Source organism: Camarhynchus parvulus, chromosome 9 (assembly GCF_901933205.1).
Source record: "Camarhynchus parvulus chromosome 9, STF_HiC, whole genome shotgun sequence".
NCBI lineage: Eukaryota > Metazoa > Chordata > Aves > Passeriformes > Thraupidae > Camarhynchus > Camarhynchus parvulus.
The window spans coordinates 11,954,972-12,214,471 of NC_044579.1; the positions used below are offsets into that span (position 1 = coordinate 11,954,972).

Here is a 259,500-nt window from a genome sequence, read left to right on the forward strand (position 1 = left end):
ACAATACTGCTCCTCACAGACAAATGGGGTAAAGGATCCTGCAGGGGCCGGGCAATGGTCTGAAGCTCCTCACAGGAGGGAAGGAGCTGTGACCAGAGAGGAAAAAAGAAAGGTTGCTTCTTACTTTAAAGCAACAGTGTCTCAGGAGAATTAGAAAAGAGTAGCTTCACTTTTGTAGGAACAGCTTGAAAGGCCCTGGATGCAGCTGCTGCCTTGCCATGGCCAGAGCCACACTCCCCATTGTGGTCCCCTTGGCCACCTCCCTGCCCGGGTGGCTGGGAAGGGCAGCTCTGCAGGGCTGGCGTGGGGATTCCCCGGGGAGCCACACCTCTGCTGGGATCCTCAACTGGAGCAGGACCCGACACTGCTGCTGGGGCACCAGGGCTGCTCGTCTGCCTGGGAAAGGCCGGCCCCTAACGGCAGGAGAGGGGGAGTTCAGCCTCCTCCAGACACACAACAGAGAAGTTTTGGGCCACGTGGAGACTGCAGAAAACCAGCGAGATCCCACATGGCAGTCCCTTGCTGCAGAGTCCCTGGTGCAAAAAGCCATCATCCCTTTGATCCTTGACCTGAGACACTGGGAAAAGATCAGACACCTGACCCTGACAGCCCCACAGTCTGCAGTGGGGTGATGGGCAGAGGAAATGTTTGTGTAGTGCTGACTCTGCCAAGCCCAGGGAAGCAAAGCTCCTACATCACCTGCCACCAAGTGCAGTTAGCAGAGTCACAGCACCCACAGAGTGGCTTAGGGATTTGCATCCTGGCATCCCCTACCTCTCAACGGCTCACCCATGATGCTTCAGGTTTGAGGAACAGAGTAAAACATACTGCTCTTCATCAACAAGACTGCAAAACACTTTTTTGTAGTAGCTAGATGGCCTAGATGGTAGCTCAGATATGCAATGACAAGTCCTGTGTGTGAAGCAGAGCCCCAGTTCTCTGGACATCCAGGGCAGAGCTGGTGATTCCACCACAGGCTGCCAGTGCTGCCCTGCAGGTGTGGCACCCAGCACAGACCCACCCATCATCTCCTGGGACACCACATGCTGTGGGACAGACTGCAGGCTCATGTGAGACTCCCTGAACCAGGCAGCAGAGACATCTCTAGGTCTCAATGCAAGTGCAACATACCATCAAAGACCAGTTCAGCTCCAAAACATATTCCCAAACCAGTTCTGCATTTCTGCTGCAGGTATCAGTGCAGGAGGGAACATAAGCCAGGAAAACAAACTGCTTGCATTAAAAGGAAAGCTGCCTGAAAGGGGAGACAGAGCACTGGGGTGCTGGGGATCCCAAAGAAGAGACTGGAACCAGTTGCAGCCCGCACACTCCCTCCACACACACAAGGCACTTGAAGAAAACAGCACTCCAAAATGGAAACTGGCCTTCTCCAGCCAGCAGTGCAGCAGCAGAAGCTCATTCACAGGTGGCCAGGGCGGAGCACATTGTGTCCTTTGTGCTGGCTCTGACAAGTAAGCAGTGCCCGCACGGCCTCACTCCTGCCAGCTGCTGCCATGTGCTGTACTGAGCTGCCAGCAAGGCCCAGCTGGCACTGCCCAGTGAAGGATGTGGTTCAGCAACACATCAAACCAGCACAGGAAAGCATTAATTTGTCTCTTACCTATTTTGCCCACTGCTCAGTAACAGCATGAAATATTAACAGGTCTTTACATCCTTCTTCTGTTGAGGCAAGAGTCCTTTAGCACAGCAAGGAGCAGTCTGTATTTAACACCTGAGCACACAGTACTTGCTTGGTCATATTTACATTATCCTCCATTCACTCAGGCAAACACTGCAAGTTGCTTGGCAGGTCTCATGGCAAAAGGTTTCTGCAAGCAACACGAAGTCATCCCAACTCTCAGGGCCTGGGGACTTCTGTCACTCACTAAATTTGGGAGGGTCTACATCAGGACACAGCCTGTCCAGCAAGGTGGCTCATGGAGACCCAGCCAACAGGAAAGGGTGGACAATGCTAAAGAAGAGAACTTGGGTACATGCAACATGGGCTAACAATTAAAAATGCTTCTAAAGGAGAAAAACAGAATAGAAAAAATGTTTTACATCTTCAATAAAAGATACTCAGTTTGACAGGTAATAGCTTCACACAAAACAGGACAAAAACAAAGGAGTGCTTCTGAGCAATCAAGTCCCTAAAGCATTGTAAGGGACAAAAGCAGATACCTCTCCTGTGAGGAGGGTGGAGAAGTCAGACTTGACTGAGGCACAACCTTTTCAGGAAACAAAGATCACCTTCTCCAGAATGAGATTAAACAGTCTCTCCTAAGAATCTACTTTCTGCTACGGTACACTGATTTAAAATACCATTGACCATATTAATTCAGGGTAATTATACTTTACCTTTACACATGGCAGGGAACTATCTTCCCTCCAGTGATGTAATTAGGAACTCGAGAGCAGGCACTCCAGGGGAAGCAGGAGCTGAGGTGAGAGCTCCGCTGTCAGGGGACCCTCTGCATACACTGCCTGTACAGGACACACACAAAGGGTCACAAAGCAAAACTGGCTTGGTTTGCTGTGGCTTTGCTCAGCAGTTGCTTTCATCTCTCCATCCACATTTAAAGCCTAGAAAGGACAGAATTACAAGACAGCAATCCCTTTTTATAGCATCAAGAGACCAGCATCATGCGTTATTCCTTCCACCACCTAAAAACAAAGCATGACTCGTCTTCATGAACTTTTCCAGTCCTATCATTACTCCCTGTGCTGAACAAGGAACAAAGAGCTCTGACCAAGTGCACAAACATTTTCTCAGTAGGGCAGCTGAGTAGTAAATCTCACTTAATCTGACCCTAGGTAAGTAAAGTCTTTTTAGCATCAAATACTCATGTACTCAATTAAATCTGCTAATAGACAATTCTCTGACTTAGGGCAATAAGACAGATCATGAGACACATACAGGAAGTAAAATCTCAAGTATATTTAAGGACAAATTAGCACCAGATTTTTAGGCAGTCATATGGAGCCAATGTTTTAAAATACCAGTGGGAAGTCACACAAAAACAACTGATACCAGCTCAGTGTAAAGGATATAAAGGCAACATTTTCCTTGCATGGTGTGCTGTGCTCTGCTCAAGCTGGGAGATAGGGAGTGGTTACAGATTCTACAGAATAGGACTGAGAACAGTAGAGAAGAAAGAGGCCAATAAAGATCATTCTACCTCATTTGTCAACACACTAAAGAATTTTGTCAAACCAAGAAACAAGCCTTAAAGACCAGGAAAAAAAAAGAAAAAAAAAAGAGCAACAGTGTCTCAAAATGTAACAAACATCACTCATTGAAATTCAACTGATAAAGATTTTACTCAGTTTTACCAGGGCTTGTTTTGATTGCAACAGCTATAAAATACATCCTTTATGGAAGGAAAAAACATTCCTGCACAGCTCCATCTGCTCCCATTGAAAGGATGTTTCAGCAGCAGTCAAATGTCTGGGCTGGCTTCCAGATAACACGAACAGCCAGGTCTCTTTTGTTCTCAGAAGGGATGAACTCCAGCCACCAGAGCCCACTCTCATCCCCTGCCAGGCCAATCCACTGCAGAGAGCTCTCAGGTGAGCTAGTGATGCCCACTTATCTGTTTTTTTCCCCCTCAATCAAGGCCTGTGAGACAGTGCAGTCCCTGCCCTGAAAAGGCAAGATACTGGTGCCACAGCTAAGCCTCCAGGTGCTTGGTGATCCTGCGGATTTTCTCCTTCTTGTTCCTGTTCCCGTGTTTTTTCCAGGGCTTTCCCACCACGTTGGCAGGGTTGGGTGCAGCCGCAGGCACGAGGCCGCTCCCAGGCCGGTAGCCCATGGCAGCCCGGACCCCTTTCATCAGGGCACGAACGTTCTCCTGGAAAAGGAGACACAACCTCCAGTGACCAAGGAGAAGATCCTCAAACACTGCATTATGTCAGTAAAACCAGACACAGGCAAGCTCAAACCCAGCAGCCCCTGCTCCAGAGCTGCAGGAAGGTCATGGCAGGCAGCCAAAGCTGCCAAGCCGTGCCAGGTCCCCAGCATCTGCCACTAACGTGACACCATGTCCCAGCCAGCATCAGCTCCAGCACCAGGATGGATCCTCACAGCCTCTGCTCTGTGCACAACAAATTGTCTTCACAAATAAATCTGGTGCCCAGGAAAGCCACAGACCAAAATAAGTTGCTCAAGTCTGGAGCGTGGGCAGTGCTGACGGGGCTCGCAGCCTGTGCCAGCACTTTGGGCAGACAGAGCAACAGTCTGGTAATCCCAAAAATGCTTTTCAGGTCACAGTTTTCTGAAATAGCTCACTTTTTTTTTTTTTTGAAAAGAGCCTGAGTTCTTGTTTTCAAAATGCATGATTATCTTAGCTGCGCTAAATAAATGGTGTTCACATCCAGCTAAGCACACAGAATGGAACATGCTATCTATGACCCATCCTGTTCATGGCTAAAAACCTGTTCTAATCATTGTCAGGTATGCAGATCTGGTCATATGGATTTCATATTTCACTGTAAGTCATTAATTCACTTTTTCAGTAGTGTAAAGGCAAAACAGATGCGTGTAGGATCTAACACAAATCATACAGGTTAAGAAAAATTCCCATTTCTACCTAATTTTGAGATTCCTTAAATGGATTTTAAATCAGTTTGTATTCTTTTCATCTGATTTCAGGTTCTGAGTCAAAATCCCAACGTAATAATAAATCAATTCTCTTAAAAAAGCTTATCACATCCTCTAAATACATCTGCTCAGGAAAGGAATGTCACTTTGAAGGACCTGTAAGTTCCAAACCATGTTCTGGGTCAGTTGTCAAGTCATTCCTCCTTGTCTTTCTTCCCAGTCACCCTTCTGTTTGCTCAAGATTGATGTCTGATTCCTAATGACAAGGGTCACCCTGCTGACCTCTGAAAAATCATCTGTGCACACCTCATTAGCAATCTTTCTGTCGCCGAGGACATTCCCAGTGATTTAGGAGATAATAAAAAGAACAGAGAGCTCTTGGGTAGAAATTACATGCGGATCCCACAGCATTAAACACCATTAACTCAACCCAGCACACCTCCATCCTCAAAGGTGGTTTTCCCCCAGTAACTACAGATGAGTGCTGCAGCAAAAATTCCTAGAACAAATCTTTTCCAGAATTTACCTGATGGAAAAAAGTTTTGTCCACCACATTTTCAATTTGTTTTGCTTTGGTATTTTTCTCAGGCTTCACCTGTCCAGTGGCCTGCACAGTTGTACTGTCAGGGCATCTTTGATGTTGGTGCTGAAAATCATTTGGGTCAATACCAGGAGGTGGGTGGCAATATAACAGCTTCCCCTGTGAAAGCAATGGGACTTAGTTATTACAAGAGAAACTCAGAGAGGAAAGAAAACAACTCCAAACCTAAGAAGGGCCTGAAGTTTAGGGGTTCACACTAGCAGACTATCAGTACACTTTATTTCTTCTCCCAGACAACAACTGGCTTGACTCCTAAGTTGAAGTACTGTTCCACCTCTACATCAAAGCACCATTTGCAGCTGCAGTGCCCAGCTGCAAACAACACAGAGCAAAACTCTCAGGAGCACCAGAGGATCCTATTAAGAAATTATCAACAATAAGTTGCCGAGAGGTGCTAAACAAGCATGCAGTATTACAACACTCAGAGCAACAGTCCTTAGTGCCAAATATTGGTCCAGCTGTACATTATGGGTTCATTTCTTGAGTATCTTCTAGCTACTTTGGAGATATGATTATTTATTTAGCTGGCACCATATTTTTAAGCAATCACCTTTCTAAGATTAGGCAGCTTGAGAGATTCAATTTATTCTTTTAAAACACAAAAGTAGCCCAATTTCAAGAGTCTTTTGATACATGGTGATTTTATCCAGAGAAATAGAATTGACTTCATTGTACTCCAGTGCAACCTTTAATTCACCTCTGAGAAGAGAAGAAAACCCAGATGTAGCAAGCACTTACATTGACATAATCTTTTAACACATATCGAGCTGATCTTGGCTGGTCTGGCTGTCCATGAGATGTCATAAAGCCCCTCATATCTGGAAGAGAAATCCAAAGTATATTCCTTGTAAGTACAAGAGAATGTTAATGTGTTCTTCTTTGCTGCCTAACCACCCATTCACATTCTTTCTCAAAAATACTCCCTTAGAATAAGGCTTCTCTTGCGGAAAGCAGGGAAAAAAAAGGAAAGAACTTTGTGAATGTAAAGGTACTGCAGAAGCATCCTGACCTGAAAGAAATTATAAGAGCTGACACCTCTCTACTAGAAGAAAACTGCTAGGGTTTTATTTTTGTTTTAAAGGCAGAGAATGAGAATTCACGTCATTCTTCAAAGTCTAATTCAGACACAGATGGTGGGAGGTATCTGAAAGGGTAAGAGCACCACACTATAGACTGGCAGGGCATTTCACCAGTATCTTCCACACTATCACTACATCTGTCAGATGAGACACCACTCCAACTCCCACATGAGATCAGCCATTAACAAAGACCATTCCTGAGAGGAGGGCAAGTCCTATCTAAGAGGTCCAATGCACAACAAACCCAAGCTGGGCCTAACTTTACAATGTTCTCCTAAGGCCATGTTCAGGACCATGCACACAGTGGAGGTGACAGGTTTTAAAAGGATCATCACTCACATCCATATGCTGTTAGAAGCTCTTCAGCTGTTGGCTTTCGATCTGGGTCCTCATCTTCCCTTGGCCTTATGATATTTATTCCATAGGTTGCTTCCAAAATATTGCGTGGGATATGCTGGCAAACATGAGCTAGTGAAGGAAACCTCTTTGTGATTTACAGCTACACAAGTAATCTTGCCCATGTCACTCTAAGAGCACACACAAAAAAATGACTTTTGGATTTTGTTGCAAACCAGAAAAATAACACAAGTCTGACAACATGACTAAGTTGAAATGAGATAGGAAAAGACCAACACAGCAGGACTGTGTTATCCAGTATGTCCCACCTCCCTCAAAGCATGAGCACATGTGCTGCTAGCAGGACTGGAACATGCTACTTGGCATACTCCAGATCCAACCCCTACATGCACTCTTACAAACCCCATGCAAAGGATATTAGAGAAACAGGTGGAACATGGTCCCTCATCTGATCTATAGGCAGAATTCCAGAACAAATCATTTCTGCCTTGGTAGAGACGAAAGATGGCATCACCAGACCAGGGCAATCACAAAGGCACAGGCCAGGCTCCACATACAGGGTCTACATGATAAATAACCCATTAGTTCACTATGGCAACTCAGTGTCCACGGAGGTAAAAGGAACAACAAAAAAAAAAATCAAATGCATAGATGAAACATGGATGCAAATAACAATAAGCAGAAATTCTACTAAGACAGACATCTGCCCTGCTGGTTCCAGCCAATGAATTAAGCAGATCAGATGTAGAAGACAGCAACATTTTCAAAGTTCCTAAATAAGGTGTCCAGATGGGGGCAGCAAGATCTTCAGCTCTCCAGTCTGATGAGAGAGGAGAAAGCACTCCAGAAACCTTTAAGTGTGTTGGACCTTCTGAAACAGCTAGGAGTTCAAAAAGTACAAATCCCACAATGGTCCAACACTATAGCATTGGAGCTGCTCCCTCAAAATCAAAGTTTGATCAATATGAAAATATCAGCAAAACTACATTTATTCACAGCAATGATGTTAACAAGGATAGTTTGAAGCCTTGACCTTAAGCTACTTGGAGGAACACTCACATTAAAAAGCTTCTCTCCTCATGACTGGTGTTCGAAAAATAGGGAAAGGTAACTAAATAAAATCAGGAGATGGAAAACATGCCCCATTGCACAGCAGCTCTCATGAGTGACTCAAAATCGAGCACAAGTTTAGAAGCAAGAATTAAAGTTCCAAAATTATACACATCAAGACCACCCCTCTCCAACCTACTCGCTGACCACAGTTCAGGCTGGCAGAGTTCTCAGTGAGTGCATGTGGCTGCAAGTAGGTCATAACGAAGCTCTCTTCCACTGGGGAAAAGAAATGATAAAAAGACTGATGTTATTTGTTAGCAATACCTGGAAGTGTTTTGTACGGCCTGGTGTAGCAGACACTGACACCTTCTTATTTCCAAGGATTGTGTTGATGGTTGAACTTTTGCCAACATTAGGGTAACCCACCTAGATGACAAAGAAGTGAAATGTTATTAGGCAGGGTGATGCCAAAAGACTGACAGAGCTCTGACAGTTCTTTAATAAAATGTTCTAAAAAAAAAACAAACTAGGGCAAGCAGGGGGGCACACTGAGCCCTGGGAGCATCAGTATTAATCTTTGCACAGAACCCACAGTGTTTTGTGCTTGCCAATTTTTATACCGTTATAGGAAGCCAGACTACAGGATGAATTTTTCCCATGGAGGGCACATGGAATTAGAATTTAGATTAAGTAAGTTCCATTTAAGCACAAAGTCCAACTTACCAGCCCAACATTTACTTCCCCATCCTTCACCCTTGGTCCATTGTGCATAGCTTTGAATATCTCCAGCAGCTCATTTCTCTGTACCAGATGGCTGAAGTTCCTGATGTTCCTGTTCTGCTCCTGCACTCTGTGCTGCACTGCAGCACCATCAGTCCTGCTTTCCATCCTCTCTGGACCAACAGCATTTATGCTGTCACCAGCTTCATCTTCAGAACAGGTTTGCCAGTCCTCCTCTTCATCATCTTCACAGTCTTCATATTCATCACTGCTGTTATCATCACTCCCCAGGGCCTGGTTTGCACTCTGCCAAGTGCTGCCTGTGGACGCTCTTTCTGCACTTCCTTGTGCTGTGTCGTCTTCCTCACTGGAGCATCCATCCTCAGAACCGCTGGGGTGCTCCGCTCCCCCCTCAGAGCCCAGTTCCTGTGGGAACAGCACTTCAGAGGTGAAATGCAAAGACAACCCCAAGCCCTGCTGCTGGCTCAGTGAGCTGTCATCAGCCAGATCCCAAGAGCTGACAACCCAGTGCTTATCTATTCCCAGCTGCAGCCAGCACAGACCCAGTCGGAACAGGTCACCTGCAGTACCTTTGATTCTCCACACAGCCGTTCACACTCTGCCAAAGCTGACCAGAACACCACCTTGACACCCTCTTTCTCAAAGAACTGTGCCCAAGCAGCACGTTGCTCCTCACTCAGCAAATCTGCTTTGTTGATCAGGATCATGTTCTCCTTGTCATTACTGACTTCCTTAACATAACTTTCCTAAAGAAAACAAGAGAAGGATCAGTTTGTACTCTGGTTTCGACTCCTTCCACCCCAAGACAACACAAGAGCAGCAACACAAATTACTCCATGCAGATCCACAGGAGTTTAGCCAAGCTTACCATCCCTAGGTTGGTGGAAGTGCTGTTCAGCAGACAGCCACAAGAAACAAATTGGAGCATGCAACTACCACAATACAGCTTGTTGCTGGCCATGTGTGCAAACACCTTGTCTGCTTAGAGCTGTGACAAGATATTAATCAGCACCCTGCAGCAGGAGTTCCTAATATAACTATTTGAGCAATTTCATGTCTCCCTGATGCAGTGTTCTATAGCCTATCATTACAAACTTGTCACTCGAATAATTTTTGATGCTTTGTAATCCTCACCCACTTTTATTCCACTATGCTTTTACATAAGACAATTCCTTTAGGTGAGGACACTTCTAATGGGTAATGAGGAATAAAATAGTATCTGCAATGTAACATCTGCAGAAGAGCCTCTAAATCCACAACATTCTGTGTGAAATACCAAAAGAAAAAAAATAATTTCATGCCAGAATATTTGCATCAATTAACAAGTTATCCACTCAGGCACAACAGCAAAACAGCTTCAAGGTGGCTGAACGCATTGAGCAAAAAATATATCACATAAACATTAAGACATAAAATGAACACAACATTCAAGAAAGTGGTTTACTTACCAGGTCTTGACATCTAAACAGAAGGGGGTTTCTGGCATCTACTATCTGGACTACAATATCACTGCAAAAGTAAAGGGAAGCCCCATGAAGTACTCATTCTTACATTGCCCCAAAGAAAGCAGTAAGACACAGCAATTATTCATTTTTAGGTTTTCCTTGGAATTTTAATAGTTTCAATTGTATTATCCTACTAAATATCTTTACTGAACAGAGCATCTCAGCAGTCCACCTGCCCAACAGAGCCATGCTTGTGCTACAAGCCAGTACTGCCATACAGTGTTTCCTCCTCATTTGGCTCATTCTCCTGCACAATTGTACAGCCAGCAAGGGGGAAGAAAACGAGACAATTCTGCCAACCCATCTACCCTTCAGAAATGCTCAGCACGCAAGAAACACAGTAGTGGTACTCCATCTTTTAGAATGGTACTAAAAACTGTGGTAACACAACTTTGTTTCTGCCTATTCACATCCTCAGCTGTGGCAGGGTGGTTATGGAGAGAAAGAAGAGGTGGCTTTCCTACACAGTGAGATATTTTGGAACATTGTTGTCCTCCTTGCATGGAACAAGATGTACAAAGCCTCCCACATGGCATACAGATGACATACAGATTCGAAGTGTTTGCTATTGGACATTTTCAAAAGTTCCTCTGTGCTCTTTTTGTCACAAAAAGCATAAAACAATGAAAACGTAGCCTTAGATTTCAGTAAAATTTGTTGCTCCCCCATGCAAGCAAGGCCTTGCAAGATGCTTCTAGGAAACACCTTCCAGACCCAGAGAACAGGTTGCCACCACATACATGAGCAGGACTCGTTAGTTCCACACAGTAATTAAATGCAATGGCTTCAGATCCCAAAGGCATTCATGCTTCTTTTGTCAAAAGGAAGGGAAAATTTAACTACAGCCTCTTCCACTAGAACTTCTCCAGGCAAGTAATTTAAAATTCTGCCAGGTATTATCACATGCCAATTCTATGTGACAGGGATTTCTGTCAAGTCAGGACAACTTTAGAACACCACAGGTCGAATGGAAGAATTTCAAGCTTCACTAGGCAGTTTGTAATGAAAAAAAATCAGTAATCCCCCCCAAGGGAATAATTTAGTAAGCCCCATGGGTACAAAGAGGACTGCACAGTTACAGACATTCAAAGATCAATATGAGGGAAAGCTGACACCATCATACTGGAATGAAATACAGAGAAGTTACTGAACCACACTGCTGGGAACTAGTTTGAAGCAAATATGTGGAAAAGGCTGACAACAGATCAAATTATCTGTAAAGGTTAAAGGACTGAGTGGCTTTTCCATTCACTTCTGAGACAGCATCCTCACTCTACATGAAATAAAAGCTTCAACAGGAGCAGAAAGGCATTAATGACACATTCCAGTCACCTCAAAACACCCTGCACACTCACAGTGGACATCATGATACCCTAGAGTGGATGCTCCTGACCAGCACTCTGCCAGCCAAGGGCCTAGCAGCACTCACTACAAAGGCCCTTCTGTGAAAGGACCAGCTCACCATGACCTCACTGGTGAAGTATTTTTCAATTTTAGGAAAGTGAAATTAGACGATCTTAAACCTAATTACTAGTGAAATTAAATGCCCCAGTTAGATTAACGTAGCAGATACCACTCTTATTGTATTACAGCTCAGCAGAGCAAACAAAGCTATTCCTGTGGTAAGACAGCCTGTTGTCTTCGGTGCACTGCTGCAACTTCTCTGTGTGGCAAAGAAACAAGGACCAAGAGGTTCCTTCTTTCCCAACATTCCTTAGTCCTTGCCTTCTGCTCCTGAACATCAGCTGCAATTTGGTTGGGAAGGAGGGGAAGGGGTTAATCTTGGCAAGAGACCTCAAAGGCACTTTCTCAAAGGAGACCTCCAACACAGAGTTACCGGGGACTCACAGTGAACCAATGCACATCACACTGTTGAGAGCTAGCAGGCACCACAAAAACAAAATCACTGCAGTGCTGATAACAAAACATTACTAACTTAATAATTTTTCCTGTTCTGAGACATTTGAAGCTTGTCTCAAAAGCTGCAATTAATGAAAATACATTCAACATCACTTTTTAAAAAGTGGATAGCAAAATACTTTACCTTCTTTCAATGACTCTCCAAAGCTGACGCCAAAATTCCAAGTTTCTTTCAAATGGGGTTAGAATTAACTTTTTTTCTTCCTCAAGGCTAAGATAAACAGAAAAAACAATGTCACATTTGGTTCCATGGCAGGCTGTAAGCTCACTACCAGTTCTTCCCTAGATCCAGAAGGCTTTAGTTTTGCAGAGAGTAATCAAACCAAACTCATAAAGAGATACTATTTCTGATGTTTTTTCAAACAGATCAAGCCCTCAGGTACACTGCTGTCAGTGGCATTGTTTTAGTGGTGATACAATGGGTTCTGATCTTGTCAATGCAGAAGTGGTAAAAGATGGAAAGAACAAGAACTCATCAAGAGTCTGCCTGTGAAATTTGAGAGCCATGATAACAAATGAGAGAAGTTATCCCAAGCGCCAGTAGTTTTTTCTTAATTGAGTACCAATTGGAAAAAAACCTGAAATTTGGGGATGGTACCTGAAATACCTCTACACAACCTTTAACTTGGTGTTACCACCACCTGAACAACTTTACTCAAGGTAAGCATGGGTTTGCAGGGTGTGAGCAGATACCAGCCAAGTCTCCAAGCCAGCAGATGCAGTACTAGACCAGCACAGGCTGCTGGATGCAGCAGGCTGGCAGCATGGCCATCTATTCAGAGCAGCACTGTTGCTCTTGAAAGACACATCCAGTAACCCTCTACTTCACAGGTGAATGAAGAACATCAGATGCCATCCTGAATTCATTTAAAAGAACATGCACACACAAGACTGTTTTGCAGAGCTGAGCACAAAGACATGTTGGACTGTGGCTGGGATGTCCAGCCTCCCAGGACAAGTACAGAGAGCTACTGAGTAATGTCAGTTTTATTGGTCCAACAAGGATAAGTACAACTCACTGCTTCTTGTGTCACTAAATGCCACCAGCTACTTACCCAGCCACAAGCAGCATACTCACTGGGCAAGCTGTCGCCTCCACTCGAGAAAGCTCTCTCTCTCTGCTTGCTTCAAGTCCTCTGCACTGGTTGTCCTATCCCAGCGTGGCCTATAACAAGCATATTTTGGAGTGAGTAGTCAGAAATAGCAGTCAGTCCAGCCACATTACTTCAGTAAACAGAACATAAAAACCACACATTCAGCTATGCTGAAGTAATGGTTCAGATGCACATGCATCTGTTTTCAGCAGCTTTAAGTACACCTTCTTTCTTTGTTCCTTCCAAACTCCATTAGCAGAGAGCATGTACACCAGATACCACAAAGCTGTTTCCTTGAGCTAAGTTTTGTAGGGTCGTTAAGATGGGGGTTAATCTCTCTGTTCACCATCCACAAAGCTCTGAAAAAGCTTACCAGGCAGCCTGGATGCACCTGCCTCAGCAGTGCCAAGCTTTGGGCAGAAAACCCACACCATCAGGCCAGAGAGGCTGGCACTGGCAGCACTCACATGGCGGACTGGCACCTGTACAGCCTGCTCATATAGGTTAGTTAGGGGCTTCTCCAAAAGCAGGGTATTGCCAGCCTGAGGGCTGTCCTCAGGTTTGTAGCCAAGGAGGGATCAGCCCCAGAGCCCCAGCCAGCCAAGGGGCACCCAGGCAGCCCTGCAGAACTCACCTCCGTGGGATGCGCAGGAACTCCTGGTTCTCCTGCTGCAGCTGCCGAACGCGCTGGGCCTCCTGTGCTGTGAGCAGGCCCGTGCAGCTCTGGGCAGACACGATCTGGGCATTCAGACGCTCTAAAGGACAGACAGTCATCCAAAGCCACGCGTCCCCAGCGCTGCTACCCCTGCCACCCTATCCTGTCCCTGCTGACCCCAGCCCAGCTCAGGGCCTCACAACCTGCCCCAGCTCCCACGGGCCAGACCCACTGCCAGCTCCCATTGGCACTCACTCACCCCAGAACCGGCGCCGCCCCGCCCCGGGATCCCCTCCTCAGGCCCAGGCCCGTCCCAGCTGCTCACCGGCCACGAAGCGGGTGCCAGCCAGCTCGGCCGTGGCCAGGAACTCCTCCAGCGGACTCTGCTCGGGCGCCGATCGCAGCTCCGGGCCGCGCTCGGCCACCACCTCGCTGGCGTGGAGCTGCCGGGACAGGACACCACCGTCAGCCCGGGCCGCCCCGACCTCCTCCCGCCTCCTCGGCCCCCCGGCGTACCCATGAGGAGGCGCCGCGCCGCTCCAGCCCGCGCTGCCGCTGCAGGCAGCGCCCGAGCCCATCGCTCCGCTTCTTGCCCATGTGCCGCCGCCACCGCCGCCCCGCCGCCGGAAGGGGCGGGCGGACCGCCGCGTTCTACCGCCCCTTCCACCGCCCCTTCCGCCGCCCGGAGTCTCCGCCGCGCTTGGCCCGCTGTGCCCCGGTGTCCGCCACCAGGCGGTGCCGCCGCACCGGCACCGGCCCGCGCCGGCCAGCCAGGGCGATAGGACACAGCCTGAACCTGCTCAAGGGGAGGTTTAGGTTGGGCATTAGGAAGAATTTCTTAACTGAAAGGGTGATTAGGCGTTGGAGTGGACTGCGCAGTGTGTTGGTAGAGTCACTGTCCCTGGAGGTGTTTAAGAATGGCACTTAGTGCCATGGTCTAGTTGATATGGTGTTGGACTCGATATCAGAGGTCTTTTCCAACCCAGTTGATTCTGTGACCGATCATCCATCCATCCATCCATCCATCCATCCATCCATCCATCCATCCATCCATCCATCCATCCATCCATCCCATCCATCTTTCTATCCCTCCCACCCTATGGTGCTCAGTATGGACACACATGTCTCTGGGTCTCCCCTCCTCAGGCTCAGCTCTAACTTCCTCCCTGACATAGCAGCCACCAGCCCCACCAGTAATGAGCCTGGGGGCACGGTTCACTCCCACCCCAAGGTCGGTGCTGCAGCTGGAGGCCCTGGCACTGGGGTGGCACGCAGGGCTGCAGGCCCCAGCCCGTGGCAGTGCTGCCGGCAGTGGGGCCAGTTTCTCCTGCTGTTTTGGCCTGGTGCAGATGTTACCAAACCACATTGTGCAAAACCCTGCCCAGCAGCCAGCCATGGGGGCAGGGGTTTGTGTCTCCCTCTGGGGAAAGCCACCAGCTCCTGTGGCTGAGGCTGACCCTGGCCCTGCCAGGCAAGTGCAGGTTCCCCTTCCCTAGTGTCCACCATCCCAATACAGCAAACACTACATGCAAGGAATGATGGTGGCAAAGTGGGATCCTGGAGCAGCTGTGGGAGGTACACTATGAGGTTCCTGGCAAAATCTAGGCAGAATCTGGGCATCTTTGCCAGACAGAGGAAATTGCATGGCCAGCCAGGGAACCACTGAATGGATTTTGGCAGCAGCCGTTGTGACTGGTCTGGGTCAAGATAGGAGAGCAGGTTAAATTAATAAACAACTTGACCTGTACTTGCTCACTGAACTGAATTATGAAGCATTTCTCCTTTATGGTTGTTGGGTTAAGGCCAGACAATTTTCACTACAATTCTGTAATGTGTATCAGTTGTAACTGGAGAATAACCTGTCTAATTCCTGGAAATCAGAAGCAGAAAAAGCTTAACTCCAGGAGTTTGCCACCAACAGCATGGGCAGGAGCGGTCTTTTCTCTCTTCTCTATTCTCTTTTCTTTCTTTTTTTTTTTTTTTTTTTTCTCTTGCTCCATGATAAATGCCCATTAGGAAGACACAGCTTTTATTTTCGTCTTTTCAAAGCCAGTAACTGCATGGCATAAATTTCCCAAGGACGTCTGATCCTTTGCCATGCTCATCCCAGACTCTGCCGCCACCACCAGCCTGGTCTGGCCCGTCCTTTGCTTCCTAAAGGCAAATAAGAGAGATGAAAGGGGACTCAGCAGTCACCTTTTCATTTAGGTGAGGTGCTTCAATGGAAGGCTGGTGGGCTGCAGACAGCAGGCAGACATTTAGTAAAATAATTTCTAATCAAGTAATCTTTAATAAAACCTTCTCAAGTCTTTATGTGGGCACTGAAGCAGTAATATAAGTGCTCATTATTGTCTTTCTTTTGTTAAAAGTTAAAAGTTAAAAGTTACCTTCCCTCTACAATGCATAATCACCAGCCAGAGCAGCCAGCCAGCCTGGCTGATCCCCACACCTCAGGTCTGGCAGCACTTCTAGCCCCACAGCTGAGGCACGTGCAGTGCCATTCCCAGGCTGCCCAACCACAGGCAAAATGCTCTAATAATCCCATTGGCACGGCCCTGGCAGCACAGCCCCAGAGCCACCAGGGTCTGGAGACTGTCAGTACAGAGTGCAGAGCTCAATGGATCTCCATGGGACACTTGCAGCTCTGTTCAGTGGCATGAACTGGATACAGACACTCAAGGACAGGCAGAAGTGCTGGTGCAGTGGGAAAAGGAGGCTTGCTCCACCACCTGCAACCCATCCTGGGGCAGGGAGGTTTGAGGATAACCTGAAGAACAAAGATCTCTGCATTTAGATTGGGATGTTTTTCCCACACATTGCCCTTTCTCCCCCCACCTTTCCCCATTTCTAGACTGAAGTGCTTCAGGGAACAGTTAACTGCAGGTATTTTCTACCACCTTTGTGGGACCTACTTAAGCAACGCCCAAATTGCCCTCATTGTTGCAACAGATACATTTCTGGGCACTTCATAAACACCAAGGAATTATTTCTGTCTGGTGATGCCAGCAGCACTGTGAAGATTGCTTAGAGCAGAGCAGTGCTGAAGGAGAAACAGACTGGGTCATCCGAGTGACAAAAACATCAGAACTAGAGTAGTAATTGCCTATTTCTAATTGCCATGTTTCTCATCCCTCTCCCATTGCTCTGCTGTGTCTACCTGAGCAAGACAGGCTGCTGCTGGTCTCACCTGAACCCGACAGCCTGCTGCTCCTAGAAGACATTTAGGCATGCATTTCACACAGTGAAAAGGGAAACTGAGGTACAGATGCTGTCACAAGAGCTGCACAGAGGCAGCTTGGCACCAGAGTGTACGTGCCAAGAGCACAGCCAGGCAAGGAGAGCTTGGAGGAGAGGGGCACGCTGCTGCCAAGTGTGATAAAGCTGTTATTTGCAGCCCATTCCCATATGATGGAGTAGCTACCACTGCATGCAAAATGAACACAATTTTTGCTGCTGTGCTTTGTTTGTGCAACTCATCTCTTTGACAGAGATGGGCTGGACTGAGGTGTTGTCCTGGGAGAGAAAGCACCTCTGTGCATCACAAAACTTCTCACCACTCCTTTGAAAAGCCCTGAGTGCCCAGCACTGCTGGCTCTTTGGAAAGTGGCCACAGCTTTGGGAATTCTCACAAAACCATTGCATAGACAAAGTAAAATCTCCTGTCCTTCCAGCACATTGTAATCATTGTCTTGGGCTTCTCTCCCAACTTCTTCTGCCTTGGAGCCAAACCACTGCTCCAGTTTTTGATGCATATCCTGAGAATTATTTAGCAGCAGCAGCTCTTTTTCAAAAGCTTGTGATAACAGTGCATTTTTGCCTAAAGGAAACATCGTTCTTTCTGGGCAATTTTTCCTCCATGTTCTTTTAAGGCAGCACTGGGAGATCTCAGGACTGTGTCCCTAAAATATTCATGTGATGGCTATTCATTATTCATGTAGGTTCACAATGCTCAATTCAGAGGTACTGCCAGCCTCAGCCTGACAAGCAGATCCATTAAGAACCCCTCCCCACAGCAGCCCTGAAAGAACACCAAGACAATTTTGCTCTGTGCACAACTGCAGCTGCTTGAACTCCCTTCTTTCCAGCTGTACTCAGAAACGGACAGGCACTGCAGAAGAGTGGGAGCTTGTTCCACAAGCTTCCCATCTCTTGCTGAAGGTCTTGCTCCTCTTTAGAAAGAGCAGCATGCTGAGGAAACTCTGAAGCAGGGCTGCCTGGCCAATGCTGAGCCCTGAGAAGGAACCAACCCCACTGAGGCCCTCGTGTGAGTTTTTTAGACTCCGTTTCTTCCAGCAGCCCTATGAAGATAAAATCACCTCCTTGCCCAGCAGGGTGGGGGCAAGTTAATTTGAGAGAACTGTCTGCCTCTTTGAAGGCACAAAGCACCAGATGGGAAACTGATGGAATTTCTCCAGCTCCCATTGTGTCAGCTCTGCCTGGGAAGCCTCACCCACGCTGCCCACTGGTGCCCCTCACCATGGCCCCATGGTGGCAGCCCCCAGGATGGAGCACTGAGCGGAGGATGCTGCCCAGCACCACCTCTGTGCCCCTGGACTGGCAGCACGGTATGAGGACGGATGTCCAGCACCAGCCCAGCCAGCAAGCCGCCCCTGAGGGTGCCGTGACACCCGAGGGAGGGCTCTGCTCCGTTGGACACCGGCTGCCCTGCTAATTATAGCAGCCAGTGCAGGAAGCGCCGGGGCTGCCTGTGCAGGAAGCGGGGTGTGCCGCTCTCGGTGGCTGAAAAACAACCGCGGCAGAGGTGTGCCCACACCGCCACGGCCCCGCCGAGCAGCACAGCCCCTGCTCCAGGGGTACTGCTGGTCTTCGGCACCCTGAGCAGCACTGGCATCACCCGTGGTGCCCCAAGGGGATCCAGGCCTGCCTATGCATAGATCTCCCGCCGTGTTCATGTGGCCCCGGCATCATCTGTGCTCCCAGCCCAGAGCCTCCGAGCCCTGCCAGGGCACACCCGCTCCAGGATGGGTGCTGCTCCCCTTCAGAGAGGCTGGAGGGCAGCAGGGGTGGCATGTGGCACCCATTAAAGGCTGTTAAGGGCCCTTCTCCCTGAGCAGATCATGCTGTCCCCTGCCTTGCCAACTTGTCCCCGCTGTCCCCACTCCTGGCGACAGGCAGCCATCCGCACTTGCTGCTGGTCAGACCTGGCTGGCGCTGGCAGGTCTGGGGGCCGTGGCACCCTGTCTGCCACCACTGATGGCCTTTGAGGCTCAGGAGCCACTCAGTCTTTCTGCTTCATGGAAAAACCTGACAGTTCAGCATTTCCTTTGTCCCGGTTTGGAACAAAGAGTCAAAACTTTGACATGTTGCATAGTTATAGAGATTCTGAAATACTTTGTTTTGGAACATACTGAAATGCCGGTTTGCAGTGTTTCACTTTGACTGTGTCACTTCAGCTGCTGCGACACAAGAAGTTCTATTACTACCCGGGGGGGAAAACCTGACACGTTTTCATACACTGACAAAATCAGTACATTCCCATGAATTATTTTGATCTTGTCATACCAGCTTCTCCCACCACTCCCCCCAACCAGAGATCTGCATCAGCTCCAATTCCAGCTGCTGGGCACAAAAGCCATCCCTGAAGTGGGGCTGCTCCCTGCAGGGTTTTACAAGGGCCAGACAGACCCTTTCACCTCCCCACACTGCACAGGGCAGCCAGCATGGGCAGCCTGGTAGCTCCCTCCAGCAGAGGTATTGGACAGCTGCCTGCCTGTCTGTGCCTCAGAGACAGTGTGCACCCCAGAACCTGCGGGCTCCTGGTGGGGTGTGACCACGGGCTCCAGTGCAGACTGCAGTGGCCAGGGCAGGAGAGGGATGGAGTGTGGCAGGGAGTGGGGTCTGCCGAGGGCCAAGTGCAGCACTCACTGTGCTGCCGGCTCTGCGCCCCAGGGCAGAGATGGTATCTTACAGATTTTCCCACGCCTTCCTCTGGATTTCCATGCGTGCACGAAGGCAGGTGATGCTCGGCAGCTGCTGGAATATTGCATAAACAGAGAGCAGGCTGCTGCACTCCCCTCGGGCTACAGCACCATGCAGATAAGCCCCCAGCATGCAAGCCCTACACATCACGGGTGCTGCTGGCCCTGCAGGCCAGGAGGGAGCCTCGTGCTCCCTGGGAAGCGGGCAGCACGCCCTGGCCACACAGGGCAGGCTCCCCTCTCACTGTGCTTCAGCTTCTCCTCCCGGCAATGAAATACAGACATCCAACACCACAGGAACAGCCTCAAGCACGGAGCAGGTGTCCCAAACTTAACTGGGCTGCTCCCTGCTGCCAGACTTCACCCAAAGGCTGTGGCACAGCTCCCCAGCCCAGCACAAAACTCAGAGCATTTTGTGTAGGAATTGCTGTCACAGACCACCATGATTTGTAACTTGCTCTTCAGCTGCTGAAGCATGTGGCAATCACCCATGCCCAGAAGTGAAGCAGTTGCCACACAGTAGGAAAGAGATGGTCCTGAATTAAATGGGCCCATTAATGAAGCAAAGAAAGCTACAATGGTCTGGCACACAGACTGGCAAGCAAGCATGGCGAGGAACTGAGCCGAGATGGATTCCATTCTCGAGGGCTGTGACCTCAAGACACCTTCCTTGCTGCTGCACTTCAAGTGGTACAGAGGCAGGTATTCTGAGGTGCTGCTGCTCCCCAGCCACCATCTGGAGCCCCCAGTGGGTTTCTGAGATGCTGATAAGGAAACCTCTAGAACCATTTCTGCAATGCAGAAATGGCAATGCTGCTGCCTTGGGACTGGGGAGGCCATGAGGAGGGCAAAGGGCTGAGATCTCCTCCTCACCTTACACACCACCGAGGTTTGCAGACAAATATGCCCAAGGGCTGCTGGAGAGCCACGGGGCTCAGAAGCCTGCATGAGCCATGCTGTGAAAATGTGAAGTCTCTGTTCCTGAACACAGATCACTTTAATCAGGATGGCAGAGCCCAGCATGACTCTGCAAACAGCTCAGTGGGCATCATTATCAGAAGTGTCTGTGTACCAGCACCAGCCCCCCAGCTCTGGCCTCCCTCCAGAAGCAGCACTGCAGGAAGGTATGTGGGACTCCTTGCTTGCTCCATCCCACTTGGAGCAAACACCTGCCTGCTGAGCCACCAGCCAAAGGCTCAGAACAGGTTCCTCTGCCCAGAGCTGGAGGCAGGCAGGTTTTGGCAAAGCAACTCCCTCGTATGGAGAGACTGGCATGCCCACGCATCTCCGAGGAGCAGACAGAGCTGCTCTTGGCCCTGCAGCTCACAGGCACTGCTCGGGCAGTGGCAGCTGCTCAGCACGGGGCAGGCGATGGTCTGAGAAGCTGTGGTTCAGCAGGACACCTTGAGGGAGGAGGCAGATCTTCGGGAGAGCCACACCGTGCGTGGGTGTCAGATGTCACCTCAAGCCATTGGATTTATTTTATGTGCACAGCAGCATCTTCTGTTTTCACCTTGCAAGACAAAGAAGACAAAAGAAAAGTACATTGAATGCTACTTGGAGATGAATCAGCTGAACAAATCAGTCTTTCTCTCTCTGCCATGCAGTGGGATGGTCCTGCAGGCTGGCAGGAGCTGTCTGCCACAGGCTGCAACACAGCACACAGCCCCTCCTGCTCCCACACCGACAGCACCATGGGGGCTCCCAGTGGGTGCCTGACACCCAGCCTGCATCAGGGCTCAGAGCAGAGAACCCGCAGCTGCTGCTGGGCACTGCAGCCAGGGCAGACCTCAGCCCCTCACCTGCCCTCCTGTGAGGGGTGCTTTGGAAATATAAGCTAATGGGCTTAATAGTTTGATGCTGGTCACTGTGGTTACTTGCAATTCCCAAATAATCTGCTAGATGGCATTATGTAATAATAGTAATAATAGTAACAATAATAATAATAACAACATCAGGCCAGTTTAATTGATCCAAACTGTAGAAATTGCTTGTGTAACAATTTATGCAGGTGTTGACATATTTTACTCCAGGAGTACGTACTGCCCCCCTTTTGTCGAGCATTTATCCAAACCCTGATGCAGTGGCATTATCTGCAATGCTGGAATTTCTATTCTTTTTGGCAAGGATCTGACACATGACACAAGAAGCTATAGTAACAACACAGAGACCAACTTCCTCATTATGGCTGTGAGTGTACCCAGCAACCCCAACAAGAAATTACAAGACAGCTTCTTGTTCTTCAGCTGCTGCATACAAATAAAGAGCAAAGGATTACTCATACATAATAACTAGTATTTGCTGCAGGCCCTTCAGGTCTCAGAGCCGGACTAACCAAACCGAAGGAAAGATCATGTTGCAAGAGCGGGATTTGTCCATGGCACACCCCGGTCGTGCAGGCAGTTGAGGTTGGAGCCGTAAGATCTCCCAGAGCCTGGGGTCCGGCAGTGGCCTTGGGATTTTTATCAGTTTAAGGGGATTTGGAGCAGACGATCCCCCGCGGTGCCCTCTCCATTCTCCCGTGCTGACGAAAGCTGCCAGAGAGCGCTGTGGCACCCACCCTCGCACGTGGCCGTGGCGAGCGCGGTGGGGCGGGACGGGGCGCACGGGGGTCCCGCTCTCCTGCTCCCGCGGCACCGGCGGGCGTCCCCCGCTGGAGGCCGCGCTCCGCCGCGAGCGGGGAGGGGACAGGGGCTGTCCGGCCGGGCTGGCACCGCCCCGTGCCCGCCCCGTGCCCGCCCCGCGGGCGCGGCGGAGCCGGGGCTGGGGCTGGGGCTGGGGCCGGGGCCGGGGCGCCGCGGCGGGCGGCGCAGAGCGGCGGCGGCGGGCGGGCGGCGAGCAGCGAGCCGCCGGCTCGGCGGGCCCGGGCAGCGGGCGCTCCGCCCTCGGTGCGCGGGGCCTCCCCTCTCCGCGCCCGCGGAGCGCGGCGCCCGCCTATATCTACGGCCGCGGCGGCCCGGCGCCCGCAAGGATGTGAGGCGGGCGGGCAGCCCAGCCGCCGCCGCCGTGGCATGCCCCCCCGCGCCCGGAGCCGTCGGCGCGGCGCCTAGCCGCGGCTCCGCGGGGCCATGCTGCCCTGGAAGCGGAGCAAGGTGGAGCTGGCGGCGGGCGAGGCGCGGCGGCAGAGCAAGCCCAAGGGGTACGCGGTGAGCGTGCACTACTCGGCCCTCACCTCGCTGGCCCGCGCCTGCCCCGAGAGCGCCCTGCACCGCGTGGGCAGCATGTTCCGCTCCAAGCGGCGGAAATTTCGCGTTACCAGCGAAGACCCCACGTACACTGTGCTCTACCTGGGCAACGCCACCACTATCCAGTCCAAAGGTGAGGGCTGCACCGACTTGGCCGTCTGCAAGATTTGGAGCAAGAGCGAGGCGGGCCGGCAGGGCACCAAGATGAAGCTGACCATCAGCGCGCAGGGCATCCGCATGGCCCACGCCGAAGACAAGGGGCTGCGCCGGCCCGGCCACCTCTACCTGCTGCACCGGGTCACCTACTGCGTGGCCGACCCGCGCCTGCCCCGTGTTTTCGCCTGGATCTACCGCCACGAGCTGAAGCACAAGGCGGTGATGCTGCGCTGCCACGCCGTGCTGGTCTCCAAGCCCGAGAAGGCGAAGGCCATGGCCCTGTTGCTCTACCAGACTTCGGCCACGGCACTGGCCGAGTTCCGCCGGCTGAAGAAGCGGGACGACGCGCGGCACCAGCAGCAGCAGCTGGTGGGCGAGCAGAGCATCCCGCTGGTGCCGCTGCGCAAGCTGCTCAACGGGCAGTGCTGCTACAAGCCGCCGGTAGAGCGGAGCCGCAGCGCGCCCAAGCTGGGCTCCATCACGGAGGACCTACTGGGCGAGGAGCAGGAAGAGCGGGCCATGCACTGCGACTGCGAAGACATCCTGGAAGCGCTGGGCGAGCCCGAGGGCGAGCTGCTGCGCCCCAGCCCCGGCCGCGGCGAGAGCCCAGAGCTGGGCCAGCTCCTCCGCGACCTGGGCGAGCTCAGCCTGGGCAACGATCTGCGCTCGCTGCGCGCCGACCTGCGCGTCCGCCGCCTGCTTTCTGGGGAAAGCACGGGCAGCGAGTCCTCCCTGGAGAGCGGCGGCACGGACGGGGCCGCCCCGCCCGGCAGCGACGCCGAGCAGCCGCCCCCCGGCGACCCCGAGACCGGCTGAGCACTGGAGCCCGTACGGGCGTGCGCGGTGCTGCCGGGGCGCACCGGGTTCCCTCCGGGAATGCACGGCCCCGCAGGGGCGCACCGAGTTCCTTCTGACCCCTCCGGGAGTTCCCGGTCCCTGCCGGGAGTGCACGGCCCCAGCGGGGCGCCCCGGGTTCCCTCCGGGAGTGCACGGTCCCTTCCGGCCGTGAGCGGCGCCGCAGGGGCGCACCGGGTTCCCTCCGGGAATGAGCGGCCCCACCGGGGCGCACCGGGTTCCTTCCGGGCGTGCACGGCCCCAGCGGGGCGCACCGGACCCCTCCGGCCCCGCCGAGGCCCCTCGGGGAATTCGCGGTCCCGCCGGTTCCCCGCGGTGCCCCCGCGTCCCGCAGAGCATCCCGCGGAGCGGCCGCCCCTCCCGTGCCGGTGCCGGTGGCCGCCGGAGCCGGACCCCAACTCGCTGCGGCCCGAAGCGGGGAGGCGGCCGCGGGCTGTTTACCTCCGGCTCAGCCCTTGAAGATCTGCCAAATTCCTGGAATAGCTTTCCCCGGGGAGGGCGGCGGGAGGGAGGTGTTGCGCCTTGTTTACAGTCAGAAATCTCATATCCGAGAGGCCCCCCCGCCGTTTTCTCCATTAAAGTCACTCCATCGTGTCGTGTCCAAGAGGTTTGCACTGTTGTGAAGCTGGGTTTTTTTTTTATTATTGTTTTTAAGTTAGACCTTTTTTTTTGGCCCCGGTCCCGTCCCCGGTCTCAATGCTCTAGATCTTTTGCTGTGCAAAAGAAGACTACTTGTGGCTGTTCACCTGTACATAGGGAAATGTATGCAAATACATTTTGTTATTTTTAAGAACACCACCATTGCGATCTCCTCTGTTTGCACATATGTGAAGAAAATAAAGATGATGGTAACTTAAATGGGGTCACTGTGGCGATTTGGCCTCTGTGTGTGGATTCCTGTTAGGAGCTGGGTGGGGGAGAGATCCCTTGGGAAGTGCCGTAGGTGCAGGAGAGCACTGCACAAAAAAGCTGGTACAAGCTTAAAACGTGATTCCCAAGCTCGCTGGAAATGCTACACTACAGGGAAACACACTGGGTACTTAAGGAGTCTTAAAAGAGCGATGAGGTTTCCTCATTAGCCTCTAACGATGGGCAGGAAAGTGCGAGAAACCTCTCGTCAGAGCGCTCTGTCTGGATCCTAGTCTGGAGAAACCCAACTGAGGGGGCCCTGGCACTGCCCTGAGGCAAGGTGCCCCTCGCCAGGGCACTGGGGATGCTGCACAGCGTTAATGCCGTCTGCATCCAGGTGCTGCAACTGGTCCCTCGCTGCTCACAGTGCCAGCCTGAGACAATTTTTAACCTCACCCAGGGTAAGCAGTGAAGTTGATTAGCCACGGGACTGCCGTGGTATTTTTAGCTGTAAATCTGTTTGTAAGTGGCAGGCTCCCAGGGCAGGAGAGATGTTCCGGTTTCATTTGTCCCCAAGTGGAGGTATCAATTAAGAGATAATTAATCTGGCATTTCTGATGTCTAAATGTTTTCCACTGTGCCTGTGCTGCAATCGCTGGAGTCGCAGGAATGTCAATGAAAAGCCCAACCAGCTGCCAGGGCCAGGCCACACTCCTTGTGTAAGGAGCCTGCCTCAGAACTTGTAAATACCTCATTAAAACCTATTGCAAAATCTGCCACCACACCAGCGAGACCATTGTCTCAGTATGAGTTAGTCAGAGGAGGAAGGCACAGTGGCGTGGCTTTCATGAGAGAGGGTAATGGGGAGAGGGGGGAATCCCCTCAGAGTGGGCACCTTCTTACCCAGGCACCTTCTTGCCTTGTGATGGGCAGTGAGATGCAGCAGGTGGGCACTGCTGGATTTGAGCACGCTGGCACTGCAGAGACACACCTTGCTAAAGAAATATTGTGTCTTGCTGCTTTTTCTCAGACAAAGCTCCCTTTGCCTTTCCTAGGGAGGGAAGGGGCACGAAGAGGAAATGAAACACCATGGACAGCTTATTCCAAAGTGTTTATTCCAAGATGGGCCTTGCCATAAGTGCCCTGGGCTGAGGTGAGTGCCCCAGGCCTACGCCCAGAGCTCTCTGTCACTGCCTGCTCTCTCCCGGGGCAGAGGGAGCAGGCCGTGCTTGGAGCAGGGAGCAGTACAGCACCCGGGGAGCAGGGAGGGCAGAGAGGGAGTCACGGGGGTTAGTTTACTAACCCTGGGTGTTGAATGACCGGCTGGTGTTCGCTTTACATCCTCCGTGTGTGCTTAAAGGTGGTTAATGGCCTGAGCTTAGTCAATGCCTTTCCTCTCTCCAGAAGAGCCATCATGTCTGCAGCAGTGAGAAAAGGTTTTTATCGCATGCCAGAGGTAAAAGCACAATTCCCTGAGCAGCAGTAGCAGCAGCCAGGGCCTGAAGCATTTCCCCTTGAAGCCATTAGCAGGGCTACTGTGCAGTTTCCTTAGAGGCCTGCATAGATCGTTAGCTGGAGAGTTCAAATCCCTTTGTGCCCGGGATATTTTGGTACTAGAACCGTAGAAAAAAATGTCATATGTATGTCTGCAGTGCTGGTGCGAAGTTATTCATGTGTGCTTAGCTGCCCTGCCCTCCCCATAGCAGCATGCCTGAGCTTGCAAACGAGAGCAAATTCACATGAGCAGAAAAAGGTCATTTTATTTTCCGCACAGCAAATTTGAAGGAGCATCTTCCTAGAAAAAGGAGAGGAGGAGAGAGCTAGACCTTCTCTTCAATAGATCTGAGTAAAAGGCTGAGCTGCTGCTGTTTTTTCCTTTTAAACAAGTAGCTGCTTGCAAAACTGAAAAGCCTACTGCTGGCTGATGGGCTGGTGTGGGGAGGTGCAGCAGGGCTTTGGGAAAGGCCTGTTCCCATACATAGAGGACAAATTGTTCTGTGGTCTCTGCTGGGTGACAGGGCTGATGCCAGCCCCTGTGCCAGGGCTGCTGCCCACTGACAGTGTCGCAGAGCTTGGCTGTCAGCAGAGACACGTTCCCTGTCGATGGGGCTCCATCCATCAGCACTAGGTCAGCCTTACAGCTGGGCATGGGGAATCAGCCCCTGACGCAGCGAGGGCGGGAGGGCTGCGCAAGGAGCAGCACAGACTCTGAAACTGCTCCCCAAGAGCCAGCAGCACCATGCCACCACTGCTTTCCCAGGGACAGGCAGGCAAAGGGAGAGCAAAGGCAGCCTGATAGCTCTGCCAGTAGGTTTGAACTGTGGAGAAGTCAAATGTGGGAACAAGTGTTTGCAGAATCACATGCATTGCTATCTGCTCCTGGTGCAAATCACTGCCCTGGCCAGGTGAGCCAGCCAAGGAGGTTTCCAGCACAGCAAGGTTGAACACTGAGCTTCACACATCTCTGACCTAGATGTGTGATGAATTGGCCAGAAAATACCTTTAACAAACAACACTAGGAAAGGCAATGATCCTGCTCTGAGCCTAACACGTGGAGCTGATGCTTTGGCAAGTCAGCTTAGGTGCTGCACCAGGTGCCCGAGGTTCCCCAAGTGTGTTTTGGCTAAATAGATCATGTTATTATTTCAGGCAACAATGATTGTCCCCAGAATATGAAGAGATTAAGGGGAAAAGAGCACTTTTGGTAATACTATTTATTGATTGTATATTTGCTGGTGTACTACAGATTTTCTCCTGGAAATGAGGCTGAGGGGGAACCATACAAATGTGTTGGCAGGATCTCATGTACAAGTTCTTGTTTTTCTCTGCCCTTAGCATGCCCTTCTCCCATCTTTAGGTCTTCCTCATCCACAACAGGAAAAAATATCATGTGCAACCAGAAAAATTAGCCAGTGGTCAAGTGGAATGAGCCAAGTCATAAAATGACTTTTAGCCCAGACTGTAGTACTAATTTAGATCCAGAATTATTTGCAGTTTGGTTTGGAGATGTGCCTTGCATGGGGCACATCCAGTTTTCCTGAACAGGGGGGACGATGTGGGAACTGTTGGCTGAAGGGTTGCTTTGGACTCCTGGATGTGAAATCTTGTTGAATGGCACCAGGTCAGTGGTGAAAAACTCTTCCTTTTGAGGGCTACAGGCAGTACTCAGTATCAAATACAACTCTGGGACAGTTCCAAGTCACCTTCAGCACACACACTGTGACTCTCAGAGAAGCAGGAAGGCGTCAGGATTTCCTCCTTGGCGGTGTGTTGGAGAAGAGCAGCTGACCTGTCCTACTGCTGTTAGTCATTCCCAAGGCATCACAACTGTCCCATTGCCCAATTATTGGCCATCACACCAAACCCTCTATTATTCAGTGGGGAAAAGCTCCCCAGTTTCAGACTACATGGAAGGCACAGGGCAGGCAACCTACTGTCAAACTGTCCTAGGTGTTGTGCGTGACAGCACTGCACACCCCCGGGTTTTCTTGGGTGAGGGTGGGCAGGGTCCCACTGAGGATGAAAAAAACTGGTGTGCTGCAAGGAGGGTGCAGTGCCAGCCAGCTATGCCTCACCTCCTGCTTCTCCTGGAGCTGGGAAGAAAAAAGCCCTTCATTTCCAAGGTCAGCAGCAGCCCCAGCTCCCACAGAGCTCATGTGCTGTGAAGGCATCTCCCCCTCCTCACCCCAGCCGCTGGTAGCAGCAGGGGCTGTTTTCCTCAGCAGCTGGAAGGAGATGATGTGCAAGGACAGGAATGTGAGGGCAGGCAGCCAGGGCAGCGCAGGGACAGCGTGGGGTCCCAGAGGCCAGGCCAGGTCGGTTCATCTGCGGGGCTCAAAGAGCCCCATGGAGGAATTGAGCTGACCTGGCCTCTGAGGTTCTGCTTCTCTCCATATCCCCATCACCCACCCCAGACAAGGTGACACCTCCAGCTTGCTGCTTAGTGCCTTGTAGGGGCCTGATTTTGGTTAATGCCTGGCAAGGTGCATGAGCTCGAGAGGGGTGAACAGAACTGTCCTCTGCTACAGCCCAGCAGGAAATCAAAGCCATGCATTCAGAAAACCATGACATTCCCCCTTGCCGGTGGGGGCTCTGCCTGGTGGGAGGGCTGAGCACTATGAAAACACTCAGAGAAACAGTTATATAATGAAGGACAAGGTCCCAATCCAGCTCTTGGCTTGACAAGGTGGCTCTGCAAGCAGCTGAGCTCCAGGCTGCAGCTGCCCAGCACCCTCCAAGATCCAGCCCTGGTCACTGCAGTCCATGCTGCTGTTGAGGGGTGGAGGTGGGAGAAAGGCTGCAGAATGCTTTTTCCCAAGCTGGGAAATGTTCTGCATGCTCAGACTTTGTAAGCCAGAGCACAGCTCCCATCTGTGGGCTTAAATCAAGCCCCTTTGATGGTAGGAACTGGGCAAGGTCTGGGACAGGACAGCTCAGGACTGATGAAGGTCAGGATCTGCTAGCTGCAGGCATCTTGGCTTTCATGCCACTGCCCAGATGTCTTGGACCCAGGGGTGGCACATTGTGGTATACATCATCTGCCCCTAAGCCCCAAAATAGGGGCATAAGTCCTCAAACACATGTTCTCTGTTCTGTGGGAAGGACCCTGAAGAATTGGTCACAGTAAAGGGCTTTGCCTCCTGCCTTACTCTCCTGCTCCTCAATGGAGGGCAGCTAAGCAGCCTGCCTCCTGCAGCTGGTCCTGCTGCCACCCCACAAAGAGGGGTGACATGTTTAGTGTGCTGCTGTGGCCCAGGCAAGCAGGGGGGACACAAGGAAAAGGCTCTGGGATGGGATTCATCACTCCTCCCGCGGCACCGTGAAGCTGCACGAGGTCTGCTCGGATGCACGAACAAGCTGAACTGTGACATTAATTAGAGCCGACAGTGTTCCTGGAGGGAGTGGCAGAGCAGCAGCACCAAAGCTGCTGCTGCTAGCTCTGTGCAGAGCCAGGCTCTGCACCAGGCTGGCCTGGCCATGCCATGGCCCCTGAATCTTGCCACACTGGGGTCTGTGCTCACTTCAGCTCCAAAGATCACAGTGGGAGGTACACCCTCAGCCCCAAAGGACAGGAGAGGCAGTGCCTGAATTCATCTGCCCAGCATTGCTCTGCTCCTTCTAGCCAGCCCTAAATGCAGCTAAGCACTGCTTTTCCCAGTCCTGCACACTTCCCTCTGGCTCTCCCCTCTTATTGTGGGTCTTTGCCCCCAAAGTGCCCTGCCCTCAGCACCACCGTTTCTCACAAGCTCTTTTCCCATCCCAGTTTCCTGCTGAGTAACAACTGCCACTTGCTGCTGTTTCACAAATGCCATCGAGGATTGCCTGCACTGGGACACAGTACAGGCAACCCCCAGCAGTAAGGGTTCTTCCTCCACTGGGCAGGGAACAGTTAAGGGAATTAGGATGAAAAGTTGATATAAATAATTTGGTACCTCCTGTAGGAAGATTGCAATTTAGCTTAATTATCATAATTACATTTTCAATCTCCCTGCTAATACTTAAGAAACAATAGAGTCAAGTGTGAATGCAGCTGCCTGCATTTCCTACCAGTAACTTCTCATTCTGCTGCTTAAAACAATTCCATGGGGACATTGAATCAGGCAGCAGGGAGGGCAGGTAGGAATATGGTATTTACCCAGCATCTTGTTTTGGGTATAGGGAAGCCTCATTCCCCTCTGCCTGCCACAGGGATTTTAACTTCAGCTCCAGGATCAGCAATATGATTGTCTGAAACTAGCCCACTTTGGTGTAAAAACATCATCTCTTCTGCTGGAAGTGGAGGAAAACAGTCTGGAAATATTTCTTTCTGAGCAGGGAGACCTGCACTTTCTCTGCCCAATCTATGGTTGATGACTCCCCCATACAGCTCCATCCGTGCTTGTGGTGGCCCAGGAGATGAGACCAATGCAAGCAGAGAGCCAGGCCTGGGCAGCTACTGGCAGGAATGTTCATTTACAGCAGCTCATCAAAGTTGAGTGTTAGTGATGACTTCTGAACATGGCCAAGACCATGTTTGCCCTGCAGCCTGCTCCTGCCTTTTCTCACCTGGGAAGAAATGGATGCCTATCTCAGCAGCAGAGGCAGGTCCTGGGGTCTGTGCCCTGCCCACTGCCTTCTCTGGGGCTCCCAGGAAAGCCTGACCAGAAGGTGTCTTGCCAGCACCCCAGCAGCAACAGGCACCGTGGCCAGGAGGCAAATGAGCAAAGGGAGGATGCAGCCACAGAGAGCTGAGTAAGTGCTGCCTGCGTCGTGCACAGACACCTGAGGAGCACCCAGGGCCATGGGAAATGCTTCCCCATCCCAGCATCTGCCTTCATTTGAGATGTAGCACACAATACACAGGTCCCTTTGCTGCTCTGCCCTTGCCTCAGCACCAGCAACTCCATCCCATGTCCCAGTGTCCCCCCAGGCATCCCCAATACCTCCACACATCCAGCTCTGATCAGAGCAGGACGGGGCAGCTGTATGAGTTCAGGGTTCCTCAGGGCAATCTGCCACTATCCTTGTCATCCTTTGGTGACACTGTGTCCTGTCCTGCCACTGTGCTCCGGCAAGTTGTGGGTTGGGAACTGAGCTGCTTATCTTTAGTGCTGCTCTGATCTAATTTTACTTTCTTAAGCAATGTCCAGGCTTTAGAGAGTGTTTTGTAATGCAAAGGCTCTGCATGGCAAGGAGGGGAGTCCCTACACTAATACAGCAGCTATCCCACATGTACTGGTACAGCAGTTATCCCCACACCAGTACAGCAGTTATCCCCACCCCAGTACAGCAGTTATCCCCCATGCATGACTTGGTTGCTAAAACTGTCTGGCTGCAGCGCTGGCTCAGCAAATTTCCAGCACAGCATACAGCATGGTACAGCTGTGCAGGAGACCTCAGGTTCACCAGGATCTGCTGGAGCTGGAAGTCACTGTGAGATCTGCCTTCTCTCTGTTTGGACTCCCAGTGCAATCCCATAAAGACTTTTTGGTTACTGCTGCTTTGAAGTAAGCTGAACCCCTGCCTCTGCACACCTCTCACTGCTGTTACCAAAAAGAGAACCACCAAGGAAATTGGACCCTCCAGGCTGCCACCAGAGAGGCAGAGGAAGGAGCGTGGACCACTACCAGGCAAAGGGTATTGCAAGGGATGGTGTGCAGCAATAGTAAGACCAAGAGTCCTTATTGCACCTCTAGGCTAACCTAGAGGTGAGGTTCATCAGCTAGGCCATTGATTTTCATTATTTCTGCTCCCCAGTCTGGGCTTCCAGGACCTGGGATGTGACCTGAGCTCAGGTGCACTCCATGGCCATGCAGCCTCCCTGTGAAAGCAGTTTCATGTACACTTGCACTCACACTGCCCCATGGCACCTCTGAAAGTAAAGCTCTGCAGAAGGCTATTTCAGGACCCAACATGACTCTCCCTGATGTCAGGACCAATTAGTTATATCCTGCAAAGGAGAAAAAGTCTACTAAAGCCAGCTCTGGTGGACAATGACATTAAGATGTTACAGGTGCTCATCTGGGTTCCCCAAGCAAACCAGGAGCTAAACATAGCCCTGGGAAAGTGACAGGAGGAGATGGCTGCTGCCCTCTGCACTGAGGTCTCCTAGGACAGTCATCTCCTGCGTGGGCCATCCCTTCTCTTTAGTGCCCTGACCTTCCCCTGCTCTGGCCCTGTGCAGAGCATGGCTCCTGTACCAGGGCCATAGCTGTGATCAGCCTGAGCTCATCTTGGTGGGCTTGGTTCATGCTTTATCCCACTCAACCAGGCCATTAAATCTCACTGTCATTTTCCAAGGATGAAATTTTTTCCTCCTCATTTGGTGGAAAAAGAGCAAAAAATAATTAGTCAAAATAGTGAGAGACAGAGAATTTTAGGCATTTCATATTCTCATTGTCCTCCCCCACAATGGTATTATCCTTCTCTAAATAGATGCTGAGCTGAAGACATAACAACACCCTACTTCCCCCAAATAGCTCGGGTGAAACAAATGCAGGAAGTTGGAAGGGGTTGGAGCTGTGGCCAGACAGGAGCCTGGGCACCCCCATGGGTTCCTTGGGGCCACGGGGGCTTCACAGGACTGGCAGCTGAGCTGCAGCGAGCCAAGACCCAGGGTCTTGCCTTCATGAAATAGGGGCTGCTGCCCTTGCACTGCAAAAGAGCTGATATGGGAGGTCCTGGCACTCAGTCCCCACATCTGGTCCTGGTGCTGTCCCCCTCCCTAGGAAAGCACCAGCAGGGCAGCTCTGAAGCATGGCAAAGGCAGCAGGAGAGACACAGACTCCACAGCCCATCACAGCTGGCTCCTGAAAGCTGGTGGTGGTGGGCTGGCCTGTCTGCCCCAGCACAGCACAGCCCTGGGAGCACCTGCCAGCCAGAGCAGCCCCAGTGCCAGTGCCTGCCATGGTGTGATGGGAAGGAAATTGGTGTCCCTGGCTGGGTGCACCGGTGCCTGCTGCAGTGTGGGGAGCCCTGCTGCTTGCACTGTGCCATGCATGGGCTGATGGGGACACTACAGTCCTGAGCAGCTGCCACACTAAGGTGCTTCATTTGGGGGCTTAAGGCTTCCCTGTCACGCCTGTGTGCTGTGGAGACAGCACTCCCTGCCCTCTTCCCAAAGCCGAGGTGACATTCTCTCTCCCAGGCAAGTTCAAGCCTCACCAAGTACCTGGGGCTGTGTTGGGACCCCAGAGGAGCTGTTTTATCAGGACCAGGGGTATCACAGATGAGGGCAAAGCTCCTGGCAAGAGTCACACTGGTTTGTCCCTGGGGAAGAGGCAGCCCCTCCAGACAGCACCTGCCTGCAATCCCTGAGAGCCTTGAGCAGGTTCAGCTCTAGAGCAAGGCACAGTCGTGCTGCGACTGAAGATGTTCGACTGAAGTCACAGTACTTCAGCAACTTTCCACAATTGTCTTTAATGGCAGAAGTCACAGTACTTCAGCAACTTTCCACAATTGTCTTTAATGGCAGAACCATCAGTAAGGCACTCGAGGTGCAGTTAGACCTTCCCTCCCTGAGGAATGCTGTTAACTGAAACCAAAGCACAGAGGCAAGGAAATTGCTCGATGAAGTAGTTTGGTAATTGTTCAAAAGAAGAACTTGTTTTCTTTGTCTTGCAACAGCAAATTGCACAACATGACCTGCAGTGGCTTCAGCTCGGCAGGTTTTCAGGAGGAGGTTGTGGGGTGATTTAAAATCCACACTGTGAGGAGGGGAATGATTCTGAGCCTCCTCTGGACTGTATGGTATCCATAGGGAATGTGGCAGTGGCTAATTGAGGTGGCAGTGACTGTGTTTGGTTTCCTATTCAGGTGCCCTACCTGGGCATGGGTGAGCTCTCCTCTCCTCTCCTGTTTGGGGGCCAGCTCAGAGAGGACCTGGCTCAGCCTCAGGGCTTGCCTTCGTTCCCAGGGTAAAGTGAGCTAAGGCCCACTGATGCATTAAGCAAGAGGAGCTTTTATGAGCTCATTTTGCTCGGTTGTTTTAAGAACCATTATGGTGATGATGACTTTTAGCCCTGTAACATAAAAAAAACTCTTTGTCAAGGTGAAGAGATGCTTTGCAAGTCAATCCAAGATGGAAGGAGAAGAAAAGTCACTAGGAGAGGTCAGTAAGGATTAATTACTTGTCCTGCTGTCATCCTTATGTACCCCAGGCCCAGACATGAGCTGGATGTGCTAGATGCAGGACAAAAAAATAGAAGACAAAAATAGGTAGTGCTGAGAGGAACCAGCAGCAGATACCAGAAATAGCCCAGGCCGGGAGAGTAAGCCCAATCTGAGGTCCCTCTCCTTCCTCTCTTCTGATTCTTTCCCTCCCCAGGTGCTGCTGCCTCATCCTGGCTTTGTCATTCAGATGCAAACAGGAATGCTCCAGCATGAGGCAAAGGCCGCTGACACCTTACATTTAATTCAACTCACAGAAGTCTACCGGGGGCTAGGAGGAAAACAAAAAAATAATCCCACAAAAATCTTCCATCTCTGTTTTGTCCCAGTTTTAAATGGTACAATCTGTGCTTTGTTCTCAGCTATTGTTGCAAAATTGAACCACTTTCAGCCTCTCACCTTACTGAACTGCAGGCTGCCTCCATGCAGAGCTGCTGAGTGCAGCACGGAATGAAAGCCCTCGCTTGGCCTAGAAACCTGGAATGTGTGAACCTCGTTAAAATGCACACAGGGAGCTGGGCTTTGAAGTGGAGTGAAGCCAAAAGCCAGCAAGCCCCCAGAGGATGCTGTGTGGCTGCTCCCAAGATGAGGAGCACACCTCCAGCTGGGAGACACGCTGTACCTGACAGTCCCGTAATGCCTTCCTGTAACAGCCCTGGCCTAGAAATAGCTCCGTGCTGGATGATGCTCTCAAGAGAGTGATGAATGTTGCTGACTCCCTGCAGCATCCCAGCAGCTGCCTCCTGCTTTCCCTTGGCTCACCAGCACCAGGCCCTTCCTTGAGGACCTGCAGCACCCTTGTCTGATCAGCACTGAGTTTTGCTCAGCTGGGATGGAGTTAAAACATCTTTGGTTCTGCAAACATTGCAGGCACATTAGCCTCCCCTGGGGCTCTGCCTGCCTGAGCAAATCCAGCATGCAGAGCTGCCAGCATAGTGTTTCCCTTTCTTTTTGGAGACATGACCCTGGGAAGAGAATGAGCTCCATCACCTCCTCCAGCTGGGAGAACGCCAGTGCTCAGCAGTGCCAGCTGGTCACTCCCTGGTATCACCATGTCCTGCTCAGCCATGGGCTGCACACTCCCCTGGACTCTGTGGGGCCAGGCATGCTGCAACAATGAGACCTGAGGCCACTCCAGCCCTCTACATACCCTGGGACTGTGGCCACTCTGAGCTGGCTGTAGGGTGCTGCCCCCCAAGTCATCCCAGATCCTCCTTCATCCAGTGGCAGGTGGCTCCTGGAGAAGCCCTGGCCTCAGCCAGGAGGATATGGGACAGCAAAGGTAACTGCAATCTGCCCAGCTCTTCCTGCCATTCAGCCAGATCCCCGCTCTTGGCTGCTGTGCAGGATCTCTGTGCAAAGCTGAACAGCTGCTGCACTTCATTTCCCAAGGGGCCACTGAACAAAGTGAGCCCTTGCCCATGTGAGCAGTGCTCACCAGCAATTCTGCACAGCACAGTGGCCGGCAGTGCTGGAGGGTCAAAGTTCAGAAAGCCATTCTCCTATCCATGCATCTATCCTCTTTCTCTGCAGAGAAGGCAGGGATGCTCCTCCTCTCAGCAGGTACTGTAGGGAGGATAATTCACTTATAAAGTAATTTAGTGTAATTCTTAGTTATTAATACTGTGCTTTATATTTTTTTAGGTTTTGTGTAATTGCTCCCCTGCTCTGACTCATGCTGTTCCAGGCAGTAAGAGCTGTGCACTGTATTAGCACTGCCTGCAAGATGCATGAGCTCCTCAGCTCCTGCCTGGCCTGGCTGAGGGGATCCCCTCCCCTTCTTTCCACACCAGACCCTGACCTGCCCCTGCAGTGCAGCAGGGACAGCCTGATCTCTGTAACCTGCTCCAGATCATGGCCCTGGGCTCCTGCAGCAGCACTGATTTCTCTGCAGTCACTCTAAAGGGGAAGCAGAAAGCTCCCTGTTATGTTTTATCTGTGTCCATCTTAAGCGCTGAAGAAAGGTGTTACTGGAGCCCAGGGTAATTTTTTTCTTTTTACATTATTGAAATGAGAGTTATATGTGCAAAGCCATAAACTGTATCTGATGCCCATCTACTCTTGTTCACCCACAGTACCTTTCAAATAGTGTCCCAGATCAGCACCCTGGGGGCCTGATTTGCACCCAGGGATCTCCAGAGGCCCCAAGCCTTCCCCCTCCCTGGTTTGCTGTCCACAAGGCCCAGTGCACTGCTCCCAGAGGCTGGGCAGACAAAGGCTGTGTGTGAGCAGCCTGGTTTCTGACCCAGACTCCAGCTCCATGACAGGGCTCCCAGCCTCAGCCCCCCATTCCAAGAGTGCATTGAGTGGCCTCAATCCAACCCCTCCCTCGAGGACAGGGCATTTGCTCAGTCACAGTTCTCATGTCCTCCCTACATGTGATGTTTCCTATACTGTGGGGCCTGGGGGTGTGTTAGTTACACAGCAGCTCTCATCATCTGACACCTGCAGTGAGATGACAACGTTTCCAGAGTCCAGCACAGCACGTTTGGCTCACTGCTAGGGCTGCCTCAGTTTCCCTTCAAGTGGCTAAGCCAAGAGCTAGCAGCCACATCCCTCTGTGCTCCCTCCAGGGGAGTGCAGCAATGACCCTGCCCCTCATTCACGTTCCCTTTGGCTCCTGGATTCCATCACCCTGTCTGTGGGCTGGGGAACCATGACCCACACCAGCCACCCTGTGCAGAACCAGCAGGACATGCAGGGGTGTGTGGGGAGGCATCTGACAGTGAGGCCAATGCCACCCTGCACTGGCACCCTCTGCCAGCCCTCTCCTTGGCAGGGCCTGGAGGCAGGGGATGCTCTGCCTGGGGCTGGCATGTGTGGCAGCTGGAGATGTTCTAGGTAGCTGTCCAGAGGGTCTGCTGGGCAGCCAGGTTCCATGAGTTATTTATAAGCTCTGGGAGGGAAGCAGTGATAAATAATACATTGGCACTCTCACATTCTGCGTGCATGTGTCTACAGATAAATATTTCATTCTCGAGGAATACACACAGATGCCTGTTGATAAATAAAAATTGGAAAATGTTCTGTTGGATGGTGTTAAATATGACTCTCCCCTTGCATTTGAAGAACATGGTGTACCTGGTGTACAGCACGAAGATGCTAATTTCCCTCAGCAGAGGCTGTCTAAAATGTATCACTGCAGCACACTGGGCACGGTGCCTAGTGTAGCACACACACCCCGGAAACATACAGCCTTGGCTTTTCCTTCCACACCATTATTTTAACATCACTTTTATAACAACACTATTCAAGCAGCTTTTCCAATTATACCTTGCACTGACTGGGCTCAGGACACAGCAGCCAGCCTTCTAAATATTAGCAGAGAGACCTAGAAGGCAGCACATTTCCTCTCTTAAGTGTCATTGGAATTTGCAGTGTGCTCAGGCATGACTGGTGATGCCAATCTTGTTACTGTTGTTTAATTAGGCAGGTGGCTTCTCCCATTGGAAAAACATGAGATTCTGAGTGGGATGTGAGAAAACCCATGGGTCCCACCGGCCCTGCCAGCAGCCTGGAGCTGCCTTGTGCTGCTTCCTACAGCTCTTGGAGACTCAGGGCACTGCTGGGCTTGAAGGCAGCTGGAGGGAGATGCAGCCCTCTCTCCAGAGCCCCTGCCCTCAGTGCTTGCTGCTTGGAAAGCCCAGAGCCCACGACTCAGGGCCAGCACCCACATGCAGCTTTGGCCTCTGCCAGCCCAGCAACAAGGGCAGGTGAAGGAGTTGTTTTTCCCCTAAATATGTTTTCTAGAGCAGGTCACTCCTGGCTGTCTCTGAATGCAGTGCTGAAGTGGATTTAGCAGGGTCATTGTTCAACTTGACTTTCACAGAGAAGGTCGTGGGGCTGCAGATGCCCTGGCAGAAGTCTCTGGCACAGCCTGGGCAAGCAGCACATGCCGTGCCTGGATGGTTCACCAGGAACGCCTATGCAACATACTGACATATTTGGAATTTTTCCAATGGCTGGAGTTGGCTGCACTGACTTGTGATTTTTTATGAGTAACCCTGTTTTGTGCCCTGTTATCACAGCTGGGTGCTGTGCCATGCTGGCTCTGGTCCCAGCAGTGTGCAGGAAGCTCCCAGCATCCACTATACCATGCTTTGTGCCACCACCCAGAGCAAAAACGAGGGATTTCCCACCTGGAAATGCCAGGGACTGGGCCAGGCTACAGCAGCAGAGCTTGGCGGGGAGACTTTGATCATCAGCCAGGGCTTGTCCCCATCAGCAGTCCCAAGCAGGGATGCAACACATCAAAGGGCAAGGAGGAATAGCTCCTGCTGAGCACAGCAAGGCTCTGTGCCACCAGAGACTGCCCCAGGCCCCTGGGAAAGGCAAGGCCAGGGAGCTGCTGCCCCAGGGAGGGGAGGCTCGGAGGAGCTGCAAGGCAGATCCAGGCTCAAGGAGAAAAACTAGGGAAGACAAAGGTGTCCATCCAGCTGACAATACAATTGTAGCCATGTTCTTTCTCGGCATTCCCTGATGGGCATTTTATCCTGAGCTCCCCCAGGAAACTGCCTTGCCAGCCAGAGGAGTTAAAACACATGAAGATCCATAGGGAGCAGGGAAGCCCTGCAGGGTGCGGGACTATTCCAAGAGGTGCTGCAACTCAGGTTTTGGAAACTGGACTGCCAAGGGGACACATCTGGCAGTGCACTGGGGGATGCACAAAGCACCCCAAACCTGCCAAGAACCTGTGGATGTGGTGGTGCAGGATTGCACCTTGCAAAACACGACTCGGCAGGCAGTGAGGAGAAGTGCTTTGATGTCGTGTCAGCCAGGTGGAATTTCAGCCCAGTCTGCTCTTCCTTGAGGGAGATCTGCGTCCCTGGGAGGAGGCTTCCAGACAGGAGGGCACCAGTTGATACTAACAGGGGCTGCACTGCCTGCTCACTCTGAGCATAGACTGCCATCCCTGCTTATGCTGTACCTTTATCTCCTGACACCTTCTCCCACTTGCCAGGTGGCATCACTGCCAACTGCCAGGAGAGGTTCATTTTGCCCATCCTCCTCTTTGGCAAAGATTTTTTTGTGTGGTAGCACCTTTTGCTTTCCCCCCACCTGGTACTTGCATGAATCATGCAGAGAGATCATTGTGTTAAGCCTAGGAAGTCTGAAGCCGCAGTACACGTAACTAATGGAGGAAGTGTGGGAATTTTAGTTCTAGTCTGATCTAATCCCTATGCTGCAGGTCCCCACTTCTTCCAGCTCCATTAGGAAATTCCCATGCTGAGTAATATGGCAATGAATCGACTCAGAAGGAAGATACATTGCACCCAAGCCTCATCTCATCATACTTTACTATTGGTTTATCACACTGAATAAGCTGGAGTAATTGTGCAGAAAATGGCTCCATCCACATCATGCCCATCACACGTGAGGATTTTCTGCTCTGAGTAACTTGCTCTCACCAGTGCCCAGCCCCACCTCTGGCAGCAATTTCCTGAGAACACCGGGCAGTGCAAGGGTGCTGTGGGGCCAGGGGCTTTACCCCCTGGGACAGCAGGGCAGGGCCTCCCAGTGGGACAGAGCAGGACATGGGGACAGTCCCATTGCCAGCTGGGCTGCCCCAAGGTTGAGGTCAAGGTGGGAAGTTCACCTGCAGATCTGGACCAGAGATGCCCATGGCTGGGCAGGCCATGTTGGTGCTCTCCTCTTTACTGCTGGTTTGGGGAGTGATGCCTTCACAGTGGTGGGGCAGGGGCAAAACCAGCATCTCCCCAGGAATATGTGCCTCCTCTGAGTGGTGTCTGCAGGCAGGGCAGGCTCTGACCAGGGCCCAAACTTGGGGCTTTGTTCCCCACAGACACTGACCCCACATCCTGTTCCTGCTGGTCCTGGCAGGGGAATGCTGGGATGGCAGGGACGGGCACAAGCAGGTCACAAGGACAACTGACTGAAATGTCCTACATAACAGCATGTGGGAGAAAACCCTCCACCCTAAGGACTCTTGAACTGCCTGTGACAACCAGAAAGGGAATAAAAATAGTGCCTATTGTTGTGTGCAGGCAGCAGGCTGCAGCAGGGTTGTGTAATGGTACCAGCCAGCACGGGCTGCCTCTCCCAGACGTAGCAGGGCTATGCGGGTCAGCTGGGCACAGCTCAAAATGGGGCCAGGTGGCAGTGGTCCCTGGTGGACAGGAGGGACGACCCAGCCACTCTCCTAATGCCCAGCTGGACCTCCAAAGCTCCACTCTGGGGCTGCTGCCAGCAGCTGGCACAATTCTCTGCTGTGCTCCCCCAGCCTGCCCTTCCCTGGAGCAGACCAGGTCCTGCACCTCTCCTCTAGCCCTACCCAGCATGCCAGCTCTCCTCTGGGTGAGCTCTCCTCTCCTCCTGCACCTCTCCTCATGCCACTTCCCCTGCTTCCTCCTGAGTTAAAGATCCCAAAGCCAGCCAGGAGCAGCCTCACCACTGCCCAGTGGAGAAGACACTCCCCATTGTGTCCTGCCCACACAAGGGATACATTTCCCCCTAATCCTGGTCTGCAAAACTGTGAGATTAAGAAGGGGAAGAGCTTCTCAGGAGTCAGCAGGGGCCAGGCCAGCTGGATTTGCAGCCGTGCTCCTGTCCTCACCCTGTGCACTGTCAGATTCTGCAGCTGCTGTGCTTTTCCAATTGGCTCATAAATTGCTGTCCAACACCATGGTCCTGTCAGGTGTTTTAGCAAAGTCAAGATTTTGCTCTTTTATGGATTAAACACAGGTTTGTTGACACCAGCAGGAGCTGGTCTCTGGCCAGAGGTGTGGCTGCAGGGTAAGTGGGTCAGGGAAGTGCCTTTCACAGACACCAGCTGGAGCTCGGGGCTGCCTGCCCATTAGAGATCATGCCCGGAGTGCCAGCACTCCAAAATCACTTGCAGACGTGGCTCAGCACAGGCAAATGCTAACTGCTAAGGTATTAGTGTGTTTTGATGTACCACTATGTCTTAACCTGATCAGAACCCCCTGGCTGTCAGTGAGCTTGGGTGGGAGTCTGACTGGGTCCAGGACAGGGAGCAGAGCAGATCAGTGTGACTGTCTAATCCACCGAGCACCAGCCTGACCTGCACTGGGGACTCAGGGGGGATGAGCACACACATCTGCAAGGCAAGGGCAGGTGGTCTCCCCCAGTCCCTGCAACCTGAGACCTCATCTGAGCCCTCTGCTCTCCTTAATGGCAGCAGAAAGCAAAAGGGACAGGTGATAAAGGCAGAGACACCAGACATTCAGCCCAGCAGTAACCCCCACCTCATTGTTTCATGACACAACTTTTCATTCAGCCCCAGGCACAACTTTTCTTTTGAAGTGCCCGAGCAAGATGTTCTCATCTTGCTGTAAATCTTCACTGTACTCACCAGCACTTGAAGTTTGTCCCTACTAAATCCCTGTGTGGCTCTCTCCCTCCATCTGATCTGGGGAACATGCAAATACCTTTAGAGTTGATAAGTCCTTTCTATGTCAACTTTCAGGTTTATTTATACAGCAAAATGTGGCTCCATTATAATGTAAATTAGGAATCCCTGGGAAGCAGTCAAAGCAAGCAGGGAGGTTTCTTTGCACCGTTTCATGTCAGGGATGAAAGGATCAGCTGGCAGGAGCCTACAAATGCCACCTACAAGTGCCACTGTGCTTTTGCCATGTTGATATGGAAAAAGGGCTGGAGGAAAATGGGGCTCCTGTCCATGCTGGCTCTGGTAGATAACCTTCCTTCCCATGGCTCCTGGCCATTGTCTGATCTGCCCGTGCCACCAGAACAGATTCCCATGAGGTGCAGCACTCCCCACAGCAGTCACCAGTGTACTGTCCAGCCAGCTCAGCAGCTGCTGGGCTCTGTTCAGCCCTGCACCCAGCAGCCATCCAGCCCATTGCCCAACACCTAATGCTGCTCACAGCCCCATGCTCGGTCCTGTCTTCTCATCCTGCTCCTGTGGCTCTATGGCCACTAAAGCAGCAAAGCCCTCTGAGCAGGTCACTGGTGCCCAGGATGGCAAGGGGCTGAGGGTTGTTGGTGCCCTGCCTGTGCATGCAGCAGGGCAGCAGAGTGGGCAGCAAGAGGAGAAGGCCACAGGTGCAGCAGTGCCAGTGTAAGACCTGGCACAGGAGATCATGGTGCATGCCAAGCAGTCACCACAAACAGCAGATCACTACCTGTCCCCAGAGGAAGAGATGGGGACCATGGCCACCACTCCTCCGTGTGGGAGTGACCAGGTCCCCTCTGGGCACCCCAAGAGTGTGTGGGGCATGGGGACAACATCTCCTCCCCAAAGGCACTGCAGCCACAGGGACACCTGCAGGGGTGGCAGCTGGTGTTGGTAAAGCAGGTTGGCCAGTAAAGCAGGTTGCTGGTTCCAGCTGGGAAAGCAGGATGCTGTGCTGGGTAGAGAGGCAGGGCTGTGCCTGCAGCCGCAGGCACCCATGGAACACTGAGGAAAGAGGACCTTTGCCCACCCTCTTTGGGAGCAGAGAGATGGGGCAGGATCCATGAGAGGCTGCTGGAGGTTCACCAGCTGCAGGCCTTGCGTGCTGTAGAGGGCTGGATATTTGCAGCTCAAGAGGAAAGCCTCTGGCACCTCTTAATCAGCTGAAACAACTGTGCTTAGATAGAGTCACTAGGTGCAAATGGCACCTAGCACAGAATATCTAAGCACAGTTGCTTCAGCTGGATTATGAGGGAGTTGAGTTGGATGAATATTTCTAGATCAATTGCAGATTTGCTTGATAATGCTGGCAGCCTAAATGGGTTTGAACCATCATTTATATGGGCAGCAGAGAGCTCAGTGTCTGGTGACAGTGCTCTTGGCCCAGCTCTCGGGGTGGGGTGGGGGGGCTATTCACATCCCCAGACAAAATGGACTTATTTTCCCCGGGATCCAACTGTCCCTGCTAGGGTGCCCACATAAGAAAGGCTCCTACCTAGGCAGCACCAAATATTTAGCTGAAAAGGGTCTTGGGACACATGTGTTCCCCTGCCCTAAAGGGGTACACTCCCTGCAAATCCCTGGCACGAGCTTGACCTACTCTAAGTGCCTCCCTATAGGAAGATGCCGACATTGCAGAAATAGTCAACCTATTTTTAAGGGTTAGGAATGCTCCTAGCAAATCCTCCCCTGAGTTTCCTTCCCCCCAGCTTTTTCTCACCCTCTGCCTCTCCCCTGAGATAGCAATCAATGATACCGCAGGTTTAATTAATGTTTTTGACTTCCAGCACAGGGATGTGATTTCTCCTCTGTGCTTTTGCCAGGAGTGGTCTTATCCTGCCAAACAGGCAGGTAGTCTGGGCAGGCAAGACTGGCTTCATACCTGCAGCTCTAACAGGGTTGTGCCTTTGGGATTTGTGGTAGTGCTGGCAAGGCAGCAGAGCCACAGTGCTTGCACCAGACATCTAGCTATTGCTAGAAAAGCTGTGAGCTGAGGCAGAGTAATGCCAGGACCTACACAGGGAGGGAAGGAAGAGCCAAGGGCAGCCAGGCTGGGTTTCTGCCCAAGAGGATGCCCTGGTGCAGGGAGGACAGCAGCCAGGAAGCTGGCATAGTCATGGTCACAGAACCAGTGCATTTAAGTAAATAATCCTTGCTTTAAAGCAAGAGCAGCATCAGCACTGGCCTTGCAAACCTCCAGCCCTGGCAGCGACTTCTCCCCACAGCAAGGAGGGACAAGCATTTCCACAGGAGCCCAGCCCATCACTGCTGCAGCCCCTCAGCCCCCACTGCCAGTGTCTGCCATGCTGCAGCCCTGGCGTCAGTGTGGGGACACCCAGAGAGTGCTGAGAGCAGCTGGCACATTGCTGCTGTCCAGGGCTGGTCTGGGGCCCTTCTAGTTTGGTCTGAGATACTCAGACTATATAAAATTAGATTTAGCCTCAGTGCTAAAAAAGAAGTGCTAATACCATTCAGCTGAGGGCTAAAGATGGGGCCACATCTATTAATAACCCTGTCATTTTCACTCTGGAGTGGCATTTCAAGCCAGCCTGCTCCAGCACAGCTGAAGACTCTCTCTTACTCCTGAGCCACCTTTAGCTGTGACTCTGTTTCATGCAGGGTGGCAAGAACACTTCCTGCAGGTGCTCACTTCTCATTACAGGGATGCTTTTTCTCCCGGGGTGTTTAGTCAGTGCTGAGCAGCAGAGAAATGCCATTAGAGCTGAGGCAATCTCTGCTGGTCAGCGTGGCCTGGAAGATGGTCAGGCAGCCCTGGGAGCAAGACAGCAGTGAAGGCAGGAGGAACAGGGAGCTCAGAGCATGGGCTGCACTCAGCAGGCACAGGTTGGTCCAGCACTAACCGAGGCTTTCGGTCCCCAGGGATGTCAGTGTCAAGCTGGGAAGGCAATCTGTGCCAGCAACAGCAGGGAAAGGGAAGGAGGCCTGGACAATTCCCAGTGTCGTGGGTCTCCTGTTTTCATGCAATGCAAGTTGCAGATGGGGAAGGGAAAGTTCACTGCCGCTGCTCCCTTCCCAGTGGCACCCACCCTGTCTCAGGTGGAGCAGGGAGACAGGGGATAAGAGGAGGTGATGATCCTGTTTTTCCCGGTCCTGCCTGCATTCTCATGTTATTGTACTTCTGAGAGCCCAAGAAAAAAAAAATAAGCTCCTATTGTCCATGTGAGGGTTAAGTCTATTAATCAGCTATTAAACTAAAGTTTTGAGTTAAAAGCTTGCCAGAAAGGTGCCAACTGCATGCAAAGCAGGAGGTCCCAGTTCACATTTGGCTGAGCAGGAGTAAAAAACATAACCCTTGCAGTGAAACAAAAAAGCCACGAGTGGATAACATACATACCCCGAGAGCAGAGCTTTGCCTCTTCCCAGGCATAAATCATCCATGAGTGGGCTGTGATGTTCTCTGCTGTGCCTGTTATCTGCAAGCATTCCCAGCTCTGCAGGCAGCTTGAGTGCTGCCTCTGGGATGAGCAGGCAGCACCCTGCCTTGCTTATTTTACTGTCAGCATCCCCAGGGTCCCTGGGCTAGCACAGCCTCATGAAGCAGGACATCAGCTGTCCACCAGGCTGCCTCCATGCTGAGCCAAGGACAATTTTGCTTGTTCTGCCTCAAAGCATGTCCCACAAACATGACAAACACCTTATCCTCCACAACAGCTACACCTCTTCCCCACAGACCCTCCACTGCTGCAACAAAACCCCCAGTGGATTGCCCTCAGCTGCTTCCTGCCCCCCCAAACCTGCTAGGTGGGGGGCTGCTGGTGGCAGTCTGCATGGTGAGTGAGTGCTGGGCACCTGCTGCAGCCCTGCCAGGTACAGAGACCCCCACAGTGCCTGCTCCTGCTGCTTCTGGGGCCCCAAAAAGAGGCATGCCAGCAGCCATGCCTGGAAGGGGAGGAGATGACCAGCCAGGCACCCATGACTGCACAGCCCCTAGTTTCCTTAGGAAACCAGCACAACAGCAGCTCTACTTCTGCCTGAACAGGTGAAAGCAGGGATGGGGCTTGCTAGAGGAGACAAAGAGCAGTGCCAGAGACAGTCACTTGGTCCCTCAAAGAGAGGACAGTCTCCTCTCGCTCCTCCTGCTCGCTTTCTGGACCATCAATGCACACCAACCTTGACCTTGCTGCTGCTTGAGAGGCTGCTTGAGCAGGAAGCCCAGCCTGGCTCTGCCTGTTTCCTGTTGCCCGCTGAAGTATTTCCCTGGCAGCAGGGATGCTGCACTGGCAGGGGCATGGCCAGAGCTGTTGACAGCAGACAAGCAGGGATGCTGGGGGCTGTGCAGTCTCCAGGCTGGGTCCCTGCATGCATCAGGCCAATGCAAACCTTCAGGAGCATCCTTGACCCTTGCTTCTGGTGCTCCCTGCTCTTCCTGGGAACCTTCATGTACTCCAAAGGCAAGCTGATGGGCAGCTCCATCCACCCCCTTGCTCTCCAGCCATCAGAGTGGCTGGCTCCAGCCTCCCCATTCAGTCTGGCAGGGGGGCAGCAGAGCTGTGCTACCGAGCACAAATCCCATTAAACGCTCCACAGCGCTGAGCTGCAGCTCCAAGCTCTGAGCCTCCCAAAGGACATAAGGCTGCTTAGGACACCCTAAGCTCTTCATGCAGATGAGCACTTGAGGCCATCAAAGAGGTCTTAAAAGCTTAAGGCAGGTAAATGTTTAAACTGCTCTAAGCCCTCAGTGTCACAGCCGGGCCAGAGGGAAGTCCCCAGCTAAAAGCCATCTCTGCATAGTCACCCTCTGCCACAGCACAGCAGCACTCAAGGGCCACCAAGCCCTCCCTTCCTTAGCTGCATTGCTCCCCCAAGTCCATCCTTATGTCCCTGCCATCCTCCCCCAGCCACATCCTCACAGCAAAGGCTCAGGCTGCCATGTCTCTCCCACCATATTTATTTCCTGTCTAGACAGTGGTAGTTTTGATACGCAGCCCTCCAAATCCCAGCTGTGCATTCTGCTACCTCTCATCAGGAGAGTAATGAAATGAATGCTTTTTCGTGGGCAGTTACATACTTAATTCAAGCTCTACCCCTGAAAAGCCTGAATGAAATTGCATGGAGTATAGCTGGTGCCCCAGGAGTGTTTTCATAAATAAATCTGGAGGTTTCAGTGGGATCTTTAATACACACTAAATAGGAGACTGTCACAAACTTGTCCTCTTGCAGAGACGCAGCAGAATATATTTTATCCACAACAGCAGATCAATGCACACGGATTTTCCTCAAGTGGTTTCTTGGTGTCACTAATGACTTGTTCCTTCTGGTTGCAAAGAACTGTAGTTGCACTAACGGGATACCACAAATTACTTCACTTGCTTCCAAGATGCTGAAGCTGCCCTTAAGCTTAATACTGCAAGTTATTGCAGGTATCTGTGCCTCTTTCCTCTGAGGTACCATGAGAAAAGCCTTGCTGCTCGTCTCCTTCCCAGGTCTTGTGTTCCTACAAGTTTATTCTCAGTGTGGGAACAAACTCAGCTTTTCAGTTTGAAGTGTGCATTTGCCCTGGAGAGGACCCTGGATGTGGAATGCTCACCAGCTGAGCTTCCATCCTGCACCTGCAGCCATTTCCCTCCCCAGGCTCTGTTAACTCAGGAAGTGCCACCAGTGTAGCATTTCCAAGCATACTCCCACACAGCAGGAGCACTGTGCCCCTGCTCAGAGCTGCCTGCCTTGGAGAAGGACTTACTTTCAAACTACCTCTTCATGTTTAGGAATATTTATTGTGCTTTGTTAATCACCATACTTGATGGTCCTAGAGGTCTTTTGCATCCTAAATTATTTTATTCCTACATCATCAACCTTCACTTTGCTGTTTAACTGTGCTGGGATACACACAATACCTGCAGCACACATGCATTGCAAAATCAAAGCAAATCAATGTTTTATTTTAACACAATAAACATCACATCCAGCCAAGAGGTTTGACACCTGTACATATCCTTTTCAGCATCCTCCTCAGCACAAGCCACTTTCCCACCTTCCCACCTTCATCCCATCTAGTGCACAGCACTGCTGCTCCTCCTGTGGCCAGTCTGGTCCCAGTCTAAAATGACCCCATAAAGGACATCTTGTGACCTTCCCAGCTTTTCCAAGGAGGTGACACAAGGACCAGTTGTGAGACCAGTGCTACAATCAGCACCATTCCCTCTGCAGTTCAGTTGTCCCCAGTGCTGTGCTATGTGAGGGAGGGATGGAGGGATGGAGGGATGGAGGGATGGAGGGATGGAGGGATGGATGGATGGATGGATGGATGGATGGATGGATGGATGGATGGATGGATGGATGGATGGATGGATGGATGGATGGATGGATAGATGGCCGGCATGTGATGGATCACCACTTTTAGCCCTGTGACAGGCATGGGAATCTACTGTTGAGTCTTTCATAGGTTTTATCTCAATGCAGAGCCATAAAGAAAGTGGAAAATGCAGCCAAGCACTTTGATGTGGATCAACACAGAGAGTTCCCAGTGTTCAGGCAGTCACCTCAGACTCCCCAGGTCACCAGAGGATGTTTTCTTCTCCCAGCTAAGGGCAGAGACCTCTGAGAAAACCCTGCTCCAGCCCCAGGAACCTGGCATGCATGAAAATATATTTGGAGGGAGGGGAGAATTTCCATATGAAAGAAGGGATTGACTTGAGAAGAAACAGGGAGATTGCAGCATGACACTAACATGAAAAGCACATTCATGAATATGGACTGGGTAGGAGAGCCCAGAAACACTCATTTCTGCATTTGCAAATGCAGATTTATTTTGCATGCAGAACAAATGCTAAAGGGGCTCCAGGTCCTCCCAGCAGAAACCTGCAGCAGCATGCTTGGGATGCTCCTGGGCTGCTGCACCAAGACCCTGTGGAATGGGGACACACCTGCAGGTCTCATCCTAAAAGGCACTGCATATCACAAATCCCACTGTTGGGATAGGAATGAGGGATCTTCAGCACACTGCTTGCAACACCACCTAATGCTCCTCTTCCCCTGCGTAAAACTCACAGTCAGACTCTGGGAGACCCCAGACCCCCAGCACAGCAAATACTGGGATAGTTATTTCATTAAGGCTGAGGTTCCCTTTCTGTTGAAGGATTCTCACATGTACTTCTCAGTTTCTTTAAAAAAATCCAAGCCTGGTCCAGCAAATTGAATCTTTTACCGTGGTGCTAATTTTCATACAATTTCTAAACCTAAAAAAGCAATTTATTAAGATGCTATAACTATGCCATTACATCATGAGACAGGAAAACAGTGAGAGAACTTATCAAAAAAAAAAAAAAAAGCTCAGGCTTACTCAGCTCTTAATGTAGCCCAAGTGATCATTCAGGCATCCTTGGAATGAGAATTTTGAATTAAGGGTGATGATAGCCTTAAATAATAACCTCCACACTGTCTACAAGGCTTTTATTCTATTAACTCCAGCATCTCAAGCAGGATGATAAATTCACTCACTAATGGTCAAATAGTACTTTTTCTTATAGCTTGTATTTTATTTCTTTTTGGCAGATACCATCTCTGCAATCCAGTCTGTGCTGGTGCTGACAGCACTTGCAAGAAGCTTTTCTAGTCAACTGACTTTTAATGACTGAGCAGCTTTGCTGCTGGGGAAGTTTTGGTCCCTGGGATGAAAATAAATGGGACATGCCTTTATTTCTAACTACTCTGTGCTTTGCCAGTTCTTTTTTTTGCACAGAAATATCACTCGAGTCCCCAGGACATGAAGGAGCACATTCACAACCCCAGCCCTCTGGTCTCTGCTGCCTGATTCAGCTTCATTTCTCTTCTCTAGGTTCACACACCTTCATATTTTTTAGAAGTCCAAGATTCCCTGAACTATCATTTATATCCCACACCTGGTCTGTCACTAAGTTTGTGTCAGGATTGCTGCAAGAGTGACAAGGACTCGGCCACTGCTGTGGGAATGCAGTGATTCAAACAAAGCCTTGCCTAAATATCATGTCTTGTCTATGGACAAGGCAGGCAGCAGCAAATAACTTTTTTGATTTATACTCGGGACACAGGTACAATAAACAATTCAGTAAATAACATGAAATGCCAGCTGGGTATGGCTGAGGCTCTCAGGGAATTTTCCTCTTCAGAAAAGCTGACTATTCAACAATCTGACATTTAAAGTATCCTAAATTTCTTAAACTGGAATCATAATTGGAAAATGCAATGGTGGCTGTCACCTCTGTAGTGACAAAGGGGAAAATCCAAGTTCTGATTCCCCTGGCCCCTTCCCCTGCCTGGTATTTTTCCATGGCCTGGTTACCCTTTGGACACATCCCAAGTTCCTTCCTGTGGTGGTCTCTGAAATTCATTTAAATCAGGAAATTACTCTGCCTGTTTTTCTCCACAGACTACATGTATCCAGGCTGACAAATCACAGCAGGATGGATGTCAACCATGATTTAACCCTTCATATCCATGGCCAGCCCCTTCTGAAGGCTGCCTTTCCTCACTTTCACAGTGGAAAGTGTGCCACAACTTCTGGAAAGGATCATTTTATTTACCCTTGACTGGATCCTCCTTGAACCAACTTCCTCATCCTCAGGAGTGCTCACAGCCCCTGGAATTCAGGTGTTTGATGTGGGTGCCATCTTGGCTGCACAGTGCTGGCTCTTGGCTGCCATTGGCACTGTGGGTGTGCAGGCACTGTCAGGACCCACGGCAGTGAGACCAGCACCCCTGGTGCCACAGGCTGGGCATGAGGGAAGGAGCCACAGGGCTGTGTAGAGGCTCAAAGAGATCAGAGGTTTGCAGGTGTTGCTACAGGATGGCACATGGCAGGGACTGTTCTATTGCCAAGCTTGGGGCAGCTGAGCAGGTCCCATCTCCCCCAGAGACACATGAGCCACAAGTACCTTCAGTGATTAACATCAGCTCCTGATAGCTCCATCAGCCTTTCTGGGGCATCAGCTCCATGGGGAGGGCCAGGGGCTTTCCAAGTCTGGAGCACTCCTGGCACAAATGCCTCTGCAATGACCTGGCAGAGGTGCCACCTGAGCTCTTGCAGTGAGCACTGGCAGGTGAGGAGGCCAGGCCTGCTTAACAAGGTCCCTTCTGCTTTTTTAAAGGACTTTCCCAATCCCCATGTGGGAAGAGATCACACCCACAGTGGGGCATGGCAGCTGTGGCAGATAGCCAGGCACAGATTTGAAGTTGTCTGTAGCCTTTAAATTCATATTGGGAATGATTTGGAGACCCCAGGTCCTCACGCAGAGATGATTCATTTGGCAAGGTCATGTACGTGGGAAATCTCCTAACCTGGAAGCATTATTCCAAGCAGGGCCAAGAGATGGTGCCCAGTGTGACCACCAGCAAACTGCCCAGGCTGGTGCATCCTGCCTGGCACGGCTTTCTGCAGAGGCCCAGGGTCAAGAGGAGGGAACTTGGAGAGATGGGCTGCACCAAGGATAAATCAGGCAAGGTTCTTGTATCCTCCAGCTCAAACAGCCAAGCAGAGCCTGCTGCTAGAAGACAAGAAGTTGGGAAAGATGATTAATAGAGGCTTGGGAACAAAGTTGACTTGATTTCTTTTGAAATGGAGAGCAGTTCCTCAGACAGCAGCTGGCATGAGCCTGCACAGCTTCCAGTGGGAAGGGAGATAAACGCCTGCCTGGACACAGTCCAACCCAGTGTGAAAGGACACATTAAGGAAGCAAACAAACCTATTGCTCTCAGTCCCAAGGTGCTGAGATGGGCTTGTAAAACAGCTTGGGCAGGGGCCACCCCAGAGCATGCTGCCCTCTGCCATTACACCAGGAGGCAGTGCCAGGCAGTGTGGCAGGGTCACAGCCACTTATACACCCATCCCTGTGTGAGCAGAGCAGGGGCCAGCAGGAGACAAACCCTTCCATCAAAGGCAGCTGGACCAGGAGATGTGGGGAGCTGGTTTACACCCCCTGGAAAAAGTTCCAGAAGTTGGCCAGAATGGGTAACAGAGCTGCTGGTTGTTTCAGAGCCTACATTGCACTCACCCTATAAATCAAACAGTAAGATGCAGCAAACTCATCACAGTAAGATTAAATTGATTTCTTACTGGTGTTCTGCCAATGCCATGGAGCTTTGCTTCATCTCACTCATTTCCAGGGGTTTTAATTAAAAGCTTTTTCCCTGTGCTGTTTGTGATGTGGGTAAACAAAGCACCAACTCCTGGCCAGAGTGACAGGGAGAGCAAGACTGAGCATCTGTGCTGCATAGCACCTTCTGCTAAATGGGGATACACTGGGGTAAGTACTGCAAACCCATGTGAGGGTGGGGCTCCAGTCCCCCTCACCCAGGAGGATTAAAAAAGACCTACTGGTCTCCACTGAACTGCTCCAGCTTGCAGATGTGGCAGGTAGTCCAGCCACAAACCACATAAGTGAAGGGAATTTTCTTCTTTAAATTAGAAACAAGCCCCAGCTCTTGAGTAGCCTGCAACACCGAAAGGGCTGTTTGTAAAGAAAATGTTTTATTTCCAGGGAGATGGCTCACTTACGACGGCTGTAAAACCCATTAATGAGAGGATAAGGGTTCTAGAGCTGTTATAAAATCCACTGGCTCATTTCTTGCTGTATTGTTGCTTACGCTTCAATTTTCACACAGGACCATTTGTTTAGCAGACGTTAATGCAGCAAAGGTGAGTTAACTGCATCCAGCACTCACTCACTCCCAAGGCACAGTCACATGCTCCCAAAAACCTGTCTGCATGACTCCTCTGCCAGGATGGGGACAGCACACAGCCTCTCCCCACCACAAGCACTGGTGCACGTGGTCCCAAGTGCTGCTTGCTGGTCCCTTAGCAGTTCCCTGGGTCACAGCAGGCAGCTGTCCCTCTCCAGCCCACCTTCACCCAGGGGTGCTCAGATGCCTGCCTGGGGCAGTTCTGCAGAGTCCCAGCATCATCTTCTGGGCTTTGCTCCTCATCTTCACAGTGCTCAGAGTACCCTGCAAAAGCCAGCCCATGAGGACAGGTCCCTTCTTGGCAGCTACTTTCTTGTACAAGGCAGCCTTTTATCACAGCAAATGGGAGTGGGAAGAATGGGGCAGCTACCCATCCTAATGCCAATCCCTCTTTCATAGGGACAATATAAAAAATACATCCATTCCCATAGGAACACCATTCAGCTTTGCAGCATTGAACAGAGATTCTCTTAAACCAGACAGCTTCTCCTGAAGCTGGTTCTGTATAGTTTAATTAAACTCTACAGACAGCTTCACACAGCCAGCTTTAACAGGAAGGCAGAAAAACCCCACAGCAGAAGCTCCACCAAAGCCACACCAGGGCAGAGACATGGCCCCCAGTGGGGAGGAGATGTCTGTGGCAGAGGGACTGCTGGCAATGCCAGTCCTGGGCATCTTCTGTCACCACTGCCCCCACAATGCTGAGCTGTGAGTGCAGCCTGTGCTGGCTGCTGCCTGCACTGAATTGCACTGCACTGTCTCCATTTATTTGATTTGTATCGCCTGAAGGAAAATGCTTTTGCTGTCTTCATGCACTCTAAGCATTTGGCTTCAAAATAAAAGCTCTGGGGACCTGTCATCACATGCTTTCCTTCCCATAGAGAAAAGGCAAGTTCCAGTCTTTTTGAGCTGAATTGCAGAAAAGTGCTCAAGCCCACCACTGCTGCTCTGCCTTGCTCAGGGATGACCTTGCAAAGGTTATTTTTGAAAGCTGCTGCCTCCTCCTGCTGCAGTCTGACATTGGAACTGTCACATCCTGCCCTCCTGTTTCACCTGGGGGACTTCAACAGCCTTTGGAGGAGTCAGAAAAGTAGCAGCATGGCTCAGGTTCTTCCCCCTGAGCAAATGCTCTCAAGACTTGATCCTACATACCCACATGCACGAGTGCCCCTGCTCTTCCACTGGCATCACACGGATGCCCATGTGCATGGCACAGCCCTGGGCCTCGGTGGGATGGGAACAGGTCATGTCTGCTGGGTCTTTCCCCTCTGCATCCGGTGAGCTCTGGCAGGATTTCCTCCTCTCCAGACATGCAGAGGCCATGGGGGAGGCATGTGATGGTGTGTGTGCTCGTGTGCTGTGCTCAGTGCTGCTCCTCCTGCCCCATACACACATGTATGGCCCAGACCTCAGGTCCCAGGGACAGTGGCATGGATGGTAATGGCCTGGGTGAGTCCAAAATGAAAACCCAGATCAGAGTTGCTGGGAAAGAATTTCTCTGCTCTTGGGAATAAGGAGAGGAAATTCAGTTCCCTGATTTCTCCCTGAGCAGGTACCGGTTCCTTTCTCACCTCAGACAGTTTTGTGCAGTACCCTTTCTCTGGTCCATTACACAGACACACAGACCATGGGGAATGTCACTGCTGGCAAGGACACCAGACAGCTGCAGTGTGCTCTGGGCTCCACTTTCTTCCAGACACCTTCACACAGCTTCCTGGCACCTCTAGTGCTACCCAGACACCCAGGCACAGGAGCACAGCTTCCCTGCCAGCCCACAACCAGCCAGGCAGCTCATTCCTTGCTCTAAGAGGAAGAAAAAGAAATATTTTAATTATTTAATTTGCAAGTGACTCCAGTCCCTCAGATCAAGACATTCAGTACAGAGTGGCCAAAAAATCTGAACCACTGTTTTGCTCTAAAATATTTTTCTTGCTCCAACAACACTGGTACTGCAGCAGCACTCACTCCTCCTGTCTCTCACTTTATCTTTGCCTCTCCTCCCTCCCCCTCCTGTTTTTCCCATCTGTGTTTGGAGCAGAGGAAGCGGAGATGAAACACAGGCTGCTGACTCTTCCTGCGGCTCTGGATTGCCCAAACCAATCGACTTCGTTCAGTCTCTGCCTTTCCCTGCCCACTTCTGACAAGCCCTGCAAAGATCACAATGTATTTACTCTTCTCCCAGCACAATGAGGAAGATGAAGCACGAATGCTCAGTGTACTGGTACAGAAATTACAAACAAAGGCTCTGCAAATGCAGTGGTCAGAGGATTCAGAAAGCTCTGACCTGACCCAGCACAGAGCCCTGGTTAAACGATTTGCTGAGAGCTGCCAAGAGGCTGTGCAAGCATCAAGCAATGTGCTGCTGGCTGCACAAACTACCTGCTTATTCCCTTTGTTAGGGTTTACACACACACACCATGCCTCTGAAGGAAGAAAAAATGGGTCTTGAAAGCTCCTACCGATTCTGCAGTGAACTGTGGCATTAAGGATGTGGAGGGAGGTGACCCCACCAGCTCACGGTTCATTCAGCAGCAGCTCGTGGGTGTTGCTCACCAGAGAGTGGAGCTGTCTCTGGCAGCTCCCTGCCCTACTTCTCTTTCAGAAATACATAATTGTGACATTGTGTTACATAATTTATCATGTTACATCGAGATTGGGGCTGTCCTTGTGCAGTTTATTCTTCTGGGTATTTGAGCTGCCAGGAAGGAGAGACAAGAAGTGCAACCCCACAAACAGCCACTACTTTAGAAAAAGCTTTTAGAGTTTAGAACAGTCTGAGACACCCCTATCCTTGAGCACACAGTCAAAAGGAGTTGCACAAGCAGAGCTTGGGCTGACCTGTGAGATGGCATCTCCCTGGCACACTGCTCTAACTTCATTCAGGGTGTTGGAAAGGACCCCAGTACATGAGCAGAGCTCTCCCCAGACAGCCTGTTCCTTTTCCAGTGCTTCCTTCCATGCTGACCAAAGGCCCAAGAAAAAGGCAGCTGTGAGTGGGTGAGATCCTCCCCATCACTGCCAACCTCACTGGCAGCACCTGCAAGGTGGGCTGTGGAGCCAAGCCAGCCAGTGTTTGCTGGACAAGCACCCTCCCAGAGCAGGGTTACACACTCACAGCCACAGGCAGGCTAAACTCGCCAGAAAACATCTGTGCAGAGCAGCAGGGACTGTGGTGCAAGAGCTCATCTCCCTGAAGGTGCTAATGCAAGCAGAGGCTCCAGGTGCCAGCACCCCATGGTGGCTCTACACTGTCCACAGGACAAGCTTCTTATGTGCTGTGTTTCCTCCTCCTCCCCTCACCAGGAGGATGAGGTTCAGCCTGTCCAGGGACAGGCACTGCCTGGAGCCGTGTCTTTGCGCTCCCAGTGCAGCCTAAGCTGCAGCTCCCTGTCCTTGGCACGAGGGATTTCACTGGTGTCCAACCTGTGGACCTGGCAGCTGCCTCTCTCATCCCCATGGCAGGATGGGCAGCTCCAGCTTTCGTCCACTCCCGTGCCAGCGTGGCAGGTGGGTGTCACCTGCTCAGGTGATGAGTTGTGGGCACAGCAGCAATTCCTGCACCAACCAGCCAGCTGTTTAACCTGGAAATGAGTCTATGAGCCCCAGGAATTATGACACTGCCCCATCTCTGGGGCCTCTAGCCGTCACCCAAGCAAAGCACATCCAGCTACAGACCCTTCAGGAAGGGGATGCTGACCATACCTGGGCCAGAGCAGGGGTGCTGTGGACAGTCACTGCTATGATACTTCTCCCAGTGCCACAGTGGTGGCCCTGTGTGGCCCTCCTCCCAATAGCCCAACAGCCAAGGCACTCAGTTAAGCACCTCACTGTCAAGAGAGAGAGGTTTGGAAAACAGAGCTGTTGTCCTCCTTCTCTGGAGAAGACCACAGCTTGTCCTGCCTGACACGCTGGGCTGATGCCTTGCAATCCACTTTCCTCAAGGGCTTTTAATGCCATCTGACACGAGTTAAAAACACTGCATACAAACAGATGCTCTGACCAAGTCTGAAGGGCAACAGAGAATTAGAGATGCCATTTGGCTATTACAAGCAGCTCCAAGGGGATCAGCTCTTGGTGTTGCATAATTTAATACTTTAACCAATTAACTAAATGACTAGAAAAGTCTTTCCTGGTAAGACAAGCAGATGACACAAGCTGGTGGTGCCATAAACAGCAAGGAGCACATGCTGCTAGTGCCAGTGATCTGAGTCACCCAGGGAACAGCCCCAAATACACCTTGAAACTGTGAGCACAAGGGCAGGCAGGGACCTGAGGGCACAAGTGCTGTGAAGGATGAAACTCTGTACAGGGAAGCAATGGCTGAGGACGTGACCTAGGGACCACAGCTGATGGAAGCAACCAGGCTGCCTTGCAGTGATGAGGCCATTGACAAATCACTGTTCTGTGCCAGACACAGCATCCAGAGGGAAATAAAATAAAGGTTAGAAAATATCTCTGGAAGTCTCTGGTCCAGCCTTCTGCTCCCATCAAGACTGTTGCAAACACTGGATCAAGACATTTGAGTTTTGGAGATCTCCAAGAACAGAGACATTGCCCAGCACCCTCTCCCCCAGTGACCCCTCCAGTGACCTGGCCCAAGCCTGCACTAAGCTCCTGGCACAAAAAAATGGGGGAGAGCTGCCTGACCAATAAAACAAGACTTCAGAGTGAAGGGTATGAAGGATCAGATGTTCCAGGTGTAGTTGGTGTACACAGACATGTCAGAGGAAGAAATGCATGTTCCATCACTGCTTGAAGAGACCAGATAGCACCTCGTGGCTAAAATGTAACACCTAACAAAAGTCACTGGAACAGCATTAGCAGTTTTCCTACAGTGAGATAGAGCAGACACTGACAAACTTACTGCAAACTGGAGGAACCCACTGTTGCTGCAGATCTCAAGCATAAGAAAAAACCACCCCTCCAGCATGAGCAGAGGGGTATTTGTACCTGTCTGCATCAGCCTAAACAGCCTCACCAGAAGCATCTGGGTGCATGAAGTCAGTGGATGGCCAGTAACAAAAGCCAGTTCAGGTGTGCTTGCCATGGGACTGGGCTGGGTGCCAGGAGAGTTGTCAACCTTATGCAGCGGTCCTTCCAAGGTGGCAGCTGATATGCACCTGTGAGGAGCCCATGTACCAGCTGAATCAGCCCTCCATACCTCTGTTAAGCCTTTTTGTTCTGCTCATACCTACAGTCACCTGTCATTGCATCTTCCTAGAGTGTGGGTGCAGGGCAGGGGGTGGGGACCAGCTCCCTGTGCTCTGGGATGTTGTCCTTCCCATGGCCATCTTCCTGTTTCCTTCCCCCTTCTTGTGACTGAGTCAGCCCCTGTGCAGTCCCAGAGTGATGACAGCAAACCAGGCACACGAGCTCTCACACAGGGCCTGCATCCCTGTGCAAATCCCGGGGCTGGGATGGCTGGGGACCCTTTTTGGGGTGTGGGGCAGCAAGCTTGGAGACAAGTGATGCTGGACCCACAGCTTGGGGGCTCCCACACAATTTAGTCCTCACTCTGTAGATGTGCAGCCCTGGGGTAGCAGCAAGCTCTGCTTCTGCATGTGGCTCTGCTCAGCAAGTGGAAAGAGGCATTAGGGATGCAGAGCAACCCATGCATTTGTTGGGGTGAGGGTGGCCAGGCAGGGCAGGTGTGAGGGGCTGCAGCAGGGTCACAGCCCAAGGGTGCTTTCATTTAGCCTAGCTGGAGACCTTATCATTCCCAGACACCTAAAATAGCTGCCACCCAGCTCTTGGGTGATCCACAGGCAGAACTATGTCCCAGCCATGCAATGACCTCCTTCAAAGAGTGTACAATTAAAAAGCAAGTTTGTAATTTGATAATTTGTAGAGAGGAAATTAATTGCTAGCTGTATCTTGCCTGCCTGCTGTGATGACTGGGGCACCTGCTGGCTCGGGAGCCCTTGGGAAGGGTAATTACTGGGGAGGGATCCTCAGGATTGCAGCACAGTAATGGGAGATGCTGCTCACCTGACAACCTCAGCCTTGGCCATGCACACGTGTGCATCCAGCGGTGTTAGAGATACAGATTCAGGATACAGCATCTATTCCCTGCAGCAGGGGCAGGACCCTTCCTCGATGCTAAATGTGGGAGAGTCCCCTGCTCTGCCACAGCCCCTGTGGGCAATCACCAACCTGCTCCAGCTGTGCTTCTTTTGGGGAAAGAGGGAGCTGTACACATCTTCAAAACCAGGTTTCTTTGTATTTTCTTATTACTGTTGGAACCAGACATGTTTTCTGTGTAAGAGCCATCAGCAGAGTCAATGTGCTCCAGGGAGAGGTGCATGGAGGGACGCCATCCCTGCAGAGTGCAGCAGTGAGAAGCCACTCACCTCATGGGGCTGCTCCTTTGGAGCATTGCCTTGCAGGCTGCTCACATTTCCACTCCAGGAGAGCCCCCTCCCTGTGCTTTGGGTGTTGGCTCCTGTGCTGTAAATCATGTGTGGGGGTAGCACAAAAGGCTTATCTGCCCCTCCTGGGATGAAAGGCAGCCACTGCACCCACCCCGCAGGAACCTGCCCAGCCACCCACCTCCACCTCCACTCTGCCTTGGTGCAATGGCTGGAGAGCCCAAGGGGAGCAGCACCTGCTGGTCTGTGCTCACACAGAGCAGGACAGCACCACAGCCCACTGCAGCAGCCAGAGGGGTGGAAATCTGAAAATCATTGTCCAGAACAGGGTGTGCAAATAGACACCCCAGAGCAGAGGCCAAGAACTGCCCCAGCATATGTCAGCCTAACCCCCAAAACTGTGGCCAGAACAAGATACAGCTCTGCACATCTCAGGGTAAAGGCAGTTGCAAAAATAAAGATCAGAATAAAAGGCATAAGTGCGACAAGCTGCATGAACATCACGAGACTGTTGAAGGAAGCAACAAGCAAGGAGAAATCTCTGCCCGGACCAGAAAGGCAGAGGGTGACAAATCATGTAGGCAGCAACCCAGAAAAGGAGAGGTATTTGATAAATATTTCTGTTCAGCATTTGGGAGGCAAAAGCCAAACAATACAGCATGCTATAAAATAAAATATAATCACAATAAAACACTTTCCATCCTACGAGCGCTTCAGGAAGATGTTAAACAATAGCTACCGGGGTTAGATGTTTAAATCGGCAGGTCTGACACATCGGTGAGCACATAAGGAGCTGGGAAAGGAGCACCTAATTAGCTCCTGCGGGTCCCTGGGACTTCCCCCGGGGTCCCAGCACTGGCACCCTGCCCGTACCTCCATGGAGTAAACAGGATGTCCCAGGCTGCTCCAGCTGACATCAGTCCTGTGCCGAGGGCTGGAATGGCCCTGACCGGATTTGGTTGATAAAGGTTTGAAACGGGGAATTATCATTAGTGTCAATTAGCACCATTTCATGAAAAAGAGATCTTGGCATATCTCTGTTCTTGCGATTGTCCCTATCAGTCAGGCTGGTGACGGCGCTGATGTAAGGCTTGCGTAAGGCTTTTGGCAGCTCCAGCTGCCGCGAGCGAACGCAGAGTTTCTGCACTGGAAAGCCAGGCTCTGCGCAGCCCCCAGCCCTGCTGCAAACACCACCCCGCCGTCAGCCAGGTGTTTCTGGGGGCCTCCAGTGGGGATTAATTCTCATCCCTCCAGTATTTAACACCTCTCCAGTTTCTCAGTGAAGGTGGGAGCTGCCCAGGCTCTGGCGAGGCCATCCTGGCACAGGTACCCGGAGCAGGGTGCACTGACAGCACCAGTGCAAGGGGGCTGTGCCCTGGGTGGCTGGGGGACAATCCCCCCTAATACAAAAAGTGCCTCTGGTAGGGAAGGGACTGATCAGACCTGTCCAGGAGGGATCTGCAGCCTCCCTGAGAGCCAAGCCCAGTGTGGGGGCAACATCTCAGGGTGCAGGGAAACTGGAAAAAGCCCAAAGAGGAAGCCAAGGACCAATGAAGGGATCAGCAGACTTAATGGAGAGAAATTCCTGGGACACCATCAATGCGGGCCAGAAAAAGAGGTTAAAGGACTAACTTGATCCCAGCTTATTAAAGCTCTTTTTGATGTGATTAAATGTTTGGCAGTGCCTCTGTTTGGCAGACAAGAATGAGAGAAGGCTGTGGTTAGAAATAAGGCATGGATTTAGTGTGTGAGCACCTTCTGAAACACTCTGACAAAGCCTGGGTGAGTTCCCCAGTCCCTGGCAATGCTGTGACCAAGGTGTGGGTAGGCTCAGCATGACACAGCCCTGCAGCTTCACTGTGGACAAAATCTGGGCTGACAGAGCAGCCCCCTGCCATGGGCCTTGTCCTTGTGCCAGCCCTGCTTGGTGGGATGCACTGGGGCTGCAGGCAGAGGGAGAAGCTGTTGATGGGCTTTCATAACTATTGACATAACAACAGTCTCAGGGAGGGATCTGGATTTACAGCTGGCCTCTCCCTGCCTGGCTAAGCCCTGTCCTTCATCATTTACCTGGAGCAACCAATCATGCTCTCCATGAGCTTGTCACTTACTGGCTTTTGATGGACACCTCTCCTAGGCAATTCCAGTGAAGGTGACTGGTTGCTCCATTTTAGTAGACAGTTTGCTGCTGACAAGAAGCAGTGAAGAAAGCTTGCCTGATTAATATACTGTCTTTTTTGACATGCATTCTAGAAATAGAGGAGTGGATAAAAAGGTGATGATAAGCAGTGTGATAACAGACCCACGAGGGAAATGAACATATACTTCAAACTGGAGGCAGCAGAGCACAGCCCAAGCGACAATTAAAGATGGACTCTGCAATCTGTCCTTGTGTGGAGGCCACTGGCTTCCCTGTAATTTGCAGTGTAATTGGAGTAATTACTCAGAGCTCACCCTAAGGAGCATGGTGGAACATCATTTTGGGTTGTTTCTCTCGCTGGTGATGTGACAGCTCCTTGTAAATCACTCTGAAGTACCTGGGTGTGATGCTGAAGGAACTGGAATAGGCTGTGCTGGCCCCTGTGTCCAGCTTGTGAGAACAGAGCAAGAGTCCTTGAGCAGGTAGTGCTCAGAAATTAATTGTTGGGCAATTATTTAATTCATACTCCTCCTCAGTTCTCCCAAAAAGCATTGCTTGGCAGGCTGGGCTGCCTGTAATCCCTTCTCCACATTCAGAGCTGCATCTAATCCCTTCCAGTAGGCAGCTGCCTTTCCTGTTTTCCTCCATCCCAGCCTCAGCACACCCCTCCTAAACAGCCCTCTGCCAGTGGCTGCCTCCGCCCTGGTGGTTCAGTGCTGCTGCAAACCATCCCTCAGAGGTGCAGCAATGGTCACTCACTTCAATGAAGGTGTCACAAGCATGCCATGCTTTGGTTATCATGGCAATCCCAGCCACTGATCCATGGGCTGCTGCTGGCACTGACCAGTCCCCAGACATGCTCCATGGCTGCAGCATCCCTTGCATCCCTATCCCACCAAGACTGGGCACTGGAGCTGACAAACCTCCTCAGCATCCCACCAGTGAGCCAGCTGGGGCTGAGGCACCTCCCAGCTGTGAGCCACAGGCAGACAGGCAAAGCAAAGAGGGGGAAGCCACACACCCACCCAGGGAACACAGGACATTTCTTTGCCACCTTGGGAATATCAGCTGAGCAATGGGTTTTGCAGAGGACACTGGGCAGTGTGTGCCTACAAGGTGCCCCACACCATGAAGCCATTGGGACAGCAAAGCAGGGCCAGATGGAGCTGTCCTGTCTCTGCATGTCCATCTCCAGCAAAGCCTAGAGGAGCACTGACAGGCATGAAGGTATTGGCGATCCTGGGGAGCAGGAGGGTGCTGTGAGTATTTTGAAAGTCAAAGGGCAGAAGGCTTTGTGCTTCATGAGCAACAGGGAATAGACTGGCCCACAGCCCAGTTTCTGTGGCTCCTCTTTCCAATGGAGGAGCTCAGCAGCACTGGAAATCAGACTGTGGCATTATGCAAGACTGGCCATGGCTGTTTATTGCTTCTCAGAAGCCATGTAGTAATCCTGCTCCCTGCTCCCCAGAGTGTAACCTGTGAGAAGCCGGTGTGCTGCAGACCATGGGGCCTCCTTCCCTAGGGCCACTGCTCTCAGGGAGCCTGGGGCATCACACCCAGCAGGCAGGGAGCCCACTCTGCAAGGTGCCCCCTTGGCTGGAGCTCCTGGTGCTTCCCAGCACCGGATCAAGAGCACAGTCATTTTTCCTGGCTGTGGCAGGGCTCTGCCAGGAGGTGTTGATTAGCTTGGCAGGTTGCTAATTGCCAGGAAGGGCCCAGCACAGAAGTCAGGGTGGCTGTTCTCTGGGAAGAGGGAGGTCGGGACACCTTGGTTAAGTGCGTGGACGCTTGGGGAGAAGGGCTTGCACCAGTGCCAGGGCTGGAAAAGCCCTGCTGCTGAAGCATGGCTCTCTTTTAAACTTCACTGGCTTTGAAAAACACAGCCAAATGTCCATCTTTGTCTCACCTTGAATCAGCATCTCACATGCTGGAGGAAAGCAAAGTCCACAATATCCAAAAAAGCTCTTCCAAGGTGCACGAAGACAGCTGGGCAACAACTGTGTGGTAAGCTTCTCCTTGCCCTGTGATTAGTAACCACCAGCACCTCCCTCCTCAGTTTTAATGTCTTTCTTTTTAGTTATTTTTCACCTAAATCACCTGCAGCTCTGTTCTGAGGCTCCTGCCTCAGCTTATCCCAGCAAAACACGGAGCAAACATCCATGCTCCTGGTCTGCAGCACAGCCCCCTGTGCCTGTGTACCAGGAAAAGTACCTTGTCACCCTCCTGTGGGACACTGCCCAGGATTTGGAGATTGGAGAGGGTGGCATGAAGAACCTCACATACCCACACACCCGTGTACAAACTCACACTCACATGCACTTGCCCTCCCTCAGATACTGGTTCCCCTCAGCCAAATGTTCCAGCACCCAGACAAAAGGGACACCCGACATTTCTGGCCAGGTATTGAATGAAGCCAGTCTGTGAGATAGTGGGGGTGTTTAAAGGCTTTTGTTTATGATGTCTGCTAAAGATAAGCTTCCAAGAAAGATGAAAGATGCGCTTTGGAAGCAAGAGTAAGCAGGTAGGAGTGCCAGCCTTAAATTACTGTGAAAGCTGACACTACCTTTTAACATCCAGTGTGCAAAAAGCCTGTGTCCCACCACATCTTGAAAGAGGCCTCTTGGATTATGAGCATGACCAATAATGACTGGAGGTAATTCCTGCTTCCTCCTGGAAAGTGCATAAGCTGACAGCAGAAATTGTCTTCCACACTACTGCTTTCCCCTTGGAGGCAGAAGTTCACAAGGTGTGAATATAAATCCATGCAGAAAGCCCAACTGCTGTTCTCCTAATGTGGAATAAGCAGTGGAGAAGAGGAGCCCTGGCTACAGCAAGGTCTGGGAGCAAGGAATGGCCAAAGTTTAGGGCTTTCACTTGGGCAGGCATAATAAAGCATCACTTCTTGATCTATTTTAAATTTTGATTTATACTCACAGACTCTCGATGCAAAACCTTCTGTGCAGCACGTATGGGGGGGGGGAAGTGTTTCTTCAGGGATGAAATGTTTACTGGATTTATTACAATCAGCAGCAGGTTTCGAGTTTCCTCTCATGCTTCAAGGCTTTAAATACAACACTGTTGGTAGGTATTTCACCTGGTATCAATCTGAAAGAAGAAAAATATCTGAGGCCTCCAAGATTAACTGTCCTTTCTGTGAGAAACATTTATCACTGTTCATTCTGCTCTCCTCTATCTTTATTTCTATCAAATGCCTGTGACCAAAGATCTTTGCCCTATCTGAAAGCATTTCTTCCCCATCAAACACAGATCATGCAACGCTCTCCCACACATACAAATTTCATGTTGCTAGAAAATTACGGTTTCCAGATCAGCCAGGGAAGCAGTTTTGCTGTCCCACTGTACTCTGTGGAACACAATGTGTTGTTGGTCTAGAGGGGAGGGGAGGATGTGAGGGCCCTTAATAAGGGGTGATTCTTCCCTCCATCCTCATCCACAGAGCCCTGAGAAGCCCAGCTCCAGGAGAAGGGGTCTCCAGTCCTGAGGACCTCCCCAGCATGTTCTCATCCTGGTTTGCAGCATTCCCCAGGCCAGGAGGGCATCATGGACCTTCCCAGGAGATGTTCCTGAGAACCAGGAGCCTATCCACTCCCTTTCCTAACAGCTCAGAGAGGTCCCACAGGCTTGGCACTGGCACCAGAGGGCTGGGAATGAGTTGAGAGTCCTGAGATCAAATTTTCTCCTAAACTAGTAAAACACCCTCTGGTTGTTTCCAAGGGCTATGGGACAGCTGTGACCCACAACTCTGTCCTGCAGTGGGACATTGCAGAGGGACAGGAAGCAACCCCACAGCCTTCCCCACTCTATTCCAGCCACAGGCAAAGGATTAAAATGTGGGGGACCCCTCTCCTGTAATTTGCTTTGTTTGACCAAGGAAAAAACTGGTGCAAGCAGAGGAACTGCAGGAGAGCCATCCCAAACAGCACAAGGGACCTTGCACTGTGTGAGAAATTGGGCTGGGAAGTCCAAACCTTGCACACAAGCCCAGCACAAATGCTGCTGGCAGTTTTCCTGCTACACTGAACAGGGAAATGTAATGGCAAAGATCTATGTTTATCCATAACTATGGAAAAAAACATTTATCTGTCTCCACCAAATCCCCCTCCCCCAGCCCTCCCCCCAAAATGTTGCAGAGGTTTATCCAGGGGCTGGAAGGTAACAGGAAGCCTGGTTTTGTATCAGTGCTGGGTATGGCTGTGAGCTCCCTGAAGGTTGTAGGAGACACCAGAGATGAGCAGCAGACAGAAGCTATGTGCATTGGATACAACACCTTGGATCTTCTTTCATCCAGAAAATAAACTATTAAAGATTTGCTCCCCTCTCCTGGGGCCAGCACCTGCATCCTCCCCTGCCAAGCTGAGCCTCTTGGCTCTATACATGACTCAGCTTTCCCCACAATGCACCATATGCATTTTTTTACAAGGATGGTTAAAAATATCACAGTTTGATCTTCTTTATTCAAAAGACTGTGACATCTAAGGGAGAAATTAGAAAAAAGCAGGCAAACTTGGCTCTTAACTAAAACTGGACAGCAGCAGAGCACAGTACTCTGCCAGAGGTCTCCTTCACAGCATCATGCTGCTCCCAGGGAGCTTCTGCATGTGAAATGAATGGGCTCAGCTGCTCTCCTTGCTTCTGGAATTTGGAGAAATTAGCATGCACCTTACTGTGTTATACAGCCTGAGCCCAGATGGTGTGTAGGAGGAACCCTGAGAGTTCATGTGATGGGGCAGTGTGCTCTGGGCAGCCTGCTGGCAGTGCTGGGACCCCAGGGTGTCACTGACATCCCAGTGCCCTCCCAGAGCTGACAGCTGCAGAGGGTGTCTGCAGTGTGGGCCCCATGGGACAAATGCCTTCCCTGGGCCTGTGTGGGTCAGCCACAAGCATCCCCTCCTTCAGCCCAGCCCTGCTGCTGGCCACAGCACTGATTTAGCTCTGGTCAGGTCCACCCTGCTCTGGCAGCACCAGAAGGTTGCTATTCTACAAGCAACTATAAAGGGCTTGAGCACTAGGACAGTATCAATTGTGGTTTTCTGACAATGGTTCCGCAAAAAGCAAAGTTATTTTGAGAAGGGTAAATGCAGCCCAGACCATTATATTTAATTTATGTCCGCCCACAGCCCTCCTGCTCTGCTGAGCACAGTGGCACTTCAAACTCCATGTCCTGCCCTAGATGTGACTTTGGGGACAGGGTGACTTCGCTTTCTAGTGTTGCTGCTCCTCCAGGAGGAATTCTGGCTGCAGAAGGTCTCTCCCACACATGCCCTGCCACCCTCCCATGCCACTCTGGGTACCCATGTGCACCCTGCCTGGTGCAGCCACAGACATGTCCTCAGCATCCCACCCAGCCTGCACAGGATGCTCTGGGCTCCTGCTGAGCTGCCCACACCGCCAGAGCAGGGTGGGTGGGCATCACTCCCCTCTGAGGGATATGGAAGTGAAACTGGGAAAAAGACACACATCACCTCTGGACACCTGGTCAGCCTCCCATACCGTCTTGTCTGTGTCTTTTCAGATTGGGAGCTGAAAGGATAGCCAGAAAATGTTGAAATACTTCTAGGCCCCATGTTGGACAGTGTTTTCTTAGCATTTGCTTCCTTTTCACTCCTAGAATCAGGACAATGTGGTCCCTTTGCAGGGAGGCTTGGCTGAGCACAGGCTGCAGAAACTCCTGGGCAAGAGGAGCTGCAGAACTGCAAACACCAGTAACTTCATACTGGAGACCAGAGTCATTTTTCAGGATTTGTACATGATGCTACCAGCCCAAATCCACCTGACACATTTATTCATTAAGAACCTGGTACTGTGTTTTTATGACAAATGTATGACTGCCTTGACACTCACTACTCAGCTCAGCATTATTTAAAATCTTCCCTTATTATGATTATTTGATAATCCAACCTATTACACACAGCTCTTCAGGGAAGGAGAGGATGAAACACTGTGCATTTTATATCCTCTTTGTTATTTGCTGGTAAAACTTCACCAGAGCAATGACTGGTGAAAGAAATTTAGTGGCATCTGCTGAAAAATATTTGAGGTTTAAAAGTAAATGACTCATGACAGGATATTTCATTACATTTGCTTTAATAATGCTGACTTCTTCTATTTCCTATTTTTGCAACATTGGCTCCTTTAAAAATGTGAAACACTGATGTGTGTCAGCACAGGCAGGTTTGCTGGCCTCCAGTTTCTCTTCCACCACATGGAATTTTCTTCTAGATCTGTTCCTGCATCTTTTCCAGGTGAAATCTTTTTGACCTGGAAAATTTATTATCTGGTGAATCTTATGCCAGTTTTCCTATCCTTTTGCCTAACTTGGGAATCAAGCTGCTAACTTGGGGTTGCCAGCCTTCTTATTTGACACTGGCACAGTGTTGGCATCCTCCTTGCCTTCTGCACAGGTGTTACAGTGAATTCCCATTATGTAACTGGAATACACTCCAGCCCTGCTGGACTCCAGGCACTGCTGTTTCCCTTATGCAGAGTGCAGTGGTTTACAATGCCATGACATCTTTATGTCCATTCCAATTACTGAACAAAAATTGCTGCTGGACACCTTTGCTTTTCTGTAGCATCAAGAGTTGCCCAAACTGCTGAGCACAGATCCTGCAGAGTTGCAAGATTTCCTTTGTTCCCAGGAGAGGGTGTGAACATTGCTGATCCTCCTCAGCTGCACCACCCTCGTCCATAACCTGAAGGCTGCTTTAATCCCCGGGTGATTCCCCAGGGCTGATGCACAGCATCTGTCCCAGCTCCAGGGGGGCTGATGGAGCACAGACCAAGGGTGGTTCAAGGCCAGAGCTGTGGCTCAGTAGGTGCAGCCTGCAGGATGCAGTCAGGCAGAGCACAGCCTGGCATTTGGCCATGCAGCCCACCTGCCTGCTTTGCACCAGTGGTTCTCCTGCCCTGTGCCCACAGAGCAGCAGCTGAAGGGGGTGCTCCTGGTGAGCTCACTGGGGCATGGCTTGGCATGAGCAGCAAGGAGGGAGATTCCATCCTGCTCTCCCTCCCAGGTGGGTGCTTGGCTTCAGCAAGGAGGGAAACTGGGGGCTGTGCTGCCTCCCAGATCACCTTCCTGCTCTCCTCAGCTCTTCTCTGTACCCTTAGGTTATGCCCTTCTACATCTGCACTACCCAGCATCTACCAGGGATGAATTTTGTTCCCATTTTATTACCTACTGCTCCATATCAGCCACATTTTCTACACATAGGCTCTACATTTCCCTCTCCTGAACAGCTCAGCATCAGTGGCAGGTTCTGCCATGTCACCATTATACCCAATTTTCCAGATAATGGTTTTTATTGCAGGACCATAGGACCTGTCAGCTCAGCTGAGCATCCTTTACCTGGCCAGCTCTCCATGCTCCCATTCTGCAGCTGAGGGGCCCAATCTCACATGCCATTCATTTTTTTCCATACTGCTGCTGGTGTTTTTAAGAATTCTGTATAAAACTCCCCTCTCCCCTGAGCTCAGCTGATTACGCTGGAAGGAGATGTCTTTGCTGTGTTCCCAAGGTAGCCAGAGAAGTCCTCCAGCACAGAAAAGAAATGAGTTTGAAAGGAAGAAGCATGTAGGGAAAAAAATGCACCTTTTTTTTTCCCTGACACATTGCCTAGAGCCCCATGTGCCACAGGACATCCACAAGTGATTTATTTCCCTAAACTGATCCTGTCCTTAGGACCTGAAGGTGTCTGTTTATCCTGACCAGCTCCAAGGAGGGGATGTGTTGTGACAAAGGCCACAAACATTTCAACAGCTGCAAAATGCACTAAGAGCAAGAGGTCTGTAGGTGATAAATGGAGACAGTTCATGCAGTGCCTTCTGAGAACAGGGCTCTACTGGCAGCCTGTGGCTTGCACAGCTTCAGGATTGTCCCCAGCAGGGTCACAAATTGCTGCTAAATGATGGCTGACCAGGAGCAGGAGAAGCTGGCACTGGAGCTGTGCTGGTGAAGACTGAGACAGGGACAAGCGCCCTGCCAGGACTGCACGGTGCCAAATCCATCAGGAATGAGCCAGGAGAAAGAGCTCAAAGGTGCCTATCTGTTCTGAAGGGACTTGGAACCCCAGGGCATCGTTTTCTACCTGCCACAACGGCAACATCTGCCCCACAAAAAACACATCTGGCTCTCAGGAACACCCCACAAATGGCTGAGCGTTCCCTCTTTGGTGGGCAATGCCAAAGCCTCCTGTATGTCCAGACCTGTGGCTCATTCTGGCAGCTCAAGGCTCTGCTTTGTTACAGCTTTTTCTTCAGGTAGGCAAATTATCTAAATTAACACTGAGACTTTTGGTACAATGCAGCTAATGCCCATGAAATACCTCAGGAAGGTAATTTGCTCCAAGTGCTTCCCTTGTTAGCAGCTGATTAGTGAATAAATAATTTCCAGAGGAGAAGTGGACAAAGCAAACCCTGCTGGCAATGAAAAGGCTACAGGACTGGGCAGCAATTTCTTTGCAATTAGCAAGTAAATCTGCAGAGGCTTGTGATGGTCAGAAATAGAGCTACGGAAAACCTGGCTGAAATATCTACAGGTACTGGGGAATGTGTCCCTCCATGGCTCTGCAAAGCTTTTGAGGAAACGCTCACAAAACATTGCAGCAAGCTAATAAAATCTGCATTAAAAGGAAAAGCAGGCAGTTGCTGAACCGTGTCCCAGGCTTACTGCTCTTTTCTTTTTTGCCTTTTTCTGTGTCCCTCAGGACAGATTTCACGCTGCCCATGGCTCTGTTGAAGGCAGAGGGGTGGTTCTGACGCCTGCCTGCTCTGCTGCTGCCAGGCATTTCTCAGCAAAGGCAAAATAATAGGTTGGCTTTTTATTTTTTTGGCTTGTAAAGTCAGGAACTCCATCTTAGCGCTGCAACCCGTTGTTAGGCTTTGTGTTATTCTTGGCACGCTGACCGAAGTGCGCTCAGTTTGAATAGCAGAGCTGAAAAGTAAATACTGTATCCTCTGGGATCCTGGAGAGGGAGGGCGGGGATATTCCTTAATGGAGCACCCCAGCGCCTGTTTGGGTTAGGCTCACACTAATTGCTCCCTAGGTGAGTTTATACTAACAATTGATTATTTCAAATGGGAAAGAAGTACAAATGAGTAAGAGAATAAACACTGATGGTGTTACGAAACACAGGAGAGGAGAGCAAAAATCTCATTCAGCTCCAGGACAGGGCTGGAAGCAAAGCTGGGCAGAAAATCATAAATACTGTTTTCTGTACGTGCAATTTCTCATGAATGCTGAATGACATAGAAACTGAATTTTCCCCTAAAGCTTAAGTTCAAGAGATATTTTCCAAAGCCCAGTCTTCTGCAAAGGAGACCCCTTTGATCTTCCATCTCCTTCTCCACCCTGGAAAAAACATGGGGCTCTTGACATGAGCAGCACTTTGCTGTGAGCCAGCAGGTGAGAAGACAAGGAGCCGGAATCTGTGATGGAGGAGCTCCAGACTGAGTAACCTGAGAATAAAGCCCACCAGGTCCTTGCAGAAACCTCGGCTGGGCGCACTGCAGCTCTCCCATGGGTTCCAACACACCGTGCCCCATCCCTTGCCACCAGCCTGTGCAGGTGGGACTGGTCTCCCGCTCCCCACAGCTGTGTCCCCCCACTGCTGTGTGTCACAGCAGCATGCCCCCACTTGCCACTCACCAAGGGCTGCCTTTAGGCTGCTGCATCTCCGGAGGGGCTCCAGCAACCCATGAGCAGGCTCTGGAGTCTGCAGATGTCCTTTGCTAGGCAGGGGACCAGTGCTGGCCCAAGGACACGGTGCCAGCCCTCTGGAGATGAGGAGCTGCCTGTCAGTCCCAGTGCTGCTGCAGGGTCACCACAGCAAATCCCCAGTGCCCACGGGCAAACTGGTGCTGTTTGATGGTTTCTGGGCATCTTTCACCATGACTGTACTGGCAGCTGCTAAGTGCTGGCTGTCCTGGCCTTGGGCCAGCATCACAGGGGATGCTCGGGTCTGAACTTGTGTGCCTGGAGCAACACCTGGCTGAGGATGGGCTGCAGCAGGAGGGTGCAAGAGGGCCAAGAAGGGTTGGGAAGGAGAGTCCCCATTCTTTCAGAAACTGAGGGAAATGCAGCAGACTGGGCACTTAGTGCAGGAACCGCCTATGTGAGTGAGGGCTCCTGGGCAGGCGGTGCCCTCAGGGATGCACAGCAAGCTCTGCTCCTGCCCCACAGCACACCCGGGGGCAGCACCCTCCCAAAGGCCGCAGGAGTCAGCCCCAGGCCGCCAGGCCTCTCTGAGCTGAGCTCATTAGCGCCTGCAATCAGCAGGGCATGAAGGGGAGATAATTACACAGCGAGCACGGCTCGGCTACGTGCGGGCTCTATAAATAGCACAAATAGCACGGTGCGGCCCTCACTGCCCGCCGCGCTCCCTCAGGGCCCGGGGCCGGCGGTGCTGTGTGGGGAGCTGGGCCTCGGGGCTCTCTGTGCTGCCTGGGGAAAACCAATAAAACTCAATTAAATGTTTCATTTAACTACGCTTTTCCTAGCAGAAAAAAAAGATGCAGTGAGTTTCCCAGGGGACTCTGATTTTGAACCAAAAAAAAAGGAAAAAAAAGAATTGATTTTTGGGAAAATACCTAAGCAAAAGGTTTCAGCCTGGGGCAATAGTGGCCACATGTAGGTGTTCTCCCACAAAGACTCTGGGACTCCACAGAGAGGGAGAAATGCTCCTAACCCTAGAGAGAGCATCCCCTGGCTGCAGGTGGAGAGCACAATGCCTGGCCCAGCTGCAGGGATGGCTGTGGGGCAGGCAGGGCACCTGGCCCCACACAGCCCTGTCTCCCAAGGTGTCACCCTGCCCTGCAGCACCCATCAGGGTCCTTTTGGGCCAGCCCCGACACCCACAGCCACCCCAGAGCTGCTCAGTCCCCAGTAAAAGCCATGTTTGCTCATCACCCCAACTCCTCCCCAGTGCTGGTGACACAAGCAGCCTGGCCTGTATTTCCAGCATGGCCATTTCCAAACTGATGGCAAGGTCCTGCCTTGGCACGTGAAACCCCATGTGTCACTGGTGCCACCAGTGTGCCCTGACCAGTAAACACCAGTAACCTTCCTCATCCTTCAGGGTGCATCATCACAGTGCATCACCTGCCCCGAATCCTGCCTTGCACAGCGAGGCTGGATCACCTTGTTTTTAGGTGAAAATGTGACTCTAACACAGCAAGGTACTGCATCTCCCTCACCTTTAATCACGTCTTTGCTGTTCCTTCCCTGGGGATGAGAAAACACTTGAAGACAAGGTTTTGTGTTATTTGGAAATGGATTGATTCAGCACATCAGAGAGGGCAGGGCTCAGGATGCAGACCATACCACAGCCTGCTGTCTCTGCACATCAGTTTGAGGGAAGAGAGCCTCTCCCCCAGTAAGTTCATTCATGGGCACGGGGGAGGGAGCCCAGGACACTCCTGCCACATATATAGTGTGTTCTGTTATCAGGCTAAGCCACAATCAGCTCCCCACACCTCTCTTGCATGTGCACATCACACAGATACATACACAGGGTGTGAAACAAGCTGGGCTGGGCTGGAGGTGGTTAATGTTAATAAGCCACGGGCTGGAGATGCTTAGTGAGCCATGCACGTCCCTGACACAGACCTGTGCAGCCAGCCAGGCTCACTGAGGCAGCATTTATTCAAGGAACAGCGTGCTCAGCCTGAAGCTCACTCATTCATAGCACAGACAGCTCCCTCCAAACCAACCCTGGCTGTGTTGGTGATGATCTTTAAATATCCAGCTTGTTTATTTGCATTACTCACATGGGACAGATGTGGGATAAGCTATGCGGGCCACCACACTCAACTGCCCAGCAGATACACATCAACTACTTTTTAAACATGATAAGTGCAGGAAACCTCCTGTTGCACAGGACTTCAGTTGTGCCACAGAAAAACAGCCGAGCATGTCTGGTATCTGCAGCTTTATTCTTGTATAAAAAGTTAAAAGCAAAGCTAGAAAAATGAACCGATTGCTACACATTCACTGAACACTTTTAGGACAACATAGGGCAGTAAAGCTTTTATTGCTCAGAAGAACCAACAGAAGGCTTTAAAGCTTATCTAGCACTCAATATTTGTTTGTAAGTAACCCAATTTAAAGCAGCTTTTCAGTCTTTAAAGCCCTCTCACCTTTCTGGAATGCTTCAAAAGGAAGATGACCTGAGGACAGTGTCTGCTCTCCAGAGGGACCAGACCAACTCTCTGCATGAGGCGCAGAAATGGGCCACCAAGGAATGACAAATGAAACCCAACTGCTCACAGGGCACTCCTGCTGACCATCAGAAAAGGCAATGCTGCACAGCACCCAGGGAGCTGGGCCCTGCCTAGTGCAAAAGCAGCGGTCTCTGATGGCCCCCTAGGCTGTTCTCATGCCCCAGCAGCTGAGGCACAGATGGGCACCATGGACTTGGCCAAGCAGAGCCAGGAGCTGAGCCCTAGATACAATGGCTGTGGAGGTCCTGTTCCAAAAACTGAACTGCCCTTCCTCTTGGAGTGTGAGGCTACAGGCAATGGGATATTGAATGCTCTTGGGATCCCTAGATTCTCCTGGAAGCTGGTCACCCTTCCTGAGGGACTGTTAGTGCAGCCACTATGGCCCTGCTGCAGTCAGAGCTGTCCCTGGGGGCAGTGGGTGCCTCAGTCTTCAGGGATCGGGGTGTTGCAGTTGCCATGGTAAATTCTGACCTCCCCCTCACACTGGAAGTACTGGTCAAACACATCGCTGTATCCATGGTCCCTCCACCACGTGCAAAGCTGCCGGTTCCACGTGCAGTCAAGCACATGGAAAAGCTCTGGATGCTCCATCCCCACCATAGTGAAGAAATCCTGGTCCCCAAGGTGGCCCTTGAAGTGGTACTTCTCCGTCAGCTTCTGCACCATGGTGGGCTCGAGCAGCTGGTTGTAGAGCTTGGATTGTCTCATGGCTTCCAGGTTCAGGAGCAGGACACCACTGTTGAAGCCTGGCAGCCCATCAGGAGGGGGCTCCCCCACTTTGGTTTGGGGGTTCTCACGGCGATACTGCCAGAAGGTGTGCCTGGAAAGAGAGGAAGAACAGGCACAGGGATGTCAGGGAGGGCAGCCTGAAGAGCAGCCACCTCAAGTCTGGGCAAGTCTGGATCACAGCAAGGATCTATCACCCACCCAAGGGATCTCACCATGCTTGTCTTCTGTCTGGAGACACCCAGCCTCTCAGAACAGCCAGTGCTTCACAGGCTGCCTTTCTCTCCATCCCCCTGCACAGGATATTGCCCAGACTTCAAACCATGCTGCTTTACCATCTCCCAAAGCTTCTTTTGTTTCTATCAGCATCATTCTGGTGAGTCAAGTGGACACAGGATCGCGTGACTGCTCACACGGCTGTGCAGAGAGACTAAACCACATCCCCAGCGCCTTGGGTGAACTACCACAAGTGTCCTAATTTCAATTACCTAAGCAAGCAGCCCAGAAATTTCTTTGGCTCCTTCCCCAGTCCTGTGTCAGAGAATATACCTTACCATACTGGCTACTTGCAGGAATTGAACTAATCCCATGCTATTCCCCAAGCAGCTGGATCTGCCCTCCAAAATTGCTCCCATTCAGTCTGAAAGTCTTCTTCCCTCAGACAGCATCCTCTGCTGCAAAGCTGAGCACCTGACAGCAGTCTAAGCCTGTTGTGTCAGAGGAGGGCAGGAGGAACCCATGACCCCACCACCGTCTCACAGCCCAGGGCTGCCAGCACTGCTCTCTCCTTCCAGCCCTCACACTTAATGTGAAGTTACAGAAGGGGTTTTTTACACCTTGCTGAGAAGATGCCAAGGAGAAACACTGTTAGAAAGAATAAGGCAAGCCTGCCACTGGTTCCTCTTCAAACCTGTCAGACGCCACCCAAGTCTCCATCCAGTTCAAGGCAACAAGAACTTGGTAGATTTAATGCCCAAATGTTTAAAGTGGTTCCATGCGTGGAAGCTGAAGTTGGACTCCCTCAGATGTAAGAAGATGCAGAGACATTTGGCCCTGGGACAGCTCCAGAAGCAATGCTCTCCACTGCAAACATTTAAAGTTTTTTTTCTAAGAAGCCATGTTGAGCTCCAACACGCTCTTGCTACAGTTTGTACAGGGATCAGACCATCAAATCCATCCTTCTGGCCTCTGCTCTGGGTCCCAGCACAGCGAGACTGGCCAAGGTGACAGCCAGGATTACACAGCCACCAGGAGAATTATTCCAGCAGAAATGGGATCTATTTTTTTTTCTATTTTTTTCCCCCAGCAGAAATGTGGATCTGTTAATGATGTCAACTGTGAATATCGTTTTTACTTCCTGATCTGGAGAACCACAAGCATCATGCAGCATCACTTCCTTAAAACTTTCCATTAAAGCACAGATATTTCCCATTTCATTAAGGGTCTTTACACCACTCCCTTCCACCTGATTCAGAACGGAAAGGGTTTTTCCCAGTGCCAGTTTTTCATGGAAGGAGGGCTCAGTCTTGAAACAGTCATATCCATGATTCCTAGGGAAGGAGAGTGGAGGACTGGCTGCCTCATCAGAGCTGATGGGCAGCGGTGCTCATTGGATCTAAAGGGTGGGGAAAGGATAAAGGGCTCTGCCTCTGCAAAGAGCAGCTGTGTCTTGAGGACAGGCAAAGACAACTCATGGATGGGTTGCTCCTTAGAAAAGGGAGGCAAAACATTCTCCATGCAGCATCAGAGGGAAGCTCAACCTGCAAAGACAAGCCCCAGCCATGTACCAATCAGCCTTCTGAAGTGCTCAGATCCAGGGAGTGGCTCAAGCCCACCTCTGCATCCTCTGCTCTCTGCTTCTCCCTGGCAGTGCCAAGAAAGCCATCCCCCTGCCCTGAACTTTATGCTGGAAGCTGACAGGAGGGAGAGGGTAAGCAGTGCCACAGAGGAGAGCATATTTCCAGCTCCACAGCAGTGAAGCTGATTCCTTTCACATTCTTACCTCCAAACACAGGCTGCCCAAGCTAAGGGACAAGATTACAGCCACTGCAAGCAGCCAGGATAAAAAAAATTGCAAGCACCCAGGCCCTTGGCATTGCCAGGCCATGGTGGGGCTAAAGCAAATCTGTATAACATGACTCAGTTTTTCAGCAGTGCTGTTCCCCAGATGACTTGTGGATGGCTGATAACGTGCCCTTTTCTACAGGAAGAGGAGACAGCCTGACAAGCAGCAATTGTTCAGCCCTTCCTCCCAGCACTGGCTGTGACAGGGCTGTCCTCCCCCGGCCGTGTGCGGGGTGTGGGGCTGGCAGGGAGGGCAGGGCCATCCGCAGGGAGTGATGCTGAGGTGAGATCCAGCATGTGATGAGCTGCAGGTGGCTCCGCAGTGCCCATGGTTTGGGATCCTGCTCACAGCTGACCACAACAGCCTTGCCCCTGCTGAGCTCAGGCCAACCAAGGGAAAGGTATCTTGGCAGGGCCACTGGCAGCAGCTGTTTAGACAGGATTTTTCTTGGCTTTTGTCTTTCAAGCGGATTTTGGTCTCTGTCCTGCCAGGACCGAGAAGAGCATGGCTGAAAGGCACTTCCACCCAGTTACAAGTGGAAGGAGTGATGAGTATGAGAGCATTGTTCTCTTCAGAGGAGATGGGGCTGGAAAAGCACAACAACCAGCTAAACAGCTGACACAGCCTGTACCCACTCCACTCTGTCCTGCCTCATATCGCCCCTTGGCACCGACCTCAAATTTTGGCAAAACACAGGGGCAAAACCCCAGTGGCTGGATGAGCTTGCTGCCAGGATGTGCCCTTGAGATAACCATCAAGGAACTGAACCCGAGCTGGATGCAATGGAAATGTCTCCCTGACCCAAGCCCCTGGAGTGGCTGGGACCTCCCTGGGAACAGGCAGCTCAGAAAGGGCAGTGTGCCCTCCTCTCTGTGCCCCCAACAGCAAAAGCCTGGGCAGGAAGGCAGCATCAGCAGGATGCATTGAAGCAGGAAGCTGGAGAAAGGGAGGAGAAAGGAAGAGGAGGCATTTGGGGCTTTTGTTAACTGCTCTAACCCATCTAGATGGGAGGGGACAGAGGTGACCTGCGGCCCCAGACCCCGTGCCATGGTGCAGGGGAGCCGTGCGGGGCCTGCCGCGAGCGCCTGCCTGCAGCCCCAACAGGCTTTGCTTTGAGGAGCTGTTTATAAACAGAGCCGGCGTGTGCTAGGAAACATCTGGAGAAGAGCATTTCCAAGCATTCAAACACCAGGCCCAGGGAGCCCAGATAAAAAACTCTGCTTCCAGCAGGACTTCCCTTGCTGGCCCAGCACAGGGCGCTGCGGCCGCACCTCCCCTGCCTCGCAGCCCGGCGGTCACGAGCCCCAGCTCACAAAGCTGCCATCATACCCTTCCAAACACCTGGGGACAGCTGCCAGGCCAGGAGGGACGACTCCAACACCAGCTGTACTCTGTAGGGCCTTCTCTACAGCAAGAGGCAAACAAGTGGGGAAAGACTTTGTTCAAATCTGTGAACTTCCACTCATTTACTTCAGCTCTGGGTTATGGGACAACTTCATGGGATAAGCTGAAAACCTCTGGTAAAGCAGCTGAGTGCCCGAGCTGGCAGGAAAGGCAAGATGCAGGGGTTACTGCCAGCTGGGAGACCAGCAGCAAGCTCAAAGCACTTGCCCCACAAGCAGCAGACTGGGCTTGTGGGCCTATACCAGCTGATGTTCAAGAGGCTGCAACCCTGCCACACCAGCTGTGCAGCTGCCACTGGGCTGGCAGCTGAGGATGTGCACCTTCCCCATGCATCCACATCTCCAGGAATGCCTCCTCCACAGGCATCTGGGGAATCAAGGAACCAAGTCAAAATGACATGAAGTGAAACAAGATGCCAGGCCAGACCCAGGGTGCTTGTGGTTAGAGGATGCTCCTGGAAGGTTGCAGGGTGCAGCCAGTGTGCACTGCATGAGCCTACGCAGCTGCATGGCCTCTCTCTCACCAAAGGGGAAACAAACCAACAGTCATGGAATAAAGCCACAAACATAGGGAATCTGCAAGAGTCTGGATGCAATAAGCTTCCCAGAGACAGCGAGCTCCTTGTGGAGCTCACTGATTTGCTCCTACCTCTTGCCAAGCGCTGCCAGAGTTTGGGCAGCTGTCGGGGAGAGCAGGATGGGCAGCAGCAGCAGGCCAGTACCTTGAGGATGCCTTTTGTCAGCAAGCCTCTCTGACAGGAGTCAGGGGACCTTGAGCCCCATCCTTGAGCCAGGCATGAGGCTCCTGGAGCAGAAGGGAAGCACGTGCTGCCAGCCATCCCTCTCTGAGCCAGTCTGACAGCAGCCCTGCCAGCCCAAATGCCAACTAAAACAAGTGCACGCTCTCGTACCTCCAAATATGCTGTTCAGTTCCTGAGCCAGAACATGGATGGCTGCCGGCGTTATCCCCAGCTGCAGGCGCTTACCCAGCTGGCAAACACTACTGCTCCTGTGCAATGAGCAGTGAGGCACAAGTGCACCTTGCTCCCTGCTCTGTGTGCTGCCAGGACTCCCCCAGTGTGGCAGGAGGACACAGCAGCTGGCTGTGGTCCCACCAAGCAATCCCTGGCTGAGCTGCCCACCTGGTGGTGCCTGGGACCTGCGGGGCCTCACAGAGCTGCTCAAACAGGCAGACGGGATGGGACCCCCAGTGTGAAGTATGCAGTGTCCCGATGGGGACAGGGGATGTGCTTGAAATGGGAGAGAGCACAGGGGAGACTCTGATAGCAGCTTCTGTCCTGCCTGGAGGAGAGGGTGTGAGCAGTGGGGAGGGGAGAGTGATGGGAATGATGGCATGGTCCATTCAGGGGGTGATGGTGGCTTTTCCCCTTCGTCCTGAGCACAAATTAAGAGCACAGCCAAGAAATTTCCCTGCATCCTTCTCTTGGTTAATCCTCACTGGGGCAGGCAGCTGTCAGATCCTTACCATCACTGTGTTCAACTGAGATTAACCTGCAGGAAAAGGCCAGCTCCCCTTCCTCCCTCTCCTCCGACCTCCAGAAGACATTGCAGCAATGAAGCAATGCAAGTGGGTCCTTCCAAGTTTCTGCCACACAAAGGGAGGCAACCACTCAGGGCAGCATCCAACTCAGCTCCCTCCTCCTGCCCTGGCAGCCGGACCTTGGCCTGGTGAGCTCAGCGGCTTCGCAACAAAGCAGCCCTTGTTGCTAATTGCTTATTTTCCATGTGCAATTGCTAAACCCCTTAAGGAGCCAGGGCAGCAGGTTCAGTACCAGCCCATGCCACAGCACCTGAGCTGAGGCTGAACAGCTTGTGCAATCCAGGAAATCCCAGCTCCACACTTCTCAGGAGCACCATGTACCCAGTGATGTGCAGTGGCATTGCCAACACAGCAATACCCCTTGCCCTGCAGGGGAAAATGTCAACCTGGGGGCAAAACAATGCCAATTTCCATCCTGGGACAAAGGGCAGGATGTGTTGGTATGCACATCAGGACCACCTCACCCTTCTCTGATGGGTTCAGGGTAAAGGTCAAGCTCAGGCAAGACCTCCAGCCACCCCATGGAAAATACTGATGAAGCAACAGACTGAGCTCTTCAATGAGGACATCAGTAATTCCTTAATAAAAGTCTCATGTAATGCACAAATTATGTCTGTACAGTGCTGGTCTCTACCACAGCCCAGCCAACATGCCAAACTTTTAAAAGGCCTGTATTTAGAGCAGCAAATTGATTCTCACTGATGACATTTCTGCGTGGACTTAGTCCAAAAGTGAGAACTCTTAAATAGATGACAAATGACAACTTGTGAGCACAGCTTGTGAACAAAACCTTTCTTTGGGACAGATTTTCAAGGATGGCCCTCCTCACCATCAAACATTTGCACACCCCATGCCAGTGCTAAAATCATCCTTCAAATACAGGTGGGACCATAAATCCCTGTCTGGGTCACAGCAGTTTCCTTCCATCTAGAGCAAACAGCACTGGTGGCAGTGCAGAGCAACGACCTGTGTGTGTGAGACCATCCTCTATCAGCACCAGTACAGGAAGGGGGGCAACCCATCCACAGGGACACTGTAGAACACTGTGGCCCTAATTACTGCTAAAACAGCAGATTTCTACTAACAACTGTGAATAAATTCTGCTCTGGCAGTGTTCTCATGCATGCCTTGGAAGCATGGGCTGCCTGCTCTGGGACACCCTTGCCTGCCAACGGAACTCTCGGGAAGAGGGGAGATGCTCTCCCTTCACAGAAGCTCACCTGCTGCTTAATAGAGTTACTATTTGTGCTAATCAATGCACAGTTGTGTTTGTCAGATCTCATCCAATTTATTCATTGTTTTTAAATGACATTTCAAGTTTGCATCGTAGTGGGAATAAATTGGACAGGTCCCATATATTAATGATATTCACAGCTGTAAACAACACAACCCTTTACCTTGTTGGATAATTTTTTTAATCAGAGGTAAAGCTGAATTCCTCAAATTAATTCTGTTTCCAGTTCCTTGCAGGTTCTGTTTGTTCTGTAATTTTGGCTGCTTCTTGGCAGCCACTGCCAAACCAATTCCTAGAACCGTTTTCCCCATGTATCGAACAGCAGCACTTGCTACAAATCAAGTCAAAGTCTTGAAATGGTTTAAAATCCAAAATGCACAGGGTTTGGGGCTTGCAGGACTATGGGCAGGCAGCATTGACATCACAATGGCACAAATGGCAGGCACAAATTCTCCTGCCTTTACTCCTGAGGGGCCTGGGGAACAGAACCTTTTGTGGAAGCCAGCTCCCTGCTTCCTCAGGGCAAAAGCCCTTGGAAAAGAGTAAAGTCTCCAAGTCAGGGCCACCTGCTTGCATGAAAAGTCCACAAAACCAGGAAAACTCAGACAGGAGGGCCTGCCTGCTGGAGATGGTTATCTCCAGTTCTGGAAAGCTCCATTGCAGGCAGCAGCCCACCTGCAGTGTTACATTTACAACCATCACTGCTGCCTCAGCCAGGGAAAATCCAGCTGCTCCTTGCTCACAGCTGTCAGCCGTACTTTGGGGTTTTTTTTTAGATCCCAAGAGAAGGTACAGAATGTACCGTCTCAGCCCAGACTCTCACAGCCTGGCCTGGTTATGGATTTAGCATTAGCCTGCTCAGAGTCCAGGATAACTCCTTTCCTCTTCCAAACATCTGACAAAGTGACTTAGCGCTGGTGCCGCTGAGCTCCCACAAACACCCAGCACTGCAAGCGCCGTGGCCCCATGGCTGGAGCTGCACAGCCCTGCTTCCACCCACTAAGGGGCTTCTCTGGCTTATTTCAGCAGCTCTCAAACAAACAAAACGCATGTCACTGAGCACACAGCACACTTGCAGCAGCTCCCACATGATCACAAGTAGAAACAAAGCCTTTCCTTTCTACAAAATAATGTCCTGTTTGAGTTCTTCCCAGGTTTTAGGCAGAGGCAAAGGCAAATGGCCTTGCAGCCACACAGGGACCCAAGTGTCGGCCCTTTGTAGTCTGTAGCTGCCCCTTTGATGTAGATATCCTTTCCTACTGGACAAACTTACCACTTCCAACACTGTGGATTCCCAAGATGCCTCAAGCTTTAATTAGCTTCTTGACACAGGGCACAGCAGTAAAGATCTCACCAAATAGCAGAAGTGGAAGCAGCAGCCACCCTTCCAGCCCCAGCTATGTGCATTCCTGAACCTGTGAAGCTCTGGGACTTCTCCTGAGGCCCACCTTCACAGCAGGTATCTTCCTCCTACCTGGAAGGGGTAAAAGGAGGTAGCTCTTTTACCTATTTGAGGACCTGTGGGTTAAGTCCTCCCTGTTGCCAGCAGATCATTCCTTCCCAAGGAGACCTCCAAGGGGAGCATGATGGGGGCAGTTCTGAGGGCCCCAGGTGGTGCTGGCACACTGTGGGCACCCACAGCCCACTGCCACTGGCAGTGCCATCAGCAGCAGTGCTTAGGCAGAGAAGAGGCTGGGATGGGAATGGGAGCAGGGAGCATGGCAGACAGGGTCAGGCGGAGGCTGCTGAGGGCAGCTGTGCAATCAATACCACTGCTCTGCTTCCTCTCACGTGCCACCAGTGTGACCAGACCGGTCTAGAACCAGGAAACACAGGAAGAATGGGGTTTAAGCTCTGCCTTCAGTAATCTGAGAGCTTTCAGGACATTTGGGGAGTGCCACAGGATTTCCTCACCCTGTTCCTCTCAACCACAGGGTTGTTTTGAAATGAGGAATCCTATCCCTTTGGCACCTGGCAGCACTGAGTTCATGTGTCTGGGAACAGGTGCTGAGCCAAGCCAAGCTGGCAGGGAGGAACAGGTAGGTCTGGACTGCACTGGTGTGAGGATGACATTGTCATGCCCTGATGGACACCCTGCTATGCGTCAGGTGCAGCCCCAGTGCTCACACCTGGCCAGCAGGCTGAGAGGCAGCAGGCCCTGCTTCCATCACCAGCCATGGCACAGCTGCACTGCTGGGAGCACAGCTGAGCTGCTCTGCAGGGTCAGGCATGTACCCACACACCCCCAAGGACAGTGCCCTGCTGCCCATCTGGTCGCTCCCATGCAGGCTGCATCTGCAATGCTTCTCTGCAGGTTTCTTAGCAGGGCTCAAGAGCACCAGAGAGCCTGGACTTCTCAATTTGACCAAGATCTGGCACGGAAGGCTCAGTGCAACATAAATATTTATACAGACCATTATCACTCACTTCTATGTAGCCTGGTGAGCAGGATTGGCCAGCACAACTGAGCACCTGAAATGCTGCAAGGGACAACAGGACTTTTAATTAAGGTGATGACTCTGAAGAAGCACCTCCTTGCATGGAAAGCCTTTTGGATGATGCAAACTTCAGATGCAGAGTCTAATCTTCACATCAAAATCACTCTTACTGAAGCCAGAGCTCCTGATCCTGGCCACAGTATGAACCCTCTGCAGGCAGACACATGAACAGGCATAAGCCAGCCTGGGAAGAGGCTCTTCTGCAGGCCAATATTCAAACAACAGCCTGGCAGGACAAATCCAGTGCTGCCATAGAAAGCCCAGAGGCATCTAGGAGGCTACTGCACAGTACCAGTGTCCTCAACAACCCCACCTCAGTGGCACCTTCTTGTGGGATGAAGTTCTGCCTGCAACCCTGTCCACAGAGGTGTTGACTGTAGCCCATGTCCCACACTGGATCCAACAGCCACAGGAAGGACAACTTGCCTGACCCATGGACAGGGTGCCTCTCTTCCCTGCCGCGGCTGGAGAGATGGAAACCTGATGTGACGCCGGTGGCCTCGGACCTCAGATCACTTCCTGCACATGACATGGGCTCCTGCCACCTCCCCCTCTGCATCCAGGACTCCCTGCCAGACACTGCAGAGTGATCCATGTCCAGCTTCAGCAGGAGCTACTGCTCTCCACAGGCCACTCCAACTTACCCTGAGTGGCCCCAAAGGACAGACCAACACCAGACTGTGGAACAGTTAAATCCCAACACTGGCCTAGCAGGAGGGCCGGGAGATCCTGTTGCTCAGAGAAATGTGTTTGTCCAAGACAAACAGTGGCCGGGCATTGTTTCAGCATGAGTCAAGCGAGTGGAAACACTCCCGTGCCATCCTGTTTTGCTGTCTGGAGGTTTCCCCTACCTTCAGGATATGCAGACAGGCTCCGGGATGTTTCCTATTCGCTGTTCTCTTACTCCTCCGTTTCCCGGAATGTCTGTCTGTGCCCAGCACTGCTCATTGCACCAGTGCAGCAGCCTGAGCCTTCTGCAGCCCCAACCTGTGCCTACAAAGTGCAGCCCACAGCCAGGCAGCCAAAGGGCAGCTGATGGAAACAGATGGTGGATTGATCTCCATCCACATTTCCCATTGCTACAAAGCAGGAAAGATGGCACCCAGACCCTTTCTGGCCACTGGCTTACCCTGCCCCAGGGAACCAAGTCCACAGCTCCATGAGCAAGCTCAGGACAGCTCTGATAATTCACCCCAAATCCTCTGATGCTTTAGGACAATGCTAGTGCTGCAGAGAGTACGAAATGGCGAGGAAAATGTGAGTGGCAACACAGAGACCCCACAATCACACTGTAATCCTCCTCCCTCCCCACAACCCTTTTCCCAACTGATGCTTCAAACCTGCACACATGGCAAACAACGCAGCTGGAGCTGACACCTGTTGTTTCACACCTACAACATGTTTTTTATCTTTCTAAAAGTATAAAAATAGTAAAGAATTTTTTTTTACAAAGACATCCATGCTTTGTCAGCTCATGTTTGTGTCTGGAAACCCTTTTAGCAGTGAGGTGCGAGCCCCACAGGGTGCAGGGCTTGGCAGGAGGGCAGGCTGGAGTTTGCACAGCTCGCCCCACAACGGGTGATCTGGCGACAAGAAGGATCAAGAACTTGTTTTCACATGAAGATCAAAACAACACAAGAAGAAAAGCACAACATAGCCCAAAGTGACCCAGAATGTCAAAACTGCAACAACAGAAAGTTCAGCCCAAAAATGCAGCCTGTGAGGGCTATTACTGCTTGGCATGTTTGTCCCCACCGCGGGTGGCAGGAGGGGGAGAACACAGCTATGGCTTGGGTCAGGTATTCAGTGCTCAGCCCCATGATCCCCTGCCATGCTGAAAGGCTCTCCAGCAGAGCCCCTCAAACCTTAATTCAGTCCCCTCCAGGCACACCCAGTCTCACAAATCACATCCAGGCAGCAGATCACCATCCCCGCTCCCTAGTTATGCATTGAAATAATGCAAAACCCTGCAGAGACAAAAACAAAGTGATTCCACCCTGCACTAATTGTAGGCAAACGAGTGCTTCATTTACCCTGTTCCAGCACCACTAACAACAGGGATCTGCCCTGCTGGGCCCACCAAGGCCACAGCCTCACAGCCCTGCAGCCACTCTTGGCTGGGGCTCTTCCCTCCATCCCCCTTTAAGCTCTAACAATTGCATACGATTAACTGGGGCTGGATTTACCATTCTGGGCACCAAAATCCTGTCAGGACACCCAAAGCAGATACAGGAGCCCTCTACTCTCCAAGCATGGTGTCACCCTATGGAGACAAGACCTCAGCATCTGTGTTCCTCTAGCCCCAGCTCTTCCTGCCAAGAGTACAAATCAGGAGAGAGGTGACACTTATGCCACAGACAGAGAGATGTCTTTTTTCCAGCTCAGAAATAGTGGTGACTTCTGTAGTTCGAGCAATCACATTCTGTCATATGGTTTAGGCTTCCAGGAAGCAATTGGTAGTGACTAACAACCATCAATCCCCTGTTGATGAACTTCTCTCTGTCTCTACCCTCTTCCCATCTGGATACACAAGCAGCAAGAAAGGCTGGTCCAGATCTTTGCAGCTCAGCCTTTGCCCAAGAGTGCTGTTGGTAAAGTCTTAGAAGGCTCAGTAGAGAAGTAGGCTTCCAGCAGGGAAGGAAAAGACATACAGACCTCTTAGGCTTTTTTATCTTTCTCCAAGAACTTTTCCATTAGGATTAGCAAATCTAGCCAAGCCATCTCAGATGCTCAAATTCAGCTCTGCTGAGATCCATTAAGGCATCCTGGCATAATTATCTGATCTACCCTGGATTAAAAGAAAACCTGAAATCCATCCTTAGAACAATGGCTAAACAAAACCAATTTCTCTAAGCACCTGGAAATATCCCTGTGTCCCTGAATCCCACCAGTGGTGCATTATTTCCCATGAGTGGGAAGGACTGGGCCACCCCTTTGTGAGTGGTTTCCAGCACAGTCAGCAGTGGCTGTGGACCAAGGGTCTGAAGAGCAAGGGACCATGAGGCCACCTTCATGCTTGCAAGCCCAGGTCAGCAAGAGCTGCCCATTCAGCCTTCCCTGGGGGAGGCAGAAAGTTCACCCCAGGGACCCAGAACCTCACTGTTGCCCAAACTCAATCCCTGCTCTCTGCAATACTCTCAGCCAAAACTTCAGCGCGCCAACACACAAACAGTTACAGCACCTCAGCAGGCATGGCTGGGCAAACATGATGTACATGATGTACTCTAGATGTACTAGAGTCCAGGCATGGATTTGGCACTGATGATCAAGAATTTGCCTCTAAAAGTCTTGTGATGGTGTGTGAGAACAAGCAAACAAACCACAGCAACACTGTATGGTTTGCTCATATCAATTTACAAGTTTCAGATTAAGGCCCTCCGCAGGGATTAAAGCAGGGAGACCACTGCTCTCTGGGTTTTTTTCCAAAGAGCAACCTGAGTTGAAGAGAAGCCACCAGCCACCTGCTGTCCACTCCCTGCTCCCCCTGGGGACAGGGTTGTACCTGTACACTGGTTGCATTTCTCTGGCAATCCCAATGACCGCTCCCTCTGGGAAGTTGTCAAACTCATCAAACAGGTCTCGGATGTTGGTCTTGTACTTCAGGTCCAAGTCTACCTGGATGATTCGTGTTATTTCTGAAAGCACAAAGAAGAAAAGTCAGCAATATAAGACAAAAGTGTAACCTGTGATTACCACCAGCTACTGGAGGAGCTGAACCCAATGAGGTGCACTCTGCCCCATGGGCAACTCAGAGTAAACACAATCCAGCTGCAACCTCTGCAGGAAGCAAACAAACTTCAACCATCATGAAGCATTTACCACTGTGTGTTTACTTCAGAAATCATTTCTGGTGACCCCCTGCTTCTATCCACTCCCTCCTTCCTTCCAGAGGACTGGTTTTCCATATAACTGACAAAAGCAAGAGGTAGCTTCAACCCAGCCTCTCTCTGTTTCTGGAAGTGCTTCTGTAGTGCCAGCCCTGCAAAATTCCATGTTTACTTTCAGCTACCAACTCCATGAGTGTTTCCCACCTCCAGCCCAGAGAGCATCCATCCCTGGCCCAACATACCAAAGTAATTCCCATCATGGACAGCATCAGTTCACCACATGACACCTCCAGTATCACCTGCACAAACCCATTAGCTCCCAGCAGCTTGCCACAGCTTCCCTGAGGAAGAGATCACAGAGATGAGAGCCCTCTGCCTGCACAGAACTGCTGGTGATCAGCAGCCTGGAACACTATTACTGCTGGTGGTACCCTCTCAGAGGCAAGGGGGGTTGTAAAGACACGGAAGCATCTTCCACTTGCAGTGAGACATCCAGAGCAAGGAAAGGCTGGAGGACATAATTCTCAAGGCTGGGCCTGAGGTACTTAACAGGGTCAGGCCCCTGCCTGAATTTGTCCCAGTCTCTGCAGCATGAGAAAGACTGAAACATGGAGATGCTGCTTGGGAGAGTGTGCAGGAGATGTGCCTTGACAAGACTGCTCGTCCCAGGTGGATGCTGCACGGATTGCAGCAGGCTGAGTGCAATGCAGCAAGTGCAAACACTACAAGAGATCAAGCCATTAGATGGGATCTCCCAGCAACAAGCAAAGCCATGGTCATCTTCTGGCCAGGCCAGCTCAGCCCTTCTCAGGGAGTGTGAGTGGAGCCATCCCCAGGGCATTATGTAATGCCCCCTCTATTTATCTGTGTTATAAAATCCAAGAGCAAATTGGCCAGGTTGCTTAGCACTCAGCAGTAATTGGATTGTAAGGCTGTGTCAATGTGTTTTGGTCCCACTCATCATGCACAGGTGCCCTTACAGCTCCCTGCAGGCTAGACCTGCCTGTCACCACCACTTCCAGAGCAATTAGCAAACCAAGCCTTCATCCTTCCTCCTGCTCAGTACATGCAGGCAGGAGGACAAGCCCTACCCGCCCTCACCTTCTGCTGTGCCTATGGTCAGGGCTTCCCATCAGCCTGGTGTTGCTGTGGCAGTGCCACCATGGTTCCTCATGCCCCCACCCTGTCGTGCTTGGGACAGGCTGCTGGCTACTCCTGGCTGCTGAGAGCCAGAGGCAATGGCTCTGTTTTCAGCCCCCAAAGCCACCATGGGACTAGAGACCCAGAGGCACTGAGAGCAGCCAGGCACCAGCAGTTATCCCCCAGCACAGGAGTGCAGATTTGCATTTTCAAGAGTGTTCATTGCTTGGTGTTTGTTTTTCAAGCAGATGCTGGGCTGTACAGCAGCTCTGAATTTTCTGCAGATCTTGCACTAATCTGGGACTCTTGGCAATTGCTCATACCTACCACATTGTCCCCGTTTGAGAGCAAAAAGGCCCTGTGAGGTTAAGCAAGAAATATACTGCTTACACTGCGAAGCACCCAAGCAGAAATATAAATCAAGGAGAAACAGTATCTAACCTACCACCACTTGGGCTGTATCTCAATTTACTTTTTTAACATCCGTCATGCTCTATCTGCTAAAGGGAAAGGCCATGCTCCCTTCAGCTGTCAGTATGGCAATCCTCAGGCCTACCTAATGTTTACCATCACCATAATCCTCTGTTTGCAGAGATTTAAACCCCAGGCACAGTAAATCACCACAGGCTAAAGCAGGTCTTGACCTGAAAGCAATTTCCCTCAGCCTTCTGAACTGCCTCAAAAATGGCCAGCGCAACTCAAGCATATGAATCAGCAGAGCAGTGGATTTCTGCAGTGAGGAACAAGACAAGTATCCCACATGCACCCAACCTCCCCAGCGGCTCAAATTACAGTGGGGCAAACCCCCAAATCCAAAACATTACCACACTTGAGAATACCCAGACTGGTCACAAAACTCCAGGACAAGAAGACCTTAAACTTAAGCACAAGTTCAGCTCCTGAGAAATGTGGGGAGCCTGAGCCCTACAAGGCTGAGGCTGGGAAGAGGGGATGGGATTCCCAGGGGCATCCCAGCACCACTCCCCCTGGTGCACAGCAGCCTCATCAGGTTTCAATTAAATGAACTGTGAGCCACGTCATCCGATTGTTCTCTAAAATTACAGCTGAACACAACTGCAGTTCATCACAGTGGAGAATGAAAGCTGAGCTTGGAGGAAGCTCCAATCCCAACCCTGCCTGTCCCAGCACCTCCGTGGGTGAAAGGCTCTGGAGAGTCCCTGTAGCCCAGCCAGCTGTCCCCAGAAGCCTCAGCTGAGCAGGGAGCTGAGCTGAGCACAGCTGCAGTGCCAGGCAGGGATGGCAGTGCCACAAGAGCCCAGCATGGAGACACACAGTTTATTTACACACACACCCTGGCTTCTCCATCCTGCCCTTCCTTAGAAGCTTCCCATGTTTGGCTCACCCCAGCACACTGGTCCATGCTGTGCCCTGTGCTTCCCACAGAAAATACTCACGAAGAAATTAGACCCAGAAAGCACCAAGTACTTTTTTTTTAATTTGATTTTTTGAAATTTAATTTTTTTTTTTTGTTAAAGCAAGCACGAACTGCAACAGAGATGTAAGTGAGCATGGGTGACATGAAGCATCACTTTGCCAGATGCAGCTTGCACGCACAGATTAATGGCTGAGATGATTTCTCTGCCTGGGACTGGCAAGGGGCCAGGCACTAACATTTCTGATGTGTCATGCTCTTTTACCCTCCGACCAAGCCTTTGTCCTGGCTGCCATGTGGGGGTGGAGGGATCGCGTGCTCTCTTAGGCACAAGCTGCTCACAGGGATCCAGCTGGAAATGTGGGAAAAGGCTGAGTGCTCTGCTCAGCAGGGAGTTTTCTAACTTTGCCATACTGTGTAGAACCCTCCACTCTGTTCAGCTCCAGCTCTTCCAGCCAGGGCATGGAGAGGGGAGCTGTGCAATTCAGAGATGGTCTCCATTAGCAGTGACAGCTTTATAGGACAGGTTGGCCCCATTTAAAGCTCGTAATCTTTCACTGCTGCCTTGTATCAGCAGCTACAGCAGGGCTGTGCTCCAGGCTTGGCTCAAAACCTCCCCCCAGCCCTGCCCAGAGGCGAATGGCCAGGTTCAGAGATGCCTCATCCCACAGCCTCATCCAGTGAGGGGGCAGAGGCAGGCAGAGGTCATGTCCCTGTGCCCTGCTGCCCCACATTCTCTACCAGGACACAGTGGGGCTACAACAGCACACAGATAGGCACCCTTTGGTGTGCTGAGGGGCACAGCAGGTTGTCTGGATGCTCTGAAAGGCACCCAGGAGCCCCTGTGGTAGCAGGCAGCTTCTGCAGCAAGTCTAACAGCTCTTCCCAGGAAGCATGGACCCCAAAAACTGTCCCAGGGCAGAGCAGGGATAGAGGAGGTATGCAGTGGGCCAGGCCACCCCACCACTGGAATGACACTTAGCAGCAAACTTGGTCTAGATGAGCAATCCGATTTATAAAGTGACACACCTGTCCTTGGCAGGGGGGTTGGACACAGATGAACTTCAGGGTCCCTTCCAACCCAAACCATTGTAAGACTCTATGAAATTGCTCTTCCCAGAAATGTCAGGGAGGATCAGAATGGCAGCAGGGGGCACAGGGAGGAGGTGAGCTGCTTTGGTGGACCTAGCCAGAGCTCTGGGGATGTCATGCAGCTTCATGCCGACTAGGAGAGACTCCTCCAACACAGAATCATGAAATTATTTAGACTGGAAAAGACCTTTAAGATCATCGAGTCAAACTGTTAGCCTGGTATTTATCAGGTGGGAACACCTTGACCTCCCCTGCATCACAGCAGAGTCTTTTGGGACCAGAGGTGCTTCAAGAGGTCAGATCAAGGGCACTGCTGGGATTGCTGCCCCAGCTGTGACCCAGGCACACCACTCTGCCTTTTGCCACGGAGCCAGCACCTCCCAGTCCTGCAACACAGGGAGGCAAGACCCCACTCCATCCTTCAGGAGGCAGTGCAGGGTGGTGGCCTGGACAGGGCTGGGACAGGGAGCTGCTGGAGGCAGAGCAGCTCAGTGAACCTTCTGCAGGGCCAGCAGCAGCTGCAGCCAGCACGGGTGACACAGCGCAGCCAAGTGACAGGAGTGTCCCCTGCTGGCTGCAGCTCTGGGTGTTGCAGGGCTGCAGTGGGCTGTGGCAAAGGGCCAGGGGGTGGCTGTTCATTTTGCCACTTGACCTGGACCACCAGAAGGGAGAGAGGCAAGCAACCAAAGCTCTCTGAGTTGGAGTCAGAAGGGCTGGGGATCTCTGCTCTGCTGGTCTACAAATGCTGGGCACACCTGGACAGCTGCCCCTCCACGTCTCTGAATTGCTTTGAGCAACGTTTTTTTAGTCAGGTTTTTTAGCTGTGCCCATTATGACAGGAAGATCCCAAGGGAAGAAGGAGCTGTGAAGGACCAGCAGTGACTTTTAGATGGCTGCCTTGGGCCATAAACGTCCTGGAGCAGGGCAGCAGCCGCCAGCTCCAGCGGGCAGCATGCCTGCAGGAGCAACACGTGGATCCACAAAGCTGCCTGTGCTGGCTGTGAAACCAGAATCCTCCGCCCTCACTGCCTCTGAGAGACGTGTGGCCAAGAAAAACTCCACTCCCACAGCCAGCACCGTGGCCAAACATGGATGCAGAGTGGGTGACAGGCTCCAGAGGTCCCTGTGCAACCCAGAGGGTACTGCCCAGCAGCAGCAGCCAGCTGTCCCCAAAAGCCTCAGCTGCAGCAGGGCACGAGAACAGCTGCAGTGCCAGACAGGGATGCCAGCACCTCAACAAGCCCAGTGTGGAGGCACACAGTTTATTTACACAAACATGCTGGGTTCTCCATCCTGCCCTTCATTAGAGGCTCCCTGGGTTTGGCTCACTCCCTGCACTGGCAGCTGCCCCTGGCCGCCCTCCCTGCTGCTGTCAGCAGGGCTGTGAGCAGCTTCCTCTCTGGCTGCATGCTCCCCTGGCCAGGCCTTGTTTTCTCCACACACAGCCTCCCCTCTGTGCCCAGCATTATTCACTGCTGCCTGCCCAGCTGACCTCGGCAGCACCAGAGAGCCTCGCCCAGAGGAAGCAGCCAAGGCAAGGGCAAACGTGCACGTGTGCAAGCACAACACAGAGCTTGCTGTCACTGAGCTGGCAGCTGGGGGGCTGCAGTCCCCCTTCCCAGGACACAGTGCTGCTTGAGAGCCCACCCTCCCAAGAGAAGATGATGCTACAAAGCCCTGCACCAGCACAGCTTGCCAAGGTGCAGAGCGGCTTACCTTCCAACTGTGTGCTTCAACACAGGTCCTGCTGTCTGCCATGCAGCCAAGGGTCCCCTCCGCTCCCTGGGACAGCCCAGCAGCCTCCTCCCCATCAAACAGCCTCCCTCCCCTCACACAGAGCTCCAGGGAAGTGCAGGGGTGATGTGCCCCCGCAGCCCAGCTGTTAACCAGCTTTCTGCAGCACTGATTAGGCACCAGCAGAGCAGAGCAGTGGCTGCAGCACAGCAGCTAATCAGCCTATCAGCTAATTAAAAAATTAGGCTGTCTGCCAGAGACAGATGACAAATCATTGCTACCACCCATGCAGGGCAGGCACCTGGGTGAGCTCAGGGGTCTGGAGCAGCAGCAATGTTCCCAGGGATTGACAGCAGCATCCCTTGGATCACCTTGCCTCACACCCCACAGCCATCTCCTGAGGGAAGGGGAAGACTCAGCAAGAGATAGATGTGTTTTGTTCCAGGAAATTAATTTTTCCTGTGCATCCAAGTGTCCCCTTGTAATCCATCAAGGCCTGAGAGACTAATATTTAGCAGTACTCAACACCTTGGCTCTTACCTGGACTCAAAGGCAGCAACATGGCTAAGCATGCACTAGGTTTCAGGATGGAGGTGGAAATGCTGTTTGCCTTGTATTTAATATATGCTACTGCTGGGGGGAGGAGTGTGAAAACACTTTTTGGAGCTGGAGGAAGAGCAGCAGGAAATCTTTTAATCAGACAAAATAAGGTTTGATTCCAGCTTGCTATAAATTACAAAAGAGTGGATGGAAAGCTGTAAAGTAATGAGCAGGTGAGATGGAAAGGAAAACCAAAAAGAGATACAGGAAAATAAATTTTCTGGGCTCAGATCCCAGTTAACTGCGCACACTGGGGGAAAGGGCTGCAGGCAGATTTTGTCCTTGTTTCTTCCTGCTAAACTCTAATGAGCTATGGCAGAGCAGGGAGAGGCTGTGGGGGAAAGCAGCCCTGGCATCAACACTGGGTGACCCCCAGCAGCTTCCAATCCTTTGAGAATGGGGCAGCTGGTCTGGCTGGGGAGAGAGGAGGGCAGCACCCACCACAGCACCGGGTGATGAGACCCTGCTGCTCTGTGGGAGCGGGGGGAGCAGCCAGCCCCGGCCTGACAGATCTAGGACATCCAAAAATAATCGATGGTGACACTGCAGCAAGGGGCAGGCAGTGGAAATGATGAGAAGTGACACTACCCCCGGGGGCTGTGGGCCACGTTGGCCCCAGAGGCAGCAGTGCCACAGGGAAGGGGTCTGTGCTGTGATGCAGCACTCAGGAGACTTCCAGGCACTTGCTGAGCAGCAGCCACATCCCCTCATCACAGCAGCCCTTCCTGGCACCTCCTCCACACTAGGGCTGAGGCCAAGGAGCTCTCCTGTCAGGACAGGCATGTCCCACAGGCATAATCCCACAGATGGGACTACCAGCTCATCTCAGCAGATGTGGACCCCTCTACAAGGCCACAGCCTCCAGTGTTTACCTGGGCTGGGCTTATTCAGAGGTCTGCTGTTGCCTGCTCCTGAAAAGCATCATGAAAACAACTCTCTCAGCACAACAGGCTCACCCCAGCAAGGAACAATGGCTGGCACAGCTATCCCTATTGCTCGCAAAATGATCACTCCAGTGCCTTCCCTTCCCATCACAGGACCTGACATAAGTGCTTGCAGCTCAGAGACAGGCTGGGAAGGGAATCTGGCTGTTTTTCACGTGCCTGTGGCACAAAGCAGGGAGGGAGGTTATGAGAGCACATCAGAAACTATTAACACTCCCTCCATCCCTGTAAAGATGGAAACATTTTTGCCAGAATGCAAACCCTTCAGCTACTGCAGCATCCCTTGGGAACTGTGGTTTGGGAGCACATGGCTGGGGGCCAATTCCCATGACTGCCACAGACCCCAATTTTCTGTGCCTTTTCCCAACATCTCCCCGTTGGTAGCACACAATCAAGCCTGAAGCATGTGGGACATGGGCACTCTCCTCCCAGCCCTCTCCCACCCAACAGCTGCATCTCTGCATTCCCTGATGCGGTGGGGCTCAGCAATGATGGCAGTGCTCAGCCAGCAGGAAAGGATCAGGAGTGACGCACTTTCAAAATGCTCACTTATTACAATTATTACAGTGATTTGCTGAGTTCTGTGGGCAGCTGCCCTGTGCACCAGGAATCATTCTGCAGCTGACAGGAGGAAGAAGGGGGAGTGATGCCTCCCCACCTCCTTCTACCTCAGAGACCTCTAATGCCCTGTGTGACACAGGATGTGTGCAGTGCAGCTCTGCACGTGCCTGCTGTCGAGGGGACACACCACGTGTGGGCACCTGGCACCCCACAGGCAAACAGAGTCCAACCTGAGCAATCCCATGCTGTGGATTCAAACAGTGCAGAGGCAACGTTGAATCCTCATGCACACATCCCTACAAAGCAATCAACAATGTGTTCAGGATGCTGCCTGTGGGATAGCATTCCTTTCCAGAAGGACACTAGCAGAAGACAGTTACTGGTCGAGGCATTATTCCAGTACACAGACTGCTTTCCTGGTACCTCTGTGCTTAACCCTTCCCCCAGCTCCCAAGCTCTTCACCTCCACAGCCAGAGGCAGGAGTGCTTCAGGTGCCCAGCCTCGGCACAGGCAAAGTGCCCTGAGAAAGCACAGCACAGCTCAGTGCCTGCTCCAACACGTCTCCTGGCTGGCCTCTGCCTTCCCTCCAGCTCTGCTTGGTGGGAAAGGCATAAGCTGATGTTCACAGAGGCCTCTGTCTCTGGGCTGGTAATCCCAGAGCAGACAAAGGCTGATATCAGTTTCGTGGGAGACCAAGCCGGAGCCAGCAGCTGGATCCTGCTGCAGGCAGCACCAAACCCCAAGCAACTGGGGCTTGGTCATTGTCAGGCTGCTTGGACAAACATCATTATAATCTGGTCTGTGCTTAACAATCAGTACAGCTGTTGATAATGAGCTGGAGAAATTGCCCTGTTCAGAGTCTGAAGCCAGGGAGACCACTGGACTTCCCATGATCCTGATGTGTCACAGGTGCTCTCTGGACACTCACTATGCAGCCAAAGGCACAGCTCCCTGGTGGCAGTCCCTTCCCCAGACACAGTGCTGCTTATTCACCCCCAGCAGCCACCCCTGCTTCCCCCAGCACCCACATCTGTGTCCTCCTGACATGCTCCTGCACAGCTGGCAGCTCCAGGACACACTGGGGCTTGCTGTCCAACACACAGCAGCTGGCTGTGATTCCCTCCTCCATGAGGCAGCCTAGCACCTTCCGCATCCTGCAGAAAGGAGCTCTACAGATCACCACACATCTGTTTTGAACATCCTTTTCACCAATTTTGATGTCTCCCAGTGCCTGTACAAACTTCTGCCTTGTATGGCTAGTGGCTTCATGGACCACACCATAAACCCCTTGGCCAGCCCCATCCCAGACTGGAGGGTCCCAGTCAGCCAGGCTTGTCCCACACAGAAGCCAAGGCCCTCTCTAAAACTCTTTCATTTTTTACCAAATGTTGACATGCCATAAATTTTGACAATACACAACAATTAGTTCTACTCTGTTCTCCTTCCTCACAGTTCCACACCTTTATTTAGTCCCACAGAGACTTACCCACTTCTCCCACTGCTGCCTAGTCCCCCTACAAGCCCCCTGTGAACAGCCTTACCACCAGCAGAACAAGCTCCTGAGTTTTCAGGCAGCAAGTACCCAGGTACATCTTCAGCACCTGGAAGATGCAAAATGTTGCATGAGCGCTAATCTCACACCTTGCAGAGCCCAGGGGGCTGTGCTCATCTTCCCACCCTTTATCACAGCTTCTGCCTTCAGGCTGGGCTGGACAGTGAGAGAGAAACCCTGAGAACGCCCCCACACGCTGCCAGGGGGAGGAGATCACCACGCTCAGAGATGCTCCTACTCCCCATGGAGACAGCCAGCTGCTTCAGCAGCCAGGAAACTCTGCTACCTCCAATTTGTCAAATACCATCTTCAGTCAAGTTCTGCCAAACACCCTCACTCCATGGGAGCGAAGCACAGTACTGTCAGCCAGGTTTCTGAGCCTCCCCTGAACTAAGGGGACTCCACTCCTCTGTCTAAATTGGCAGAGATAAGCCACAAAGCTGCTTCTGTGTCATGTCTCATTTTCCCTGTGCTCCTTATTCTCCCACAGGGCCATTCTGCTGCAGCACTATCAGCAACACCAATGGAGTTGAACACCAAATGGCAGTTTTCAAAGCTCTACCCAAGCTGCTTGATGCTGCTGGCTCTCCCTTGGCCCACCAGCTCCTTAGGAAGAACACTTGTTAAATAAATTTTTCTTGGAAACAACCTTGGGCCAAGAATGGGCACCAAAAATTCCCTGGGGAGCTCCCAGCTTTCCCAGGCTGCCCTTCTGTCACATCACCTCCTCCCCTCACTTGTGGCACCAGGAGTCTGTCCCTAGACCCTGCCTGCCAGACAGACCTTCCCAGACATTACTCCTTCATGTACCCACAGAAGAGTGATAAAAAGCTTGTTGGGCTGCCTGATTCACACAACTAAAATGACAAGTGATAGAGGGATCAAAGCCAGCCAGGAAGGAAGAGGTCCCCTCTGGATGGGCACACTGAAAAGGAAAGTGAAAAGGTCTGGATCCTTGTTCTCTCTCCTCCTCTTTGCACTGCTCTGTGAGTCTCAAGACCATTTCATGCTGGCATTGTCCTGGTCCTGGCAGCTCCTTCTAAGCCTGAACCTGCTTGTCCTCTCTGTGTAACTTTCCCCTCACTTTCCCCCTTGCAGAACCATTCTGATGGATCAAGCACTGCTCCAGCTCCCTGGGCCTGGCCACACCACATTAAAATGGGATTTATGAGCCTCGAGCACAGACAAGAGTTATGCAGTCTGCACTTCTGTGTGCTGCATACCAACTCCCCAGCTGGTTTAAATCAGATTAACTCCACTGATGTAAGACATTTAAGGCAAGAGTGTTCCATGATTTACACCAGCTAAGAAACTGTTATATTATAACTTGGCAGCTGCAGGTTTTAGATGTGAAGTTTTTTGGGCAAAGATCCCAAGCAACAGTAAACGACAGAGCAGCTGAGTGGCAAACCCCATTTAACCTCAGTGCAATGTGCATGCAGCCAGTACATGTCCCACAAAAGTTCCTAAAAAAATAAAAATAACTTGGTGTTCAGTTTTCAGTGCCACCAGTCTGCAAAGTCAATGCCTCATCATAATCCATAGATTCCAAACAAATCACTAAATCATGATACTGTGGAAATGCCTCTCTTCAAAAAATGATATATTTGGTAAACTAAAGCCAGGCAATTTTAGGACAAAGGTCGCTTGCTACTGAAAAAAACCCTATAGACTGATTAATGCAAATGAACACACCAGAGAGTTTAATATTCAGATCAGGGCCTTCATTTCTGCTAGAGGATGCTCAAGCTTCCAATCAAATCTGGATTCCACAAAAATGTGCCACTAATGCTACAGAGCCAGATGTGCTCGGAGAGGTGCACAAAAAGACACAGCACGCAGGGCAGAACACAGCATTCAAGGCAGAAGAAATGGCAAAGAAATACACCAGGAAAAATGGTAATACTGCCTGAAAAAGAGGGTTTGGTCCTTTCTCCTCCAACTTAGCAAAGTGGCTTGTTCAGCCCAGTAGATACTGCTTGTCAGAGTCAGGAGGGCAGCAAGAGCCATTCCCACATCACCTGAAAGCCTGCAAGTGGCAGCAGAGCTGCAGCCTTTCCTGTGCCTCTCCTTCAGTGCTGGCTGCACAGGGAGGAGTCTGGTGAGCCCCACCAGCCCCATAAATCACCAGGCACACAGCACAGCAAACCTGACCTCCCTTGCAAGGGAAATATAAATCAGCTTTACTAGCAGCTTCTGAAACAAAAACTAAACTCACGAAACTGTAAAAATGCCTCTTTAAACATCCTGTGCCCCGAACAGACAATTGAAAGCCCCGTCAAGCTGAGGGAGAGCAAACAAGCTTTCCAAGAGATGAGGGCTGATGAACTGAGAAAAGGCATTTCAGACTGAGCAGCTTCTTGCTGGCAGGCAGCACGACAGGGATATCTTTAGCACACAGCAAAGACAGAGTAGGGAATCAGGAGGAGTGAATTAGCCAGCATTAATACCATCATTTGTATGCAGTGTACTTCAAAGCGCTCACAGCGCAGACAGCACCAGACACACACAAAATTACCCAAGTCTGGGGAAGAGCCATGAAGAGCACATTTGCTGGAGCCCACAGAGTAATGATCAGTAAGCTGGGATGGGACCCTCAGGGCCAGCACTGCCCCACTGTTTAATAAGCTAGTGTGGGAAGGCCATGCCATGAGGACAGGGGCAAGTCTGCAAAGGACAGAGGAAGTCTCATGAAGCACAGCAGAGGTAGGAGCTCCTAAGTAGAGCCAAACTGGGACAGGACTCAGCAGGGCCACAGGGAAGGTGTATCTGCTCACATCTCAGCAACAGGGCACCTGAGATCCATGGTAGGAAGTCTGCAGGGAGAATTAGAGCTGGGCAGAGGCTCCAGATGCCAAGGAAGCTGCTGGTGCCAGCGGTGCTAGCCCTGGGAACATGCACACATGTGGGAACACGCCACCATTGCATGACACCCACAAGCAGCTTTGAGAGGCTGGTCACCTCCTCCTGGGGCAGGTGTAGGGCCAGGCAGGGTCCTAGGGCTCCTTGCCACCACTGCCACCTGCAGCCTGCCATGCCCAGGGAGGACATGTGACCAGCCCGGGAAGGGATGCTGCCATCACTGGTGCACCAGGCCAGCCAGGCACCTGGCAGGGAGAGCCCAGGGACAAGCAGGGCTGCAGGAGCTCCAGTGAAGGGGTTTGGAGCCCAAGGACACAAAACCCTACTTGTGCAACCAAGGACTAGAGAGCACACTGGTTTCACGAGAGGCAACTGCACACAGCCAGGGGAGGAAAACAGGATCAGCTGAGCCAAGCCCCTTCTGCCAGTTGCCTTGTTTTCCTGCAGAGTTCTTGTTGTTTCTGCACTTAACAACAGCAGAGGCACAATAAGGAAACTTAAGTGATCAGTGGCTGCTAATCAGCAAAGCTTTCCAAAAGCTCCCTAAAGCCAAGAGGAAAGACTCAACAACTACTCCCTGCTGATACTCAAGAGGGCACAGCTACACCACAGACACACAGCACCTATTTCTGCTGGCACCACAAGGGGAAGGGGGCTGTAAACACACACACAAAACACCTGCTTGCTCCTGTCTCACCTCTCCTATCATCTCAGGGAGTAAAGGCAGGGCCAGCTGCCATGTGACAAAGAGAACCTCCTGTCACTCATGCCACTGGAGACCTGGATGAGGTCTTGGACTGACAAGCTCATCACTCTGCAGAAAGGAGCAGAATCCTAGGAGTCCATCCCAAAAGTTCATTAACTTTGTATTTCAAATAGCACCAGCTAACATCTCTGTGCAGAAGAGAAAGAGAGCCTGTGTTGCTGGAGGCAGCAGAGCAGAGACCTACCTTTGGGCATGATGTGATGCATTGCAACGGACAGGAAGAAGATGGAGTCGCTGTAGTAGGTCCCCGATCCAGCACTGAAGTGTTTCTGCATGGCCTCAACGATGGGAAACAGCTTTTCTGTCAGCTCATTCACATCATGGACGATTACCTGGCAGAGACACCAGAAACACCACTCAGCCACTGCCCCTGGGGACAGGCCCAGCTCCAGCAGCCTCTGCCCAGCCCCCACCAGCATGGGGTGGGGGGAAGGTTGGTAAAGCACAAATAGTGCTGCTGGCACTGCAGCTGCACAAAGGGGCCTGCCTGCCCTGGCCCCTGCACATCCTCCTGATGCAAGAATAGGCCAAGTGCAGGGAAGGGAGGACTTTCACAGCCATTTTGTAACTGTAAGGTGGGCAGAGACTTGAATCCCCTCAAGCAACCAAGTGTGTTCCATGTTTTGGGCTGTTTCTCTGGTCTGTTCCCACTGCCTGATGCAAGCACATATCTGGTCTCCCATATGGAGTCCATCAGAAGAGGCAACAGCTTGCTCCAGGCTCTGGTGTGCTGCTGTTTAGAGCCAAGCCAGACCACATCACTTACCCTGAGGACCAAGGCTTGCTCCCTCCTACAGAAGCAGGCTGTGACAGGGTCAGGGACACAGCCCAGATTTGCTGCTCCTCAGCCGGGCACGGAGGCAAGCTCTGCAGCACGTCCTGGCGGGGCTGCAGGGGGAAGGGAGGACAGGCCGCAGCACGCTGACAAAAAATCCAAACATCAGGAGCTACAGCACAGCAGAGCAACTTCTGTAGATGGATCTCAGCCTGTCTGTGCTGGAGTTTTGCTGGTGCTCAGCCAGCCCTGCTCTGCATCCCTCAGCCCTGCGGGAGCCCATGCACCAGCACGGGCCCTGGCACGCCTGCGCCAGCTGTGGCTGTGTCCCAGAAACAGGAGCAACCCCAAATGCACCTTGCCAGCTACTGACATTTTACAAGCTTATCATTTATTCTGGTCAAAGTCCAATGGACAGGAACTTTCATGCAGCTTGTTATACCCACAGAAGGATACAGGTCACTGAATCACACAAGATAATGAGAGGGATTTTCAGGATAATTAAGAGAGATGAGGGACATGACCCTGGTGCAGATAAGGGGGAGTGCAGGAACTTGAGTGTGGAGACTTGGGGTCGTGCTGCCTTCTTCAGGTCAGGGAAAGCAGCCCTGCTGAGGAGGACATGACATTGCAGCAGTACTTGAATTTTGTAGAGGGGAACCTATCGCCCTTGTCTGAGGGATACCAAGACACTTCCACAAGCTGGCCATGCCTTCTGCAGGGAACACAAACCACAATCTTCGTAGGTTGCTTTCAAACTAAACTATTTCAATAGGTCAACAGTTTCACTTCTTTTCCCTACTAAAACTTCATCTGTTCAAGAACAAGGGGGCCTGCACTATATACATAAAACATGAAGGATAGAGCACTTGCTTAATTTTTTTTTTTAATTAAAAGAAAACCTAAACCAAGCCAAATGCTTCAGAAAAGGTGGCTCTAGAGCCTGTGCTGGTGCAATGACCAATCCTCTCCATGGGGTGCACAAGGGGCTGCACTGATGCTCAGCTGGTGCAGAGACTGAGGCAGTGGGCAGTCTGGAGCTTCTCCTTCCACAGCTTTTTGCAGAATACATTGCTCAGACCAACGTGCTCTCACAGCAGTATGGAGGTTGCTGGATGCAGGGCTGTGCCCCTGGCTCCCATGGTACACTGAACACACTGAGGCGATGGGTCTGTGCTGGCACTAGCCAGGATGGCTGAGCCAAGGCAGGGCAGTGCTGGGGGACAGGCACAGCTGAGGCCCTATGGCCTGTCCTGGGGAGGGCACCCTCCACACCCACGCTGGGCCCTGGCCATCAGCCGGGTGCCGCAGGAGCCCCCGCGCAGGCTCCGTGGCCAGCTCGTCCCTCGGCGGGGCGGCCCCGCTGCTGTCCCGGCTGCTGGGCTCGGAGCCAAGGCCTGCAGCAGAACAGCAGGAAAAACACAGAACAACACGTTCCAGGAAAGTGCATTGGGAGAGCTCATCAGCAACCACACCTGGCTTTGGGTAGCACAGCACAGTCCCCAGGACACTGCAGGGGAGGAAACTCTGTTACCATTAGGCAGCACCTCACCCCGGCTCTGCACGGTTGTGCCATCATGGTGACAGTGGCCATGCTGACCAGGACAGCAGCCAAAGGTGACCAAACAAGCAAACCACCACTACTCTCCAGGTGCAAAGGCACTGACAGCCTCTTCATGAAACTGAGCACCACCAGCATGGGGATGTGTGATGCTCCATTCCCAGCCCAGCTTGGCAGGGGCAGCTTTGGGGGCTGGCTGGGCTGGAGAAGCATGAAACAGAAATACAGCACCTGTAACCACCCTTCTGCATCCAGCAAAAGCAGCCTGAGGTGTGTACAGTACATAAAAAAGGGGGGAAAACGCCAAACCAATTCCAGTCACCTCTGAAGTGAGCACACTGCCAAGCACCAGTGGACAAAATTTATAGGAGAAATACTCCTGAAACTTGAGACAGCATCATCTGCCTTTCCACTCCTGCCAAAGAAAACAGGAAAAACATGTCTTTTGCCCACTCTTTTGTACTTCTGCAAAGCAAACTCCTGAGCAGCTGAATTTTGCTCCTGCAGCCACAGGCCAGGCAGCCTCTCTGGGACTGTGAAGACTTCTTCCCTCCTCATTGCTGATTTTAGCACAGCTTGTTGATCTGCTGCTAATTTTGTACTTCGTTATTTATTTGTGTAACAGCTCTTAGTAAATCCCTGTAGCTAAATCCGACCACGTTTGCTGAGGACATTAAGAAAAGTTCTAGGGGTTTCCTGTGCAAGCACAGTTTTATAAACACACATCCCACACTGATGAAAGACCCTTTCCAGTGATTTGCTAAGAAAAAACAACCTGCATTTCTTTTTCCTTTAACTTTCCCTCCTTCCCATGTCGATCATCCCTGCAGGTCTCTGTAAGCATGGTGTGATGGCAGCCCAGTTACATCCACCCCAGCAGCGTCCTTCGTGGGGCTCATCTGAACAGGAAACCAGGATGAGCAGAGAGCTGAACGCGTAGTTCGTGTTGTTATGGCAGGAAAATGGAATCGCACAAGGAGTCGCAGCTCACAGCCTGGAGTGGCAGGAAACGGGGCGAGCTGCTGCTCTGTGCAAGCACAGCGTGCGCCGAGGCTGGCCCAGGCTCGCTGCCGGGCACATCCCGCGGGCCGGGGGTCGGGAGAGGCCACAGAGATCCCCTGCCAGTCGTGTGCGGGACTCGCTCGCTGTCACCAGGCCCCGGTAAGCGCTCACCGAGGCCCCGCACCGCAGGACGGCCGCGGGCCAGGTCCGCCCTCCGCCTCCCGGCCGCAGACGCGGTGCACGAGCTCCCTCTGCCGCCACTGCCCGGCTGCGCTCCCGCTGCACATCTGGGGCACATCTGCACGGCCACGGGAGCGGTGACGCCACGCAGCGACTGCCCCCGCCCGGACAGCCCTGCCCTGCCCTGCCCGGAGGGTCCAGCGCCTAAGCTGTTCCTACACCCCCACTCCCACCACCCGCACCCCACAGCCCCTCTGCCCTCACTCTGCACACTGGCTTCGGGCTGCAGCCGGCTGCTTCCATCTCCAGGAGACTTTGAAAGTGTTGAATCCACCTAGGGAGAGAGGAAAAGCTGCCCACAACCTCTCCCAGAGGTTACAATCCATGTCTGACTCTGGGCTTCACTCTAACAGAGAACTCAACTGATCTCAGCTTTGCTAGGATGGGAGGCGAGGGCTGCTCCAAAAGCTGGGCCTGAATCAGTTCCTCATGAAGAAAAGGTAAAGTTCAGGGTGTTTTATCAGTCTGGCCTTAGTGGCTCCAGCTGCCCCCTGAGCACTCTACCAAGCCTGTGCTAGGAAAACAGCATAAGAACCAGGAGAGTGTTCTGCACACACCAGGAGGAGCAGGAAATGAGAGGTCTCAGGATAGAGATGGGGTACTGCTGGAGCTAGCTGAGCATCAGCTTCAACATTTTAGCAGGAGCACCAGAAGTCCAAGCTAGGCATAAGTTTCCCACTGGTAAAGAACAGGAATGGGATGGGCTACAACAAGAATAAAGAGGTGCTGTCACCTGCTGGCATTCCAGAAACTGGCACAGGATTATTACGAGGCTGCACGCTTGAGAAGCAGAACAGCCTCTGCTCTGTACCTAAAAGCAGAGAAATGGACTGGTCCAAAACACACTGGCAACCACAGGCTAGGCAGTGAAACCAGGGTACATCAGGCTCTGCCAGGAAAGAGAGAAGCAGCTGTCCCACTGAGCAGATCTCAGTGAGACCTCACCTGAGGCCTCCAGATCATGCTGCCTGCTTACAGCCAGGAGAGCAGTTCTGGTGCCAGACATACTCACCAAGCCACGAGCCATGTTTCACTGTGACTCCACAGGCACCTACAGACAGGGCCCAATCCACAACAGACAAATCACTTCACGCCTCCAACTCCAGCTGCTCTGGAGAAATGAGGCTGGCCAGGGTGCCTGCTGAGAAGTCTCAGAGGGACAGATGGCAGTAAGGCAGCACCCACACAAAGGGGTCACTGCAAGGGATGCGCACACAGAATGGCCTGGGGGTCCTCCCACTCCAGGAGACATAATACCAAAAAGTGGGTTGGCCACCACATCAGCACTGCCCCATCATGGGGCAGTCAGTCCATCCTGCTGTGGAGTACAAGAATCCTCCTGAGGGAGCTGTGCACACCCTCCAAACAGCCAAACACTGCTGCACAGTGTGGGTCTCCCATCATGGGTGCATGACCTGACTGAGGGCCAGCACTAGGAAAGGACTTGTTTAAAGAAAACCAGTGGTGGAATTATTGACCAGGAAAGTGTCTGTATGAAAAATGTTAAGGTTACAATTCTCGTTTCATCTTGGCAGAATTCAGCTAATATGAAATACAGGACTTATGAGCAATAAAAGTTAGAGCAGAACTAGAGGACTCTTCCAAGCAATGCTCTGCAGCAGCATCTCAGGACAAGAGAATCAGGTTACCTGGAATCTCTGAACTTAACACCCCTCCAGCTCTCAGACACCCATTTAATGCGAAAGAAAGCCTGACCTTGCATAAACCACACTGGCTGTGGATTTGGGAGGCAGAACCATTTCCCCGGAAGAAGGAACATTTGCACGTGGATGCACTCCAGCCCCTGCAGGCTCTCCATTCCTGCTCTCAAGAGCCAACCAGAAGCAGGCGAACCTTCTCTCCTGATCGGGAACCCATCGAGATACAAGCACAAGTGGTCCTTGTGCCAAGATGCTGAAAAGCAGGACCAACAGGGCCTGCAGGAGAGCAGCACCGCTTAGAGCAACTGCTCCTCTCCAGCACAGGCGGTGTGCGGAGGTGCTCCCAGGCCACGCTGCTGCCCAGTCCCAGCTGAGAACACCGGGCTGTACCGGGACACCTCCCCGCAGGCAGCAGCGGTGGGGACACAGAACAAGCCCCTCAAGACTCCCGAGACTGGGGAGCAGTGAGGCTCCTCCAGCAGGGAGTAGGAGCGAACCGCTCTGCTGGGAGGCGGCATATGGGCCGCTAGCTGAGGGAGCTCGCTCCCGCTGGCCCGCTGTTCCCAGAGTGCTGCGGGAGCCCCGGCAGACCCCACTCTCTCCCCGGGCCCGGCCCGCCCCTCGGCCCCCGCGCACCTGGTGGCGGAAGGCGGCGCCGCGCAGCAGGTCCCGCAGCAGCCCGAGGCCGATGTCGCGGCTGGCGCCCTCGGTGACGAGGTGGAGGTGCAGCACATCGGAGGCGCCCAGGCGGCCGTGCCGCAGCAGCGAGCGCAGCGCCGCCTGCGCCTTGTCGCGGAGCGCGGGGTTGCGCTCCGCCTTGGTGAACATGAACAGGAGGTGCAGCCCGCGGGGCCCCGGGCCGGCCGGGGCGGGCGGCGTGGCGCGCAGGCGGCGGGTGGCGCTGGAGAAGGTCTCGCCGCCGCCGCCCAGGTAGTAGAAGGCGCAGACGGCCAGGGCCGCGGCCGCCGCCAGGGCCGCGGGCTGCGGGCAGCGCAGGCAGCCCCGGCGCGCCGAGCCCCGCAGCGCCGCCATGGCGGGGCGGCACCGCCCCCGGCCCCGGGCCCGCCCCGGCAGCAGGGCGGGGACACCGGGCCGGGCCCGAACAATGACACACCACACACGCCACAGTCAAGTTTTAGATACAAACTCTACAGCCGTACATAACGCGAAGGAGGGCGGAGTATACAGTCTGTACAATTACAGCTTAAGGGGGGGAAGGGTTATTTTACATTTTACTGCTGGAATGCTTAAAAAACACCGAGTACAGAGGAACGCGCGGAGGGAAAAAAAAAAAAAGAAGTTCATCACTTCGGAGAAAGTAACGTCTCTGCTTGAGGAAACGATGATTTCATGGCGATTTCTGTCAAAACATGGAAAACTTAGGCTCCTAACAGAAAAGGGAGTGGAATTTTTCCTCCTCTGTCATCTCCTTCCATGGGAAGAGAAACAAGAAAATACTGTATGCAAAAAGATAAAGCAAGCGTATGAAAGGGTATATACCAAAGTGGTACACTCATCCTTTTCCCCAGTAGTGCCTCTCCAGAGTTGTCCCTGTTTTAAAACTGTGCCTTTGTGTAAGCACAGGAGCAAGGCATGTTGGTTGTCAGAATGCACAAGCCATAAACTCCAGCTTGGGAAAAAGTGTCCATAATGAATGGGGCACAGATTGTAGCCTGAAAAATTGATTCTCAAAATACTTTGTGTATTGAAGAATCAGAATAATCAGCTAAGTCCTTTTGACACTGTAAAAATACCACGTCCTTTGTACTTACATATTATTATTTGCATTTTCATCAAAGGGTCATTTCATAGTCACTGTGTTATTTGAGATTCTCAAGGTGAAGCAGCAGAGGTAACATCCACAATTTAAAACAGATGGCTGCAGAGAAGCACCAAAGTCCTGGAAACATGACATCAACCCTCCACTTGTTCTAGTTCTCACCTTTTTAGTTTAGTGCTACAAAGTTTATGCTCTATCCAGGAGACCTAGTAATTTGGACAACACATGTGTACTGATGTCATAATGCAAAACAGGAGAAACTTCCTCTTGTACAGGGATTTGCTGACAGCAGTTGGAAGGTCTGGTTGCATTTTCTAAAACTATTTCAGCTCAGTATACAAACAGGTAAAATATAAAACCCCACAGAGTGAAAAATGCAGTATTAATACAGGATCCTTTAGCACTGTAACATTAAAAGCCACTAATGGTACAATCCAAAATCTCCAAAATCAGTGGAAAGACTGCCACTGATATCAGTGACTTCCTGGATCAGGTCCTAATGGGGAGAAAGGCTGAAGTCCACAATGTACTAATGAGCACCTGGAACAGGCATCCATCTGATTGCAATGTGGGCTGTTTGTGAAAATACCTCTACAGTCCTCTACAATACCTCTACAATCCAAATTCACCTTCACCCAAATCCATATGAACAAATTCCAACATTCTAACACAGGTAGTGGCATAACTCAATATGATCATTCAGAAATTTAAGTTTATATGCACCTGAAAAAGGCTTTAACTGAGTGCAGTTTATACTGGACATCCTATCATTCCCAAAAAGACAGGGGAACAAGGCTGAGGATCACAAGTGACACACCTACTCCCTAATCCATTGAAACTCCAGAGCTCCTGACAAGTCACATCACCTGTCAGTCAGGTGGGGTGCATCCTTTAGCACAGACTGACTGACACTGTTTCCCAGACAGATGAGAGTCAGGAACACAACACATGGACGTGTAGACCTACAGAAATAACTTCTTAGTCTAGAGAAATCATCCTGCAGAATTTGTCACAGAGATTTTGTGGCCAGGGAGGAAATCACCAGTGTAGATTTGAAATACATCTCTCAGACCTGTTCTCCAGCAGCCGGACTGAGACAGCAATTATGCTACTAAGCTTTAGGCAGCTTTACATTCCAGCCAATCACACTACACACTGCCTGCCAGCCAGGCTGGGAAAGACAAACATTTAGAAAAACCTATGTCTAAGGTGTATGTTATGCAGTCATATCTTACATTGTCCCATCTGTACACCAGGAATCTTACTTTCTCTAAGACCTACTAAAACACCCATTTCCTGGTAAATACTGCTGATTAGGAAGTATATTATCATTTCATAGGCAGCTATTTAAAAACCAACTTACTAAAAATTACTGCTTACAGGTGATATCCTTAAGTTTCTTATTATTCAGATTAAATGTGCACTTTAAATGGGCAGAATCTGATTTTCCTACCATAATTAGACCACATACAAAGCAAGAACTGTCTTGTAAGACTATTCTACTTGGAAATAAAATCCACTGGACAATTCTACAACACTACTAATTTTGTAGCAATAATAATATGCAGACTATTACATATTTGAAATACCTTCTTAAAACTTAACGTGCCAGAAAGTTTAACTTTACCATAGTTTACAGATTTCAACTTGTTTTATCCCAGTTTTGCTTATCTTTCCAAGGAGAAAAGCCAATTCATTTCCTAAATACACTTAAACAGCAAGTTAACAATGCCACAGCTATTAGGATTGCTGAAAACTCACATTGATGCTATGTCACCTAAAAACTCTGCTTAAGCTGTCTCCATAGGGTACACAAATAGAGGATAAAGAATTGCATCTGCTGGTTTAAGGTTTAGGAGAATTTTATCTAGGTATAAATAACCTGATATATAAGCATATATCTTGAGACACCATTTATACATGCACAAGGGCAGAGTGGGGCTCACTACTGCATAAAGCAAATTGTCTTGCTGCCCTCACAACACAGTTGCAGACTGTGCTCATTTGTTACTTGATAGAAATGTGCACTGAAATTCTAGTTTTTCCTGTGCTCACCTTAGTTTAGACAACACATAAACATACACATCATTGCAAATCATACAAGGGCTACTGCTTCCTGATAGAAGGGACTGATTGCCCTAAACTTTGAGTGGCTGCAAGACGTGAGACTTTTATACTGAGCTTAGGGCTTGTAGTGAGAACAGCAAAAAGCAGAAACAGCCTTTGTACAACTATTCTACACAAACTTTGTTGGCTCAATACTTTCATGTCTCAAATTTCAAGTTTTCATGTCAAAATACTACAAACAAACCCCACATCATGTCCAAAAGGATTAAGTTTATTTTTCACGAAAGGTTCCACATGCTCATTTAGAAGGATACTTGCTGTGCTGAAAGTTCAATTTAAGAGAAAAAGAAAAAAAAGAAAAATGGACTGCTCTTAGGAATTTGGTCCCCAGGATATATCCCTTTGTGACTGACCTGCAGTCACCAGCATAAAGGCCAGCCTGGTGCTAGAGCTTCCACTGGGAAAGAGCTTGCAGAAGAGCAGCACAGGTGCAGAAGAGCACCTGTGAAGAACAGCCTACCTCTAACCAGAGTCACCACAGGAGCAAGAGAATCTGTTGAGCTGCACTCCCACAAATGGAAGGACAACTCAGTAAATCATTGCCCAGATTCCCTTCCAAACAGTCCCAGAAAATGCAACCCAGACCTTCTGTCAGAGGCACATTATTTATGGGTAGGGGGACAGATGCCAGCGATGGCCCTGGGCAGCAGAGCTGCTGTGAGCACCCTGCAGCTCTGCCACCCCTGAGCTGCAAAGCTGGCCATGAACAGGGGCTGCTTTACACTCAGCCAGCAGGGACACAGGGGCTTGAAACATCTTCAGCTGCTGAGGTATATGTACTGGAGAACATAAACCAACTCATACACTTCCCCAGCTACCACAATCTACAGCTACATTGGAGTGGTCATTTTATCCAAACTATCTAACAAAATGCATACAATTCATTCTGTTAAAGTAAAAAAAGACTTGCACTATAAGCTTCAGGTTCTTTTCCTTCTTGACACTTAAGACTTCTGGGAATCTGACTGCTGGAAGCGGTTTAACTTCTCTGGATTATTTGATGCCATTTGAGAAAAATCACGAAAAATGTCCTGATAAATTTCATCTCCTAGGTAGAAAAGAAAAGAGAAACAGTTTTAAACATTTGTAATAGTCAACAACACCCACCACTGCACAAATGCCCTACTGTGCTATCAAGTACTGTGTAACACTTAATTAATGTATGAATACTGCTTCTAGATGGAGTGATGCTGATGTGAACTCTGAGGGACTGGTTACTTGCATGCATGTTCTGTAGAAGCAAATTAAACAATGCCAAACTATACCTGAAATAGTACCTCACAGGCAGCCACACAGAGGAAAGTTCAGAGTTAGAAAGGAAACGTTAAAGCACTTTAAAGCAACTTAAAAAGAAAAAAATATTTATTAGCCGTTAAAGAATAAAATCCTTGTTTTTGCAAGGAACTGCTAACCAAGATTCTCTACAGAAAAAAAGAATTATGGCATAAATAAAGATTTACTTGGAAACAGAGATCAGAATTTTTACAGCCAAACAGAATTCTCCACGAAAGAAACAATCAGCAAACAATAATATATATATTAAAAAAGCAATCTTAAGTAGACAAATTATTATTCATAAATTACTTTTGTCTATTTCTTCAGCAAAAATAAAATTTCTACATTCATTTCATCTACATCTTTCATTACATTTTTCAGTTTGATCTACAAGAACCATGATATTTCCCCTAAAAATCTTTTTTTTTAAATCTTCACCCTTTGTGCTTAAACGCAACTCTACTACTACAATATATTCAAAAATGTTCCTCCCTCTCCCTGTCTACACAGGAAAATACATTCAGGAGTGATTACTTCTTGAGTCATTGCCAAATCATTCTTTTGCCATTTTAAAATGGATATTTTTTCATTCATTTTCACATTCTTTCATCTATTGGAGCATTTTGGGCCTTGAGCTCAAGTTCTGCTTTAAAACACTAACCATACCCTTTTGTCTTCAAAAGGAATTTAATGCATCAAACATCAGGAGCTAGGTAGCCATCCAAATTTTAGAGTCTTCCCAACACAGATGGCCACACAGGACACAAGATCCCAGCAGTACTGTTTCTTGCTGACAGCTTGATTAATAGCATGACAAAGAAATCAACCCAAAATCTCTCTCATTGTGTATGTCGAATATGAAGAATTTTTTTTTTCCTAACATGATTGTGGAAGAAAAGAATGTTTTTGTGCTTAAAAGTTTGCACTACTGGGAAAAGTTACATTGTTTTTTTTTTCAAATTTTTAATGCACATTTGCAATGTTAAAGCCATCATTCTTTTGGAGATGAGACTCCATTCTTTTAAAAACACCTTCACAAATAATAACTGACCTTCCAGAAATATTTAACAGGCCAGTAACACAATTCTTCCCAGACTTTAAAAGATTAATACATTCAATACTGCTGTACTAGGAAAAGTCAATTCTAGAGAAATTCCCTTTTGGTTTTCAGATTTAATTTCAAGTATGGTGTCCCTGCCCATGGCAGGGGGGCTGGAACTAGATGATCTTTAAGGTCCCTTCCAACCCAAACCATTCAGTGATTCTGTGTTCTGAGATGAAGCAGGCACAGGACGGGTTTTATTGTAACAGCTTGTGAGAACTTCTTGCTCTGGGAGACCAGCACAGAATGGAGCTGTAACATTCACCAAAAGAATAGCTATGAAGGGCAAAAGTAGAATTAGGCTTCTGTGATAAAAACAATTATGCTTTCAATATAGAAGTGGGTTCCACTGGCGAACGAGAACTGCAGTTGCCACATTTGGTTCTTTCAAATTAACTTGAAAGAAGAAAAAGCTATTTTTGAAAGATACATTGTGGCTCTGGCTTTGTCTCTATTACATAACAAAAATATTACATACAAAAATAGACTAAAATAAAGTGCCCCTTTAGTTTGTACGTTGCATTAATATGCTTAATACTGTAAACCTTATAATTATTTTAAAATTCTACTTTAAAATTGAATTCTGGAAGTTCCCTTTCCAAGCAATGTTTTCCCTAAAGTGCAGATTATATGTACAAAAATACTGTAACACTGCTTTACCATTTCACACCAGAGTAACTCAAAAGGCACACATCATACATTCAAGAAAAGGTAGGAAGAAAAAGTAGCAATGCTAATATCAAAGAGTTAGCAAGACGTACTGTAGCACCAGGAGATGAGCACTCAAGTATTATACAGAAACAGCACTACTGTGCATATGGCTTCTACCACCAGAAATAACTTTTTAAAGCTGGTTGCAGCTAGTTCCCCTTCCAGGAATGCTTTGGAAGACCAACTGTACCTTGCAAAGCAATATATTCATTCTCTCAGTAGCTCAAACCAGCCATGTATATTTAAATTATAAATTTTGATGCCATTAGCTACATGAGCAATTGTTTATCAGCTGCATTGCTAGAGCTGAGAAGTAGGCAGTTGGCTTCACTCTGGTGACAGCAAACTTATACAATGATATTTACCCTCACACAGCTACCAGCAAATATACAGTTGTCTTGAAAATCCCAATTTTTTCTTCTAGAATCATAATTTTGGAACACTGGAGTTCTAAAGTAAAGGCAGTGCAGATAATTTAACATGTATAAGGAATGAAAAAGACCTGCATCCCTGAAAACCACAGAAAGCTGTGACACTTTATGACAGCAGACAGGTTCTGTGCTTACACTAACACAACCCTTCTATAGCAGACAAAAACATTCAAAACTCTCAAATATTGACTCCAACTTTTAAAAGAAACTGCACCAAATACCAGAGTGAAGGGGGCAGAGCTATGCTATCCAAAGACACAGTAAGTTTTCTGGCTGGGACTCTGCTCCAGCTTGTGGTATTAATTTCAGAAGTTATTCTAATGAAAGCCTCTCCCTGATTTTGGGCAAGCTCTGCCTGTTGTGGCAAATCTACTCTTCACTGTCAATCTCACCTCAGCAGCTGTGAAGTGTCTGGATCAGATTGCATCAGCTGCGGTCTCTAGATTCTACCGCTCCAATTTGTAACATCCCCCCTGCCCAGTTCCTCAGTGGAAAACACATAAGGGCTTTACAGGAGTCAGCTGAGAGTACTCAGCACTCAACCTGAAAATTAAGGTTCCCCTTTCACTTCTGCCAGGAACAGCAGGGTGTTTTTAGCTGTCTAACTTCATAATCAAGTGTGCCTTCATTATTGGTACTTGTATGATATTTAACTACCTTCCTATGGAAGCAAATATCACATGAGAACACGGTGTAAATTAGGTCTGAGTGCCTGAGAATAAAGTTGCACATATGCATTAAATATAATTTGTTACTTTCCTGCTGGAGTTGGCTCAAGTATCTGCCAGCTTCTGTTTGTTTTTCAACCAAACAGAAAGAAACTCTGTATACAAAAATACATACTTAAGAATGACTGCTTTGCTTCTTATTAGTATCTTAACAAATAAAAATATTTAAAAATAAAATTCAAGGAAATAATACTTTCCTATTTTTGTCTGGAGGCAGTTTGAAATACTTGATGTACATTTTTTACATTGGTGTGCAAGGGTTTTTTCTTTAAAAAAAGAAAAAGTGGACCATTCCACAGGAAGGAGAATGGTGTCCTGGAACAAGATGAACTCTTCAACAGTCTCTAAGCAAGCTGAGTCAGAAAGCTGCAACTAAATAATGTCAGGTAAATCCTAACATGACACAAATGTCAATGGAACAGCAATAGGAGAAAACTGTGGACAACTACCAGCAAAATAGGGTGGTCATGGCTGTAGTAACACACTGCTATAATGATGCTCTTTAAACAGTCTCCTTTTAGGTTCCCTAAGCACTCTGACAAAGTCACATCACTGAATTTCAATGAAGCTCTAGAATGTGTTGGTTTATAAAAAACACTATTGTATGAAGCAACCTTAAATTTCCCTCAGACACTAAGAATCTAATTGTAAACTGATAAATTCCTGTATACACTTCTTATACTGCATTTCAGTGTGGTTATTAGAGGAGTATTGACCTGGCTGCCCATAGAGTCCTTCTGATTCACGCATTTCTTCATTCATCCTTGCTAAACGCAACCTGCCATGCAGAAAACAAAAGGAACAATGTCATCTTTAAAGCACAAAAAAGACTACAATGCAAGACCTACAATGCTCTCCTGAATCTCACATCAGAGAGGTCATCTACAGATACAGTATTTTGATTTCTCTTTTGTTCCCCCCTCTTTTTATGTACAGGAATTTTGACATTTATTTTATTTTTAACTTGAAACAGAATAGCAAAATCTAAGTTATCTAGTCAGAAAACAGAATGTACAACTTACAGTGTTACAATATCTGCATTTGCAGCTTCCACTGCTATACTCAATGGATCTTTCCCATCTTCATCAGTGGCATGCTGGTTTGCTCCTCGTTTTAGGAATAAGCACACTTGTCTGTTTAGAAAAAAGACATAGAAGAATACTTTTGACAATAAAGGAAAAAAGCTAATAAAGTCAGGCTAGATACAATGTATTTATCTTAAATCATCAAAAGTCTCATATATATCAAAATAGTGCAGTTCATCTAGAACATGTTAACAGAATAGTAAGCAAACCCTTTATTTAATCTACATTAGAAAACACATGTGTTCTGCTAGTGCATGAGACTACTAAATCAAAATACTATTTCCTCTCTCACAACCAGAGCTAAAGAAAGACTTGTATCACCTGAAATAGTATTAACATATCAGAATATCTGGGACAATGAAGAAGCTTCCCATGAACAACTAGAGTAAAGGATGGCCATGCACAAATTGTGGGGCAGTGAGTTACCCAGTGTGTCCTAGAACTGTGGCATGGTGCAGGGGCCCCCTTCCTTTCATGTCTCGGATGTTCACGTTGGCCCCATTCTGCAGCAAAAATTCACAAGTAACCAATGAACCCTATAGAATGAAAACAAAGAAACAACTCAGCACCAGATTTTCTAGAATCAAACCAAACCTCTTCTGCCTTCCCACCACTGAGCCACCCAGCAAAGGAAACTAAAGGGAGTTGCTTCCAACTTTAAACACTACTAGACATAGAAGTCCAAACAAAGCATTAACAGGAAAAAATATTTCAGAAACAGCTCTAAAAGAACACTGTAAGCATAACTTCAGCATCACATTATCATTCACTGGGGAAGCAAGCAGCTCAAAAGGAACAGGGACACAGAAATATCATTATTTCCCTTGCTCTCCTCCCCCATCATCAGGGCTGTATATCACATACCCCTCGCACTGCCTGAATGAGTGGTGTTGCTTTGTTTTCTTCCACGTTGACCCAGTTTACTTCAGCTCCATGAGCCAATGCTTCTGCCATGTGAGGAAGATTTTTCTCAAAGGCAGCTTGATACAACTGCAATCCTGGACTAGGCTGCTTGGAGTCGCAGAACACTGGAGACTCTTGCTTGTCTCCTTCTGAAAAGAAAAAAAGAATTGCTTACCTTATTCCTGTTTTAACAAGGTACCTCTTGGAATTCTGATCAAAACATCATTTCTATGGCAATAGGTAGCTCAGTTTTTGCACAATGCTATGTATTGTTGCCCCATTCTGCCAGGGGAATTCACAGATGCCGTTAGCTCCAGTATTCAGGCACAGTCTCTTCACAGAACGATTATTGCACAGAAAACATTCTCTCCACATTACTGGCACATGCATACTTCAATCTACATTTTCCATGTAATTTCTAAGAAATTGTTTAAGGTCTGGAGTGTGTTTTACTGTAAACTGCAAGATATGAATAAAATTCATTTTCTGCAAAGATGTAGTCATACAAATATTTAACTGAAACACCTGAGTATGAGGCTAATACTGTTCTGACCTAATTTTTGTTAACAGATACCATTGTCATTTACCAATTACTTGCTGTGGCTATAATCCTTTGGACTAAAGCACAGTCTTTCTCTTCATTCCAGTAATGGTTATATGGAGTGAAGTCTGGGAGATAAAGATGTTGCTACATAGAAACTTTTGTGAGTTACAGCATCATAAATATTTCTACAACATAATCAAAAAAGATCCAAGCCCATGCAGTTACGCTGCCTGCCTGCAATAACACCTGTGAACTACTGGATTTAAAACATACCTTAAAAGAGTGCTTTCATGTAGAAGAATAGGTCTGCTTTATAAAGAAATGTTTTGGAAATTTTGAGAAGCCATACTCAATATATCTGTCAGAACAGCATGCTAAAATTAGCAAATAATTTCATTCACCAGCTTACAGAACTTCTGAGTTGAAGGAACGATGTTTAAAGACTTGGTCAATTCCACAAAAATAAGAAACAGAAAAATAAAGCAAGAATGCACAAATAACACATAAAAGCCTACTATCTGTGACTCAAGAGGAGTTCTATCTCTGTGGATTTATTTATTTATAAAAGGATCAAGCATTTGGGATCAGCCTCATCTGACTGGAAAAAAACATAGTTCCTTGAACCCATTTAGAAGGATTAAATGTCATTTTGGGTAGCAAGCCCAAAAGAAAGATTGCTCAGGCAAATTTTACCCTTGCCAAAAGCATTTCAACCAGAATAGCAGACATGAATTGTATCACCAAGCATTAATCTTTTTTACAAAAAAAAAAAAATGCTGCCAAGTGATTAAATTTTCATCTTAAAGTGCAAAGCCTAACACACCTGGTTCATACAAACTGTTGGCTGATATAGTAGAGGCAAGGTGTTCTCTGCTGTCATCAGTGCTTGGCTGGATCCCACTGTCACTGCTTCGCACTGTTTTGGGGAGAAACTGCAATTACTATGCTGAGCTGAAGCTACCTGCTCCTCACAGATACCATGATAATAAAGCAAGCTCTTATACTTGGTCCTGAACATAACTTTAAAAAAATGGCTTGTTCTTGTTCAACATTCTTACTGCATCCATAGAAAAATATGAAGTCACATTTTGTAACCATAACATTTACAATAATAATAAATGTCAAAGATAACTAGAAATGAAAAAAAATCAGGATAAGTAAAAAAGCTTAAATTATTTCATGAAAATACCAAGCAATGCAGCAGCCTGGAGACAACAGATGGAAGCAGGGAGATGGCCACTACACACAATGGATCACTAGTGCAAACACAGTCACAGCTGTAGTACTTACTACTACGGAGTTTTGAAGAGGTATCAAAGTAGGAGAAGAGTGAATCAAGCTCATCAGGACAGAACAGAGACTCCCGCCTCGCCTCGTCGCTACTTACAGCAACCGCTGGGACATGCAGGTTAGCAAAGCACAAAGCAGGCAGTAAGGAAGGGACAGGGCAGGAGAGAACGTTATTGGAAAAACCAAGAGGATGAAAATACTGAGGAGAGAAGGTGGTTAATATGATTCTGAGTTATAAGCATCCCCATTCCAAATCCTTCCCCGTGTAAAAAAGCACATGTCTGAAGAAGTCTTTTCTTCCCTACACTCTACACTAGGCTACAACCCATTAAAAAACCAGATTCCATAGTGTCTGCACGAGGCAGAAGTCAATTAATATAAAAATATGTTACCTTAAAAAGAATATGGGTAATACAGCTAAGGAAAGAAGTGTGTAAATACCTTTGTGGGATGCTGCACCTTGTTCCCCTGCCAAAAGGGATTTTTCAGGGCCACTGTGCCTTTTCTCTTCCTGACTTGGAGGCAAAACTTTTGTTCCAGGCTCAGGCAGAGGTACTGATGCAGCTTGCTTCTCTACAAACTTTCTTTCCACATATTTTGCTCTGATGTATGCCTCCTTCTCCTGCCTGTCATACACAAAATTCCTGGAGTTAGTAAGCTAATATTTTAGTATTTTCATGTATTAAAAGAATATCTATTTTGCACTAAAGTCAGTAACCAAAATTGTAGTTTGGCATTGCACATAAGACACACCTATAGCACGTTGTCAGAAAGATGCAAAGCACACTGTCACTTTCTGGATTCTTGATTAAATTTTGCATAAGGCTCAAAAGAAAGTAATTTTGTTAAGTTCACAAACATGTATTTACTTTCAGACAGAGACTTTGGAAAGTGGTATGTGGAAGAAATAAGCATTAGTTACTCTATGTTACCTGTATTAAACCTTTATACATGTTTACATTGTTAATAACCTACTAATAAACCGATATTTAGTTTCTTACGTAAATCTAAACTGCAGCATTTGTTACAGGAACATTAAGATTACACAAGAAAACAATAACAAGCCCTAGGCAGGCACAGCCATCAGTTCCATATCACATACTGAAGTATTTTTCCTTGTAACCTGAGGTTATCAGCTTAAAACACAACAGCAGTTGTGTCAAACTGATAAAAGGGGCTGTAATTATTGCATTGAAACTGCTGAAAAGCAGTTACCACTAGAAGGAATATCTAGCAAATCTCCTACTTTGTTTACATTATCATCACTGTCTCCAAGTTGCCAACACTTCATAAAATGCAGCTTTCTATACTATAAAACTGCTGGGCAGCAAGCAGCACAGAACTGGAAAGGTAGTAAAAAAGCAAGTTTTAAGAGCCTATACAGCAGCACAAAGCACTGGGAATCTACCTTCAAACACAGATTAGCATCAGAGAAATAGAAGACAGCAGTACAGTGATTTGAAGGCTGCTGTAAAGCAGCAGAGCTCATGTACAATGTAGGTAGGAAGATGAGAACATTCTGAGGAACAGGGAACAAAAGTCAAATGGGGGAACAAAGTCACTGTAAACAAAAGGAACAGCCACAGGCTCCTTCCAGGAGCACTCACACACCAAGTACAGCTGGCTGAGCTGGTACCCAGCAGAGCGTAAACAAAATCCACATGTCCACAGTGATGCTCTAGAGCTGTCATCAAAAGGAGGGAGTGAGATCACAAAAAGAACAAATGAACAGCAGAAGCAGAAGGGATCAAGAGAAGGAATGTCCAATAAAGAGAGAGAGAGTGAGAAAAGGGAGAGATACAGGGAAATGAGTACTTTAAAGGAGTGTAACACAGTTAAGTGGCAGCAGCTTTTACAGGGGGAGGCTAAGGGAAACAACAATAAAAGGAAGCAACGGGCACTGCTGGTAAAACACTACCTTTGACTTCCAGATTGTGGCTTCTTTACTCCCACTTTTTCCAACTTCGCTTCATATATTCTATTTATAACATCATTTCCCAATTCACACATAAGCTATAAAGCAAAATGAGAAAAACTCAAATATAGTTGCAAAAAGCTTTATCTACCTAATTCAGTTGTTTTTAACCTCACTCAGCCTATATTTACAACTTAGTGTTTTCACTGGTAAAAGTACACTAACAGAAATAAGCCTGGGTTTATATGATAATAAAGAAACAATCAGTGAATAGAGAGACCAAATTCTGAGTAAGGTAAGAAAAAAATCTAGTCACTCTTAAAGTGCCTGAAAAAAAAACCCACCAGAATGACACCTGCAGGCCTCATTAACAAAGGTGCTTTTCCACCAGCTTTGCTGGGAGCTTTCTTAGCCCATCAGTAAGAGACAATTCAATCAACTGTATTCTACCTTACCCGATGGACATAATCTGATACAACTATAGAAAAGGAAAAACAACAAAACCCTACTTACAGGAGAATTTAACCCTATTGATTGCAATGAACAGATTTCTTGTTTCTAATACCAGGTAGAATATTTAGTTCTGATATTTACATGAATAGTACAAGAGGTTCAGGTTTTTTTTTTTCCAGTGGGCATGGGGGTTGGTTGGTTGTTTTTTCAGCATGAACACATTGATAAAAAATTATTTAACCACAAAGCACATTTTCGTTTGATTGTTCAGAATAGAGAAGCAATTCCTAATTGCCAGAACATCACAGCTAGAAACAAATGTTTGCATGAGTTATCCAGTTGCACACATGCATCCATGCATGAGTTCCTATTTCAGGATTTCAGTGTCACATGACTTTTATAACCATGGTTCAAGCTAGAAATTTGGCACACAAGAGCAGTTGCATGAGTATTCTCCTACAGGCCAGAAGCACCTCACTGTTAAGAGCTGACATTGAAATTTTTGAGTAAGATCATTCTTTAGGCTGATATATCACTTCCAAAATTTTCAGGCCACTGAAAGTCATTATTGGTTTGTAAACAGATTTGCCTTTTTATATGTTGAAAGTATCAGGTGAAACTTGCAACTCAGAGTGCACCTGGCAACCTGAAGGTGTTGTAAGCTGCTCTGAATTGCAAGTTTGTAGCACAAATTACTATGGAGTTTAAGAAAGTATGAATTAAAATAAACCAACACACAAGTATAAACATTTTCTGCTCAAAACTGCAAGACACACTGGGTACAAATGTGTTTCCTGCATTGAAGTTTCTGATGCAGAGGCTTTAGAACAACAATCTAAGTACCAAATAGAAACCTGTTTCAAAAATACTGTACCTTTAGGAGTTCAGGCTCCCATGAATCCAACGTTAAAGATCTTACTTTTGAAAAGTGGACTCCCAAGCTCCTAAACAACATGGGAAAAACATTAACTTGTAACTACATGTTATATCTTACCTCAGACAGATTTACCATTAATTTATGCACATAAAGTAGTTACGTTAATTCTGTTTACAAACAAGGGTCTCTAATTTTCTTTCAATGTACCTTTGAAGAGGCAAACACCACCCTTGCTAATTAAGCCAATGCACAAATGAAAAGCAGCTGTGAGGAGCTCCCCAACCTGTGTATCCCAGAGCACTCGATGCACAGTGTGATTCCCAGGTTGATACTGGCCCAGCGAGGATCTGCCAAACCACAGTCACAGCAGGCAGCATTGCCAGCAATGCACTGCACTCTCTGCAGAGCACTCTCTCCTTTCAACAGCTTCTCTTTTGTCTCACTCCCAGATTCTAAGCTCCCAGTAGAAGGGGATGATTTCTTTTCCTGTTTCTAAAAGAGAAAAGACACAAACAAACCAATTAAGAGACATGCTAAACTAAAGAAATTAAAGCCCCACAGATATTGACTGTACACTAAAATCCAAGAAAAGTCTCTTCTATCAAGGCCAAGGAAAGCCACAGAATCAAAAAAAAAAAAAGTTTAGGTTTTTAGAAAATATATAAAACTGAATATAAGAATATCCTATGATTTTTAATCACACCACAGAGAAATCTCAAAAAAACATACAGACCATAGTAATATTAACATGATGAAGTGAAAGATCAGATATAATTCACAGCCTTCAAAATTTCATTGCATTTCCACTGGAAGACAAACAATGGATTGTTTCTTTCCTTCTCTCTCATTAAAAGAGGCTTTATGTATTTAAATTTTCAGGATCTAAAGGGAGGTAGTTGTTTGGTGGATTGTTAAACTCACCTCAGATTCATCCCCTTTTTCTCTATATGCTGTGGCAATACTGGTCTGAACAGCCTTAATCCATGCCTGCCGCAGCTTTTCCGAGTCAGCCTGAAGCATGCAGCTCCTGTGACAAATCACAAAAGACTCAGAGACAGTGGCCAAGCAGCTGACATCCAACAGCACATTGCTCAGGGCTCTGTTTTTATGGAGCAAGTTTCTTGCTATCACAAGTTTAGTAGGCATCATCTAATAAACACATTTATTTTAAGATAACAAAGCAGCTGAGCCTTTGTGAGCTGCAAACTCCTTATTTCAAAATTATTTGCAGGTAATGCTATTATAAATACAGAAATTACTCTTCCAAAAACACTGACAATGGCTTAGCTTCCTATTCCTTTTCTTATTCCAAATTTTTCTTTTTTATATCCTCAAATGCATTTTACAGCTGTGACACAAGACACAGGTATCAGTCCTTGAAAACACACTTTGATTCACTGACATCAAGAGAATAACTTTAAAGCTCTATGACAAAGAATGAAATACTTTGCTCATCAACAGCAAAAGAAACAGGTCATGAAGTATAAAACTGTTCCAACACTTATGGGTTGAAAAAGCACAGGCAAGCAAGAGCAAAATGCATGTTATAGTAAACCACAACTGGGGATGCACACATCAGGATAGACAGCAATCTACTCAAAAGAGAAATCTGAGGAGGAGTGGAAAGTGTAGATAACCTCCAAAACTAAAAGCAAGTTGACCTGGTATCAAAAACTTAAATATGGTCACATCTCACAATCACTAACGAGGAATCCATGTCCTGCCCTTGCTATGGCAGGATGCCAAAATTCCCTAAGTACAGCAAATGCACTGCTAGAGCTGAAAAATAATTTTATTTTTCATTTAGCAGTTTCATTTTTAGTAGTTTCACTTAGTGCATTCTGAAGTATAATTTAACATGACTGAGACAACAGCTTATTTAAGTGCTTCTCTCTCACTGCACCAATCAGAAATGTGGAGAAACTGAGACCTATTTTCTACATTACTAAGCAGCTGATAGTATCAGCTACTACTAAGCCCCAGCAGAGCCCTGCACCACAAGCCATTTATGCAAAAAGCACAAGAATGCATGTTTATTTTAATGCCAAAAGTAAACTAAATACCAGGGACACTTCTCACAGCATCACTTACTCTCAGCCAAAATTTCAGAATTTTTCAGATACTTTTACTGTTTTGATCAATCCCAAGAGCAACATTAACCTTACATTTTAAAACAACTACATGTAATTATTTTTATTTTAAAATAAACACACTCCACTGCTTCTCCTTACTTTGTTGGAGAAACCACCTCAAAACAGAAACGTCTCTCTATGTCTTCACAGTGTTTAACTGTGCAGAGCCGCAAGTCCTCAACAACCACCGTGGGATTATCCTAAGAGACAAAAGTTAACAAGAGAGTCACAGACAAAAAATAATATAGTTGATAATAAGAGAATAATTCAATCCTGAATTATTAATCATTGGTTGGTTTTTGCCTGGTTACACTATTTTTTTCCTCCAAAAATAAAATTTTAACTCAGTGGATTTGGAGATCTACAATCTAATCTACTGAATAATCAGCACCTTAAATTTAAACAACAGTATTCAAACTACAAAGATACTCTAAGAAAGGCAATTAACTCACAATTAAATCAGAAATCAGAAAAGTTACATTTAAATCAGCAGTATTTTAAGTGCCACATAAAAAACCCCAGATGCTGAATACAGTGGTTTTGAAAACTTGATTCAATTCATAAGAATTCCATTCTGATCTATCAGCATTTTAAAGGTGCAGTTAAAAAAAAAGAGCAATGAGAATTCACAAACACAGAATGCCCAACCAAACATGCTCAAACAAACTCAACTGTTGTTTTCTTTCCAACCACAGAAATGAAGCTGCTTGATTTGACAGCATCAGTTAGCAAGGAACAGCCACTGATCCCAGTCTGTTTGCAGTGAAGAGGAATCAATTGCCATAAACTCTTTTCTCTTTTTTTCCCCACCATCTCCATACAATCGCTATCTTTTCCCAACCTGAAGAACAGCTACAGCTCCTTGGTGCAAAAGCAGATTCTAGAACAAAAAACAAAGGAGCAGGGGCCCAAAACCTGACTGGAAAGGCTTCTATGGCTTGGCGCAGAGCTGGACTTGCTGATTCGACATAAAACAGCTGCACTTCCCACCAGCAACAAGGCAGATACTGACTGCTGAACCACTGTGCATTTTCAATACTAAATACATGTATATAGCAGCCCTGACTGCTTTGTAACAAGTTTCCATGCTTTTTCCTCCAGTTGCTGAATTGGGTGTGTGAATCAGTAAGAAACTGGAGGAACAAGTCCTGAAAGAGTTAACCACAACTGCTCAGAGAACAGCATGGAATATTTGACTGCCAGCAAGTGAGCACAAGCCTTTTGGGACCAACGACTTTTAAAGCTCTAACTGGGTTACAAAACCCACAGCAAATAAAGTATGTGCTTACAATCAGTGCACAGGAAATCTCAGAATCTGTCAGTGTAGCTATTAGTCTCATTTTACAAAGGGAGAAACTAATTTAGAAGAAAGCAGTAGGTTGTTGAAGATCACACAGGATCTTCACATCAGCAGTTTCCCCAATCAATCAGGAAAATCATCACCCAAACCCCAAACTATCCCAAGCCAGTTTTCAACTCCTACCTTAAATTTCTTCTGGTACACAAGTTGGTTATTTTGTATTGAGAACCAGCGCCTATTCAAATGAAGAGACATCCAGAGAATACATAACTGATTTTACAGTGCTTATGTGACTGAGATGTGCTAACATACAGTCTGCAAAGAGACTGCATGAAAGAATTCAGGAAAAGTAATACTGCAGTCTATTTTGGCAAATATTTCATGACAATAATGAAAAAAGGGAAAGCAGAGACAAAACAGAAAAGAAAGCAAGGTTCAAATAATTTGAGTCATAAACAAACACGTTCATGTTATGACAACATTAGTTAAGCTATCACACAAAACAATTCCATTTTAAAGAACATTTCCTTCTGTATTTTAGCAGCAAGTTATGATTTTAAGTAGTTGTTTGATAACACAAATTCAGATAGTTTGACTAACAGAAATACTTAAACCCATGTAAACTAATCCTGAAATATTTCTGGGAGTAGAACTAACTTACTAAAGCACAAAAAATGCTTTGGTGTTGCTATCCCATGCAGGTTTAATATCTATCTACATTGGGCATGTCTGAAATAAAAACATTGTATATAAAAACTAAAAAAATTAAAATCCAATGAAAACCTTTTAAGTAGGATCCTAAATTAAGCCTCAGCTTTGAAGAAAAATCAAATAAATCAAGTAAATGCTTTAATGAAGGCATCCTGTAAAATGCAAAAGATAATATAATGCTGAAAAAATCCTCTGAACTGTATCCTTCCTTGTCAAACTCACTGTTCACACAGGATACATCTCAGAGAATGGAAAAATCACTCACACTTTGGGGAAAAAAACCCTCAGATCTCTAAAAAAGTTTTATCAGATCACTGAATGAAAAAAAGAAACCTAGCAGACATAACCATGCCTTTCTAGTTCTTCTGGGATGCACAAAATAAAAGCAAACCAGGAATCACAGTTTCATTTTCACTGACAAAATTGAAGGGAATGTACAAGACAATTCAGTGAAATTTACACTTTGCTTTGTTCAGGCTTATAATGCAAACCTGTGTTTACCACAGCATCATTCCTCAATCATCTCCAATACCCCACCTTTACCATACATCACTTTTTCCTGCACTACCAGTTAGTTTGAATGGTAACAGTACACAAAATATTGTGTTGCAACAGATCTTGTTATTCTCCACAGGCTGTTGAGCTTCAAGCTACAGTTTACTACAATTAGTAACAAGAGGGCCCCATGTATTTATTCAACCACCACAAGCCATTCCTGGAAAGAAGTGCACAAAGATGGTTAAGAAAAATTAATATATACAAAAAATGTTAGATCCCAAACAGAAAATCTAATATTTGTTAGAAAGGTTAGCATTTCATAGACAGATGAGATTCTACCTTTTAACAATCTTTTCAAATGTTGTGCAGATACATTTAATTTAAAAAGCAACAACAGGATCTCTTGTCATTCTTGATTTTTTAAATTTACTAACAGCAGTAGTTTTAGTCACTGCAATTGAAAAGGGATCATCTTTACTATCTATTTACAGATGCAGTAAGTGTGCCCCAAATATAAGGCAGATTATTACTAACATTCATATAGGAAACTTAACAAAAAAGCAGACTTGAAAAGGAAATAAACTCATGTCATTTTTCATGTGCTTTTTGTGAACATAACACAAAAGAGAACAACATGAAAAGCAGTGTCTAAGTGATAAAGGGAGTGGTAAAGGGGAAGAAAAAGCAGCCTTGCCCCAAGACAACGAGCAATGGAGCAAATCCCTAGTAAGAGCCTTAGGAAGTGCAATTAACTTCATTAATGCAATGCTTCATTTGTTGTACAGCTAAATATTTCATGAGTTACTCTAGTAAACAAGCTCTAATCTCATCAGTTGCATATAAGTGAACACACATATTGTAACACAAATTTGTGCCATCTTTAAAACCTAGTCTAGAAGTTTTCAAAGTATTTCAGTTCCTTTTTTTTGTCCTAGTAGAGAAATTAAATCTGTTAAAAAAAAACTTCAGTCCAGCCACAAAGGGTGCAGGTTTTGGTGCTTTTCTAAAATAAACTTTTACTGAATGAGATCAACAATTTACAATTTTGGATAACTTGTAAGGAGATGTCAGAGTTAATACATTTAAATTGTTTTCTAACAAGATGAAAGTGTCAGACTGCCCTCCAAGGTGTCAGCACCACAGAAGTTTTATTCAGGCCAACAACTTGGGAGTTATTGCTCATTAATCAAATACCATCAACAAACTCTTCACTTTACTGTAGCAAACAGACTGCTGGGGGTCTACACCAGCATCAGCCAGGAACTTCTGAGGTACAATCTCTGTACTGAAGGCGCTGCTAAAGGGTAACACACATCTATCAGGTTCTAAGAAAAATTTAAAATCTTCAGGCATCATGTGTGCAGTAAGTACTGATTATTACCACAGTTTTCTTAAATGTGTTATTCTGTCAAAAGCAAGAGAGAAGCATGGTGAAGGAAAGAACATTCTTTGGAATATTAAAGTAGTTTACACTGTCTCACTTCATAGTGGTTAAATACAGTTGTTCCTGTTTAAAAATTGAATGTTTTCCATCATGTACACCTACACAATTCAAAACTGTATTTATTAAATAAAAAAAAGAAAAATCTATAGAAAAAATTTCCAATTTCTGAGAATTGAGTAATACTGGAAAAAAAATTTAAGTTTTACATAAAACAATGAATTGTGCTTTGTTATTCTCAGAAAGTTTTCTCTTCTAATTGCTAACAGCACACAATTAAAACAGAGTAATTAATAATGCACAACATTTAAAAGTACATGTCTATTCCCAAAGCAGTTGATAAGAAAAAAAAATCTCATCAACTTAAATTGGAAAAAGGCAAGACATTGATCTCGTATGCTCAGAAGTTTGAGTGCAGAAACTTGGCTTTAATTCCTTTTTTAGCTAAAAACCAGCTCAATCTTTCTGAATCTTTTAAAGGAATTGAGCAGCAGGTATACTGGCATCCCAGGCAGAATCCTTCTGTTATTTTCTTAGACTGAGTCACTTATACATCCATTGCAAGTAATCAAAATTAAATGCAGGGTTAATGAAGAGCTTTGTGCGTGCCAAGGAAACATTGGGAAGGTATAAAAGAAGCTGGTTGGTACCTGATATGATCTGGCTTTTTCCTGTCATGTGAAAAAATGGGGTAGGATTAAAACATAAGGGAAAGGAGGAAAAGGAATGAAAAATGCAAAATGAGCAAAATAAGAAAAGAATTAGCATGATCTGAAAATACAGCAGAATTAAAAAGGAAAACATCTATTGCACCCATTCTAAAATCTATTTGGAACACACTAGTGGTCTGACAAATGCTTTTCTCCCTACAAACATTTATTCTTTCTTTATGATATCGACTTATTTTTCATTTGAATTTCTGGGAACCAAAAGAGCTTTCCAGCTACTGCTCCATAATAACTGCACCTGACTCTTGTTCCTGATGCCTTAAGAAAACTGGTGTATAATAAGGTGTATCATTTACCAACAGAGAGACATACATTCTAAACACAGGTGTCCACACCTGTTATTCTAAGACTTTGCAGTACAAGGATATAATTTAGATTCCACTGAACTGTATTATCTGCAATACTTGTGTGCATTATGTCCTTTTAGTCACAACAAAAAGAGATTACCAAAGCTCCATCTCTTTCAAAACACAGTGACACTGAATTGCAAACAGCTCGAGGTTTACTTTGCAGCCTGCTCAAACACTTATTTGTTTCTAAAGCCAGTGTCACACAGAACTGTCCCAAGAACAGGAAACTTGATGCAAAAGCCCAAATAATTAAAGTCTTGAGATGATGAAACACAAGCTGCCAGGTGCTGCAGGAGGAAATTTCATTATGCTAGCAAGACATTAGTTTGGACTGGAAACAAATTTTCATTCACTACAACAGATTTGCCCCCCTTCAAAGGGCTGTATTGTACAGTCTTTTTTTTTCTTCCCCAGCAACCAGACTTTCCCCAGGATAATACCATTATGAGGTCCATGGATTCACTGACCAAGACATGCACACAGAAACATCACATTTCTCTCATTTGTCAGCTAGAATAATTCTGCTGTGTCAAAGCCACACAAAACCTATCATACCCTCATCTCTTCTCTTATGCTTTTAATGTTGCCAAGTATCTGCTAATAGTGGCCATTAGGAAGGTTTTTGGTGCCTTTAATTTACTGTTGATGGAGTTCTTAAAAAGGTCTAGAACCAACATAAGAGCAACTGAGACCAAGGAGCGTAAAAGAGAAGCCTCCATTTTAATCCATATTACTACTGACAGTGCATTTAGCAGTCAGCAAGGAAGAGCAGTGCTGTCACCTTTGGCTCAGAACAGCAGGAAATTCCAGTATTTCTAGGCAAATCCTCCTAGTTTTGTTTCAGCTGGTTGATTTTCCACCCATCTTTCCCAAAGATAAGGATATAATAAAGGACCAAACTGCTAATCTCTAAGAACACTAAAAGTATCTTGTCTGTCTTGACTTCAGCTCAGAATTCCCTAAAATAAAACACATAATGCTCTAAATGTTTCCTCCTTCAATATTTTGTAAAATTTTACACACAAAACAGTTTAATGCAATGACAAAATCCTTTCTTGTACTTTAACTAGTGACTGGAAAAACCCTATAATCTCTACTATATGATAAACTCCAATCAGTACAATTCCCCACAGCTGAAAGAGCTGAAACTGTAACACTACACAACTAAAACTTTCCATCACAGGAAACAGGCAGTGACCACTTCTGTGCCTACAGTATAGCAAGCAATTACAAATGTATTCAGAAATAAAAAAAATATTCCTTTATTTTTATCAAAACATAGCAAAAATGGGGGACTAGATTCAGAAATTAAAAACTGTCTTCATTAAGGTGTTAAATGTACATTTTATGTATGATTAAAGTAGTTTAATACCAATTAGCAATGTTTTGTGAACATGTGGAATACAAAATTTAAATGACTGATTCAATTTCAGAACTGTTTACAGATAGCATATCCAATCCAATTTTTTTGCCTAAAAGCATGCGACTAGTCTATCTCAGTGAGATAAATTATCAAGAATCTAATACTAAAAAGGTTAAAGGTTTTGCTTTATTGAATGCTCCTGTGATAAACAGAAGAAAAAACTATAAGCAAATATCAATTTTGTAATAAAAGCAGGCAGCTCTGACTCATTAAGAAGCTGTTTATCTTTGCCCTCTTAAATTATTGCTTGGATATACCTTTTATTATATTTGTTCAAATCTGTAAGTTAATCTGAAGGAATGTCAGTGTGTATCTTGATTAAACTACAACTTCTCCTTATTTACTTTGTGTCCATTTAAATTACCAACATACAGAAGTTAGTTTTAATTGAACCCTACTCTCTAACCACCTGAAGGTAAGAGACATGTACAATATTCCTAGGAATGACAGCATGTGGAAGCAGACACTCCTGTCCCGCTCCCTCCTGTCGCCTCCCTTACAGTGCAAGGCCTTCCTGCTATTCAATAGAGGAACCCAGAGACAGTTTCACCATCAGCAATGGCAAAAGGGACCTTTCAGCCCCTTGGGAATCCAATAAAGGACAATCCCTGCTCTATTACTGAGATTTTTCCCAGTATGCCAACGCTGACATTTTACCTCACACCAGGAAGGTGCTTTTGACGCACATCTCCCGGTGTTGTCCCTTCACATCCTCTGATGCTTCACAGATTTGTCTTGGAGAACTCTGAATTCTGCTTGCATAAAACTAACCCAGAAAGTACATTACAATTACAGATGAATAATCAGGCCAAAGGACCAGACCAATATCAGACCAAAGCAAAATCCTTTGTACTAGTTACCCATGACTTGCTAATATAGATACAGTTTTATTGACACCAGTGGCCCTTGCATCAGTCTGTGGATTTAATTGAAGTGATCCCAATTTCTTACAAGCTTGTGGTGTGCTGAGATGCTCAAGGAAGTACAGAATAATTCATATTGGAAGGGACCACCCACTCAAATACATATTCTGTCCTTTGAAACACAGCAAATAGTTTAACAGAGGCATCACTGAAAAAATAGCAGAACATGGACAATACAGAACTCTTTATCACAACAAATTACATCTAAAATTCAAGAACTGTATCCAGCTGTGCTGTAAATGCTCCAGCATATATATTGCCTTGAAAAGAAGCACACACCCTTGGAAATGAAAAAGAAATCCTGTTCAGGAAGAAAAATATTTAAATAGTAGTAAAATATACATTGTTAAAGATATATGACTAACAATATATTTTGAATTCCCAAAAGGACCATCAAAACTACTAAGCAAAAGTCACTGCACAGGACAGGAGAATTTTAAAGGATAACAACTACATTGCTTATCTTTCAGGAAAAATAACTTGGGTCCTTGACTGTGTTTCTCTGCTTCCAGTGGCTATACAACTTCTATTTTCCTCTGTCTTTTAACACTTTCCTAGCATATGCTTTCACAAGGGAAAAGGTTTGCAAACAACTAGTACAGAAAACAAGGAAAAATGGTTGTGAAGTGTCATCTCTAAGTTAACTAACAGAGTCACCCCACTGTTCTGTCAGAACTATGGACACAATGAATTACAGATTATGAATCAGATGAGAATTCAGATTAAAAAGCAGTATTTTTATTAGCAGCAGATAGAGGTTCTGAATAATTACCTGTTCCAAGTCTTGAAGGCATTGCTGGCTCGCTTGAATAAATAACCTTCCATAACAATGCCATTGGCTGCATCTACATTGTATTCTAGTTTAGTATCATCACTGGAATAATCCTAGTACAAAGGAACAAGAAAAACACACTGCAGTTCAAATGAAATTTCAAATATGAGCAGTACTATTGTCAAAGAGTAAATATCTAGGAATAAGGTTTTGCTTGCAACAATTATTAGTCAAACCATGACTCTCAGCCTCTGATGGCTTTTTTTAAAAAAGCAATTTTAAGCAATGAGAATGCTGAAGATTTTTACTTTACCTGCAACAAGGGGCATTTCTTGTTCAGGTATTGGTGACCTCTACAGCCAAATAGAGGGCAAATATTGCTGACAGAGCAACTGATGCTTCAACTGTCTGCTCAAATGGTCTCTCATATATTCCCAAGAAAGGGGATAGAAAAGCAGAGGAAAAGAAGCCATGAAAGTTAGGAGTCAAATCTGAGAAACAGTTGCAGCCTGTTGCAGACATATATAAAGTCAGTTGTGCTTTAGCATTTTCTTCAGCTCTGTCACATGGACAGCTGAGCTGCATAGGAACTTTGAAGACAAGTAATCAAATAAAGATGATGCTATCAGTTAACTCTGGAGTAAAGCAATCATGGTGCTGGCACTGATGACAAGACCTTAGCAGTAATTTTTTTTTTTGATCTTGGATAAGATTACAAAATTATAAGTAGGACAAGGGAATATGCATTTCCATCAACCTAATAACAACTAAACCCAGCTAATAACAATTAATAGCAGCTTTCTGAGCTTTAGAAAAGCTGACTGCTTATCTTATTATCTCATCTTTAGCAAAGGTAACTTAGACTAAGTAATAACATATGTGATGATCATTTGCTTTCACATCTCATTGAGAACAGCATGGGCTCTTCCAGGGAGGTAGAGCTCAGATATTCAGAGAGTGGGAGGCTAACATCTACTAAGGGTGCATGAAAAAGCACACATGGAATGACATAATTTTTCACAACTCTGTCCAGCAATGAAAATAATATACATGCTGTAATTTTATTTCACTGTTATTAAAATATATATCTTTAAAGCAGACTAGCAACATATGGCTTCTTCCCCTTAACATGGGTGTAAGAGACACATTACCGAAAATTAAATTTCAGAAGAAAAAAACCAAACAAGTTAAATACTGAAAAGACAAAACATTTTGTATTATGATTTTCCTGAACCTTCAGTAGTTACTTTTAATAAATTGCAAACATCAGCATTGTGTAATAAGTAGATCTGAAAGTCTCTGCTTTGTACTTTGCTTCTTAGGAATTTGTCTATACATAAAGAAAAGAGGCAAGAAATATATATAAAAAGGTAGCTTCAACACCAACATGGTCATTATCCCCAGGTAATAGCCCAGGATGCAAACAACTTTCGTGCTACACATGATGTTTACTCTTGTACATGCAGATGGTTTGGTCCAATCCAAGGTTAATTACACATGACAGTGAAATGGTTACAAATATTAAAATGGGACCTTTAAGCTCCCTACTCAGAACAGCACAAATTCCTTAAAATTATTCACTGTTTTCATTTATTACTAATCTGGATAGATTAACTAATGTTGAAATGTTAAATCTAGATTTTTATTATTGAATTGACAGATGATCAATGCAAGAATTCTGAAATAAAATGGAACTATCACATTACTACCATACACAGATCTGAATAAACATACTAGTTACAAAAGAAAGCTTCACCAAAAGAAAATCAATTCTTTTATTTATTATTCAGCAATTAATAACTTTGATTTTCTGCCCATTCTCTAGATCAGAACATGCTGAACATAAAAGACTTAATGTAAGCTCTCAAAGTAAAAAGAAAAAACCACTATGCACAAACTTAGACATGCTGATGTCACATTCCCTACATTACCCAAAAACTGATAAATTACTCTAACTTACCAGCTCCCAAACATAATGAAATCTGCTAAAGATTTGCATCTTCCTGCCTCAGTGATGCCTGCAGCTCCTTGTCTAGTTGAAGACAACATACATTTCCTCAGTCTTTTTGGTCCAACCTACTATGTAATCACATTTTCCTTTGGGTCTGGAGAACTGCTGCAGAAAATGCAGCTGTCTTTTCCAATGACTCCAGATCTGTGCTTTGAAGGTGTATATGGATCATTTACCATGCCACACTTTAACTTAGAATTAGCTAAAATACTGAGCCTTCTCATGAAGAGCATTTAGTGTCATTTTTAATTACTTCCCTGATTGAATTCCACTTTTAAAGAGCAGAAAAAGACATTAAGAGTATAGAGGCAAATGTCAAATATCTCCTTAACTGAAAATGGCAGACTACCACCTGGAAGGGGGAGGGAATAAGGCTTCCATGTGCTTTATCCATAAAACTTCATTGATAAAGTTGTGATTAGAAAAAACAATCAGAAAAAAAATTGCCCCATTTCAATTCCATGGATAAAAGTAGAAAAAGAAATTAAATTAGCTATGTTCTGATCTTAGTCTCTGCTATTCTACAATTAAAAAAATAGGAGGAAAGCAGTCATATTATAGTTTATTTTTATCTTAGTGCATGGAAAAGTTTAATGAATCATGAAAAATAATCTGGGGTGGAGAAAAATCCACCCATATCTTTCCAGTGTCCTGCATAAGAGAATCACATGTTAATAAACTCAGTCACTGTATGTGATTCAGAATTGTGTATTCTGCCAGCAGGCACACAACTGATAAAGCCTTCATTTTAAACATAATTAAACTAATTAGGTGTCAGGACTGAAGCAGATTTCACCTAACCAGAACTAAGAAAATTTACCCAGTATTATGTAATTTTCAATGAAGTGCTACATCACACATTTCATTCAGTTTTGAAAGAATAAACATCTATGACTTCTATTCTGATACTGATTTTTCACGGTTGGCTTCTACTGGAAGAGAAACATGTAGAAGTGGGTTATATAAGTGAAGCACACAGCATGCTTTCATGCCTTTTTTTCCACTCTTTTTCTTTAAATGTCCATGGGGTACAGCAAACCAGCTGGCAATGGAAAAACAACTTTCATCTCCAGAAATAATACTAATCTGGTGTGTCACAGAACACTTAATATTCTTGACAGTGTTTCAGTGAATGCATTTTCATATGAACGTATCAATTCATCACACATCCTTGATTCACTTCAGAGAATGTTTTCTGTTTCTCTGTGTATGATTTTTTTGTTCCCCCAAAACAAAACCCTCCATTACTTTTCAGTAGCAGAGCTTTTGATTTACTTTCAAAATTGCTATCAGGCCATGAAAGCTAATCAAACCCTTTTACCAGTACATCTTAGGAACTATATTTTAACATTTAATGTGTAACCCAAATTACTTTTTACTTTAGAGACTCAGCATTTTAAAAGTTTTTTAAGAAGGCAGTAAATTGTAGAGCATAAGTACAAAAGAAAACACTAACCTGAAAAATTAGGCCAGCATATACTAAACAGGAGGCACTAATGGTGCAAACCCCCCATTTAGAAAGCTGCTCCCATTCCCTTTCCATTGGCAAGAGATGTTTGTCACACTTAAGCTGAAAAGTCCCTCGAGGAAGGGTTTAAAACAACAGACACCACAAGTAACAAGGTTTGCAGCCCAAGACAGATTGAGAGAATGTGAGAGTGTCATTGAGCAAACAAGTCACTTGAAATACAAGCACATCTCTGGTTTTGGAGACAGGAGTTAGTCTGCACAACTTCTCAACAGCAGCTCTGGTCTACGCCTGCTTTGTGATTGTAGTAGCAGCTGGTTTCCTATCACCTTGTTTACTCAATATGTTAATTTCCAAATCGTTCTCACTCCAGCTGTTTCCTGAGCACTTCTTTGGAAGCAGATTTTTACTTTAATGGAAAAGGGATTTGAATACAAAAAACAACTATTTGAAGTTCAATGCAAATACTTTTCCTGTATCATCTTCATTTTAGAACAAAATATTAGGTCTGACACAACACCAAAAAGCCATGAAGCTGTTTGCAGGTGCAACTGATTTTTAAAATATTTCTTAAGTAAACGTGTTGCTACAGCAATGGGCTGCAAACTGCTCAGAAAACAAGAGTCATGTCTAATGTATTGACACTGTGACACCACTCTTTTAATATGAATCTTTCCTTATAAAAATATATTGCAAAAATTTCCCAGAATGATAATGAAATTTCTAGATTAATTCACAGCATGTGTTGCTCCATTTTAATACAGAAAAAATATTTTCTTACACTGAAAAAAATAAAGTTAAAAAAAATGTTTCCTGCACATTTGCTGAGTAAATAGATCACAAAACTTACAAGCAATTAAAAAAAGTAAATCAGATTATCAGCTCTGCTAAAAAAGAAATCACACTGTTTTGGTGACCAAGCCCTTCCATGACACTTTTAATAGCCACTCCATCAACAGCCTAATTAAGGACAATGATTATACAGAAAAGTGAGATGGGTTATTTAATTAGTGCAATTGTTCTGCATGCATATGCACATATATGCAAACACAGGTAGTAGGTGGGTAGGTGTGTGCACGTATGCACTTACCTATACATTTCAGAAAAGGAACTGCTCTTTATCCACACAATGAAGGAAAGGCATCATTCTGAAGCATTAGATTAGAACTTCAGTATATTAAATACATACATATCTCATGGAATATTCAACACAATAAGCTTCAGAAGTTTCAGTTGTTAAAAAACATGGAAGGATTTGGCACTGGAAGATTTGGGAACATAGTGGAAAACAACATGACAAGACATGAGAAGAGAACGGGGAATAAAGTTGCCATCTGGGACAGGGTGACCAGATGACAAGTAGTGATAAAAAGATCCAGAGTCTAAGGCAGTTCTGAAATCCTGATGAGCTGGAAGCTAACTTGGTGTGAAGGTTGGGAAAAGCAAGTGGGAGGAGACAAAAACAGACAGCGTGATTTGAATAAGGAACTAAGAAAATAATTGGACATGCTGTAAGAGAAATCTCCAATAAAGCACAGTCTAGGCATTATCAGCACAAAATGTGACAATGACTTCACTGATAAGGACAGAAGACAACACTTACAACTCAAAACACAGAAGTTAAGAGGACAACATACAGTACATTTTGACTGTCCTGATTATATTTTAGATACAGCATTAAATTGTTAATTAAAGTAAGCAACAATAAAAGTAACATTATTGTGCTTGTCAGCTCCTACTAGAAATCAAGAATATTTATATTACACACAGATATGGCTTATCAAGTTTCACGAAGCTCAGAAGTTTCAGTAATAATTGAAACTAGTAGAAGTACTTTACCTGTAAAGCAGCCTTAAGCAGCATTTGAAGAAAAAACAAAGACTGTAAACACCATTGGCAACAGCAGTGACCATAGTTCATGGTAACTAGTTGTTATTTCTATGGCCAATTAAAAGATAATTGCTCATGACTTACACCCTTCAGCAAGCACCACTGTTCTCTTAACAGAGAACCTCTCAATTACTGTCCATTCCTGAAACTGAGCCTTTAAGCCCAAAAAACTTAAAATTTGACTTCAATATTACTTCTCCTGTTCCATCATTCCCATTTCCCCCCTTTCTTCCCCTTCCTTGCCTGCAGTTATCTCCTGACTCCAAGCACAGCATGTCAGCTCTGCCCTCATCATCACATCTGCTCAATTTCACAGCAATCCTAATGCTTCCCACCAGCTCCTAAAGGGATCACAGGATGCAGCAATAAAAATGTTTACAGCAACCAAAGATGATATCTTTTCCCATGAGTATTAATATTGGCTCCTACTAAGGCTACCCAACTTACAATCTCAGAATGTTTTCATTTCTGAATTTATTTAGTTATCAGACTCCATTTCAATTGGGTGGGATTTTTAAAAATTTATGCCACTTGAACAGGTCCAGAACATATTTGAATGAGAGTAAGAAGTGTAGCATTACCTTTAAACTGGTATCTAATCCCTTTCAAAAGTGCCTGTAGCTCACTACCAGAGAGTTCAGTGGAAATATTTTTAACTTCTAGCATTATACCTGCAAAACCAATACTGATCTAGAGCTTCTGAAACATCCAAACAAGAAGTCATTTCCCCAACATGAATTACCTAAATTTTTCTCAAGAAGTAAAAAGAATTATTGCACAAATCTTTCTCAAAACACCAATTAAAAGCTCTCAATTTCATATGTGTGCACAGTTGAATCAGTACATTAGACACTCTTTACAAAAGTTTACTTTTGTTCTTCATATGCCACACAAGCTCCAAGTGCTGCACTTGGATTTGGCATAGTCCAAAGTGAAACTTATTGCTGTAGGGCTGTGCAGCACATACACCTCTTGCACACACAGCATGGAAACACAAAAACCTGTACAACTTAATCAATTCAAGAGGTAATAGGAATTAGGAGTTCTACTGAAATGCTAAAATCCCGGCATTCAAATAAATTCTACTGTTCTATTTATGTTTCAGTAAAGACTAAGCATAATATTTTGTTCAGTAACATAAAATTAGTATCTGCAATCCAACCTTACACTTAATGACATGTCAGTCTGTCTCTCTGCACTAAAAATACCATCCCTTGCAGTTCTGATGCAGAGATGCTGGGGAGAGATGCTACAGATTAAAAAAAAAGTGTGTGCAGCCTGCCTTTTACATTCTGTCAAGTACCTTTTGTTGAATAGTGGAGTGCTTTTGCTCCATATCTCTCTTCTCCTTCGCAGCATCTACAGCCAACTGATCCAGCTGTAAAGAGAAAGAAAATTGGATCTTTCAATTATCATAAGAAATTTGGCTCAGTAGATTTCACAATGCTGACAAAAAACAAAAAAAGAATGAACACATTATGTCTAGACATTGCAAGATTTTATTTTATTTGCATAGCATAATTACTTCTTTGTCACAAATTGTTTACCTTGAATAACCACTGAAGCCTCGTTTAAAGCACTGCTCAGCCACCCTGAATTAACCTCTACCAAGGTGTACATTTCTTGTAAGCATTAGAAGAACTGTCTCAAAGAACAGCATGGTGCCAAGCATATGCGACTCTGTACCGCATTGGTGCTCAGTCTCCCAGGAGGATGACTCATGCTTTAGCTGCTCTTGCTGGCCTATGCAGCAGCACTGGCAGGAGCAGCAAAAACTAGAAGGAGTAAACGCTATGGATTTTTCCCTCCACAAAGTGGGAGAACTGTCTCAAGCAGGACTTTGTGTCGATAGTTTTGATCAGCTAAACAGCAGTACTCGAGCAAGATTGCTTGAGATCTTAGGTAGAGACAATCAAATTAATTTTGGAAATAAAAATATGGTTTTGAAAATAATTGAGATTCACAGAGAATATTTAAGTTGGTATCCTTACAAAGTCTGTGATGATAAAAAGGACACTAGCCAAAAAATTTCCTTTTACAATCACAAAAAAAAGAGGAAATTTAAAATACCCTGTAAGAGAAATTCTGATCAGGGTTTTCTTCTGCGGTTAGTTGCTTGTTTTGGTTGCTTTTGTTTTACAGTTTTGATTCTTTTGGTTTTTTTGTTTGTTTGTTTTATCCAGGCCTTTGTGTTTAAGTTAGAAATGCAGTGGGGAAGCAGATGTTCCCTGGAAGCCCAGCTGGTTTGGTACTTAGAGCCTGTAACACAAGGCTGCCATTACCCGGCCAGAGCGTGCTGTGTCCAGCAGTGCCGACGCAGCCGTGCCCAGCGGGGCCGACGCAGCCGTGCCCAGTGGTGCCGACGCAGCCGTGCCCAGCAGGGCAGACGCAGCCGTGCCCAGCGGTGCAGATGCAGCCGTGCCCAGCAGGGCAGACGCAGCCGTGCCCAGCAGGGCAGCAGTCCACCCTGCCCAGCCCCACCTGCCCAGCGCCGCGCCGTGCCCAGCGGGGCAGACGCAGCCGTGCCCAGCAGGGCAGACGCAGCCGTGCCCAGCGGGGCAGATGCAGCCGTGCCCAGCGGGGCAGACGCAGCCGTGCCCAGCGGGGCAGAGGCAGCCGTGCCCAGCGGTGCAGACGCAGCCGTGCCCAGCGGGGCAGACGCAGCCGTGCCAGCGGTGCAGACGCAGCCGTGCCCAGCAGGGCAGACGCAGCCGTGCCCAGCGGTGCAGATGCAGCCGTGCCCAGCGGGGCAGAGGCAGCCGTGCCCAGCGGGGCAGACGCAGCACCGTGTGCAGGGCTCAGCCCACGGCTCTCCCTGTCTGTGGGACAGGGCTGCCACTGCTGCAGGCACACAGCCAGAACAGCAGGAGCAGCAGCTCCCAGCTGAGGCACTGACTGGCACAGGGCACAGTGACTGACAGATCCGCTGATCCATCCACAGACAGTATCCCCTCCACCTGCTCTCAGAACCACAAGTGGCAGGCCCTGCCAACTCTGGCTGTTCCCCCAGTCTTTTACTTGCCCTGCTTGACATGATATAAATAACAAAAAAGGGACAATAACAGGCCCTTACATCCTTGTGCTAGACATTCTCCAACAATTATGGAGCCATCAGAAAGCTGAAACATCTGGAACCAATACTGTACTCTGTTATTTTTTTAACTCTTCTCTCGCTGTCTTCCCCTCTGACTCAAAAGGCTGTATCAGCACTTGCACACCTTTACAGGTATTTGTGAACAGGAACACATTGAAGGCTGAAGTGTCCAAATGCCACATCTATATAGCTTTAGCAGTTAAAAATAACATGACCTTCTAAAACAGACTGGGCTCAAAGATTGTTTTGCATCAACAACCCATGAGAAACCTTTTCTCTTGTGATAAAGATGAGAACTGGGTCAAGTGTTGTTCAAAATGTTATAGGAATCCAGTTTCTTGCTAAAACTTCAGATTCAGGAATCTGCACATGGCCCCCAAGAAATTCTTCCTTCTACTCCATTAGATGAAATAGAAGGCTGTCACTCAGGGTAGGGCAATTACCTCTAATTTACCTTGAATACAAGCATTTGAGGGTACATTTACCACAGCCAAAACAAAATTCTTAACAGCAGCTCATTCCACCAGTTACTTTCTTTGCTATGAAGACAGCATTGCACCATTCCTGTTTTCAAGCTCAAACCAGAGCTTCTTCCTTTTCACTCAGGTGAGCAGCACATCAATTGTCTTAGAGGAGACCAACAGCATATAACTATCAAAAGCTGTAGCAAATCACAACTAAACTATCAAAATCCCAGTCATTATAGCATTACTGGGTAATTTTCAGAAAATTAGGTTTTTCAAACTACTGCATTTACTGGTAAATGTATTTTTATAAACATCATGCTCTAACTGGCATTCTGAGGAGAATTAAGTCAGACTAAAAGACTTAGCTTTTTGAGTAGTCATCTCAATGAAAATTCAAATGTTTTCTTTTTAAGTTAATACTACATTTCACAAGAAAAGAACCAAAAACCATGCAAAAGCTCCTATTATGCTTGCACACTATTAAAGATTCCCATACAATGATCTGATTCCCAAGGCATCCTACCCTGACCTGAAGTATCCAGAAAGCAAAATTGCTTAATACTATTCCATCACAATAAAAGTTATTTTGAAAATACAGACAAAAATAACTCAAAGCTATAACTACCCTATTTAAGACGAATTTTATTACTTCAGATGCTGCTAACCCTTGTAATTAAGATCATACACAAAATTCACCTAGAAATGAAAACTCACTCACCAACAGAAGGAATCTAACAGCATTTTCACAAAAATCCAGCAAATCCCCGTTATGTCACAACATACTTTGTTAAAGGCAGAAGCTTCAATCAGTATAAGCTGCAAAGCCATCAACTGTTAAAACTTTCAACAGTTATTTACAAATCTGCTTCTGTCATGAAAAATATCCATTACTTAAATGCCAAGCTCTGCTACAAAAGAACAATTGCGCAAGTTGTACAACTTTAGGGTCTTCACTCCATCTTGCTCCAACTGCAATATATTTAAAACATTCTTAGCTATGGATTTTCTAAATTTAAGTCCTTCAGTTGCTATGATACCAGCACCAAAATGAATGCTACACAGTGCTCCTTACCAGATCAAGTAAAAGCATGACCAGACATTCAAAAATAACCTTGTGTTTTCTTGCTCCAATCACGTCAATGAAATGGAAACACTGAAGCCTGGCTGATGGCATAACCCACTATTAACTCCATAGCTTTTGTCTCCTTTCCCTATCCCCTCTTCCACAGCAGTACAGGACACGTGTTACACAGCCAGACACTACAGTTCAAAATTACAACCCAAACTGGAAGGGTGTTGAAGAATAAAGGGCAAACTATGGAAGAGTAACAGCTACCTGAACTGTTCGGGTACCCCTATTACACCAAGACCTGACATGTCTCTACACATAATTAAGACCCAACTGGGGCCTAGTCAAGCAGAAAAATAACTCTTCAACTATTGGGCTGTTGGAGTTATTTTCTACAGCTCCTAATCTGCTCCACTGCACAGCTCAGAACAATTTAATCTCTTACTCATTCAATGACACTCCATGAATGACATTCAATGACACATCTACTCAAGATGAATGTAAAAGTTTGCTGTGAAAGTTTGCTTTTTACTTGGACAGACACTTAAAAATTTGGTTGGCTCCTTTGTGGATCTGTTTGGGAAGTGGCAATAGAGGGGTTTGTATCAGAGCACTTGTTGCAAGGCCTCAGGTAAAGGCAAAAGCAAAGTGCTCATATAACTTGCATTGAAAAGCAAGTCAAGACAATGCTGAGTCTTCTTCCTGCACCACAGACAGATCTTCATTTCAATAGTGTATGTGCCAATCTATTTGCAAAACCATTTTCAATGTCTCCTGTGTGCAGTTGGCAGTGGTCCATCTAAGCTTTTCATGAGTCCCTCACTGAAAACCCAGAAGTGTCAATTGTCTGTTCTTAAACAACAAAATTGGGTAAGAAGGATTCCAAGCAGGAACTAAATTTTGCACTACTTATTAAAGTCATACTTCCATTTTGTGGTCTAAGTTGCTAACATCAAAATTATATTTACACACATCAAAATTTAATTATACAGACTGCATAATGTATACAGTAAATAAAGTATATGAGTAGAAGGAAAACCAGCGTAATCTACTTTTTATTATTAGATATATTTATAAAAATGGGTCATATACAAAAATTTTGAAATCCAAATAATCCAGTATCCTGAATATCACCATGTACCTCACAGAGCAGTACATGGCTATGCTTAGTATGTAAATCACAAAGGTAGTATTAATTTTAGTAAGCAGACAACCTTCAGTTTGTAACTACTTTCATTCCTTTCATTACAGCATATTTTTTTATTTTTTGCCTGTATCATACTACAACTCCCTTTTTGTTGAATAAATCTGTGAAGTATCTGATATGCAGGCATATATCAAGATTTCTTCCCTTTCAGCATATAGTTATGCATTTTTAAAATCATTTGTTACCTGTGCTCCAAGCTCTTTCATGTAGGGCTCAAGTTCACTAAACAGATCATAGCCTTGATGGAAAAAAGCCAGATGTGCATACATAAATGATAACATCTAGAAGGAACAAAGTAAATATTTATTCTCTTAAAAATGGTATCACATATCACATAAATATGTCACTTAATTCACATAGCCTACAATTTCAGGTTTAATTTCTCCTCTCGTGTCCTGATAGTTTTACATCAATAAGTCATAGAGCTTCCAATGTTGTAAAATAAACGTGCAAAGTAAAGCAAGAACAGAACCAAGACAAAAATTTCAGAAATCGGTTGACAGCATTAACTCCATGAGCAAAACAAAAAAAATCTACTTAATGGCAGAACACTACCTCTAATTCACTTCACCTGAATCTCTCTTATCTGGGACATGTAAGGTACAGAGGGGCTATAGAATATTTTACTAATGATTCAAACCCATAAGCTCTGTAACCTAGCTGAAAAGATTGTCTGGCCTTAAAATAGAAAACAAGTTAGGAAGGTGCAGAGCAGAATAGCAGGCAGTTATAAACCAACCGAGGTAAAGTTTCTGCTTTTTAAGGAATTAAGAAAATTATGGGAGAGTGACTTCAGACATTTGAAAGAATAGTACTGTTTCATTTGTCACTCTCCATCTCAATAAACTTTGAACAGAGATAATGTGAAGTAGAAAAGGGAATACAGTGTGAAGCAAACTGGCATGCATGTATAGCTTTATATTAATTTAGCAGATACCACGTTATTCATATTAAAATATGCCCTGTTCTTAGAAAGAATAGAATTCATCTTAGAATAGATTATAAGTAGCACTTGCTGTTTACAAAGTAATAAATCAGACCTAAACAGCAGAATTCTCAGCCAACAAAGTGATTTTAACCATGGAACATATACCAATGGATCAAGAGTAGTGAAAACCTTCAAGTGTTCAAATCTGAACCAGAAGGATTGTCAAAAACAGTTAAACATGTATGCCCAGCTGACAGTCACCAAACTGCCAAATGTATTGATAACATTCTGATCAATAAAAGGACTAAATTTTTAACATATTGCTTTGGGGTCATATTTTTAATTTCAGATGGATTGAAATATTTGATATACAGAGGATAAAGTATCTCTTACCGATTTTAAGATTTCTGCTCTCCTTTTAGATTGAAGAACATTGATCTAGGAGAAAAGAACAAACAAGGAATTGGTTTATTCTAAACTTATTTTCTTTGCGTTTTTCCCCAAAAAATCACATCCAAGCTTAAAACATTGGAATAGGACAGCTCAATATCAGACTTCCCAAAATACTTTTAAAAAGACGATGCACTCTAGTTCTGTCATGACATCAAAGTGATGCAATCAGAGAACACTTGCAAAGCTTGAGCTTCACGGTGATAGTCACAATTTTCTTATATCAGTAGGGAAAATACAGGACACCACTTGCTAGAAGTAATATAATACAACTTTCAAGGAAAATTGGTTCTCATTTTCAGGAGATTGAATTCAAGACATTTCAAGCAGATGAGCCAAGCCAGCCCACCAACTCCTTGCAGAAGTTGCACTGCTGCCAGGGCAGAGTGAAGGATGGAAGCAGGGTTACTTTTCCTCTCAGACTCACAGTATTTAAGCATCCCAAAAATAGTCCCAGACAAGCAATAACATAATAGTTTCAATAAGTAACTTTCTGTGTATACCTGGGCTTTTAAGCTAGCTGAAGTCACTAATTAAAGGTGCTGCCCTAGAACTTAGGGAATTCCACATTGTATAGAAAAAAATGACCAATTTTTCACATTCACCTAGTTCCCCTATCTTCTTTAGCTAATCTTAAAAGGTTGCCATCCAGAACTACAGATTTTACTTTAAAAGACCCACTTAGCAGAAACAGGCATGATTTTGTAATTTAGCACCTCTACGTCAGTTTAGAATTTCAGCAAAATAAACAAACTTGCTGAAGCTATAATCAAAACCAGATTCTACTTCTATACTTAAGTGGTCATTATTTTGGAAAACTTTCTGCAGCAAAAGTAATTGAGATTTGTTTGTATAGAATAAACCCTCAGCCTGTGAGGCAAGGAAAAATAAAAGGAAAGCAAAGGTTTTGAATTACAGTTTAGAGCAAATCTAGCTACAAGGAGACCATAGTTGTGAAGCCATTTTCCCAGAAGAATCACTCAAGCAGACAAAATTCCTAAAGCTGAATTGATTTTTGTCCATGTTGAGAGATGCTGAAACTGTTCCCAGTTACTCTAAATGCATCTTTATCCCAGGAACTGCTCATACTTTGAACATACAAATTCCAGGAGGCAAACAACCTGCAGTTCAAAGCACAGACAGGGAACTGGCCTACTACAGCAGTGGCTGCCAGCTGCCCCCACCATTTAGTGCTAGTACAAATAATCCTCTGGAGAATAATTCACACCACTTTTTAAACATCAAAATGACCTTAGTGTTTAAAAAGCTGGAGTTCAGAATTGACCTCTGACCACCATGTCTGTGAACATGCCCAGGCTGATAGGCTCCACTTCATTTTACAACTCATAATGCAATTTACAGAGAAGTTAATTAAGCTTTAAATAACTGACTGGACTGTTACAAATCAAGATGATAATGTCTAATATAAAACCAGCTTAATTGTAAATAGCTGTTCTGTTTCTGATCATAGCAGAAGCTCAGACTCATTTGGGAGCCCCCAACCCCTCACACCATCTGAGTTGCAATAATCCTGTTTTGCTGTAGTTGTGGATAAGTATGAAGCAGATGAATTTTAAGTATCAAAAGAAAATTTATTACTGTATTTCAGAATACAAAGCAGCATCACAAAGAACACCGTATGGGAGATCTTCACTAAAAAGATAAAGAATAGTTAAGTTGACTCCCCTTACAGCACAATGCCAAACTCTGAGGCATCTAGACAAGCTGAATACAACCCAAAGCATACAGCTAAAATTGCAGAAATACCCAATGTCCTGTATCAGAATTATTCAGGTAATTTGCATTTCCTAGGCTAGATTACAGTTTTTACTTTACATATATAAGAAACTGCAGCATATCTAGCTCATGAAACATTTAGCTAAGTATCAGGCAAATACTGGGGTTTTTTCATAATTAATGTTCAACTTGAAAATTAAACTGTGTCACTGCAGCAAGGGCACTGAATACCAGAGCATTAAAGCAATTGGAATGAATCAATTAATTTTCCTCAGATTTTATTAAAAAAGAAATTACTTGCAGATAAAGTTCTTCCTTTTTCCCTGAATCTCCACAGCTTCCAAGAAGCTTACAAAAAGAACTTCTAACATTGTAAAGGACATGTCTCTAACCATATGTAACAAATGGTTTTGAAAAGCTTTCATTGCTGTCCTTACCTGAAGAACATAATCCAGAGCTATGTGTCGAAAACACTTCCGAGTTGCAGTCAAAATATTGGTTGCTTCCTCTACCTCGTGTTGCTTATTCCTTTGAACTTGGGCATTTTTCACCAGAGCATTCTCCTTTTCTTCACTCACTTTTTCAAACTGTTTCTTTGCATCTTTAAATTTCCTAATATCTCTATGGAAAAAGGAAATATTATTAAATATTAAATTAAAAAATTAATTTCAAAGCATGAAAAACAGTTTAAAGCTACACCAGACAGACCAAGCTTGGGACTGCTATAGCTGGTGTCTATTTCAAATTTTATATTCTTCAATACATGCCTGGGTCAAATGGAAAGCCACAAATTATGACAGAAGCTTCTTGTCTTTCTTTTCCAATGGAAGGACAAAATTGAAATGTAACTGAACACATCTAATGCCTACTGGGGAAAAGCTTTGTCCCCCAAGCTTAGAAAATTACAATTTGTAATTAGATTAGTAATTCATCCTATTGCAACTTTTCTGCAGCTGGATCTAAAGCCTCAGTGACTGGGGGCAATTTTTGACAAAGCCTTAATATACACTTCTCAATTTATGGGGGGCAATTTACAAGAATGATGTTTCACTTACCCACTCAAATCAGATTTTTAAAATTCCATTTTATGTATAATTTTCCCATTACAAGTGCAAATTAACTTACTCTTTAACGAAAGTCTGAAGCTGTGTTTTAATTGATCTTTGGATTTGGTCAAACAGAATCTGAAAGAAAACATTAACATGCAGTTCAGTAACTTGGAGGTATTCATACCTTCTGATTTCAGAAATACAATGGTAATTATGCAGAATTACACAAGAATGTAATTATTAAACCACTGTGTCTCTAATATCAAAATATAAATCCCTTCACAGTAGTTTTGAAATAAATAAAAGATGAGGAAGAAAATAAGAAAAATAACTCAAACCAAGCATCTTTTGCTGCTCTTTTCTTAAAGACTGTGGTTATAAGGAGACATAAGAGCCTCTGGCATCTTATTCTCTCATCCTGACATGCCTGGTTTCATAGAAGATGTTTATTTATGTTAATTGTACAGTAATGTCCCTGAAGACACAACTTTGAATGTTAAGGAGCCATTTTTTTTTAGACTTTCACAATTTATCAACAATTAAAAGACAAATGAAACCATAGAAAGAACATGCTCTTAACTTCAGACAAAAACCCCAAAACCATGGATTGAAGTTAATGCTAAAAATGCAGCATACATGAGTATTCAGCACCATCTCCTTTACATGAATATTTGTAAAAAAACACCCACTGCTGGACTACTAAAAGGAATGGCTGATTCTTTTTAAGAATAAGTAATCTAAGCAATGGTTCCAAAATATCTTGTGATTTGGGAAGGCTGGAGGCACAAAATATAATAAATTCATTTGAATTGTAAAGTCTAAGATATTTGTTAAATTTTTAAGGCCAAAGCACACCTGGATGTGAGATAATTTGAATGTGCTCTTCTGACCCAAAAAATTATAACTGGAAAATGAAAACACACATTCCTTCAGCTTCACATCTGCCCTCTGAGTTTTAGGATGGAATGGAACAGGTCAATGACAACTAGATAAATCCTTTTGTCACTTATTGTGCAGACAACAAATGTTGCCTCAATTTTCAACCCTTCTACACCTCCAATTCTGCATAACAGAAATACACAAGGCAGCATCACAAAGTTGGCCCAGTTGAACAGAATCTCTCATAAAAGGTAAAGATCTTGAAATATTAAAGAATTTTCCAGAAAAAGCAAGCCAAAACATCAAAGTTTAAGGTCAAAAAATGTTTTATTTAAATTTTCTGAGTCTTAGATTCTTTATTAAGATTTGGAAATGGGAAGCTACGTAATGCCAAATACTGACAGCAAAACCCTTACCAGCTCATCTCTCTTTTCTAGAAACACTGAAGGGAAACATGACTGAGTTAAAGCCACTCATTAGCAGTGGTCCTGTACCTTGCATCCAGTCTCCATGCTAGGAGTTTTTCAAGACCAAAGCAACCTGCTCCATCCTCATATCTGACCCTGATTTAGGCAGGCAGTCAAACCATCCACACCTCCTGAGGACCCTTCCAACCAGAATTGTATCTACCAGTAGCACATGGAAGAACCTGTTTGTATTCCCACTCTGGGAAACCAGAAAAGCAGACAACTAGAATAAAGAACTTCTTGACAAACTGGAACTCAGGCTGGGACTACTCCCACTGCTGACATTTAAGCTTGCCAGTGCCTGGGGAGTGCACCAATCAAGATCAATACCAAAAGATAAAACCAGATGGAAACTCAAATGTTTAGAGGACTCCCAGAAATATGGGCCTTGCATTCTGCTTACAGTAATGAAGAGAAAAAATGTGCTGGGCAGAAAAACACATAGACATCATTTCCTCTAAAAAAACCAGAAAGAAGTGACCAGACCATGATCTGATTAGATTTACAGCCTAGTCAACATACTACCTTTCATACACTGCAAGTCTAAGAAAGCTGCTATTTGCCATAAGCTGTCACAGCTACTCCCCCACTGCTGAATCAGTGAAGATGCTGCATTAGGCTGGTCCCTGGCCTTATTTGTAGCAAAGCCTCAGACGAAAAAACTGACAGTCATCCAGAACTCAGTGGGAGCATCTCCTACCCCTTCCATCCTTCCTTTCCTCTTTCTTCCTCTAGCTTCTCCCTCCTGCTGGCTCTGTCACCTTGGTCAGCAACAGACCTGTCACTCTGAGCCAGGAAGCCCTGTTGAACTCAGCAGATTCACAAAAAGCAATGCAGAACCACAACATGTCTGGCAAAGCAATTGTGCCTCATTCCTGATGTTTGTGCCTTTGGTAAAAGCCACTTTGTTCTCACTATGCCTGAGCACAGTAAGGGCATGGAGGGGAAAAAAAAAACCAGTGCAGAAGCCAGATGGGTCCTACTTAGATCTTAAAAGAAATCTTCTTCAATATGGTTTGTTCTTTGCTTTCTGCCTTCAAACCTGCCCGAAAGGAAGAGCTGTGCTATGCCAAATTTTACCAAAGCAGTGCAAGCACCATCATGTAGAATAACAGCAGCAGTAACAGAGGATCTATGTCAGAGGTGTCCAAAAGAGCAAACTCTTTACAGGAAAAAAAAAATTAGTTTTCAACCCAGGGAAAACTGAAGTTTCTGATTAACTCTGACATGCTAAAAATTACAATTAGTCTTAAATCCTAGCATTTTCTCCTTTCTCCACACTTACACAAATCTGCTATCCTTCCAAAAAGAAAAACACATGGAAGTCATAGGTGCTTCATTTTGTGTATTGATAAAGGATAGGGGAGAAAGTAGCAACTATGGAAAAGACAATAATTATTTCAGACCAGCAAAGGTATAAGCTCATAGTCTGTATGTTACCATCAGTTTGATTCAAAAAGATTAAACTATCTAGTATTTACTGTCTTAGAGCACCAAAGCTTACAAATTCCAAATGAAAAATAAACCAAGATGAAAATCTGCAGAAAAGGGGATATTTATAAATATCTTGTAAACAAAACATTATTAAAATAATTTTAAGTATAAAATGAGAGTTATTTATACACCACTTAAACCATTACTTTGCAAACACTATCAACAAGAAAGGCTTTACCATTAATCTATTATCAAAAAAACTGAAGGTGAGCTATCAGCGCCATGTTGCAGCTAGAAATACTCACATTATGATAATTGATCATTTCCTGTAAGGTGTCAGAGAACTTCATCAAATTGGCCTGTAAAGAGAAAATAAAAGTGGTTTAAGTTAAGCCCTATTAAAAACAGCACAAAAGCAACAGTTCAGAGGTTTACAGCTTTTCAGTTTTTACAACTTGGAAATTCATTTTCCTTATAGCACTGAGACTAAAACCACTAGGCTAGAAGGAGAACACAGCTGTAATAGTAAATAAATCTATTAATGATACAAGCATGAAAAATGTTACTTCTATCTACCTGTATATAAACCAGCAAACTGAAGAAAAGCAGGAAAAATTCAAATTGACTAAAGATATGGGAAGTTCACATAAACTAAAACATTCATTTACAGTATTTAATATGACACTAATTAATATTTTTCACATTTAACACCCTGACTCAAAAAAACAGGTTAATGTGTTGAAATCACCAGTGCATACACTAATCAAACACCTTTTCTGAAATTTGGCAGACCCATGTCACTACTGAAACTAAACAGCACAGACACTTGCAGTGCACCACAGCTGGGAAACCCCCACTCTCAAAGAGATAGCAAAGAAAAAGGAGCAAAAAGGCAAATAATTCTATAAACTTCAACTACTTCTCTTGCCAACTGCTGTGTTGTACCTTTTTTAAGTTATGTTTCTCTCCCTCCACTTTCACCTCAATAAACTTACCTCAACCAATGTATCTTTACAGGAATATTGTGCAAGGTCTCGAATTCCATTCATGAACTGCTTGTTGGCTGTACAAAATGCTTTCCCAGTGTCAATCATTGCAATACAAAGCTTCACCAGCTAAAATGAGTGTATAAATAGAGAGAAAGCAGAAGGCTTATTTTGATTTGGTTTTTACACCATCATATAAACATGAAAATGCTGAGCTTAGTTAAGGCTACAAAATAAAAATTTCAAAAGTGACATTCTCACCCTCAGATTCTATGAAAAGCTTTCTACTGTGTAGTAACAGCTATAAAAATACTACTCTAGGTCATTAGATATGCTATTGGGAAAGCTAGCACGCTATAAACTTTTAAAATTAGTTTTTACTTGCTGTATTGTTAACTAACATGTTGCACATATTTCAAGAGAGTTTTACACAGGCAAAAAGTACAGCAGCTAAAACATAACCCAAGCAAATGATGAGGTTATTGTGGTTTCTGAGGAAAAAACACCACAAAACAAACAAAAACTAAACCCACACCAGTTGTTTCATCCTGAGACACTGAGAATACAGGAAGAGGAAAGCAAAAGGTTCTCTGCACAGCTGAAGAGCCATGGTTACATCTCAGGAGGTGAAATCAATCATGTTTCCACTCACAGACTAATCTCTGATGGCTTTCCACCCCTACCACTCACTGCTTCAGTCAGCACCTCAGGCCTCATGGTACTGCAGTCTGATAAGAAGGTCCTCAGTATCTTGTGATGGATGTTTTCCCACTTCTTGAACCACTTATGCACTGGGCCATTAACGTAAGAAACAGGGGTTACTGCAACTGCCACGATGCTCTCTTGAGATGGGTGCATCATGACTGAGCTCCCCCACCCTAAGCCAAGCTGAGAATAAAACCAGAAGACTGAACTTTCATCTCTGAAAGATCTTTCAAGGATGGTAAATAAATTATCATGAAAAGGAACAAAGAAGCACTTGGTCCTCTGTTGGGGCAAAGAAACCATCCAAGCATCCTTCCTGCCTTAGTTACCCAGCAATTTTTATGTTGACTCAGATCCTTAGGAAAAATGTAAAGCTAAGCATGATCTTCCACATTCTGATGAATGTCCAAGTTGCTTGAACAATGGACAGAAAAAAACCCCACTATCAACATTAACCTTTTCCCTTTACCTTTGCTTATAAGTTCACAAGCCTGAACTGGGCTTGCTTTCTTCCAGAGAGCACAAAACTGCAAACGATATAGCCCAAAGTCAAAATTGTGGGACAATAAAACCAAGTTTAGTATGAACACCTGACCAGAAAAAGTTACCAACCAAGCCTAGACAAACTATTAGCCTCAGGCCACAGTTGCTTCAGCTCACCCAAGAAGCTTGGCTTTCAACTTTAGCATTGTACTACAAGGCCCTGAATAATGCCGTTTAAGGAATATGAGAATTCTTTTCCCCAAAAACTTTCAGACTGGTGGAAAAGCCATACTTGCAAGTTTGATTTTTCAGATCTTTTAAATACTTACACTGGTTGATCTACCAAAACAGATTCCACACCTCTACAGTAAAAATGTGTGTTATATCCAAAAGTTTCACCAAGATTCACACCAAATCAAAATTAAGAATCCTGAATTTATTTTGCAAGAGCAAGTTGCTAGATTTAGCTACTAAAAACTAGAAATACTATTACAAGTAGTAAAGAACAAGTCTTCAGGCTTGACACCATATTTATGTCTCCAGCTTTCTGCAGCCTGCTCAACAGCTGCAGGAAAAAAAGGTTGTATTCAAAAAGCAGTTAAGGAGGTAAACAAATGACATCTCCCTGCCATGCGAAAACACAGATAAAAATAATTTAAAACATTCAGCACAAAGGCAAAGGAAAGAAGACTTTATACAGATGAAAACCAAAAATAAGCCACTAGCAAAGAAATAAAGTTTCCAAAGGTGAGGAAACCAATAAGCAGATATTAAGGAGTTGAAAAGATGCTACATATAATTTTTATATACATGCACAAAGCATGACAAAATGCAGGATGAATTTTACAGTAGTCAAGTCCTCCACACAACAGTGAGGGATATACATACATACATATACATACAGACTCACATATATATACATATATATACATATATATATATATATATATATATATACACACACATGTATATACACACACACACACACATATATATATATATATATATATATATTTACACACCTGGCTGCTGTGCCTGAGATTACCAGTGACAAACAGCATGGATTTTAAACCTCCAAACCAGAGGGTACCCAGGTGTCCCCAGCGCACGCTATTGTGATCAGCAGGCTCTGGGCGCAGCAGTGACCAAGCCTTGGCTTTTATCTCACCGGGAGCTGAAGGAGTTTGCAGCAGCTCCCCGGGCTGAGTCACAGCGGCTCAGCGAGGGCCGCTCAGGAGGGAATTGCACAAGCGAGGCCCCCGCCCAGGAAGGAGCGAGTTCAGCTGCCCGGTGCTGCTCTGCTCCAGCCTGGCCTCCAGCTGGGAGCTCCCCTTGGATCCCTTCCCTCTGCAGAGCAGGGTGCTTGGTCAGCCACTGACACTTCCCAGCTGTGAACTTTAAAACAAAACCGAAACACACTTTCTGATGTTTCTGAGACAAACATTGTTGAATTAAAAGCTTACCTTGTCAAGTTTCAGTTCCAACTCTGTCACATCTCCTTCTACCTCTTCTAAAGCTGCCCTGCGTGTATAAAAGAGGTTTTCCTTTAAAATTTTACACAAAATTACTGAGTCTGGGGAGAAGGGGCAGACACACATTCATTTAACTCATTTATTGCCATCACAGTTTTACTTAAATTTCAGCTACAAAACAGCATAGATTTTAAAGAACCACAAGAACTGCAGAAAATTTGATGGTACAAAGAAGAAAAACTACATCACTGCTAAAATGTGGTCTATTGATAAAGATTTGAGATCAAATTTTATCAATCCTAATATATGTCACACCAAAATAGGTTTCTTCTCTTCTTGTATAGACAATAGTCTGTATGTTTGAAGCTAACAACAAAGGAAAGAAACTGAAAGTTGGAGGGAATTTTCTTAACTCTTCTGGTGACCTCCTGGCTCAAACCTGCAAATAGGGCAGCTATTTCATGAATAACCTTGCAATGAGATTTGGAAAAAATACAGCACTTGCCATGTGTCAATTAAGCTGCAGGGAGTTCAGATGGCACACTTGATTAGATCATTTTCCTCTGGTCTACACTGGTCAAATCTTCCAGGCCAGTCAAATTTAACTTGCTAGTAAGAGCTGCTTTCATGGAGCATTGCTAAAGCACACGTTTTGGGGGTTTTTTTGGATTGTTTTTTTGTTTGTTTGTTTTTGTTTTGTTTTCTGCTTCTAAACTCATGTTTCTTTGGACACCTCCTTCCTTATTGCTGCCTCAAAAACCAGGAGACTGAGGATGGGTGACTCTTTGTTCAGAGTCCATGAACATTGCTGCTTCATCAGGCTATTGCCTTGAGAGCCAAATGGACTCATTTCTGGCAAGGAGAGCCCCTGGTGCCATCACAGGGTGCCCATTCTTTCAGTCATTCCAGCATAACTGCTCATGGAGCCACACTGTTTACCAGTAGTAGCCTGCCTTGGGGAAAAAAAAAATAATAGGAAGTTTTCTGAAATGCTTTTTGGAAAATTGGATCAGACATTTCACATTTCAGTCCCGCAGAAAAACCCAGCTCTTCCTGGAAAATGTTATATAGGCAGGGGAGAATGACTTGGAGCAGGAATTTCTTAAGCCAACTTTATACCACTGAGGAGAGACTACACACAACCACAGCTTTACTGTCTCTTGCTAATTCCATTCTAGTTCACATGAGTACAAGCCAAGAACACAAAAAAAAAAAAAAAAAAGGCTGGATCAGGCCCCAAGTTCAGGAAAAGCAGTTTTTTTACAAGAACAGTTCTGAAAAATGCTGCCAATTGCTTGCAGATCTCAAACACTGAGCATGACATTCCCAGCTTTTGCAGATTTCACTACACATAGTTGCATTCCAATTCTTGTACCTCAGTGCATTCCCACAGTTATGTCCTACGTTTTATATCCAAGCAATCCCTGTACCTACATTTAGCTTCTCCCTCTTCGCTAGCTTCAGACCATGAAGGATTTCAGGCAATTTCAATTTCTCTTTTACTTTCTCTATTTTCTTTCATAACTGATTCATTTCCACATAAGTCTCTAGTTAATCTTGTTTTGGAAAGCATTAAAGAGAATTAAAAAACCACAAAGCCCAAAGGAAGGAAAAGCATCTCAATATTTAGACTTCAATTTTGTATTCGTTTGTTTATAATCACAGTGCAACAAATTATTTGTTTCTTTGGCATTAACATAAAAGCATGATTAAGAGATTGTTTACAGAACTGCAGCAAGATCTGATAAGAGTATTATTTTTTGTGTCTTTAACTGAGTTCTAGCTCCACAGGACTTAATGAGCTAAAAGACTAAGATTCAAAATGAACAGAGATAAAGGCAGTTAGAGCAGGCAGAATGAAGACAACACATCTGTTCAGTAATTAAACCTCTATTCCAAGAGGCAAATTTTAAAACAGAATAAGCTCAAGTGGAAGAAGTACCAGCAGAACATTAAAAACTGAAACAATGAAGGGTAGATCAAGCAAATATATGTATAAAGCAAAGCAGACAGAGGTCTGAAATGCCAGATGTCTGAAATGCCACAGGCCCCTGAGGCACCAGGCTGATTCTCTGGGCTATTTCCAACCACTGCCATATGATAGAGGGATGGCATATCTGGGCCCTACAGCTGGATACAGATTGAACAGCTGTAGGGTTCCAGCCAAACCCCACTTTAATTCTATGTTTCTTTGCCTAGAAATGACTACTTTACTGTTTCTACCACATAAAATCTAGTAGAAGTTATTATCATGCAAACATATTTACAGGTATTAGTCCAAAACTGATTACAATCACAAAAACAATGGAGAGGATGCCCTCAGACTATCAGAATATAGTTATATACATCCAATTATGTACCCCCTAGTCACAAAAATTGTCTTCATGTTTTCATCCTGGGCTAGCAATACATGAAAAACAGCTGATCTGAGCCATGCTATGTTAATGCTATCCTTGTTTTTCTTAATTTAATACTTTTTGAAGCCACAGAATGCAAAGGTGCATTTCTCTCCAAAACATCTGTGTCAGGCATAAAGTTCACAGAAAACTGCCATAATTCTGGGTAAATATCATGTCCACAGCCAAGCCCCACTGTCCAGCTACAAACACAGGAAGTGGTGCTGAAACAGCTGAGGATCAAGTGCCAGACCTGACATGTAACAAAACTGCTGCTCCTTAGTGAAGTGGGAGCTGGGAGCAAGATTTGAGTCACAGTGATCTCAGCCAGAAGGCTCCAGCAATAGGAATAAGGATCAAATGAGGTCCAGTGTATGACTCAAACATCTGTGGCTTCCCAAGATGTTCAAATACTGCATGGCAATGCACAAAACCAGAACAGCTGCTTAAGGGTGGAGGACAACTTTTATAAATGAGCAGTCTCCCATACTCTTCATGCTCTGTAATGAGGACTCTCAGGAATGTGTTTCTTTCCTCTGCTGTGACTTCGCTCCTCCACCACCTCCTAAAACACAGTTCAGTTTGCTAGATACAGCTTCCTGCACAGCTGCAGTGCAGGAGGAATACAGGAGATAATGGAAGAAAATTCAAGACCTAACTTTGCAGCCTTTTAAAATGAGGATAATGTCACCAGTTACCCAGCCCAGTGTATGTGAAGGACAGCTGAACTTTGACATCCATCACAGCACTCCCTTTAGGAGACCAGTGAAAGACTTTCTTCCAGGTTAAGGTACTACAAAAATCCCAGGAACCAAAGAGAATGATGATGGATAAACTCTCCTCTAAAAAAAAATAGGTCACTACACATTGCTGACCAGAACAGCACACACACCATGGCCATGGACAGGTGTCTGCAGGGCCTGCTTGCTCTCACAGAAGAGTGGTGATCACCAGTGCTTTTAAATTTAGCTCCTCTTCAAACAAAGTCTAATTGCCATTGAAGACACACCCTGCCTTTAGTCTTTTGCTCATTCATTCATCATATTCTATCTTGCATTTTCAGATTGTGTTCCTGAAAATGAGGAGGCTGGAATCAGTGGTCACTCTAAATCAGATGCTGAAAAACAACAAACTGGAGAGGTCAAAGGTGCTATGGGCAACTAACTAATAATTATTAATTCTAGACATAATACATCACTATAAAAATATTCAGAATTATAAAAGCCCAACAATAAAATATTTTCCAATAGTGTGTGTTTATTTTTTTTCTTTTAATTGAGAAAAGTTTTGATTCATTTATTGAATATACTTTCAGAAGAACAGGAACATGTCACAAAATCAATTGCTATTCATTCTGGGGCTTTTGAATACATTAATATCTTTGGACTCATGAAATGGAAATAATGGATTTTTACCACTGCCGTTTCAATGGAATTACTGCTAAAGTCTTGTCCTCAAATCTTAGAAAGACACAGCTCTCTTACTTGCACATATTCTCTGCAGAACAGCTCCTTAATGCACAACTTACACTTCACAAGAGATGACATCCTTTCAGCCAACATCCACTACACCTTCAAGACAGATTGAAAAAGAAAAGGTACTACTGAGTGTGAAAACCTGGAAATGAGATGCATAATTGCAAGATAAGAATATGAACCTGATGATTTACATGAATGTCTCCTCCTCTGTGCCAGAGCCTATCAGGAGACCGATAGCAAAAAGGACAGTAGACATTAATCAGAGGATATACTGTGACCTGTAGCGTGATGCAAAGGCAAATTAAAATGCAGGTGTACCACAGAAGATATTACACTTGCTCAGCTGCTTGGTCTAGGTTGTCTCTTCCTCTGCTTCTGCCTCCCTTTCCTCCCACAGCAGTTGCACCTTGGGATCACCCTTCAGATGCGAAGCAACTGAATATAAACAAGAATATAATCAAATGAAACTCACAGGTGAGTTCAGAAACAGCCACAGACAGACTGCTGAGGGCAGCCTCAGGCCAGGGGAGCACACCCAGCACTGTGACTAATGGCACTGGACACTGCCACTTCTCACTGCTCACCAAGGGCCATTTGCTGTCACCAGGCTGCAAGGATCGCTGTCCACCAGCACAGCTGCAGGGCTGGTACTTTTCAGAGGAAGTCTTCACATTTGTCTGGGTTAAACTTAAGGAGATTTCTTCCTGTGCTTTCCCCTACCTTGCTGAGGTCCTGCTGGGTGGCAGACCTACCCTCCAGCTTCTCAGGGTTCCCTCCAATCACTGTCTACTCCATTTCATTTCCTTCATATATTACAAAGGTGTCCAGAGGCACGTTAACCAGCTTGCCAAGAAGGAATACAGTTGGTACGTGTGTTATGGCATCAGACACCAGAGACTAAAAAAGAAACATGACATTACTGAGGAACAAAGAAGGCATACATGCAACAATAAGGCCTAATAACTTTGGATAACAGCATGGACAGATATAAGTAGAGTTTTACATCTTATGAGATGTGTCATAACCATAAATATGATCTGAAGACAGAACACTGTTGCAGCCTGTCATAGAGTCCATTGAAGTCCTGGTTTGGCACTGCAGAGTTTTTTCCCCACTGGCACAGAGCCCCTCCAGACTGAGGAACAGATGATGAACTCTCCTGACACACTAAGATAAAATTCCTCATTCATGCTAGTAATCCCTTCATTATTAATTCTTCAGTCAGTGCCACACAACATTTTATCAATAGCTTGGAAAAACTTCTATGTGCCCTACATGAACAGTAGGGCTTTTAATCAGAAAGTTGAACCCCCACCCTGAAATCCTAGAAATTTTCTATGAGCATGGGGGGACTGAAATATGGAAATACATTTCCTGAACAGAAGATTATGATGTTGATGAATAAGCCAAGTTTTCAGGTACATAGCAAATACTGTCTGCATTTCAAATTTCCCCAGAGACACGGGAATCAAGTCCTCAATATTAAAAGGACCATTCCTCTACTTCTCTCAAGTAAGACTTAGAAAATAATCAAACGAAATACAGCAAGGGTATTTACTGAATCCATAAAATTGCTAAAGCAAAGGTCTGCTTGTAGGTATCACTGCACCTACAAGGTTTAGTTCCTCCTCAATAATTCATATGGTCTAATATAACAAGTAGGACAAATCCTTTAAAGATGTACACTTCACTTAATTTGTTCTTTATTGCTAGGCTACACACAGCTCAAAGATAATGAACATTATAAACAAATCAGTCTTCAAAAAGGAACAAGTTCTATTGCCCTTAACATACACCTCTGGAAGCCAAACTCATTACCACTAAACTTGCACTAGCATTTAACAGTCTATATGACCCAGTCTATCACCCAAACTATAAGGACTTCTGTGCTACCTGCTGGACCTGAATTTTTAAACTCTTCCTCTCAATACTCTTTTGGAGTAAATTGCAAGAAATGCCTAAAGTGCTATTTTCCCAATAGTTTCCCCTAATATTTTCCTCCTAAGCTTTTTCTGTCACAGGAGAGCTTGACAGTAAGCCTAAGCAGGAAATCAGCAACTGTTTCCTCCACAAAGAGTCTGAGAAGCAGGATTTTCTTCATGTTTCAACTTCAGTGTTTTGTTCATCAGAAGACAGCTGTTAACAGAATGGTGACTGTGAAAGGTTCATGGAAAAGAAATTGATTACACTGCAAACTGGGAAGAGTGCAACATATCACAATATATGTCCTGCACAACACTTGACTAGGGATTCCAACGTCCATGACTGGGCCAAAAGCTTTTTAGGAGGATCTACTACCAGATAAGGAAGTAGGACTACAGTATCAAGATCTTGCAACAAAAAAAAGGGCAGCAGAAAGGAGCTCGAGGAACTGATGGTGGACAGAAGCCTTGCTGCTGAAAATTTGCCAACATCACAGAGCTGCTTTAATCTTTTAAATCTCAGCAGCTACCCAGGATCTTGAACACAGAAGCAGCAGATGGAATGAAGGATTTCAACATTTGAAAACTCAAGTATGTAGTAAGGTCAGGAAGTGGAAGCATAAATATAACCATCAAGCAACCAACTGCAAAAGATACAAGATAGGACATCTAACAAACACACCCTGTTAGCCTCAAGATCTGGAGTTACCAGTCAGATGCTAAGGACTCCTGTCAACTTTGCTTATAAAAGCTGTAAGTAGTAACAGTCTGAAGAGCAGTGAAGATGCTAATTTGGAAAGATTTGGAAAGGTACCCCTTATGTACCTCACCTGCAGAATGAGTAAAAATCAGTACATAGCCCCAGCACAGCATTCTCAGGACCAATACGCTCAGAACTGATACAGCAGCACTTAACCACCAACACAGGAAACCCCGAGTAAAGTACAGGCAACTACAGGCCTGAGTCCTGTGCAATTAAACAAGAAGACACCATATGATCTTAACATGAATCTTGGGTTTGCTTCCATTTCAGAAAAATTAGGTAACATCTGTCCCTTTCTTTTTGTAACTCCCTTAGTTGCTAATTTAAACCTTACACCATAGTTAGAGGAGCACTGCTGTGTACAAAGCAGCATAAGCTGGCAAAGTCTTTGTAACCAGAGCTCACCACGTTTCAGAAGAGCTGAGGACCATTAGCTGTCTACAATTACAGTTTTATCAGGTGGATCTTCTTTACTGAAACCTGAGGGAAGTTTCAGATTTGCTCTGAAGACTAAGTCCTCAGCAAGTATTTACCCTTTTTGTCCATTTCAGAAGTTGAATATTTCAGTACAAATGCTCTATTTGACAGCCAGAGAGAAGGCTGCAGTTTTGTTGTAATACACAAATTCTGAACCTGAATTTTTTATTTAGCTATTAGGTGAATATACATATATGGATCTCCCACTCAGTAACCTAAAGTGCATTTTACATGTAAATTAAGAGTTTTATTGTGCAGTTTTATTGCTCCTGCATACTGCAAAAAGCAGTTTGTTTGCCCCTTATGCCTTCACACTGAAGCAGCCAGTCAAATTAATCCAATCTCAAACCAAAAGAGTGGATAAGCATTAAAGCAGGACAATAGAGAAATATAGTGTATTCATGTTTTCCTCAAATTTACTGCTCTCAAATTTGGAAAGGCCAGTTGCCTTTCCTCCTCATCCCTTTCAAATGATGATAAACTATTAAAAAAAAAGAAAGCATTTGGAACTTTATAATATAAAAACTACAAAATGCATGCAGTACACCCACAGCTCTGGAACTTTTCTGGGTACATTTAGTATCTTTTCTCCCACTACTTTTAGTCATCAAGAGATTTTAAAGACCGTGGGATTTCATTCATCTATCAAAGCTAACTGCAGGTAAGCTGTTTTTCAACAAAACAGAAGCTTACCTATCCTTTAATTATTACATGTTAAAGATTTTTCATTTCAAATCAACTGCAAATATTTTCAAAAATCTTGCAAGATTGATATTTACAATTCAGTGGATATTTTGTAATAGTAGGCATATTCAATGCTTCCTCTTGTCATTTTTCATCATTCTTTTTGGGCTATATCAAGTAGGATAGAATAAATAGGCAGATACATTCTTCAAAATCAGACACTAGACAAAAGAAATGAAGTTAAGTGAGTACTTTTAAAAATCATTCTCCACAAACTGAAGATTCTTCTGAAGAATAATCCTGTAGATTCTTTTGAGAAATAATCCCACAGAGTAGGTGTGTAAATGTGTGTAGTCTTTTTAAACAGAGTCCAACTTAGCAACACACAAATTCAGCCAGAAGCTGCATCCTCAATGAAACATTCGATTCCTCAGTGGTCTTGAACAGTTTTTATCCTTAACAGCAGCCCTGTCTGGCAAAGCCAAAGCAATTGTTCTATAATTGTTGTGTGCTGATCTGATCAAACACTGGTACCTATGCTCAGATACCCAAATTAGTCAGCTAAAGCACCTTTGGGAATGACAGAGCAGAAACATGTGATGTCCAGGGCACAGGTCACCTTATCCTGACACATATGGCTAAAACAAAACAGGAGCTGCTTGGGATCAAATCTTAATGAAGATCAATAGTTGTAAGGAGCCTAAGCCTAAGATCTGGCTTAAGAGGAGGGATGGCACACAGCAGATGAGATGCATTCTCCTTTTCCTGTTTAAGGAAGGGGCCTAGGTCATTATTTACTAAACACTTTCTATAGATAGGAAGTCCAACTTAGATGGTACATGAAGTCTAGGAAAGATATAAGCTACATTTCCAGTTGGCCTGTGAGTGTTTACAGTGCCTTTTGCTAGTGCCAGTTAAGAACACAAGGCCCAACACTGCTACACCTACATGACATTTCTTCTTCATCCATGAGTTCTTATTTTGGTTATCTTAACCCAAAAGTATAATAACAACAGCATGTTTTATAAAACCAATAGCATTTTTGTAACACCACATGTTCTTTACACTGAATTTATCACAACAATCCAGTCAAATACTGAGTCTGATTACTACACAAAGTACTCAAAACAAAACACGCCAAACCCCACACAAACTACATCTTTTTATGCCAAAAATGACCGACATTCAGACACCCATTAGTGCCCACTGACCAGTGGCTTGGGCAGCAAGGGAGTCACTGGAGACCTGCAACCTAGGAAGGCATCAGAGGGTGGGACAGGACTTCCAGCACAGACTTGCACCAGCCACCACCTCTGTGCCAAGGACAGGGATCCCTGTCTGACCACAGGACAGGGACAGAAGAGGCTCAGTGCCTCCCTGGGTAGAGTCCACAGGAGCAGAAACCCAAACCCCATCTCCCAGGTCATATTCCACATCTCTTTTTTGACAGACAGAAGGGATAACATTCCTGGTCAGAACTCTGAATACCACACACTTTTCCTTTGTTCCTAAGGATTGAATTTAAATTTCCATCTACAGTGTCATTCTGAATATCAGGACACTAAAATCTGTTAAGTGATCTCTGGCATTACATAAGTTATACATATTTTAACGATAAGTAAAAGATCACTAAAAGTTGAAGACTAGAATATTTCAAATGCACAGAAATGTGTGTTTGATATGCATGTGTTCCTACTTAACATCTGGCACATATAAAGATGGAAATCTGCAATTGTCTTGCAGAGAATATGGTTTCTTAAATTTTAGCAGACTGAAGACATTTCACTACATGTGACTACTTCAATTTTTTTGGTATTATATCCAACTTAGAAACTTCAAAATCACACCATGCAAATTCCCACTAGCTCTGCTTTATGTTTATCAAGACAAAACCACAAGCAGAGGTCTTTCTTTAACAACTGCTGCTGAAGGTAGATCACAAACTCATGAAACGAAAAGGTAGTTTGTGCACATGCACCTACTGTCAGATTCTTGTCCAAAAGCACAATACAACTATTTCAATGCCCATTAATATTGAAATGTAAACTACAGAGGCAAAAAAAAAGAAAACAACCAAACCCTGAATTACTCAGAATTTATTCTTCTATTTCCTGCCTATGTAAACATGACACTTCTGCATTTGCATCACCTGGAGATACCAAACTGATTCAGGCAGCAAGGCCTACACCAAGATTAAGGCAAAGGGTTCTTGCCTGTAAACAATAATTTCTGTAACCAATGGAAATTAGATGTTTTCTTTTCCTTTTTTCTCCCCAAACAGGTTATAAGAACAGAGTTTGCTTTGGGAAATTTTTAGAATTATTTACTCTAGTAAAAAGTTAGCAATAATTGAAGCCATATTGTTCACTGCACGAAGTAAGAATGGGAAAATGCTGACTAAATAATGTGGTTCTGAGTACAAGGTTGTCAAGAAGCTAAGCTTGAAAAGAGATCACAGGACACTGCAAACATTGCTGAAATCAGCACATTTGCTATTCAGAGGCCAACAGTTTCACAGATATGTACAGTGAAAAAACAGAGCCACCAAAAAGTCCATCTAGCCCAAGACACAGGGTTCTATTTGATAGTTGCCACCTTCCCAATGAATATTCTATTTACTGATCTTCTTTTCCAGAGATTTTAACATTACTATTCCTCCCCTCCCAAAAAATATAAAACTGCCATCTCCATAACTTTGGTTCTTAATGTAATTACATGAGATGTGCTTAGCCAACATAAAGGAGACACTCCAGGCTAAAGAACAAACCTCTTCAAATCTATATTTAAAACCTGAAAGGCCATAAGGACTTGTATAATTACAGTTCCATTGCACACACACATAAATAAGCTGTCCTCTAATTCTGCAAGTACTCATTAAAGAACAGTTGTACAGGCTTAATTAACATCAGTTCTTCAGCAACCATCCTGCTGCTGTGCTAGAGCAATGTTATCATAACGTGCAGATTTTGTCACTACTTTCACTATAAGCTCCCTTCTCACTGTGGGGTTTTTTAAACATTTCCAGATAAAAATGTAAAAAGACCAAAACTGAGGAAGTTAACATTTTAAGTTCCTATTAGCAATTTGAGATAGAGTTAAGATTTTTTAGTTTGCTCTTGTTAATATAAATCATAATCAAACAATAAAGAAAAAGAATCACCATTAATAACCCTATTCTTTGTTATTCATAACTGTGCCAGGCAACTTTTTGTTATTTTAAAAATGCAGGTGCACTAACCAAATGAAGACATTCTGATTTCAGGACATTTCTCTAATCTCCATTAGGAAGGATTGTTAACAATTTACTACTAAGTTTTTTCAGATATTTTCATGTATTTCAGTGTGAGAAATTTTTCAGAGATGTATTTGAGAGTGATCTTCAATTAACCTTCTTTATTCTCAAACAATTTCCCTGAAAAAAATGCTCTAACATTGCACACTGTGCTCAAATACATCCCCCTTTCTTTAGGTCAATCATTTTCTTAATGTACATTTGAAAGACATAGTTACAAATTTAAAAATAAATCCATTGACTAGAGCCTGAGTAGAACAGGACAGTCACTGCAATCTCCACAAAAGTGCAGAATTAGAAACCTAGAATCAGTTTAACTAAGTTTAACCCCACCAGACTCCCAGCAGCATGGACAGGGATGTTGTACACGTGTAACTTATCGACACCGCTCCAAGACTGTCCTCCACGTCACTTCAGCTACAAAAAGTGCACTTCTGCAGTCTCATACAGGAAATTATAAACGTTAACAACCACGTAAGTATGAAATATGCTAAATGCAAACTCAAAAGGAAATGCTTGGCAGCTTTTTCTTTTGACTTATTGTATCTTTTTTCCTATTCTTCTGCAATAGTTTCCATCCTCCCTTGCCAAGCACGTTACAAACTTGCTTTTCAGTCCCAAACACCAAGGGCAGAAAGCCCAGACCAAACATTTCTTTGGAAATTTGTTCTAAAACAGCTAGGTAAGTCTGAGATTTTGTACGCAGAGTTCTTGGTCTCATTCCTTTTCACACTTGCCATGTGGCTGAGTTTACCCCCAGTGATTTCAGTGGAGCCACATCCATGCTGAGCTATAAAGCCAGGCTGAATGAACACCAGGGGTTTATTGCCACTCACAGCAGGTTAGGAAGCAGCTGCCCTCCAGCAGCCTTCCCACTGGAACTGAAGGGACTGCTCTCCTCATGTTCCTATCTTTACATTTTCTCCAGAAGGTAATGAGCAGACCAAAGCAGATGGATTAGGCACTTTTGATAATTTCTCTGACTACTGAACACAACATACTCCAAACAGGTTAAATAACTTACTTTCTTATATTACTCATAGTTTAAGTGACAAAACACTTACTACTATTTGGGAAACAGATGCTTAGTGACAAACCATTGGTTACATAGGGCAAAAGAAGTGAGAAAAAATACATCATAAATCTAGAAAGCCAGAAAGTGGCACAAGTGACCTCTTCAACCTGCATCCCCTGGATAAGCATGAGGTGCACCTGAGCTGGCCCCACACAGACAGAGCAGGGCCAAAGGAGAAGGAAGGCAGCACATAGCAGGGAACCCCAATGACAAGCCAGCCTCACACACAGGCCTGCCCCCAGAGCAGGGCTTTAGCTCAGGCAAAATGAAGATTCTTCACATGAGTCCCTTTGAAGGGAATACACTGTAACCACAGTTATAACCAGAAACTACCCAAAAATACTTTTACTAAGAATGGTAATTGACAACAGTTTCATTTATTTTTTGATCTACCTCATTCACCCATCATCTGTTCTGCAGCTGGGGCCTCAGGAAATGAATAGAAATTTAAATGTAAAAAAATTTAAACTTTGGCAATAGTGACAGATAAGGACAAAGAAATTATCTCAAAAACACAGAGCTTTTTATTAAAGCCTGGATCAGCTGGAATGTTTTTGAAGAGAGTTCTACAATTGCATAGATTACAAGCAATTGAATTTTGCTTTTTCTATTATTTGCTGTTTATCAAAATTGTTAACTGCTACTTAGAACAGCTGTATTTCCACATCACTTAAAATTGCTTCTCCTTTCTAGTAATTTAGTTCCAATGATTCATGTGGTTGCTACAGTAATACCTCATTGAGAAAAAACATTCTATAGGTAGAAGAAGAAAAAATGAAAATGAAACAGGAATGTAGAAGCCTGTTCCATTCAACTCTGAAACTTAAACTCTCATTGTTTAAAGGAGAAAGAATTATTTCACAATGCTATTTGCATATTTAAAAACCACTGCAGGAATGCATGATTATGTACACAGAACTTGCCAGCACAGCTCAGTTCTTATTGTTCAAGGGCTGCTCCAAAACCCCTCCTCAGCTAACTTCTTCATTTGATGGGAAGTCATTGACACGAACTGCAAACGCATTTCCGCACCAGATCTTTGGTGTGTCCATGTTTTGGGAGAGGGGATCATGACAGAAAAGCATGTGATTTCAGCAAGACTATTTTCAAAGCAAGTTTAGAAAAAAAACTACACATTTGCATAAGTGTGCCTGAATTCATAGCCTTTCTTACTACCTCAAAAATCAGTTTCTAAACATCAAGTCTCCAACTACAAATTGATTTGGCATATTGTAAGTTTACAAATCTAGTGATACAATAAGCCATTATTGCTTCAGGTTTTGTAATTCAGAGATTTCTTTATCATGTACTGGAGAGTGAAAAAAAACCTGGTATGCCTTGCTATGAAATAACTCATCATACTTCTGATGTGAGTCTTTATAGCCATTATTATCTCATCACATATCAGCACCTCAACAGCTACAAACCACCATCCCTCCACAAGCACTTTAAGCAAGGAAACAGACCTTAGGTGTTGTGATTTGGGGCCCAATTAAATCTCAAAGCCAAGAAATATCAATATGAACTTCACAAGAAGTAGATATGCAAGAATGAAAGCCATGTGGCTGAAGCTGCCTGTGGTAGCATGTTTTGAAAGATTTAAATAGTTCCCCATGAAAACAGGGATTCAGTGACTCAGGAACTCTGATTCACCTGTGTCCTCCCAGTTATCACCACAACCATAAGAAAGTAACCTGTGACATTTCTATTCATTACATACCTCCCCACAGTTTTATTTAACAGCTCTGACAGGTATACTGACAGGAAGGACAGAGGCTACACCCTCCTGCTCAGCAAGGTCAGGAGAAAGCCGCAGCTCAGCTTTGCTACAAGAACACAGAGCAAGAAGCTGCTTTATGCCCACACTACCCCCTGCAAGAACACAGGACTCTGTCATGACCTTGCTCTACATTTGTGTCTCTGTCATCCCTCAATAAAACCACTGCAGTAACCTTCATTCAGAAGGTTTCTACTCGTTGGGTTGAGTAATTTACATGAACATTAAGAATAACCAAAATTATAACAGCAAATATTGATGACTAATAATGGACGATATGGAACTTCTTCAGAAATACTACAGGAATTCTGCCTAGCAATCTTAACCATTTCCTATCAGTTAAAGGTTGGAAGGATGTTTTGATGGCATCATGTGATTACACCATAGGGTTTTCTGCAATTTATTCAAAGGTAGTAGTATCAGACTGGGAAAAAGACCATGAGGTACTAGAAGACCCTAACAAAGGGTTTTCTCCAGATTATTTTCCTTGAAGGAAAAGAATCAAGAGGGGCAAAAGGAGAATGCTACAAAGTGAATTCAAATGAACTAGTATGACTTACCTTGAAGAAACAGCAGCACACTTCTGCTCACAAATTTTAGTCACAACTTCTTGTTTGCTCGAATGTATTTAGTACTTTAGCAGGTATGAGTAACTAAAATAATGCAACTACTGGTATAGTTCTGTGGTTAAATTATGCTAATCTACAACTGCATTGCCACCAAATGGGATATACACTAGCAAGCATGTCCAGTTCAGGACACAGTTCTGTGAAACAGCTAAGCCAATGAAAAAGTTGCCTGCTGCCCTAAGGGAAGTCTCCCTCTCCACTGCCTTCCTCTAGCCTTGCCCCTGGCAGTGAAGTTTCCTCTCTCTACTCCCCATAAGCTTTAGTAGGTTTCACACCCACTGAGACGCTGACACAACTCACTAACCTGGCAGAGAACCATCCAGTCTCCTCTGCCAGGGCACCCAGCTCACTGAAGGATCCAACAACACACGTCACAGCCACCAAAAAACCCGTGGGAGAAGCAGCCAGCGACAAACTGGCAGCACAGGCAGGAGCAAAGTAGGGAAGAACAGGAACTCCAACTTCTGCCAAGGGTAAGCCATTCAACCAACCTTCCTTCTCCAACTTCCCCTACATTCCAGATACCACAGGATTGCTAAAGCTGATACAAAGAGGAGGCGTGAACATACAGGCAGAGAGCAGAGGAAGAGCAGCACTATTTCCCTCAACATCCAGAGCTCACCACAGAGCCACAGGCGCTCGAGATATGAGCTCAGCATGGGACAGGACAGGCACAGCAGTGAAACATCACGTCATGGAGCTGTTTGTGTCTCCAGCATCTAGCAGGGTAATACCAGGCACAGAAACTGGGTGAATGTAGGCACACACCAGCCACACGTCCCAAAGAGAGGCAGAATTGTGTTGATTAGATACAACGGTGTAAAATACATACATAGAATGGGTAAAAACATAAGGGAAGACTGAGGGAAACGTTGCCTGACATAAGCAGAAATAACCCTACAGCAATGATAGACAACTGGTCACTCGACTGGGGAAAAACAAAGGAGTGCGTGCCTTGCTCTGACAACAGGAAGTAAGACGATACTGAGCTTGTTTGCTGCTGGCACCCCAACAGTGGCCACACCGAATCCGGACCACAGAACAGACACAGGCAGAAGACGCTGGGAACTGAAGTGTGAGCACAACTCCGAAGAACCGAAGGCAGACCACCAAAGAGTTCACCCTCCTGAGCCCGAGTCTCAGCTGACATTGCTCAACTGACCAGCATTCCCTGCACCGCCACCATTCACCCCCATCTCCTCCAAGGCGTGACCCCAGCAGTGCTCAGTGCTCACTGCGCTGCCTCCGCAGGAGCCCAGCCCCGCACGCTGCCCACCCAGCCCCGCACACGCTGCCCCTCTTCCTTGCACTTCCCACAGGCGCCCTCCCCTTCCTCCTCAGAGCCCCCACACCACGGCAGCACCCACACAGCCCCTGCCCGCCCCTCCGCTCAGGGCTGGCTGCCCGCAGCTCGCCAGCACCTGTCATCCCCCAGCGCCCGCACAGCCCGGCCCGCCCCGCACACACCGGCCCCGCTTCCTGTCCCCCGGCACGACCCCGGCCCGGCCCTTCTCGGCGGCACCTGAAGCGCGGCGAGTCCTTCAGGCACTCCTCGAAGTCCACGGTCACCTTCATGGTGGCGGGGCGCGCCGCTGCCTCCGCTGCTGCGGCTGCTGGCGGTGGCGGCGCGGCGAACCCGGGGCGAGGCGAGACCGGGCCAGGGCCGGCGGGCGGGGCGGGCCGGGGCGGGGGGGCGGGGGCGGTGCTCGGGGCGGGGGTGGTGGCCGGAGCGCCCTGTGCCCGCCCCGCCCGGGCGCGACTGACGGCCCGGACAGCCAGCAGCGGCTGCCCGCGAGAGCGGAGGGCGCACCGACCAATCACAACGCGAGAGGGGAGGGCTCAGTAGGCAGAGCGCCCAATAAACGTGGTCGCTCGGAAGATGCAGCCAACCGCCGGCACCGCAGCGATTGCTCCCGCCCCAGCGAACTCAGAGTGACAGCCGGGGCCGCCAATGGGCAGGCGGCCGCTCCAATCGGCAGCTGCATCGCCGTGGGTGCCCGGATCGCTGCGGTCACAGCCCGGCCCGGCGTTCGCCGCCGTGACGCTGCCTGGGGCGGGGCGCGCCGTGTGGCGCCGGGCCCTGCTCAGCCTGGTACCTGCTTGGTGGCTGAGACACGCGCGGGAAGGCCCGGGCGGGCCCTGAGCAGTTGTACCGGGTGGAGCGCGGCCGCTTCGTCAGGCGGCTCCGCCCTCAGCCCGGGCCCCGGCGAGCCGCGCCGTTCAGGGGGCGGCGGGACGGGCACAGGTCGGGCTGAGGGGACCACCAGCGGGGAGAGAGAGCCAGCCCCGGTGCTCTCCAGTGTGATTCACTTCCAGATAGAGGAAATAACTGGGGGAGACTCAAAGGAGTCTGTGAAGGAGAAACGCAAACCGCAGGTTTTCCTGTCAAGGACTATCCAAGTGTGCATGGTTGGGTTTCTTACCAAACCTTCGTCCGAGAATACTTTTTGAACTAGAGTGATACAGAGTGAACAGGACCATGTTTCAGTCTCCAGTTTGCAGTCAAGGACAGCAGAACATTGTAGATTTCTGTTCGCTTAAGAGAATACAGAAAAAGATCTTTAACTAGTTAGGTGTTGCTTGATGTTCCCAGATGTAAAACTGACAGGAGCACCAGCCAGCCCCACTCCTCCTCAAAAGCAGCGACAGAGAAGAAGAAGTTGCTATCCAAGTTAAACTTGTCAAAGATGAAGCAGTCACAGGTCACAGGCTCCATCCCGCAGTCACGGGGACGGTGCTGAGAAGCTGACAGAAGTAGAGGATGTTCACTCTTGCCTACCCTGGAGTTTGAGGAGCTGCCATACCTGCTTCCAGCGAGCCCCCCTACCCCTGCAGCTTTCACACCCTCCCTCACTGCAACATCTGCACTACATTTCACCTCGTTTTATCATATTCTTCCCATTCTCTCTCCCCCACTTCCTTTCAGTACTGCAATGAGAAACAGTCAACATGGAAGGAGGGGAACATAACTTCTTTCCAAGAAGCTGAATGCCTGCTGTACCCTTACAGTCCCTCCCTCAGTTAAGGTGTCCTTTCACAGAAGCAGAGAGACACTTGTTGGTTCAGTCAGTTGTGATTTAGAATGTCAGGGTTTTTTTTTTTCCTAAGACTGTGAAATGTCAGAACCAAACTACAAGTTACACAGATGTAACAACTGTGTATTTTTGTGAGCCGTCCCTCACCAAAACTAGCCAAACGACCTCTATTTTGATTAGGCATTCAAGTCACACCCACTCAGGAAAAGCAGCATGTTAATATTTGTATCACTGAGGCTGCATTTGTGTTGTGAAATTTACTTTGCAACTGAAGTATGCAATTGAAAAGAGCTCAGCTCTGTTTTGAGGAAGAGTTTTACTTCCTAAGAAGTAGCTGCTGTTAGTCATTTTCCATTACTCCATGCTAGTGAGTGATGACTCAGTGTTGACCACGAAGAGACAGATCAGTTGTGCTTGAATACTACAACACACAAAGAAAAACACTTTGAAAAATGCAACCTTTTCTGTAGTAGAAATTCATGACTTAGGTTACCAGATCTACACTCAGGTCTAGGCAAGCCAGCAAATCTGTGTGAACAAACCAATTTACATCAAAGTTACAATAAATGACAGTCATGAGGAAATTACAATATTGGTTTAAGAATTTATCTATGAACACACCTGCAAAATTTAGCTGCCAGTTTCTTCTGAAGAGCTCCAAGAAGCCAAACATTAGATTAGTATTAGTGTCATAAGGTAGTAATGAAAACAATGGTTTTATTTATGTTGTGACACTTAACACTGGTTTCAAGTAAAATAATTACAGTAGTGAGGTGGCATCATACCACCACAAAAAAGCATGTTACAGAAACAAAGAGTGAAACTTGTACATCTTACCAGAACATGAGACAGTGAGCTGTGGAAAAAGTATCTGCAGTTTCCATGAATTGTACAAGTTGGTGGGAAAGAAACTATGGACAGAAAACATAAAATCTATACACATGAGTTAAGGCTCTTATTTGTAAGTGATCTTCCTAATGGAAGCATATTGAAAATGCTTTCTCTAAACAGGATACAGCTTGAGGACTTAAACCTGTGCAAGAAGATTCACAATTATGGTGCTGTGGAGCTCACTGTCCACATAAGTAAGTGCCGTCTTTGTTTCCTCTTTACACCACTCTGAATTGTACACATGAGCATTTACCATGTGCACCTAAAGATTAAGATGTGCAAGCAAGCTAAGTCCTCATCAAATGCAAAAAGAGAAAACATATTTCTTCTCTGTCCCCATTCAGCAGGGAACTCTAGCTGATATTTCTCAAGCAGAGGGAAATCAGACATCCCTTTGTAAAAAAAGCTATATGGAGTTTCTGGAGCTACTGCAACGTAAAACTTACCCGATTTAGCTTTTAAAATGCATCAAGGTGTAAGCACAGAAAACCAAGTAAACCAGCCTTTCAGTTAGAAACAGTGTCAGGGACATTGGGTTGGACTTCTGCTGAGGAAGACAAAGAAGCACCCTGAGCACTGAGGAAAATGCAGAGAACAAAGCCTTTCAAAAAAACCCCAAACTAAATCAAGTTTCAAAATAGCATCAAACTTGGAATTTAGGTGCTTGGTGGCACATGAAAAAGGGAGATCACACAAGCAGCTCAAAATTACCTGAGTGATGAAGGGACCTACTATACATTGTGTTCACTTAAAACCATTTTCATGCATTTGTGTACCTCCCTCAAAGCTCCATACTAATTTCATTTAGGATTCTGGAAGCCATTACAGGAAAGGTCTTTATTGGAAGTAAGCAAAGTTTGTTTGTTAAACAAAATGCTTTCTAGACCTTGTAAGGTACAAAGAAGCCCCAGTGAGCACCAAATGGCCTTGGACACAAGGAAGTGGGGGCTTAAGGAGGGCAGGACATTAGCTTGGGTAAGAGCTGCTGCTGGATTCTACCTTAACTGCAGGTCTGAAGTACCGTGGATACTTAGCACAAAGTACAGGTGATCTGTTCCACAGCTCACAGAGCACACTGCTGTTACTTGCACACACTGCTCACCACGTCCATGCTCAGTCTGACAGTGACACAGCTTTGCTGAGCACTGCCGTGCTCTCAGCAGGATTTCAGTGCCCAGCTGGGGCAGGCCAGGCCAGCAGCTGCTCAGCCTGAAATACAGCTCAGTGCACACAGGCCAACACTCTGAACACTGCAAGCTGGTTTATAAAAGGTACAAGCCTAAAGTTTTGAAATCCTATTCTTAGGAGCCAAACCGAAAGCTACAGTAAGTGACTTGACGAGTCAGAAGTATCTAAATGCTTACCCTTTGCCCCTGTTTAGTCTATGCAAGTGACCACATTTGATACAAGAAGAAATAGCACTCTGCATGTTGAAAAACTAGCATCACCACACTGGCCAGAATCAAGAGTTCAACTTTTTCTTGTGAAAAGACTCTATTAATTTCAATTCAAGACATTAAAAGATTAACTAACCCAAAACTGACTACCCTGTTACCTACTAAGGAGAGGAGATTGTTGGGAAAGGCACACTACAAAACAGAGTTAGCACAACTCACAGGTATCTTTGGCAGTGAATCCAGTCTAATGAATCATTCCTGTAAAAATCTTTCAAAGGCTCACACTTGAGAATGCATGTAACTGTAAAATAACTTTCATTCCTTTATTCAAACTTCACATATACAGTGGAGAAAAAGACATTTTAAAATAGATCCATATAATTATATGGATTTTTGCAACATATCAAATTCAGATCAAAATTAAGATATACACTGTATTTCATAACCAAGCTAAAGCTTAAGTGTGTACTTTGTGTAATAAAACCCAGGAACTACTCTGAATACTGGAACATTCACCAGTCAAATTCCACCCAGTGGGAAGTTTTTACAGCAATTTGGAGGTGCAGAATCCCTCTTTATAGCTATACAACCACACTGTAAACAAGTATTTGAATTAGGCAGTTTCCCTTCTAGCTTCCAAAAAGCCTTCATTTTACAAAAGCAGTTGCTGTAAGTTGCAATGGACACAGGAAGATTTAGACCAGTGGTTTTCAGTATGAAAATTGCCAACCCCAAAAGAGTAGATCAACAGCAGTTATCTTTAATAAAGAACAGCCAGAGCCTAAGCTCAGCACATCTTCAGTCCTGATGTGTATTTCCTCGTGGCTGGGTGTTTTTCCTCAGGTGCTAACAGCACAAACACTGTTCATGCAACTGGAAAGAACCAAATGTTTGAAACAAGAGCCAGAAGAGTAACAGTGGATGTGATTTTAACAGAAAAGCTGGAGGGAACTTGCATGTTGTCACAATAAGCCAGAGAGAGCTCCACAAAACAACCAGTCCTGATGGAAGAGGTTATGACAGTTAAATGCAAAGTTCAAGTTAGCCGTTTCTAGTGTAAAAACACTCCCTCCACTAGATGTTAGTACTGCTTTAGTCAGAAACTAACAACTGATTGCAAACACCGCTCTTAAGAAATAACATAGCTCTTGTTCTAAAGACTGGGAAAGTGCAGGCAAAAAACGTACTGAAATCTAGATTAACGGGTCAACACTTTACAAAAAAAAAGTTGTAGGACTTGAATAATCCCTTTTTAAACTGCTTAACACATCTGATAAATAGCTTACATGTCAATCTGATATAGGCTGTACCGTTTGGCTCTTGAATCCCAAAACTTTCCATATGAGACACCACATCTAGAACACTCTCAAATAAATAGTGTAAAATCAAAAGATAGTGAGGGTTTCAAAGCAAGAGTAACAGTACATCACGCAAGATAATCAGCGCTATACATACAGGGAATGCCATTCTGGTTGAACAAATTATGAAGCAGTATTCTCCATGAAATACTAGGCACAAGAATAAATCAATTAGACAGTGTTTTCTGCCTAATGGACAAGTCTAAAATTAACATTCTTGGCAATACAACATTGTAACTGATATGCTTCTTAACATTTAAGAGCCTTAATTGCAAAAATCATGAAGCGATGTTTATATTTGTGTCTTTGACAAGCAGTTACAGTTCTGGACAGATTTCTTCTATGCTGTGTGCTCCACTTTCCAGCTGGTCACGAGTAACATGTGCTGCGTAAGAGAGATTACAAAAAATAGATAATTCTTCACACCCATTGAATATTTTCACAACACACACAAATATCCTTCTGAAACCATCTTAAGTTCTCCAAAGATAATGTTTGCCAACCCATCTTAGCAATGTATAAGCTTTTGGTTGGAAAGTGCAGAAATGTCTAAAACAGTTATTTGACCCTCATGCTCTAAAGAGAGGGCCAACACCACTGTTGAGCACAACAAGCACTGCGTGCTCAGCCCCCTGGAACTAGGAGGATTTAATTCAGGTGTTTAGAACTAACACATGAGGTTCCTGAAATATCAACAAACGTAGTACTTCCCAGGTCAAATTTCAGCTCCAGATGAGGCACTTGAAATAAAAAACCCCCAAGTTTATACATGAAGGAGTACAGTCATGTGTTTTCAGGAAGTTGTCAATTCATGCTTTTGAGCAAAAGCACTGCAAAAAATCAGAGGAAACTCCTCCTCAGTGCTGATCAAAGAAGACCTCATCAAAATGATAATATTCTTTTTAAAAAGCCATTTAGGCTTGGGCATGAGTTAGATTTGGTAACATGCCGTTTAACAAGCAAACAGCACAGCTAACCAGCAGAGCTGATTGCTGTGTGCTCCCAGCCTTCTCATTCAATTCATCTTTAGGGTGACACTTGTCCTGGTTAAGAAAACACAACATATTCTGTATCTACCAAAGGCCAAAGGGCACACCCAGTCAGTGACAGCTCAGCTGCTGGGTGCCATCTGAGCAGGGTTCGTAGAGCAATGCAGCTAAATGAACCAGAGAAAGAGAACAATAGTCTTACTGCTTGTCAATTGAACTGCCACAGACAACACCCTCTGGTTGATACTTTTGTGTAGCAGAAGACAGGTCTGCACTGAAATCATCATGCTTAAATTTACCTACATCAGGAATATTTCCTTCAGTGATTTCCAAGAGAATCTCTAATGGGAAAATTTTTATGGAGAGAAACAAAGGTCACTTCTCCTGCCAAAGTCTATTTATGTTATTCATGGAGTCAAAAATAGCAAGTAGCCAGAGAAGGTGAAATGCTGAAGCAAGCAAATGTAGAATCATAGACTGGTTTGGGTTAGAAGGAACCTTATAGGACATCCAGCTCCAATCCCCCTGCCATATGCAGTCTGTGACAACTTATACTTTGTTTTCCACAAAAGAGCTTGGCTGCTGGAATCCATACACATGGCAACTTGAGGCAAGAAAGGAATGATCCATCCATTTAAAGCACTTGGTAGCCACAATGGAGACGGGAGCAAAAATATACAAAGAGTTCTCACCATCACTGACTGGACTGGCCATCTTCATTTCAATCAGCAAGAAATCTCAGTCTGTAACCAAGAAGTGCAACTTTTATTAGTGGACCTGGTGGTATCTGACAGGAGCCTCCTTAAACCTGTCCTAAGTCTTTAGCCCATTCTTTGAAAGCAGAGTGTAGAAATTAGAAGTGTACTGTTAGTTTTACTCAAATACAAACCAGACAGAATTAGAGGGTAGAAAGAAACATCAGATAAGAGAAGCACAGAATCTGTAAGGGATCTTCATGGATGGAAAAAATTCCAAGTAAGAAGAGATTCTCAAACTGGCTGAAAAACAACCCAGGAGCCAGTGGAACCCCAGAGTCACAACAGAGCACTAAGAAATGCCTCTTATGTCACATCTTTACCTGCAACAATCGTCAGTACTACAGAAGTCATGTTACTCCATGTGAATAAAAGGACACTGAATGGCAGCTCTCACTCACATAGACTGACTGGCATAATAGCTGAGTGGCAGCCACATCATCTCATGATCTCCACAACTTCCCAAGAACTCAAGTCAAATGGAAGAATTTATAAAAATATAGCTACAATACAACATGCAGAAAACCCAGGATATTTTCACTGAAGTTAAAAGCAAGCATCAGTGCTTTTAGTCAGTTTAACAGAATGATGCCAAAATGAGCCATTGCAAAATTCAACTCCTGTATCACCCAGTATAAGAGTAAGGAAACCCTCCCTTTTCTGCTCTAGACAAAAGCACTTTAAAATACAATTTCAAGTCAAAGAGCTCTTTGAAAGTTATCCAGGTGAATAATCTTTCCATATACTGTTCTCAGGAACATGAATAGTAATAGGATTTTGATTTCCTTTGCAAAGGAAACAGCCTAATTTTTAAATACTCAAGTGCTTAATGTAACCAAAAGCACAGCATGACCAAAAGTACAGTGACCAAGAACCCCAAGTAGCAAGTGTTAAATCCATCTATTTGAGAAACCTTCTGTAGATCCAATTAACATTTATTAATAAGGAGATTCTTCTGTGCCCTCAGAATACAGATGAGAGCAATAAATAATGTAATCTCAAAAAAGTTATTTCAGTGAAACTTTGATATTAACACAGCTGTGTGCTGAACATTTCTCATGTCAATGTAGGAATTTCTTAAAATGTGGACAGTGACAGAAGACTGGTTTATTAACATTTTTGTTCATATCCCATCATCCTTTGCTCAACCCTGTCTCATAATCCATCTGAGGGCATTCAATTCACCACCTGCTACAAAAGTGAGATCAGTACTTAACCTCAGAAGAGCTGATCAAGGGCAGGGATTAAAGGCTGTGATAGTTGATATAGAGATTAGGAGATAATAAAACATGAAGGTTTAAGCAGAATGATAGAAAAGTAAAGAACTGAGAACTACATCAGCTTAATGGGAAGCATTTCTATATGCTATGGTGTGGAGGTGAACCAGTTAGTTAAGAGGTTGCTACACTGGCAGACAGTTACATTTATGGAATCTATTAGCCATGAGCAGTCTAAAATTGATAATTACCAGTTGTGGCTCTGAAGCTGGTTATGAGGAAGGTGGAATGGACTTCAACAATAGAGATGGAAAAATGCTGCAAAGGTCTGCCTTCTTTCCAGTGGCGAATGCAGCTGGGGAGCGGAGTTGCCTCTGTTTTACAGCAGAGTGCAGAGAGATGGCAGCTTCAGGCCATGCAGAAGGCTCATACGGTTGGCTGCTGCAGCCCTCCTTTCCCCTGGAGAGTGAAGTTCTAGTAAATAGCCATTATAAGGCCTATGTTCAGTTACTGGATAAAGTCAGTCCAGTATTGGGTCTCAGACACATAGCTAATGACCCTTCCAGGGCAATTGTAAAGAAATTAGTCCTCCTGTCATAAATAACAGGACTAAAAGGTGCAATCCACAGAACTTAAACACGCAACTTTTCAAATCTCCTTTTTATTGCGTGGGATTTAAATGAATTTTAGATGAGTTCCTAGTTCACAGGAACTGTTGTGAAAAGCAGATGTGAACCAAGTTAAACCCATGCAGCATCTTCCCAAGTCTGCAGACCATGCTAATATCTCATAGCTTTGCCAACCACAAATGAACAAGGCTTACAGACTTCACTGCCACCAGTCTCATGAGCAACAGATGTGTGGTTTTGTTTATGCCAAAAATTTATTCAAAGTGCTGTTACATAAAGAGGTGGGGAGTGAACTGTAATTATTCACCAGAATATCATCACAAAAGTCTAAGACTTCACCCTGAGAGAAGTTTAAAGATGAAAGAGAAGGTGTCAGTCTCTACAGCTTTATGAGTTTCCTATGAAGAGACAGCCCTGAAACAGGTTCCAGCAACAGCCAGACGTTCTTCCAGTAGCTGCACTAAAAGCAAAGTTGAGAGTCTTATCCCATACTAGAGCAATGAGCTTTTCACCTCAAGGACAAGTCTGTATTGAAAACCTAACAGCAGTTTTACATTACAGTGTTTTTCCTCAGGAAGATAAATACAGTCCTCTCAACAGGGAGGAAACACTGATGGTAATCTCCCATTGCTGACTACAGGACGGATTGGGAGCAGAATAGGAAATGACCCACAACAAAAAGCCAGGCTCTACCATGTAATCATTACAAGACAGTACAAGACAGCTCCTCATTTAAAAAGGATGCTGGCAACTTCACTGCCCAGTCAGCTACGTTGGGAAAATGGTAAGAAGCAGAAATGTTTGATTTCTCTTATGCCACAACAAACAAAAGCCTACATGTTGTTTATCAACACTGAGTTTTTGTTCCAGGCTACAGATCTACCTATCAAGACAGAGTGCAACCTTACTCATGGAGTGTTACATACATACTGTACTCCTTCCAGTCATCTCACACCTGAGTATATTCATTTCCAACAGCTCAAAGGGCCACCAGTACTTACAAGTGCTTTTTAACTAACCAGTGGCTCACCGTGTTCGGTAGCTTCTGTATTCATTGTTTCTACATCTGCAGCATCACGCATCTCTTCATCCTCATCATCTTCCTCTTCTTCACCATGTAGTTCTTTTGCAATGAGCTGCCTTGCCAGTTTAATGTTTCTTCCTTCATTGTAGTGCATTTTTCTCTTCATTTCAAACTGTTTCTTTTTCTCTGTGGGCAAACAAATGGAAATAGTTGTTCCTTCCCTTAAAAAAAATCAACATATCTTCTTCAAAGAGGAACTCACTGAATAAAAATTATGGTCTTCAAGCAGTGGAGTGTTCTTTTAAAATGAGTCTGACTTACAAAAAGGATAGTAATTGGAATCTCAGAAGCACTTTTATAAGAACCTGTTTGCAACTAAGAACAAGTCTGAACCATGAGAAGCATCTGGTAGAAATACACAAAACTTAAAAAGTTTCACAAGCCTTTTTTTAAGTAAACTCAAGGACAAATTGAGACATACTGCTGGGATAGAAGATGAACTTTTGCAGATGTGTGGCTTGATTCCTGGCTAGCCACCAAAGGTCAGTGATGAGAGATATATTTACCACATGTAGAAGAAAATATTTTCCACTTTCCCCATGGCCTGAAGCCAGCTCTGCTCCATATATTAAACATCAGCATATCCAGCAGTAATGCATTATAATTCAAGTAAATTTTGCTTACTGCCAGCCCCAATGCTTTGTTCTTTTCCTTCTTTTAGTATAGCAAGGTTTCACACTCAAAGTTAAGGCCAGGAAATTTGAGAAGCACCAGCTAGTTAATACAAGCCTGAAACCTTAGAAGTATTGTTGTTTCACTGTTCCCTGAAAATGTTGTAGTCCAAGTTAAAATGAAACAACATCTCTGTTAAAGATGCTATTTGCTTTGGAATAACTGTAGACTTCCTATTGCATCCATCTACCAGTTGCTTTGAGAACAACAGAAATATCATCTGTACATTTGCAAGCAATTAGCAGCATTTTATTTGTAGCTGTACTCATTGAATTACATCTACCTGAAATATGTTCAATTTAACAACTATTCCTTCAGTCCCAAACCAGAATTTCTTACTTGAGGTGTCTTAGCAGGAATTCCCATACCTTAAGCTTGTATACAGGAAGGCAGCCAACATCATCAAATTCCTGTTTACATGTAGATCCCAAACCAAACATCCCAACTGGAGACAAGCAGCTATTTGTTCAAACACTATTTATCTCTATTTTCAAATCACAACATTTTTCTGATAGCACTTCTTCTTTGCAAATATTTCTTACAGAAAACCTGCAACTATTTGTAGGAAAAGAGGCTAATCAAAAGAAAGAAAACAACTTATGCCTACCCCGTTCTTCAGGCGTTAATTCTTCATCCTCATCCTCCTCCTCACTGCTTTCTTCTTGCCTTGCTATAATCTTGGGTCCTCTACCTTCAGCTGCAGCTGCCAGTCTACATAAATCATGCAATACAAAATGCTGAAACAGCAAGTTTTTCACTATTTAAAATACATGTCATTTCAGAATACTCATACAAACAGTTGTGTTCATTATTTTTGTCATATTTGTATGTAGTAAAAATGTGCAAGAGGTTTGAATTACCAGTAGCACTATCAAACACTGAAAACCTCTTAATTTGACAATAGCAAAAATGCAGCTTCTAGAGAAACCAGCAACAGCTTTCCACAAAGAAAGTCTAACCCAGGAAAGAGCACATTATCTTCACATCTAGTCAGTTTTTATTATTACAATACTTACTTTTTACTCAACACATCTGCTCTTAAGGGCTCACATTCTGAATCACTCACTGGATCCTCATCATCTTCTCCTGTCATGCTTGGAGGGCAAACAAAAAGTAGCCTCTTTTACTAATTTGCTCAGCTTTGTAGTTTGCTCAAGAAAACAGTCAAAACCTTACAACACCCAATTAAAAGACTCTTTTAATGCTTTAAAAGCTTTCAAATCAACTTTAAATATTGAGATGACATTATATTCTAGTACTGAAAAAAAATAAAATCAATAGAAGTAAGACTTATTTATTCCATTCAAAGGCTAAAGTCTGCTAGAACAAACCTTCTAGACTTTGTCCTTCATACTTTGTCCTTTCAGACTGTTCTCCTTATTAGAAGCTTTGTAGATCTGAATATGTTGCAAACACCCAGCAGGCCTGCACAGTAATACTACCTCACCCACAAAGTAAATTTTGCTCTAAATCCACAATTCCACCTGGCAGCACAGAGACCCACACTTTAGCAAGCATACCTGTGGTAAGGAGTACTTGGCTCATCGATTTTCATCAAGCCATAATCTTTGCCTGCAGGGTGGTACGTAGCTATGATGTTCATTTCATCCCACTTCTGGGACTTTTTACTGAAATAAGAAAAGAAAATTGAATTTTCTTATATTCTAAAACAATTAGATCTGCTTTACCAGAGAAGGAATTTTTAAAACATCATCTGATCTCTACTACATACTAAGCACAAAAAATACTGTTATGATACACAGACATGTTCAAAGTATGACTATTAAATAGTGCTCTGTACATACTTAAGTCATAACAAATTATCAGTGCAATTTAATTTCCCTAACAAGTCACAAGAGCTAAACAAACTCAATTATCTATAAACATATTCATATAATTCAGAGACTCCTGGTCTTGTTCAATGACTATCTTGTGAACTGTTTGATTTTACAGTAACTTGTAAAAGAGAATTCTTCCCCCTACTACAACCCACAAGATTTCAACAGAATCCAATACCTTTCAGTTCACCTCTGCTGAAGAAACTGGAATGATTATTAGCAAAACTGTTACATAAATAATAGCAAGCAACAAATCCCCTCCTGCAGTGAAGTAAGTAGCATAGAACAAGCTGATTATTAATACTGCTTTTGTCATCCTAAATTGGAATAATAAGCCAAGTGATTCACTGCTATAATTAAGCTGAGGGAGTTTCACATTTTATACAGACAGGCACAAGTGATGCTACATTATCTAGAATTTTCTTAGTCAACCAGAAAATGTACCATTTTATGTATATTTGAAGAAACTAAATCTCACCCACACTGACTGCTCACTGACAAAATATATAAGCCACAAGAAAAGCAATTGCCTTGTGGCCCGAGAAAGAGCCATCCCTCCACTGATCTAAAAGCCACAAAAAATGTTTAATCAACACAAACCACCATGTTCCACATTTTCTCTGGAAAGGTTATTGCAAACTTCATATAAGGGGGTCTTTCCCTTAGATTAAGCCAACAAATTTAATTTCAGAATAATACAAAAATTTTACTAATTAACATATTCTTGTTGTAAATGATTAGTTAAGGAAGCAAACATTACAGGATTTTGTGGGTTTTGTGTGGGTTTTTGTTTGGTTTGGGGAGGTTGTTGTTTGGGTTTTTCAGGGGGTGGGAGGGGGCAGTTGGCCGGAAGACTTCCACTTTACTGCTCTTGTTCAAACACAGACCGCTCCAATAACAGATCTGAAAGATATATTCAATCTCAATAACACAAGTGCTCTTAGCCAGAATAATATCTGTAAAACAAACTTGATAAAGCAAGATTCCAAGCACAACCTACATTCTACATTTACAGGATCACTGCATACTACAATGTGGGGGAAAAAAACTAAAGAGAAAAAATACAGATGTGGGGGTTGATGCTGAATCCTACATGCCACAGGCTGACACTCCAGAAATTAATACAAACTGAATGATCTTAATCCCCTCAGCACACAGTACCCAGTGCCAAGGTCTCATGTTTGAGGCTTCAGGACCATTGAATCATTTTGTGCAAACACAAGGATTGCAGCATAAGCGGACAACACGTGAGTCAGATCGCAGCGCTGGCAGGGCGGGGAGTCATGAGCTTCGTGATGACAAAGCAGGAGCTCCGCTCTAGGAACGCCACTCATTCAAAACTGTCTGGTTAGAGTCGAAAAATCCCCAGCTTACCCAGTTTAACACAGCCCAAAGTTCCTCCATGACCAACACAAGATGCTCTGTGTTGCACAGTGAGGAATTTTACCAACCAGAACACTTAGACAATGGTACATAGGGTACACAGCTGCTGTAAAGAGACAGAGCTGAGCTGACAAGGAAATACAACAGATGGAGACATTCCCTTCTCATGCCTTGTGCTCACTTGCCCAGAGCACATCAAGGTTTATAGCCCAAGCTCCCAACTCCACCTATTAATAATACTGGCAATCTTGGAACAATCCCTTTGGCATGCACTGTGCTGGAAATCAGACAGCCCACACTGAACAAGTCAGTGAGTCATAAATAAAAGACTGAACAAGTTTTTAGTGGCTTAGTTTTTCACACTTATTTTTTTAAACTCAGATTCCAACACTAAAAGCCTTGGCTGTGGAACACCTCCCAAAGCACAACCTGAAGTTCACCTAGGGCGAAAAAAAGCCATTAGTGGCAAAGAGACAAACGTGTAATTTCACCCTGCTTGTAAAAAGCCCTCACAGGAGAATGACTAAGTGCTCTGAAAACCCACACCTCCCCTGTTTGTTTCCAATTTTGCATGCTTAGGCATGTCTGCACAGCACAACACTAATGACATGGCTTAGGACCATCACAGAAAAATGCATCCTGACACCCCTTCAGATACAGAAATAGGAAATCTAATCTTCCTTAGGAAAATGAGATTTGAAAAATCTCATAAGTGCTCATTTGTATGTTCTCACATCTTTAAAAATATACAATAACTTCACTTGACACCACACCAGGACAGGCAAGAAGTTTCAGCAGCAGTAACAGCCAAGGAACACCTCTCACACCTCCCTTGTTCCTGCCATAGCAGACTCACCTCTTCCAACACAGCTGTTTGTGCACGCACACACCTCTCTAATTCCTTTGTAAAATATCACATCTGCTCGCTCACAGGCTCTTACAGGGGTCTGAAGGCAAAAAAATCATAAAATACTGTACCCCAGTGTGTATGCCAATAACACATCTGCCATTAACCCACGATCTCAGCTCTTAGGATGTAGTTTCAGTGGTGTCCCACTTTCTCAAGCTTCATTCTTGCATCACATTTTCATTAAGGAAATTTTCCACACAATGTTACCATCACTAACAGAAGCACAAGGTCAGTAATGATGCAAGTACATGAGAGCTCTGAACATCGTGCTTTAAAAGATGACAGCTGACACAATGAGCTCTTTCATCTACAGATATTTTTAAAGATCTTCAGACCTGAATTTCAATATTAGAAATAAGCAGAAGAATTAAGAAAACAGATATCTGAATTTATTAACTAATCTTCAATCTCAAAGAAAAATCACAACTGTACTACTTATTCTTCTAAAACCAAAATTGTTTAGCTGAAATCAGAAACAACACTGATATATTGATACATTGCTCACCAAAAATAATACCTGCACAGAAACCAGCTTTATATACCCTGTACTGAGCTTTCCAGGAATTTTTCTAATGCAACCTGCCAGGTTTAGCCAATATCTTTCAACTTGCAAGGCAGTTTCAGAATTAATCTGACTTTATTGGCTCATGTTGGTAAACAGGAAATAGAAGCTGGACTCTAGCCCACTAACTGCTACCCAAGAAATTATTGTGTGCAATAACCAATATACCATACACTCATCAGTTCATACTCCAATTTCTACTCATTTTTCAAGATGGTACAAAAGAAACTGCAGAAAATTAAACACAGACTACCAACAGCCAGTTGAAATTTATGTCTGGTGTGGTGCTAAACACATCAAGCTACATATTAGAACTAAAGAAAAGGAAAATAAAAAATCACATTTGTGTAACATATTGCTACTTACACTCACCTGTTTCAAAAACATCATCTCATTCATTCAGTTAAAATTTTTCTCTGGAAAGCAGGAGCAGCTAACACAAGCAACACTGCAAAAGCTCTTCTTTCTTACCTTGCTGACTTTAGACTACATTAATGACTTAACTAGGCAAACATGAAAGTAGTACTACCATAATAACAAAAAACCGACCAGCATGACCATTTTATCATTACTTCTCTCCTTGCAATAAGGTGCCAAGAAAAGAAAACTGTCCAAAGCAAATCTGTAAACACTGAGTTCAGGTCAAACCTTGCTCATCATAACTTGACGGGGAATCAGAGCAACGGCAAGCAGCACATGCTGGGTGCATCAGGAAAAGTGTAGGATTCTGAACCAGCAAGGACAGCTGAAGACCACTTCTGGCATATCTGGACTAACTAGGCATGTTACAATTAAACCAAGACTTTCATGTCATTCAAATAACAAACCACAAGGCTGTGCACATTTTCAAGTGTGAGATTTTTACGGATGGCTCCTGCCCAACCGAGAATACATCTTGATGATGTTTCAGCCCAGGAGAGGTCCCCTCTCCAGAGACATGCTTTTGATTACAAGAAATGAGCTGCCTATGAGAAGGCTGAGAATAAATCAAGCGCATTTCCCAAACTGTGAACTATTCTCGTAGCTTTGGTAAAACCCTTTGTGAGCTGCCACACTCAGCAGGTGACATCCACTCCTCGGCAGGAGCCACGGCGACATGCGAGCAGCGCTCCCCGCCTCCGCTCAGGTGCACACCCGGCACCCCCGGGCTCCGAGCGGAGCTCCGGGCTCAGGAGGAGCTGCCACTGCCGGATCGCGGCATTCCCGGGCTCCCAGCGGAGCTCCGGGCTCGGCAGGAGCTGCCGCTGCCGGATCCGCACAGCCGAGCGGAGCCGAGCTCCGGGCCCGCCGCCGCACGGGGGGCACGGCAGGGACCCCTGCCCCGCCCGCGCAGCATCCCCCGGGCCCGGGGCACAGCAGCAGCAGCCCCGGCTGGAGACGCCGCCCGGCCGAGCCCGCCCCGCGGGCCCCTCGAAGGAGCGGGACGGCCGGAGGGAGGCCCTGCGGGGACCCGCCGCCGTCCACCACCACCGGGGCCTCACCCTTGCTCGTCCTCGTCGCAGGCCTGGCTAGGCTGTCGCGCCCCCACGGCCGCTCCCGACGTGGCCTTGCTGCCGCTCTTCTTCAGGATGCCCTTGATGGGCCCCCGCCGGGTCGCCGAGGCGTCCGGTACCGACGGCTCCTCCATGGCCGCGCCGCCCGCCCGGTTCCGCCGCCGCCGCCGCCACCGCCCCGGCCGGGCCCGCCCCGCGCCAGCGCCTCAGCCCGCGCGCCTGCGCCCCCTGGCGGCCGGCGGACCGACAGCGCCCCCTGCTGCCGTGAGCCGACGAGACCGCGAGGGGGCGCTCTGCGTGCACGGGGAGCGCGGACACCGGGATAAAGGGACACACGGACACGGCACGGACACGGACACGGGGATAGAGGGACACACGGACACGGCACGGACACGGACGGGAACACAGGGATAGAGGGACACACGGACACGGCACAGACACAGATACACGGACACAGTGACACTGGGACACACAGGCACACGGACACAGAATCACGGAATCGGTCAGGTCAGAAGGGGTCACATTGCACAGGACTGTGTCCAGATTGTTCTTGAATATGTCCAGTGACGGAAACTTCACAGCCTCTCTGGGCAATCTGCTCTAGTGCTCCATTACCTGCGCAGTAAAGAAGTTCTTCCTCATATTCAGGTGAAATTTCCTGTGCATCACTTGCAGCCTATTGCCTCTCATCCTAGTGGTTGGCACTACTGAGAAGAGCCTGGCTCCATCTTCTTGGCATCTCCCGTTCAGATCCACACCTCCTTTGATGAGGACACACGGACACAGAGGTCTGGCATGTGCACAGGGCTGGTGTGTGCTGCCCTGAGGGCGTCTGCACATCCACGGAGCTCTTGGCGCTGTGTGGGGCTGGTGCCTGCTTGGCACTCCCACCCACACCCGAGGGTTTGGCACGTGCGGGGTGTCCCACATGTGTGCTCTTGTGCTGGGGACACGAGCTGGCAGTGGCAGGGCAGGCTGCAGCTGGGCTGTGATGTCCCCAAGCTCTCTGTGATGCCATGCAGAGATGCCCCCAGCACACCGTGTTTGCCAGGGCAGCTCAGGTTTGTCACGGTGTCTGTGGCACAATGAAGGAGCCAGCGTGGTCTCCAGAGGGCCCAGGCATGACAGAGGTTTGTCTGTGAGTGAAACATTCCCACTTCTCAGCTGCACCTGGAGATCCCAGTTCCCAGCCAGATCCAGTGCTGGGCAATGCTTGCCCTGCCCATGGGGCTGCAGGTTCACCCCCTAGGGCTCAGTGCCTGCACAGCCACCGTGCCATGGGCTTGCATCACACACAATGAGAGCTACAGCAGCACCATCCATGGGAGAAGGAAAATAGGAACCCAACAAAGCAGTTATGAAATGATTACACCCAGAATCTGACACACTTGGGAATAACTGTGCAGTTGTTTGTATCCTGGCATGTCCATCATCCTTATAGCCTGAAAAATCGGGTGGAGTGTTTAATTCTGTGTCACAGGAACTGTGGCATTAGGATTTGAAAGTTTAAAGGGATAATGATTTCAACATGGCACTTGTTTCTGGTCCCTCCCATCCTGGCCTCCTCTGACTGGTTAAGATTAGTGACATACTGGCTTCCTGCTCCGCTCCTGTAGCTCTCCCAGGGCAAGAAAGTGCTCTGCAGCACGCCCACTCCACCAGAGTCCCACCAAAATAAGTGTAGAATGTTTCCTGCAGATTTACAGCATTCTACATCCGAGTCATTATTTCTTCATGTCAGTAAAAGCAGCAGGAGATGGGGGTCACTGTCAGCCAAAGCCACAACACACAGTTGCTGGCATGGCTCAGACAATGGGAGGTGCCCATACATCCAATCCCAGAGAGCTGGAGGGAGCTCCAGGCTCCTGGAACAAACCATTTGCCTTCAGCAGTGGTTGTCATGTTCACTGCAGCCCTGCTGTGGTGGTGCTGCAGCCTCAGAGGAGGGGCAGCCCCCACACACTGAGCCCTCCAGCCTGCTGGCAAAAGTTGTGTGGCTGGGAGGGTACAAAAGGCCTGAAGCAGGTATTTTTATTTCATTTTTAATGAGTTGCATGAGTGCTATCCAAGCAGAGTTGTCGTGGTGCCTGCTGAACACCTGCCAGGGCAGATGCAGCGCCAGCGGGCACTCGGCACGTGCAGCAGCAGTGGCAGGATGTCAGGCAGAGCCTGCTGTCTCCTGGTGTTCAGGGAAAAGCCTCTGGAAGACAGAACAAGGGAGCAGCCCCATCTCTTTATGTCTGCTTACAAGTACAGTCAGAGCTCGCCCCTTGGGAAGGCAGGACCATTCTCATTAGAGGTAAGAGAAGGACACATACAGACATTGGGGATGAAATGATGCTGAATCTCTGGACATTTTTAGATTTAAAATACAAAAGGCAAGATCTGATTTCTGGCAAGGAGGTCTGCTGACTTACAAATGCCTACAGCCCTGCATTGGAAAACTTTCAAGACCCCCAGCCTCAGTTCCCAGGCTGCAGGACTGACCTACCATGTCTGGATGTTGCTATGCAAAGGCAGTGCCCAGTGTAGCTGAGACACTGTAGATTCCTGGCAGGCCCAGAAGCATCAAGACAAAATTTGGAAACGAACATGGGGCTGTGTGATGAAGGATTTTTCCCCAGGACTAATACTTGCACATCACAGCTCATACCCTTTCCTATCCACGTACTGGAGGACTCGCAGCAGCAGCAGCAGCGTTTCAGGTCTGCACTGCAGGGTTTCTTTCTTTCACCCATTAGCACTGAGTCAGTCAGTTATGCTACAAGTCAGAGAAAAACAAAAAGAGGGGAAGAGCAATACAGGGAATGGCAGCAAGGAGCACCTCTGGGTTGGCACTCTACTGTTAGCAAAGAGGAAACTACTGTTATTAAAATTCTCAGGTACACAGAGAAATTCTAATGGATAATAAAGCAAGCAACAAAGTTTATCTCTGGTCTGGTGCTGTGTCACTGCATGCCAGGAGTTACATCTCAGCAGGGCAGTTGGCCTGGTCGGTGGGGATCATTTTATCGGTGTCGATCTTGTAGGACTGGAGAACACTCTTCAGGTTCTCCACGGTTTCTGGGTGCATGTCAGGAGCTCTTGACAGAATCCAGGCATAGTCCATGTGGAAGAGCCAGAGGATGTTAGTGCAGGAGTAAACCAGGGAGTAATTTTCATAGTCAGTGGAGATGACCCAGTAAGGGGCAGCAGGCATGACTAGGAGAGAGGAGGGCACCATGATTGCCATGTGTAACCAGCTCTGGACAGCTCTGCAGCACCCCAGCCACAGCTCCCGGGACTGTTGCCACTTTGGTTGCTGCACACTGTACTGTGGTCAGTACAGGCAGCTATAATTTATAAAAGCCTACCAGGACTCCTTGTTCTGCCCAGAGGAACTTGGGAAAGACACAAAGCCCTGACTGAGAAGGTCTTTCTGGAAAGTTAATTCTATGACCTGAACAGCTCTCCTGGGCTGATGAAAGCCAGCCCAGCCTCACCAGAGTGGGGGTGCTGGCTGCCAGGAAGGAGCTGTAGTGCTGGGAGCTGACACTGGTGACAGGAGGAGCACAAACCACCCCCCACTGCCATGGGGAACCCTGGCTCAGGGAGCCAGCTGAGCCCTGAGCTGCTCTGGGGCTCACACCCAGTGAAGGTGGCTGGGGCTGCACCTGCTGCAGGTGAAATGGCTGTGGTGATGCTGTAGCAGTGCAGAATTCAGTTTGGCTGTGCTCATGGAGCAGTCATTGTACTGCCTTTGCACCTACCCCTCCTCCTCCCATTTCTCCAAATAACCCCTCTGCAAAAGAGAGCTATGAAACTGCCAAAGAAAAGGTGTCAGGAGCAGAATAAAACACAATCCAAGGGGACACTGCAGCTCACTTTCCAGTGCTGCTGCAGACAGAGGAAAGTGCTGTGCAACGTGGCACAGCACCTCAGCAGGCCCCTGTGGGGTGTTAGAGTGACAAGGGAAGGAACAAGCTAACAAAACCATATTATTAATGGTTATTAAAAGCCACTTGTATGTAGAGGCAGCGTGGGCAAGTAGCTGTACCATAGTGTGCAGAGAAACAAGCTTATTCTTGGCTCTTGCAGCACTGTGGGGCTGCCTCCCCCACCTCCCTGTCTCCATCTGTGGAATGACCTGGAGGGATGGCAAGGCTGCTGATCTCTCTTGCTTTGAGACCAGCTGGTGAAGAGTTCTCCACCACTGAGGGGGCTGTTGCTGTAAATGGCATATCAGTGCCACCAAACCACTGCCTGCTGGTCACAACGTCTATTTTTTGCTGCCGTGCTAAAGTCACATGGGGAGCTCCACCCCCTCCCCCGGTGCCACAGCACGATGCCCAAAGCACAGCCCTGCCCTGGGCACCTCCGGGGAGCCCTCCCAGCACACACTTACACCAGTTAAAGCGGACACCCAGCTTGGCCGGCTGCTTCACATCCATGTGCATGAGCTCTCCTTCAGCTTCATTGATTCTGCCATTGGCACTGAGGGGAGAATGACAAAGGGGAGAAATAAAGTCAGGAAGGTGGGAGATCTCTTTTTATCACTTCCACTAAATCATCCCTCCTGACACAACTACCTGTCAAGAGGTGGCTGGAATAGGTACTGGTAAACCCCAGCAGCCCTGAGGATGTTTTCAGCAGCACTAAGGGCACAGCAGGTCCAGGGTCAGGTGCATCTGGGTAGATGGTCTCTCTTGTTAAACCACCCCAGCATCCCAGGCTGTTTCTCTCCAAGTATCCCTGCCAGCTGGATGTCCTTTGGTTCCAGGGTGACAATGACAGAGGAGAAGGAAAGCAAGACCACTCTGCACTGGGTGGCAGGAACCCAGCATGAGAGGATGGGAGGATCCCATCCATTATCTTGGATGTGCCAGGGAGCAGCTTAGCTCCTGGTAGTTGTGGAAGGCATGTGTTCACTTCTGTTTAATCACCTGTGCTTTTTCCAGGTCACTGCACATTCCTCCTCAGGCAAATTCCCTGTAACTGCATGGTGAGCCAGGGTTTCTTTGGCTGCTTGTTCAGAGCACTGCCCTGCTGGCAGCAAGCCCTAAGACTGGAGCTGCCCATCTCATAACAGCATTTTTACATGGATGTCTCAAGACCTGGATGCTGCCTATCAGACAGGAAAGTTTCACGCTTCCCTGTAAAACAGGAACAGCCAAGGAGGTAGAAGTGAATGCTGCCAGCAGCAGAGGTCAAGGGGCTGATGCTGGAGCCATGCACACCCAAAATATTCCTGATATTTCGGGTCTCGAGCTGCTGCAGTAGTGACAGCAATGACTGGATGGATCTCACACAGATTAATGCAGGCAAAAATGAATGTCCAGCTGTTTGCCAGGCACAGACCAAGCAGTGGAGCTGCTGAGACAGTGCTGGGCACTCTGTGAACAGCAGGCATGCTGCTCTGCCCCGGACACAAGGGATGTGTTCCTGTGCTGCTGTTATTGTGGGTCAGAACAAAGTGCCCATGCCATGCCAGGAGCACAGGGGACAGCGCTGCGCTCGCTCCCTCTCATCCATTCAGCCCCTCACAGCAGCAGCCCACAACAGCACAGGCTGGTGATGGAAACAGATTAATTAACACCTGCATCTGTCCGTGTAAAAATCCAGGAGGACTCAGGATAATTGCAAACTGTCCTAATTCCCTAAAAAAGGGAAAAGCATTCACTTCACCACTGATTTAAACTGACAATGATTTACAATCCCCTTGCACAGCAGTTACTACCTGTGCAAGGTAAATTCTCCAGAGACAAGCTGACAAATATTTAAGTAAAAACTACTCATGTGCTTCACCTTCCCTGCCTCTTCTCCTTGTGTCTCTTTACTCTGGAGCAGAAAGGAGCACAAGGCACAGGCACTTCTGAGCATGCAGGGGCACAAGGTGGTAGCTGCCATCCCATAACCAGCCCCACGATCCCCCCAGAACAGGACCCAGGGCATCCAGCTTCTCAGCCATCTCTGGAGCTGACAAGCCAATCACAGGGGAGATCCAGGCTATTTTATGCTGAGGTCACCATTTACACTTGATCTATCTTCTTATCACTCACCTTGGACAATGAGACAGAGACCTGATGATCTTCGGGTCACTGGCAGGAATCAGAGACCCATATCTCTCAGAAGAGCTACTGCAACCACAGGCTGCCTCCCCCAGCACCCTCAGCCCCAGCCACAGGCAATTTAGAGAAAAATGAACACCGACGACAGCAAGAGAGGTGACAGCAGTGCCACTGCCACAGTGAGGACATGGCCCGAACACAAACACTTACAGCATCTCCTTGTTGATCACCTTGAACTTCCCATTCTCCTTCAATGAGTAGTTTGCCTGGATGCAGCTTCCTTTCTCAAAAGTTGAGGGCAGCTTCTCTATCTCGTACCATTTCCCCAAATACTGACAGAAGAAAGTTTAAAGACATGTTTTTAACATGAGTGAGCTGGAGCAGAGCAGCCTGTTTTTGTCAGCACAGTTTTTGCCTCTCGGTGGTTGGGACCTGGGGGGAGCAGAGCTGCAGACCCACACTGGCAGCTGTGGCACAAGGTGTGACCAGAGCTGCCACCACCCCCGCCCCCAGGCAATTGCTGTCAGTCCCATGCCCACTTCACTTAACTAGCTACACCCCACAAGATTTTTTAGAAAACTTTTCACACCTTGTTGATATCGAATTCTTCTTGAACTGATGGATCTGGGCATGGTCCCATATGAAACATCTGGCCTTTCCCAACGCTGAAGAGGCTGAGCAGGACCGAGAGCCGCACTGCCGTGCCCAGCATGGCTGCACTGGGATGCAGGTGGGAAATGCACCTGGGCAGAAGGAAAACAGCTGAGCTGGGGCCTCCCTGGAGCAGAGCTTTGTGTGAAGTGCAGCACGAGGGATAGGACATGCAGCAGGGCACCTCAGGGGCACAGCAAGGAGGAAGGAATCATGAGAAGAGTGCCAAAGAAGTCCCAAGCCCAAAACAGCCTTAAGCCCTGCCTGTGCTCAGGCTGCACCCAGCAGCTCCATGAAAAGCCCGGCAATGCCTGGTGAGAACACTTGTACTCATCACCCACATCTGACACCTAGCAAGGTGCAGGGGTGATAAATGTCCAAGGACCCACAAGAGCATCATTGTTTGTCCAAAGCCAAGGCAAGGGGAAATGCATGATGTTTGCTTTAAAACGGTGGAGCACAAGGAACATACTCCAGAGCCAGCGGAAACCTGGGGCCCTGAGACATGGATGTGAGCTCTGTACACCTGCAGTGTACACCTGCATGGCAGGAGGGACATCCCCAGGTAAGCCAGAAACTGCAACAGGGTGAGAGAGCTGCCTCTGGAGGGGTCTTGGTATGCCAGGATATACACAGCACTGCAAGGCGGGGAAGTTGGTACAGATTCAAATCCACACCAAATACAACAGGAACAGACACCCACACACATGGGGTGAGAAGGGAAAGGACAGGTTTTCCTGCAGAGCAGAAGCAGGAGCTGTGCTGCTCACACCCAAACAGTTGCTGGAGCCAGGATGCTGCCCACATGCTTTGGGCTCTGCTTGGGGCAGCATGCACAGACCCTGCAGCACTGGGCTGCTCTGCTTCCCTGGCTGTAAACTCCTGCACAGGAGCAGCAGTAACATTTTGCCCAAGTTCAGAAGAAAAGCCCAGTCTGTCTCCAGCTGCAGGCACAGGCCCTGCTGCAGACACAGGCAGTTCCCATTTTGAATCTCCCAATTCAGACATACCTTGGTGGGCGAGGCGCAGTGATGCTCCGCAGAGGACCAGGGCAGCAAGGAACAGCTCTGTGGTGAGCTCTCTGCTTCTCTTTATAAGTGTGCTGGGATCATCATTATTCAGCTCTGGAACAAGCCACTCCCTGGTCGTCGACTTGTTTAGGTTTTTGGCAGGCCAGTCAGCTGCCTTGGATCAGCAGCTGGTACGAAGCTGGAGATGGGCTGCAACTTGGCTGCTCACCCAGGCAAACAAAGGCACCCCACGTGTCTGGGTACTGCCTGCAGCTGCAGAGCTCTCTGCCTTGCAGCCACTCACTAAAGCCTCAGGCCTGGGTGCAAGTGGTAGGGGAAGCAGAGAAATGCCACAGCCTTTGAGAAGGGCTGGGGACAGCAGCAGCTCCCATCCTGCGCCCTCTGGTCCAGCAGCAGCCATGGCCATGCTCCAAGGGGGGAGATGCAGCCTCCTCTGCCTCCTCCTTGAGCCCTGGAGATCCTCCAGACCACTGCAATGTCCTTGTCCCCATCACAGTCACTTGCTGTGAGTACATGAGGAGCATGAAGCAGCAGAATGCATCACAGGTTTGTCTGAGGAGCTGTAAGACCTTTCAGCAGTTTTCTTCTAGACTTTTAAATCTTATTACAAGGAAAGATGCTGGTGCAATTAATTCCCTGCTGACCCAGCACTTTTTCCAACAGGTGCCCAGCAAATGCCTTTGACAGCAGAGCAGCCATCTGTGAAGACAGCCGGTCCCAAGAGTTATACAAGAGTTGAGTAATTGACAGGAAGCTCTCTGTGTTTAATTACATTCTAATCAAATCTCTGTTGAGACTTTCTCTCTCCAGATGTGTTTTTACATGCTGCCCTGCATGCCTTACTCACACATGCACACACACGAGCTCCTGACTGCCCAAATGCCACCCCAAGAGCCACACACAGCTCAGTCCTGTCCCCTTCTGGGGCCATGCAGCCCAGGTGTGCCCTGAAACAGCACAGCCAAAGTGTGTCCTAGGACCTCAACAACCACCAGAGCTGTGCCTGGCTCATCCAGCACAGAGCCAGCAGCACCAGCTGGGGGTGAATGGCCCAGGGAGCACACGGTCCATGGTCTGCCACAGTGCCTGGCTATAACTGGGCTGGCACTGCCATTTTGGCTCCTAGCACTCTGCAGCCAGAGTCACACCAGAGCATCGAGGTGCTCAGCCAGCCACATTCCACGGCGCTGTCATCTTATTGGAGGGGTTCCATACTGTAGTCTCCTTATTTTAAAAGTTTCATACCTCCTTGGTGTTTCTTGTGGGCAGCTCCTCAGAGCACTGACTCTTTCTTCTTCATAAAGCAGCCAACTGACTCCAGTTCCCTACTTGACCAGCCACCCCACTCTTTTATAGCACTCTTCTTCTCATTAGTTACAGCTGTGGCCTGGTAAAGTCAGGCCTGTTCCTAATCTTTGATAACTGGCCCAGCTGCAACTCCTTAGGGGCAAGATTACTTTCTACACTATCTTAATTTTCTTATATTCTATCCCCTTACACCATGGAACTCCTGCTGCAGGAGTGTGCAGGAATGGGCCATGGCCAGGATGCTGAGAAGTCAGGAGCCAGCAGGAGCTGACACTCCTTGAGCCCAGGGCCTGCTCCATGTCCCACCTGTCCCTGGCCCACAGCAGGAGCCTGCTGTGAGCCACTCCAGAGCAAGGGCTCGGGGAAAAGCATAACCTTATAATTGCACCTAATTGTGGGGTGGGGTCTCAGTCATCTCAGTCATCCCCACCCGGTAAGCAGTTTGTGCCCTGGAGCAGAGGAGGGGCCACACATCAAAGGGCAGGAAGATAGAGCAGGAGAGGAAGGAGGAAAGCTGTGGAGAAACCAGGGCAAGGAGGGGGGCACCAGACACGCTCGGAATGCTTTGTGCAGGAATGAAACCTCCCCACATTTCTGGGCAATGAGGCAGCTGCAGGGCAGGCTGCAGGGCTGGGGCACAGGAGGATGGGACAGCGCTGCTGCAGGGCAGGGGGGCTGCGAGGGGCTGGGGAGCAGTGGGTGCAGAGCACACACGGGCTGAGGTGGCATGAGCCACATGGCACGTCCAGGGGTGACAGCATTTACAGACAGACTGCCTTGGCTGGGATAGTCTCACACTGCCAGTCGTCTGTTTCAGAGACAAAGCTCATCTGGCTCCAGTGAGACAATGCAACAGCACTGAGTGCTGCCAGCAAAGAAAACCCCCTTGTTAGAGCAAGCTAGAAGTGCAGAGAAAGTTCAGCCAGCAGATGGCTAGGACAGGGCAGTGCCACTCCACCTGTGACATTCTACCTGTAGCAGACCTGGCTTAGGGCAGGAGTGAGATTGTCCTGCTGCACCCCCCAGGTATCAACTCTTGGCACCTGTAAAACAGAGCAGCTTCAGCCAGCCAGGCCTGGTGGGGACCTGGCTCCCCGGGGAAAGGCTGTCCTGCTGCACTGGGTCTCCAGCTGGGATTTCAGCAGCTTGAGAACCAGGATAACTTGGGAGTGCTGAGGGTCCCACCATGGAGACAACGTTGTTTGCACGGACAGGTCTTCCTTTTTGCCACTACCTTTCATGGTGCCTTCCATTTTGTTTTTCTTCCTCTTCTCCAGGAAATGGGGCTTTGTGCTGGCCAACAAGTTGCAACACATATATAGAAAAAAAAATCAACAAGTAGGAGGCAAGACAGAGTAAAGAAAAGCAGGTGGGAATTTTCCTCTGTTCCTAGGAGTGGCAAAAGGTGCTTTGAAATCGTTTATGCATAATGGTGTAAAATTTTTAATTACACTTACAACAGCAAAGGAAGTAAACAGACTCTGGATGCATGAAGTGGCCTCTGGGATATGGGAATTTGATCCCATGCAAGTGCACAAAAGATGTTGTGATTAATTTATATACAATTAGTGAGTAGCTCTCCACCTTGGAAGTTATCCAATTATGTATTCAAACACAAGAAACCAGAGAGAGAATTTAGGCACTTAGAAAACAAAAAAGGCTGTTATTATTTAAGGGACAACCCCTATCATGCAGGACCAGCAGTGTTTCTGGCTGCGCTGGGGAAGGCTCCTCAGCCTAACTGGCATTGCTGCCAAGATCTGAATCCCTGAAGAGAGAGAAGTCAGAGGGATATTTACTCTTCAGAAAGTAGAAAGAACAAAACAGAGAGAAGGTCTCTGTATGCAGAAATACATTGCAGACCTGGACCAGTGACAAAGCTTTGGCCCAGTGCCGTCTCACCCCTATGGATGTGCTCACCATAAAAACTGGAGTTTAAGCAGTGCCCATAATCCGGTGGTTTTGCTATATTCCAGTGTCTCACATGAAGGGCTGCCTGATGCTGCTAAATAAGGTTAAAAAAGTTTTGTTGATGCATTTGCTGCTGAGTTCTCACAGCAGACCCTGGGTACAGGCAGAGCAGGCATTCAGCCAGGTTTGTCCTCAAAGAGAGGAGCAAGGAGTGCACAGCCTAAGGGGGCAGAGTAGGACATCTCCAAAGGATGTAGGAGCAGATCCCATGGGCATTTACCAGACTCCTGTGGGCCCTGTCTGGGAATGCCCACTCAGATTTGAGCACTGTGTCACTGCAGGGCCCTGGCTGTGTGAGTCAGCTCAGCACAGGGTGCTGCTCCCATCCTCTGTGCCCCACTGAGCCCAGCCCAGAGAGCAACCCAGCTGCCCTGCTCTGCATCCCCTTCTCAGAGGAGAGCTCCCGCAGTCCCTACTGGATTCATTATGCTTTTTTCTCAACCAGCAACATTTAGCCTATTGAAACATACTGTAAATGATCTAAAAAATGTCATTAAACATGTTCAGAGAGCTTTTTCTGCAAAGAGATTTTCTATTCTCACAGAGGAAGCACAGTGATCTGTTCACAGCATCACCAGCTCTGTCCAAGAGATGCCCAAGTAAGGCTATTTAAGCCCACAGCCCTATTTTCTGAGGTTAAGCCATATTTCAGCCCTTAGCCCAGGCATGCTTTAATGCAGTTATACAATTATATTTTCTATGACCTATATACAACCTACATCTTCCTCACGACACAGATTTCTAGTGAGTGGGTAATCGCAGCTCTGCTCACGGAAAGAGAGAACAGCCTCTATTATATTAAGGAATGCAATTAAGAAATCTCCTGCAGATTATGCTGTCCTGCAGCCAAGCAGGAAGCCCTTTGGCAGGGATGTGGGCTCTCCTGCTGCCAGAGACTTTGGAGCCTGCTTCAAGTCAGCAACTTGCATTCCTGGGCACCAGGAGCCCAGGAATCACACAGGGAGTTCAGGGGTGGCCTCAGACTCTCAGATATCCCTCACTTTTAGGCCTCAAAGCTCTTTTATATATGTTTTATATATGCACCAGGAAGACCCAAGGGCAGCACTTTGGCCCTGAATGACTTCTTGGCCAGCCAGCCCAGCATTTCCATCCCATATCTCTAAGTCCCCCCAATCTCACACCACAGTTCAGAGGAGAATTTTAAGAATACCCTTTCTGAAAGAGCAAGTCTCATCCCTCCACACAGGCTGAGAGCACAAAGACACTGGCATATGTGTTTGGCTTTGCCTGTGAATAGCTGCATTGAGGCCACTGAGCCCAAGCACACACAGCTTGCATTGAAACACAAGCCTAAGTGTTTGCTAGACTGGAATTTACATTGTACAGAAAATAAATAACATAAATTCAGTGGTCAGTGCTCTGACTTTGGTGCAATGCATGGTAACAGTATGAAATGGCACAGAGATGCCATTCACAATGAGTTTCATTCAAACCAGTTGGGAGATTTTAGGAATGATTAGTTTAGACAGTATTAAAAATGCTTCTATCTGTGCTGCAGCCCAGGAATACTAGTCAGGTGTGTATTTCAGTATAAAGAGACCTGACTTGAGGACATGCATGCATTTTCCACATGCCACATCTTGCATTCCCTGACATAATTATTCTTGAGAAATGGTTGCTACTCATGGACTAGAACAAAAGCTTCTTGCACCAGGACAGATGTACAGAAGTGTAGGAACTTCCTTGGGAGACAATAGATAACCTGGGACTGATTTTGATTCTGTAAGTGCCCGTGCACAGAGAGAGCTGGAAGCCAGCTCCTGGCTTGTGCCTGCAGGAGGGAAAGCTGCCTGAAGCAGGAGCTGGGCTGGCTGGGCCAAGTGCCATCCCTGCCCACAGGGAGCTGGGGGCTTTCTGCTCCTCTCAGTGCCTCTTGGTGCTGCAGGAAGGGAGCAGCCACCCCCTACAGGTGTCCCCAAAGCCTGAGGGAACCGGGCAACCCATGTGTGCTTCAGGGCTGTGAAAGAGGCAGTGGTGCAAAAAGAAGGTCCAGATGTGCTCCTGGGCTACAGAGTCTTAGGGACTTGCTTGTTGATAAAGGTGTCCAGCAAAAGAACATGTGCAGGGAGGGGAGGAGGTTGTGACTTACTGTGTGGGCCGAGAGTATATAGGAAAGATGGGGAGAGAAGCATTTCCTGTGCATGCACATGGTGTGGCAGCAGCTCCCAGTAAAAGCACTGGCTCCATCCCCACAGCAGTGCTGGCCCTGAGAAAACTCAGTGCTTGTCCCTTGTTGGGATGGACAGACCACTGCATCCACTGGCTGTGCCCTGCAGCTCTTCAAAGCCACCTCGTGCCAACAGCCAAGCCACCACACCATTTCACCCTCTTTAAAGATGGCCACAGCTACCTTGAAGCTTTTTCTGAGTCCCCAGGCAGATTTTCTGCAGGCACTTCCTCATTATCAAAGTGCACCTCAGCTGTATTGGAGTACTTGATCCACATTTCTTCTCTGGAGGGCTGCCAGGCCAAGCACCTGCACCAGCTTTCCCCAGGGAGGGGAGCTGTACAGCCATACTCCAGACACCCACTGGATGTCTCCAGAGGGACACAGGGACTGACTGACACATCCCTCCCTGCAGTAAGTGATGGAGCCATGGGGCCTTTCCAGGGTGCATTCCCTCTCCCAACAGCTCCCTCCTTAGTCATGCTTCCTGGAGCAATGGTTGCCTCTCATTAGAGCTGGAGAGGGAAGGTGCTTTGCTGTGCTCTGTATGCTTCAACACCTCTGAGCAAGGAGAAACCAGGAAGGAGACAAAAGGACAACCTGCTGACTGATTGTCATAGTAACCCTGGTTAAAGTCTGACCAGGAAAATTACTTCTCCTACAGCACTTGACCCCAAAAGGTGATAGGTACCACCCACACCCCTGGGAGCACAATTGCTCTGGTGTCCAGTAATAGACCATGCAGTTTTCCCCCAAGTTGCTGTTCAAGGTCCCTGGGCAAGGTGCCTGTGGGGTGATGGTTAACCTTGGTGCCTGTTTAAGAGCAGCACAGTGTTAATGCCTGCTCTCACCCCTGGCACCTTCCTCCCTGCAGCTCCAGCAATTCAGAGGACTTTAAAAGCCACTTGTAGCAGCCTTCATGCAGAAGACTGGAGTCACCACATTTATTATTCTACCACAAAAAGTAATTCAGTCTGTGGGAAGGGGGATAATACTTATTCTGGCATCAGTTATAACAATAACTCCAGCATGGGCAGGGTGGTGGCAGAGGCACTGGGAAAATAAGAGAGCTTGGTGCAGGTAGAGTGATTTATTTAGGGCATTTAAGGAACATGTAGCAGTGCCAGGGCCAGAAGTGCTTCATCTCAGTCCCTGCTAAACCATTGAAACAGACCAGCTCTTATCTGCTTCCTCTGCTGAACACTCTTTTTACAACCAAAGCAAGAATTCTTTCATTTTTCCTGTTTTGACTTTATTAATGTCTTGGCAAACACAGTGAAGGAAGATCTCAGGTGACCACATCTGTTCCATCTGTATGCTGGAGCTGGAAACAACTAGGAAACACCACTGCCCTTCTCAACATCATTGGCTAGGTCCTGCACAAAAAAGAGTTTTCTTACCGGGGGCCACGCCCAGGGGGATGGACAACCTTGTGCCATGCTGGCTGGGGAATACCCACTGGCCATACATATGGGGGTAAAACACAATCACCTTCCCTGTAAGGGCAGAGAAAAGCAATAGTGCACAAGGGGGTGGGCAGAGACCCCCTATGACAGTGCTCTGTTGGCAAAAAGTGCTGAGAGAAAGCACCCTCAGGGAACCAAATTCAACTGCCCTGCAGGCAGTGAATTAAGGCATGTTCACTAAGTGCACTGAACCCTGGCTCAGCCAGGCACTGTGCCCAGAGCTGCCTTCGGCACCGGCAGGATGATGCTGCCAGCCATCCTGCCAAGGGCTCTGGAGAGCTCTTCCCTTCAAGACACCACAGGAGAAGGCACTGGATGCTGCAGGAGACCTGCACATACAGCTACTTTGTGCCTTCTGATAAGCTGCTGTCAGGACTGAGGTATTACTTATCAGTATTTTGAGGTGGAAACACAGGTCTGCTCTCACCTCAAAGAGCACCAGGGGAGAGGATGATAGGGCTGTATCAGTAACATCCCTGTGGCCCTTCCAACACTGCTGAGAATGAATTAACTGTATCTGGCCCCAGGCCAGGCCCTGGAGGTGGAGCTGGCTCTCTTACAAATTCTCTATTTGTAGCATCTCTCCAATCCCCAGAGCCCAGGCTGCTGGCTGAGAAACCTGCTGGTATTGGTTTGGACATTTTTCAGTATTGTGGTTACACAAGCTGTAAACTTGTGTTTCAAAACCTCAGCCAGAAGCACAGGTGCTGCTGTTGCTCTTTACACAGCACCAGCATGTTTAAGGAGGATCTTTAAGCTAGGAAGATAAACCCATCCTGAGTTTCTGAGGTCTTCAAGTTTCCAAAAGGCTGAGCAAGCCTCCCGTGTGCAGGTGCACTGGGTGGCACTGTTGCAGAGCTGGGTGCTGCCGGGCAGAGCTCCCTGCAGAAACCCCGAAGGTCCCATGTCCAGGCACTGCCCTGGCCACTGGCAGGGGGCTGAGCCAGCACCTCTCTGTGCAAGGCAGGACCTCATGCAGAGGACTGACCACCTCTTGGCTCCTAGTGCCATCACAGAGAAGCTGTCGATATGAAGGGAAAACCAGGACCACTTCACAAAGGCTAAGGGGTGCACTAAGGAGCTGGACCATCACTGCCTTCCAAAGCATTGTGAGAAACATGCAGAAAAAGGTGGGACAGTGCCTCAGCAGCTGGTGCTTCAAAAAAAAAGCCATGGCAAGCTTTGGCAGTGTAATTCCTTGTAGCATACTACAGCAGCAATGAGCATGGACTTCCATGGGATTTCAATGAACTTCTCTCTCTTTTGTCCTCAGGCTTTGAAGGTCACTGTCAACTGGAATTGAGTTTTCTTCCCTCAGTTACTCACCAGCAGAACAAAAATCTGGCCTCAGTGCCATATTAGTGCAACTCTCTGGCGTGAAACATGTACTCTTCTCTCCCCCAGACACCCAGAGCTCCCCTACCAGGCAGAAACCAGATCAGGCACTAACAGATCAGACACTGACAGCCCTCCTGAGCACTTCTCAGGGGGCACAGGAGGGGACTGGGGCTCACATGCTGTGAAATCCTTACCCTGGTTCAACCACGAGGTCCTTGCACACCCTGGGACACTTCTTGGCTTGCCAGTCTCCGTTCTGTCCGTGAGAGGAGCTAATCCTTATCACCAGGCAGCTGTAGCCCTTGCATTAGTTACATGAAGAGTGCTGAGGCAATGAAGAATGCACAGCACTGCTCTAAACTATCTCCTTCAAGGGAAACCACACAAAATACAAACACTGACAGTGTTTACAGAGAGGCCTCTCTAACAGCCTTCTGCTGAGGAAATGGGCCATGCTGCCCATTCTGCTCCAGGCAGTTCTCACTGAGCCTCCACAAACCCACTACCTGCTGAAACATCATTAATTGTTATTATTAAACCGCCTCCTTAATTACTGAACCTAATTAAATCCCAACCTCAGATTCAAAAGTGGTGGGAAAACAGATGTAGAAATGAGCACTGGAGCCAGAGTGATATGCTTTAAAAATCTTACAATGTATTTTTCTCTCTGTGCAAATCAGAGCTACTTAACATTAATCACATTTCACAGTGCAGGGGGCAGAAGTGATTTCTGTTTGAGCTGCAGTTCAGTGGGATCCTTCTGGGTCCTGAATCCCAGGAAATCTCCATGTGCAGATGATCTGGAAAAGACACAAACTGCACAGCAGTATTTCTAGCAGTTGTTAATTGTAAGAAAAGCTGCCTTGACAGCATCTCCAAGGGAAACCTGCTTTCCTCCTGAAGGCATCACAGCACTCATGGCTGCCTGCAGACTCCAAGAATTTGCAGACAGTGGCATACAAAAATTTTAAGGCACAGTTTCCAAGTCAGAGCTAGTGGAGACAGATGAAGAAAGAGCAATCAATAAGCTCTTTTCACAGCCACTTAATCTCATATAAGGCAAAATAGTGGCAGGAAAAGCTGGTCCCTAGGAGTGAGAGGCTCAGGTCCCAGCCTGGCCAGCAGTGCCTGCAGCTCACTGACTGCTCCACCAGTGGTCACCACTGGAACACAGGGAATGGGGCATGGTAGGCAGCCATGCACTTGGAAAACATTACTGAATTCCTGCATGTGGCCAACAGAATAGACCCTTTGGGATACTGGGGAAAATATATAATATCAGTTATCAAGAGGTAGATTGAGGAGATGATTGTATGACGTGGAGATTTCATTGTGCAATATTAAAAATAGGAAATGTGTCCCTTAAAGCATCCTTCCAGAGCTCATAGTCAGGCCACACTAGCTGCACAGTGCCCCATCACTGTTCAAATGCAGAGGATAAATTAAAAAACTGACTTGGAAAAACCAACAGCATCTCTCTCACCAGCCAGAGAGAAATGGAGATGGCTGGGCAATGTCTGTATCACAGTTGAGTAGTTCAGGCATGTAAGGTAGTAGTCTGAGAAGCCAAATTTGTTTGCTACAGCAGCTTAAACCCTGTCCCAGGGAGAAAGAAACAGGTGGAAAGGGGCTGCTGAGAGATGGCTCAGACCTCATTATTAGTAGGGCTTTTCACTGCCCATCACGTGCCCAGTTGTTGGCTCTGGCATCTCCTGGCCACAGTGCTGGGAGGGAAGAACCCTTCTTTGCAGCTAGGTAATGAGGCTGTTTAGAGGCAGTGTTGCTGTTTCCCTAGAAAGAGCAGACAGTCACAGCACAGCAGAGCTTCTTGGCAGTATCAGGAAAACAATGGAAGGCTGTGACTGACCCATTTTCAACCAAATGGAAAACTTTGCTTTTGTTTCCCATTTTAGTTTCTCCCTTCAAGCCATCTCATAGCAACAGCTTTGCTCTGCTATTAGCAGTTTGCCCTTGTAAGGAAAAGCAAGAGCCCATTAATAAGCCAAATTTATCTGCTGACCTAATTACACTGGCCACATATTTGACACGTTATATTTACCTTCCTCTGCTTCCTCCATAGTTAAAAGGAAAACACCTTTAGACTTTAATCAGCACAGCAAGAAATACAAACAACAAGCATGAGATTTAAAAAAAGAACCAAAAAACCATGCAGTTCTAGCATTCCACAACACACAGCTAGAAGTGGAAGCATATGCATCTCCAGGGGAGACACAGCAGCATGGAGTGCAGAGGTGAGCCCTAGCCTGTGTGTGAGCCCTGGAGGGATGCCTGAGGGATGCCTGCTTACAGGGTGGCTCCGGGGATGTAAAGCCAGTCAGCAATGGCTGTGGGCAGGTGGGTCATGACCTGCAGCCTCACCCACCAGTACATCTCCATGGGGTTGTAGCGGTTCCTGGGGCACGGGGACGTGAGCGCTTCAGTGATGGCATTCAAGACCAGAGACATGTCCTTCAGGCCACTGCTCACGAAAGACTTCATGGTGGCCACATGGCGAGCGAAGTGCTCGCTGCCGTAGTCCTGCCGCACGGTGAGGGTGGCCCCACTCCACAGAGCCTGGGCCTGCCTGTCGATGCCAGCCGCCGTCAGGATGCCCGTGGCTGCCACAAAGTTGCTGGGCTCGATGAGGACGACGCGCACGCCCCAGCGGTACATCTCCTGCCTCAGGCAGTCCGAGAACGCCGCCACCCCAAACTTGGACACACAGTAGCACGAGCGAGATGGGCTCGCCATGCGTCCCAACATGCTCGTGATGTTCACCACACGGCCTAGACAGAAACCATCAGGGACAGGGGATGAGCTGCAGAAGCAGCAGCCAGAACATCCCAGTAAAAGGGTACTTAGTGGGATGATGCTGATTTCTAAAATCTGAATCTTGAACACACACCCCCTGTCACGGAGCTTTTCTCTCCTGCCTCAAGCAGGCTAACCCCTGTTCTCCAGGGGATGGTGCCTACCTCTGCATCAAAGAATTTACAAAGCATACAAGACATTTCCCTCCTCATCTCCAAGTAGAGAAGTACCATGATCTTCAAGACTCTTAGCTGTGTGTTCTCAGGAGTGTGCCTCACCCATGTGTCTAGCTAGAGAAGGGCTCAAGCTCCCAGCCTAGAGTGTCATGAGCTGCAAAGCTCACAACTCGGTGTGATTTTATACAAGTGTTCTAGTTCTTTTTGCAAGCTTGACAGCTCATCTGCCTTACACATGTGTGTACTTTTAGACCTGAGCTGGATGGCAGAGAATGAGTAGAGATTTCTCTGCACCTGCAGCATGAGCAGCACAACCCACTCACCCAGCTGGTCAGCCACAAGTCTCTACAGTGGCCATTCCTGGGAGAAACAAGAGGAGACTTGATGTGGTGCTGTTCACAGGGCAGTGGAAAGCAATTGTCCTAATTCCTGCCAACAGCCTGTGACAGCCCTCAGGGCACTGCCTCAGGGCAGTGACAGCAGTGGTCACTCCTCTGTGTGTGTCTCAGCACTATGTGCACTATGGTTTCAGGTACACTTGCAAACAAGCCCTTGAAATTCCACCAGCTATTTTTACAGAGAGCATTTTCACAGCCAGGGAGCAAAATACCCTTCTGCAGCTCAAAATTTCAGCTGAGAAACAAGTGGACAGCTCTACTGTCTCATTCCAGACCTAAGTGGAAGTTAGAGGGATTGTGAGATCCACCTGCTGAACTGATGGGTAAGATACTTTTTAGAGTGAGATAGAGCTTGTTTAGTGGTTAATTGCTGTCTGGGAATGGCATCTGAGCAATCTTCTTAATATACCCCCCTTTTGTCCTCCCAGAACACACACCTATACCATCATTCCCACACATGCTAAATAAAGAAGTTCTTCAGAGTTCTGCTCATACATATCTTTTTTCAATGTAAAACAAAGAGTTTTGACAATACCATTGTCTTGTAAGATATCTGAAATGGCTGTCATTAAATTTCATTTATTCTGTCACTACCTGAAGACATCTGTGAATGGAATAACATGAAGGGAGAAGATGCAGTTATCCAGCCATGACCACTCTGTGGACTCTGGATTACCTTGTCTGTGTGATATATGCCAACACTGCACAAAAGTCTCTGATATCTTGGATTTTTAAGATAGCACCTGCTGTGTAGGTGCCTGGCCTGTCCCAAGAATAGCCTGTACTACCAAATGCTTACATGGCATCCTCAGAAACCCTCCTTGGACTGCACAGGTATTCCCCCAAGTACAGCCTGCATTTCTAGCTACATCTCTTTGCTGTGCTACAAAAGCTCTGAGCCTTACCCCACTGCCCAGCATGTACCTTTAGCTCTGCGAATGAGGGGCAGGAAAGCTTTTGTCACCCTCACAGTGCCCCATAGGTTGACTTCTGCCACCTTCTTGTAGTTGTCTAAACTTGCAAATTCCACCTCTCCGAAGGTTGAGATGCCAGCATTGTTCACTAGGCCCCACAGACCTGCCAACAAACACATGATTAAAGAGTGGGACAAGGAAGAGTGTCACAGAGAAAACACCTTCCTTGTTGTTCACAGTAACCTAAAACCTTAACAAAAAACTGGGTACTTTTGTAGAAATAAGTTGTAGAGAAAAATCCAGCAAGGAGATGAAATATGTTCTTCCTCCACCATGGGCTTGTTTGGAACATCAGGGAAAGTGACAGGGCCACACAAGTATTGCCTCTTGACCATCTCCTGTACAGTCAAATGCTCCTCCAGAGCTTTATAAGGCTGCATCTGGCTCTCTTTTAAGCCTCCCCTTGATCCCAGGTTTGTATCCACTCAGCGACTCTATAATGAACTTTGCAATTTGGAAGGGGCTGGACTTTCTCCCACAATTAGGAGGGGAAAAAAAGGAAAGAAAACAGGTATTTTTGATTTCTTAATCCCCTTCACAACTCTGTCTTGCTGTTTGGAGGGTGCGTGGTATTGATCTGTACGTTCATGGCCTGGTTAACAGCTGTCTGTGTTTTCGTCCAAGTATTTGGTTTCCCTCAACCCTACCTTTATCAGGAGCTAGCAAACTTACAACCAACATTTAGAACTACTGAAATTTAAAAATTAATGTCTTTTGCACATGCAGTCCTGTCAAAATTAAATTGACTGCATTTCCCAAGAGCTTCTGTGATGAACCCTTTACATGTCAGGACTTAGTGGGTCAGCAAGGACTTGACCCTTCAAAGCGATTACTGCAGGACTCCCAGTGGCAAAGGTCTGTAGGGCTGAATCCATACTGTCCATACTGTCTGTATGGCTGGGCTGAATCCATACTGTCCATACTGTCTGTAAGGCTGAATCCATACTGTCCATACTGGCTGTAGGGCTGAATCCATACTTAATGGATTTACTGAAGCATGGGACTATGCAGCCATAAACTGCACGAGGAACAAACAGAGAAGCTGGAACAAGACAACAAAGTTGCTCCTCATTAGATGTCCTGCCATACACCATGGTTATTTTCCACTGTGTTGGAGTCAGGGCTGGACTGTCAGGGCTGTATTAGACTCAGCTGAAGTTGGGGCCCCTTTCCACTCCAGGACCTTCCTCTTACCAAGAACTAACAGGGCTAAGAAGGAGTCTTCATGTCCAGGGAGCTCCAACATTGCTATCAAAAGCACCAATGTCATGCCACCCTGTTGATAAAAGTTATCAAGCTCTCTCTCAGAAATTTTTGGGCTATTTGCCCTGCCTCTGCTCCATGGCTTCCCTATTCTGATGTATGAAAGTCTTTTAACTCTCACCCTGTATTGATTCAGTCAGATAGTAACCATGTATTTTACCAAACATAGTTCTATAAGCAAGTTGCAATACTCTGCCAATATGCAATGGCATTAACCTCCTGTTGCACTTAAAAACATCAACATGCCCTTGGCAGACGACTCTGTGCTCTCACGTGGGCCCCAGTAACCCTGCCCTGTTCCCAGCTAAGGCTGTTCTCTCTGAAGGCTGTTTCCAGCTGTGTACAGCTGTGTACTGAAGCTCCCAGTTTTAGTGAGTCAAGATGACTGAAATTCACACTGATCTGCATCCAGCACAGTATCTCACCCTGAATGAGGTCCCTTTGTAATTTCAGAGTAGTTTCACCACTAACAAAACAACATTCTGAGAAAATTTGGCAGGAATTTACCAAAGACAAACTGTCGGTCACAAACTGACCTCTGCATAGCATTCCTTACCAAATTCTTGTAAATTTCTGTACAATTTCCCATTTCCTGGGTTGCAATGTTAGTTCTCATGAACATCCCTGAATCATTATTTACCATCATTTGTTGTTGGAATTCCATTGCTCACAGAGCAGGGCACGTTACAAACAGAACAAAGTGCTGAGGGGAGCCCAGTCACAGGGCTGTTTGCTGGACAGCAATGTGTTTATTGAGCAAAGCCTTATCACTATTACGTTTCTAGAGTCAACAATACAGTGGGAACTGCATGAGACCAAAAACAAATGGGCACTCCTATCAAAAGAGTTCAGCCTTATGTACACAGCACAGGGAGAAGAGGTATAAAGAAATGCAGAGCGCAAAAACTGTTCTGCACTAGCTCCTCTGGGGCCACATTCAGTGTGCAACCACACCTCTGTGCAAGGCACCTCAGTCTCAATAGTCTTTATGTTCCAGCACCTATTTATTGAGTACTATTTATTGGGAAGCCTCAAACCTCAGTCACACCAATGGGCCTAAAAAGAAGCCTTTGTTTCTTTGCACACGGTGCTGAGGCAAACAGCTACAGGAGGAACCAGTCCAACTTGCTGATCAGGGATGCAAGACTTCTCTATCCCTGCTACACACACAGTTTTGCAAACACTGCTGCATTTATAGAAGCAATAGAGCTGCTCCCTTCCAAGCTTTCACTCAGTGGGAAAAGGCTTTCTGCTACCACTGCTGTTGCTGGGCTCTTCAGGAAAAGCTTAAGAAGCTGTGAAAAGCATGATGAGGGCTGGGTGATTGCGTAGGAAGAAAAATCATGCAGAGAGAACATGTGTGGGATCAGAGCTGGTACATTACTCAGTTACATTTCATATGCTTGTTTTAGGAAAGGTGTGCTCACGTAATCTGCATGAAGATTAGAGCTGCTGTTATTTACTAGCTTCATACTTGCTGTCAACAAAACCAGGGCCATGGCAGACTCATCCAAGCTTCAAGATGAGCAACACCTTCAAGTCACAACCCTGAAGTCCTGAAGCCACAGATGTCAAAATTCAGTTCACCCTCAGCCTGTGTCTACAGCTGCTGGCCAGCTTGCTACTGACACAGAGGCTGCAGAAAAGCCTGTGCAGGGCAAGAAGTCTCCCCTCACCACATGGGAAGAAGTCAGGTGGTGTCACATCAGGCTCTGACTGTAAACTCACATCCCACTACCAAAGCACTTCTAAGAAGGAAAGAACTCTTATCTCTCTTTACATGCCTTTGGGATCCATGAGTTGGACTCATGCTTAAGGTGACACCTGGATTAAGGTCATCTCTGCCAAACCTACCCTGGATTCCACTACACATCACCTCTGGGATGTTGCACGGCAAACTGAAAACATGGGTTGATCTGACTGGAGATTAATCCAGGTTTGGGGGCAGTTCAAATCTGTGCTCCAGCTCAGCAACCAGTTGTACCCACACAGCAGAGGGGACAGCAGCAGTAAGCAGCCAGGGCCTCTCACCTCTTCATTAGTAGGGTCACTTGCAAGGTCTGCATGAGCTAGGAGCACATGTGGCAGGAGTGCAAGGAAGGGATCAAGCTCTGGCTGTTCTGTGCCCTTCACAGACAGTCAAGGACAAAGACACAGATACTTGTGGGCTAGCTGCCACTCATGGCTTTTTATGGGATGTACAGTTAAAGCCTAATCCTCCAGCCAGTCTTGGTCTCTTTCCATGTGGCTGCCACATCAATAGCAGGACAATTGTCCTCACTGACCTGAGTACAGCACGGCCTGACTGCCAGCCACATACTGTCACAGGCCTTCAGGCTTGTTAACCCTCTTTTGGTGGTGCACAGAGCAAAAGACCTGGTAAATGCATGGTCTGCTCTGTGGAAAGGATTCTGTGAGCAAAAGATCCCTACATACCTTCCTCTGGCTCCTTCAGGGTCCTCTTCACAAAATCCACAGCCTGAGCCACCTCCTGGTCACTGCACACATCCATCTGTAGCACTTTCATCCGGTCAGACTTCATGTTCCTCAGCTCCCTGGCTCCATCTCCATTCTCATCCTGTTCAGGAGAACAGAAAGGTGTCCCACTAAGATGGACCAAGAACAGCAATGCAGCTTGGGGCCAGGCATATTCACATGGACAGGAAATAGAAGCTACTGACACTGCACACACAGGTGTAAACTTGGTGCACAACTATGCACAAACCAGCGTGCCATCCTCCTGTTCCCTCCAGCACCACTTCCAGAACTGCATCAGTGACCCAGTGCCCTGAAGCCCTACAAAGCCCACCCTGCTCTTGGCTACTCATGATTGGTTTCACATCCCTAACATGCTGAAATATTGTGCCAGCAGGGGAGAACCATGGGTGACTCTCCACTGCCTCAGTCTCTGTGCTCTACAGGTAACATAACTTGTACAGAAATTGGAGTCAGATGTTCAGGAATACTTGTTAGGTGAAGATCTGCTACACAGCAGCACAATTACCGACATGAGGCATGGAAGGAGATTCTGGCTAAGGAAGAAAGAATTTTTTTTTTTCACTCAATAGGCAAGAAGAACTTCATGGCTCTGCTTTCCTTTCCACCCTTTTCCTTTCTTTCCTCCCCATCCCACTGTTATCATTAGAGATTCTGTTACTACTGTGGGTTTTTTTTTTTGTTTAGTCAAACGTAAACACAGTTAAAATTCCAAATTTTACCTGCTCACTTCCAGGCAAGATTGCTGCCTAAGCTTTAGAGCCTTGCTCAGGTAGTAAATAACAAATAAAAGTGAAAAGAGCACAGATTAGCTACACAGTTCCACAGCAGGCTTGAGATTTAATTCACAAAACTATTCCCTGAATCACAAGCTCTGCCTCATTAGGGAGGAAGAAGTTATGAATTGGTGAGTCACCATGCCTGGCTGCCACTCTTCCTTTATCACTTGATACCACCTCCCACAGCACAAGGGCAAACAAGGCGAGCAACCCACCCACAGTCACCTGCTCAGCAGCCTCTGCAGCCAGGCAGATATAAAAAACATGTAACTGCTTAGTTTTTTATAAATATCTCCGGCTATTTAATTCATATAGCATACAACATCTCATCTCCACCTTCAGTCCAGTGAACAGTGACACATAATGATGGAAAAGAGCTGAAATGTCCATCACAAACGTGAGCAAAACATGGCAGTTCTCTTAAAAATCAATATATAGTTACATTGGCATTATGACAATAGTAGGAATGAGTTCTTGGCCCCACGGCTGCGTGCCATTTCACAACTGACTTCTTTCCCAATACAACAAGAACAGCAAACAAAGTTGGAAGCTTTTCTAATGCACATCAAACAGGCTGTGTGTGACAGGCTGTGTTGGCCCTCTTATCTAGCCATGAAAATGATCTCCATGTGGTGTTACAAATAGTCAACAACATGGTCACCAAAATATTATATTCCCTTTGAAACAGATGAGGGTTGTATGATGCCTCACTGTATTTCTGGAAGATGTTACTGCATCTCACCAAATTTTATAAAGCAAATTTCCACTACTTAACAGTGTATAAAATGGAGCAAATTCAGCTTGTAAAGAGAGAGATTTATTGTAGCTATATAAAAAGCCATAACTATATCTCCATGCAAGTGCCAATTGTCATTTGAGCACTGAAAAGACCTTTCCCTGCATTTTTTCTCTAATCTTGCATAATACTTATAAAATAAAGAAGAAATATTTCCACTGCTTTTTGAGAAACAAAGTCTCAAAGTCTCATAGGCTGGCAACTTAAAAATCTGGTAACAATTGTTTGTATTATTCATATGGAAATTATTTTTCTCCTATCACCAATGGTGACATCTGCAAAGTTACCTTCCCAGCTACAATTTACTCATTATTGACAAACCATATTGATTTTGGAAGACTGACTTCAACGTGCAATATCAATTGGAACCACTTTTCATAGTTGCGTACACCACCTTAGCCACTATTTAACAGTAAAACAAAGTGCTCAATTCTTTTGTCCAGAACACCTCTTCACAAATGGAGCAGCTACAGATTTTTATGGAAGCAAGCGAACATAATCTTATGTTCTGTGGTCTTCAGGAGCTTTAAGTACATTCCTTGTTAGGTACCACATGGTACCTTGTTTTTTAAATGGTAGATTTAAATGGAAGTACCATGTGGTACCTATCCCTAATGGCTGGGATAACACCTGGAGCAGTTCCCATGGGAGCAGCCAGACTGTCCTCCCAGGGATGATCTTCGTGATCTTCACCAGCAGGAGCCACACAGCAGCACAAATCAAGTGAGGTGCTGGCAGCAATGGCCCAACTGCTCCTCAAAGCCTCTCTCCACTTCCCTTTGCTGTCTGATTTTGTCCTCCCAAAGAATCTCCCAGCTTCCCCTTCCCAGCTCCATAAGAGTTTAAAGCCATCGTGCTCCAGCCCAGCCTGCTGCCCAGGTTCTCTCCATAGGCCTTCAATGGGACTGTGTGGTTTCCTCCCAGCTATCTCCTATCCCTTGGTTATCCTGCCTTGGCAGCCCTGCAGGCTCTGCCTGCCCTCCCCACCCTGTGCCTAGCAAGGGCTGCTCCTGGCTGAGAAGCCCAGTAGCTCCACAAACCCTTTACCCTGAGGCAACTTGTTCCAGCTTTTGGCTGCCCCCCCTTCCCTTCTTTGCTCCTCTCCCCTGCTCTGGTTTGGAGGATCCCAGTGCAGTGGTGCAGAGGAGAGGCAGATCACACAGATGTTCATCAGTGGAGAGCCCCCCTGTTATAGACACAGCCATGGCTTTTTCCCAGGGAAGCTCCTGGGATTCAGGATTAGGTGCTGGCAAGCACTGGGGCACTGCAGTGGGATGTCAGGGGAAGCAGGAAGCCATGAACAATGCTGAGCTCCCATGGATGCAGTCACCTCGCCCCGTGTGCGCCAGTTCCTTCCCAGCCTGCTGCCAATGCAGGCGCTGCCTTCCTGCGTTTCCTGAGCGGAACACCTCGTGCTTGTCCTTACTGCATTCCACAGAACTGATTTCAGACTCCATCTGACCTGGCAGGATCATTTTCAACCCTGTTCCCCAAAACACCTATAATCTTCTCTGCATGGTTCTGTGCATACTTTTTCCTGAGTGCAAACTCTCTTCTGGGGGGTACTTCCAAGGATATATGGTCCTGGGACTAAACAGCAGTCACTGAGAGGGTGAGTTTGCTCATGAGACTATCATGAGGGACTGTAACAAGGTGTGACAAAACACTTACTGGGATACATTTATTCGTTCCCCTTTAGCCACTCTGCTGCTTAGCCAAAATGAGATTAGATTGACCCAGCGCAGTTTGTTCCCAGTAAACTTATACAGGCAGGGTGCATCACACTATGATGCAGTCATCTGTAAAACTGACAGGGCAGTGTGTGGCAATTGCATCGAGTGCACTGAAGGTGAGCTGCCTGGCTGGCAATTCCAGAGGTCTAGCTCCATTGGGAAGGGAAGGATGATATCTGTCCTCTTCCGGGCTTCTGGAAATCCCCTGGCCTCCAGGTGCTCTTGAAAATATCACCCATGGGGCAGAAATCACGATGGCTCATCCTCTAAATGCCCTTAAGTATATTTCATCAGGCCTGGTGAACTTGAGCACGTTAATTTATATAAACATCCCTTGTTCTTTACCTTTTCTTGTCCACAGTCCTCATGATAACAGTTGGCAGTAGGGACACAAAAAAAATTTATTATTTTTTTCAATAAGATCAAGGAAAATAAACCAATTATTATTTCAACTTTTTCTGTAATTTCTACTTTTAAGGTTATTTAATAATCTATTTCTGTGTGGTTTTTCCATCTTAATCCTAATATATTAACAGAAACTTCCTCAGTAGACTTACTTGCCCTTGCTTAATGTTATCCCTTTTCCATTTGATCCTTTCCAGTTCTATCCCAGCCTGCGTGCAATATTCTTTTTATTCTTGTAACTTTATATTTGACTGTCTGATCATTAGGAAGCTCCTGATGCACCTCACAGTCTGTTATGCTGTATTTAATACAAGAGCTGTCTGTGGTGGTGTAGTACATCAGGGATCCTGTAATTCTCTGTATAAAAGCATGTAAGTGGTGATGGACTAACTAGGTGTGAACTAAGAGCCTGGCATCTGCTTCATGACAACTGCTCCCACACCTGCTCTGACCCTGCTGGGAACCTACAGCAGCTCACAAGCATGAAGCAAGCAAGCAAACAGGCTTCACTTCAGGAGCATTTCATTTCTTTATGGAGTTTCCAATAGAGCCTGTCCCTCTCTGCTCCACACTAGCATGTGCCTTCCAAACAGCCCCCATCAGCCACCCTATTTTCGTTTTCCTTTGTGTTCCCTACATCTGCTGCTCTGCAGAGTGCCTGACTTGCCATCAGCACTGAGACAGGCATCCCAAAGCAGCAAATGACATGATTACTGAAGGAATTACAGAGGCTCCTTATGGAAATTTCCAAATGGTGGCAGTAATCCAACAGGACTCTCTTGCTCTCAAGTTTCACAATATGTCAGCTGATAATAACTTTCCCTTCTGGTATGGTGGAAGAATGTAATGTCTGCCACAATCACACAGGGAGAGAAGGCCACCCTTGTTTGTTCTCACCTTCCACAGTACTCAAAAATCTGTAGTCATCATGTCCTGAGCACCTGTGCTGATGTGGTCATCTTCAAATGGAGAAATGAGTGACCATTAATTGATTTTGAACAATTCAGGTCAGAAATCACATGAGTTTTGACTATCAATACAGCAAAAATGCCTAGTAAAGGTAAAATCCCAGCTGACATGGAAATGGAGCCAGCCCAGTTTATAAAAAGAGTTTCACAACACTAAGTTGTAAGTCCTTTGCTTGAGTAGGGATTGAAATGAGGAGTCTGCAACCACTTCAGATTTAGTGTGTCTAAACTTATCTCTTACAAGTGATGCCACCTGCTAAACACATGTGACAGGAAGTCAGACCTAAAGATGTCAGAAATATATGGTAAATTCATTTATTCAGCCATCCATAAACTGAACAGCTTGTACAGAAGCTGCAGAAGCACAGTTGCAAGACATTTTGGAAACAGAGCCTTAATAATGCAGAAGAGGCAGCTTGGAGATGAGTTTGGGGAGAGTGTCCACAAAAAATGACATTGTGAAAGACAGCAACAGGGATGCCATGGAAGACAAAAACCACAGTGCCACAGCGATCTTGGCCTATCACATTTATGGTGTTGTGGTATTTCTGAGAGGCTTGCAGCAGTGAACAGGGCCACACTGTACAAGTTATTGTACAGACATGTAGTTGACAGAGAAGCCCTACCCTAAAGAGCTCACAATTACAGGAATGAGGTACAAGATAGAACAGGCAGATGAAGCAATGGAAAATGTAACAATCCCTGCCCACTGCACCTCTCTGAGGTCTTGAACCAGGGTAAATGGAGGCTGCAAATCAAGATGCTTTCATTTGAGAAGTGTTTTTCTCTGATCAGAAAAATTTTGATTAATATCTCCACTCACCATGAGCAAGCATCCAGCAAAAACAGTAAATCCCTTTGCATGAAGGCATTTTGCCAAGGCATGTCCAAAACCTTTGTCACAGCCTGTTATTAGCACCGCCTTCCCTTCAGCCTGTATGGGGAAAACAATCACAGGATACCATCAGATATTAGAATACAGACATCACCACCACCCTGCCCCACAGCACAGGAGCCACTTGCAGTCCTGCAGGCAGGGCAGGTACAATTCCAGCTGCAAGTGACAGTGGCATCTGGGTGCATAAACACAACCACCTCCCAACTACTGTGAAATCAAATTTATGCAGTTGTTGGTCTGTAACAATTTGTGTTGCCTTGATACCTGAGCTGGAACAGTAACTATTCCTTTAAAGTATCAGTGGCCAAAGCAGAACAGAAACATTTCAAAAGAAGTTAATGGTCTACCAGTTCATAGTAAGAAAAAGCACCATAGAGAACGTCCAAATGGCAGGATGTCACTGGCTTGAACTGTACAGCAGCTCTTTTAGCTGCTGAGTGACTGCTGTCTGTTCCCCACCTACTCCCACTCTATGCAGCACTTTCCATGCTGTATTTTAGCACACAGGAATGTGACTACAGGTTAGACCTTCTTCCTGAAACACTGCAGTCTTAAGAAGAACAACTTATCAAATCCTACAGTTCTCTCCTACATTATCATTTGACTGACAGGTAAATTGAGAAAGAAGATTTGATATTCCATCTGATATGACACAACATAGGGTTGAGATGGATAGGAAAGCAGAATCCCAAATCCTGAAGAGAAGCTATAGCAAAACACTGCCCATTCAACTTCTGTCTTTGCTTGAAAGCCATCTCCTCCCCATAGGTGTGAAGCAATGTGAGCTAACACTTAACCCAGCTAGAAGGCTGCCAGCTGCTGTGCTGCACAATGCTCCAAACTGCAACTATATCCATGAGGCAGTAACATGATACAGCAATAAAAATGCAGAGGATGCAATAAGGAAGTGAGGTCAGTCAGATCTCTCTGGAGATATCAGCAGCTAATATTGCCTGTTACTGTATTCACAATGGCTGGAATATGAACACACTTATGTATGAATTGCACTGGCTGGTCCAGGCACATTTTAGAGAGAAATGGGTCAATCACCAGTGCTCCCTCATCTCTTGCTTTGCTGACATGTGGTGTAGCAAAGCAGCAATAAGGAATGATTGCAGGGTGATAGTGATCAGAGCATTACTGCACAAATTCAGGGTGAGCCTCAGCAGAGAACAATAAGCAAATAAAACTACACCCTGTCCTATAACTCATGTTGAAGTAACTGCTCTCAAAGGGGAGTTAAGATCTGAAGCTGAAACAAGAACTGATCAAAAGTCTATCCTGCATTTATAATACAAACACCCACAGTAACATTGTACTATAACCTATACTCAGGCAAAGAGCACCTAGGTACAGACTAGCTCTATTAAAGCTCTGAAGATAGCTACAGCTAAAGGACAAAAGATGAGTGAGAATTAAATATACAGTGCTCAGTCTGAATTTAATTTAGAGTGACACAACTCTAAGAGAGATGAAAATCAAACATTAACCAGATCACAGAAATTGTCAAGGTCACCTCTGGCAATAACTCAGCAAGCTGGCCTGTGGAAAAAAAAAAGGATTTGACATTTTTTTCTCTTTCTCTCACTTCCCTAGAGCCTTTGCCTCTGAATCTTGAAGGCAGAGCACTTCCCAAAAGAGCAGGAAGTATGCAGCTGTAATCGCTTCCAGAACACAGGTCAGGCAAGCAAAGATATCCAATCCTCAACCATCATTAGCTCAAAAAAAAAATCCCCAATCAAACAACCAAAATGTAGACAGAAATGAGGTTTAAAAATCCTCTCATCTGCCTTTAATAGTATGGAAAGTGAGGGACAACTTACAGTTTGAAAAGGATCTTGTGATTGTTATTTGCTATAACCCTAATTGCTGGTAATAAGACACGTGACTACAGCATCATGGCTCATAACAGACAGCAGCACCAAGGAGCATGCAAAACCCCAAGGGATGTACTGGATCTCACATCTGTGCCTGTGCCTGTCTGTGCCATGCCTGATGGACAGAGAGATCCCAGGGATGACAGCAGGGATCAACCCCATCCCCAGCCAAAAGGATCCTATGCCAGAAAAACTTCTGAACACAGAAAGGCCCAATCACCCTTATCTTTTGAAAGTCCTAAGATAAGGCTTAATGGGCCTGTTCCTGAAGTTTGATAAGGCCAATCTGCAGCTTAATTTGACTCAATGCTGGGACAAGCAGAGAGGATCAGTTATCAGCACAGTGACCTTAATGAGCATTCTGAGGAACTTAGGTGCCTCCCTCACTTGGGGTCATACAGGGCTGCCTGGAAACACTGCATAGGAGACAGAACTCCAGTGCTGACAGGGTGCCTGGCACAGCATGCTGGGGTCTGCAAAGAGCACTTGTACCAGAGGCGCTGCTGTGGCACGTGGGCACAGTAACACTATGCTTGCTGTGTGATCCACAACACTGTTCCTCACCATTCAGGCAGCCCTAGCAGAGCAGCCTCCTTTTAACCAGCAGTCAGTTCAGATGTACACAGCATTTCCTACTGGGACATGGCCAGTTTATTAAATAGTATAATTTATTTTACTAATGCTGGTGATCCATCAGAATTATACATTTACTGCAGAACAGACTGAAGAAATTGAAGCTACGTTTTCAGCCTGTCTCTCTAGACAATGTGGGAATACGGCATGCTTACCTAGACTTAATATTTTCCTAATGTGCCATTTGTTTGTTGTTTGTTTTTTTTTAATCCTGTTCCCATTTGTGGCTCCCCTGACCATTCCCTGATGCTATCAAACAGACTGATTTTAGGATAAGTGCAGCTCCAAAGTAAACTTGGCTTGTTCCTTTTTCCAGGGTTGGGAAAGCCGAGGTTTTCAATCCCTGGTAAAATAACTGAAAATATTCACTAAAGGGAAGGTATTTTCTCAAGTGGAACAGGGATGGAGAAAGTAAGAGAAGCAGAAGGGATGAAGGAGTGAAGTGGCAGGCTACAGCTGTTATCTGGCCATTCGAGGGGGAAGGACTGAGCTGGAGTTCCTGAAGCAAAAACATTGGCTCAGAGAGCAAGTCATATCCTGGGCATCCAAAGCAGCACGGACAGCAGGGCAAAGGAAGCGATTCTCTCTCTACTTTGGTGAGACCCCACCTGCAGTGCTGCATCCAGCTTCAGTCTCCCAGCACAGGAAGGACATGAACCTGTTGGAGTGCATCCAGAGGAGGCCACCGAGATGGTCAGAGGGATGGAACACCTCTCCTATGAGACAAGGCTGAGAGAATTTAGATTGTTCAGCCTAGAAATGAAAAGGCTTTGGGGTGACCTAATTGTGGCCTTCTACTATCTGAGGGGAGATCATTTACAGGAGCATGTAGTGACAGGACAAGGGGGAATGGATTTAAATTGAGAGTAGGTTTAGACAAGATATTAGGAAAAAAAATCTTAACTGTGAGGGTGCTGAGGCCCTGGCACAAGTTGCCCAGAGAAGCTGTGGATGCCCCATCCCTAGAAGTGCTCGAGGCCAAAGCAGACAGGGCTCTGAGCAACCTGGTCTAGTGGAAGGTGTCCCTGCACGTGGGACGGGGTTGGAACTGGATTATCTTTAAGGTCCCTTCCAACCGAAGCCATTCTATGATTATATGAACATGATCCCCTCCAAGTGAAGCGCTGCGCGGGGGGAGCAGCCGCCGCACCGCGGGGTCTGAGGGCAGCGCCCGCCGCACCGCGGCCGGGCCGAGCCTCGCGGCAGGGGCCTCATCGCCCCGGGCCGTGCCCGGCTCGGCGCTTCGCCCCCCTCACAGCGTCTGTCGGCTCCACCAGCCCGGTCCGGCCCAGGCAGCGTGGCTCCGGCCTCGACACCTGCAGCACCGCTGCCCGGCCCGGCCCGGCGCCATTTTGGGCCTCGGAGGCGCCTCCGGCGGGCTCTGCCCCGGGCGGGCCCCGGCCCCTCGCCGCGGTACTCACGGGCAGGGCGCGGCGGGCGCGCCGCACGAGGAGGAGGAGGTGGAGGAGCAGCACCTCCCGCGGCGCCCAGCGCCAGCAGCAGCCCCGCGCCGCTCCGCATGGCCGCAGCCTATCGCCGCCGCCGCTCCGGCCCTGCCCCCGGCCCGCCTCCCGCCGCGCCCGGCACCGCGGCCCCGGCCCAGCCTCATTCAAACGGCAGCAGCGCCCGGCTCCCGCCGGCTCCAGGTAAAGCGCGGGTAGCGCGGGGCGGGCCGGGGGTGGGTCGCGGCGGCCCCGCGGAGCTCTGGCAGCCGGCTCGCACGGTGACCTTGCCCGCGGGGGGCGCGGGCATCTCCTCTGCGCGGCCTCCCGCAGCCGCCACGAGCCCGGGCGGCCGCGCCCCCCGGTGCCTCGGCCGGGCCGTGAGCGCGTTTGGGGCCGCGGCAGCCGCGTCCCAGAGAGGGGCTGGGCCGGGCCGGGCCGGCGGGACCTGCGACGGAGCTCCGGCCTCGCCCTCTCCCTGCAAACCTCACCAAAACCCGCGGGGACACCCGCCGTGCTCCCGAATTGGATCAAAGCACCGGGATTTCTGAGGATTAGCCGGGCCAGCGAGCCTCCTGAGCCGTGTCCGCTCCCTCCCTCCCTCCCCATCTCGCTGCCCACCGCTGCTCTTTCTGCGGTAATGTCACTGATTTCCAGCCCGGGCCTGGTTTCCAGCAGGCCCCGAAGCTGCCGCGGTGGCGGCCCAGCCTTCGGCAGAGATGCAAACCACCCCTAACAATTAGATACCGTTTCTCAGCTTCAATAAAAGGGACTGGGAGACTTTTTTTTTTTGCCTTGGGTTAGTTTTATCCAAGATAAATATGATTTAAGTTGATTTTCCATACCAAAGTCTCGTTCTTGAGATGTTTTCACTCGGTATTGAGTTTATTGGTGTTTCCCTGTGCTTAGTCCAGCATCACCACCTACTTAAGTACCAAAAAATGTATTTTTAACTGTGTGGCTGTACTAGCTATAAAGCAAAGGATTGTTTTGGAAACACGTCACATAACATGTGACAGTCATAGCATCACCTGTGACGTGAACTTATATTTTTGTTCAAAGTTATTTCATATAGCTCATTTGAAATAATATATTCCTTATGAGTACCTTAATTTTTACCTGTTTCAGAAAAAACAGTTAAAGATGCATTAAAGAAGAGAAATTGACATTTTCTTTAAATGTCTCCCTGCTTGGTAGTTTCCTTATAATGCTTTTCCTTATTTAAAAGCATCTTGGCTGGCTCAAGGTTGAGCTATTTATCTCTGTGTGAGGGACTGCAAGGGGAGAAGATGAGTTCCTTTGGACTGTATTTTCCTGTTGAAATACATGGAGTCAGCATGTCTTACAAAATAATTGAGCAACTAAAACACAGGTGCTATCTTGTGTTGCAGAGCTAAGGAAGAATAGTTTTGCTTTTGGTAAAGTGTGCTATTTGAAAACATGTTGGCCACCAAGCTGTCCCGCCCTCTTTTGAACTTCTCTGTGAAAGCCCTGAATTTCAAGGACCCAGGGAATGGCTTCAGGTAAGTAACTTGGTGGAAAAGAAGAAAGAGTGACATCTTGAGTAAAGCACATGTCAAAGACTCACTTGATTTCAGTGGGACAGTTTATTTACAGAGTCACAAGGTGGTTGAGGTTGGAAGGGACTTCTGAAGGTCATGTGGTCCAACCACCCTGCTAAAGCAGGGTCTCTCTGAGCTGCTTGCCCAGAGCTGTGTCCTGGTGGCTTTTGAGTATCTCCAAGAATGGGTACTCTAGAACCTGCCTGGACAACCTGTGCCAGGGCCCAGTCACTGAGCTGAGCACAGCAGAGATGGACTCTATATGCAAGGAGGGGTTGACAACATGTTGGTTTGTTGTTTTTTTTACATTGCAGTTAAAAAGAACATTAACTCAGTATCCATCAAGAGGTTTTTTTGGAATATCAGCAAGTAGGCCTTGCTTCAGTGCAAGAAACTGTCATTTATTTCCGTGACTTCCTGTGATTAAAGAGGCAGCAAATCCCATGAAATGAGAAAGTTGAGAGGGAGGGTTTTGCTGAGAAATGGAGGTGGGCTGAGTAATTAAGCTGGTTCTTTTCTGCAAATGAACAGAAAATTGCCTATCTAATTCTAAGTTCTAGCTCTGAAAAAAACCCAACATTTATATTGCTGTATTTGGAACCTATTAGTCCAAACTCAGGGCAAGTTGAGTGCTTTCCCTGGCTTTGTTTTAGAGCAGAGTTCCCAAACAGCAGTGTGGTACTACTAACTGTACATAAGCCATTTAGAAGGGGCTCATGGCCTGTTAAGCAAGAGCTGCCACCTCCAGTGTTGCTCTAGTGCTGCTGATAGTGGTGTCCAGCATCATCACGGTCAAGGGTGGCTCTGGTAACTGGGTGTTGGAGATAGCTAGGCTGTTAAGAGATTTCCTGTGCAAACAGACATAGGACTTTTATCTCCTGTTTGCTCCACATACACCAGAGTTCACCTGCAGGAATCTGCTGTGGCCTTAAAAATACGAATTAATGTTTTATTAACTTGAGGAAAGAATTTTCAGCATATTCTTGTTTTTTTTTCTTCCGTCTTCTGTTTTGCTTACTGTGTATTTGTGCTTTGTGTGTCTTGTACTCAGGGCAAACCTATGTTGCATTTGCAAATCCCTACAAGTTGCTAAACCTGCAATGGAAATCCAGCTGTTCATTGAAAGGCAGTGCTGCCATTATACCAGTGTCTTAATGCACTGAAGCATCATTTTTGTACTTGACTCTTCAAGCTGATGACTCTTTTTGGTGGAACTGAACAAAAGGCAGTGCATGATTACAAGCACAAATTCAGTTTGAGGACCATCTGTGCATTCTAAAGTCTCTGTTGCGGTCTAGAATTCAATGATGCAGAATGACAAAAATGGCTTATGGTACATTAGTGTACCATGTGGGGGCTTACATCACTTCCTGGCTGTTCCTGCTGATGACTTTGCAGCTCAGCAGCAGCCAGCATCTGTTCTTCTTTTGCCATTGCCTTCAGATCAAGATAGGCAGAATGTCTAGTAGGTATTCTCTACAGATTATTGTGAATTGAGTGCAGCAAATCAGTGTTCTGCAGTGAAATAACAGGACCAAACATGACATGAAAAATAAAACACAAGTTCATTCAACTGTAAGAAATGTTATGAACATTCTGGGCACTTTAAGACACAGCAAGAATCTTACTGTTGAGGTAAAACTTTCAATCCAGGATTGCAGGTCAGTAATGTTAACACACACTGCCTGGGGACTGACCTTTGCAGCAATTAAGTTTGCTATAGCTATTTCAAGAGCTGATTTGGCTTGTGACACTCTAAGTTAGAAAAACAGCTTAACTGTTTCAGGAGGGTGTGAATGAGCACCCTTGCCTGAATGTGTCATCTCGTTTCCCATCTGGTTCAAAGCTTCTGCCTTCACAGATCCCTTGATTTGCTGAGATACAACTCAGAGGCCAGAGCATCTGCAAGCTGCTGTGCAGTGTAGCACAGGTCACCCTGCAAGAGCCTGTGATGTCTGAGCTGGAGATAATTGTGAATGATTATGCAAATTTACTTAGAAACTGAAAAGCAGCCTGGGAGATAAGCTCTGGGAAGGATAGATGTTGTTGGAGGAGCCAGACAGCAAGTCTAAGGGAAGGCCAAAAGCTCCTGGAGGGCAATGTCAGTGCCCAAAACAAACATGGAAAAGCTGATAAAGTCCAGACAAGGACCGAGCTTGGGGTCACTGATTTGTTGTTCAGGCCCAGTTTTGATGAATGATGGCAAGACTTAAGACAGAGTGATGCTACTGGGTAACAGCTTTTCTAAGTGGAATCTCATTTCCTGGAAGACATTGTTGCTTTGCTCTGATCTGTCTTTGTGAATATGTTTTGTCTTCTGGGAGTCACACATACTATGAGGAGGAGCTTCAGATCTACATGGCAGGTATTGCTCAAAGACAGTGTTTCTTAGCTTAAAAAGGGGATGTAAAATCTAAGTGTATTTAATGGGTAGACACTGCAGGGGAAGAAGTGTCATCCAGGATGAAATAAGGATGGAGCTGTGTGTAAAAGGAGTGAGACAAATCCAAGCAAATTCAGCCTCATGCTGGGTGTCAGAGACAAAGCCACAGCAGAATACCTTCATCAGACAAATTAATAACTTCCCATAGCCCAGCTTTGTGCCCATCTTAAGTGAGGGTGTTGTTGCTTTTGAAAATGCAAACACCGCGCTGCCCATTTTGTGGGTGAAAGCAACGCTGTGCCTCCAGACCAGGAGCTATTTTAGAATACTTTGTAATACCCAAACAGCTTCTGCAGCTGGAAATAGCATCAGGTCTTTGGAGAAACAAATGTGTCATACTGTAGGAAACACACAGGCTCAGACTAAGGAGAAGTATAGACTAGATTCTGTCCTCCCAAATGACAATCTACATCATGTATGTAGGCAGCACTACATTCCTTTCCATGTGTGTGTTGCTGCAGCAGGTATAGATAAGAAATTCCACATCTGACTGTTCTGTTGGTTTGGGTTTTTTTAACAGGCCCGTGCAGAGATTTTCCCTCCCTCTCTTGTCCCCTTGTGGCAGCCGCTCTTATGCAAATGAAGTCGATCAGGTGAGTGTGACTGTGACTTCAGGAACTAGTTCTGCTGAGCAGGGGTTTTAAAATCCCTGAAGCCTGGCGACCAAACTCATCTTTCCAGTTTGCCAGAGAGACTCCAAGCCGGACCTCTTGAGCATGCTCCACATTCTTTCCTAGCACCGAGCTTCCATTGACGTAGCACGGTATGTGCTGCTAAGCATGGAAATAAACAATCATACAAGTGGGTTTTTTCTATTTTTGGAACTCACTCAGCAGATTAAATGTTCCACCTTACAATGGAGGGAATCTGCATGACAAATTCTTAATAAAGCACTCTTTCTGGAGAGTAGTTGTTGAAAGACATGTAAATAAATCGTGTGTCCTCACCACTTCATCAAGAGAGTGGCCCTTTTTAGCAGTCCTCTCCTTGAAGATACTGACTTGCCAGGAGCAGTGGCAGGCAAAAGGGATGATGTTTTGTCATCTTGTCTGTCTTGTGGCACAGAACTCAGCACTGAAGCAGTGCTAGAGCATGCACAACTTGCTTTATAACTCTGGAACAGTTTCAGAGCTCAGATGTGATCCTTGCATCACTGCTGGACTTCCAGCGTGAGAAGCCTTTGCAGCTTCCACCCAGCTTCCACCCTGATCAGTCCTTGAGTATGCTGGGGAAAGCCAAATTTGTAGCTTGTTAAAAAAGATGAGTCGGAGTGAATTGCAGGCAATTATTATGTAATCACACCCACAGCAGCACCTTGGATGTGCAATTGTTGCTGTTGGACTGTCTGATGCACCATTTTAGCTTGTTATTTAACTGCTGCCTGTCTTTGGGTTAGAAAAAGGAATTTGGAGAGGGAAGGAGGTATACTTCCATTTAAATTGTAAGTTGGAAAAATAGGAAGGCCAAAAAAGCCCAACCAGACAAGAAAAGTGATGACCTACTGGTCCTAATTTCATATATTAACCCCACTTGAATCTTCTTAGCTCTTAGAACCTAGCTCTAGAGGGCTTAGATGCTAGAGAGAGAGAGATAAGTGTGCAGTCAGAAAGATTAAACGATATTCTTTCTTCAGTCAAACTGTCTTCTCCATGCCCTGTGGGCTACTTGCACACAAGAGTGGACTCCTGCCTGCTTTGAATATATAGGAGCAGTTCCTGATGAAGGGAAAATGTCTTGGGAACTGTCAGGTATATTTTCAGATTTCAAGATGGATGTGAACTGCCAGAGCATGGTGGTTTGCTTGGTCTGTTTGCCTTGGAAGCCTGTTTGCCAGAGGTGCTGAACTCCTCCATGTTGGGAGGGCAGTGATCTTGCCTCTCTGGAGTGAACTCAGTATGAAAATGTCATTCCTTGTGTTCAGGAGGCACTGGGTGGCAGGAGGCAGTGAGTGTAGAGAGCATCCCTGGAACACGCTGCTCCTGGCCAAGGATGTGACTTATTCTGTGTGCTGCAAATCACTGATATCAAATACTCAATCCCAGTGCATTTTGTTGTGGTTTGTTTTGCAGATTGGCAGCAGAGCTGTGCTTATAACAGGCTGTGACTCGGGATTTGGATTTGCCTTGGCCAAGCACCTGCATGACAAAGGTTTCATTATTTATGCTGGCTGCCTGCAAAAGGTAGGGAAAACAAAAACTGTCCTTCACCTGTGGCATGTGCAGTGACGCATAGCAACTCCAGTCTTCCCTCTCCACCCTGCACAGCTTTCTGCCAAGGAGAGGGAGGGTGGTTGGTACAGGGAAAGACACCGGTGCTTGAATTTCACAGAGCAGAACCAGGACTGAATGGTATCTAGGGAGGTTCTTATTTATGTCACAACATTGTGGTCTGTTCCATGTCTGAAGAACTGGAATCCCAAATCTAATTTTATAGGCTTAACCATAAGCAAAATTTGGTGTCAGGCTGTGGTCTGGATCTTTGGCCCTGCTCTCACTTGGTATATATTTATGCAGGGCTTATTTTGATTAATTTTGAAATACACCAAACCACCAGTGATTTTATAGCATGTGTTCTGAGCATATTTTTCTATATTCATGAGCACAGCCATGTCATGGTGTATATTGGTGGTCTCCTGAAATAGTTGGGTGGGTGATAGAGTCCCACTAGTGCAAATGAGGGAAGAATCCTTCCACAAACAGCTCAGTGACACAGCCTTGATATGCTCTGAAGGAGATCTTGGTGTGGCAAAGCATTGATGGTCATGGAGAACAGGAGAGGCTTTTAGTCTCTCTCTCCTTATGAAGCACTGCACTTTTTTTAGCTGCACAGCCATTTCCTAACAGAAACAAACTTACCCCTGAGGATATCCTGGGGTGGGTCAGTTAGTTTGATCTAATCTTTTAGCTCACTCATCACTATAAACATATCTTGAATAGTGATTCTATTTAAGGAGAATTTGCCAGGTATTCTTTATTGTTATTCGACTTTCTACTATTATTTTTTTGCATTATTACTAAGTTTTGCTTAAATTAGTAGTTTGTTTCTGCTGCATTTTTTCAAAATAGGTGTCTGTCTCGATAGCTCTGTCTTGTGTCCCAGTGCTGAATCAAAGATTTGTTAAGCTGGGCTCCCTCTACAGGCGTCACAGCAGAACAGGACACTTGATACAAACTGCTGCCTTTTGAAAAGGCTCCAGACAGAGGGTAGATAAATACTTTTTTGAGTGATGTTCTACTCAGCTTTTGTAACTGAAGATCAATATTAGAGAATATAAGAACACTGCAAATTTAAAAAACGCTGTTTAGGGTAATAGCCTGCCTCTATGTTGACTGAAGTCAAAAACTTCAGAGTTGCAAAGTTACTTAATCTGTTTCATTTCTTCTGTCTGAGCTGCTAAAAAGCCACAATTTCCAGTGGACATACCTAACAGTTACTGAAACCTCCCTTCTATTTTTGTTGTCTTCAGTACTTTTTCTACTGAATGCATGTTCATGCAGCATGCCAGAAGTCTTTTAGACTTTGATCAATATTTACTTCCTCACAGAAAAATCAGCAGAAAGCTTTGTAGTATCACTCTGTAATTAAATACTGCTTCTTTAGCTGAACTCACACACCATGTTCCAAAATCTGTGTGGCCATGCCAAGAATGGTAATAGCAGTTGTCATCAGAAAACACTGGAAAATGCCAAAGCTCTTTAGTTAGCTGAGTGGCCTCCCATGTGTCTTCAGGCCATTGTACTTTCTGTAGAACTAAAACAACTCTAGGAGATTGAGCTGATTTTTCACTGTGCTACAGGCTTCTCCAGCAAAACCATAAGCAGAATTCTGATCAGAGTATAATTATTGCTGGTGCTGATTTTAGCAGCAGAAAAATCTTCATGTTTTTAGATGTTAGATAAAAGTGGAGGTAGAAATAAGGAACATAATCTTTGGCTTGGATGTATTTGACCTAGCCCTAATGTAGAGGAACTGACTCTGAAACTTCAGTATCACTTTCATGGGTTTGTTTTTCACAGCACACCTGCACATCAGGAGCAGACTGCTGCTTGGGGAGCTGCTGTGTCCTCAGGGCATGCACAGTTCTTAGGAATGCCATGTTCTTATTGCAGATTAAAAGTGCAGGAGCTTGTACTGAGCAGGGGGTGCTTGCTGGGTGCCTTGCTGCAGCAGATCCACCTCTGGCTGCTTTCTTGGAGGTTAAAGCAGTTTGTACCAGCTGACTTGGTACAGGACTCGTGTTCAGATGGAGATGCTTGAGGAATGGTGTTCTGCAGGACCAGTCCTGTCTGCTCCCCTTCTTCCTAGGGCTGCAGGACTGTCCTGAATATTCTGTGACTGCCCTGTACACTCTTTTGCTTGATTTGATGGTTGGTTGGCATTTGATATTCTGCACAGCTCTTTAGCCAGATTGAAGCACTTTTTTCCCCTCTAGGACAAGGGAGAGGGTGGCTCCAAGGAGCTGGATGCCATGAAGAGTGATCGAATGAGAACTGTGCAGCTCAACGTCTGTGACAGCAAAGAAATGGACCGGGCAGTGGAGCATGTGCAGGGCAGCCTCGAGGACCCAGAGAAAGGTGGGTGTGTGCAATGTGCCATGAGGCTGCAGAGGGACAGGAGCTTCCTTGGTTGGGCTCTGAGAGCATTGTCAGGGCGTATTTCAAAAGCTGAGCATGTGATTGAAGGACACAAATCTTTGAGGAGCAGCAGGGCAGAGCAAACGGCCTGTTTGAATATTGTACCATGTCAGAAAGGAGCTTCCCACTTCACACAGCATCTACAAAGAAAACTGCTTTGTTCTTCACTAGCTCCTGTAGGGACACGGGCAAAAACCAGTGGTGTTCAAGGCTCTGGGATTAGTACTCTGTTCCTGTGAACTGAAGTTCATTGTGACTCCCTTTCTGTTGTAAAACCTGCCCTGTGCCCAGAGATTGGGAATTACAAATGGAAATGTGTCCCCCACTCTTTCAAAAGGCAAAGGAAATTGAGATGTTTTCCAAAGAATTTCCCATGAAGCCAGCTGGGTGTCATTAATGCTATTGTAGATACTACCATTTACAGTTCAGGGGATAGCTGTACTGATTTTCTTAGCCTGTCTACTTCATTCTTCTGAGGTGAGCAGCAAATTCAGCTCCAGTACTGTGAAAATTGCCTTTGCTCATACATTTCTGAAACCTTTCCACCCTTTGAAGTACATTTTCCTCCTAAAGGATATCCACATTCAACAGAAGGTTGTTTTAAGCAGAGCAACCAGTAATGTTTTGGTTTGGATTTCGCAAACCAATTTCTTTTGATTTTCTTTGTATTTAATTTTTACATATGGATCTTCTATATAAATTAAGTTTTCTAGCTCTGTATTCTCAAGCACAGGCCAGGATGAAGTTGCCTTTTCTAGGCTTCTTCTGATAATACAGATCTGGACACAGTCAGTCAACAGATAAAAGTGAGTTTTTCTAAACAACAGACAGAAACCTTTCTCAGACTTTCCTCAGCATGTTTCCTGTACAATTAGAATATTATATGAAATGAGTTAATTTTATTTTAAAATCCTTTCAAATCTTTCATTTTATTGCCAAATGAGTAGGTAGCTTCAGTTGTTGCCATTTTGGTTGCAGCAGAATAAAAGGGAGAGGCCATGGCGTGCATACTCACCCATGCCTACACCCTCCTTCCCAGCACTGCAGACACTCTAGTTCTTATGGTAACAGAAGGCTTTTTACTTTGAAAAAATTACTCTTGTTTCTTACAAGGTCATTCCTATTCTTATTATTTGCATTATATATTTTGCTTCTTTTAAAAAATTATGATGATAAAAAAGGAGTGAGAGAAAAAAGAAGAACAGCTTAGGCAAGGCTGAAGTTCTCTGCTGGCTCAGAACTTCCTGGGAAGCCTCATTGACAGTACTTTGTGGCTGCAGTGTTGTTGGGTGGTACAGGCAGATCTCTGTGGTGGTTCTGTTTTCTTAGGAGACTGAAGTGCACTCTGGACTCTCTTCTATCTGGTCTTCACCATCACAAGTCATAATGAAAAGCTCTGTTGTGTGGTTCAGTAACCTACTTGCACAACTAATGGTGCTTGATTTTGTCTTGTAGGGCTCTGGGGGCTGGTGAACAATGCTGGCATCTCCACATTTGGGGAAGTTGAATTCACCAGCATGGACACCTACATGGAGGTAGCTGAAGTGAACCTGTGGGGCACCGTGCGAACCACCAAGGCTTTCCTCCCGCTCATCCGGAGGTCTAAGGGTGAGTGGCAGAGCTCCTGACTGGCTCTCCCTGTAGCAGGCCCTTCATCCAGCCACATCCTGCTGTGTTAGAGGCCAGAAGGTCTGTGGCACTTCTTTCTGCGCCATTGACACCTTCCTGCCCTCAGAGATACGATGTGGTCCCCATCAGACACACGGATTGCCTCACCTCTCTGAGTTACACAGCAAGGCAGCAGGCCTGAAAACCTGTTCTTTCTCTTTCCCATATGTGCTGCCTTCTCCTGCAACATCCCACACAAGATCTAATCCGTTATATCTTCTTTTACCTGTTCACAAACTGCAGCTCACAATCAATTACAGTGCCAGGAGCATTCCTCCCTGCTATATAAAAATCAACTGTGGCAGGATGGGCAGCAGCAGTGCAAAAAGCTTGCAGGGAAGTTGTTATTTTGCACTGTTACTCTGGGAGCCTGTGATGTAGGAAAAGAGGGGGTTGTACAGCAGTGACATGCAGACCTGGAGCTTGCATAGGTCTCAGCATAAAGGGGCAAAAGCTTTCCTGTGCTAGGGCCTACTGCCTGACTAAATAAGAGTATTTTTCACTCTTGAGGCATCCACAGGCATTTACAATACTGCCCTGTGCTGCAGACCTGGGCTGGATGTGGCCTGGGGAGCCTTTCTTCCACCATGGAAGGTCATCCATTTCTGAGGTCAAAGTTTCTCTTTCTAACGCAACTTAGCAATGAGCCCTGGTAGAAAGTGCAGAGGACTCCAACCTCTACCTAGACTACAACATCCACAGCCTCTTACCAGCCATTTCCCCAGCCCAAATGGTTGCTTCTGGCAGGGAGAAAGGCCTCTCTTCCTGGAGCCATAACCCAGATGTCACATGGAAGAGTGCAGTGGACTTAAGCTCCTCTGCCCATTGGTGATACTGGAACAATCTATTCCATTTTGAGTGAGCCACCACTGGCCTTTGCAAATAAACATGCTCAGCTTTGGTGCCAGAGCCTTTCCTTGTTCCTGCTTTATTTGTCTGGGCTCAGTCCAAATTTCTGATGAGCAATCCTCTTTCCCCCTGTGCAGGCTCTGTCAGGAGCACAAACCTGAAGGCCATTGCCTAAGCCAGCACTGCTGAGGCAGAGCCATGAGCAGGTCTGCCAGGCAGTGGGCACTGGGCAGGTGGGTGGGTGCACGTTCAGGAATGTGTTGGGTGGTGTGTGCCAGGTACCTGCTCCAGGCCAGGTACCACAGCTCAGCTGTGCTCTGCCCAGGTCGTGTGGTGAACATCAGCAGCATGATGGGGCGGATGGGCAGCCCCGCCCGCTCTCCCTACTGCATCACCAAGTTCGGCGTGGAGGCCTTCTCCGACTGCCTGCGCTACGAGATGCAGCCCCAGGGCGTCATGGTGAGCATCGTGGAACCCGGCAACTTCATCGCGGGCACCAACCTGTACAGCCCCGAGCGCATCAAGGCCATCGCCGACAAGATGTGGGACGAGCTCCCCGAGATCGTGCGCAAGGACTACGGCCGCAAGTACTTCGACGAGCAGGTCAGCAAGATGGAGTCGTACTGCAACAGCGGCTCCAGGGACACGTCGCCCGTCATCGAGAGCGTGGCGCACGCGCTCACCTCCACAACCCCCTACACCCGCTACCACCCCATGGATTACTACTGGTGGCTGCGCATGCAGATCATGACCCACATGCCCGCTGCCATCGCAGACCGGCTCTACGTCTACTGAGGCCTCACGCTCATAAGCTATCCAGGTGGGAAATCTGTTTTAAAGAGAGCTTTGTACACACTTCCCATTAGTCCTTTTTAAATTTTTCTAACCTCATTTCAGAGTACTGTATTTTAGCTCTAAAGGGTTCATTTAAATATCTGACATAACCTAAAAGGCAGTAATTTGCAAGGGATGTTTCATAGGCAGGAATATGTTATGTTTGTGCAGGGACGATGATTTTTTTGCTATTTATTTCATGTAATCCTTTCTTTTTTCACCTCAAATATGAAGCTGTAATCATTATTTAAACTGCAATTGCTCTGAAGCTTTTTCAGAATAATTTCTGCTGATGGCCAAACACAATCTTCACAGTTCCTGCCTAGGATGCAGCCTCCACACCATAAAACAGAATCCCTCCATGCTCTAATGGCAAACCACTGCTTCCTCATGACAAAGAATGTCCAACTGACTTTTCCAGGCCTGGTCACAGTAGCCCAAGGCAGAGCAGAGACTTCTTTAAGTTGGGGATCAGAACTCAAAATGCTCAAGGTGCTGAAACTGAGCAAATGACCCCATCCCTTTCTCTCTTAGAATTACATTGATGAAACCCTAGAGAAAAGGAACCAGTCTGCTTTTCTCGCATGCTTTCTTGCAAAGGAGTTCAGCGACCCAGGGACTCAACCTTGCAGACTTTCACCACAGGAGTTCCTTACTCATATGAGCATTCCCATAACTGTGAGCAGCTTTACGCACAGGACTGCAGGTGTCAGGATTGGCCTGCAGTGACATTTCCCTTCTCTTCACAGTATCTGAACATGAACTCCAGAGTTAGCTTGGAGAGGAGCTTCCCTTGAGCTCCATTGTGGAGCAGATGGAGCAGAGAGGGTTACAGTCACATCAGTGAATGCCCTTCTCTCCAGGGACCTCAGTTACAGCCAAGTATTTGTACAGCAGCTTGCACAGAAGGGCCTTAACCCTGACCAGGCCTCCAGTACTGCAGCACAGGTGATGATAACAATCATAACTTCCATTGAAGGAGTCACTGAGCTGAAATACTTGCCACATGACATAGATCTATCAGAACATCCATAACAATAATGTTAACTTTAGGAGCAGTCTCATTTCCATGATGGTTGTTTACATATCTGAGAAACATTTGTTTTGTACTTTTAGAAAAGAAAAGGAAAAAAAAAAGAGCCTTTCATGAGGAATTCAGGAAGAGGAAATTTTTTTAAGCTTGAAAGGCAAAAATAAAAAGTAATTAATGACCATTGTTAGTGAAGTTGAAAAGAAAAGATTTCATGTGCTCTAGTAACATACTGTGACATGATCAAACTCCTTTGGCTTAATAAATGTATACATGAATGGTAACAAAATTCAGAGGCTCCCTCTCTTTATTTTTGAAATACATAAGGTGAAGGCTCATATTCTGTAGTGGTGAGGCTCATGCCTTTTTCACACACACATCTTTCAGAGGCTCATTTGCAGTCTTGAGCCCTTCATGTCTGTACTGGGTATTGCAAGACTTATGTAGGAGTACCAGCTGTGTCCTGCATCTCGTGACAGACATGCCTGGACTCTGTGTATTCACAGCTCTTAAACCTGCATTTGGAGTGGACTCTTGCAGATTACAAAGGATTATTATGGATTATTCCTAAGGGATCAGGAAAGGAAACTGAGCTCTGAAGAGGGGAGGGTAGTAGCAGTGATTCAGCAGGGTAGCACACAACAGGTCACTGACAGATCCCAAATAAAGTCCAGGGAGAGACTGGCTGGTTTCCAGACCTTCCTGATTTTCTTCAGAATCCCAGCAGTGGTAGCTACATCTCGAGTGCAGGGCATATTGCCTTGTTTTCCAATACAAGGACTTGTCTAGGACAAAACATGAGTATGAACTACCCACTAGGCACAAGGACTGAATTGCAAAGCAGAGCAAAACACCTGGATAACACTGTCTGTGGCAGATGACACAGCAGAGAGAGAAAAGCCTTTACAAGGGAAGTTCTTGTAGTCTAAAATTTAGCTTTTAAGATGCTAAGTAGCATAAAAAATCATGTAATTCCACCTGGGATGCTAGCTCCCAGTTTTACTGCTGAGTTTTAATACAAATCAGTGGAGTTAGATATGGAGGTGTCCTGGTTTAGGGCAAATTTGGGAGGAAACTTCCAAAGGGGATCCCCCTAGAAGGCAGATTCAAGCAACCCCTCCCCCAGTTGGTTCGGGGAAAGATTTCCTTGGAGAAAAGTGGAGAAAACCTGTGTATTTAACAAGCAAAGTATTCACAAACTTTTAAAATGAATAATATTAAACAATAAAACCTCTCACTGTTCTGAAGAGATGGCAAATTCAGAAAGTCCTTCTTGTGGTGTGTAGCTCAGCTCGCTCAGTCTCTTATCAATCGCTCCAGTGCTGGAATGCAGCGTCCCAGTCCCAATGGGCCACAGGTGTGAGCTCCCAGTGTTTTTCTGGGGTTTCAGTCCAGAGCAGGGCCAATCAGTTCCAAGAAAAAGAAAAGCCACAGTCCAGGGAACTTCTCTGTCTCAGCTAGCTAAAAAAAAACTAATTAAAAGCAAAGGAGAGCTCTCTCCCACTGTCTGTGCTGCAGACAACAGTCTGTGAAAAGAAATGCTGAACACTCTTATCTTTATGTTTTTGTATACAATCACCTCAGGCATTGCACCGCTTCTCCTTCTCCCCCTTTCACTCTCAGATCTAGTTTTAAATGTACAAAACTTATTTCTGGGCTAAAGAGACCAATGGGGATACAATTCAGCATCATAAAGTCAGCCCAGGACAGGAGGAAACTGAGTGCACAGCCAGGTTATCTCAGTTTAGCTCTGAGACCCCGGGAGCAAACATAGCAGGTGTTCAACAGCACCGTGTTCATTCCCAGCCAGAGGGATAAAGCTGAGCAGGGATAACTGCACTCAGATGCACATGGCATTTCTCCTGGAGGCTCCTGAACTCTCCCATGAGGTGGCCTCAGGGAGCTCTGGAGCTGTGCCACTGCGCCAGGGCTGGAGGAGATGTGGCAGTCCTGCTGCCCTGCAGTGCAAGTCACAGGGAGCTGTGATGGGGAAGCAATGGCTGGGGTGCTCCTGTGCATCCACAGCTGTGCCAATATTTCTGTGTGAGTTTTCCTGACTCTGGGAGAGGTTGGCAGCGGATTTGTGGTCAGGAGGGCAGCAAGCTGGCAAGGTTTCCTGCTGGGATCTTGGCAATCCCCTGATTTCAGGGTTTGCCCTGAGAAGCTCATTAAAAGCTAATCCCCTCTGGGTTTGCATGACTGTCCTTTTGACTCAGAGCCCTCGAGGTCTGCCTGCACAGTGCCACTGCAGCTCCTGGAATGGCTTCAGCCCAGGTTTATTTGAAAACTGAAAAGAACAAAAGAGGACTTGGCCAGGCACCTGGTCCTCTGTACTCTCAAGGCTGCCTCTGTGAGAGCTTCTGCTCCCTCAGGAGGAGCTGGGGAGCCTGGAGGGGTCAGTTTGTAGGGGTGCACACACCTGAGCTCCAGTCTGGTCCCAGCTGGCTGGAGGAAGGGCTCTCTCTTCCCAGATTTCTTGCCAAGTGAAGACCCTTGGTGATGATGCAACAGATCTCACTGTGCAGTATCCCTTAGGCAGCCTGGAGTTAAAAATAACTTTGCTTTGGGTGGTGGGAAGTAGCAGGGATGGAGTAATTTCAACTACAGCTGTTACATCTTGTTCTGAGCCTTAATGTGGAAATCATGAAGTCCTACCTACTTTTTGCTCCTGGTGATGAGGGTAGTGAGTACCAGCATTTAGTGACTCCTTACTGCCACCTTATCAGGACAAAGTCCCAGTTAAACAGGAGATCATTTCACAGCCAGAAATTCACACATCTTCAGGAGACCTGCTCCCAGGCCCATGCCTCAGCCCCCACATCCTGGCAGAGGTCTGACCCAGGCTCCCCCTTGGGTCTCAGCCCTGCGGGTGTGGCTGAGATTTACCCTGGAGTGGCAGTTTGGAAACAGGAGAGCTCTGGAAACAGAAAAGAGGAAAGGATCACTCGTGTTCAGGCATTGCTAAACAGCAGAGCACAGAATGTCTTCCCAATTGAATTAAATATAACAATTATATAGGTCCTCAACTAAACATAAAAGTGGCTCAGTTGCTGAGCTCCAAAGTCAAATCCTGTCTGTTCTGAGGTTGGACTGAAGCCAAGGGGGTCTTGCTTCAAGGTGTATGTGCAGCTGCTGGGACTTCAAGGGCTGTGGCTCTGAAAAGAAAGTATCTCTCCAGAAAACAAGAAGGGAATCATAAGCATAGCTCACACATCTTATGTCCCTCCCTGGGAAGGTACCACTCAGGATCACTGCACTGGTTTCTCTCCTGTCTTTCCCAACAGTGATGTAGGGCTTGCTGTGCAGCCTCGGGGTGCTGTGGACTTAAACTGGCACTTCCCTGTACCAGAGGAATTGCTGGCCTGGTACCACCAAAGCACTAAGCAAGGAGCTCTTCCTCACTGAGCAGGAGTGCAAAACAGGGGATGCCAAGGCCAGGAGCAGCCTGTGCACCTGGCACATGGATGGTCACCCTTGGCTTATCACCAGCCATCACCTGAGCATCACAGCCCTCTCTGGGAGTGGGTGAAAGGGGTGCTGCCAGTGAGATGGGGCAGCACATCTCCTCTCTGTCAGCTGCAGGGACAGGCTGCCCAGAGCAGGCTCAGCACTGCCCCTGCCAGCAGGGGGGTGGTGATGGCAAACACGGGATGCCAGCTTGGCCTGTGTTTCTGGGGACCTCCACCCCATGCAGAGAGGGACATGCAGTGGCACAGATGCCATCCTGCAGCTCTCCTGCAACCAGTGAGGGACAGTGGAGGTGGTTGCCTACCATTTTCTACCTTCCAAAGGGTCTCAGGACCTCAGAGCTGCCTGAAAACCACAAATCAGGCTGTTCTGCTTCCACAGCCAGCAGGCAGCTCCCTGTGGTCTGTGGGGAGCACGGGGTGAGGAGTCTGGATAAGCTGTAGGTTGTTATCTTAAAATAATTTTTGCTAACATAGTGTTTTGTTTGTGGTTATTTGAAGATCCTTTTTGTCAGCATTTATCCCTGATCACATATGAATATTTCTGACTTTCTGGAGCTCTGCCACCATAACGAACTGGAAGAGGGAGTGGACCTGGCTACAGCATCCTCCAGTCATTCTCTCCCTCCCTTCCCTAGCACAAGGTTGTGCAATTATTTGTGTGATGTGGGACACCTTCAGCAGAAAAGCTTGGGAGACCCGTGTCACCACCCACACGAGTCCTGGGGAAACAGAGCTCTCCCAAAGTGGGGGTGCTCTGGTTTCTCAGCCGTGCAGCAAGTGGGTCAGCCCACCCACAGACCACTCTGTGGTGCTAAGGAGCTGTGCCCTGGGAATTGCAGCCTCCCTGCAGCCACCCCAGAGAGGTGCAGACCTTGCCAGGGACTTTGGGCATCCTCCCTTTGCTTGTCTGACAGGCTTCAGTGTGCTGATCCCTGGGGTGTTTGCTCCCCTCACTGCTTTCCTCTCCATCAGCAAATGGGGCACTGAAGAGAGGCCTTGTCTTCCTCAACAATCTAGTCCCATGACTTTAGTCTTTTATGTCCAAGGAGGACATAGAAAACTAAAATCCCCCTCCTGATCTTGTGCAGGCATTCATCCTTGAGCTTTATTTTCCAGCCAGAGTAGCAAGTTGGGAAGCAACTGGAGCCTGCTCACCTCCTCTCTGAGTACCCACATCCCAAAACCCTCAGAAGGCTCCTTGCTGGAGCTGGGGGTGAAAGTGTAAATGTTCTCATCCTCATTTCTTCCCTGCTGTGAATGTCAGAGCAGTAGCCTAAAAATGCAGTAATATCTGGAGCAATCACTGTGGTGGTATTTCTGACTTTGCCTGAAGCAGGATGAACCATAAATCTTGTGAGATAACAAGTTGCCACAGAGACTTGCAGCCAGTTTTTCAGGCCTTAGGAGCCAGAGAATCCAAGCCAGCCCACCCAGAGCTGGGCATTACAGCACAGAAAGCAGCAGCTTTCTGTCATATCCATGAAAACAGGGTGAGTATTTGGTGCTTCCCCTATCTGAGATCTTGAAGGTATTGTGGGAAACTTTACCAGGATCCAATCTACCACACAGTGGAACTGGGGTATTTGTTGTCATGAGACTGCAAGTGTGACTGGTCTGGAGGAGAGACCAGAAAAATTATAGATTGGTTAAGCAAAATTTTGGGTTATTCTTGATGTCTCACCTCTGAATCTGCACTGAGTTTAAAACCAAAGATCTTACTCCCTGATGGGTCATCAGGACCTTGCTGGTGCCAGCTGGGGTTCCCCACCCTGACCATGCCTCAGGATCCCATTTCAGCCCTGCCTATGGCTGTGCCTTCCATCTGGAGTGGGGATGGAGGATGCTGGTCTTCAGCCCCACTGGGCTGGCTCATCCCTACATACCTGCCTGACCCCTCTCTCCAATGGACAGAGCCCATGATCCTGCTCAGGGTGAGAGCAGCCCTCTGGGCTGATCTGCTCTGCTGGGGATGCTCCTGGCAGGCTGGCACTGCTCACACCCAGCCTGCTGTGCTTGGCAATGGTCCTGCTGACACCAGGAGGTCAGCACCTCCCTCGTTGTCCTGCTGCTTCTCCCTGTGGAGAGGTCCCTGCTGTTCCCCTGTAGCCTGTGGATGTGGCTGTAGTGGATGTGCTCTGGCTGGGTGCTGGCACACAGCAGAGGGTGCTGGATCAGCAGGAGCAGAGGGAGCTGCTTTCCTCTGGCTGGCAGTGCTGTCCCTGAAGCTCCTCTGGATGCTACCCTGCTCCTTGCCTCTCTGAGCCTGCTCTGTGGGGATCAGCTGTGCTTGGCAGAAATCTTTGCAGAGGAGGGAGTCACCTTCCACCCCATGGAGACAGGGCTTTGCATTCCCTTTGCTGATGTTTTGGGACAGCCCTACCTCTCTGTGTTGTTATCAGGAGTTTCCTGTAGCACTGAGTCCCTCAGCAAGGAGCTCACCTGCTTGGAGCAGCACTTCCCACAAGGAACACCACTGGAAACCTGGGTTCTGCGCAGGAGAGAGGGGGACAAACCCCAGCACAACCCAGCCCAGCCCTGCTTGGATTGATACTGCCTGGACAGCATTCCTAGGGATGCAACTCTTCCTCCTCATCCTTTGAGTCCTTCTGAACTTTTTCCTTGTTTCTCAGCTCCTGGGAGATCCCTTGGGCTAATTCTCAGCAAGACCAATGCACTTCCAGCTGTGTTGTAGGCACTAATGAGCGTGTGGCTGGGCAGGGGGAGTTGGGGTGGAAGGGCAGCAAGAGGCTCCCAGGCTTTCAAGAGGTTGGTAGATTTTATTTTCTGCTGTTATTTCTAAAAGCAGGTTTCCTGTGCAGACTTGGTGCTGTCAGATGTGGGTGGGTGTCCTGTGGGGCAGCAGGGGATGCTGCAGGATGAGATGGCCACACAGGGATGTGGCAGGGGTGCCAGTGGGGAACAGTTGAGGAGGTTACAGGGATCCTGCCATGGTGTGTGTCCTGCTCTGGCTGCCACTGGAGGGCTGGGGGTGGTGGTTGGGAGGACAGGCTGTCCCCAAGATGCTGGCCCTGAACTGTCGCCCCTGGAGTCCTTCCTGCCACCTTCCATTGGTGCTGTGGCCCAGCTGGGTGTCCTGAGTGCTGGGTGGAGGTGAACAATCATCCCCAGGCCCTGAAAATTCCCTTTCATTCCTGGCAGATGAGAACAAGGGGCGACACATCCGCAGGGAGGATTCAGTGCTGGCACAAAGCACACACAGAGCTGAGCCGTGCACCAGTGCTGCTGCCAGGCACAGGCTGGTACCACAGCCCAGGGCTGAGCCCCAGGCACCCCCCTGAAAGGCCCTTTGTGGCCCTGGCTGCTGCACCCAGACCCTGGCCACAATCCTCCATCCCAGCCTCTCACTCATGGCTGCATCCTACACACAGATCCCTTTGTGACTTTGTGACTTTGTGACCTGCTGCAGTTGTGCTCTGGTTTGCACCACAATGGAAACCCAGGCCAAAATCCATCAGAAATTCCTCTAAGTGGAGTGGGAAGCAGGAACAACTTGAATTTTTAGGTGTTTCCTCAGATGTGGCCACTCTCAAGCTGTGTAAGCAGAAGGGCTCCTGTGGCAGTGTCTGGGCTGTGATGCCTCCCAGGACATGCATCCCATCAAATGCCACACGTCCCACATGGCACTGAGGGTCACCAGCTCTGTTCCCAGCAAAGGCCCAGGCCAGAGCTTCTCACATGGCCCCAAGGTCTGTGTGCAGGAGCTGACCTGGCACTGGGTGCCCTCCTACACACAGCTCTGCCCAGCAGCACTGGGGCTGCCCTGTTTCCCCCTGGAATGGAGAGTTTGCTGCTGATGCTGCTCCTTGGGGAGCAAATGGGGCTGTAGGTGGCCTAGGCTGGGCTCAGGAGTGTGGCCTGGCATGGACACAGGGTCACACCAGGGAGGCAGGAGTGGGCAAATGTCCTCATGTCTGAGAATAACATGAGGCATTTTTCTTTCCTGTTCCAAGGAAATGTTGGGGCCCTGGAGAACGGCATCTTCTGACTGCTGCTTCCCCTCTTGTGTAATTCTTCAGGAAAAACATCCAGGCATGCTAACTCCATCCCAGAAATGGAAAAAAATATACCAGAATTCCCAGCCCAGCTGGTAGCCAGATCTCTGTGGAGGCAGGACACATGATACAGCCTGGCATCTGCAGGGGATGCCCACCAGGCTGAGCTCCTGCTCCTGGAAAGCACCACTCTGGCACTGCCTCCCTCCCAGCCATGCAGATGGGACTGCCAGGATTGCTGAGATCTTTTAAAAGTGCTTTTTGACAGGATTCACTGTGGTTTGACACAGCAGAGAGAAAGGGAATCCACCAGGAGTTACTCAGTGCCCCGTGGATGCCTGTTAGACTGCACTGAGTATAAAAGCAGATGAAATTTTTTTAGGGCTTGGCTGAAACATTCTTTAGGCTCCACTCCCAGCAGTGCTTTGAGCTGAGCTGGCAGCTTTGATCCCTCGAGCAGTCGGGAGCACATGGAGCTCCTGAGGCCCTGCAGTGGTGAGAAGAGGGCAGGCAGGGATTGTGCTGTATTAGCTCAGTCACAACTGCAGGGAAGATTTCTGACAGCACACAGGCAGAGCTGGGTTTTAGCCAGCTGGTAGCCATGGGGGGATGTGTCTTCAGCTGTAACTGGACCAGTACACGTTGCAGCCCCACAGCAGAATTTTAAAACATCACATTCCCTAAAAGACATCATTTTGGAGGAAGTGTGAGTGCCATCAGTGGCAGCACCTACTGAAGTGTCTGCAGCAGTCCCTGAGCATGCAGAGGGAAATGCAGGTGTGGCTGTTTGGAGATGCTCCTCCCAGCCTGTGGTCTTTGCAGTCAGGACTAGCTGTGGGTCCCCCAGCAGGGGCTGTGACCCCTCTGACAGGCAGATCTGTCACCCTCCTGGCCTTTCAGGATCAGCCCTTTTGCAGCCTGATCACAGGCCTGGCTGGAAATGCAGACACATGGTTTTGGTGTGAGTCACACAGGGTTTGTGGCTTTTCCCTGCTCTCAGCTCCTGGGATCAGCTCCTGGCCCCAGGGAGCAGATCTGCAGCCCTTCACTTGTGGAGAAAGGTTTGTACGAGTGCTGAGCAGGCTCAGGGGAAGCAACTAAGAGTGCCAAGTATTATTCTGGAGGTCTTTCATCTTTTTTGGGATATGTGACCCCAGAGATGGGTGATGGGGAGTCTGGGCTTCCCAGAGATCCTCAGTGAAGGGGAATCTGCTCCTGTGGATCTGGACTTGGTGCCTGCCGTGCTCCCTTTCCTATCCCTGAGGCAAACAGAGCTTCTTGTCTTTCCTGGGAGCACAGAGACCTGCCCAACTTGCTCCTCTCTGCCAGCAGGAGCTCCTGATGTGCCTGGTTTGCAAGGAGAGGTGGGTTTTTAATTAAACTGAGTGTTACAGCTGGGGACATGGACAAGTGACAGATAGGAGAATGTTTCCCTGTCAGATGGGAACAGCAGCAGCATTTTTGGTGCACACTGTTGCTCCAGAGGTCACATAACATCTGGGAGGTGAGGGGAAGTCTGCCTGGGCTGCAGTCAAGGAGCACTTCAGGGAGGGAATTTCTTATCACTGCTGCCTTTTATTTGATGTGCTGCATGGGGAGGGCACAGAGCTGCACCAAGGTGGGGACCCAGAGCTCAGCTGCTGGGAGCAGGCACTGCCACCAGACATGTCCTCTGCTCCCCCCTCTCCTGAACCATGACAGGCACGTGTTTGAGCACCATGTGTCACAGGGCTGTGATGGATCCTGCTGCTTCCAGAGGCAGCTGCTCCAGACAGGCTCTCACCTGGAGTTTGCTCAGGTATGGCTGTGTCTGAGCCCTGCAGTGTTTGCAGCACCTTCCAGCTCTGCAGCAGGCAGTGACTGTGCAGGACCCAGACATCCCTCATCCTCTGATTTGTAACCCTCCTTGTCTTTCCTCTGCCCTCACTCTGTGTGAGCCTCCTCCCTGGGCTGCAGCTCGGGTGTCTTGGGCCCTCCTGAGCTCCCTGCTCAGATTCCTGCCACCTTCACCAAGGCTTCTGCACCATCCAAGGCTGTTCCCAACCTTCAGAAATGCTCAGAATGCCCCACTTAGTACTCAAAGGCTTACAGAGCCTTGCAGCAGCTGTAAATTGTGGGAGCTGTCTTTTGTGTAGAACAAATGTTATTTTGTTTGTACCAGGAATAGGTTGGAAGAACCGCCAATGAACAGCTTTGGAAACACATCCCAAAACAGTATGAAGGATCTCAGGGTGCATATCTACAATGGGCACCACCAGTGTCCTGCCTGAGAACCCACTGGCTCCAGCACCATGGTTTAAAACAGCTTCAGCATCAGTTCATAGCATCAACACAAGCCTCTGCTATAACAGCAGCCCTGCCATTTGTGCTCACTTATCAGTCTGTCTGCAATATCTCTAATCAATTATACCATTATTTTTTGGTGTAAAATTGGCTATCCAGAGCAACTGAAGGCTGCCCAGGGTCAGGAGGAACACGAACACCATTTTCTAACCCTGACTCTCTGAGGCTCCCCACAGTGAAGGCTGCCAGTACTATTTGCAGACATCTCTGTGCAAAGGGAAGACAATTACTGCAGGAGAACCACTTCTCCTGGGTGAGTGATTCACCAGCCTGTGTGGGTGCCATTAATCCCCATGGGAGCGGGGGCTGGTGGCCTCACAAACATGCTATTGCTGATGGAGCACTGCAGTAATGCTGGCAATGCCACAGAGAGGTTCCTCCTGCTCTGAGGCAACCCTTTCCCCTCAGAAAATACTCAGAGAGGGTCCAGGACTGCTCATGGCACATTAGCTGGACCATGCTGTGGGCTTTTCCAGCGGCACCTGCCATCCTACTTGGGAATCCTTTCTTGCCTGGCAGAGTCTTTGCCACTGAGCTTCTCCCTGCAGCAGCAGGAGCTGTGCTGTGCAGAGTGAGGTGAAAACTCATCATATTCACTCATAGGCATTCAGGGAGCTCCTAGACCGTCTGTGGTTCCCACAGGTAACCTTCCTGGGTGGAGCACCCTGAGCCCTGCCCTCACAGCAGCACAGTCTGTGTTGCAGCCCCTGGGGTGGGGGGCACAGCTGGGCCCACTGGGGATGCTCCTCTGTGCCCTTGCACCCTGGGGTGTCCTGGTTTTGGCAGCTGGGTCCTGCACCCCTGTGCACCAGCTGGTCTGACACACACAGCACTTGGCACGAGCCAAGGAATAGTCAAGTTTGTAATAGAAATGTTGCCTGCAGAACCCTCTCTGCTCCTCAGCAGCACCTGGAACCCCTGTGCCTTATGGTTTGTATGAAATCTAGGCACAAAAGGCACATTTAAAGATAGGATGATACACAGAGGAACCTACACAGGTGTGCAAGCTGAAGAGATTCTCCTTTCCAGCAAATGCTTGTACATGGGATTTACTGACTGCTTTTGCAGAAGGGAGGCTCATAGGAAAAAATTACCTTCTTTTTCCCCAAGCTTAAAAAGCCTGATAAAAATCTGTGTTCATGTGTTATTTATTGCCAGAAAATATTTGTCTGACAATTATAATCACTGCTAGTATCTCCAATGTGTCTTAAAGCTTAATTACCTGATCACTTTTGTTAGAAGAGATTATCCTTTCCTTGCCTCAACAAATAATTATCCCATAGCACCTTATAGCACCTGTGTGCAGCAGCTCTGTGTGCTCAGGAAAAGCCATTTGCTGCCTGTCCTGTGAGCCTCCCCAAGGCATGGCATGGATTGCAGAGCTGTGCTGGAGGTGATGGACATGAGGAAACCTGGGGAGGAGTGGCATTGGGACCGGGAGGCAAGCAGCAATACAGGAGAGACACAAAATGAAGAGTTAAACCAGCGTGAATTCCTCTGCCAGAGTGATCCACTCAGAGGGGGATGGAGTGCCCATGGGCTGGTGTTTAGGGGTTCCCTGGCAGGGACAGGAGGTGCTGCTGCCGCTCAGCACAGGGCAGAGAGGGCTGCATCCTCCTCAGCCTATTGCAAGCGGTGCTTTAGCTCACCTGAACCCTGGGGGGACCAGGTGCTCACACAATCCCTGTGCAGCTCCATCTCGGGGCTCCCTTGACAACGGCAAAGCCACAGGAAGGAGGATTTGCCCTCTAATTGCCTCTTGTTCCGAAAGGCAGCATGCTGTAAGATTCATTACCTCAGACTAGTTTTAGCCCTCCTGTAAAATACATTTCGTGTCTAATCTTGGTAACACGTGGTCTCCGCCGCCAGCCCGGCAGCGCGTTCGCTGCCGATGAGTAACGAGAGAAGCCTCGCTGCGGCGGCGAGAGCCGCCCTGCTTGGCAGGCACATATGGTGCCCTGTTCCTGGAGATGTTTCCAGGCTGTTTTGAGCTTTCTTCAAGTCCCCAGCACTCGTTTCACAAAGCATCCCGCGGCAGGCGAGATGCCGCCGCTCCGGCTCCGTGGGAGGATGGCTGTGCCCAGGGATGAGGGGCGAGCTGAGCCTGGGGTCCGGCCCGGGCCCTGCAGCCCGGAGGAGCACACGGGGCTTGCAAACCTTCAGGTCCGTTCTCCAGAACGGGCTGTGAGAGCTGTGCCACGCCGGGACACTGCGCATTTCTCCTTGTGGGCACCCACAGCCCGTTTAAACCCGTTTGAATTGGTCTGCGGAGCGGAGCATCCCTCAGGCTCGGGCGCTCTGCTGACCCCGCGTACGGGAAACCAAAGAGTCTCCCTTTCTTCGCCGAGGGAAGGCAGAAGAAACGTCGCTGCTTAGGGGGAACCTTTGTTGAGCAAGGAAAGACAAGTTCTCGTGCTCTCTATGGGTTTACAAGGAGGAAGCCACCCCCGAGGGGCTGCAGAGCAGCAGAACCGGAGCGCCCGGGGCCGTGGCAGCAGCTGCTGCGCTCTCTGCCCTGAGCCCCCCGCTGCCCCGAGATGATCCCAGCCCAGATTCCTCTTTAGTTCCCGGTTTGGTGTAGGGGAGGAGGTTCTGGCGTCCGCCTTTCGCTCCCGTCCCGGTTCCAGAATGAGTCACCGGGATGACGGAGCCGAGTGAGCAACAGGCGAGGGGCGAATTCGCCTTGTGACGGTGATTCAGCCCTGCGGGGCGGCGGCAGCGTGAGCAGAGCCATTGTTTCTCCCCACCAGCCGATGACAAAAGTGCTCTTGCCCCTCTCATTGTAGAGGAAGAGAAATGAACAAAGTGATGTGTAAAACAGTGATGAGTGATGTCCCTGCTCCCGGGAGCAGACTCTGGTTCTCAGCCTGCGCTGCACGCAGGGCGCCTTGCTGTGCCAGCAGCCGTGGGGTCTCTGCCCCTCTCCTGCCGGGGTCTCTGCACCGTGGGGTCTCTGCCCCTCTCCTGCCGGGGTCGCTGTCCCTGCACTGCCGGTGACAGGAGCAGCTCAAGGCACACACGGGCTGGGGCTGGCCCGGGCTCAGAAGGGACAGGGCTGGCTCGGGCCGTGCGAGCACACGGAGGCAGCGCCACGCCAGCCGCTCCTGCGGAGCCATCAGTGAGTCCCTGCAGCTGAGTGTGTCACCCAGCGCCCTGGGGACACACCCCAGGGTCCCCTTCACGCAGGGGTTTGGCCACGGCACAGCCACGCCCTGCGAACGGGAGCTGGGATTTGGGCAGCTCTGCAGAATACAGAACCACTGAAGTCTGCTAAAACCCCAGTGCTGTGACCAACAGGGAGTGGTTATCCTCTGTCTCTTGTCTAACGAGGTTTGAAGGCATCAGGTGAAACTAGCAGAAATGTGTTCACAAGAAATGAGGAAAAACTAAAACTTAACAAAGTTTGTATTTAAGTTGTTGTCTGTTGCGTGGCAGAGAGGCTATGAAAATTTTTCAAGGTTTTAAAAAGTGATTCATTGTATTAAGAGAAAATAATATGTGGTGCTCACTACTTCAACTACAACCCCTCAATTAGGAATTCCTTGAACCAAGTGTCAGTAGATGTGGGGATGAGATGAAGGGCTCATGTTTGCAAGTTCCCCTGGACATTTACCCTCCCCTTGGCACACATTGGGGAGAGGTTCTGCCAGTCTGACTCACTGTTTGCACATACCTTTGACCAACATATGTGTGAAATTTATAGGTTCTTGCATAAGTTATATGTGGACTTTAAACAAATGCTCCAAAATCTGGCATGGCAAAATTAATATGAAGCTGAACTGGAAAACCATAAATAATCTTTTACTGACTTTAGCATTTTCTTCTCCCAGTTATTTACATTTTGCTCATTTTGTACTTGCAATTTAGATGAAGCCCAAGGAGCTGCATGTCAGATTAATGCATGACTGATAGCAGCTTCAGGATATTCAGACAGCAGCAATATGTATATCATTGACAGTGAATATTCATAGGGATAGATCAGCTTGGAGGATTAAAAGCCACATCCTAGAGGGGTGAATATAATGAGAACAAGAGTAATCAAGTAAATGAAGCAGAAAAGGTGAAGTTTTATTGCCTTTGTATAGTCACTGTTTTAGACTCTTGTTCAGTCCCTAATTACTGCTGCTGGAAGATAACAGCTATTAGCAGCGGCTACAGATCCTCGGCTCTTTGAAGTCCTGAACAATGGAGCACAGGAGGTGCTGCAGGACCTTCTTCATCTTCTCCCTAGTCTACAGCACCCCTGGGTCATGCAAACTGCTGATGGCTGTCCCCACCAGCAGCACTCCCAGTCACCTTTGATCACAGCCACGCTTGCAACAGCTTCGAGGAAAAGGCTTTATTTTGGTGGAATAAAAATAATTTGTTGCCTGATCATATCAAAACAACCCTGAGGAAGGCAGTGTCTGTATCTGCCTGGGCAGGGAGAAGATGCAAACTGTTTTGGGCAGTGCTGAGACTTCAGCAGAGAACCTTTCCCCTTCTGGCCACCTGGTTCAGCCCAGGGACAGCAGCACCCCGAGTTTGCCTGGGCCATGACTGTGTATGAGTGTGAAATAAAGCATCAGGCTCATTGTCAGATCCAGCAGGCACAGTGAGGTGCAGAGTGCACAGAGGGTCAGCACTTATCTCTCAATTAAACTTGCAATCTAAAGATTAAAACCAAAATGGCTCTTTCATTCAAGTGTGTTTTCCATAATTTCTAGAGACTTACAGATTCCTCCTGTACACAACAAGAGGCATGGATATGTTTAAATTTCTCCATAAGATAAAAGAACCTTTTAGCTGTTCACATGTGGTTTTGCTCTAGTTTTACACTGTTAAGATGTTAGAACACACAGCCCTGTTTCCACACACCACATGGGTACAAGCAGATGTTTGGATGCCTCGTCCACTGCCAGCTGATTTAATCTGTTTTGTCTAGGGCTTGCAGCATCAGTAATAAATTATTCACTCTGAGCATGGGGTTTTTATGCATTCCATGTGCAGAAGCCATGGGAAGGATGGAGCTCTCCCTTCCTATGTGCCTGGCCCCTGCCAGGTGCTGCTCAGGACTTTCTGCAGCATTTTTGCACAACCCTTATTCCAGCCCAGGAGCCAGCACAAGTGACTTTACAGATAGAGAGGTTGCTTTGGTCTCTTTACAGGTGTTCTCTGAATTATGCAGTTCTGAAAGGGAAGGCAAAACCATCCTCTCCTTGGATCACAGAAAACAGGTCAGGAGGAAATTCATGGATCTTCAATCTGATTGCTTATTTTCTCAAGCAACCAGATGATATAATCACCTTCAAAAACAGTGGGACTGCACTCCTCTTATGTGGAAGCTGCTGCAGATACTCACTGTTCTGATGGATAGAAACCTTATTTTAGAAAAAAAGCACCCAAAAGTACAGCCCAAGCTTTAATTGTGGCCGGCTGATATCAATTTGTTCCTGTGGCAGCCCCAGACTAGGCAGCTGCTCTCACTCCCAGCTCATCAGGTTCCTGTTAATATATAATCACTTCTGCTCTCCTCTGCTTTTTTTGTAAGTGAGGGTATGAGGTTAGTGGGGTTTTCTCTGGACTCCTGGTTTGCTGTCTGTGTGCCAGTGTGGTGGGCTGACAGCAGCATCATGCCATGCTGTAAGTACCATGGGAGAGGGCTCTGCAGCAGCTGGGGGTGGCTGTGTGTAATGGGCATGTGGCAAAAACTTTCTGCCTCCAGAACCAGTGCTTTGTGGCAACCAACATAAGGCTGTCCTTCAAATAGTACCAAGACAGATCTCCTGCATGAGCAAATTCGTTTTAGACCTTGTTATCTGATTTATCACCTCTTGTTGTGTCCTGGGCGATGGTAGAAGGCAATTAACCCCCAGTCTTGCTTTCAGCTTCAGCAGATTTTGGGTTGTCCTCTGATGTTGCAAGAATTCTGAAATAAGCCCCCTGGCTCTCTAGAAAATATCTTTCCTGCTCCATATTTAGGGAGGGGTTTGGCTGTTTTATGCTGTGAGTGTTACCTGCTTCCTCAGGGTCTCCTAAACCAAGCCATGAGTTGGGAGTTTGTACATCTGACTCTCTGCCTGCTCTGTGATCATCCCAAAAGCTTTGTGAGGCTGAAGGGCTCAGCTCCTTTCCAGGACAGGGCTGCCTCTCCAAGCAGTGCTGGTGAAGCCCCTGAGTCCCAGGGAGCTCAGCACAGGGGCTGCAGCACCCCCATACCGTTTTTGTGCTTTTGTAGAATGTGCAGCTGCAGGCTGTGGGCAGAGCTGTGCTCTAGTGCCATGGATGTCCCCCTTGCCTGAGCCTCTTCTGCACCTCCCTGGGCCAGCAGGGGCTCATCCCACCCTGCCCAACCCCGTGGTGCCTCCCTGGCCTCCTCCAGTCCCTGTACTGGGGGCTGCCTCTGTGACAGCTCTGCCCCAGCCCTGCTGGGGAAGCAGAGGGGTTAGGGAGGTGCAAAATAACCCAGCCATGGGAGGTACCAATCCCCAGCCACACAGCCACAGATCTTGGGAACTTCAGGATAATGTAAGCTTTTTGCTGGAAGACACTCATCTTCCACTATCCTGACTTTCAAGCTGAACCTACCTGTGTTTAGCCTGCAATGATGTTTTCCCAGCCCTCTGAGGGGATGCATGTTCATGCTTCTGCTGGAAAACTTTGAAAATTGCTGTTTGACTTGTGATTCAATGTTCTGGCTTCTAGCTGTCCAGAACAGCTGCTGTTTGGCCTTCCCTGCTCTAGCAAGCTGAACTACAGAGCTTTCCTTCTGCCTCCTGTGAGATCATCTCCTTGCTCAACAGCCTGTGCTGTTTCCTACACATACCACTGTTGTTTTAGAGAAAAAGTAATTTAAAATGCTTCCTTCTCAGGGACTTGCAAGATTTCTACTTCTGCCCCAGCATCAGTGTGGCACAGCCTCACTTTTTTCCTTGCTCTCATTCACTTGCACGGCCAAAACTCCTGGTGTTAACTACTGATTAGCTGTCACTTCCCACTGCTCCACCTCTCCATCTGGCCCTGGGCTGAGCAGCTTCTCAGGGCTCCCTCCCCCAGGAGCTGGAAGAAGCTGTGTGGATTTTCTTGTGCTACCAGCAAGTCTGTTTTTCTCTGTGTGTGGTTCAGCTTTCCCTGGGCTGTGCAGCACAGAGCTGCTTGGCTGCTGCTGGTGCTGCAAGCTGTCCCTGTGGTCTGGAGCTGCCTGCCATTCTGCTGTGTAAGAGGTTTCCTCACATCCTGAATTTCCCCTGAATTACTCTGAGTTTTCCCTGCTCCTGCTGCTGTGCCAGGAGCCTCCCTTGCCTGGGAAAGCAAGAGGCTTCTCTCTTGTCCCAGGAAGCAGGACAGTGGTGGCCCAGCCCTGTGCTGGGACTGGCTGTGACCTGTGAATGAGCTGGGTAAGGCAGCTCCAGGGTGGTTTGCTGGGAGCACACGAGTGAGGAGCTGTGGGAAGGGCTCTGGGCAAGGATATATTTTATTGCTGGCCACCCCTTTGGCAGCCCACAATAGTGAGTGTTCCCTTTTTTAAGCCTTTTACTCAAAAGCTCTAGTCATTGTGGTTTCTCTGCACTTTGTGGACTTGTGTTTCAATTTCTGATGAGGTGCAGGAGGCTGGTTTTTGCTGAAGTGTTTGAAAGCTTTCAGATGTTGCAAATGCTGCTGCTGCTGCCCAGGTGTGAAGTGCTGCTCTGTGTTGGTGAGGGGAGCACTGCCCCAGCTCTGGGGCTCCAGTGTGGCTCCATCAGAAGTCTGGCTCCCAGGAGCAGCCAGGCTGACAGCAAGAAGGATGGGAGGACAGAACTGGGGTTCAAAAAATGACAAATTGAAGAATTCTGCAAATCTACACTGTGTAGCAATGGACTTGTGAAAACATCAACTTTATTCAGATTTTGCTGACATAAGGTGCTGTCAAATGACTTTTCCTCTTTCTCTCTGCAGTCCTATATTGCCATAGGTGCTGTCCTGCAAGCAGAGAACCTGTCCCTGATGGCAGCACAAGAACTCTCTTGAGGGTATATCGTAGTGGGTGGCTTGCTGTGCAACCACCTTGAGCTGTGACAGGTGTTACCTTCTGCACAATGTTTTGTTTTGTTCATTTTCCTGCCCTGGTGAAGACCCCCATGTGTCCTGATACTCTTTTGGCTTTGTTACACCTCTCACCCTTCAGAATGCTCTGTTACTTTCAGGTTAGCCGTCACCTCCCAGCCGTCAATCAGACTCTCATTAGCTTTGGTCCCCTGCTGCTTTTTCCCACTCTGCTGCTTTAATCCTGCTCTGATCTGAGAAGCAAGGCACATGGAAACAGTGGCTAGGATGTGCTCTGGAAATAGTTCTGCCCTTTAAAGCCCTTGGTCGTCTTTTTCTCTTTGGTCCTGAACTCCTTCCATCCTGCCCACTGTAACCTGCCACCAGAAACCTTCCCATGGAAACCATTGGTGCTGACACCCTCCACGACCTGTCCTGGGAACCCGGGGGAAATCCACATTGTTTTGATTGCAGTCAAGGTGCAGGGGAATTGTTTAGTGCAAGGCAAACCCCTGCCATGTGTGCCAGGAGCTCCTCAGCACCCTTCTGGCAGCTCAGACCTTGGCTGCTGACAAACACCAGCTCATGGCCAGAGCGGAGACTGGCAGAGCATCCCAGGTGGGGCTGGGGGGCAGGAGGAGAGGGCAGCTTCACTGCAGGAGTGCTGGGTTGGAGCCCTCAAGGGAGCAGCCTGGGAAGGAGGGAGGGCTGAGTGGAGCACTGAATAGAGGCTTAAACTTCCCAGGGTTTCAGGATTTTGCAGCTCTGATATTCAGTCAGAGATAAGCGTTCATTCACTTGATATCTTAGAAGCTACTGAGGAAAAGAAATATTATATGGAGTGCTGCTTTGCTTGAAGAAGTATTGATGTAATAGTGACAAAATTGTTCTAGCATCAGCTGACATGTGCTTGTTAAAAATCAATGACGTGGAGAATCCAGGGCTGGTGCCTCTGTCACATGTGGCATCTTGTTCCTGCACATTCATTTTTTTCCATGCTTTTGAGTTTTCATTCTCTTCAGTGTCTGATGTGTGATGTAGGAGAGAAGGGGGAGAGATGAATAAATCAGAATAATGAGCAAGAAATTTCTCTCTACTTGCAGTTCAGAGTTTTGAACAGCCTTTTTGATGAAACCCAGAATGTATGAGTGCTAGTTGTCAGCAAGGAACTGACAATTGCAAAATATTCTTTCCACAGGAAAGGGCCTTGCAGCCTGAGGCAATATTTCCACAGTTTTCCAATGTCTCTGGTCACTTATAACAGGTTTTCTCTGTTTTATGCAGCTGTGGTCTGGCATGCTGTATGACAGGGAAAATTTTCAACTTATGGTTTGCAGACACTGGATTATTAAATAAGTCCTGTGCAGACAGAATAATGGCTGCCTGTGGGGTTTTTCTGGTTTGGATTTTTTTTTCCTCTTCCCTTCCCTGAGTTGGAACAATTTATTTCTCAGAACAGCTCTGAATGTCTTTCCCCCCTCTAAATTCTCTAAATGCAGGATTATTCTGTCCTCTCTGGTGTGTGAAAACATGCAAAGAGTTGTTCCACCTCCACTCCTAGCATGCAGGGCAGGGTGGAAAGGCTCCTGGATTTTGACTTCTGCAGAGATTACATAACTAAGTCCTCTAGTCCTTTTTTGTGCCTATTTATGCCTGGGACACTTACCTACTTTGCTCATGTCCTGAAAGCATCCCTGCAGAAGCTGGGGCTCCTGTGCTGCAGGCATAAAGAGCAAACAGCTGCTGCTTTCTTGTCCTGGTGGTGGTGTGGGAGCAGGAGCAGTGCCTGGGCAGGTTCTGCTCCAGCAGAGCCCAGGTGCTGTGTTACAGCTGATGCTGGCAGTGTGCACTGTGAGGTGCAGGCCTGGGACTTCTGCTTCCTACCACTGAGATTGTATTTTACATCTTGATGAACAGAGCTAACTCTCCTTCTCAGTGCTACAGCCAGCAGAACACAGATGGATGCAGCCTGGCCATGGCCAGGTAGGTATGGGCAGGGCAGGTATGATTTGTACAACACCAGCCTGCACTGACAGTGTTCTTGTGGGGTGTAACTGCAGCCTCAGAAAATGCCTCATCCTATCAGGAAAGAGCCCTAGGCAGTAATGTAGAAATAACAGGCCTGTATTGATCCATAAAAAGGGAGCTCACCTGCCAACAGGCTGGGTTTAGCTTGTGCTTTGCCATGGCAGGTATTGCTCCTGATATTTCCCTCCCTCGTGTCTGGTTCCTGGATCCCACCTCAAAGTTACACAGATGTAATGGTTCAAAAGACTTGTGTGAAAGAAAAATCCAAGGAATTAATAAGGTAGCAGGAATTCCATTAAATCTTTATGCTAAAACTTTTCTTGGGAGTAATTCTAATGCATTCTTAAACTCACAGAACAACCCTGGGTGCCACTGGGGCTGGTGTCTGTCTCTAGAGATGGTTTGAGCCATTTCCCAGGCACTGACCCTCTCCAAGGCCTTGTGTCTTTCCCAGCAGGTTTGGATTTGGTTGGAGGCAGCCCCTACCATCCCCTCCAGTGCTGTATTAATATACGGTGACTGGCAAACCTGTGCATTTATAGCACTGAAAATTCAAGGCAAAACATCCTGAAGGATGTCCGTTTTCACCTGGTGCTGGAAAGGGAGATTTTTAAATCAACATCAGTGCTGCTTGTCTGGAGTGAAAAAAGAGCAAGTTAATTATTCCTTGCTTGACACAGAACTGGTTTTGCGTGATTTGCAGATTCTGATCCTTGTCTCCTTAATCAGCCTCTTTTCTCTCTCACCACCCACACAAAGCTTCTCTTTCTACCTCCTTCTAGTTCCTGCGTGATTGCACTCGTTATTGCCCCCATTCATGGTGCCAGGCTCACAGCACTGGCAGCAGCCCCAGCTGGTGGGGGCAGCCCTGGGGAGAGCATCCCAAAATCAGGGGCTGTCCTGACTGCTGCATGGCCACAAGCACTGATGGGCAGCAGGACCTGTCCTTCCATCAGCACAGCAATGCTGAGGGTTCTGCAGGCAGCACAGCTGTATGGCCATGGACAGACAAAAAATAAAGGTGACTGACTTGCAGTCCAGAAGGCTCTGCTCAAACCTAACCCTGGAAAACCTGTCTGACTCCAATGGAGACTTCTGTGAAAATTCTTTACAACACCTCAGTTGCTCCTCTCTGAGTTCATACCTGGAGGAATATGATGGTTTCTGCATAAATGTGCAAAAGTACAGCAGCACACAAATTTCAATACGAGTAAGAATAAGATAATATTGTATATGTGGGTTTTTGCTGATGTTCTTTTTCAGCCAGGGGTTATAATATTGGCTATGGCTTGGGTAACCCAGAAAAAAGCCCTTGCTGTGGATTGCAAAAACTCATTTTTCATGAAGAAGCCATATTAGAGATTTCTAAGAGATAATTCTGCAGCTACTTTCTGTACTCAGAACAGCTGAGTAAACCTGTTTTACCCACAATATAAAGCAGTTCAGCAAATGCATGTCATCTGGAAAACAGTTTTAAGATGTGGGATCATGAGGCCAAATTCCAGGAGTAGGAATGCTGATGGTCTTGGAACAGGACATTTTGTTGGAAGATCTGTCCCCACCTCTTTGCTTCCTGAAAAGAGATGTGGTGCTTATGGATTTACAATAAAGGAAAACCTTGTTCAGATGCTCTGACTCTTTAGAAGAAACCCTTCTAATCTGGAAGTCAGATGGGAAGGGGGCTGAGGTGGGCAGTAAGCACCCAAGTGATGCTGCTGTAGGAGTGCAGGTGAAATATCTGCTGCTGCTCTTGGCCCTGGAGAGCCAAGGCTGGATGGGGGAGATGTTTCATGTGAAAAAAGATGAGGTTATGCTGACTATGGGGTGAAGCAAAGTCTTGACTCAGATTTATCTGGTTGGAAACTCTGCCAGTTGGCACCATCTCCTAACCCAGGTCCCCAGCTACCTTTGTATACCCACTTGGTAGTCTCAAAAAGCATCCACCTTCAGAGATGATAAACCTTCAGCTCCTGCTGGCTTTAAACATGGTTATTTGGGGTTTTTTTTTACTGCTTGGTACACTGACTCATATTTCAAGTATTATTAGCATGTACTTAAAGGATGTTTTCTAGGTTCTACTTTTAAGATCTGTCCCACTGAACCAGTATGATCCTGTTGTGTTTTTAAAGTCAACTGGTACAAAAGTTTTTGCATGTGCTCATGATGTCCTTGGTTTTTCTTTGTGTTTCTGGTAGGAGGTAAATCAGGAAGCTTTGGGTGATTGAACTCAAAGCTGTTTCTCTGCCTGTTCCCTTCTCATGTAGATGACAGACCAGAATCAGGTTGTACTGATTATGCCAAGGAATTGCTGCTTCAGACAAAAATTAAAAAGAGAACTGGGGGTAAAACTTGAAGTTATTAATGTGAATTTACATATGAAAACTTGTTTTTAATAACTTTCCACATCACAAAAATTTTTCACTGGAGAAATAGGTCACTTGAAAAAATCACCCATTTGAATATTTTTCTGGTTCTTCAGGAAGGTTTGACACTGTGCAAATATTTCAATGTTAATTCAGCTGGCACTGCAGTGAGTTATAACCATTGCTGAAGTACATGCACAAGAAGGGAAATAGAAGAACAAAGATGCTTTGAGATATGCAATTCTGTGAATACAATTATTAGAGGAGACATGAATATAAAGCTAAACTTCTCTATTAAAGTGAGTGTTTATTATTTCTTAAGACTGTTCTTTTACCAAAAAGAACAACTATCTATCATTTTGCTACCCAGATGTTTCCAGAGGTCTCTGTTGAGGTCAGTCCTGCTGAGTGCAAGGCAGGTGCTGCAGGGAATTAATGGGCAGCAGAACAGAGAAATGCTGGGGTGCTTGCAGGGGAGGATGACGACCCAGGACAAACCCTTGCTCTGCCCCAAATGCTGCACGTGCATCTCCCTGCTGGCTCCTGAAAAGAACAGCAAATTATTCTCTTCTGAGAAGTGTTTATGTAATTGCTACCCTAACTGAAAGAAATCTCATCATGGATTTAGAACCAAAATTGTAATTTCCAGTTCCCCCCTGCCCTAGCCTTCTGTGAGAAAAGTTCAGGCTGGTTTGGGGAGCAGGGGACCAGACTGCTTTGGTTTTTGCCTGTTGCTGCAATAATGCTCATCTTCCCCTCCTCCAATCCTGTCCCCAGGGAGTCCAGATGGAGCAGGTGAGACTCTCCAACCCTTGATCCATGACAGGCAACAACAAGTACACTACAGAAATGCAGAGAGGATGTATTTTTCCCTGTAGAAGCCTTTGGCATGCCTGAGCTCCCCTCTGCCTTTCCAAGGACTGCTCTGCAGGGTGGGTGCTGCTCTGCAGTAATGGCCGGGACAGGGGTGTTTCTCTTCTGATATGTCCCTGGGTGTCCAGCTGCCACTCTATCAACACTGGTTGTAGTGTCCCTATTGGGATCTTCTGATCCCTGCTGCAACCTTTCCAAAATTGTTGTTTGGCAGCTTCATTGTGACTGTGAAGGATGGAGACTCCTAGCCTGCAGGAACCAGGGCTTTACCAAGAGACAGGATTCGGGAGGTAGAAAAGTTGTTCCACATTGCTGGGTTTATAGACTGTGAGCAGCATTCATTTATGGATTTCACTGTGGCTTCATTCTTTTACCTGGGAGAGCTGAAGTTGAGTGGTATCAGAGGTGTGGAGAGCTCTGGCAGATGTTGAGAGCTTTGGGGGACACAGCTTGGGGCTGCTGCTTGAACTGAAGGGCTTGAAGACCTGGAATAACTGAGGGTCAAGTGCCACAGGCACCTACAGGTGGTGACCAGAGCCTCCTCTGCTGAGCTGCCACTGCAAGGGCAAATGTCCCTGTGCTCAGACCCTGTGGGTAACCTCTCACCAGCTTCATGAGCTGAATGCAGCCTCTCCATTTATGTCCTGTGCCATCGAGAGCTGAAGAAACCTGGTGTGGGCAGCACCAGGGAAGGCTGGGGAAAGCTCAGCTCTCCTCCCTGGGCATGGTGGTGGTGCCAGTATTGCTCCCCAGGCTTGCTGAGCTGCAGACTCTGATAGCTCACCGCTGTAGGAGCTGTGCAGGAGTGCTTTGCTACCTTGACAAAAGCCACACTGGCTGAGCAGTACTTGGTGTCCTTGTGGCTGTCTGATAGAGCAGAGGTGCGGATTTTTTCATTGTTCTTACTAGCAGTGAATTATAGTGTTCAGCCTCTGAAAGGACCAGTGTTGTTGGAGAAGAACCCAATGGGTTGTGCTCCTGCTCTCACTGTGGCACTGCTGGGGTGGCTGTAGGACCATGTGGGGACGCCCAGAATGGCCCTGCTTAGATCAAGTCTTTTTCTGAATATTGTTTGGGTTTTTTTGTAGAACTGTACTTTTCTGCTCGTTTCTGTAATTCTGAATTGCAAAGGCACAGTCATGACTGACTACACTTCTAAATATTATGATAGTAAAAGTCTTTTCTGCTGCTGGCCTGACACAAAGCACTGCACCACTAGCAGGCAGCAGCAGCTTAAAATGAGCTCTGCAGACTCTCAGGGACAAGGTGATGGCTCCAAAGGGGATATAGCTTTGGGATGAGGGCTGGACAGTCTCTGTGACCTCATTAGTTAAATAGTGATGGGCAAATGGCTGGTGAATTTCTGCAGCAAGCTGTGAGGGAAAAGGACTGGGTGGGTAAACGTGTTGGGAAGTCTGGTCTCTGAAGGAGACATAGAGAGCTCTGCACAGTTCCCACAGTTGTTTCAAATCAAGGACTTTTAATTTTCTGGCTATGCAATTAGCCTTGCTGTGAAGCCTCAGCAATAGATATTTTACCATGTCCCTTGGGAACATTAGTTCATTAGTTAATTAGTTTACAATTTTAATTAAAATTGTGCTGCTTAATTTCTTTGAACTGTACTGACTTCAGTGGCTTGGTGCCATTATCTCACAGAACAGAGGGACACACCTGATGCTGGCTGGCTCTCACCATGGCTTTGTGCACTCCTCAAGGAAAACCAGGAGGTCCAGGCACTTTTAGTGCTTTCAGGCACTAGTGTTTCTGGGAACAGCTCCCTGATACATGCTCATTTCATCTTCTGCACCCAGCCAAGGCACCTTTGGGTCCCATTGCTTTTCCCACTCTTGCTGAAGAAGTCATGGCCTTCCTTGGTGCTGCAGAACTCTGGGCATGCCTCCAGGGGTGAGGAGACAGGGTAGAGATGCAAGGGGCAGAATGACAGGCTGGGTTTGTTAAATTTCACTGCATGCTGCTGGCTGTGGAGATGGCAGGGAAAGAGAACACGTGGGTAAAGAGCCTCCTCTCCACCTGAACTGGCAGTGCCTGGCTGGTACTCAGCCACATCAGCCACAGCCTTTGCTGGGGATTAACAGGGCAGAGATGTATTAAGTGCTCTGCAGAGCCTGAACAATGTAATTACCCTCCAAGTGAGGCAAGAGTTTGTGCCAAGAGATTTTTATCTTCCATGAATGAGCTGGAGGGTGAAGGGCTCCTGGCTTTTATGAAAGGCAGGAAGCTCCAACTCTCCAACTACTGTTTTATGAGCCAAGAGATTTGACCACCATGAAGCAATGTCTGTGTCATTAACTTGGCCAGACAGCCAGAATATGTCAGGACCAGGGTGGTGACTAATGCTGCTAGAAATGCTCCTGAATTGCTCTGAGCTGCTGCTCCTGGAGCACCTGCTGTCACCAGGGCTCTGTCCTGGCAGCACCAGAGCACCTCTGCCAGCTCCCAGCTCTCCCTGGAAGTGCTGCAGGTACTGTGGCCATACAAGCACCTCGGCACAGCCTGAAGTGGAGCTCCACAGGAGAGAGAAGCAGGCAGCAGGAGAGGAGTGCTGTTTCTAAGGAGAGGGAGGACTTTGCTCCTGTGGATGTCTTTGACTGCACCCATTATCCTGCCCTGTCTGCTGCTCCTCACAAGTGAATCCCTTTTGATCTGGAAACGAGTTTGGCTTCTTGCCCTGCTGTCCCAGCGCTGGGAGGGCTGCTGCACCCCAGCCAGCCTGGCTGCTGAACTAACTGTTTCCTCTCTGGTGTGCTCTACAGAGGAATGAGGTCCCCCTGTTGTGTTTTGCAGAACTATCCAGGCATTTAGTCCTTGCTAGAGCAGGCTGGTTTCCTGCCGGTGTGCTCTTTCATGTCTGCCGAAGTAACCCAGCTCTCCTGAATGTGGGCAGCAAGAGCAAACTTCTCTTGTGCCAGAGAGACAAACCACATATCAGACTTGACAGCAGACCCTTATGGACCTGTGACAGTGATTCCTCTTCAGGCTCATCCTGCCTCTCTCAACACTTTTTTCTGTTTCCTCCCTTGTAGCCGGTTCATTTCTGTTCTTTGTCTTCTAGCAGAAGCATCTTCAGTTTGTTAATCCTTCTTTGATGGCATGTCAGCTGCTTCTCTGAAGTCCAAAGGGATGAGCTCCAAGTCTTCATTTGACTTTCAAAGGAAGAAAGAACAAAGTCTGACAAAATTCCTCTTTGCAAAGTCCACATTTATTGCTACTGTGTTCTTTATTATCTTGTACTATTTAAAAATCTGTTTTAAGCTCTGGCTTTCTACTGCAGTTAAACCTACCAAGCCTCAACCTTTCCTTATCACTTCTCCTTTCTTAAGATCAGATATTGTTTGCATTTCCCTAATTGCATCCCAATGTCCCAGATGTGCTCAAACCCTGCTCTTTCTGTAGCCTCTTATGTCAGTCCACTCCAGTAAGCAAAACTATGATTCTTTCCCCCTGAAAATGGGCTGAAAAATGGTGAATTAGTGTTTATCACATTATCAATTTTGCTTCTGACATTATACCCAACATTATTGGTTCTATATTGAAAAGTAAGGCAAAGAGTTAACTTGGCTTGGGGCCATCCTGAGATTAGCATTTACCCCATTTTCTCTGTAAAAAGACCCTCCCTCCTCCTTCCTTTGATCTCCTTTTGCTCATGTAGCTGACTAAACTTGTCTGTTTGTGTATTACCTCCTGTGAGGTGTCATTTGGTCTGAGGATTGCCGGAGGTGATAGCCAGATGCTTTTGACCTGCCCTGTGTATTGGTGCCTTTGCTCTTATTCCCTATTCCTTTGGAATTTCTGCATGCTCCAACAGCTCTTCTGAGGGGGTTAAGTGTGCCTTTGCCTGCTGTGCTGCTTCAGACCCTTTACCTCTTTTGCATGAGATAGGAGTACCACAGCAGCTTAATAGCTTTTCTTCCACTTTTGGTCTTGAATTCCTCAGCTTAGCTGATCTCTCATCTCCTGGAGATGATCAATTTGCCTTTTGAAATTGGGAATTCCAATTGGAATTTGGAATTCCTTTGGAATTGGGAATTTGGGGCCATATTTCTTAGAGGTTTGTTGTAAATTAGTATGTGCTCAATTGATGATAATTTATTGTTATCCACAGTCTTTTCACAAGCTCTGCCAGTGTATGCTGGTCTCACATCACCACGTGTATCTCTGAAGGGTTCCATGTATCCCATGGCACTGCAGTCTCCTGTCTCTGTGTCTGCCGGCTCTCCCTTCACTCTGTAATCATCCTCCCTTTGTCTCTGCTTCAGAGGCAGATAAATCTCTGCTCTCCTGCTCACTGGCTGGTGACTGCTTAAGTCCTTGGCTCTCCTGCCTCCATCAGCCCTGCCCCTTCAGCCAGGGCTCAGCAGTTCATGGTCCAGCAGCTGGGAGTGAAGCTTAAGGAGGAAAAGGCCCATTCATGCGGATCAGGTGATGGGGCACTCCTACAAAGCCTTGCCTGCAGAACAAAGCGTTTTTGGGGCTTGCCAAGTTGCCTCTAAGGTCGTAAAAACCACCTCCTGTGTAATTCCTTCCCTTAACAGAGGGAATTCAAGCCTCCCCACACAGCCATGTGGTGTCTGTGATTATGTGGGCACAGTGCAACCTTAGGGGCTGCTGTGTCCTTGGAGGAGCTGGCAGAGAGGATCACAGCTGGTTTTAGCCTCCCATCTGTCAGCTTTAGCCAAAAATTAATAGCACACCAGCTACTTCGAACCTGGACAGCCAAAGCCTTCCCTTGTTGCAGTTTGCAGACATTCACATTCTGGTTAATAACATAATTGAGGTGTTTCCAGTGATTTAAAAGACTTCTGACTAAGCTCTTGGCATAAAGAGGAAAAAGTGAAAGCCAGAGTCAGGGGGAATCAAGAATTCAACAGAAGCCTTTGAACAGCTTTTGATTTACATATGAATAACATTGATCTGCAAAGGGAATTGTGTCCAGTCATCCCCAACAGAGGCGCCAGGCAGGAGCTGGTTCCATGCTGGGAGTCTCCCCCAGTTCCTACTAGGATATTTTCTCCACCATACTTTTGTGACTGTGCACTTCTACCTGCTCAGCCAGGATCTCACACAGATATGAACTGCCTTGATCTCAGGGGCAGTGAACCACAGAGTCCAGAGTGACTGTGGTGTGTGGAGCATGGATAGATGAACAGTCCTGGAGGTCTGGGAGGTGTCACATGCTGATGCAGGAGCAGAGTCAGCAAGCAAGGTGTTAGAGTGCCTGTGCTGGTGGTGGGACAGCCTGGCAGGGGCATCTGCTCTGCCGCCAGGCACTGCCTCTGGGCTGGGTGCTGACCCTGAGACTTGCGTCAGCTCCTTGCGTGGCTTCTTGTCAGTTCTGCTCCTGCAGGTGCTGGAGATAAAGGGTTTTGTGGGTTTTTATTTAGAGGCTTCTTATCAGTTCTGCTCCTGCAGGTGCTGGGGATGAAGGGTTTTGTGGGTTTTTACTTGGAGGAGGCACTGGAGCATAA

At 47.1% G+C, this 259,500-nt stretch overlaps 8 protein-coding genes across 11 annotated transcripts; 2 read left to right on the forward strand and 6 right to left on the reverse strand.

Moving 5' to 3' along the window:
* Window positions 1-2,921: 2,921 nt before the first annotated feature.
* LSG1 (large 60S subunit nuclear export GTPase 1) lies at window positions 2,922-14,215 on the reverse strand. The gene is made up of 14 exons (XM_030954824.1): window positions 14,122-14,215; window positions 13,931-14,048; window positions 13,585-13,705; window positions 12,935-13,021; window positions 11,981-12,067; window positions 9,880-9,940; window positions 9,001-9,177; window positions 8,414-8,836; window positions 8,015-8,116; window positions 7,056-7,199; window positions 6,620-6,743; window positions 5,940-6,019; window positions 5,127-5,300; window positions 2,922-3,851 (listed from the first exon to the last, which is right to left on the reverse strand). Exons 1-14 carry the CDS (start codon window positions 14,200-14,202, stop codon window positions 3,672-3,674), a joined length of 1,959 nt encoding a protein of 652 aa, XP_030810684.1. The 5' UTR covers window positions 14,203-14,215; the 3' UTR covers window positions 2,922-3,671.
* Window positions 14,216-22,368: 8,153 nt separating this feature from the next.
* Window positions 22,369-23,962, forward strand: FAM43A (family with sequence similarity 43 member A). Its single transcript, XM_030954317.1, has one exon. The coding sequence runs from the start codon at window positions 22,613-22,615 to the stop codon at window positions 23,699-23,701; it is 1,089 nt and encodes a 362-aa protein (XP_030810177.1). The 5' UTR covers window positions 22,369-22,612; the 3' UTR covers window positions 23,702-23,962.
* Window positions 23,963-72,743: 48,781 nt separating this feature from the next.
* XXYLT1 (xyloside xylosyltransferase 1) lies at window positions 72,744-105,282 on the reverse strand. The gene is made up of 4 exons (XM_030954664.1): window positions 104,887-105,282; window positions 99,196-99,343; window positions 86,042-86,174; window positions 72,744-73,872 (listed from the first exon to the last, which is right to left on the reverse strand). Exons 1-4 carry the CDS (start codon window positions 105,280-105,282, stop codon window positions 73,476-73,478), a joined length of 1,074 nt encoding a protein of 357 aa, XP_030810524.1. The 3' UTR covers window positions 72,744-73,475.
* A 96-nt stretch (window positions 105,283-105,378) lies between these two features.
* ACAP2 (ArfGAP with coiled-coil, ankyrin repeat and PH domains 2) lies at window positions 105,379-167,705 on the reverse strand. 2 transcript variants are annotated; one of them, XM_030954063.1, is made up of 24 exons: window positions 167,561-167,705; window positions 151,537-151,594; window positions 148,895-149,014; window positions 148,205-148,258; window positions 145,196-145,254; window positions 144,508-144,691; window positions 142,277-142,321; window positions 141,141-141,236; window positions 136,422-136,496; window positions 129,750-129,862; window positions 126,204-126,224; window positions 123,087-123,138; window positions 121,703-121,803; window positions 120,393-120,498; window positions 119,755-119,963; window positions 119,469-119,538; window positions 118,145-118,239; window positions 116,668-116,852; window positions 115,760-115,852; window positions 114,354-114,541; window positions 113,916-114,025; window positions 113,427-113,537; window positions 113,121-113,182; window positions 105,379-109,205 (listed from the first exon to the last, which is right to left on the reverse strand). In XM_030954063.1, the coding sequence occupies exons 1-24, from the start codon at window positions 167,611-167,613 to the stop codon at window positions 109,102-109,104; spliced, it is 2,364 nt and encodes a 787-aa protein (XP_030809923.1). In that variant the 5' UTR covers window positions 167,614-167,705; the 3' UTR covers window positions 105,379-109,101. The 2 variants fall into 2 exon arrangements, with proteins under 2 accessions (XP_030809923.1, XP_030809924.1); XM_030954064.1 differs by lacking the exon at window positions 126,204-126,224.
* A 3,954-nt stretch (window positions 167,706-171,659) lies between these two features.
* Window positions 171,660-184,445, reverse strand: PPP1R2 (protein phosphatase 1 regulatory inhibitor subunit 2). 3 transcript variants are annotated; one of them, XR_004060966.1, is made up of 8 exons: window positions 184,240-184,415; window positions 179,586-179,693; window positions 179,082-179,159; window positions 178,673-178,776; window positions 177,340-177,519; window positions 175,932-176,139; window positions 174,401-174,451; window positions 171,660-173,104 (listed from the first exon to the last, which is right to left on the reverse strand). XR_004060966.1 is itself a non-coding variant. In XM_030954585.1 (7 exons), the coding sequence occupies exons 1-6, from the start codon at window positions 184,383-184,385 to the stop codon at window positions 174,447-174,449; spliced, it is 621 nt and encodes a 206-aa protein (XP_030810445.1). In that variant the 5' UTR covers window positions 184,386-184,445; the 3' UTR covers window positions 171,660-173,104; window positions 174,401-174,446. The 3 variants fall into 3 exon arrangements, 2 of the variants coding, with proteins under 2 accessions (XP_030810445.1, XP_030810444.1); XM_030954585.1 differs by lacking the exon at window positions 175,932-176,139 and having other exon boundaries at window positions 184,240-184,445; XM_030954584.1 differs by lacking the exon at window positions 175,932-176,139 and having other exon boundaries at window positions 177,329-177,519.
* A 1,881-nt stretch (window positions 184,446-186,326) lies between these two features.
* On the reverse strand, window positions 186,327-192,203 carry APOD (apolipoprotein D). The gene is made up of 5 exons (XM_030954561.1): window positions 191,960-192,203; window positions 190,888-191,041; window positions 190,509-190,630; window positions 188,636-188,724; window positions 186,327-187,452 (listed from the first exon to the last, which is right to left on the reverse strand). The coding sequence occupies exons 2-5, from the start codon at window positions 191,008-191,010 to the stop codon at window positions 187,217-187,219; spliced, it is 570 nt and encodes a 189-aa protein (XP_030810421.1). The 5' UTR covers window positions 191,011-191,041; window positions 191,960-192,203; the 3' UTR covers window positions 186,327-187,216.
* Window positions 192,204-200,955: 8,752 nt separating this feature from the next.
* Window positions 200,956-217,979, reverse strand: LOC115906884 (D-beta-hydroxybutyrate dehydrogenase, mitochondrial-like). Its single transcript, XM_030954416.1, is given in 6 exon segments — window positions 200,956-203,037; window positions 204,561-204,713; window positions 208,310-208,451; window positions 213,874-213,984; window positions 217,880-217,933; window positions 217,935-217,979. Coding segments are annotated over 6 exon segments (987 nt in total). The 3' UTR covers window positions 200,956-202,555.
* BDH1 (3-hydroxybutyrate dehydrogenase 1) lies at window positions 217,925-231,209 on the forward strand. The gene is made up of 7 exons (XM_030954415.1): window positions 217,925-218,104; window positions 219,292-219,423; window positions 222,426-222,498; window positions 223,975-224,085; window positions 226,338-226,479; window positions 227,995-228,147; window positions 229,382-231,209. Exons 2-7 carry the CDS (start codon window positions 219,341-219,343, stop codon window positions 229,849-229,851), a joined length of 1,032 nt encoding a protein of 343 aa, XP_030810275.1. The 5' UTR covers window positions 217,925-218,104; window positions 219,292-219,340; the 3' UTR covers window positions 229,852-231,209.
* Window positions 231,210-259,500: the final 28,291 nt, after the last annotated feature.

Excerpts from the sequence above, each read along its gene's own strand:
- LSG1 (XM_030954824.1), bottom strand. The coding sequence starts at position 14,202 with ATGGGCAAGAAGCGGAGCGATGGGCTCGGGCGCTGCCTGCAGCGGCAG. Across the intron at positions 14,049-14,121 it reads GGCGCGGCGCCTCCTCATGG|CTCCACGCCAGCGAGGTGGT; the intron begins GTACGCCGGGGG and ends CTGTCCCGGCAG. Across the intron at positions 6,020-6,619 it reads GCTTCTAACAGCATATGGAT|ATATGAGGGGCTTTATGACA; the intron begins GTGAGTGATGAT and ends TTTCTCTTCCAG.
- FAM43A (XM_030954317.1), top strand. The coding sequence starts at position 22,613 with ATGCTGCCCTGGAAGCGGAGCAAGGTGGAGCTGGCGGCGGGCGAGGCG.
- XXYLT1 (XM_030954664.1), bottom strand. The coding sequence starts at position 105,282 with ATGGCGGCGCTGCGGGGCTCGGCGCGCCGGGGCTGCCTGCGCTGCCCG. Across the intron at positions 99,344-104,886 it reads GCGCCGCCTTCCGCCACCAG|GTAATCGTCCATGATGTGAA; the intron begins GTGCGCGGGGGC and ends TGTCTCTGCCAG. Across the intron at positions 73,873-86,041 it reads GAAATGCAACCAGTGTACAG|GCACACCTTCTGGCAGTATC; the intron begins GTACAACCCTGT and ends CTCTCTTTCCAG.
- ACAP2 (XM_030954063.1), bottom strand. The coding sequence starts at position 167,613 with ATGAAGGTGACCGTGGACTTCGAGGAGTGCCTGAAGGACTCGCCGCGC. Across the intron at positions 136,497-141,140 it reads TGAAAGAGCTTGGAGCACAG|CTGGATCAGTTGGCTGTAGA; the intron begins GTAACAAATGAT and ends TTCTCTTTACAG. Across the intron at positions 126,225-129,749 it reads GCCTTCAAGACTTGGAACAG|GAAAAAGCCAGATCATATCA; the intron begins GTAATTATTCAG and ends TTCACATGACAG.
- PPP1R2 (XM_030954584.1), bottom strand. The coding sequence starts at position 184,385 with ATGGAGGAGCCGTCGGTACCGGACGCCTCGGCGACCCGGCGGGGGCCC. Across the intron at positions 179,694-184,239 it reads TGCGACGAGGACGAGCAAGG|TAAAAAGTCCCAGAAGTGGG; the intron begins GTGAGGCCCCGG and ends TTCTTATTTCAG. Across the intron at positions 179,160-179,585 it reads CCAAGTACTCCTTACCACAG|CATGACAGGAGAAGATGATG; the intron begins GTATGCTTGCTA and ends TTGCCCTCCAAG.
- APOD (XM_030954561.1), bottom strand. The coding sequence starts at position 191,010 with ATGCTGGGCACGGCAGTGCGGCTCTCGGTCCTGCTCAGCCTCTTCAGC. Across the intron at positions 190,631-190,887 it reads AAGAATTCGATATCAACAAG|TATTTGGGGAAATGGTACGA; the intron begins GTGTGAAAAGTT and ends TTCTTCTGTCAG. Across the intron at positions 187,453-188,635 it reads GGGTGTCCGCTTTAACTGGT|TCATGCCTGCTGCCCCTTAC; the intron begins GTAAGTGTGTGC and ends CCTCTCTCCTAG.
- BDH1 (XM_030954415.1), top strand. The coding sequence starts at position 219,341 with ATGTTGGCCACCAAGCTGTCCCGCCCTCTTTTGAACTTCTCTGTGAAA. Across the intron at positions 219,424-222,425 it reads GACCCAGGGAATGGCTTCAG|GCCCGTGCAGAGATTTTCCC; the intron begins GTAAGTAACTTG and ends TTTTTTTAACAG. Across the intron at positions 224,086-226,337 it reads ATGCTGGCTGCCTGCAAAAG|GACAAGGGAGAGGGTGGCTC; the intron begins GTAGGGAAAACA and ends TTTCCCCTCTAG.